Genomic DNA, 243,793 nt, shown 5'->3' on the forward strand with positions numbered 1-243,793 from the left:
TTAGGATGCTTTAGGCTGATCCTGCATTGAGCAGGGGGTTGGACTAGATGGCCTGTATGGCCCCTTCGAACTCTATGATTCTGTGATTCTATTCCCCAGACTCTTTGGAGGAGAATCCTTTGCCCCTTCAAACACATCCTGTGGACAGATCTGTGAACCACTCATTAATTGTACACCATGTTTCATTAAAAAGAGAGATGGTTTTAAAGTATTCCATTTCATTTCAATTTCTTCTTGCAAAGTATAATTGCATGGTTTAAATTAAATATTCCTACTAAATTGCCATTGTGGGCAGAAATTACCTAGTCTTAAAAGTGTTGTTTGTTTGTTTCTTTGTCATTTGACAGTCTTAGTTGGACACTTTGTGCATTATGAAGTGCACAGGTTTGATCAGGGATCTCCTTTTAGTGCCTTGAGAATCGTGTGGGCCATTCCATACACCATAAATTTAACATCATACTCACCCCCCACAGACGTCACCAACCTCCTGCATCCGGCCAGCAAACTACTCCCAAAAAGTGGATTCACCAACTTAAAAAGCACTTTCCTCCAGTGAACAGCCAGCAGACTACACTCAAAAGACATGTATGGAGGTGAAGAAGTGCTATATCCACTTCCAATGTCCCACTCTTGCACCCACCTCCCTCTCCCTTCTTCCAGGAACGAGACTTCTTTTTAAGGCAAATTTCCTGGAGCGACGAATAGGCATATAAGCATGCAGGCAAAGCAAAAAATTATTTTTCCAAAAGTTAAAACACAATACATGGCTCTCTAAAGCCCCCCCCCCAAAAAAAAATCAGGAACGAGATTGATTTTTTAAAGACTCATGATTCCATAAGAGGTGGCATTCAAAAAGCACTATGCATCTATGATTAGATGCATCTATGATTAGATGCATAGGTATTTAAACAGAGAACTATTAATTTAAAAAAATTAGTGCGCATCACGGGACCTTTAAAAAAAGGAGAAAGAGGATTGGCTGCCTGGCTTGATTGACAGGTGGAAGAGAGTCATGTATAAACTGTGGTGCTCTCTTCTGCCATTTCCAGTAGTGCTTGTGGAGGGTGAGAAGCATGAAAAGATGGCAGATTACAATGAGACAGCACGAAGGTGAGGAATGGTCAGGAAGCACAATAATATTTAGCACTACACCATTCATAAAACACTATTTTTAGTGATGTGTGGAAATGCCCTATGGGTTGCCATAAGTCAGCTGTGACTTGATGGCATGTTACACCACCAAGAATCACACATTAGTTGTGGGTTCATCTTAATTCCTGTGCACACCATGCCCAATTTTGATTGTGACAGTAGTACATGTAGAAAAGGGGCTATGGCCTGCATTTTTTCCTGAACTGCAGTGGCATCTTTCTTACTGCAAGGGCTATTACTGTTGTTCTATTGACTGGGATTGCATGAAGACCTTGGCTTCCACTACCTACTGAGAATTTCACCAGTAGTGCCCCATTATGGGACATTTTTCTAGTGACATCTCTCAGCTCCCTTTGCCTATACTGCCAGAGCCATAGACAACTTTACATAAACTGAGGCAACACAACTTTCAGGTGGGGCCAGGCTTCTTCCAGCAATATGGCCACCCCCAACCCCTTCTTTAAAATGCTGCTTAAAATGCTGCTCAATTTAGCATCAGGCATAGCTAAAGAGGGGTTTTCATACTGAAATCTTCCTAACCTATATTGAAGCTTCTGTTTGGTACTGGTGTGCCCCAAATTAGCAGCTTGTTTTTAAAATACCCTTCTAGGACAAAAGAACAGGGTGATGCACCTACTGACCCCAGAGTGTCTGTAGCCCTGCACCCTGAACAGACTACTACTTGCTCCAGCCCCTCTCATTGATCAAAGTAAATTATTGCCTTTTCACTCTTTGTCTAACACCCTTCCCCCATTTATCCTGGAAAGTTGCAGCTGATTTGTGGTGACCTCATAGGGCGTTCAAGAGAAGAGGCAAACAAGAGGTGATTTGCTATTGCACAGCTAACAATACTGGACTTCATTGACGGTTTCCAATCCAAGTACTAACCAAGGCCAACCCTGCTTCACTTCCAAGATCTAATGAGATGGGGCTGGCCTGGGATGTGCAACTAGGAGCCCCTTCAGGGCCCCTTCACGGCTCTCTCAGCCTCACCCACCCCACAGGGTGTCTATTGTGGGAAGAGGAAAGGGAGGGTGACTGTAAGCCGCTTTGAGCCTCCTTCGGGTAGGGAAAAGCAGCATATAAGAACCAACTCTTCTTCTTCTTCTTCTTCTTCTTCTTCTTCTTCTTCTTCATATAGCATGAGTTAGCCACCCAAAGCTTGTCCCTTTATTTCCAGTAGGAACTTTGTCATGACTAACAATAGTAGGACCAAGGAATGAATAATTAACGGTCCAACAGGCACAGCAGGAGTCCAGTGGGGAAGTGAAATCTGCAAAGCATCTGCTGTGTGTGTGGCTCAGACACAGTGTAAATGTGTACACTTTCAAAGTGTAAATGACCCGTCCTTGGATCTCAGCCAGCATACTTATCGAAGCACCATCTCCTGTTTGTGCTGTGGGTTGGTCAGACATTAAACATAAAATGCTAATTAATAACAATCAAAAGGCTGGTGGCACTGAATAAGAAAATGAAAAAGAATAAGTGTAATGTGATGCAGCTGAAGATCGCATCGACACATCGGTTGTGGTAGAGCATTTGAAATAGAGAATCTGAAATAAATAAAATGAATTCCAAGTCATGGTTAGAAGGTTGGGCTGGAATTGAAGAAACCCAGGGTGGAAATCAGCAAGCTCCCTGAGGGGACTTTGGGCCAGTTGCTAAGCTTAACCTACAAGATGGAGTCATTGGGAAGATAAAACTAAAGAGGAGAGAACCCTCTATGGTGTCCTGAGCTCCTTAGGAGGACAGCATAGTAGAAATGGATAGATAAATCTAGGGATGAACAGCTATGTCTCTTATTGTTTCTCGTTGACTTTGTATGGGTGCCATGGACATTGATTCATCACATTTTTATTGCTGTTATTGATCCCCTTTAGTTTATTTATTAATGTCTGGTGTTTGTGTTGCCTTTCCCAACCATAATGCTCCCCAGCTGATATCAGTAGTAAAAATCCATTGATAGGTCGACAGTCTTGCTCTGTTAATCATGGGAACCTCTTTATCTAAACATCAGAGAGACCCTGGCCACTTCCTGGCCTGGAGCCTTTCCGAGGCAAAAGGAAAAAAGAGTCCCTTTCTTTAAGCAGCCTGTTCTAGGGATCCCTTGTGCTGCTGATGGCATCCAGTGAAGCTGGCTCTGCTCCTCCAGAACAATAATAATGTATTTATTATTTACCAAATTTGCATCCTACCTTTCTGTCCTTACAACAATGTAACAGTTTAAAAGATTCAGGTGGGCAGCCATGTTGGTCTGACACAGCAGAACATTCTAAAACCTCTAACTTCACCCCTTAAAAAAAAACACCTGATTACAATACATTTTAGAAGAAAAAAATAGTTAAAATACACACAAAACAGGTAAAATGCATACAAAACATAGAATAATTTATTTCCCACCACTCCTGGCAAGCCATCTTGTGGCGGGTTACAAGATAAAAACCCCACATAAAAAATGCAATATAAAACCTCGTTAGAAATTACCCCTGGCAGCAAAACAGTCACCAACCCCCAGAGTCACTAAAGCTGCCTCCCAGTATACCATAGGGGCCTCCGAATATTGGCAACCCACTGGCAGCGATGGTCAGCCTGGTATAAATCTTTGGTTAGAAGGGAGGAATCATTGAGGGAATGCCAAGCAAAACAAAAAAAGGCTTTCCCCACTGTGGGAAGATGGCTGGCAACAGAACAGTCAGCATGGTGTAGTGGTTAAGAGCGGCAGCCTTTAATCTGGAAGGCCAGGTTTGATTCCCTGCTCCTCCACGTGCAGCTAGCTGGGATACTTTGGGCTAGTCACAGTCCTGTTAGAGTTGTTCTCACAGACCACTTTTGTCAGAGCTCTCTCAGCCCCACCTACCTCACATGTGTTGGTTGCAGGGAGAGGAAGGGAAGGCAATTGTAAGCCACTTTGACAATTTCTGCAACTGGAATTCAGCCTGACTTGTCTGGTTGCAGGGCTTTAGATGTTTAAGCCAACAGCCCCTGAAATTCAGTGTTATCTCTACTTTAATCAAAGTAGAACGAGCTCCCAGGAGAGCTGAGGGCCCTGATGGAGCTATCACAGAGCTCTCCCACAAGATTCTGGGTTGAGGCCAGAGTTAAGATCAATGTGGCCCCTCCTCAGGCTGCAGCATTCACATTGTTGCATCCTACCCCTCAGTGGTCTGCTCAGGAGATAGTGGGGATTTTTTTGACTGCCATACTTGGAGGGTTTGGTGGGGGGTTTTATTGGGTTTTTTTAATGAACTAACTATATTTTATTGTAAGCTGCTATGAGTCCCTGGAGAAGTGGCGGGGTATAAATCTAAAAAGTAAATAAACCATTTCTGTTTTTAAAGGTTTATAAATATAACAATTCTCACCCCCCCCCAAGTTACCGGACTCTGAACATTCAAGAATTGGAACAAAATTTAGATTTGAATGAAAAGTGTGTGTGCTTTTGTTAGTTGGCAAGACTCAAACCTTGATCTACCACAACCCAGGTCAGACAGATTATTTAAAACTAGTTTAGTCTATTAAGATCAGTGAAGCTATATAACTGAAGGTGAAGTTCACTTCGCAAGAGTTCAGCTGTAATTCTAAGAGCATTTGAACTGGAAAGAAGGAAAACTGCTGCTCAGGATGGTAAGTCAAGTTATTTTTCTACCCTTATTTTGAGAAAGTTATTTTTCTACCCTTATTTTGAGAATGATCAAATTCTAGATAAAGAGTGCAGCAGAATTTATCCGAATTTTCATTCCAAACAGTTTTGCTATAAAGATAAGAAGCTCATTCATTACCAGCAATCACGCTGAATGTCACCATAATCTATATCTGAATAATGCACATCATACATAAAATCACTGAAGGCAAGAGCATAAATGAAATGTTTGGAATTTTCACCTACAAGGAGGAATAACAAGACACCAGTGTAAGGTCCCATGTCATTTCTTAACAAAGAAATCAGAACCCATACCACTCAGTGATCTGGAAAAGTAACTGGAGCCCAGACATCTGCTCTTTGTTTCCTGACTTTTGATGGCAAAGCTGTTATTTTTAGAATTTTAAAATCATGTAGACATCCTGCCAACCTTTTTAATTCCAAACATGATTTGCCTGCATTTCTTTGGCCTAATGCAAACCTTCACATATCTCGTTTTCATGCTCAGATATGCCACACTTTTGCAAACTATCTTCCCCAAATAGTTGAATAAATACACTCAGTTTTCTTAAGGAGGAAGGATAATTCCCAAAAGCAGGGTGTCTTTTTTCAGAGGAATGGTAGACCCTGACACTTTCCCCACCTTACAGCTCTTAGTTTCCAGATACAGCTAAAGATGATTTGAGCTAAAGAACATCTGCTTCCAGCATGAATTATTTTGGCAAATTCCTCCTATTTTCTAGTACAAAATGGTGGCAAGTTCTTCACCTCTCACCAATTTTGTTGCCATTTTAATTTACTTGAGAGATGAATTCTTCTGTGTTTGAAGTGTTTTTTTATCAGAACTGAAATCTGTTTTAAAATGACTATCATCTATGTCTACGTGTAATGGTCAGTTGAAAAACAAGTTATTAACATTTATCTTTCTGACTAGAATGCAAAGAGATAGCTGTAACAGGCCGCTTCAATCAATTGACAGGACCCACACAGCATCTTATGATTTGGGGGGGACGGGGGGACCAAGTTTATTTTAAACTTTACCAAGTGCTCTAAAGGTAGCTTTCAGTTCACTGCTGTAAGGTAAATTTTGTGATGTGCAAGTAGAATATGGAGGTCACCGAGGGAGGGATTATATATTAACAAAAAAGAAGATTCATTTATTTACAAGTAGGTTTCAAGGAACAGATCAGCAGCACACGTCTCCGGGTAGACAAAAGAGAAACTTGGCTGAGGCACATGAATTTAGGGAATAGTTTCAATTTTCTTTAATACTTTCTGGCATAAACAGTCTTTTGCCACAACAAAACAAAATCAGGGTCCAGTAGCACCTTTAAGACCAACGAAGATTTATTCAAGGCATGAGCTTTCGAGTGCTTGCTCACACCTTGAATAAATCTTTGCTGGTCTTAAGGGTGCCACTGGACTCTGATTTTGTTTTGTTGTGCTGCTTCAGACCAACATGGCTACCCACTTGAATCAGTCTTTTACCAATTAGCCACTAGGTTGGATCTTAACACACATATACACAAGATTTAGGGGTGCCAGTCCCCAGGTGGTACCTGGGGATCCCCTGGTTTAAAATTCACTTCCAGGTGACAAAGATCAGTTCCCTTGGAAAAAATGGCTGCTTTAGAGGAGGGACTCGACAGCATTATGCTTCACTGAAGTCCCCCACTGTTCAAAATCCTGCCCACTCCCAGTTCCACTCCCGAAGTCTCCAGGTATTTCCCAATCCAGAACTGGGAACCCTCGAACAATTACACCCAAACCAGCCTGCCCTTTCCCATGAGTCAAACAAAATGGAACCAGGTGTGCTGATTGCTAGAGACAGGCCTAACCATTGGGTACTCTATGCCAGAGCAGTGGGCCACCCTACCAAGTAGAGCTACACTTCATTCCATCTGCTGTTTTCATGAATCCGGCCAGAACTCTCACTGCTCTCTCTGAGAGGCAGAGCTGACCTGAATGTTTCCTTCCAACATTCCACTTCCCTTCTTGAAGGTAATTGGATGCTGGAGCAGCACACTCATAGAATCATAGAATCATAGAGTTGGAAGGGGCCGTTCAGGCCATCTAGTCCAACCCCCTGCTCAATGCAGGATCAGCCCAAAGCATCCTAAAGCATCCAAGAAAAGTGTGTATCCAACCTTTGCTTGAAGACTGCCAGTGAGGGGGAGCTCACCACCTCCTTAGGCAGCATATTCCACTGCTGAACTACTCTGACTGTGAAAAATTTTTTCCTGATATCTAGCCTATATCGTTGTACTTGAAGTTTAAACCCATTACTGCGTGTCCTTTCCTTTGCAGCCAACGGGAACAGCATCCTGCCCTCCTCCAGGTGACAACCTTTCAAATACTTAAAGAGGGCTATCATGTCCCCTCTCAACCTCCTTTTCTCCAGGCTGAACATTCCCAAGTCCCTCAACCTATCTTCATAGGGCTTGGTCCCTTGGCCCCAGATCATCTTCATCGCTCTCCTCTGTACCCTTTCAATTTTATCTACGTCCTTCTTGAAGTGAGGCCTCCAGAACTGCACACAGTACTCCAGGTGTGGTCTGACCAGTGCCGTATACAATGGGACTATGACATCTTGTGATTTTGATGTGATGCCCCTGTTAATACAGCCCAAAATGGCATTCGCCTTTTTTTACCGCTGCATCACACTGCCTGCTCATGTTTAGTGCATCACACTGCCTGCTCATGTTAAATCCTTATGAAGGGATAAGTTAATATATGTTCTTGTATGTTTTTATTTTATTAAATAATTCTGAGATTATCAACTATTCTCAACACATTGCTTGAAAGTGGGATACACTGAAATCTATTCTATGGGGCTTAGTTCCTAGCACTTTGGTTTAATAATGCAGTTTTTAGCATTATATGCCCATCTATGGAGTTGGATCCCACAGTCTGTCAGAGGAAGGCACTGAGGGCTGTAAGTCTTGCTCCAGCATTCCTTCCTATAGCTCCCACCTCCAACCCGGGGATGGTTTATTTCTGGGGTTTTGAGGCTCACATGGAGTAATAGCCACATGGATCAGAAGGCTTCATTTGGGAGCAGGAAGGAGTCAAATTTCTTTCTCCTTCCTCCTTCTTGAGTGGGCATCCACTACTAGAAAAGGGGGGGGGGAGTCAATTATGGCCACTTTCCCCTCCCCATTGCAGCATGCCTAAACTTTCTTGTGGATATTGGCTGCTAGATGAGGGGAAATCTAGGGAAATCTGTAGTCCTTCAGAAGTCCTTGCAGAGGATCCAAACCACCATCTTGCCCTGGAACACAGGAATGTGTCTTTTGCTAGCAAATGTGTTTTGCGTGGACAGATTTTTTTTTTTGCTTCATTTATATTCCACCTGTCTTCCCAACAGGGGAGAATAGAGACCCCAAAACAATTCATGCCATTATTCTCTCATTCATTTTATTCTGACAACAAGTTTGTGAGGTCGGCTGAGGCTGAGAGTTGTGACTGGCCCAAGGTCACCAACCAAGCTTCCATGTCAGAGTTGGGATCCAGACCTGGATCTCCCATTTCCTAGTCTGACACTCAAACACTGTGTTAGCTTTCTGAATTATCTGATTACATTTTACTCCATTGTTAATGGGAGTCTGATTCACCTAACTCACTAGTTATTACCCTACTCTTAGTATTTTTCAATAAACGTGGCCCAGTTTCTAGGTTTATTGTTGTTGGGAGTTAGACATGTAGTACACTCTTCTTAGAATCATAAAATCATAGAGTTGAAAGGGACCTCCAAGGTCATCTAGTCAACCCCCTGCACAATGCAGAAACTCACAACTACCTGCCTACCCACAGTGACCCCAATTTCATACCCAAGTGATCCCCCCTATCAAAAACCTCTGGAATCCAGCCTGGCATGGACTTACCTACCATCCCACAATGGTGATCAACAATTCCCTGGCTATGTGCCACAAGACATAAACACCGGCACATCCCTTCCTGCCCACCCACTCCTAATATGCCTAAATTCATAAACTCAACATTTGTCAGATGACTATCTAGCCTCTGCTTATAAACTTCCAAAGAAAGCCTGCTCCACTGAGGAACCGCTCTAACTGTCAGGAATTTCTTCCAGGTGCTTAGCTGAAAATTCTTTGAATTAATTTTAACTCACTATTCTGGTCTGACCCTCTGGGGCAACAGAAAACAATTCTTTTCCGTCCTCTATGTCAGGGGTAGTCAACCTGTGGTCCTCCAGATTCCATGGACAACAATTCCCATGAGCTCCTGCCAGCCCTTCGAGTATCTGAAGATGGTTTACCATATCACTTCTTAGTTGTCTTGAACATCTTTGTGAAACTATTCCTCAATATAACCTTCCTATCAGTTCAGTTGTGTGTGTGTGTGTGTTCAAACCAATAATCCATAAAGCATTTACAGGCCCTATTAATTATCAGAAGCTTCTGTGGAATAGCTACTTAATGGATTCCGTTTATGTGCTGGATTTCAATACAAGCCCTAGGAAAGAAGTAGTATTCAAGGTAAGTGTACTGTGCCCGGCTTACAATACAGCAGGGAAACATAGCTGATGAATTCAACTCTGATCCAAGTGATGATTTTCGGGATCAGAGCATTAGTGATTCCATTAAGCATAGCAATGAATGACTGTGCAGGCAAATAACAAATGTAGGTTTGTAGTTATAAGGGAAAATGCCAGTGTAGTGGGTAGTAGCTTTATTATTGAAAAGAGAAATATGTATTGAATATTAGAACCCATTTGTAGCTAAGTTAATCATCCTTATCCATTGTTGTTCCTCTATATATTTATGAAACAGCCTGGGCAAAGGATCATGGTGGAGGGCCTCCTAACAAGGGCCTCTTGGTCTGCTAGGCTGGGCCTGCTAACAAGGGCCTCCCGGCCTGCTGACTGCCAGATAAGGATCTCTGTCCCGGCCCTGCTAACGAGCTGCCCAGCCCCCACCCGCCAGGGGAGGGGGCCCTTTCAAGGCCCGTTCTTAGGAACAGGCTTTGAAGCTAGTACTAAAATATAGGTACAATAGACCAACCCTGATATACACTAACTCAACAGTGAATCTCCAGATAGCACCATATCCCTTCAGCCTGCGTTAAGGACAAGGTCACAGTAGTTTGGAGGTTCAGTATCAATAGCCTGGGAAGAAAGGTCCCCAGATCTCAGAGAACCTCTGCAAGCCAGCATAGCAGGATACGGTGCTAGAAGATCAGTGGACTGATTCACTATTTTGTAGCATCCTATGTATTTTGTTCTAGATTAATTTATAGGAAACAAGTATAGTATCATCATATATAGCTATGGTTGCCAGGTCTGGGTAGGGAAATACCTGCAGACTTTGGGGATGGAGCCAGAAGCAGGCAGGACTGGGGACAAGGAGGTCCCTCCCGATCTATCCTGTTCCCTGAGGTCCCTCCCTATCTACTCTGTTGTATGAGTGTACCCTCCAAAGCAGCTGTTTTCTCCAGGGGACCTGATCTCTTTTGTCTGGAAATGAGCTATAAAACCAGAGGATCCCCAGGCCCCACCTGGTGACTGGCATCCTGAAAGTTGGCCAAATCTGAGACTACTTAAATTCAGTGATCGGAGCTGTGAATGGACAAGACAAATCTTTCTACAAACCTAAACCAATACTCAATTTTTATAGAAAAATCTGAATCTTAAAGAATTCCAAGAGGAGATGAAAAACCCAACTAATAAAAGGATTCCTCAGTGGCCTTGTTATGCAACTGCAATATTCTAAGCTTGGTTTTTGTCAGGAAAAGGCCAGAGTAGAAGGTGAGGCTGTTTCTAGGGCTGTGTTGGCATTTCAGGCTAACCTATCTTACAGGACTGTTGTAAGGATACAAAGGAGGAGAGGAGAATCATGTAGGCTGCTGTGGTCCCCACTGTGGAGAATGGCAGGATATAAATGAAATAAATAATAAATATAGCCGAAAATGGGAGTCAGATAAAAGGTAGGCTAGTGAATGATTGCCAGGAGGAAGGAAAGGGGAAATATTGTGGGGAGGGGATGTTGGGGAAAGCAATCTGCCCCTCAGTTCTGAAGGGTTCTCTACCATGGACATGGGCCTGGCCCAGCAGCCATCACTAAACAACAACCGGGCCATAGTTTTCCTGAGGAGAAGATGCTGAGGGGAGAAAGGAAGACTGAGGGGGCAGTAAAGGTAGGTTGTTTATTGGACAGGAAAAAAGTAGGATGCAGGAAAAGGGAAGAGGCCATGAGGATTTTCAGGAAATGGAAAGAGGGAATGATGGGAGAGGGGGAAATCAGATGCCTGTGTTCAAGTCCCTGCACAAGTCCCCACTTGTGTATAATATATCTCATATTGAGGTTGCTATTGGAGGTGAGCCGGAACAGATCTACAGCATTTGTAGGATTGCAGCCACCATGAATGATTAAGAACACCCTCCCTTCCAAGTAGCCTGTTATGTGCTTAAAATCGCCTGTGAGGTAGGAAGAGGAACCGCCAAGGATGATACTTATGCCATTGAATTGAACAAGACGCCCAGACCAGATGCAACTGTGGTGCTCTACCGACCAAGCTCACCCATCCCTCCAGGATCCTAATGCCACACTGCAGTGGAAGATGGTGCACAAAGGGACTGGAGGAGGTTTGTAGTTTCACCCTTTGTCAGTATGTCAAAGACACTGGCAAGGATCCGGCAGCCTTATCTTTTTGTTACCTATATTCCTGAAGCATCTAAATAAAGTCTTTCTCTCAAGTTGCCATATTCAAGTTTTTCTAATCTGAAGAGCCTGAGTATTAAGCAGAAAGTTTGCTAATTAGCAAAACAGGCACGTTAACTGCTACATCATCTACCAGCTGCTTTGGGGTCATGCCAGGCTTGGTCATGCTCTTGTCTGAAACAACTGCAAATGTTCAAGTGGGTAGCCATGTTGGTCAGAAGCAACAAAATAAAGTTTGAGTGCAGGGGCACCTTTAAAACCAACAAAGTTTAATTCTGGGTATAGCTTTTGTGCCTTCTAGAGTCATTTAAATAGTTACTTTCATGTTTTTGTCTGATATAATGGGCAGCTATGGCTCCCTACAGATAAAGAGTTAAGGGCCGGGCTAAAAGTCAAATGGCAACCAAGAGGCTTTAAAGGGAAGTGAGAAGCAGCAGTAGTTTGCCATGTCCTCACTTTGCACAGCCTTCCTCTGTGGTCTCCCATCAAAGTCCTGACCCTGCTTAGTTGCCCAGATCTGATCAGTAGGAGCTACTGTCCCAACTTCCCTCCCATTCCAAAACTAAAGCGAAACGGGTTCCCTCCATTTCTGTTGTTTTCTTGTTGTGGTCTTTTTACATCCCCCCCCCAGTGCACCCAAATCCATTTGCAAACCAGAAATTGAAATATTAATGTGAAAGTGTAGAAGACATGCCCATTAAGGCTAGTAAAGTTGTGTTTGATTAACAGGCTTTTCATAAACACACTGACGCACACTTTTTTTTTTTTAATTATCTCAGACTGCAAATGAACATCATCCATTTTGCCATCATCTTTTCTCAGCCTGCAAAGTGCATTCTCACTTCCAGATTTCAGCTCGGAGTGAAAAATGACAGAATTTGTAATGAGGGAGCAAACAACATGCCATCAACACCCTTTCGCCAGTAAAAATGGCATCACATCAGGCTTTAAATCATGTTGCTGCCACACCTTTGGGCATCCACCATTCTGTCAGAGCCCTTCAAATCTGCTACGTCTATCACCAGGTGCAGCCTTTGAACGCTGAAATGCTATCTGCCAGGCTGGTTGGCATGGCAACAGTTGTCAAATCATCCCTTGATAATGTTCTTTAATTGATTGTATAAATTATTTCTGAGCTCTGTGATTGCAAAATGATATTCCGAGTCTCCTAAGTGAGTGGCTCAGACTGGCTGCACTTAAAAAATGCATTGCATTGACTGACCTTCGCTGGAAAACTGACCCTCTTACAAGACTGGGATGCTTTGGATAAAGAATAAATGTTAAGCATTAAAAAGGGGTGGGGGGAATCAGTGCTGCAGCAAAGCTAATTACTACTTGAAGTGTATGTTAACTGCCCTTCAGATGAACAAAGGTGCACAGAGCAAGCAAATGTTCCAGGGAAGGTTGCGTGCCAGATCTACTAGTTTTAAAGGTCATTGTGAATATGCTTTCTTTTTTAAAAAATTAACAACACAGGTTGTGTTGAAAAGCCCATCAAACCATATAGGGAGACCAAGAAGACTAAATAATTGATCACTGTGGATTACCATTGAGACAGGAGCTGACCACCGTTCCTCCCAATTACATACATTTTCACATACTCTTTGGCCTGTCTGATGGCGGAAGTTCTTGTCATCTGTGTGCATGGTGGAAACAATCTGGAAACTGATGGCTTCTAAATTCAACTAGGCACCTGCTCACTTTACTTTACATGGCAATCACGTTTGCTTCATATACACCATGACTGAATCTGCTCACTACTGGCTCTCCCCACAAAGTCTTCAGGTATTTCCCATCCCAGAGCTGGCAACCCGAAATATATCATTCACATTGAATTGCTGAAACAAACAATGAGTCTATGGGATACAGAAAGGGGGAGCTGGGAACTAAATTGGCAGCCATAGGATATCAAGTCTGTGTTTTCCTTTCTGCACTTATAGAGTCTGGGGGTGGCCATGGATGAGTGAACTATCCCAATGAATCCAGAGCCTCCCTGTGATATGGGCTTTGTGCTTTTCTGTTTATCTGAATTGCATTTTATGTATTGATGGACTTTACAACAATGTACCTTGCTGCCTAGAAGGATCCACTGTATCTTGTTAGTCACACTTACTCAGAATGGGATGCTCTGGTGTCCGTCACTATTTGGGCCGGATTAAGTTTTTCAGCCATTTTACAAGTCAGTATGTATTCAATGGCTTACACCATTTTCCATTATCACATGAATCTAATGCAGTGGATCCCATCCTACCTGTTAGATAACTGGAAAAACACCCCTCTCCTCAAGTGAACACATTCATTTATTTAGAACCCATATTAGCCACCTTTCAACCAACAATGTAAGATATAATCATTAAGAACACAGAATTTAAAAAGGATAATAAACATATTGTAAAATATCCTAGGCAAAGCTATGCCAAATTAATCTTCTCCTGCATGTCTTATTGCCATAAAATGCAAAGAGTGAAATGTGAACAAAGTACCATTAATTGTCATATGAGGCTGCCTTTTACCAAGTCATCCATCTCCCTCTGTATTCCTGACAGCCGCTCTCAGGGGTCCCAGGCAGAGACAGATCCTTCCAAACACATCCTTGGACTGCTGTTGCCAAGGACTGAACCTGGGACCCTCTGTATGCAAAGCAGATGCTCTGCAATTGAACTGCAACCTCTCCAACGTGTCTTCCAATTCTCTTACTTATCCCTTATCCCATTTCTTCAGTTATTGTTCCCTGGAGATGCAGTCCGATGGAAGTAGTATGATCTAAGCAGTCTCTACAATCACTGAACATATTTTGACATATAAAGCTTTCTAATACAGTCAGGACCATCTCTCTCACTATTGTCGGTTTAGAGCACAACTCTGTAGGATCCCGGGCAGAGAGGGATCTTATCCCCTGCTAGCTTTTTACTTGAGATGCCAGGGATTTCCCCAAGGCTGTGGTATCCCTGGGACTGCTTGGGCCACTCTATTTGTAGACATTTTGCAATATCTAAGCCAGCACAACTTTGCTACAGGAACATTGTATTTCATTTTTATTGGTTATATACTAGTATCTAACTCTCCACGGAAGCAACATGCCTGAATTCGTCTTCTCATGTTACTCTAATATAGCTTGACTGACGTCAGTGGAGTAGTTTTCCTTCCAATTTTCACTGGTCTGAAAAGATAAGATTCAAACTGCCTGTCTATTAATTCCCGGCTCTTCCAGGTGAAACCAACAGAAACCAGGGGGAACCCAACAGAGACCAACTTAAAGGATTATAGCAGAATTTACTACACTTTCGACTACACTAGATATGCCAGTGGCAGGAACGCACAAAATTGTCTCCCTGCACTGCCTCACTGCTTAATGTTTATGTTGCCTTTGAGGGGAAAAAGGGTTTCACACCTGCTATTGTTTTTCATCATTTTGATAGCACTTTTAACGTGTAAGGTGCTTTATGTTGTTTTATTGTGTGCATTTCGACAACATCCTAGTGGGGAGAAAAGGTCTGACAATCCACTTTTTACAAATGGGACACTGAGGATGGCAGCAGGGGAAATACACGCTGTGCAGAGGTTCCATGATTCACTCACCTGATTTAAAACAAAAACAATCCCCCCTAAAATGCAGTTACAATAGCTTCAAATTTGCTCTGGGGTGGGGCAAAGGCAATGTTTAACATTTCCCCTCCAGACCATGCACCTAATCATAAGTGGTCCAGCCCCAAGTGACCTTAGGAAAAAAATTATTGTGATAGAATCATAGAATCATAGAGTCGGAAGGGATCTCCTGGGTCATCTTGTCCAACCTCCTGCACCATGTCATCTTGCACCACCACCCCGGCTTCATTAAATAGCGGTCGCGATTAATTGCTGGCAGGGGCTCATGGGAATTGTAGTCCATGAACATCTGGAGGACCACAGGTTGACTACCCCTGCCCTACAAGGCCTTCTAGTAGGTGTCAGGTTTCACTTCCACTTAGTCTGTTCTCAGCATTGGAAAGCCTTTTACCTGCAGTGAACCATCTCATAACCCACAGCTTCAATGTTAGGGGTGGTTTTTAATGTTTCATCCCTGCTGTTTCAACCTGAAAATGCCCTTTTAAAATTCTCACTGGCCTGGGGCCAGTACACCCCAAATTCACATTGGGCATTTTACAAACACACATATATATTCTATGTATCAGTGGACTACATATAAATGCCATATAGCTTATGCATAAAAACAAACAATATGCCTACACGATGCAAACAAATCTACCATAGCCAAAGGGGAAAATGGAAAAGTGAAACTGTTGACAAAAACATAAATAGAAGCAGAAGTGAAATAAAGAAGATGTGCTCATTTCTAATCACTACAAGATTCCTCTCTTAACGGGGATCGAGCTGCCCTCTCTCTTGGTTAAAGTGACCAGAGTTGAAGGGAGGTAAGGCGGGATGTGCCACGGTGGCCCCCCTCCCTTCAAGTGGGCTCATCAGCGACGGCCACTCTCCCTCCAACTAGGTTCACCGACGATGGCAGCCCCCTCCTTCCAACTGGGCTCACTGGCGGTGGCGGCAGCAACAGCGGCGGCAGTCCTCTCTCCCTCCGACTGGGCTCACTGTCACCTCTCGAGCACAGTCGGTTTCCCGCCTGCACGGTTGGCACAGGTCAGGTGGGGGCTGAGGGCGGGCCTCTGCCTGGTGCGCCTGCACAGGCCAGCCACAGGACCAGCCAGGGCCGAGCGCCATTGCCGGCCATCCTGCTGGCTGGGGGGCAGGGAGGGAGGCAGGGAGGGATCTTGGGCTGGGCCATAGTGCCGCGGGAACCAGGACTTTAAAGGACCCGAATGGAACACGGGACGATGTCCTGGAAGGCATGAGTGTCCCGCGGGAATCAGGACAGATGGGTAGCTTACCGTTGGTGTATCAGTTAGTATAGTGATCCCCAACCTGTGGGCGTCGGACCACATGTGGTCCGTCGACTAATTGGAGGTGGCCCGTGAAGGACTCCTTCTTCCCCCCCCCGGCCCTTTACTTCATCCCCCCCCCGTCCCTTTACAACACACTTTGGGTGTCATTGTCTCCCATCACTCCCAGATGCGACTATCTCGTTGCAGAGAAACAAGCTCAGGGTTCCCATTGATTTGTCATTGTCATGAGTTAAAATTTCCAAATAAAATGTTCCTTATGTTCATTGTTGTGGCGTGTCTGTATCTTATTTTGAAGGAATGTTTAAACATTACCATAGCGACCAGAGTCAGAGAGCATTAGGGCAGTGGTTGAGAGTAGAGGAGTAAACTACCCCCCCACACACACACCGGGTCTCAGTAAAATTGTCAAGCGTTGAGTGGTCCCCAGTGATAAAAAGGTTGGGGACCACTGAGTTAGTACATGCAGGCACAGGTACTGCCAGCTTTATCTGTGGTAGCACATGGCCACTCCTCTTCCATCCCTCTCATAGTCAACTTTGGTTAGAATGATTAAAAGCTGCAATTTGCTGTCAGAACATGTAGCAATGCCCACTGCTTTAAAAGGGGATTAGATAGATTCACAGAGGATAAGCCTATCAGTGGCTAGTAGCCATGGTGACTGAGGAGGGGCCTCCACATTCAGAAGCACTAAACTGCTGAATCTCAGAGCCAGGAGGCAACAATAGAAGGTCTTGGCTCTGTTGTTGGCCCTCCAGAGGAACTGGCTGGCCGCTATGTGAAACAGTGATGCAGGAGATTGTCTGATCCAGCAGGTCTCTTATATGACTGATTCCTAAGAGGGTGGCTGGGACTGATGCCCATTCCTGGCTCCACTCCCAGTCTCCAGGTATTTCCCAACCCAGAGCTGGCAAACCTATGTCCCCTGCTGACTGAGAAAACTTTTTTTTAAGTGAGGGGGGATTGCAAAACCAAAATCTTGTGATAATATGTATTTCTCCACATGCACATGTAGTGCTTGCATGTCTAAATCTAAATCCCAGATGTATGTGTTCTTCCAGGAGTAGGGCTAAAATTATGTGGGCATAAATCACTTTCTTCCTCCTGTGTGAATCACAGCTAGATAACCACTTGTTAGAGTGCTGAAAAGAGCCTGTCTGATCTGGGTTCAGATACCCACTCGGTCATGAACCTTGTTTGATTACCTTGTGCCAGTCACATCCTGACTCAACCTCACAGGATTGTTGGGGGAATGAAACGAAGGAGAGGAGAACCTTTGTATTTCACCATGTGCTATTTGGATGAAGGGTGGAATAAAAGTACAAAACGGAAGCATCTTATATACCAGGCCTAACATCTGAGGCTATCTAAGTGATAACTGTAAACCTCCTCTGGCTAAATGTAAAGTCTACTCCTAGAGCTTCATTCCCATAAAAACACTCCTGGGAGTAAGCCCCATTGAATATAAGGGGCTTGCTTCTGAGTAGGCCTGCGTAGAATCACTACCTGTTTCCAGTGTATTCCTTTTCATACATTCTTATATCCTTGTGGGAAACTGATTTTCCTTCTCTTTGAAGTGAGATGAAATAAAAATGCAAACTTCAGACTATGTGGATGCAGGCGCATTTTCAAAATGCTTAAATTACTCGGGGTGTCTTTTTTCTGAGCCGTTAAAAGCCCACTGGAATATATTTCCAGCTCATTTTTTCCTGCTTGCAAATTAGGCATTAGGAGTATTGTTTGAGCAGCCACCCGCAATACCAATTATGCCATTTAGCAGCGCACCTCACCATTGTCCCCCCCCCAAAAAAGAGGAAAACCTTATGAAGCTGCGCTATGTCTTAAAATCCCAACCCCAGATATCTTCTGGCGTATTAAATGCCCTTTTCTTATTGGCAAAGTTCTTGGAGTCTGGTTTTCTGAAACAGGGGCTGCTGAAACATGACAAAGAGAAAGTCCGTGCTTCCTCGAAATCTGTCCCTCTTGGTACATTATTTCAGTAGCGTCTACAAGTAAAACAGAATTATGACTTTAGTGGAGATGAAAAGGCCCTAATTCTGGGTTTCATCATTTTCCTTGTTTTCCATTTTGTAGGCTTCATCAAATTAGGTTTGCCTCCATACATTTTACTATGCCTGGGGGAAATTATCGATAGACCTTGATATTTGAGAAGATATTATTAGAGCCTGGGCTTCTTGTTGCTTTATTGGGTCTGCTTCTCTTCAATAATAGGAAGGCACTGAATGCAAATAAATAACCAGTGTTTGTGTAATTCAGCTAACTTATTCACAGGGAATATAAAATAGAACAAAAGGCTGCAGCTGGGGAGGGGCATGACAGCCACCATCAGGACTTCATGTATCATTGTTTTTGAAAAGTGAATTTGAATATGAGGAGTTCTGAATATTTTGTCTTTTCACGCCTTACAAGAAAAGATGTAATGCATCTTTCTTTATCAATTCTGCTTCTGCTGCAATGTGTAGTTTTCTTGGAAGAAGATTTCTTGCCTATATTAACTGTCCATCTTCACTGTAGAGCAGGGCTAGTCAACCTGTGGTCCTCCAGATGTTCATGGACTACAATTCCCATGAGCCCCTGCCAGCATTTGCTGGCAGGGGCTCATGGGAGTTGTAGTCCATGAACATCTGGAGGACCACAGGTTGACTAGCCCTGCTGTTGAGTGTGTCCAAAACCAAAATAAATTTGTATTTATGTGTATATGTATGTGTGTGTGTATGTATCACGCATCATTGTTGCTTGAAGCCATGCCTCAGCACATTATGCTATAATGGTTATCAAATAATCAAGCCCCAAAACAAGGATTCCTGTCAACGCCTGTTCATTTGTGTGTACAGCATGATTACACAAGTTTTAACAAGAGCGCAAGTGAATCCTTTATGGTCTTCCGCCTTTCCATATTTATAATGCCACGTGGCAGCATGTAACCAAATGAGTGTCTGACTGACAGTCACGTGACAGAAGAGGCGGAGCCCGAGTCTCTGTGCATAAAAGGAATTACTTCCACCAGTGAATGACCTCACCTCATCATCCATCTTCTCCTCTCAGCATGAGTGATAATAGAAGAAGGTGGTACAATGTTCTATACGCAGATACCATTCCACAAAACAGCAAAAGAATGCTGACTCTGTAGGAACTCACAACCCAATGGAGGTTTCCAGCTCTTGGGAGGAAGACCAGTGGCTTTAGGCACTCGGATGCCAGCTTCCCATGTGCTCAGTTGACAAAGAAAGGCAACTAAACCATTACAAAGGCATATAAAGTTCTCCATGATAATGAGGAAATAAGGCTCCACACCGGAGACTTCATGCTGGGTTGCAGCCAGGCATTTGAGCAGGGGCAGGTTACCCCTCCTCTTCCTGCTTCCACATGGGGATCATTTGGCTCGGTGCATCTCATCCAATCTGGATTTTGCTCCCACGTGGGAGCTGGGGCAGCAAAGTTCCCACTGAGGAAACAGACAGAAAGTACCATTTCTCCTCCTCCCAAAATAGTACAGCTCAGGTACACAATTGAGTGATAGACAATCGTTTCAGGATTGAAAAGAGAGTACTTTTCTGAATTGTAGAATTCATTGACAATGGGTTTGGGGCTGGCCACTAACACAGATGGCTTTAAAAGGGCATCAGACAGGTTCATGGAGGATGGATTCATCAGAAGTTCTTGCCATGCTGGCCAAATGGAACTTCCATGTTCAGAAGTACGTACTAATTCATGGGGGGACTATAGTCTGTGTGACCTGACCCGTGAGTCCTGCAGTGTATCTGACATTTCTATTAAATTCCAGGAAACAAGATTTTACAAGATAAAATAACCCAAAAGGTGTTAAAAAAAAAAGCACCAGCAGCCTAACTCAACAGCAGCATAACATCAATCAATAATACAATAGCTATATTAAACTTATATGATGGATCACCTGACATCTGTCAGTTATACAGATTGCAAACCAAGAACCAATTCAATAAGGTCTTTTGGTGGGGGAGGTTGATTTTTAAAATTTTAATTTATTTTTGTTAATATCATGTGAATATCTACACATGAGCAAATTTGCGCCATTTCCTACATTTATATCATTTTTTAAAAAGTTCTTTTAAGGAGAAAAGTGGGATAGAAGCGTCTAAAATTTCTACAAACACACCTTGTAGAGGGAGAGTCAGACTGTCCCCCTATCTGGCTTTGTACTACTGATCAGCAAAAAGGTTATCTGGCTTAATAACAGATCCACAAGGCAAGTGTGCTGTGCAGCAGCTTTTTGTCAAAGCTAAATTGTATGTAATAGAAGTCTATTTACTCCCCGTGTAACTTATCCATAAATGCTCTGAATAAACAACTCCCCACCCCCTCCGTCCAAATAAATATAAATAGCAAAAGAGTACCCATTTTAAGAGAAGTCTGTTGTCTACCACATATTCTTTCTTTTAAAGACGCTATTTGAACCAAGAATGAATAGGTAGAATCAGCTGGTGGTGACTCATTATGTGGCACAAAACGTTTAAGAGGCTTTGTATGTTCTAAACATTATTCATGCCAACCAGTTATGATTCTTTTCCTTCTGCAATTACTTTCAATTGATGGAAAACTCAAGATATCATCAACCTTTGCTCCTTTGATACCAAGAGCAGACCTGGAGTGTACATCCGGGGGGGGGGGGGAATACAAGGAGAGCTAGGAAAAAAGGTGACAGGAGAATATGCTCTTGAGTGCATGGGGGGGGGGACCTGACATGGTCGTTATTGGACATTCCCTCGTCTTATCTGCTTGTATTTTTTCACTTTCCAGTTGATAACACCCAGGCCAAGTTAAAATACAATGATATTTCTGCCATTCTCTTTGGAGTTCATTGTGACTTTTTTTCTTTTTCTTTTTAACCATCAGCAGAAAGAGACGGCGACTGGATTAAGCAAGGGTTGCGGAACTTGGAGGTGGCGATAACAATACAAATGGATTTTCTCTAACAGAGGAAAACAGCTGTCTCCATTATTTGAATGCTTCACCTTTCTCCATTCCATTAATTGGGTCTTTGATCACAAGCTGAGGTGGAGAGGCCCTGATAAGAAATAGGTTATTAGTAAAGTAGCCTAAAGGAATGAATTGGGCCAAGTACTTGCTACAGAAGATGAGATAAACCAGTAATGCTTGTGTGTGTGAGTGGAAGGGAGCGATAGGGGCCTCCGACTGCACCGAACCGCTTGCAGAGGGAGAAGACTAATACTCTCGTGCTATGATAGCTAATAGACGATATAAATTTAGCTCCTGGGAATGGAATAGGATGAAAATTCTATAAAGGGTTTTCTGTAAATGGCTTACACTTTTATATCAAACTGTGTCAGCGTATTCACTTAAAAAAAAAACAGTTTCTTGATCTCACTATGTTGAACACAACTGGGGGCTTTCGGCATAAGGGGGAGAAATTACTGTTAATTTTTTTTTTCCACTGAGGCATTAATAAGAGCGTACTTTGAAGTGTGGTAAAGCTATATTGGAGGAATTAAATTTGATTGGATCTAAGCATGTTTATTTATTTATTTATTTAAATTTCTGCCAAAACGGCGTTGAATGATTTGTAATTCTTCATTGGAAAATCTTCAGGAACTTGTGATCATGTAATCCATTAAAAAAAAAAATGCTGAAGAATATTACCGCAGGGGACAAGGCCATATTGGTCTGTTGTTAATGTACTGGAAAGAGGTACTATGGAGAAAACAGTTAATATTAAATTACGAACACAAGGTTATCTTTCTGCTGCACATGCTCCACTGCCCTAGGCAGGGGTAATCTGTTAATAGCATTCAGCCAAAATGACACCATTAAAGAACTGAAGCTACACTTCTTTTGCAACTGAATGCTGCATAAAGCTGCGCTTCTGTCATCCAAGATGCTACATATTAGCTATGGTGCTAAAAACTGACACACAACCAACACTTGATAGAACCGCTAACACTCACCAACAACAATGAAGGGCTGCACGTCCCTGAGAAAGGAAGCCAAGGCGGGAAGGGGAATGGTCTAGCTCTTAGTTTAAGCTTTCTTTTCTGTCCTTCAATTATGGTGTACATTTAATGTACCAACGAGCTGGGGATCCACAAAGACTTGCAGGGTCATCTAATTCCCCCCACTCCTCACTATTTTTTCTTTCCCTTCCCTAAAAGCCCCCTTAGCCACTACACTTTCCCTGCTTCCATCTCTCCATTCCCCATCTTCAACTTTCCCTCCACTGCACAGTTCTCAGGCTGCCATTCCATCAATGCCAAGCCTAGCGTAGCTTCTGAACTGCACCACTGGAGGGAAGTGGGGGGAAGTAAACTGGGAGGAATTTTAAACCCCAGATAATTAATGAACATATTTACATATTGGCAGCTTGGTCCTGTAATCATTTATGACCATGGCGGTCCAACCAAACCACAGGCACATGTACATCTTTGCCAGTCAACAAAAAGGAAAGGACAACATTTACCTCCCATTTCTAGTGCTTCTAATAGACTGGCATGAGTTTTCCTAACTTTCTGGTGGGTCTCCACCAACTTCTTCAGAACATACATTGTCTATTATTGACCTCACTTTCAAAATACATATACAATGTCGAAGTGGTGGGTCCCCATTTTTAAAGTGTGGTGACAATAAAGAATTTTATTCTTGCATCAAGATTGTTCTGGCACCCCCTCCTTCATAGAGGTGAAGGGTGGGGTGTGTGGCATGCCATGGCTGATGAGAAGGGAGAGTTGCCAATCTTTATACTGCCTTTCCTGCCTCAGGGATGAGGGAAGATCATTAAAGGGTTTGCAACCCCCCCCCCCATACTATATTTGTTTTCTTTAATGACATTGAGGGGTGGCCAAACTGTGGCTATCCAGATGTCCATGGACTACAATTCCCATGAGCCCTATCTTTAAAAATTATCTTCTCTTGGTGCTTTCATTCCTACCTTTCTTCCTCAACTGATACATGCACATACAGGTGTACAAAATCACTAAGGGGCATATGTTTGAAGTAGCCTCTTAATGGTACCAGTACTTTTTTCACTCTTCAGCCCGTGAATCTTTATTCTCAATATGACTACTCACATGAGAACCTCACAGATGCTCTGCTACATACACTCTCTGCATTAATGGCTGCCACTTGAGGGAATTGAGGAGAGAAAAGAAATTCACATATTTCAGCATAATGAATTTGGATATTAAGCAAATACCGCGTTGCTACTAGCTTAATTTTAATCTTCAAGTGCAGAATCTGGTAATCAAAGTTAACAAAAAAAAATGGAATGAAAGACGACCACTTACAAATGCTCTTGGTTGCATTGAAGGCAATAAAGATGGATTCTCAAGAATATGTTGTCAGAAAAAGAGCGCATGAAGCAAGACTGGATGATTCATTTGCAGACACTGAATACAAAATGATGCTTCAGTCAAACAGGAGGCCCAGTGATGCTTATTAATTGATTATAAATCACTATAATTATATGTTAGCACAAAGGATGCTGCAGAGTTATTTTTCCCCAAGAAAAGATGGCAGTGCCTTGATGATGTGACATGTTTTAACATAAAACAACCCAGTTCAAATATAAAAATCTGAGTGCACATACCAATTTATTGCACAGCTAATTTATTCACCAGCTATTTATTTACATTTCTATTTATGCTGATTCTAAAGGCTCCAGCCCAGTAACACCATCTGAACATACAAAAGGGCCTTTCAGACATTAACAGTTATCTTGTGTTGGCTGAAATACCAGCAAATATCACTTTTAAAAAAATGCTTGGTTTTGAACTCAGGTGGACTTTCAGTAGAAATCTATAGGCGGGAAACAGAAAGACTCCATATACCCTGATCCAGTGCTTTTCCCTGATAGGGTCAGTGTGGCCACTTGTGAGGGTTTGGCTAAGATACAAACAGCATGGCTACCCTTGTGGTTTATTAAGCAGAATCCCCAACTGTCGCTGTGTGATGGTGGAGGGAGGGCAGTGGAAAGTCCTGCTCTTTCCAAGCACCAGGAGGTGTTTTCCTGTTCATTGATTTACAGAATTTACACCATGCCTTTCTGCCTTCACAAGGGCCACCAAGGTGTCTAACAGATTTAAAAACGATGTAAGAAAGACGATTTTTAAAACTATTAAAACCAAAAAAAGCACAGATCAGGTTAAGCCATTGTGGGTATTTGGTACATCAGCTGTTGATCGTCTACAAACCTCATTGAATCATAGAATCATAGAGTTGGAAGGGGCCACACAGGACATCTTGTCCAACCCCCTGCTCATCACAGGATCAGCCCAAAGCATCCTAGAGTAGCGATCCCCAACCTGTGGGCTGCGGACCACATGTGGTCCTTCGACTAACTGGAGGTGGGTCCCAAAGGATGCCTTCTCCCCCCCCCCGGCCCTTTACTTCACCCCCCCCCCAGCCCTTTACAACACACTTCATTGTTGTGGCATGTCTGTATCTTATTTTGAAGGGATGTTTAAACATTACCATAGCGATCAGAGAGCGTTAGGGCAGTGGTTGAGAGTAGAGGAGTAAACTACCCCCCCACCGGGCCTCAGTAAAAGGCGTTGACTGGTCCCCGGTGATAAAATGGTTGGGGACCACTGTCCTAGAGCATCCAAGATAAGTGTGTATCCAACCTTTGCTTGAAGACTCCAGCAGAACCTTCCTATTTTGCTGCTTCTACAGGGGACCCTCCAATCACCCTTTGCTTGGTTATGGTACCATGTGCGTTGCAAACATTTGGGGATGGAAACATTCTCTGACAATGATCCCTTTGGCTACAAAACCAAAAAAAGGTTGTCTTGAGATGGCCATCATTGGCCAACACAAGGTAAGTAATGTAAAATTCGGTAACAAAGCTGTGCAAAATTCTAGATTACGAAAGACTGTCCGGCATTGTCCGCTATCTTTTCCTTTTGATGTCATTCCTATTATTGGTGTCATGTAGATCAACTTATCTTTACCCTCTTGTAGGCTCCTTTTGGACTCCAGGGAACGGTAGAGGACAGGAAGGCCTGGAGGATCATTGACCATGGGGTCGCGATGAGTCGGACATGACTTCGCACCTAACAACAACAGGCTCCTTTTATTTCATATGTTATAAATATTTGCCATTGAAATAGACTCATCACAGTCTTTGTTGTACTGTATTTATCTGAACAGAACTTATTTCAGTTATCATTACTACGTTAATTATGTCATTCTGCAAAAACATTTATTTCCCACAAATGTTATTGTAGATATACCATTCGTTTTGCTCTTAAAATGATTTTCCTTTTTCTACTCCCACCCCCCACTCGACCACTTGAGAATGACACTTCATCAGTTCATTTAAATATTTTTAGTTATTTTCATATAAGGAATAACCTTCATGGCATAACCCTGCAACAAAGTATCAAACATCCCTTTTTAATTAAAGCTCTAACAGCAAACAAGGTCTTACCCCTGAGAACCCACAAAGAATATTATGGAATTATGGCTTTTATATCCCCATAGGGAGAATGGGTGAATGGGTGGGTGGATTTGGCTCTTTGTCTAGTATCCTTTGCTGCATTTTAAAACCTAATCTGCTTGCTTCCGCAACACATCTACAAGAGTGTTCTGACTAAATAATCTGTATTCTGTTTTAAGGAATAACAGTTGGAAGTCACAGCCTGAATCTTTGTTTTGCCTGGCCCACTATCCTTCTGGTATTTGTTTGTTTTTTTGTACTAAATATGCAGTTCTCTTGTTCTAGAGAATTTAAGTGATTGCACATTGTTTTGTGATATTTTGGTTAGTCCAAATAAAAGGTTTTATACAATGTTTTGCATTTAGGAAGTGAAAAACAAGTCTTTAAAGTGATGGATTTTTTTACAAGTCATCTTGAAAAGTGCAGAGCCTCTCAACATCCAGTGATAATAGCTGGAGCAATTGATTGAATACTCTGTCTGTTTAGACATACGTTAGGTGGAAAATAGTCGCACAAAACTTCTCAGTATTGGACAATCAATCATTAACATTGGCTATCAAAAACATTACAATTTGCAGTCTCCACTGCATTTCTCTTCTACATCTTTAATTTTGTTAATCCTGTAAATTATTAAGTATATATGCCTTTTGTTATATCCCATTTTTGCCAGCTTCATGTTGTTTTTCAACATGAAAACTGTAATGCCATCATATATTATCTGCCTGTTTTGTCCCTGTAGTAGATTGCTCAGGTGTCGGAACCAGCCAACAATTGGTAACCCCTGAAAGAAGATTCAGAGTCGGTGTGCCTTTTCATCTAGGTAGGAGCTGAGGGGAGTCCGAGCAGAGGTTCCCCGTCTGGGAATTGAGCGCGCGCTCTCTTTCTCCCTTTTTCTCCCCCTCTCCTACCCCGTCTTTATTGTTACAGTCTTAATCCCCCTGTACTCTGTGCGTATGCTTATCTCTACTACAAGTTATATATTACCATACATAATCCTATACATACATTCATTCTACCGGCATTTCCCTTTCCTATATGGAGTTATTTTCCAGTCTTCTGGACTTTAGGACACATAGCTCTGTTCCTGTCAACATGGCAGTATTTTTCCATACTCTGCACATCCTCCTTTGGTCACTCAGCTCTCAAAAATGGCTCCACTTTGGTTCAGTACGCTGAATGATTCCCACACTCAGGCTCACAATATATCATTTATAGCCATGTTATGTCATTGATTTTTAAATTTCAATCCAGATTAGGCAAAAATTAATACATTGTTGTAAGTATTTTAATTGGTCTCTTAATGAACTGACTCAGAGGCACAGCCAGAATGGCATCTCCAAACACAAAGTGACTAACAGGCAGTTACCATGAGCAATAGATTTCGTGCTTGTAAAACCCCATGAATTAGAGAAATAAACTCTCTATAGATCTGAGAGCAGCAACTTTTTTTTGCTACAATTCACTCTGTGTTGGACTCCCCCTGGCCACTGTCCAGAAGCTCTAGCTCTTCTGGAACTAATTATGTTACTGTCAAAAAGTGCTCCCGTTGTCATTATTTCTTTGGTTAATTCCTCAAAATTACCATATATCTATTTTTCTTTCCCATAGCTTCCAAAATGTTAATAACAGAAGATAAAATGCTTGGAGAGGGGGGTGAATGGAGTCAGGCAGATCATGTGATTTGTTTCCATATGACATTTCATCTGTATCTGAGTAGTAAACATACTATGGGATGGGAAACAAAGGCCGTTTATGCACTGGGAACTTCACTGCCCCAGCTCCAGTGTAGGAGCACAAATCGGGGATGGATGAGGCACACCGGGCCAAATGCTCCCCCATGTGGGTGCAAGAAGAAGTGGGGAAACTGCCATGACTAAAACTCTAGCCTGCAGCCTGGCATGAAACCTCCAGTGCATAAACCTTCAAAGAGGACATACAAAGTTCTGTTAGGTCAGAGGTCTTTAAGAGCTTGATTAGCAAGGCTGTGTAAAGCCCTTTTTCTTCCAAGGTAAGTAAGCTTTTCTGCATTGTGTCATCTTGGCCAATAGTTCAGGGGCTATTTTATTTTTGAAAAAAAACTCCACTATTGTGCATCGTGTGATGTTACTTCTGGGCTTCCACCAGAAATGATGTCATATTGCTCTAGGAATCAGCAGAAATGCAATGGTTTAACTACAAAGTCCCCACCTGTTTCTACAGCAGCATGATCTCAGTTCCAGGTTTTCTAGGAAGTGATATCATGTTGCTCTAAGAATGGCCAGAAGCTCAATTATTTTAGCACAGAGTTTCCTGTGATTCCTACAGTGATATGGATGGCTTTGCACCCTTCCATATCCACATACCCTAAGCTCCTGTCATACACAGCATGACTATCCTAGTCTGCATAGTTCTGTGGGGTCTTAAATCAATATTGGTTGGTTTTTGCATAGCTGTCTGTATTGTGATTGATTCTCAGGATTTGGAAGGAAGGGAGAGAAGCAATTTTAGCTTCTTTTTAAGGGTGTGGATATATGGCTGAGCAGTAGAATATCTACTTTGCACGTAGAAGGTCCCAGAGTAAATCCCTGGCATCTCCAGTTAAATGGATCAGGCAATAGATTATATGAAAGATCTCCCCTTGAGACCCTAGAGTCCCACTACCAATCAGATCAAACAATACAGACCTTAATAGACTGATGGTCTAACTGACTATAAGGCAGCTTTGTGTATTCATGTGGTTTCTGTGCAGTTTCCCTAACTGTTTGCAGAAATTCAGTCCAACATCCATCATGCATATTTCAACAAGAAAATGGAAAATTGCAAAAGAAAAATTGTCTAGCCTAAAATAGTCTGTAAGGCTATATTTTCATATGCAAACTTTGCTGGCCTGTGAGGATTTTAGAGAGAGGTACTGCTGCAAATTCTCTTTCATAGCACTCAATGGTAGTGCAATTATGGCACACTCTGTCCGTGGAGGTTCATTGTCCCTCTCGTTCACCGATCCGGCAAGGAGGCTTAAAACACACTCCGCCTCCTGCTTGCAAACGCATGATTGGAAGCTGCACACTTGCAAGCTTGCTGATGAAAGACCCCTCCCACATTCTCCCACTACCTCCTTGCAGCTTTTTGCCTCCCAACGAATTGACGAAGCCAGAAGAGAAAACAACCCAAACTTCTCCTACCGCTTGTCAACTAGTCAGTCAAGGCAACCCACCAATCCCTCCACAGCTGTTCTTTTGGGGACTCAAACCTCCTTCCCCCTTGAGCCCTGAAATTAATTTAGTTTAAAAAACTACACTTCCATGTTGCTATGGAGAAATGCCACAACACCTAAACATTTAAAAAAAAAATGTACACTTCCATGTCATCACAGGATCACACCACAATAATGAAACATTCCCTTAGATCTCTTTTGGGGATTCTGATAAGGGTCTCTATTTTGGGGTACATTTGTGATAGGCTGGCCATGGTAACCGGACCCCATGATTGTGTGTCCACAGTAAAGATTTAAAACACAGAGCGTGGAGGCTAAGCTAATAGGAAGAGGGCTGCTTCATCACACATACACCCTTTCCCTGTTACTACCCCACTGCCAGGAAAAACACACATGAATGTGTTTTGGGTGCCTGATCCCAAAATTACCGAGCACAATGAGAAGAACATTTGATTTTAATTGAGGGCACGTAGCTTTGCGGCCCCACAGCAATGTAGATTGTGCCATTGTTTTGTTTTTGTTTTTTAAATTCTTGATCTGGAAATGGAGAGGGGAGGGCAGGTGTGTGGTTGGGCAAAACACTACCGAGATTGTTGCGTATTTCTCCCTTCACACACGCTTGCCCCAGTTTCAACCTTAGATTGCAGCGCAACAAGAATTGGCAAATCATGATTTTGCTATTTCCCTCATCTTGAAGCAAATCTGCCCAAAACTGCACAGCTATGGGTTGCTGCCAATGTCATGTAGAAGCAGCACTAAGACCCAGGGCATTTTTGCACATCGGTAAAAATAGCATTACACCAGCTGAATGGCGTAGTGCTAAATATTATCATGCCTCCCAGCCACTCCTCAGCTTTTTGCTGTCTCGCTCTAGTCTGCTGCCTTTTCACGGTTCTCACCCTCCACAACTGCTGCTGGAAATGGCTGAAGAGAGCAACGTGCTTTATATGTGTCTCTCTTCTGCATGTCAATCAAGCCAGGCAACCAATCACCTTTCTCCATACTTTAAAGGTCCCACAATGCCTGCTAATGTTTTAAAAATTAATAGTTCTCCATTTAAATTCCTTTGTATAGATGAATAGAGCTTTTTTAAGAAGAAGAAGAGTTGGTTCTTATATGCTGCTTATATGCTCCTCGTAATATTCTGTGGCTTAGTGGTAGAGCATCTGCTTTGTACGCAGAAGGTCCCAGGTTCAATCCCTGGCAACTCCTCTTGAAGGACCAGATAGTAGGGGATGGAAGAGACTCCTACCAGAGACTGTGTATACCTGCTGCCAGTCGGATTAGGCAATGCAGACTCTGATGTACCAAAGGTCTGGTTCAGTGTAAGGCAGTTTTGTGTGTTCAGACAGAGAGTGAAGCTATATTATATCCTTTGAACAGTCTCATTTGCTGCCCTTCTTAGTGGGCCACTACTTTTAAAGGAACAATTATTGAATTTATATTGTCATATTAATTTTTCTATTATAATAAATGATCAGGTAAGGGTAGCTAAATAAAATTTGTTAATAAGTATATATTCAGTTTTTCTTATATACTTGTCTAATTGCAGCTTTCATGTGTTTAAAATATATGTGAAAGACTCCTCTCAGACCTTTTAAGCATTGTTTGGAATCTCTCATTAAAATGGTTTTAGCTTTATTTGGATCTCTGGAAAGAAATACAGTCATGTTCAAGAGCTTTCTCTCTGTGTTGTTTTTTTTTTAAGATTCTTACAGGCCTCACCATATTCCCCACCTGCATAATTGTTGATCTATTTGAGCATGATGAAATATCTCAAATGTCTCATTCCCTGTAGGTGTTCTACTCACAGCTTTGATAATTTGCTTGGTAGGGAGGAGCAAAACAAATGCTTGAGGGTGCTGGGCAGGGGCCAACACATATAAGATCAGCATGGAACTAGTGTATTTTTTATCCTTTACTAATTGGACACTTCCCTTTCATCAATCTAGGAAGATTGGTCTCTGTTACTACAGACAGAAGACTTTAGAGCTGACAGAGTCCTCATCAAGTATGCAATAGAATATATGGCGGAATGGGTTGTACCACTCCAGACAGTCAGGGGGAAGAGTTAGATTTTTAACACTCTGCCTCATAAATCTCCTCATTGGGAAAAAAAATTGCCACATCAGGGGAAACTTTTGATCCTAGCTTGTTGTGTGCTATGCTGATTTCCCACTTATTAATACAAGAGATCCTTGGAAAATGAAATTCCTCACCCGCACGTCTGCAGTGATACAGGCCATTTCACCTGCTCAGTACTCTGCGACCGTATTCTGCTTCAAGTGTAGACCAAGCCTGACATACATAAGCTTATTGCTGCAGTAAGAGCAAAAATCACTTAAAAAAAAAACATTGTAGGTTTAGGTTTTAAGTTGGCAGCTGTGCTTGAAGAAGATGTTTTAGAGGGAATCACTACTGAATTAACGTCCAACAAATTCTTCCCAAAAGGAAAAATTGCAACAAACCCCAGTGATATTTGACAGATAGATTCTTCTGTGTACCAAGAAACTTTGACCCCACAAAAATACTTGCAATAATCAGCAGCATTCCCTCAGTGTTTCCTCAATATCCAACAACGTTACACAAAAGTAACAGCTTTATTTCACTGAGCCCTAAAGAAAGTTACACCCATTGAAGTCTGTTGAAGTCATTGAGTTTAGGAAGGTGTAACTTGGTTTTGACCTTATTTTTTTTCCCTACCTTTAGATACAGAATGCATTTCATTGTTGTACAAACAACATAGAAAGGTTTCTAAAAGCACTGCTGCTTTGACAGAACTGTAGGGAGCAAATCACTTGAGGCTTCTCTGTGTGTGTGTGTTTCAACATTTATAGTGCTTTGTGGAACAGAGCATTAGAATCCATGGGCTCAGAGAAAAGATTACAACATTTTGGAGCCAAAACCTAGAGGTGGTCTTTTCTTTAAAAACTGAGCACATAGGAAAAGGCCTAGATTTCTTTCCTTCATCTCCATATGTGGGATAGTTTTTGGATAGTAATTTGGAACAGCAAGAATAAATAAGGCTATGAATTTAAGAAGACACAGGATGGACAAAATTATTTCTAGAGAAGAGGCCAACAGAAAGTTTGGCTAGGACCTAAATTCATCAAGACAGCTTGAGGCTAGGATCAGGGTACTGGGTCAGGAGAAGTATTTGGAGGACTACCAAGAAAAGTAAAGTTTAGAGGGTGAAACTATGGCCATCAATTTACCATCATTTAGTAATTCAGATCTTTCCTGAATAGCATATAGCTCATGGTCTTACACAGTAATAAAATAACAATGAAGAACTAGAGAATGGGAATTGAGAAACCAGAATTATGGACTATATTCATTTATGTGCTCTTGTTCACAGGTCCGTTGGCTTGCCCCACTTCAGTTTTGCTTCCCCATTTATACAACTCAAATCAATATTTATTTTCATACCATTTTCTTCCTCATAACCTAATTTTGTGGAACTAACTTCAAAGCCTGTTCCTAAGAACAAGCCCTAAAAGGGTCCCCTCCCCTGGCCCCTGGCCCCTGGCCAGGCAGCTTAAGGTGGCTTTGGGCCACAGCTCGCAGCCAAATCAAGTGGGGCGGGCGGGCACTGGGCAACTCATTAGCAGGGCTGAGACAGAGCTCCTTAGCAGGCAGTCAGCAGGCCGGGAGGCCCTCATGAGCAGGCCCAGCCTAGCAGGTCAGGAAGCCCTCATTAGCAAGCCCTTCACCATGACCCTTTGCCCAGGGCCCTCTCTCCTGAGTCACCTGAGAGCAAAGAGGCTAGAGTCCAGGGCCGGAGGGTGGAAGCCGCAGGGGCAGGGCCATTCAGGACAAAGCTGGCTGCACCCTGATTGGCCCTATTCCAACTTGGACAGCCGGACGCGTCCCACCACCTAGGCTGTTTCAGAAATATATAGAGGAACAACAATGGATAAGGATTATACAAAAAGAACCAATAAAAAGAACATGGCGCATCCCTAAAATCAATTAATTGGATCAGCTGCTGAATTTCAACAACTTGTGATTTTCCAAATGGGATTGAACTTCAGCTATCTGAAATGTTAGAAATGGCATATCAGTCTCTCTCTCTCCCATATTGGTCATCTCTTACTGTCTATGTTCTCAGCACTGTCTATGTTCTCACAGAGTGATTAAAATATGGAATTTTCTTCCAGATGATGTAGTGATGACTACAGGAATAAACAGCTTTAAAGGGATGCATGGAGTGACAGGGAAACCTCCCTATTTGGAGGCATTAAGCCTCTGATCCTCAGTGCTAGGAGGTTACATCAGGAGAAGGCCTCAGTCTCGATGCCCTGTTGTTGGCCATCCAGAGGAACTGATTGACCACTGTGTGAGACCATATGCTGGCATAGATGGACCATTGGTCTGATCTTGTTAGGTTCTTATGTTCTAATTTCCTTATGTTAACTCTCTAAGTTTAATTCCTAACAAATTTCATCTCCTTTCCAATTGTCCATTCCCAGGATTGGATGACCTAGTTTTTGTTGTTTTACTTGGGTTCTTCAAACAAGGATTTCTAACATTTCCTTTATATGGTGGACACAGAGAACTCTGGTGAGTATCACTGAGGCAGGCCAGATAATTTAAAAAAAGGTCATCTGCTATCGGAAAATATACAGCAGGCCTTTGAGCATTACCAACGCTTCAGACTCTAATGCTGTTCTTTTGACATTCACAGGTTTGTAGAGTGTTGACAGTCTCTGGGTATAAAGACTTGAACATGATGTCTCCATTGCAAATCACTTCTATACATTTTCCCAATGTCAAGAGGACTGTCAGAAGCAGACATCTGAAGGGTGTGATTTCCTGACAGACTGTTTTATGTACTAATGCTTAAGATCTCCCAAAAATCTGCTCAGCCATTTCAGTTGCCCGAAGGGTTGAGAAATATAAGCACACTTTATGTTGGTGTTTGCCTAAGCATCAGCAAAGTGCATGTCTCTCATTTTTCTGGCTGTTGTCATGCTGCAAAGAAGTACTTAGATATTCCAACAACCACCCTGTTGGTTTTTTTTATCTATCTGCCTGTCCATTCATCTGTCCGTCTGTCTGTTGCTGAAAAAGAAAAGTTAAAGGCAGTGGGTTTTGCTCTTTAAAAAGAAGACAAAGTTGATTGTGAAAAAGCATATAATAAATTGTCATTGGCACCAAAAATTCTAAACGTGTTAAAATGCTCTGATCGTGGCAATACCAGAAAGAACGTTTTGGGGAGTGTTTGTTTTGTAGTGGCAGCCATCTTGGCAGCATAAAGCAGCAGAGCCAAGAGGGGGCTGTAACAAACCAGTCCTCCCATTACAAGCTGAAGTGAGATCTCCTGGGTAAATGCTGTTCGTGGCAGCCAGGATGTGAACTGGCAAGCTGCTTTATCTATGAAGCCAAACTTCTTGAGAGCTTCTACTAGCCTTAATAAACCACTCTGTCCTGCTGTTCCAAGTCTCCTTTCAGTGTGGACTTGGCCAAGCTACTAATAATTAATGCTAATGAATAGGAAGTCAAGGCCAGCTATGAGTGCCACAAATGTTGGCTGGAATGGGGTGTAGAGAACAGCCAGTTTGGAATATGGACCAAGAGATACTCGACATTTTATGGCTAGTTAGGAAAGAATTGCTAAAAGGTTTTTAGCAAACAGAACCAGGGCTGAATCTCCACTGGGCTTTTTATCCCTGGTGACCCTGAATTTTAAAAAGTAATGTACACATTAATTGATTTCTATTTTGACATTCAGCACTTTAAATTTTCCCTCTGCAAAGCAAGAACTTGCAAGACAAATTGATTGTTTTAAAAAATTATTTAACTCAAACTGTCCACCGTGCAGAATAATGCCACAAAACTGATCTAGCTAACATATAAATATTGCAGTTAACATGAAACTGCAACAGACAGTCCCTCAGTGTTCAATTAAATAACTGGTTTTTGCTTGCAAAACTTTTGGGGAGTTAAATCCCATTTTTCCAGTCTATGAAAGTGCTAGTCCTTCTAATAGAGTCTTCTGGCAAAAGAGAACACATTTGACACCACATAAACCAGACTCTAATCTGCAGCTTGAAAGACATAGTCCTGCAATAAATATATCTTATACTCAACATGGCCAAATTTGTGGATACTTAATTCCAAATTTTTCTACAAAATTTAAAAATGATCCAACTTTGCAGAGAAATCTGAAATCTTAAAGAAGAGAGATTAACCTTCCAAATACCAGAAGCAAAATCTGTAGCTTTAAGAGACAAAGGTCCTCATTGGCTGTTGCTAAGCAGCCATAACAGTATTGCCTGCCTTCAAGTCTTGATCTCAGAAGCAGGAGGCAGTGCCCTTTCCAGGGCTCTTTTATTATTTGCATATGTATATAAATACTGTCAAGTTGTAACCAAGTTGTGGTGCCCCCAGCAAGGGGCCTTCAAAGCCAGTGAGAAACAGAAATGGGTTGCTATTGCCTTCTACTGCGGAATCTTCCTTGGTGGTCCCCTACCCAAGTACTGATCCTGCTTAACTTTTGAGATCTGACGAGATAAGGTATACCATACTATTCCACATCCCACTTACAAGTGTGGTAAATATATCTAAATACATGAGCAGGTACAGTAGAACAAAGTATCTGTAAGGATATCAAAGTTGTTTATGTACAGAATTCTAATGACTTCTTGCCTATAAAAAGAATTATGCAGCAGGAGATAAATCATAAACTGCTACCACTCCAGCATTTATTCAGCCGATCGATACGTGTCTTTCTTTCCTAGAAGAGATGACAAAACACAAGGAGAGCAAATGTTCACTTGCTCATCTTTAATGTAAATGTACCTTATGGATTGTTGAACTTTCTAGAGACTACTGCCGTGTTGATTAATTGCTAATGAATGCTAATGAAGGAGTGAGGTGAATATACACTATGATATATTTAAGTGATGATTGATTAGATTTAACACAAGCTATCAGGAGAGTGCTTGTCACAAGCATTAGTCAATGAATCTACCCAGAGCTGCTGGCTCTCTCCCTGTGTGTTCCTCCAGTATTGAAGCTGAGCTGAGATAAATATGATAATTCACCTTTAAAGAACTGCTAAAGAACATCCAGCTTTCAGAATGTACAAGAAGCCTCTTCAGAGGCTGATCAGTGGATTGTGTGAATGTTTATAGAAGAGACTGGGATTAAGGCCACTGGCCCAGTGCACATAGAATCACAGAATCACAGAATCATAGAGTTGGAAGGGCCATACAGGCCATCTAGTCCAACCCCCTGGATCAGCCCAAAGCATCCTAAAAGCATGTTCACACTTTCAAACAAACATCTAGAACAAGCTCCTAAACATGTCAAAGTGTACACACGCAAGCTGCTCCATGTTATTGGAGACAAAGGGTCGCAATCACATAAATCCTTTCTGCAGATACTGGGATGGATCCATCAATACAAGGATTCTTGTCCACAGAGTTCCATTCTTCCACCAACCCTCCCTCCCCCATGGCAGCCTGAAATTCCCCCAAAAGATCCTGTTCCTGGGGAAGAATAGATCACCACAAACAGCATTTTGATGGGCATTTCAGGCTGTGAGTGATAAGGTGGAAAAAACATGTTCCATGGAAATAAATCCTTGTACCTGTGGACACATCTAGTATGGAGCCAAACCAAGGCCACCAAACATCATCCTACTCTTCTCTACCCACGTTAAGTGAATGTGTTGAGAACTTTTTGAGAGTTTTAGTGTAAACCTTGAGAGCCATCCAATTGTCAGGAATGTCAACACTGCAGTCCGGATTGTACTGTGAACTATCAGTCTCCCTTGTACTACCATCATCAACCTCCACAAGCCAAGGAATACTTCAGGCAGACGCACCAGGCCTATGAAAACAAAATCACTATTGATCTAACTTTTGGCGACTCAGGTCCTGGCATCCAACAGCAAATATTTCAAGCAACTAACTTTTGCATGATAAAGGACAAGGGATGGGCCTTTCTAAGATATCTAAAATGAAAAGTAACCCCCCCCCCCGCCATAGAATGAAGCAATTGGCCCCAGAAATCTGTGTAATCATTTCTGACCATGAAGAGGGCATGACGAGAGAATTTTAGTGCATTAATATCAGTATGTGGAAAAGAAATGTGTGAATTGGTCTTATAGAAAAGTGAATCAAAACCGATAGGCCACCTAATTGTTTGGGTAATAATCTCTGCATGTCTGAGCTGTCCTAAGGAAAACTAGACCCTTCTAAAACTACACCCTTCTAAATTAATTTCAATGGGTTTAGAAATCTAATAAATCTTACCAAAAAAATAAAATAATGAAATAAAATAGAAGGATGTAGCTTAGTTCAGGATGGCACTGTGAGTCTGCTAAAACATTAATTGCAAAATCTTTATGTGGCCCATTCCTCATGGCAGCATGTGCCACTGGCAGTGTGGTGTTGCGGAGCTTTATGCTCCACAGCTTTCTGTGTCCCCTATGGGGACACATTCCAGCAACGGAGCAGATCCAATGCTGAAATGTGTCTCCAGTTCCCCACTCCTCCACTTGCGGCTAGCTGGGTGACCTTGGGCTAGTCGCAATTTTCTTTGTGCTAATCTCACAAGTAGCCCTCTTAGAGCCCCTCAACCTCACCTACCCCACAGGAACTCTGTTGTACAAGAGGAATGTGTTTATAAGTTGTCTTTGGGACACTTTTGGGTAGTGAAAAATATGAAAAAAAACAGCTCTTCTTTTCTAGAGCCATCATAACATTGTTTGATATTGACGTTTATATGCCATCTGTTTTATAGTTGATCTTTGTTTTTTTCTTTATGTACCCCATAATTCATAGACATTCTATTAGGTAAATTTGGGTAGCAATGTGATTGCATCCTGGAATTATTTCGGTCTTCATAGACTTCAACAATGTAGTATTTTTATGTACCGAAATAGTCTATTTTACCTCTTTGCTTTCATTTCAAAGGTAGAGAGAAACTGATGGGAATTGTTGATTTCAGTCTAACCCAGATCATGAACTAAACCAGTTCAATCTCTCCCTTTTGGCTATTCACCTGCTCAATCAAAACCAGCTGCTGTCTCATTTTCCAAACAGCCTCAGAAAGACATATTATTTGGTTAATCTTTTCCCAAGCCCATGATTCTTGAATGGGCTATACTCACGATGAATGATTTATGCTTCTGTTTATTCCAGAAAGTGTTATAGTTTCCCATCATTTCCCTCCCTGTTTTCCAAAAGATTTTCCAAATAGCAGAATTCCCACCTTTTGGGTAGGTTTATATTCAAACCAGAGATTCTGAAGTCTAAATGCATTATTTCAAGAGCATTTTGTTACAGATGATTTTGAAAATGAAAAATGCTATCATAAATCTTTCTCATAGACTTTCCACTGGTCTTGCCCCTTTTCATACTTCAGAGCATCTTTAACACAAGCATCTTTACCATAAGTAATATTCAGAATATTCTTCCCATTGCAATATAGGTTTCAGGTTTCTGAGTTTCACTGCTGTAATGAAATAAGAACAAACAGCTTCTAAGGGGCATCACCATGTAGTAGTTCCAGTCTTACCTAGAGGATAGGTTTCAGAAGGTGGTACTGGGGGATTTCTGCTTAGCCCCTTAGCCTAAGGGGTACCACAAAGTTCCATTTAGGTCCCTATGCTCTTTAACTTCAACAGGAACTCGTTGTGTTATGTCATCTGGAGATTTCGGTTGAGCTGTCACCAATATATAGAAGACACTCAGATCTATCTCATACTTTTAGCTAATTTCAGGGAGAAATAGAACCCCCAAACCAGATCCTGGAGTTAGTTTTAGGGTGGATGTGGTCCTAATAAACTGAAGTTTAATAACTAAAGTTATATTTATGGGTGGAAGAACTGACCTGGGATTTAAGGTGTCACCTATTCTATGTGAACTCCCCTTGAAGGAATAGGTCTGTATTGTGGGGGTACTCTTGGACCTAAGACTACTGCTCAATAAGCTGGTGGCAGCTGTGATCTTGATCTTTTCTGCACCCAGAATTAGGCCCGGCTGGTGCTCGTATGATTGTGGTGCTAATCCCTGCTTCCACATGATTTTGGTGCTGGCCTGGGCCTGTCCCAGTCATGTCCCAATTCAGGCCCTCCATTGCCTCATGGTAAGGAAGCGTGGATATTTGCAAACTGCCCCCGTTGCAAAAACCTGGAGGCAGCCTGGCACAGTGCCACCAGTGCAGAAAAGGTACAAGAGTAACTTTTCACAGATTTGACTGGTTAGCCAGCTGCAGCCTTTCCTGGGCAGAAAAGATCTGGCCATTTTGTTACATGCCTTACTTATGAGATTAGATTACTGCCACAAGCTGTATGTGGGACTGCCCTTCAAAAGGCTTGGGAAACTTCATTTGGTTCAGAACACATGGACACAGATCTCCCATTGATACTGATAGTTAGTACTTACAAAGGTGAAGAATAGTCCAGTGATTAGCAGTCCAATCATTTGCATGCTTTCTAAAAAGTATTTATTTATTTTTATTTATTTTTATTTACTTATTTATTTTTGCATTTGTATGCCACTCTTTCCCAAGGACTCAGACCTTCTCGCAATAATCATATGAACAATTAAATGAACAATACACTATAAAATTATGAAATTAACATATAAAATCCTAAAATACAATTTAAGTCAAACGTCAAGCAAATTCTAGTGAAAGAGGGGCACAAAGTATGCTCTTGGACATCAGTAGGTGGATATCCCATTAATTTGAGTATAACTTCCTTTCAGAAACATATTGCTGCTCACTGAAATATTTATACGTACTAACAAGCATTTGGGGGGTTAAAAAATGCCCATGTCTGTTCTGTCTTAACATTTGGAGTTTTGACAACCCAACCTAAAAAGTGGACCAAATTACTGGCATGCTTTCCGGTTAAATCAAATACTGGCCAGCTAGAGTCATAAAATGGGTAATAAACTTTTTATAACATGTAATAAATAAGAATGCTCACCGAGGCTGTGTGTGATTGAAACAGGCACTTCTTCATACTTTGCTTTTTTTATTCCGGGATTTGCCAACACCTTCTCTTCCATCTACAGATTCCAGGAGCTTTCCCTTTTGCTTCTGTAGAAAGAAGAAAAGAAATGTTGTGAAATGTGATCATTATGGGAGCTTCTTGATGTATAGAGATTGATATTTGATACTCTTAAATAACTGCAGTCATCATAATATACTGCTTTCTGTTGCTGTTTTTCATGCCATACTTTCTTTAAAAAAAAGTAACAGCAAACACTTAGATGAAGTTTTTAAAATATGGTTTTGACTTCATGGTATTTGTACCTTTTTTCTTGTTCACTATCCCAGATTTTATTTTGACATTCATGTGTCTTTCACATAACAGTAACATTGCACCAAAATGTTTGTCATCCGTAATTAAAAATCTACTTCTAGGTGTATTCTTATTTATATTGGGGGAGATATAGATAATAACTTTTTTATAGCACAAAGAGAGTATTTCCACATTTACCTCACAAATATGAAAACTGAGGCCCAGTAGAAAACCAAGTATCAGAGTAACTTACTACAATATGTAGGTGATCATATGGAAATCAATTGTTGTCCTTTGTTTTGGCAGTTCCACCGTTTGTACGTTAACCTGTATGTAACCACTTACATTGCAGTGGAATTTTAGCTTTCAAAAAAGAACTCCACTCATGCAGCTCCAGCTGTTAGGCTTGGGAGAATTTTGCAGTTCACTTCCTTATCCAATGAGAATATACATATGGAAGCCTGTTTACATGTGCATAAAGTCCTTAGCTGGATCATGACAAGTATGCTTAATCACAAACTTGTTTTCCATTTGTAGCTGCATTGTGTGCACTCAAAATCACTTTATAGAAATATAACTGCCTGTTCCATTGTAAACCAAGAGCTCCTTTGACGCCAACATCTAGCTGTGCCAAAATCCTGAACTAGCTGGAAATAACAATGCAGACAAACTATGCCCCCTTGACTACAAGGATTTGGAAAAGAAAACAATGGCATTATCACAACTGTGTTAACAGTTCCATGTTCTGCTCTATTTACTCCGGCATTTTATAGACTGTGGCTTCCCGCTTGTCATTTTTCGAGGCTCTGTAATGAATCCAATCTGGGTGAATATTGGGAAATGATAGAATGCAAAGTGTGAGAACACACCTGAGGTCCCGTTGCCCTCAGAGTGGTGATTATTAATGTGAAAGAGTCAGGATGTGAAGAAGTGTCCAAAGTTCTTACTGGCAGAATTGATAGCTCACAGCTTCAGCATCCCCTGGCCTTTGCCAGCTGTTCTGCACCTGGAAATGGAACAAAGAAATCTCCTCCTTCCATTTATCTTTCTTGTACTTGTTGCTTTTGGGACCACAATGGCAGGTGATGAAAAAAACCCTAGTAACAGAGGTCTAAGTATCCACCTGCAGAGTACTGTTTCGTAGGCTCATGTTTCTCTCTTAGTCAAAACTCAATGGCTAAAGGATGGGGATTCTTCTTCAGATTTCTTTAAACAACAAATCACTCAACAGCATGATTTAATAATCCTAATTGACCAAGACTAGGGGAAATAAATTCCTGTGGGGAAAAAGCGAGGATTGTCCTGAATAATAAGGGATTTGATAAAGGCAAAGGACAGCATCCTATGCTTTCCCTTACTAGGGAGATCTGGGACATTTATTGTCCTATCCTGTCCTGTCCTGTCCAATCCTATTATACTAAAGTGTAATGCACAAACACATCTCTTGCAAGTGTGATCTTCATTTAAGTGAAAGAAGCTAGGTTCTCTCATTTCAATGAACTGAATTCGAATTAATTAGTTTAATGCATTTATAGACCACCTTTCTGTCAAAACAATAAACAGTAAAAAGGATTTGAACCGAGTTCTCCCCAGTCACATTCTAGTTATATCACACTAGCTTCCCACAATTGTCTACAGCCAAAGCTTAAGTTGCACCTGCTTTGATTCTAGTTTCTTGAAACAGGACTCACACCTAAAGGATTTACCGCATATACTCACATATAAGCCAAGTTTTCCAGCACAGTTTTTAGCACTAAAAAGCCCTTCTCGGCTAATACATGCGTAATTGAAATAACAGTCTGCTCCCAGCCAGCCAATCGTAGCATTGCTTTTTGCAGCTGAGCTTTTTGCAAGTAAGTTAGTTGCTCCCAGCCAACCATTGCCTTCTGCAAAGGTCTTGAAAGCTGACAGCTTGTGGGACATCAACGGTTTGACTGAGGTTTGACTTTTTCCCCCCTTCTGTGGGGTGGGTGGGGGTGGGTTTTGAGGGTGCTTTGGGATTTATTGTTTCTTTCTCCTAGTGTTTCTTTCTTCTTTTATCTGAGGAGCAGCACTGTTTGCCTTTTCATCTTGGGGTTGTGTTTCTTTTAAAAGTTGATTTTTACAATTCTTTCTTTCAGTTTTCAGTTTTACGATTGTTTATTTCAGTGTTTTGTTCTGGGGGGGCACTATTTGGTAGTTGTTTGGTAGCTGTTGTACTTGTTGTAGTAGGTTGCCAACTTTGGGTACTATTGTTCTGGTTTGCTAGCCTGGGGGGCACTGTTTGCTGGCCTGGAGGGCACTGTTTGGTTCTCCTGCCACAGCTGTTCTCACAGAACAGTTCTGTCAGTGCTTTCTCAGGGTGTCTGGCATCAAGAGAGGAAGGGAGGGCAATTGTAAGCCGCTTTAAGACTTCTTTGGTTAATGAAAAGTGGGGTATAAAAACCAGCAGCTACTCATCCTCTTGACTTTTCTGTATTTGTTGGGGGGCAGAGGCTGGATGGAGAGCCTGTGATGATGGAGTATGGATTAAGCGCTTAGGCCACCTTGTAAATTTACTGCTGCATTTCTACCCTTGGCTTATATGCGAGTCAATAAATTTACCCAGATTTTGTGGTAAAATTAGGTGCCTCAGCTTAGAGTAAAGGGAAGGCGAGTATAAGCAGCTTTGAGCCTCCTTCGGGTAGAGAAAAGCGGCGTATAAGAACCAACTCTTCTTCTCTTCTTCTTCTTATAAGCGGGTTGGCTTATATGCGAGTATATACGGTACATCTGGCATTGTTAAAACTACAATACCTACAACCCATTGCTAAATCTACAATACCCACAAGGAAGTGAGGAAACAGACAAAAATGGGCCACACTTAGGTTTAGGCTCATCTGTGCTTTTGCACAAACTTTTAATCAGTTCAATGTTCTTCTATGGACCCAATGAATTGTTTAGAGAGCCAGCTTGGTGTAATGGTTAGGAGTGCAGACTTCTAATCTGACGAGCCGGGTTCGATTCTGCGCTCCCCCACATGCAACCAGCTGGGTGACCTTGGACTCGCCACAGCACTGATAAAGCTGTTCTGAATGAGCAGTAATATCAGGGCTCTCTCAGCCTCCCCTACCTCACAGGGTGTCTGTTGTGGGGAGAGGAAAGGGAAGGCGATTGTAAGCCTCTTTGAGACTCCTTTGGGTAGAGTAAAGTGGCATTTAAGAACCAACTCTTCTTCTTCTTCTTCTTCTTCTTCGTCTTCTTCTTTAGGTACTACATTCCTTTATGCATACAAACACAGACGAGACCCTGTGAATAAATATCTTTATGGAAAATCCTCTCCTGTGTCTGTGATACATTTCAGGTTGGGGAATCTGTGTGAATGGAGCCTTACAACAAACCATCAAAAGCTTACAGATCTGAGCTTACTTAAGGTATAATGAGCATCCCTCCCCTCTGAAGCACATAACATGTGATTTCTAATTTTATCCTTGTGCTCTTTATTTACTCTTACCTTGCCTTGTCCATATTTAGACTGCTTAATGAATCAAGACAAGTGGTGCTGTAAAACTAATGAGAAGGTCTAAAGCAGGAAGGGGGAGGAATTACAGTATGTTACAACCCACACATACCAATTAGAAATGTGGCTTTTATACAATTGTAACACTTCGGGAGGTGTTAAGAATTCCAATTTCATACACACACACACACACAGAGAGAGAGAGAGAGAGAGAGAGAGAGAGAGAGAGAGAGAGAGAGAGAGAGAGAGAGAGAACGAACTCTGTGACTTTAACAAAAAGTACCAAAGAGTAGGTTCTGTGGAAAGAATAGACAGTCAAGTTCCTCAGGCTCAGTCTAAATTATAATATAAATTATAATATAAATCAGCTATATTAATAACAAAGGGACAAGCTGGAAGCCACACTGAAGAACAGTGGCTTCGAATCTAGAGGACAAAGAAGGTCGGTTTCCTCTCTGATCTCTGGAAATTACTCCCTGCAGTTTTTCAGAAATCCTTGGTGGAACACCCATAAGATATATAGAAAGGCATTGAAGATGGCTGAATGCCTTCTGCCCAGTGAATTAGTGACTTAGTCTGCGATTCTAAGCCTTGATTGGTATCTGGTATTTGATTTTACTGACTGTGGTTTGTTGTGAGGTCTGAATGCCAAAATCCCATTTGTTGGATAGGACCACCCATCACAGCCTCCTTCACAAAGACTGGGAAGCACAAACTTACAAAAGACTCAAGTTGCATTCAGCTATTGCTGCTTCTTTCTAAGGACATTCCTCTTCTCCTTCTCCCCTATCCAAGCATAAATCCAGGGGTACAAAATGCCCTGGGGGTGCTGGTGGGAAGGTATGTAAGAAGCCCCTAGACTTCGGCATCAGTTAGAATCTTGTCAGATATGGTCTACTGATTCCATATCTAACATTGGTTGCTAATTGATTTATGAACTGTATAAATGCTTGTATGTCTGTTTCTGAAAGGTATAGAAAACAACTAACTTTGCAAACAGTAACTGCCCTAATTTGTATATTCCTTAATTTGTAGATTCAGCAAATTTAACTGTCTCCTGAGCTATATTTTAAGATAGAGAATACTGACACGTGTGTGTGTATGACAAGTATCACAAAGATGATACTTCCACTCCTGATCCGCCCTAGAGTAGGGGGACTGAAAGGCAGCAAGTCTCATTTTCTACCCAACATCCTCTGTCGGAACCAATAATCACTTATTTTAATCCTTCGATTGACTTGAAATTATAACAAATGCTCTCCCACACCAAGAGAACTCTTGGGACATTTTGAAATCAATCCAAGAGTTAATTAAAGTGAGTGATTATGGATTTCTAAAGATGCTTTCCTTCCACTGTTCCACTTCGAATTGGTGATTCACCTCCCAAGTGCAAAAACAATAGATAACAGGATATGAAATGATTCCTCGTTCCTTAGTTCAGGGGTAGTCAACTTGTGGTCTTCCAGATGTTCATGGACTACAATTGCCATGAGCCCCTGCCAGCAATTAATCGTGGCCGTTATTTAATGCCTATATTAACTGTCCATCTTCACTGTAGAGTAGGGGTAGTCAACCTGTGGTCCTCCAGATGTTCATGGACTACAACTCCCATGAGCCCCTGCCAGCAAATGCCAGCAAATTCTGGCAGAGGCTCATTGGAATTGTAGCCCATGGACATCTGGAGGACCACAGGTTGACTACCCCTGCTCCAGAGTATTTATATAAGCGAATGCTGTTGTGGAGTGCTTAAGGAATGGTCTGATACCTCTCATCTAACTCAATGGGAGTCCCATTTCTCTGCCAGTGTTGTGCGTAAAGGTGAAATCCCTTAGGCACTCCTAGCCGATTTCATGCAGTATGATGTAACTGGGATGGAAATGCTTAGGAATATCCAAATCATCAGTCAAAGTTTGCACACCAACACATGAATCCTTCCTCCCACATGGCTCTATGAAATGAGCCTGCTCAGTCTCTGAAATGAGGCCAGGTGTCACAGGATTATGGACATTTTGTGAAGGGTGCTATGTTTGGTTGTTTAAAAAACACATTTTTTTTAATCCCAAAGGAGTCTTCACAATTGGTAAAAATAGTGTCAGTGAACAACCCACTGGTCTTTCTGAATGCAAAGAAGTTTCATGCTGACCTGTTAGAAATAATCCGGAAGGAGAGCACAGGGACCCAGCAGTCACCTGAGGATACAAGCAAGGTACAGCATGCTTAATAATAGTGTGATCATGTAGGATTTCATAGTACTACATCATGGGACAAAGAGGAAACGGTATTTCCAATCTTATATTAGGATGGATTTTTTTTTAAACACCTTGGTGGAAAGAGACGTAGGGATAGATGACACACGTTTTATAAATGATATCTCAGATCTGATATCTGTTGTCATCTATTCGGAAAACGCTTTTGCAGGACTCTTGAGATGTAGGATGTAGGATTTCCTACAGGAAAGAGATGGACAGGACATTTAGAGCCCTAGAGCAGGGGTAGTCAACCTGTTGCCCTCCAGATGTTCATGAACTATAATTCCCATGAGCCACTGCCAACAAATGCTGGCAGGGTCTCATGGGAATTGTAGTCCATGAACATCTGGAGGACTACAGGTTGACTACCCCTGCCTTAGTTGATGCCTTCTTTGAAGCCTAGCAGAGACAGCTGTGACTCTAGCATCCCATAATGTTCCCAGTGATGTTGCAAGCCAAAAGAATGTTGTAAATAGAAACCAAACTATATAAATAAAGTAGCATTCCAGAAAGCAGCACCAATTTGTAGACAAACACCCTGGACAATTAGGAACTAATGTCTATAAAATATCCTGTTGCCACAAGGCACATACAATGATTAGAGACAGGCACTTCAGAAAATGAAGACATCTCTGGATGGAGGACGGCTTTGTAAAATGATGCTCAATAATAGCAGCCAGATGTCCCAAGAATATTGTCAGGCTTAGCTTTTTGGTGGGCTCACGGAGGACAGTTAAGGAAGCCATTTTTTTTTCAGGAAAGAGATCAGAATCTGAGCTGCTCCCATCTTTGCATTATACTTTTGTAGCACTGAAGATGTTCCTATGCAACTCTTAAAAAGCTGGTGAAAACTTATGCACCCTGCTTGACATAAGGCCAGTGTTATGAAAGTCAGTGCTGCATTGCTACTTTCATGCTTTATGTGGGTGAAAGATGGTAGATCTCTTGAACTCCCCTATAGGTAAAGGTAAAGGTATCCCCTGTGCAAGCACCGAGTCATGTCTGACCCTTGGGGTGACGCCCTCCAGCGTTTTCATAGCAGACTCAATACAGGGTGGTTTGCCAGTGTCTTCCCCAGTCATTACCGTTTACCCCCCAGCAAGCTGGGTACTCATTTACCGACCTCAGAAGGATGGAAGGCTGAGTCAACCTTGAGCCGGCTGCTGGGATCGAACTCCCAACCTCATGGACATCGCTTCAGACAGCATTTCTGCTGCTTACCACTCTGTGCTACAAGAGGCTGCTTGAACTCCCCTATAGGGCAAGATTAAAAAATAAAACCACCTCACAGGTAGTAGAGGTAACAAGGGGAAAATACTTCCTTGCACACTAGTTGCCTCCTGTGACCTACGTCTTTGCTAAGGAGAGCAGTGTACAAAAAAAAAAGCTTTGAAGATTTTAGACTTCTTTGCTCTGGAAGTAAATCCAGAAATATCCCAGAGAGCTTTCAGCTTTGAGGGGGCAGGGGGTGATTTGAGAGTGCGTAGCCTTCATACAAACTCTGAAACACAGACTACCCAAGACTCTAGCTTCCTCAGACCTAATGGGCAAATGTATACCCATCCTTGATGAGAACCCTTCCCTATCACTGATTCTGAACTATGTCCCTCCATATCTTTGTGAGATTCCGCCATGGTTTCATTCACTTCCTCCTCATTGCTATTAATGCCAGACCATTACCTAAGTAATAACAAAACCCCAAATAAATTGAGTTTGTGCAGCATCCATGGCTCAGTAGTACAAAATCTGCTTGCTATCCAGAAAGTCCTGGTTCAATCCCCGTCATATCCAGATTTTTTGAAAGGATCAAGTAGCAGGGGATGTGAAAGACCTCTCCACTCAGACTCCAGAGAGCTGCTGCAAGCCAGAGGAGATGATACTGATCTTCGCAGATCAAGGGTCTGAGTCAATATACGAATAGGTTCATGTATGTTTTCAAGTGCCTACTGTGTTATCCTAAATAAATAAGCGTAGAAATCTGAATGCCCTGGCTAAAGCCTGACACCTCAGGAAACTGAAATTTGCAGTAATTGCATCAATTACAGCAAGGCTTCTCACAGTTACACACATTCACTGCCAAGATGTCTCAATGGGTTTGGATTAGAAGAAAGAGGATTTTTACAAGGCTCAGGAGGGCAAATTGACACTGAATAGGAAAACAGTAATTATTATGTTTGGGCCATTGCAAAGAGAAAAGTTTTGTTAAATGTACAAAAGACTATTTTTTTGAACCCAGATGATCTGACAAGTCAAAACCATAGAAATCATATATTGCCTGGAGTGGCAAAAATATCATGTATAAATAATCTTTTATACCAACGGGCCTACTCAATACAGCAGGAGCTCCTAAATAATAAGTATTGTGAAGACCTTAAAACAATAATAATGATTGGTTTGTTTTTTGACTGAAGACTTCTTTACGTTTTTTTTCCTACCTACAGACGGCAAAGGGTGATCCTCAAAAGAAGACTGCCCTTCTAAGTCCATTGAAATTGATGGTCTTAGAATCATTTGACGCTGTTTAGGATCGCTGTCGGAGGTTTTTTTGTTTTGTTTTTTGCTGCTTTGCATATGGAAGCCGACACAGAGAGCTCAGGGAAAATAAAAGCAACCTCTGAAAATACTTGGGTGATGAATCTCTGTGTTTATGGCGTCTCAAGGGCCCTGCCAATCTGAATTCAGACAGTGCCCCCGATATAGAGAAGATATAATTGCGTACAACAATCCACAGGCAATCCATATATGACAGAGGCAAGCAAGCTGCTTGATGAATAGCTGTTGTTTTGAGTTTTACAGATATCAAAGCATTAAAATATTATACCACTGTGTATCTTGAGACTAATTCTGTACTTAAGTATTTTTTTCAGGGCATTGATATTTCTGGGATGCCTTGATAATGCCTTTAGCTTCTTGGTTTTCTTGGACATTACAAAACATCGAAGCATCTTAGAATATGCCTGGCCCAGCAATTTGTCATGCAATCTACTACAACAAATTATATGAAAAGGTGACTGAGCGGCCAACTGGCATCTGTGGAAAATCCTATTCCTCCTAAAGGAAATAAAGCTATTCTGCATTGACAGGACAGAAGGATTGGGCCACTGTCTTGTCTTACTGTTCGTCTTTCATTCTTAGTGCACTTTTCTCCTTCCTTTCCCAAGATTAGTGTGCATCTATCTTTGGGATGCTTGACTGGTGGGGATGGGTAAGGATTTCTATTGCCCCAGTGCTGTTTTTCGCAAGTCTGGTACTGCTTTTTCTCACTACAGAGCATAGAATCACTTGGGAGAGAACCTCAACCTGGGCAGAAGATTTAGCTTGTTGTGAATAAGCAGATCACAAAGGAAGGCATGTATATCATCTGTATTAGCAACGTTGGTGTCTTCATACTGAGGTCCTGGGTATTGAAATGAGCCATGTAGAGGACAGGAGTAGATTCCTGAATACTGGAGAGAGAAAATTTCAAAGACCAAAGATCAAAGATCACAGTTCCCCAAAACTACCCTGCCCAAATGGTGTGGGCTGATAGCCATGTATGCAGGGTGTCTCTTGAAGGGACAGGGAAGGACAGCACTTGTAAGCCTCTGAGACTCCTGCTGCTGTTGTCTAAACCATAGTAGGGAATAATATGCAGGTTTCTGTTAGCCACAGTAGGGAGAAGAGAAACAGGTGGCAAATCTGAGCCTAAATAGAAGAGCCCAATTGTATCTTATTTCCTCAAGAATCCTTTATACTGCTCTGTTTCTCCCATTCTTCAGTTGGTCCCAATGCCACCCCATCACAGGGATTTTAACTCAAGAGACAAATCTGTTTTGTTGGAATCATCCTGCAAACCTGAGACAAGTTCCTACGATAGTTTCAGGCTAACACACTTCCTGGCCAGAGCAGTGGGGTAGCTAAAGAAGTAGCTGGAGCTGGGCCTATAAAGCAAACCTGAAGTCAGATAAACACTATCACCAGTTTTTTAGGTCATAACACAGATTACTGAATTATGTTAAGCAATTTAAGGCTGATAAGCATTAGCAGTGCAATTCTATGCATAGAGGCATGCCCACAAGCCAGAGCTTTGCTCCCCCAACATGGTGACATCACTTCTACATTGGAAAGCTCCTGGAAAGCCCCCCCTCCTTCGCTGCTGGCAGCACCAGTGCACATGACTACCATAGGCAGAAGAGCTCTCTTCCATTGACAGAAGTACCTTCCATTAACAGAAACAGAATCCAACCTGAACCCAAAACTTGGATCCAACCCTAAAAGTTTGGAATTTCCAAAACCATCAGCCAGCTATGGCTAGACCAGATTGCCACAGAAACACCTTGTTGAGTATTTCTTGGTCATTTTAACCTAATATAGCACCTGTTTGTGCAATATGATGCATTGCCATGTCAGACATTTTGTGTTATTCTGAAATTAAATTGAAATGAATCTTTAAAAGGGGGCTGAACTCCATAGCCTCACAGGAGGTCATAACATTTCAAAACTTTAGAGAACATCGGTGTGATATGACCTGTGCACAAAGCCTTGTCTAACAACGGGGGGAAAAGAGTAAGAATTTAGCAGACAGGCAGAAAAAGGTGTGGTCTTTTAAGATAAGCTTGCCATAAGGAGTGTGTTGTAATTTTGAGAAAAAAGAGGGAAAGGGCTTTCAGTAAGGGGATATGTTCTAGCAAAGGAAATAGAAGCAGGTTTGGAAATGTTCGTAGGAAGGTTTAGGCTGCTTTTTTTAAAGTTTGCTGTCCTGGAATTCTTGCATTTATTTATTTATTTGTGTTTAGATTTATTTCCTGCTGCTCTCGGCCAAGTCGGCTTGCAGTGGCTTACAAGTTAAAACCATCAAAATTATAACAAAACCAAGTAAAAACACAATAAACCCTTACAGTAGTATAAAATACAAAACAGCGGGAAGTATATAATCCCCCCCCCCAATTAATCCTCATGCCACGGGTGGCTGGTTAAGATGTAATGATGTAATGGTATCTAGATAGCAAAAGACATCTAAGGAAGGGGGGGCATAGATCTTCGAGCCCTAGCCTTGACGAAATGCCTGGTTAAAAACTCTATCTTGCAGGCCCTGCAATAGCTCCAACAGGGTCAGTTCACCTGGGAGCTCCTTCCACCAGGGAGGGGCCAGGATCAAGAAGGCCAAGGATCACACATTTATTAGTACCTGCAGAGCACAATTTGAAGGGGAAAAATTTGACACTGTTATATGCTAACAGGAAGGTTTTGGCTGCCTTTTTTGCTTTCCTAGAATTCTTGAATTTCAAAAAAAAAAAAAGGATACCACTATGAGCCATCTTCCCTTTGAAATTATACTGCCTTTTTTCTGACATTAGAAACTTTCTTACTATCAATGGCATCTTGTTTTCCCACATTAGCTCTTTAACAAAATGAGGCATTCTAGAACTTCCTGTCAGCTCTGGTACAGATTTTCCTCTGCGGTGTCGTTTTGCTACTGTGGAGAGGGAAGGACAACCAGCTAAGGAAAAAGGGGTTAACATTAACTTGTGATAACTGTACCATTAACACATGTCATCAGTGGAACCATGTGCTAACATTAATCAACTCCAACACTTTCTTTTTCATGTATAAAACGTCTGCTGGCATTATGCTCCAGCAAGGAAACATTTCCCCTTATTTAAATATTGGGAAGGAAAAAAATTATCTATGAGAATTATAATTGTATTTACTTTCAAGACATTATGTTGCTCAGTGCCAACAATTTTGCTTCATGACAAAGATATCCTTATTTCTATACCGCTAAGAAAACTGGAGTTTATCCGTGTAATATAGAACACTGCCCTGAGCTGGTTTACTAGGAGGGCGGTATAGAAATTAAAGAAAGAAAATATTGTCCCTCTGCTTTATACTTGCCACATACACTGACTTGTAGCCATCTAGCCCTTTATCCGCCCACTATGTGCATGGGATGCAGCTTCATTCCTCTCTGTTCCTTTCAAGTGGATGACATCAATCCATTTGCTAAGCAGAAGTGTTCTTATGGAAAAGAAAGGAAGGACCATTTTGCTCTACTGTATATCTTCAGTTGTTATAAGGTTCACCTATTTTCAAAGAGTCGAAATTCTTCCCACCTGAATTCTTTTTTAAAGCTCCCAGTTTGGCTTTTCGGCTGAATTTAAGTGAACTGTTTTATGCCCTTGTTACAACCATTTTAACTTGTCCAGGGGTCATTGTTAGCATTTAAGCACCTTTTGAATGTATTGAAAGTTCTCCTGTGTAAACTGTATATGCTAAAACGTGTGCGAGAATGAAAGTCAGCAAACAGCCAGCCGACAAACATTAAAACCACCTGCACAGTTCTTTTATTATTAAGTTGAAGCACTTCCCAAGACATGATCAGACAAATTTAGGAATTTAACAGCTTCCTCATTTTTGAGCCCCTAGAGTTTCCCTGAACTTGACCACATTTCCTTGGAGCCTTAAAGACTTTCCTGGGAAGAAGTTCTTTAACTTTCTGTGAACTAAGAATAGTGTCTACAGCTTGGATAAAATATAGATTGACATTTAAAGAACTTTCTACAAAATGCAGAATCTTATTTTGGATATTATGAGCTTATTTAGTTGTGGGCCCAGGACCGTAGAAGGAAGTACAGGTGAGAAATTGATTAAACAGACCCAGGTTACTTTGAAATGGGAAAAGCCACAGCTTTATTGATTACATTGAGAGGCACATTGGAACAGCATGGGATGAATCCTGGATCAGGTGACCCACCTGCCACTCAATAAAACCCACTAGTGGAGGTGAACCCAAGGAGTAGCAAACCCATGGGAACCACATGGGCACAAACCTCTGCATGGGTTGCTTGCCACCTGGAGTGAGAGCTCCCAAATTGACCGTGCCACTGAACTGGATCCATACCAAGACTCCTTAAAGAGGTGGACATGCAAGATGTGGACATGCAGACACCACATCCAGCAGAAAGGAGAGACTGTAATGCCCCTAGAGGCATTTCACTCCCATATTTAACCCTCTGGTTTTTCTCCTCCTAGCTTCAAAGTGACAGGAAATAAAATTTGAGGGTTAAGTGGCTCCTAACCATTTAAACCCTCCTAATCCACTCCCTACTGATTTGGGGACAGAAGAACTGGAGGGTTAAATAGAGTCATTTAACCCTCCAGTTTTGCTCCTTACTGTTTTTTGTTTTTTTGTTTTTGCAGTGAGCAGAAAACAGGTGTTTAAACTTTAAATGGCTCATAAACCTATATGAATAGATTAGCTCACAAACCGGTATATACATTTGTGCAGGTTTGTGATGGTTCATGGTTCATCTGACTCAGCTTTCCTCCATCCCTTGCTAGCTGTTTTCAGTGATAACCTCTTTCAGAGTCCAGATCAGTATATACGTTGGTTATTCCAAGAACCATTGGGTTTTCTGAACTATTAAGATGTCTGTGGAGAGTGCCAGAATTCTAAAAATTTGGTTTTATGCAGTGTCTCACTGCCAATTGATTGGTGTCACCAGGGAAACACTGGATCTGATAAGAACTGGGTAGCATTTCTTCTCTATCGTTCTTCAGGTGAAAACATCATAAAAACTAATGTAGAAATTCCAAGCACAGAGTTATGGATTGGTGAGGCTGAAGAGAGGCTCAATAACTTGTCAGAAAGTCGATACTCTGTGATAAAAGAACTGTAAAGATTCTAACTGTCATGAGAGAGGAGAGTCATGTACTGTAGAAATCATCATTTTAAGGCAATCTTGACAGGGGAGCAAATGAGGACTTATGCAAAGCTTGCAAGCACAGAAGCCTTCAATGCATTTTTCCCTCAGACGTATAGCACTGCTTCCCTCTTGCTTTGAAAGTTTTTTGAATGGGAAGAATCGTATGGTTTGAGCCATGGATCGATCGTAGAACTTCTGAACTGAGCTCTGGAATCTAACTGCAAACCCAGCTGCTACTGTATTTTCCTCACCCCCCCCCCAACACCTCAAGCAGCCCTGTGTCAGAAGCCATGTTTTTGGGTCACCACCATGACTTCTCAGACCATGTGCTGCCTGTGATGGTGGGAAAGATTCCAAGATCAGACTACCGGCAATCAGAACATTAAACTCATGAACAAACAACCTCGTTCTCCTGGGTGCCTGAGCATTCCACTGTCAATGGTTCAACTCTTCCAGGGGGCAGGGTCACCATCTTCAGGACATAATTAAAGATTGAGATTTTGAAGAACAACAGTTCACCTTTGGGGCCCATCCTGGAAACTGCCTTCCAATACATCCTTCCCTGGAGAGTTATTATGATGAAGTCAGGGCTATCAGCCATCTTTGAGCGTTTGTATAAAGGTATGAAATCAGTCCTCACACTTTCCCCATTGCTTTGCCTAGCACTCATCATTCCTCCTCCTTCCTTATGACCATTTTTGCCAAACTCTGCTCCATCCTTACGAAAAACCAAACCCTCTAATAACAGTCAGGATTCTAGATTCAAATCCAGTAGCACCTTAGAGACAGGCCCTGGACTGGTGGAATGCTTTAGGATGCTTTGGGCTGATCCTGCATTGAGCAGGGGGTTGGACTAGATGGCCTGTGTGGCCCCTTCCAACTCTATGATTCTGTGATTCTATGAATGCTCTGCCTAAGGAGATCAGGGCCCTTGGGACCTTGAGTCCAGGAAATACCATCAGTTGTCTGGATTCCCTAAGATGTCCCAAACACCCATCTATTGATCAATAAACATGTACTGTATATGCCCCCTTTCTCTAAAGAGAAGGAGGTGCCCACTTTGAAACTGTTGGATTTTAATCTTTACTTTTAATTAACTAAATCAGGATTTTATATATTATTTTATTATGTAATGTTATATTATAATGTTATATTATGATGTTGTGAGCTGTCCTGACCCCTAAGGGAAAGGTGGCATACAAACAGAAAAATAATAAATATGTTATGGGCATTACCTTTTGAGGGTCGAAGCTGCCTCATTGGAGCTTTGCCTTCTGAAAATTTATACTCTGAAAATCTTGTTGGTCTTTAAAATGCTGCCGAATTCAAGTCTGGCTGTTCTACTACAGGCCAAGATGGCTATCCTGAAATTAGCCAGGATTCTGACTTCCACTAAATAAGAGCAAGAATTTTGCTAAGGTTCCAAAAATGTAATATTTTGTACTGCCCTTCAATCTACATGTATTTTCCTACTTTTCCTTCTTTTACGTGTTCAATAAAGATTAGACTTATACATTGCCTCCCTCCCTATTTGCCATTCCTAGCGCTTCCTTTGCATTCATTTCAAGTACAGAAAAAAGATCTTTTGACATGGAAATCCAGGAGTGTGCGCGGGGACACAGTTTTACATTTGTCATTTGAGAATTTCTAGTAGCTCTTTGTATGTAACTACACCATGTACCATCTGCCTCTTCACTACCATTTTGTATCCTAGACATACCAAGCCCTAAGCCTTAGCATAAAACAACTCAAGTAAGGGGAGCAAGAAAACCAGTTCTGTATTCATATTTGGCCTCCCAAACCCACTCTTGCTTCTCAGATCCAAATATAAACCTTTCATTTAGTATCATGGTTTTGTTTTCCTTTATAACCAGAAAGTAATAATCCTTTGAGTAGAATGTTGTTTAAAACTATTCTGTGTACAGTCCACTTCAAACAGAAAAAATGTTAAAAGACTCACTTGCTTTTTAATATTCAGATTAAAGGCAATTAAAATGATTCCATGCTCCATTTTGGGAAGCACTATGCCCTCCATTTGCTCACAGGTCAGGCAACAGCTACCTGAACTCTGCCCTTGTTGAAATATTTCCCTTAAACATAAGGTAACTCTAGCTATTTCATCCTTGGCTTTCCATTTTCTGCGTCTGCCACTTGAGTCCGATTATGCAGTGTGACTTTGAGCCTGTGACCTACACTCTGTTGGGAAGTGAACCGAGAACCTCTCTTGCAGTCACCCAGAGCATCTTGGGATAATTATTCTGTACGCTCAGTGCATCACGGAGTCGACTGCTACATCTACCGCATTTTGATTTATGACAAATATTAGGCAGAAGCAGAAGGAACAAAGAAACCGTAAGCTCAGACACAAATGATGCACTGCAGATGAAACAATGTGAAGATATGGCTGGCTTTAATTATGACACATAATGAGAAGAATGAATACACACATAATGTTTATTGCCGATTTTGTTTCTGCCCTAAGATAGCCGTATGCTGGGCACATTTCAGATCTAGATTTGGTTCAGAGATCAGAAACAATTTGCTTTGCGCCTTTTGTGTAAGCATTAAGGACTGATTTCTTAAGTGCCAAGGAATGATTTCTCTCTAGAATAGTCATAGTAATACCACAAGCATGCTTTGTGACAGGCTAGGTAAACACAAAAAGAAATAAAACCAGCTGCCTTGGGCTGTGAGCAGAAGAGGTTTCTAATTTTTGTTTTCCCAAAAAATCTGGAATCTCAGCTGCATGACTATGCATGTGTAGAGTCCCCTTTCTGATGAAACCAGAGCTGTCATTCTTGAATGACCTAAGGGCAAAGCATCCAGACCTATAAGCAGAATGCCTTTCGTTTGTGAGGGCTTTCCTTCACCATATCTTTCCAGAGAAGTGTCAGCGCACACCCCTCCCCACACCAATGACAACACAAATGACAACACAAGACAACCATCTTTGGGTTCAAATTGGTTTTAAGTGACTGATCTGCAACAAATTTTCACTCTGACTTTTAGAGTGGGTTACAACAAGGCAGGCCAGTGGCTACCAACATTTTAGGCAACCCCACTTCAGCTCCAAACTTAGCCAGCTTTGTGTATTCTAGTCTACACATTTAACTGTGCCACTGAAAACATTTTAACGCCTCCTTTCCCCCCCTATCAGGGCCCCCAAGGTAGTGCACTTAAAAACATCAGAATATTTAAACAATTAAAAACATTAACAATGACAAAATAAAATAATTCAATAAAACACATAACACCAGAAACCAGGGAGGAGGATCAATAAGCATTATTATGGGTATGTCAACCAACCCCCCCCCCCTTTTTCCATTGATGGAAGACATCAGTGATGGGGGACAGATGACTCTCTCAACAGAGACAGCTCTAAAGTCTTGGTGCCACAACTGAATAAGGCTATTTGGAAGCTCAAGAAGAGTTGAAAATGGAAGAAAATAGTTTGCATTGCAAGGGGATAGTTCCCAGGGTGGAATGAGGACACAACGTGCAGAGGTATAACTTTGGCAAGGATTTGGCCACAGCTTTTATTGTTATGCAAATGAGCATAGGTGGGTACATCCCACCAAATTGCAGCTGGCAGACAGCAAGCGCCATCAGCCAGACACAGAGGTGCACAGCTACATGCATGAGCAGTCCCAGAGGCCTAATACACAGGAGGTAGCAGGACAGAAAGGGTTCTATAGGTATCAGCCTCTAATAGGGTCCCCCTGATACTTGGAAATGCGAGCCAGACAGCCATAATGGGAGGGGGGGCGCTGCATCTCAATATCCACATTAACCTGGGGGAATCCAGCATGCAAGCTCAACCCCCCAACATGGACCCACACCATGCTCAACAGCCACTAGCCATGACAAAGAAGAAAGCAGAAATGCATAAACATGAGGTGATGCTAACTAATATGCATCAAGTATAATAAACTCACAGAAAAGGGTAAGATGGGTGGGTAGCCACAGAGCCATGAAGGAAAAGAGGACAAGGGACATCATATCACACCTTTTAAAGGGGTAAGCAGCTCACTGTCTCCCGCCCACCAACTGCTGTCCAGTCATAGCAGTGAGCTTTGGCGGGAAAGCCAAGCAAATGGGAATGCTGCTGTGGCCACTTCCAGCCACCCTGGCAACCTCATCCAGACTGGCCTCCCCAAAGAGCCACAATCAGTAGCCTTGAGAAGATGGCAGCAATTACCTCAAAAACCGCTCAACCAGGCTTTGCCAACCGGACATCAGCGGCTTTGCATGTAACGGTAAATAAAATTATTTAGCAACAGCCAGTTGATAAAATGGCTATGTCTGACTCAAAAATTAATTATCAACTAGCTACTAAAACAAATTACAAAGGAAGTTTGAAAGGGGCAAAACATTAATACCTGGAACAATGCAATTAGATCAGGATTGTGATATTGAAGAAGAAAAAGAGAAGAGTTGATTTTTTTTTATACCCAACTTTTCACTACCAAAAGTTTAGCTCTTCTCTTTTTCTTCTTCAATTTCACAATCCTGATCTATTGCAGGTTAAAATCACCTTTCCCTTTCTCTCCCCACAACAGACACCCTGTGAGGTAGGTGGGGCTGGGACAGCTCAGATAGAACCACTCTATGAGAACAGTTGTAAGAGAACTGTGATGAGCCCAAGGTTACCCAGCTGGCTTCATGTGGAGGAGTGGGGAATCAAACCCAGTTCTCCGGATTAGAGTCTTTATCCTCTTTATCCTCTACATCCTCTATCCCCAACTGGTACCAGTCCATGGATCAGTCGGTCCTGGGCTACGGCTCCTCCTCGTCCTCCTCCCCGGCTGCTGCCACAGGGGCTGCCCTGCCTGCCGCTGGCTCACCGTTGGTGCTCTCCGGCAGCTGCCATGGCTGGGGCTCCCCCTTGGCGTGGCACTGCGCAGCTGCTGCTGACAGCATTCCCCAGCAGGCGGCGGGAAGTCAGGGGCACTGGCTGGAAAGCAAGTGGAGCAGGGGCTCAGGCGGCAGCGACGGTGACGTCCCTCGGCCAAAGACTATCCCCCCCCCCCGGGCCTCAGTAAAATTCTCAAGTATTGACCAGTCCCCGGTGATAAAAAGGTTGGGGACCACTGCTCTACACCACACTGGCAATAATGAACAATGTAATGCACACAAGGAACACAAAAATGGAATTAAAAATTTGTAAACAATGCCATTAAAATTTACCATAAACAGTGGATTGAAAACTGTCTAAATGTTTCAGGCATTAAAACTCCTGGCCTTTATAAAAATTCTTCTCTGAATGTTTCCATTTTTACAGATACTGTGGAGCTATAAAAACCACAGGGTTCTCCAATGTCGTGACTTGATATGAGGCAGTTTCATGTCTCTTTGGAGCAAGACTTTGCATTTCTCAAAACAGGACTCCTGAACATCCGCCTTCCATTCCCCTGAACACCCTAATTGCTTGAAAGCGTTCAAACACCATGGTTGTCCCTTGCTGGAGTAGCTGTTAGATTTACTATGCTAGATATCCCCCCCCCCATGGTAATTCTCATGCTTTAAGCTTTGCGGTAGAAAGAATATAAGATCCTGACTAGGGTGTATATTATGAAAATAACTCTAACCTAGCAACAAGTGTTGTTGGGCGATATGATCAGCCTGCTCAGAAGTATAAATTCAAAATCAAGCTCTTAAATTTCTGTCTTCTTGTTTCTTTTATATTGCCTTGCACAATATTGAACTACTGAGAGAATTGCTGAATTTGTCATCTGGAGCCCCTTTAAATGATCAAACTATTTTATTTTCTTCTTTTTTATTCAGTATTCTGGTATCTGATGAATATGTTTGTTCTGTCACACATTCACCGTTTCTGCAATGGGAACTCCCGTGTGGGAGCAGGCAAGGTGCACTGGGCCAAATGCCCCCCTCCCCCATGTGGAAGCAGGAAAAAGTGGGACAACCTGCCCTAGCTCAAACTCCAGGATGCAGCCCAGCAAGAAGCCTCCGGTGCAGAAACAGTCAATGTGTGACAAGGTGCACGACTTTGAATTTTAATTTTATTGAAATTGGTGGAGTTGCTCCCAGCCTTACCAGGTCATGTGAAATGCAGTTGTTTTTAAAAAATGACAATAGACTTTTGTAAGCAGAATCAGAATTACTGGGCTTCTTTGTGATGCTGTACAGCATTGAAAAGGCTATATTCTGGATCTGTTTTAAACACTGTCTTTGGACCATACTGTGGGGTTATTTCAGGAAGATTAAGTACATGTGCCACCAGCAATTAATACAGCAGCACCCTTACAATTATTAATGTGAAATAAATATGGATTGCAGATGTGCTCCCTCATTGTTAAATAAAGTGGGTGATTTATAAATTGTCAGTTTTCAGACGGAATTCCCTATCTGCACCAGGCATCTGAGTGGGATTTATTTGGAAGAAATGCTCTATAGCAGAAGGTTTTATGTGTTGCTGTAGTTCTCCTTGTAAGCATTAAGGAGATACAGAGAGTGTTATAAATCACATGCTGCATATAAAATGCCATTCACGTGCATTCAGCAATTTACTGAACCCGTGCAGAGAAACAAAAATAAAATAAAGCCACTACATAAGATCTTTAGGAAATAAAGTGACATTTGCTCTTTGGGGAGTATGTTCATGAATCATTTTGTGATAAAACTTCTTTGGAGGACGTGTTTGCCTAGAAACTATTGCTGTCTTTATTAGTTGATGTCTGGAATACAGCACATTTCTTCTCATAATCTTTGATAGTCACATAAACTGTGCCAACTGCCATAACCATTCAGTTATGGTGCTCTTATTTGGCTTTGTATCTGGACATATATTCTGTGTCCTTGGGGTTCAGCTATCAGAAGCATAGCCAACAATAGATCGTCATGCCTATACCTTAACTACTACTGATACTTCATGTTATTGAATGGTGCTTAATAGGGATGGGCAGGAACTGAATTTTTGCAATTCAGTTCTGTTCGTAGATCATAGCTGGTTTATATTGGTTCCTGGCCCTTTCTCTCTGCTCCCCTCTGCTTTTGGTGGTGGGGGCAGAAAGTAGAGGTTACGAAATGGCTCCAAGCCATTTAAAACACTGCTTTCTGCTCCCCATCACTTTTTGTGGGGAGCAGAAATCAAACAGCTGAGTAGAAGAAGCAGGGGGTTAAATGGTTCGGAGCCATTTTACACCTGCTTTCTGCTATTCATGAACTACCACTAATTGTCTTAAAATTTTTGGAAGTTTGCGGTGGTTCTTTAGCTCATGAGCATGGTTTAACAAATCACAAAATTCCCCATTCACAAATTCATGAATTGAAGCAATAGTGTTTAATCTTCCTGATTTATTTATATACTTCCTTTGATTGTTTTCTAACTAAACAGTCCACCTGCCCTTGTGGTTCAAGGTGGCTTACAGTCATAGTTAAAAGCATTTCCCATTAAGAGAAAAACTGAAAGAGCAAATCCCAACTCTATACCCTCTCCCACCCTTAAAAGATGCCTGCTGTTCAAACCCACTCAAAAGCCCTGGCGAACAAACAGGTCATGAATCACTTCCTGAAGATCTCCCCCTAGCTTCTTCTGGAAGCCCATTCCACAGAGCCATGATGGAAAAGGCCCAGGCTCTAGTTGATGTTAGACAGATCATCCCAAGTGGTGGGATAGCAAATAAACAGCTGCCTGATTATTATAGTTAGTGCACAGGTAGGAAATAGTCCTTCAGATATGTGAAGGGCTTTAAAGTTCCTAACCAGCACCTTGCATTGAACTCAGAAACAGAATAGCAACCATTGTGTCTGTTTAGAAACAGGCAATATACTTTTTGCATTCTGGACCAGTTGCAGTTCGACATTGTCTTCCAGGACAGCCCCACATAAGGACACATTGCAGTAATCCAGTCACCAAACTGGCCAGCCGCTTCAGGTATCTGAGCATTTTTACAAGTTTCTGCAAAAACCCATTTTCAGAATGCTACTTAATTTCCTCAGTGGGTTTTTAAAAACTGCATCAGACAAACGAATTAGAGATTCCAAAATAATAATTCTACTTAGAACAATGATGCTAATTTACCACACACTACTTCTCCCTCCTGAGATCTGTGAGAACTATGAAGTCCTCTTGTGAGCGGCTGAGTTACTCCATTCTCTAACTACATGCCTGGAAAGTGGAATCATAACTAAACATGCATGTGGTATTTGTTTCATTATGTGTTGTGATGTGGATTTAATTATCATCATCAGTACCGTATTAAATCTGTGTTTTGTGGGAAAGTTCCAGTGTTGTACCATACAAACAATTAAGTACAGAAGAATTATTTGAGCTGGTCCTAAATTTTTGAACTATAATGATGGATAGCTGAAATCTGAACAGTCACTTAAACCACCAGCAGTAGCACAGGCCTTATAATTCCACTGACCCTTCTTTTTGAGGGACGCTGAATGGTAACCTAATCCAACACCCTTGATTGGCCTTGGATATATGACAGGTGGCCACTTAGAGATGCCGCTTGAAACTGCATACTGTTTCTACCATTTCCATTTGGTGTTTCAAAGAATCTTAGAGCATGGTTATGGCTGCACACAGGGACATGCAATGAGACTGCAGAATATAGTGTAGACTCTATTTTTTAATGCAAGTTTCTAAAATTTACAGATATTCTTCAAACTGGGCCTGGTTAATCTCAGTAGCCAATTAAAAGGTAAAGGTAAAGGTATCCCCTGTGCAAGCATCAGGTCATGTCTGACCCTTGGGGTGACGCCCTCTAGCGTTTTCATGGCAGACTCAATACGGGGTGGTTTGCCAGTGCCTTCCCCAGTCATTACCGTTTACCCCCCAGCAAGCTGGGTACTCATTTTACCGACCTCGGAAGGATGGAAGGCTGAGTCAACCTTGAGCCGGCTGCTGGGATTGAACTCCCAGCCTCATGGGCAAAGCTTTCAGACGGCTGCCTTACCACTCTGCGCCACAAGAGGCTCTCAGTAGCCAATTAATTTTCTCAAAAAGATTTCCAAGAAACAAGACTTCAATGTTTCCTACAGTTCCTTGACTCTCTTGTCATTATTTTGTGCTTTAAAAAAATATATATTATAGCAAACACAGTCTTGCGTATGCTTATTCTTAAGCAATTGTGGATAAGAAGTTACTCAGGGCATTTCCGCACATTGAAAAAAAAATAGCATTAAGCCAGCAAAATCGGGTAACGCTCAAAAATATTGCACTTCAGGCCATTCCTCACCTTCTGGCTCTCTCGTTTTTGTCTGCCACCTTCTCGTGCTTCTTGTCCTCTGCATGCTTGCTTGAAATGGTGGAAGAGAGCAACACATTTTACATGTGACTCTCTTCCACCTGTCAATCAAGCCAGGCAGGTAATCACCTTTCACAAAGTTTTAAATGGTTCGCCACAATGCCACTTAATTTTTAAGTAAAACTTCTCCATTGAAACATGGTGTTTTTTATAATGCCACTCCTTATGAAATAACGAGCCTTGAATCTTTTAAGAATTAATCTCATTCCCGATTTGAGGGGGACTTTAGAGAGGCATGTTTTGCATTTTAATTGGGAGGGGGGAGGTTTTTGTTTTGTTTTTGTTTTTTTGCTTTGCTTTGCTTGCACAACTGAATGCCTATTCGTTGCTCCATGCAGTTTGCTTTAAAAAAAAATCCATCCCTGGGAGAAGGGAGAGGGAGGTGGGTGTGAGGGAGGAACATTGGAGGCAGAGATAGTGCTACTTTGGCTCAACACATTTCCTTAGCATGTGGCTTGCTGGTTGCTGTCGTGCTTTTTATGCGATTCCCCATCTAGCACTTTAAAATGGAAGATGTAGCTAACAGTTTGCTGCTCGGATCCTGGATGTTGGCAAAGTCGTACAGAACGCCAAAAATATGGTGCCTGCATAAGAAGAGCATTTCACTATAATTACCGGGTGAGGAATGGCACTCAGAGTTTTCTTATGTTGTCCTCTATTCAATTTTGGGGAAGCTAAAAGTGAGTGGCCTGACCTGGACTGCCTAGGCTAGCCTCTATACTATATGTTTCACATCACTGATCTGAAATGTCTTGTATTTTTGTATTGTTCTTCCAATGGTTATACTGGTCTAAATGACTGCAAATAAATGCCTTTGACCATTTTCTCCTCATTTGCTTCATTCAATCAAGAAGTCTATAAAGAAGCAGACACTTCACTGTTGACAGTTGTGAGTCTGAAGCAGGGACTATTTTATTTTTTTCTGCAAGTAGGAGATTAAATCACCTGGACTTCAAGAGGAGGGAAGTAAGAACACCATGAGTCTTGCATCTCAGAGTATGCAAGGTTTAGTGTGTTCAGACAACTGGTTTAAATGCCAAACATAGGAAACTTGAGCAAGTTTGCCATTAGCCATAATCTGAGGCACAATGATGCGTTGATAAATGTTGCCTTTAAGATACAGCAAGCGAATTCCTCTGGTGTTATTAGCAATCCATTGCCTGATCTGAAGGCACACAGGGAAAAAAGGACAATATTGTTACTTATCATTCAAAGCCAGACTGTGTAAAAAAAAAAAAAAGATATGTGGCATCAGGAAAATGTAATTAATTTTGTGGTGTAAGCCTTCATAAATTATCGAGTATTCCCAATAGCAGGCCTGAAAAACTTACAGAGAACATGAGCTGCCTTTCAATTGCTCAGTTTCTCTGCTCCTGGAATTCTTTTAAGGTGGTAAGATGTTAACTTGGTGAGAGATGCCAAAACCATCAGCATTGTTGACATATTGCTCCACCTTTAATTAAGACCGTAACATTCCTCTGGGCCATACGGAAGCCGGTAATCTGCGTCCAGAGGCTGTCACTCTCTTCTCTAATGGACTGCAGCACACAAAAATTAATTATAGGGGAAAGGTTGCTGTTCCAGCTGGGACTGAAGTCTCCAGATTCCAAAGCAAATGTTTTGCTGTTGATCAAAATGAGATGTTCTCTTTGCTAGGTGCAGCCACTGCAGTCCCCAGATTGTACTTGGGTTTCACTCACACTGCTTAAAAAGCCTTCCAAACATCTAATAGCAGGGTGGGGGATTCGTTCCAATAACTCTGGTTTGGCTCTGCCATCCACAGTTGGAGGGATGTTCTTTCTGTGATCGTGTTTAATTGGTAAATCCCTTGAAATCTTATCAAGGCTCAGACATCTAACCCATTTTCAGCACACCCAACTCCCATTGGAGATGGACAAATTACGAATTGTATCCTTAACCCCATATGGGGAAAGGAAATATTGTGTGCATATGGTCAGTGCCTCCCCCCCCCCCCACTGTCATCATGGTCACCCTCTACACACCCAGTATTTAAGGCAGTGTTTCTAGGCAATTTCTTGCAATTCTCAAGGTATCTTATTGAAAACCTGGCTCCACTCTGAATGCAGCTAGTTAGCAAAGGGCATAGTTGTATTAGAATATTCAGGCATCCAATCCTGTACCTTACTTACTTTTTATTTTACTTCTGCTTTTCTCTCCAATCAGGACCCAGAGTGGTTAATCACACCATTCTCCTCTCCTTCATGTTATTCTCCCCCATCAGTAACCATATGAGGCAGGTTAGGTGGAGAGATTGCCAGGGGTTAATGGTCACCTAGAAAGCTTTTGTGGCTGAGTGGGAATTTGAACCTGGTTGCCTCAGATCCTAGTGATCTACTCTAGTCACTATGCCCTGCTGGCTCCCAACTCTGTCTCTGAACCTCCCCTTACTGTCCATCACTGCCCCTTTCCACTGCCCTCACTTGTCCTCAAAGAATAGATACATCTGTGCTTTCATTGGTGTTGTCATCATTTTGTGCTCTGGCCATCTTGGAAATTGAATTATGGGCTTGGATGCATGGGTGGGTATCAAAATGATACCCACATACAAATCTGGCCTGGGCAGGGCAATATTTAGCAGACAGGTGTCAGGCAGCAACTCCAGAAACTACAGCTCCAGGCAATTTCATTGACTTGTAGGATAAGGGATTAGTGGATGGGTGGAATGGCCATTCCAAACTCATTGGGCAGTATGGTTATTTGGGACACTTTAGTTATTCTCAAAAAACAAGATGCAGCACAAGCTTATTGGATGATTTAAAAAAAACTGTTACAGTAATCCACATGGTATTGTGGTCACATAGAACAGAGATCAACATTTCTTCCCAATGAATAATTTCTTAAATGTGTTGACTGAAACACGAGATGCCTATGGATTGTTTACAACCAACCCATTACCTCTGGTTACCCTTTCTCAATGGAGAACACTGATTAAAGTCAGATTTAAAATCTACAAAGATTAATCCATTAACTGATTGGGCATATGGGTTATTTATTTAATGCTTGCAACCTTTTTAAAAACAAATTTCCAGTCTTAAACCTGAGCATCCATTCTACACATCTGGCTTTAGACTAATCAGGAAAAAGAAATGTAATATGTATCTCTGTGTTGTTGATGTCATTAATGTAATTGATTTCATCCCCCTCTAACATGTGTCCCTAGATACCAGTCCTTATAATGAAGACTGGGGGAAGGGAAGAAGTAAGTGATGAATTTACTATTAGTATTGTGAGTCTTTCTATAGTACAGAGACTAGGAACAATCTGTCCTTCTATTGTTATTCTCTCATAGCTATTCGTATATGTTTTATTAAATCTGTTCAATCTGTTGCCAATATTTTTATTGATAAAACATATTAGGTTGGATCCTGTGGATCCATTCTACTAGCATGGGCACTTTCCTGTGGTGTAAAGAACATTCCTTTGATATAAGGTTTTTCATATTAAGAAAAGGCTCTTTACCCTGGAGGAGGAGGAGGAAGTTGTTTTTTATATGCTGCTTTTCTCTACCAGAGAGAGTCTCATTGACTTACATTTGCTTTCCCTTTCCTCTCCTCTCCTCACAACATCCCCTGTGATGTAGGTGAGCCTGAGAGAGCCCTGAGAGAGGCTTGGTATTATTGCTTGGTCAGAACGGCTTTGTCACAACTGTGCGAAGCCCATGGTCAACCAGCTGGCTGCATGTGGAGGAGAAGAGAATCAAAACCAGCTTGCCAGATTAGAAGCTGCCATTTTAAACCACTACACCAAGGTGGCTAGAGCAAATTACCACAGCTAAGGGAACAAATCTCCAGTATCCAAGTCAATTTTAGCAGCACCATTGTTTTGGATTTCTGTCTAAGTCATGGGCTCAGGCTGGCCCAATCTTATCAGATCTCGGCATCTAAGCAGGGTCACCCATCCATGATGGCCCAATTTCCATATCACAAATAGACACAATGTTTCCGACTCAGAGGCACTGTTCATGTGTAGAAGACTGTTTATAGCAGGGATAGTCAACTTGTGGTCCTCCAGATATTCATGGACTACAATTCTCATGAGCCCCTGCCAGCATTTGCTGTCAGGGGCTCATGGGAATTGTAGTCCATGAACATCTGGAGGGTCACAGGTTGACTACCCCTGCCCTACGCAACACACCCCTTGTTTTTTTGAGCCTTTTGTCCATGCAGATTCCACAGCCCCCTGATCAAAGGAGTGATCAAAGAAATGACCTTCTCCTCCACCAACAGAAGAGCTCAGATCTAATCGACTCTTGCTTTCAGCCTAACCTACTTCTCAAGGTAATTGTAAGGAGGATCTGTGAGAACTATATAGGCCAATTTGAGTTCCTTGGAAGAAAGGCAAGATAAAAATATACTGAAAGATTAATAGAGGGAACCCTTTCCATTTGAATGACTTTTCTCTAACTAAATACAGGGGGGCGGGTGCCTTCTTACTTAGAAAGACTAAAGGGATGTGTGTGTAGGGGAGGGTAACATTAATGAGGCAATTTTCAAAGTTCACTCAGTTTTGGTCTTCTCAGAAAGATAGTTCTGGAAACATAATCTGAAAGATGAGTAGTGACATGTTCTTATCAAATGTTTATAGGACAATATGACACAGAATGAGACATTTAACTCAGATAATAATAGAAATGCTCTGACTAGCCCAAGCAAGCTGATCTCAGCAGAGCTCAGAAGTTAAGCAGGGTTGGCCCTGATGGCTATTTGGATGGCAGACCATCAAAGAATATCAGGATCGCTGCACAGAGGCATGAATTAGCAAACCACTTCTGAATGTCCCATGCCTTAAAAACCCTGCAAGGTTGCCATACATTGGGTATGACTTGATGGCAAAATAATATTAATAATAGAAATGCAAGGATTAGATAGGGATGTTTTTGTGATTTTACATTTCTAGAATCACTTACTCCTGCCATTCAAGCACAGCAGCACTATTTATTAAATCATGGCAGCACCTGAGATAATAATTAGACAAAAAAACCCCAGCTGTAAGTCTTCAGCAAGGTTGCAGTTTGCCACGTGAATAGTCGTCAGAAGGAATTAAATAGCAATGGAGTCGGCATTCACAAGGAGAATGCAAATCAGATGCAAATGGTCTCCTATTTATTTGTCTGTTCTTTGTTTCTGTCTAATAGCAGCAGAGGTAATTGATCATGTGTACCACACTACCTTTTAAAGCTCAGTGCTTCCATTATTCAAGGTGATTTCCTGGGGGAGAAAAGAATGGCAAGTTCATGAGAACAAAACAATCCCATTTCTTTCAGTGTGAAACACTGTGAAAATTGCAAAGGAAGAATCAAGAACGGCACCCAGAAATGATTAAGGTGTCCATTGTATGAAGCTTCCAGACGTGACTTGTCTAAAAGCGTCTTCTTCATGGTGGCAAGGTGAAACAGAATGCAATCCTAAAAACATTGTCCTGGGACCACGCCTCATTGAATAGACCTGAGTAGGATTCTGTGTAGACCTGCATAAGGTTGCTTTCTCAGCTGTCCAGGAAACCGCTGGACATGATTTGCATCCTGCACGAGTTATCATGTGGCAGAATTTATCTATATTTATAGATTGCAAACATTTGGGAAGCATTATCAGCAGCAGCACAACTTGTATAGTCTGCACACGCCATACAAGGGAATCCTTCATAGATGTTACAATCTAACTTCGACAGAGAGAAGAGAACAGGAAAAGAAAGGGACGTAAGGACTGCTCACTGATGAGATCCAGCTATAATGACTATAGTTGCACCCTAAACAACATTTTATTTAGCATAAGCATTTCCAGACTAGACCCTACTAGAATGAGCAGATCTGTTGGCTTTGACTCCCGCAAGCTCATACTCCCAAAATCTTGTTGATCTCTAAGGTGCTACTGGACTCAATTCGAACCATTGATTACTTACCATGAATGGTTCTTCTCCTCCGAGGTAAGGGGTACATTGTGGTGAGTGATGCCCATGCTCCATTCAGAGAGGCAGGAACAATTTTTTCCCCACTTCCTGCCTCTACTGTGAGAGTCGCCCATCTCTTCCATTCTGACAACCCCAGAAACATAGGTAAAATGCAGCCCATACTGCAGACCAATATGGTTGAAACTAGATAAGGAGGCCATGACGATGGATTTCCATGCATTATTACCAGTGAATGCATAGAACAGGAATGGAGTGACCACAGAGCTTTCTGGTACATGGTTAAAATTAACAGGGTAGATGGGGAGGGGGTGCTCTGATGAACAGGTGTGGTCATTTTTTGCTGCTTTGCACTTTTCTCTCCTCTCTTGACTGAACAGGGATTTTGGATTTCTTGTTCACTATAGAGATGAATTATTGAGACAGTTCCTGAGGTTCCTCATGCACAATGGGTGTTCATTAGTTTTAGCAAATGCAATGAAAGGCTTCTGTATTTGCCTTGGTTTGATTTCTCCCTCTGCCACTTGCATTTCATGACATTCTTGATCCTGCTGTTTATTGGGGTTCCTCCCCTTAAGTTCTAGTATAAAAAGCCTGCTTGTGAAGATACACTAAACTGGCCTTTGGAGAAGTGGGCTTTAGTCCACGAAAGCTTGTGCTGCCATAAAATGTGTTGGTCATTAAATTGCCGCAAGATGACCATTTATTTTGGCTGCAGCCGTCCAATTCAGCTGCCCCTTTGGAATTCCTAATAATTCAGAACTTTATGTTTGCTGAGTTTGGACAACTGCTCCACCTAAAAAGAAAACAAAGGAAGCATTCACATTGAACTGACCCTCCTTAGTCACTCTCTCCATGGTAGTTTTTTCCCCCAACCTGACCTCTACAGAGTGTGAAATCTTGCATATTCAGTGGTAATTCATTTAGAAAGATGAACTTACTTGTTTGAAAGAGGTAGCTGTGTGTTTCTTTTTTAATCATTTTCAATTTGGGTAATTCATAGAAAATAATATATGAACATTAGACCTCTGATACATATAAAATATTCCTTATGACAAAACATGTTTAATACACATAATGTTATGGAGAAGCAGATAAGAAGAGAGACCTGTAAACATATGTTGAACTAGTTATACATTTCAAAATATACCTTTTAAAATGATTTTTAAATGATGACTGATGTGGAGGAGGCAGAATCTGTGGTTTTCTAAGTTAGGTAAAAGGCTCCATGTTTTATTTTTTTATTTTTTTACTTATATCTATATCCAACTTTTCTCCTGATAAATGGAACTCAGAGTGATTTACACCCAATTTTGAAAGAACAAATCCATCCTCACAAAAATATAAGTAAATGAAAGCACATGACAACCTCTCCTCATCAGATGTCTGCTTTATCGAGCCTATGATGTGGTGTTTCAGCTTTTCTTACCACCTCAGGAAGACCTTTCCACAACACAGATGTGGAATTTTGACTGGCCTAAGTGGATCAACTATTACTAATCTCTGGTCTGGTGACTGGAGCTGATTGGTGGGCACATAAGGTTGGAGGTGGTCCCACAGATATGAGCTTAGAATCATAGAATCATAGAGTTGGAAGGGGCCATACAGGCCATCTAGTCCAACCCCCTGCTCAATGCAGGATCAGCCCAAAGCATCCTAAATCATCCAAGAAAAGTGTGTATCCAACCTTTGCTTGAAGACTGCCAGTGAGGGGGAGCTCACCACCCCCTTAGGCAGCCTATTCCACTGCTGAACTACTCTGACTGTGAAAAAATTTTTTTCCTGATATCTAGCCTGGAAACTGGCAGTTAAGGCAGCAGCCTTTTCCATTCAGGCCAACTGGCAAACCCTGAAATACCAGAAACTTAAGTTGAACATTGGCTGTTTTCTGATGTCAGACTATGATTTGTTCTGTTGATTTGTTAGGGTATGTAGCATCTCACAGTGGTCCCTGTTTCTAGTAGCAAAGTGAACAAAGTAGTAGACTGGTAAGGTCCTAAGTGGGTTGGCAGGTGTGAAGCCAAATTTAGAATAATAGAATCATAGAGTCGGAAGGGACCTCATGGGCCATTTAGTCCAACCCCCTGCAGATGAACAGTTACATATATTGGTGCCTACCTCATCAGAATCCTGAAACATTCTCAGTTCGTAGATCTAGACTGGGGAAGGGGAAAGAGATTTGCAGACAGAGGGATCCAAGGGACATGAAAGAAATAAGAGTAATGGTAGGTCTGGCTCATCCCTGTGCAAAGCCCAGTATGTAGAAATCTCCCACTGCAATGGATGCAGCCTTTGGACAATGTAATCTTTGACACCATCACTTTTCTTTTGCATACCTGGGTCCATTTCTCTCCTATAGTCCTCAGTTCTCCAGTCCTGAGCTATTGCTCCAAAGCTCATACACAAAAAAGGAGATGTAAGGGATTATTCTGTTAATGAAATGTATGTTTAAAACTCCATTGCCTATTATATTATATTATATTAAGAACAAAACAGTACAATCATCATCTTCACTGGAACAGCACGGGATTCTGCTCACAATTCCAGTGGTGAAAACTTGTGAGATGAATTCTCAATAAGCCCAGTATGTAAATCCAAGGAGAGAACTCTCAAAACTGAGGTCAACTTGGCAGCAGAATTGGCCATGTGTTCCATCTCCATTCTTTTTCATCAATGCTATCACTTAATTGTCTTTTCTTGTTCCGTTAAGGAACAAGATAATTAAGAGACATTGTCAATGGAACAAAACTTTGGCACAGACAGGTAGTCTCTGCCGCTAGATAAATGCCTGGGCATTTAGCAAGCAAACAAATACATAGCAGCACAATTGTTACAGTGTTTGTGTCTATACTAAATAAAATATGGGAGAGTGAGTCCATGATAGTGCCTTTCAGGCTACTGTTATCCTTGGTAATGTGCTCAGCACAGAGCGATGTTATTAACAGGGACATCCAAAGCAGAGGGGCATCCTGTGAAGTCCCCTGAGTTTTAGAGATAGTCTTAATAAACTATCTCCCTGAACTGAAAGGAGAATGTCCATCTGTGGAGCTCCATATGTTAACAGAAGCAAGGATGAATTGTGCTAACGTTTGGAAGAATAAGAATACACCCAGTTTGAATTCCTCAGGTAATAGAGTGAAGAAGAAGAAGAAGAATTGGTTCTTATATGCCGCTTTTCTCTACCTGAAGGAGTCTCAAAGCAGCTTACAGTCACCTTCCCTTTCCTCTCCCCACAACAGACACCCTGTGAGGTAGAAAAAGAGGAATAGTTGGTTCTTATATGCTGCTGTTATCTGCCAGAAGGAGTCTCAAACCAGCCTACAGTCACCTTCCCTTTTCTCTCTCCACAACAGACACCCTGTGAGGTGGGTGAGGCTGAGAGAGCCCTGATATGGTCAGAACAGCTTTACCAGTGCTGTGGTGAGCCCAAGGTCACCCAGTTGGCTGCATGTGGGGGAGTGTGGAATCAATCCCAGCTCGCTAGATTAGAAATCCGCACTTCTAATCACTACAACAAGCTGGCTTAATAATATGCAACTGGCAACCAAGTAACCTTTCGGAAGGTGGTAAGGCTCATGTGCGAAGTTGGAAGGAGAACCGGGATGGTGAAATCAGAAATGGCTTTATTGATGAGAACCAATAACACAGTCAAGGAGCCCAGGTAATATCAAGCAAGTCGCATTAGTTAATACAAGAATGTTGATTTTCAGACACAAACATTCTATCTGTCTGCACAATATATTTGTGTGATAAGACATTCTACCTGTGCTATATGTTTCATTCAAGAAATGAAGATAAGAGACTAAAATGGCAGAACCAGAAGATGATGCAAGGACTTAGAACTGCCTGTTGATGTATTTCCTAAGCATCAGCCCATCCTGGACAGGCACCTCAAGTATATGTTTGGGCAGTCAATAATCCAAAAGAACATATCCAAAGGCTGGGGTTAAGTTCCATATGATGTCACAGCAGATTTGGGTTGAGGACACTGCACAAATGTAAGTGGTTTGGAGATGATCAGAAACACATGCTGCCAGAATCCAAGATGGCCACCCAAGCAGTGCTCTAACAAGGGAGCCAGAAGGAAAGAAAATTAAACAGGCAGTCACAAATGCCAAAAACAGGACTCCCTCTTTCACAAGGGAGTATTGGGAAGGAAAAGGCTAGATTTTGGAGACAGATTCTGGTTTTAGTTATAGAGCTAGCAATTTGAATAAAAACAAAATATTTTATCCCCCCGGACATGGAGAAAGGAGAGAGAAATGAAAGTGAGCTGGCATGTATTGGATAAAAGTGAGAAGGAAAGCAGTCCAGGTGTTTAGAAGGATGCAATTTGGTTTAGGATTATTCTGTAGATCACTAAGGACTAGGAACTGGACTTTCTATGGCTTGAGTGGTCAGGCAGCCATATTCTTTGTACCCAAATATTCTTGCTTCGTTAATGTAATGTTCTAATTAATGGGGCAAGACTGCCATTGTTACCAGTATGATAAGATTATGCAGAAATGTACCCAGTCTTATTCTTCCTCAATTGATTGTCAGCCTTTGTATTGCAAATGCCCCCTGACTTATTACCTGGGCTTCTCATGACTAGTAGAGAAAAGTTAATTTCATTCACCAAGATGGAAACATGATTGAGGAGGATCCAAATAATCATCTGTTGGATATTGTAAATAGGCATGAAAGAGGTTCTGGGGGGAAAGAGTCAACAGGATTCTCTCACTTGGTGTTCTTGGCATTTGGTTTCACCCTCTCATGGTTAAATGTTGAGCCTCTTTGGTTGTTGATTGCCTTCTGTTTCATCTTACATAGAACCTGTCTTTTTTGTATTACATGGGCTTAGAGCTGAAGCGAGTTAAACTTGTGAATCTGTTCACCATAAGTTAAATATGCCTGCATGAATATGTTGTGTAAGATGTGCTTCTGTTTATGTAAATAAAATTTCTTTCTCCTGTTACCAGTGCAGTCAGACCATCTTTGTAATTTATTTGAACTGCATTTTCCCCTTAACGAGGAAATGTGGAGGATTGGAGATACTGTGAAAAGCTTCTATGATTCCAAGGCAAAGGATTTTATTCTTACACATAATCCAAAATAGTCAAGGTCAGATGTTGGAAATTACAAGAAAAAAATATGCTTCTTTTAGTGCAACTTTAATATTGATTACAGTTCGAAACGAGAAAGCAGCTACCTTGAAATTCTTGATTCAAGGCATTCTGCTGTGCAATTCATTTTTCTCTGCTGGCAAGTCTATCGAACAGTTGCTAATACTGAGAACGAGATGAAAGATGTTCTAAATTTATCTCCTCAACATTTCCGTTCAGCATGATAATGGACACTTGTCAATAACACGTTGTTGATGCACCAGTCGCAGTCAGGATCCTCTCCAGCACAAAACAAGCACACATCTTGCAAAATGGGCTTCCAGACATTTGGCACCATTCAGAATAAATGTGCATTCACCTGGGAGCCATATTGTGGCAGCCTTATGGCTGGAGTAAAGCAAATGAACAATTTTCGAATGAACATAAAAATCATACTTAAAAGACTTCAAATGGAAAATATATATGTATTTTCCAGCCTCCATCTATAAATTAATATGTACCATCTGGGTTACATCTGGTGAAATAAAAGTGTTGTCTCATGAGTGGTGGAGGTGCGAGAACCATGAAGCTATGCTGAGTTGTGCTGGCACCGCTTGCACTGCAAAGGCAACAGCCCTTGCATGTAGTGCTGAACATTGTTCACAGAACTGAACCATTTGGGGGAACTCGAAGCTGTCCTGAATAAGGATGGGCACAAACTGGAGAAATGCTGTGAACCAAACCATGAACCAAAAACAATTCATGGTTTGTGATCCCTCAAATCCCATTGAAAGAGGTCACAACCCCTTTCAGTGAGGTTTACAGAAAGCCTGAAGACTGGTGGTGAGGTGCAGGCTGCTCTCGACCTCTCAGATGTTTTTGTGGCTTTTGCTACAAATATCTTTAAAAATGTGTGGAAGTTCATGATATTAAACCCGTCATGAACTTCAGTTTGTGAACCATGAACAGGGCAAAATTCACGATCAGTTTTGCTTCAAGGTTCAGTTCATTGCCATCCCTACTCCTGAAGCCATCTTTCATCAATTTAGGCCTTCAGATGAGACTATCACCCTGAAGTATCCCATCCACATCATCAAATTAAATAGACAGTTTAAACAGGTCCTCCAAAAGTGAAAAGCAACATCAATTTCTTAATGTCACGTATTCATCAGTTATTCTCCCAAGCACACAAATATGGTTCTCAAGCAGTCTTCATCCAGACATGTGAGAAGATCCAAAATGATTTCTTTTTCATAGTAAGACGGTTGTGCTTCTGCACACCAATACTCTTGCATCAAGATTGTTGGGAGGAAGGCATAGAACTGTGAACCTGAAGAATTTCCCCAAACACTTTTGTTTACAGAAAGAAGATATAATTTGAAGGAGAGCTGTTTTTTTGTACCCCAGGTTTAAAATTGTCTACCCTTCCTCTCCACACAACAGGTGAGGTAGGTAACGCTGAAAGAGCTCTGAGAACTGATTGGCCCTAGGTCACCCAGCTGGCTGCATGTGGAGGAGGAGTGGGGAATCAAACGCTGCTTCTCCAGATTAGAGGCCACTGCTCTTAACCACTACACCATATTGGGCAAACAAGCTGAGCAAAGCTCCTATCAGACTTCTACAGCGACTCCATAAACTTCCCATTTTGCATTCCCTAAATCTAGGTGCTTGTCTGACAGGCCACAGTATATTTGGAAATGTTTGCATAAGTTATGGTGTCTCCTGACATTTTATTTATTTATTTTATTGGATTTTTATGCTGCCCTTTCCATATGGCCCAGTTTACAGGGAAACATACAAAGTCCTATATTAAATAACAGTCACAACATAACATATCAGTAACAGTTCTAACACTAAATATAAGTTTAACAGCTTATTATAATTAATTCATTGGACAATTTCAATACAACAACCCCTAGGGAGGTCAGAATCCTTCAGACAATGGAGGGTATGGCTTGAGGGGGACCACCAGATTTTTTAGGTCAGATGTTTTGAGCTCGGATTAACCTCAGTCAGATGCCTGGTGGAGACATTTCAATGGGGTTTAAGACACCACAAACCATGAACTGTTGGCCTTGAACTGCATACCAACAATTTTGGAAGGATTGCAGACTGACCTTTTTAAACCAAGCTTCAGGAAGGTAACAATGCTGGTCTGCAATAGAGAATCCAGAATAAAGTACAGAAGCACCTTAGAGGCCAACATATTTCCAAGGTCTAAGATTTTGAGAGCCAAAGCTCCCTGAAGCTTATATCCTGAAAATCCACATTCTGGCAGTCTGATTGGTCTCTATGACCACAAGGAGGCAGTTGCTATTCAATGTTCTGAATATGCATTTATTGGTATATTTATACATCTTTTTCTCCCCCATTTTATCCTCACAAAAACAATCCTTCAGCACAGGGTGAGTGGAAAGAGAGCAGCTGGCTCAAGGCCACGCATTGACCTTCTATGGTAGAGTGGGGGTTCATGCCAGTATTTCCCAGGTCCTAAAAGGTAAAGGTAAAGGTATCCCCTGTGCAAGCACCAAGTCATGTCTGACCCTTGGGGTGACGCCCTCCAGCTTTTTCATGGCAGACTCAATACGGGGTGGTTTGCCAGTGCCTTCCCCAGTCATTACCGTTTACCCCCCAGCAAGCTGGGTACTCATTTTACCGACCTCGGAAGGACGGAAGGCTGAGTCAACCTTGAGCCGGCTGCTGGGATTGAACTCCCAGCCTCATGGGCAAAGCTTTCAGACGGCTGCCTCACTCTGCGCCTAGTTGGACTCTAAAACTGCTACACCACTCTGGCTTTCATAAACCAGCATGGTCTAGTAGTTAAGAGTGGCAACCTCTAACCTGGACAGCCAGGTTTGATTCCCTGATTTTCACATGCATCCAACTAGGTGAGCTTGGGCCAGTCCTGTTAGAGCTGTTCTCACAGAGTAGTCCTGTCAGAGTTCTCTCAATCCCACCTGCCTCAAATGTGTCTGTTGTGGGGAGAGGAAGGGACAGATGTCTGTGAGCCGCTTTGAGACTCCTTCAGATATTGAAAAGTGGGGTATAAAAACCAACTCTTCCTCATATTTCGTTACAGTAGTGCTAAAAAGAAAGCCAGTCCTCTTGATGTGGATAAAATTGCTCTTAATGTCACTCCAGTCCTATCTTGCTTCTCCATTCCTGCTGCAATCTATGAGTCTGCTTGCATCAGCATTTGATGTTTTGTTGCACTGGTACCTTCCCTTGTATGAGAAGCAACATCGGCGATGCTACATTCCTTTTTTCCTCTCTGCCCAGCAAACAGAGCCTGTTCAGCAGCCTTGGAGGGTGTTCAGACCTGCAGATAGGACTTGCCTTCCTCGTTCTTTCCAGTTGATCAAGGAGATGACCTCACCAACACTCATCTTGTTTGAATTTGAGGCTTTTTTGTTAAGAGGAAAATAACACAGAGCAGACGAATATACCAATCAAGGATGAGTCCAGTCATTGTTTCCTTTATCAGATTTGAGAAGAGCCAAGCCAAATTCAAGCGCATGGTCTTCTGAAAAGTTAACAATGTGAGCAGAGCCGTCTATTGTTTTATAGCGTGGAAGCAATTCCCCACAAGGCGGAGTTGGGATTAAAATACTAGAATTAAGTGACAGAACAAAATGTGCAATGTATTTACTTAGGAAAGTTCAAATCAGAAGTAGCATCTGGCTTTCATTGAGACCTCGGGTTTTATTTAAACCAGTTTTCCAGATGGGTTTGTGGAGACTCGGGAAGGGCAGCTGGCTGGCACATTAGAGCAACTGAGAGTGACAGGAATGGGATCAAAAGAGTATCCTGTGAGCATTCCTTTAGTGGCAGATTAATCTCAGTGTTTTCAATGTTTCAGAGTGTTTTTAAAATTTATTTTAACCAGTTGCTAATCATGAGTCTTTGCAGATAGGGTTAGGGCTAAACATAAAACTATACCCCTCTCTTTTAAAATCATTTCAGTATGACCTCTTGTAGCTCATAAATTACTATCTTGTCATTTGGACACTTCAAGCCATTTGCTTCAGAGTAGTCCATGAAAGTTAAAGTAGTACGAACCAAGATGTTGCAGCTATAGCATAAGGATGTCTAAAATATGTTTAACCCTTATCACTTTTTGCAAACATGCTGCATTGTGGTATGTAGTTCTCTCCCCTTCCATCATGAGGATGTGGAACCAGCTTCTGTCTGCTAGAAATCAAGAAATCAAGAAAAGCTTGTGTTTCCTCCTCTTTTTCCAAATTTATTTTATATTTGTTTAATTTAAGCATTTCTACTCTGCTTTTCTCTCTAGCAGGGATTCAAATCAATTGACATCCTAAACACAACAAATTTAAATAAAACTGTAATCTCTGTCATGCAACGCTGCAGGATCCTGGATCCTCTGGCCCAGTTCACTCCAGGTAAGGACCCTTTGATCTTTGCTCTTTGCTCTTTGATCCATCTCACAGGCTTGCACCTCTGGCCATATCCAGATTTAAATACTGTAACAAAGGAAGGGGAAAAAATTCACCCCAGATCTCATAATTTTCTGGCTTGGACAGGAGACAAAACATCAGAAACCCTGGATTTCCCCTTCCAAGTAAGCCAAGCCAGTAGAACTTTTTAAATACTGAGTGCAACTATATTAAACATGTCTGTGGTGTGGTCACAACAGCAATCCCCACCTACTAATCAGTCTGCTTAGCTGGCTAACTGTTCACTCTAGTCATTCTAATCTTCACTCCCCTCTGAGTCTTCTCAGTCCAGGTTCCCTTGGATCCATGATCCAGGAACTTCAGTCACAGACTATGAATGAACAAATTGTACATGCATATTCAGTGTGCACCATCACTGAGGGTCATACTCAATGTATTATTTGTAAATGAAAAGGTGAAAATACTCGTATATAAGGCTGTACTAATTTCTACCAATTCCCTACTCAGAAATTGGGAGAGCCCTAAAAGAAGGTGTTACTCCATTGCTAAAAGCTGTAGTTCTGCAACATGAAGATTTGGCCTTCAGGCTTAGTAAATGTATATATCATTATTATTGAGTATCAGTGAGCAGCTTCACTGATACTGAATAATAATGATATATACATTTATCTATCTGGCTAAAAATAGGGATACTTGGCTTCAGAGCTCTAGTCAACCTTGAAGCTCTCTGCATGACCTTAGACTAGAAACACTCTTTTGACCTGACCTACCCTACCCCACAGGGTTTTTGAGAAGCTAAAATACAGGAGGGGAAAAACATGGGCTAGATCCAACTAGCTTTTCTGCCGGTCAAAAGGGAAGGAGGGTTCTCTTTTGAAAACTCAAAATCCCTCACACTGGGGTCATGGTATCTCCATGGACAAAATCCATGTCAGATCAGAAAGGGAGTGAAGAAGATAATAGGGAGAGATATGGATGAGAAAGCTGGCTGGATCCCCTTTCATATACACTGCTCTAAGAGTCTTAGAGGGGGAGCAAGATCAAATGTGTGAGTGTTTGCATGAGAGAGATCTCTCAGTCATACAGATAAACCCACCCCTAGGCTGCTAGATTAGGACCTGCTGATGCCGTCACTCTTCTCTTGACTTCCTGTGTATTGAAACAAAATACCTGAAAACGGCTAGTCAATTACCCAAGGGGATGTAAATGAGTTTATTCATTTGTTTAAATTATTTGTTAAATTTCTGTATGACCCCCTTCCCTTACGGCTCAGGATGGTTTACAATAGTTTGTAGCTTGCAAAGTTATAGCGTCCAGCTCAAAGTACATAAAACACAGAACACAAGAGCACAAAAACAGTTTGAACATAACAGTACAGAAAATATCAACAATTTCAGCTTATAACAATTCTGAACTTAACTGCAATTTAACAGTTCATAATGTGCAATGGCTGGTCAGGTGTTGCCCAGTGTTGTCTCTGTTGGGCATAGCTGGTGAATGGGAGGGGTGTCTGGGTTGGTGTTGTTTTGCTGGCCTCAAACAAAGGCTTGGTGGAAGAGCTCTGTTTTTCAGCCCCTGCAGAACTATTTTAGATCCTGCAGTTTGGGGGGGGAGGGATTTGAAGTTCCCATCTAACAGTAAGTTCCATAGAAACATAGAGTTGGAAGGGGCCATATGGACCATCTAGTCCAACCCCCCTGCTCAATGCAGGATCAGCCCAAAGCATCCTAAAGCATCCAAGAAAAGTGTGCATCCAACCTTTGCTTGAAGACTGCCAGTGAGGGGGAGCTCACCACCTCCTGAGGCAGCCTATTCCATTCCTGCATGATAGGTAAGTGAGGCCCCTTATATAGTTGATCTTATTTTATCCTGTATATATGGTAAATTAGAATATTTTGAAAACAATAATTATATCATATATTTTAAAAACAAAATCCATTTTTGTTTTAAAAACAGAAGAAGAAGAAGAAGAAGTAGAGTTGGTTCTTATATGCCACTTTTCTCTACCAGAAGGGGTCTCAAAGCTTTTCCTCTCTCCAAAACAGACACAAGAGCTCCACGCCTGCGTGTGTGTGCCAACTGACACACCGGCGCCTGCACCTTCCTTCCCCGTGGGGTGGCGCTGGCTGCATCGGCCTGGAACGGCTGATTCGGAAACCACTGCACACAACCCTAGCAGACACCCTGTGAGATAGGTGAGACTAAGAGTGCCCTGATATTACTGCTTGGTCAGAACAGTTTTATCAGTGCCGTGGCGAGCCCAAGGTCACCCATCTGGCTGCATGTGGGGGAGCAGGGAATAAAACCCAGCTTGCCAGATTAGAGGTCCGCACTCCTAACCACTACACCAACCACTATACTATCAGAAGGATACAATGCCATAGAGTCCACCCTCCAAAGCAGCCATTTCTCCTACAGAACTGATTTCTGCTGTCCAGAGGTCAATTGTAATATCAAGAGACCTCCAGGACTCGCTTTAACTGTTGGTAACCTTACCTGTAGGGATTCAGAATACATTTCTGGTTTTTGCCATTTCAGAAGGAAAAAAGAAGAAAACAGAAATCATAGACTTTACTATAAACACTTTATTTTGTTTACTATAAAGTGTTATTTGTATAGAAAATGTTTCATAGAGTCTCAACAGGACTAACAGCATATTTGAAAATTGAATTAAATTTAATAACATTGAAAATGTTGTTATAAACACTGTAGCATATTAATTATGGATACAATTAAATTCCAAATACAATATTCAAAGCATTGTGTACAATATAGTTAGAAAGTATCATTATCTAATGTTGACAAATGGAAAATCTTCATACTACTCATACTGAATAAAATCTTGAATTAAAAAGTATTTCACTCGTTCCGGGGGGGGGCATTTCATAGGAAGTTTCCTTTTATCGCTGCTTCCCACATTTCCAGCTTGCTGTAAGAAAAATGGTGGAGAAATAAGTCAGAAAAAAATCAAGAGGGGAAACCTTTTCCACAACTTTTCTCGGCTTTACCATATCTCAACCAGCCAGAAGAGCACATCACCCCGTTAATAAAAACCTAATAGACTTCCAAGTTAGCATCTGTTCATTTGAAGTGCTGTTTTAACCTTTAAAGGCATGAATCAGGATACCTGAAAAGCACCTCATTTCATTTGTTCTTTCATGTGTTATAGGGTCATCTGGGTTGACTCTGACCTAAGAGCTCACTTGCAGCTTTTCAGTGACTAGGGAATGATAGAAAAATAAACAATATTTTAAAAACCTTCACTTTATTATTTGTCACTTATGTTCCTGAAGGGGTTCAGGAGAATGTACCTCATAAGAACAAAAAGATCAACCTGAGGTTAAAGGTAATTACGAGCTCATGGTGACCCATCAGGCTTTGTGGCTCAGCAGGAATTTGAACCCAGATCTTTCTAAACCAAGACTAACCTCCTTGCCACCAACTGGTGCTTTTTTGTTTATACAGGGCTCCATAATAAAGAAAGGGTTGGTAAGAATGCTACCTTTTGTTATGATATAAATGCTTTCATTGGTTTTTATTGGAAAAGTCACCTTAAAAACTTATTTACAGATTTTAAATGAGGGCTATATACTTGAAATAGATGCACAAAAGGGCAGCCAATTACAAATATCTTTAGATGTTTGAAAATTAATTGGACCTGTGTCCTAATCCTTTTTAAATGTAACATCCCATTTTTATAAGAACAGAAGTATGGCCTTTAAGACCTCTAGTCTACAGTCAGTGCTTACAAACAGCATGTATTTCAGCACAAAACTATAACAACATGAATATGCTATTCTAATCACTAGCAGTATGGCTACTTTTGAATCCTAGCAAACAATAAACTACAGTGCTTTTAGTAATGCACATTGTGAAGATCCTTCAGCTTCTATTAATATATCCCTATTCTAATAAATGATACTTTGTTAAAATATTTTTAAGGACACAAGGACACTGACAATTCTGTTGCACAAATCCAAAACATTTTGACACATGGATAATGACCAAATAACCAAACATGTTTCTACCCCCCTTGGGGTCTTCTTCAGTGGTCTAAAATTAAAATGCATTCATATGATGTAAGGGGAACTGTAAGGTGGTAAACAATATGAATGGAGAGGCTCCCACACTAATGAAAAGTATCCAAATATCTCTTGGGGCCTTCCAGTTAAAATATTTATTCTTCAAAATGCCACCCTCCCTTCTCTATGCCTGAGTGTGTTTTGACTTTTGCCCAAAATCCAGAGTGCCTGCCACCCCTGCATCACACTTCTGGGTGATGTAGAAATGTTGCAGATTTTTTCTTGCCTATTTCAGGGATCGGGTTTTTCATCTGGTTTGTTAAACCCTGAATGCGGGGGGACATCAAACAAGGGATCCCCAAGCCCTAATTGGAGACTGGCAATCCTCCCAGTACCATCCACTCTGCCTTGACCTAGGTAACCCAGGCTAGCCCAATCTTGTCAGATCTCAGAAGGCAAACAGGGTCAGCTATGGTTGGAGACTGGATGGGAAACAACCCAGGAATATCAGGGTAGCTCCAGAGAGGTAGGAAATGGCAAGCCAGCTCTGGTTGTCTCTTGCCTTGAAAACCACATGGGGTTGCCACAAGTTGGCTGTGACTTAGGAGGGGGACCCAGCCAAATAAGTCTACTGCCTCTACTGTCTCTGCCTTAAACAGCCATTCATGCCCTACAACAGGGGTAGTCAAACTGCGGCCCTCCAGATGTCCAAGGACTACAATTCCCAGAATGCTGGCAGGGGCTTCTGGGAATTGTAGTCCATGGACATCTGGAGGGCCGCAGTTTGACTACCCCTGCCCTACAACATCCTTCCTCCGGACTTTCTGTTTTTATTTTGTTTACCATCCAAACAGATAAAGAGTCCTGAGAACTTTAACAGCATACTGGCCATTTTGTTAGCAGTGTGAACTTATCATCCTGCTATACATTCTGGATTCATTTCCATGGAATGCCTAGCAAAACAGCTAAAATATAGCCATACACTTGAATTAATGTCCATGGAAATTAAAATTTACATTACGGTCAAAAATCTATATTACTAGTATCCTGAAGAAGATGGCCCCTTTGTGTAACTTTGGACATTCACCTGAAAACTGCCAAAGTTAAAGGGAAAGTCAACTGCTCTAGTAATGATACCAGAAATCTAATTAACCTTTCTCTTTGTAGATGAGGCAAGGTTATCTAACTGAAAGTGTTACTGTGCTTTAATTTATTAAGCTGATCATTACTACCAAGTTTTATTGTATTTCAAGAAGTGTGCCTGCACATGAAAGCTTATACCCTGAATAAAACTTTGCTGCTCTTAAAGGTGCCACGGGCCTCAAACTTTGCTTATGGCCTTCGATCAGATTCTTCCATGGTCAAGATAAAATGAGTCATATCAGAAAATAAATCCAGTGGTCATTTCCACCCGTTTTAATGAAACATTTGTTTCCAGGCATAACTTTATCCAGCCAAATGACATGACATTCCAAGGGACTGCCCTGCTGTCTCAGTAGTCTCCATCCCAAATTTCAGGCAGAAACAGAGGGAATTCCCATTTGAAAGCCACTTGGGGTTAAAAAACATTTAATTCTGTTGCTTTTCTTTTCCCCAGGAGTTAGGAGCTGCTGTTTCTGCCCACAGAAAAGTTTTGCGGGTATCTAAGCACCCCCCCCCAAAAAAAAATGGTGTCTGAGAGGCTGTCCCTCTCAGATAATAAAATCAGAGTCCAGTAGCACCTTTAAGACCAACAAAGATTTATTCAAGGTGTGAGCTTTCAAGTGCAAGAACTCTTAGTCTGACAAAGAGTGCTTGCACTCGGAAGCTCACGCCTTGAATAAATCTTTGTTGGTCTTAAAGGTGCTACTGGACTCTAATTTTATTGTGCTATTTCAGACCAACACGGCTACTCATTTGAATCTGTCCTCTCAGGTAACTCATTTTGTCCTATAATGGCTGGCACTTGTACAAGCACAGACTTTGCTTCAACCATTTTGCTGTTTCTTTGTTTGTTTTTTAATAACCTTCCCCCATGCCTCAATACGCAGATTTTTGAGGATCTTCACATTGTGGCCAGGTTCAAAATTAGACATACAGAAAGACATAGATAGACTTTCATCATTATATAATTGATGGTAAGACTTGATTGGAGGATGTTAGTTATTCACTCTCCCCAAATGGACTGGGTATAGATTCTGTATGATTTTGCATCAAGAGCTAAGATGCTTAAACAAGAAGAGCTGTCCCTCCCCATGATATAAGCTTCAGGCTAAGTGTTCCCTTTCACCAGCAGGCCAGTGGCAATATATCAGATTCAGACATTTACTAGTCTCTAAATTCAGCTCAGAGGCCTAGGGTGTGCCCACTTGACCCCAGTGATAGAAACAATACATGTGGTAAGGCATTATTTCCTGGACTGTATCAGTTTGGTTAAATGGCCTTGGTAAAGTTTGGACAACATAATCTTAAGGGGCAGAGGTTTCACATCACTTAAATGTGAAAATATTTGGGTAATGATTCCCAGTTCCACGTTAGACGTTCCTCGTCCAAGAAAAATAGATATTTCGAGTTCTACTCACCTGTTGGTTCTGTAGCTCCGTATTACTTGATTCAGTTCATATGTTTTGTACTTGCAAGACTGTATATCTTTGGGAATGGTCATGGCAGTGCAATCGTTTTTACTGGGAATGATATTTATTCTTTTATTCACCCTTTTGGGCCTTGTCCAAACATCTGGTGACCTCGATCAGAAAGGCTCCACTAACTGCCAGAGGGCTCATTTTGGAGTTTGGGGAATCCAAAACCTCTCCAAGTATAAAGGCTTGGCTTGAAGGTACGGTTGACCTTGCCTCAAGAAAAAGGTGATTGGACATAAATGAGAAATTGTGGAGTATGATTTGTGAGCACTGCTGTCCACAAACCGACTGAAAAATATCCATGTTTTACCAAGCATCAAAACTGGCCTAAATTAGCGGCTCCTGATACTTCATCAGCGACCACCCACCAAGTATGCATTATAATGATCAACTACACCCCTCCCCATGACAAGTAAAAATTAGAGCCGAACACTGCAAAGAAGGCAGTTATATAAAAGGCAATTTGGGAGGGAAGGTGGCATGGTACAGCCTGATTTGGTCAGAACTCAGAAGCTGAACAGGATTGGCATGTGGAAAGGAAACCACCAAGGAAGACTCTGCAGAGCAAGGCAATGGCAAACCATCTCTGCTTCTCACTTGCCTTGAAAACCCCTTGCTGGTATCACCATAAGACAATTATGATTTGACAGCACTTGCCACACAAACACACACACACATGGTTAAGAGCGGCAGCCTTTGAGAGGCAGCTTGGTATACTGATTAAGAGCAGTGGCCTCTAATCTGGAGAACTGGATTTGATTCCTCACTTTTCCAAATGCAGCCAGCTGGGTGACTGTGGGCCAGTCACAGTTCTCTCAGAAATCTCAACCCCAACTGTTTGTTGTGGGAAGAGGAAGGGTAGGCAATTATAAGCCACTTTGAGACTCCTTTGGGTAGTAAAAAGCAGGGTACAAAAAATCTCTTCTTCCTCACAAGGTGCCCGTTGTAGGGAAAAGAAGGGAAAGTGATTATTTATGAGCCACTTTGAGACTCCTGAAAGTAGAGAAAAACAGGGTATAAAATCTTCTGTTATGATATGCATACAAGATATTATATCTTTCAGGAAGGATGAGCAACAGAAAATGTTTACCATAGGTATGCAAAAACAACTCTACCAGGACTGTGACTAGCCCAAAGACAATTGACAGGCTGCATGTGGAGGAGTCAGGAATCAAACCCGGTTCTCCAGATAAGTTCCTTTAACTACTGGACATTTAAAATTCTGCAGAGGCCTCATGTAGCTGAGATGCTCATGTCCCCCCACACACACACTTTTGTTTTTTAAGTGGCAAAATCCCCTCACAGCTATTTTGGCATTTGAAAAGGCAGGGCGGGGAACAAAACACCTTCCACATGGTAGGGCCCAGCAGCAAGTTTAAATCGTTTAAAATGACAGTGGCACCCCCTTGGCAGACTTAAGTATGCCATCACAGGTACTTTGGTCCTCAGAGTGAGGACAGGAAACATGGTTCTCACTCTGATTTGGCTTCCTGGTGTTGCTGTGAGTGAGGTGGCATCTCATGGCCCATTCAGGGAGGGAAGGAAGTTCTTGCTATGAATGGTGGTGAGAGGGAAGATAGCCCTGTTGCCCAGGCAACAAGGCTAATGCTTACTCCTGCTTTACAATGCTATGATGGCAACCTCATTGTTCTCCTGTACTTTACTGTACTGCACTGAAAGACTTTTGCTCCAGTCCATCTCTCCAGTTGTGTGCAGTTATGCTTATAAGTACTTGGGGCAGAATGGGCATGAGGGTGTCCATTCCGAGATCATTACTCTGCGTAGGGTTACATTCAATGGGAAGAATTGGAAAAGAAAAAATCATAATGTATATTCCCACCCACATTGTCCCATATAGTCCACTCAGAATTAACATCATCAGGATGAGGGCGAGATGGCTCCATTACTTCAGCAATGGGTCTGGCTGTGTGGTTCCTTCCCTTTCCCTCATAAAACCTGCCCTTTGGTAAACAGTTTGGCATCTCTATGCAAAGGGGTATGAAAAAAATCATCAAGAAGAGCATGTTTCACAGGTGAAAAAAAATGTTTAAGAAATGCACCTCCCTCCTCCTCCTCCTCCTCTTGGTCCATCACTAGATTTAATGGAGGGACGGGACGGAGGGGGGGAGAAATTACATGTTAATTTATGGGCAACTAACTTACATCCAATAAAACTCTACTGCAGACTGCATATAAGTTATCGTTGCTGTGGTATGGAGAATGGTCTGAAAAATACCTGCATTCTAGTGCATCTGGCACTGCACTGAATGGCAAATTATGGTCTGCCATAGATAGTACATGGCATGCATTGACTCACATATACAAAAGGAAGTGTTTATGTCTGTGCTTTTAGATCATCTTAAATGGAATCGGCTCTGTTTTCAAGGCATGTGTCTTTCCTTGTGGAAGAGAAATAGTGACATCTTGTGGACAATGTCACCTTCCTCCATATTTTCTAGTTTATTGTATGTTTATATTACATTTGATTATAGATGATGATGGTTTCTGGAAATCGTTGAGTTTGGACCAGTAGGTCTAAGAGCATAACCACCAAGGCTAATTCCTTGTTTTTGGAAGTTATTGTTGTCTCATGTTTAAATGGCAATGCTGTGAAAAGATGAAGAAATAAGAAATAAGCCTCTTGTGGCACAGAGTGGTAAGGCAGCAGACATGCAGTCTTAAGCTCTGCCCATGAGGCTGGGAGTTCAATCCCAGCAGCCAGGTTGACTTAGCTTTCCATCCTTCCGAGGTCAGTAAAATGAGTACCCAGCTTGCTGGGAACAGTAATTACTGGGGAAGGCACTGGCAAACCACTCCGTTTTGAGTCTGCCATGAAAATGCTAGAGGGCATCACCCCAAGGGTCAGACACGACCCGGTGCTTGCACAGGGGATACCTTTACCTTTATTGTATGTTTAACTGAACCTATATGTTTTTAATTTCTTGTTTTTAAAAAAACTTTGTTTAGATATTTCTCAAACTCGGTCTCTGCTTTGTATTAATAGAGCACAGGGCTGCACGCAAAGGTAACAAGTTGTGGAAATAGGTATATTATTTTAGGTCTACCAAGGGCTAGCCTGTACCTCCTAGATATTATGGGTTAGATTTGGTGGAATATTTCCTAGTACACCAGAACTTTGGGGCAAATGGACACGAGATCCACTGCTTATGCTAAATTAAACCAACGGTTTCCTAATTTGCATTTCTGCTTCTACAAGATATGATACCTGTTATTGGACTATAGCAGTCAAGTGCTATAGCTTGCACAAGCAGAGCTGTGTGCGAGTGCACAAGTGTACAGATCTATCCCTGCAATGCTGCAATCCAACCCTAGGTTGGATCCCTGCAATGCTGCAATCCAACAGCAGTATTCAACGTGACACCACAAACCTTTTAGAAAGTAATTTGCCCAGTATTGTGAACTGGATTAAAATATGCTGTTTTGAAACTAATAATCAAAAGCAGTGGTTGAATCCCGTCCTGAGGAAGGAGCCTAGATGTCCGGAGTACAGCATATGCTCAGTATGGAATAGATACATTACTACAAAGATATCCACCCTACAAACCATCCACTTAATCCAAAGGAAGTTATTGCTGTAGACTGGAGATAAACTGCATATTCTGTGACTGAAATTATTCTATTTAAGTGTTTAACAGGCAGCGATCACATAATGCAAAGTTTCTCTAAACTCTGTTCAAGTTTTGATTAGTGAGATAATGTTTCCATATTTAAAATATCATTAAAAACCCTTATTGATTTAGGGTTTTCTTGGGAGAAACATCAGCCTAGATTTTCTTCCTCTAAATTCTATTTCTTTTCCCATTAAAGTCAGAGCAACATTTAATACGGTGCTATCTAACTGTGTCTGTGAATTGGAAACACTAGCCAGATGAATCCACTTGCAAAAGTTTCCCTTTACAAAACTACAATATTTATTCGAATACAAGTCTAGATTGGTTCATAGATATGTCATAAAAAAGGAGTGGGTCATCTTACATCTTACACCAGCTTGCTGTGGACAGCCAGCTTGGTGGGGAGAGCTAGCCTGGTGTAGTGGTTAGGAGTGCAGGCTTGATTTCCTGCTCCTCCCCCACATGCAACCAGCTGGGTGCCCTTGGGCTCGCCACAGCACTGATAAAGCTGTTCTGACAAGGCAGTGATATCAGGGCTCTCTCAGCCTCACCTACCTCACAGGGTGTCTGTTGTGGGGAGAGGAATGGGAAGGTGATTGTAAGCCGTCTTGCGACTCCTGTGGGTTGAGAAAAGCGGCATATAAGAATCAACTCTTCTTCTTCAGGTACAAATCACAATTTGTGTATACCATTAAAGGAACCCTCCAACATCCTGAGTCATCTTCCTTTCCAGTAAATACAGTATTCTATTGTTCTTCACTTGTGAATCCTGTGAAATGTATTAAACCCCAAAGGTCCTTTCTGCTAATAGTGACACTTTTGTCAAGGGCTGATGGAAGACTCTTCTACCTCAAAGGAAACTGCCCCGATTAGCAGAACAGATCTTTGCAATACAACCAACATTATAGAGAATAAACAATTTTTGTTTGCTTTTAAATATAATGGCTTGAAACTTACTTTTATGTATGCTGCAATAGAGACGGCTCTACCATAAAATTCCTAAGTTATGAACTACCTACCAACTTTGCTGGTGTGCTAAGCAACAAACCAGTTTTGTGTTCAGAAATATATGCTTCATATTGCAGGAGCCACAAATGCAGGAAGAATATGATTTTTATGTCCTGGCAAAGATATTAATTGTAAGAGCTAGGGCAGATAGTGACTGGGTGATCTAGATATCTTGTATATCTTGCTAGAAACTCATTAGGTGGCTATTAGGGAAATTTCTCCTCTCTCTCTCCCCCGTGAGTTGATATGGGGTTAATAAAGTGCAGTTATAAAGATTACTTCTGTGAGATTTCGGCTGGTTGCCTTCAATAAGAAAATTCCATTTGCAGGAAAATCTCTTTATTGAAAGGGATGAGGTAGAACGACTAGCTGGAGCCTTTGCTAAGACTACCTTCCACTGTTGCTCTGCTTTAACTTCCAAGTCCCCCCCCCCCTCTGCCAGTCTGTTTGGCCCTGAAGATTCCAGGATGCCATCCTTCAGTTAGCTAGAGAGACACAACTCCCCTTCAAGGCTGCAGTAGAGACAACAACAACAGGCAACAGGACGGGACAGGAAATTGCCCACTAGCCAACTAACCCCTTACTGCAATAATTCACACCTAGACATCTAAAGGTAATCAATTATATGGACAGAGAACAGAACAAAGCAATACAAAAACACATGGCAAAATCACGCATAGTTCTGACAACTACAAGATTATCCCTTCTTTGCTGGGAAGCTTAGCGTGACCTTTTGAGTCTTCATGTTCTCACTCAAACTTAAGTAAAAGGGGTTCTTGAGGATAAAACAAGGGAAGGATAAGCATGTATAACAATATGAGCTCCCTGGAGGAAAAGCTGATAGATAATATTACATAGCTAGGCTGGAGGTAATGACTGTGGTCACTGAAAGCATTTTAATAACAAAAATGTTGTTTTGTAAGGATGCCTCCAACGTAAGTGTAAATGTTCAATAAGTGAAGTATAGCAGTTAGCAATCATGATAATACTTAAGCTGAAACTCCAGCCTGTTCACCTGTCTGCACAGGACATGTGGGGCAGAAGGGTTTCATTTTGTACCCACTCAGTAGCTGAGCTGATTCTACTCAGTATCATGGATGGTCAAGTCAGATAATTAAGATGGGTGTGTGTGTGTGCAGAATACGCCTCCTATAAAGTTGTGTCAAAATGCACATGTGTGAAACAATATCAATAACATGAGATTAAATGAACAAAACGTAAGACCTTTTTAAACAAATGCACTGCTTGTTTATAGTCACTGGCTGGTTCAGTCACTTGTTTGCTTACTTTACATTATTGGCAGCTGAACAGCATGTAGCAACAGCACAGGGAAATTATGGCTCCCTTTGGATTGTGTGAATATCTGCATGTGCAACGGACGAAGGATTGCACTGTATTGCAGTGTACAGTTTGCACACACAGTCACTCCATAAACAGGTTCTGAGTGTTCATGACCAGGCAAACTGATCAAAGAAAAACTGGCTCCAGTTGCCATATAAAGACTGTGAACCGAACTAGTGGGCATTTCAGTACCCCTACCAATTTGCAGCTTCAATCCATTTAAATGGTTATGCCTGCAGGGATAACCTGTCACTGAAAAGGCAGCCCATGATGCTTCCTGATGTTTCCTGTGATTTGTCACTCATTGTCCCTGATAAGCACTCTCCTTCATGCTTGCCTCCATAAGAAAACATAGGGGCTCATTAAAGATGTGCTGAACAGAAGCAGTTTGTTCTAGTAGCACATGTAGCATGTGCTACGGGCCCCACAGTTCCAGGGAGCCTATGCCACTGTATGGTTAGAAGGCCTTCAGACTGTGATTGTTAGAGGTTCTTCATACTTATGTGGTTTGTGATCTACAATAACAAAGAAGTGCAATATGCATGCTCTGTTTAAATTGAGCATGCACAATGCTCGTTGAGTTCAGGACAATTCTAGGAAATGTTTTCAGCAAAGTAAAGCTGTCAGTTGCTTCCAAAGTTCCAACAGTCCCTGGGAAGGGTGTCCTGCTATTATTTGTGCAACACAAGTGACAGTGCCAGTTGTGTTCTGCTAAGGCCCCACAAATCCTTAAACTGGCTCTGGTGCCACAGGCCCTGCAAATCCTTCACCTGGGTCTGCTTCTGGGGGCTAATTCAGGCAAGAACCTTCCTCATCTCTGCTTCCTATTCTGCTGCAATCAGATACAAACTGGGCTTGAGCTGCTGCATGCTGGGAGTACTGGATGGCAACTGATTGGTGATGCCAATGGAACTTCTCTCAAGAGGGAAATTTCTCCTCCAAACCTACCGCAGAACTTTGTGTCTAGCTCTCCCTTGCAGATCCTCAACTCTTTTGCTCACAGTCATAGAATCATAGAATCATAGAGTTGGAAGGGGTCACACAGGCCATCTAGTCCAACCCCCTGCTCTACGCAAGATCAACCCAAAGCATCCTAAAGCAGTCATTGTGTCCCAATAGATGATCCTAGTCAATATTAGCCTGGGGGGGGGATACAGATTTTAAAAACAGAAGGGAGGGACCCGATCTTACTATCTTACTAAAACTTGATAAAAAGTATAACAGGTAAATAATACTTCTCCAACCCTACAATCAAAGTCTAGGGACCCTATTTAAAGATGCCATGAATTTCTCAGCAAATCTGTTCAAGCAGTCAAACTTACCTTGTTCAAACTGTGATCCAGTCAGGAATATGTTTGGATTGCATCAAGCAATATGAACAGTGGCCAGATGCTAAATTGGCAACTGACTGTTGGTCAGAAGCAGGGAGCTGGGTCCTTATTATTTATTTATTTGTATTTATATGTCACTTTTCTCCCTGGTCTGGCCCCGAAGCACCATGCAGAATTTGGAACCACCTTGCTCCCTCATTAAGACAGCTACACACTGAAGTTGCAAAAGGCAGAACAAAAAGGCCTCGTTTCTCTTCCCTCTTGCCCAAGCTGGCCAGCAACAGAAGTTATGTTTTTAATCTCTGCATTTGTTTCTCATGCCCCTCTCATCAGCTGGGAGTCAGCTTTCTGATTGCTGCAAGGCTACTCTTTCTAACTGACTGAACATCACTGGTGAATGTGAATTGAGCCAAGCATCACTCCCGTATATAGGCATACATAAATGTTCCTTTTCACATTGCCAGCAGTTAGAGTGACTGGCTGAAAATGTGATACGAGTTCTATGAACCATCTCAACTAGAGCTGTGGTTTCACATCAAGTCTTTTCTGAAAGATCTATTGGAAGAGACCATTTCTATCAGGCATCATGGTTTCCTATCCATACTTGATTGCAAATTCTGCATTCTGGCCAGATTGTTTTAGACTCTGATTATATCCGAGTTGGGCTATTCTAGCCTGGGAATTGTTGTTTTAGCTGTGGTGTGTTTTCATGATCTATATTTTTGACCAGGACTGGATTTTAAACATCTTTTAATGTTTTGCTTTAATTCTTTTTTATTTTATGGGCCACCTCAAGCAAGTTCCTGGATTGGCATCCTAAAATGTTCTAAATAAATAAATATTTGCAAGATTATTGACATACATTTGAGACATTAAAATTTATTCCTCCTGTCGCCTTCAATGGGATGAAAACGGCGTGCCCCATTGCGTTCTGGCTTTCATAGGTCTGAAAGAAAAGGAATAGCATTAGAGATCTGTGTAAGAGGTTTACTCGAGAGTCCCTTGATTCTGAACTGCTCACAGTCTTTTGAAGTGCAAGAGTACATTCCCCTCAGTAAAGATGAAAAATGTTCTTTGAAGTCCTGTGAGGGTTCCTTCCCGTTTTCCTTTGTTATTTTTACCCTGAGGTAGAGAGTGGTCTGCGGTGCATTTGAATGGCCAGATGAAATGCAAACTCTGGGAATGAAGCGATGGCTGCAACTGGTTGAATTTTCCCTTCTGTGCAAGCCTTAAAAGATACAGATCTCAGCCTATGAACTTTGCAACCCTTTTAAGAGAAACATATCTGGAGGAGCACATTTTAAAAGCGAAATGAAAGGGTTTTCTTTTCTACTTCTAACTGACTGAATGTTCCTAAAAGTTGGTATTTGGGCAGGGGGAGGTCAGTGGATTTATTTTGTTGTATTTTATTACATGTGGCTGGTATGTGGAGATCCAAAAGGCAATAGATGCATCCATGCTTGTGAATTTCATTTGATAGAAAATCTTCCGGTGCCCATAGTTAGCTCCAATCTATGACATTAAGCTGTGGAAAGGCACATATATGAAAAGTCTTGCATCTCACACATAATTATTGCAGTGGAATTAGAGGGGGGGAACCCCCCACAAGCCACCATTTCAGCGTTTTAATGGAGCCTTGAAAAAGTGCTACAGCAGGACAAATGTCAAGAAAATAAAAGGTCTACACCCAGAGATTCCCCACAGAAAACTGGAAGTGAGATATGGTCATTGCAAACCGTAGCCCAAGTTGTTGCCAATTAGCGGTGACTCAGAGGGAACCTGAACATTAAGATTTTCATTTCTGTTTACCCCGGCCACTAAATCTGTCAGGCCGCGAGCTGAGAAACCAAGAGAGGGAAATCGAGACTCTGTTAAACAAGGGCTTTAAAAATCCCTCAAGGTTGCTGCGCACAGTATAAAAGCGAATGAAGTACTGGTTCCTGGGCAGCAGAGCAAACATCTGCAGCCCACATCAGGCCAGGTGTTCTAAATCAGGACAAGCCAAACCAAAGCCAGGCCAAGCATGAATAAAAGAAAGAAAGCAGCAGAAGCCAAGCGTATCTTTTCTGCTTCCTGCTTGCCCGCATTCCCTGCTGGGCCTACATCTGTAGCTGCAGTCACTTCTCAGCTGACTAAACCACACCTGGAGTTGCTGATGGGCAGCAGCAGCTGCCTGACACCCACAGACAAATTCCCAGAGGGCATCAGGTGTTTGCATTACTCTCCCCGGGGGAACGGGATGCCTCTTCAATGCACAGGCATATGTCAAGGTGAATTTGTGTGTCCATTCACGGCATTCAGGCATTGCGGTTCACGGAGAAGATGCATCAGACAGAAAAGTCATGTGACCCAAAGAATGGCTTCCCTTTCCTACCCAACCCATATTGAATTTGCCTGCAATTTTCTACATATTTGGTCTCACACACACACACACACAAAAAAAAACAATCCTTTTATTTCTTAGGCACCATAATTTAAAATGCCCAGGATTAATTGTTCAATTAAAGAAAGCCTGTATTCTTGTCAGTGAGATGAAACGAGCTTTACTTTATTCACTGGCTAATTACCCAAATTAATTGAACTATCATTTCATAACTTAACTGTGACTATGGATCATTGGTTGGTTGCAATTTCATAATCAGAGCTCGTTTCATTGTCTTTTATTGATATAATGCTTGTTGCAATCCTGCATAACCAGAAGTCATTGGGCAGGTAGCTCTAAGCAAAATCCAAGTCATTTACATAGATCCATGTCCAAGACGAACAATAAAGGCAGCTGTAAAGTCAGCTTGGGACTTATAGTTTTCAAAGTGGAATTAGACCGCTTCACGGAAACGTTGTCGATGTGCCTGTAAATAAGAACAGTGGAGGAAAGTACCATCAAGTGGCAGTCAGCTTATGGGGCTGCCTCTGACTAGCAATACTGCCTTCCTTGGTGGTCTCCTATTTAAATGTGAACCCTGCTTAGCTTCTGAGATCTGACCTTATCACCTTCTGCACTGTTGGGAACTGCGTTGGCCCTGGGGCCACCTCTGGTCATCCAGACTGCATGCCATACCAGGACACTTGGTCAGTCAGCAGTCACACCCCTTCTCCTGCTGAGGGGCGGCTTAAGGCAAAAGCACCCCTCTGTACATCACCTTAATGGTGGAGGGTCCTACTTGGGCCAAAGTGAGCCAAAATGGATACCAGTCAGGTAGCAGCCTGGGAAAGCCATTTCAAGGTTTGCGTAAGAGAGGCTGGCTAGCTACTTTCCCCTCTTTGTCCTGGAGACAGGCAAGGCTCCAAACAATAGGCCACCCAGGATCAATTGATACATTCAAATATAATTCCTTCAGCATCCTAGTTCAACTTCTCCTTCACCCATTAGCCTTGGTTAAATACTGCTCAAGCAATGCTTAAGTCTATTCACCTTCCCCATCACACTTCCTGCCCAACGTTCGTAGGACCATCAAGCCTCTCTTAGCCCTTTGTCTACCCCTGGTAGAATGATCAGTTCACTGTTCTCTTTCTGTGAATCAACCTGCCACAGAATACATTTTGCCATACAAATATGTGCCCCTGCTGACCCAGCAGAGTGTGTGTGTGTCTGTGTGTGTGCATGCATGCACGTGTGTGTGCGTGTTCTGGGACCAACATCCCCCCCCCCCTTGATTGTGGATTCTCAACTTTTTCTCACTTTCCGAAATACTGGCTGTTTCCACCTTTATTTGCTGTTTCCATGGACCTCTTAATGAATCCTTACAATGCTGTCCCCTTTCCTCCCTGATTTTCCTAGTTAGCTCTTGTATATGCTTTCTGTGCAGTTTTGTTTACCCTGTTTTTCTTTTCATCCCAAAAACCCATTTCCAGTTAAATAATAGCCTGGTTATATCTGAAAGACCATCTCCAAACACATATATGTCTTGATCCCAGTTTCCCCACCTCTTGCATGGTCTTCTAATTCCCCACAAAGTAATTGTAGTAAAGTAACTGGCTTGGCTCCTTACTCCTCAGCTGAACTAGGTGAGTTCTCTATGTCATTTAAGCGCAATTTCAAATGGCAGCCAAGGTTTTAGGGCATCATTTAGGAAAGTGTAATTAAAACTAACCTAGCAACATCTCACAAATACCATGCAGCAAATTCAAGAACTGCCCCCCGAAATGTGTGTTATTAAATTCCATGTGAATTCAGAGGTTGAAATGTCTGTAGAAATATTGAGGGGTATGATGTTGATGCTCAAGAGTTTCTTACAGGCAAGAGGGTGCCTCATGCTTCATAGGTGCTCCGTGAATGACACAAAATTTATTATATTTGCGAAAATGTGAATCTCCAGGATTCACAGTCCAGCCTGAACTGTCTTTAACATACCAGGATGCCTTTTCTCAGCTGTTCACAATACAATTGTTTTCCACTAGTAAACAATATTTCATGTTCAGAATTCCTTCCAAAAGCTTATCAAAGAGGCAGCAATGAGAATATCATGTTGCCTTATGAAAGTGGGTCATGCAGACAGTTGTGTTGTATGTTGAATCTTTATGCTGCTGGAAGCTATGATACATTGCCTCATATGGCTGTATACCTCTGCCTTCAAAGGATTTGCTTCTCAGTTCACACAGGACCTTCTCACTCAGATCTTTGTTATTACATCAAGAGAATGACACGTTTTCCTCCTCTCTTCCCCCCCCCCCCACCTTATCTCTGAGGTACAAAAGGATATTTCATCCTCCAAGGAAATACTCTTCTAGGTTAAAAAAAAATAATATTGCCATATGAGATGAAGTGAATTGCAACTTAAATTATACTCACCTACAGGAGCCCTAGTACAATAATGGAATACTTGTTTTGCATATATTAATTTCTAACTCAGGGTTGGCGTCTCTATTGGAGCTGACTGTTTTTAGAGATGGGGTTGGACTTTGCCTGGGATCCTGAAACTGAGCTGAGGATCAGTTGCTATCTTGTATGGCCAGTTGACCCCAACAGGTCCTGAATGCGTTCTTTGGATTATTGGCTGGAAGCAGGTAAAGGGCTAATCAGAGTCAGTAGATGGTGTTAGAATACAAAGAAGCTGGTGGCATGGGCAGATAGCCATGTGTGAGGGAGCAGACTAAAAGGAAGGAACAAATAGGAAAGACAATAGGAAGGAAGATTCACCAAACGGACAGTTCCAGATTAGCAGACAGGTTGCTCACAAAAGTTGCAAAACTCACTTACCTTGGTTCAAACCCAGCTAATTGATCCAAGTCCCAACTGTCTGTAAAATGCATACAGAAATGAAAGGAGATGTATTTTGGGCAGTTTTGATTGTAGGTATGGTTTCAGGGGGTCTTCAAACATGGATTCAGTGTCGAGAATGGCACTTGGAGTGAAGAAAGAATTTAGAGACAATATGATATATGACAGACAGACAGACAGACAGACAGACAGACAGACAGACAGACAGACAGACAGACAGACAGACAGATAGATAGATAGATAGATAGATAGATAGATAGATAGATAGATAATGTCTACAGGCATGTATTTTTTTTTAAATCTGAGTTAAATATGTTGAAATAATAGTCTTGGCAGTTTTTTAAGAGTTTTTTTGGTAATTAAGCTCCTTGTTGCCAACAGTGGCAGGTAGGAAAAGAAAAGGCCACAACAAAAAAAATGTATATTTCTGTTTTTCCACCCAGGGAGAGAATAGATAAGATTACGAAACAGGCCTGTGGTAACTTTAGGGAATCTTCAGCAAGTAGTAATAATAGTGTTGTAACTACCAGCAGCTTAGGGAGGTATCTGACAGAAACAGTGCTTGAGAAAGAAAAGCATGAGCAGCACCATCTCCTCACAAAATTTCATTGCCACCAACTCTTGCCCCTCACAACCTTGCCCCTCACTGTTGCTCTGGACCCTGTGGAGTTTAGCTTGAGTAGGAGCGTTTGGGAGGAGATGGGTGACTGGAAAAATGAATACTGCTGATGAGAGGGTTGATGAAGCCCTTTATACAGTAGGCTGGACTGTACCAGTTTGCTTGACTAGGCAGAAAGGTGCGGTTTCTTAGGAGTTCAGGGTTCTGCTTTCATCTACAAAGGGTCTCACCAGGATTCTGGTAGTGTAAGGATGTTCGCAGGTCCCATTCACAAGCTGATCAGCAGAGCCTGTCAGCCTCTTTTCCTGGGCTAGGATCTGGAGCGTCTCTTCCTGCTTCAGACTTAGTTTTCCCTCACATTTAATATGCTCTTCAGCTCTGCTTTGCAGCTTGGTTTGTGTCCTTCTCAGATCTTCTATTCACCTCTATGGTGGGACAGAGGGCTTGTTTTTGGACTGTGGATCTTTGTTGTCAGGCAAATTCAAGCAGGACAATTTCCCCCTCAATATAACAGAGCAGTTTTCATTGTGAAAATACTGTGCCAACACCAATTCTCAGCGGTTATCTTTTGCTGATGATACAGACCAGAAGTCTGCTACGGCTGTCTCTGATCAACACAGACCTATTGCTAGCAAATAGCGTCCATGAGGCTTAAGAGAATAATCTTATGACTTGGGTTTATTGCCAGCTTAAGTGATTTCTTCTGACCACATTAGATGACTGAGGGGTCTGAACTGGTGTTTCAAAGAGGCGACAAGGTCAGAAAGGCAAAGAGATTGCAGAGCCTTGCAAATTTTATAGGTCAGTAAAAGGGATTTTCAAGCCATATGCCGCTTGAACAGGAAAGCCGCATCGAGGGAACACGAGACTGAAGAAATATGATCTTGCAGATCAAATTGTGGTAACAATTCTGGCAGCAGCAACGCTCAGAACCATCTGCAGCCAGTTTAGCAAACAATCTGGAATGCCACCAGGAACAAATTAAAATAGTCAATCCTGGAAGCAATGAAAGCCTCCACATGGGAAAGCACGTGGCTGGATAAAACGGTGTTTGGGGGATTTCTGGTCTTCTGCAGCCTCGCAACCTTATTCGGAAAGCGCCGCTGGAATTTTTCACCAGAGCTTGCTCGCGAAGACGGAAAGCAAAACAAAGGGCCAGCCGGGGAAAGCCTGGGAAGGTGAGGTGCTGCAACCTGCTTGCTTGCGAGCCTGGAAAGTCAATCAGCCTCTCGTGGCGCTCGCTGACAGCCCTGCCGTTCACGCACAAGAGCATATGGCACTTCCAGCTGACTCTGACCCGTCTCTCCTGCTGCATTCTGTTCCACATATGGAGCAGGAGCACTTGGAAGGAAGTGTGTAGATAAGTCCCACTGCTAAGAAAGTGTGTTTAAAAATACTCAGGGCTGTCCAGGCCATGCATAACACTCACAATCCTGATGTCAAGGACTCTCATGAGCAGGGAAACGACCAATGGCCTCGACACAGGAGAAGGAGGGCCAACTGCGGACTGTCAAAATGGGGTGAAAGGAGAAGAGACACTGGTTTATTGCTGCGTGGGCGAATGAAGGTTGGTGTGAGCAATTCCCCCTGCCCGTGTGAGCCTACTCAAGGGAGGCCCACAGCCCAGCTTATTGAAACCACCCATAATGTCAGCAGCAATGGGCTGTGGGGGCGTGGACCAAGACCTGAACATGGCATCCAACTTGGCTTCTCAACTGTATTTGTTTCCTCCTCCTCACACAAAGTATCATTGGCCGGTCATTGTTCTCCCATGTTTTTTTCCCTCCTAGATTTTCCCATGTATTTTCAGATCAGTGCAAATATGATTTGGAAAAACAAAAAGACAGGGAAAGCTCAAAGGGGGAAAAAAACACAGGAGAGCAATGATTAGCAAATAGTACTGTGTGTAAGGGAGGGTGAAAAGCCAAGCTGAAACAGAAATCCATCATAGAAAAGCCCACTCTGTCTACTAAACAGGTATACAGTATTTCATATACATAGCATATGGCACTTCCAGCTGACTCTGACCCGTCTCTCCTGCTGCATTCTGTTCCACATATGGAGCAGGAGCACTTGGAAGGAAATGTGTAGATAAGTTTGCAGATAACCTAACTATTAAATTGGGTGCGGACCTGGCTTGGTGAAGGTGGTAAAATGCCATCCATGCTACCAACGTGATCTGAGCCCCCATTGAAAGGGAGACCCCCAGGTTCCTAGCAGAGTGGGCCACTGATAGCTGCACTCCATCCAGGTTGGGTAGGCATGCTTCTTTGCTTAGACATTTCCTGCCCAGCTACAGGACGTCCATCTTTGTAGTATCATAGAATCTGTTATCAAAAATGCACACATGTCCAAGACGTGTATATTTATAGAGTGGGGAATGGCTTATGAGAGGTTGGTAACATAGCAAAAGGATTGTTTGTCAAGGTTTACAAGGTAATTGAACCCTTTAGAACTCAAGTCAGACAACAGGTAGTTATAGCAAAATAACAAGCAATCTTTATAAGGTAGTAATAAAAATAAACAAACAAACATATGTCAGACACACTAACAGTCAATCAGATAGGATATTTAAGGGGGGAAAGTATTGCAATAAGTATATTTACCAGTCCTGAAGAGCAGGGATGCAGAGACCAGCCAGCAGTGTGAAGGGTGATCTGACTGGATCATGATCAGATGCATGTTTTGGCTTAGTAAAGCCAGAGTTTTTATATCTTTTTGAGAGGAGGGGGTCATGCTTGGCACATGATGGGGGTGTGATCGCGGCATGGTAGAGGCATGATGGAATGTTCCATGGGTGAGAAGCTGGGAAATGGCTTGGCTAAGTCCAGAGATGGGAGCTAATGAGTGTAAAGAAAGAGAACCTTCATGTCTCAATAGGTCAAGCTTTTGGGGTGAGGGAGCAATTTCCCCTGGCATATTAGCTTAGGTTGAGTCAGAGGTGAGAGACAAATGAACTTGCCTAGAAGACTCAAGGCAAACTTGACTCTGCTGGCCACTTGATCAGCAATACAATGGAATGGGGGGGGGGAGTAGAAGGCAGGACATGTCTCAGGTTTCAGCTGTCATGTCGAACCTGTAGATTAGAGCAAGATGGAGAGAAGATGGAATCTGGCCCAGCTGGGTTTTGGCAGACTATGAACACTGTTTCTGACTTTGCGTAAGCCTAGATGGTTAAGGGGCACCACTGGTTATTGGGGACAGTATGCCAGTATATTGAGCGGGGTCCAGCTATATTTAACAAATCATAGAGTTGGTAAGAGCCACACAGGCCATCTAGTCCAACCCCCTGCTCAATGGATCAGCCTAAAGCATCCAGCATAAGTATCTGTGAATTTTCACCACCAGTGAGGGGAAGTTCACCGACTCCTTAGGCAGCCAATTCTACAGCTGAACTACTCTGATTGTGAGAATTTTTTCCCTGATATCTAGCTGGTACCAGTCTACTTGGAGTTTAAATCCATTACTGCAGGTCCTAGTAGGATTGGCAGGCAAGCACCAATGGAATAGCTCAAATCCTCATACTTTCCCCCTTTCATGATATACTTGACATATAGCACACTAATAACTGTGCTGCACTCCTTCGCATCTATCACAGTGCAGAGATCCAAGATTTGTCAAGTCTTCTAGATACAAAGTGATCCTAGTAATATTACGACTGGAAAATCTAAGCCAAAGTTCTCACAATGTCAATGAAATCCCAGTGAGATTGATGAGACTGGTGGCAGACAACCTTTTCCATCCCAAGTGCTCAAAAAATTAAATGTCTGTTTGTGATGATAGGTTGGTGGGTAACCATGGTGGTATCAAGCAGCAGAACAAATTCTGGGTATAAGCTTTCATACCCATGCCACTGGACCCAAACTTTGTTCTAATTGTGATGATGTTGGTGTGGCAGCAAACAAAATATGGAGGGGGGGGTCTATTTGGCCAGACACACATAAACCAAGTCAAGCCCAGTTGTGGTGTTTGCACTTCAAGGATGGGCTTTGAATTCAGCAGCTGGATGTGCAGATATGGAGTGATGCCAGTCCTCTTGTCTTCGCCTTGGTTCCAGTAAGGATGCCAGAACCAGTGCCTTGGTTGCTTGAGAGGAGATGTAACCCTAGCTCTCAAGCAGGATGGTCTTGTGTATCAGGGGTTGACAACTGTTGTATTAAACCTATCACATAGAAGGTGACAAAAGGAACCATGAGCTGAGCTCCCAAAAAGCATGTGCAAAGTTCTACACATGCATTGTGTCTTTCCCTTCTATTTCTTCTCTGTCCACTCAAAAGACAGTTTCAGAAGATGCTCCAGGATGGTACCAGATGGGGGTTTGCGGGGGGGGGGGGGATGAATGGGATGAATTGGAAAACAAAACAAAATTGCCTTCTGCTTTGGCAAGTGAATCTCTGTCTAGCCAGCCTCATAAACAAGAGCTGCTGCCAAATTTGTCCTAAAGTGTAATTTGAAGTAAACTGAGGAACTGGCCAAAATATCTGAGAAATTTCAAGATTTTCCAGCAAAATGGAAAATCTGTTTGTATTACATACGCGTATGAATAAATGGACACTTGGAGATGGTCACATCTGTTTCCATGGATGAATGCGAAGATCCGAATTTTCATTTCTGCATGTGGGGCGGAAATCTTCTTCTGCTCCATCGGTTAATATCCCTGCCATGTTGCATTAATGTTATTATTGATTCAGTTATTACAGCACTGATAAAGCTGTTCTGACCAAGCAGCAATATCAGGGATCTCTCAGCCTCACCCACCCCACAGGGTGTCTGTTGTGGGGAGAGGAAAGGGAAGGCGACTGTTAGCTCCTTCGGGTAGAGAAAAGCGGCATATAAGAACCAACTCTTCTTCTTCTACACACTTTTTGAAAGCTAAAAAAAATAAATCAAAGATGAAATTGGAGGTTATAATTCAAACAACACTTTGCAGGGATGTTGAGGGGAATAAAAAGTTTCAGCAACGCAAGGTCTTTCATGGATGTCTACCATTGGCAATGCATCCTACTTAAAAGGTGCATGAATGTTTAAATATATACACCACGATTGATTAAATACACAAATTCAAATGCATACACATTGCTATGCTACAAATATCCTTAAAGATTAAGGGCCATTCCGCACTCGTAAATGTAGTGAAATGCTTACCTTATGCAGACGCCATATTTTTGGCATTTTTCATGATGTTGCCAACATCCAGCGTCCAAGCAGCAAATCGGTAGCCATATCCTCCATTTGAAAGCACTAGCTGGAGAATCGCATAAAGTGGATTCCCCCAACTAAAAAGCGCAAGCCAGAGGAAAGCAACCAGCAAGCTACATGCTAAGGAAATGTGTGGAGCCGAAGTAGCGCTATCTCTGCCTCTAATGTCCCTCCTTCACACCTGCCTCCCTCTCCCTTCTCCCAGGGATATTTTTTAAGCAAACTGCATGGAGCAATTAATAGGCAAAGCAAAAAAAAATCTCCCCACAGTTTCAACTTTAAAGTTTACTCCACCCCAATCAGGAACAATTCTTCCCCCACCGCCACCCCCAAATCAAAGGACTCACTAAGGGACTGATATAGTCACCTGTGCTTCAGTGCCCATGAAAGTCTATGGCATCATAGACTATAATGAGAATTTTGGCATTCCTGCCTTTCCTGGGGCCTGGGGGTGTTAGGTTTGAGGTAGAGCCCCCAAATTTTAAGGGTTGCACCAGGAGGCTCTTCCCTGACTTTCCTCCAAATTTAAGAAGGATTGGTCCAAGGGGTCCATGTCTATGGGCTCCCAAATAGGGTGCCCCCATTCCTCCATTATATCTTATGGGATGAACCTCCATAGGATATAATGGGAGGGATGGGGGCACCTTCCCTGGGAGCCCATAGAAGTGGACCAATCATTATGACATTTGGAGGAGAGTAAGGAAAGAGCCTCCTGGAGCTATCCTGAAATATTGGAGGCTCTACCTCAAACCCAACCCCCCCAGACCCCAAGAAAGGCAGGAATGCTGAAATTCCCATTATCAAATATGGAGAAAGGGGATTGGCTGCCTGGCTTGATTGACAGGTGGAAGAGAGTTGCCTGGAAAGTGCATTGGTCTCTTCTGCCATTTCAACCAGGCATACAGAGTGCAAAGAGCGTGAGAAGGAGGCAGACAAAAGCGAGAAAGCCAGAAGGTGAGGAATGGCCAAGGCAGGATATTTTTAGTGCTACGCCATTTCGCTGGCGTAACACTATTTTTTGAAAATATGCAGAATTCCCCTAAATATTCAGGCACCAGTGAATAATTCCTAAAACTGCATGAGTTTGCTGTCATAATTACGGCTTGTTTGAGGACTGCCATTTTGATGGAACTCGTCATCCTAAAGAGCTATGAGCTAATGATGCAGCAGAAATTCCAGATTTTAGATTGAGATTTGGAAAATGCATATGTGGGATATAGAAACAAAATCTCTAATACATTCAACAGAAGAGACATCATGTCTCTGATCCCAAAAGCAGTCCCTGCCACGCATTGCAATGAAGAACAATCTCTACCTAAGAAATACTTTGTCTGGATTTCAGAAGGGTATGAGTATATCAAAGCTCCATTTTGTCTGCTGTGTCTGTTTACTGTCAATGCTAATAGCAGTCAATAACTATGAACTGATGGCATTCACAATTACAAAGGAGAGAGAGAGAGAAAGAGAGAGAGAGAATGAAAGAGAGAGAACATTAGCTTTTTTAAAGATTGCTCTTTGCAAGTTGCCCATGGATACAGCTCACAATTAACTATGTTAATGGCCGACTCAAATGAATGCTTTTAATGACTCTCTTATTCAAATGAAGGGCAGAATTTATCAAGGGATGTTTGGAGGATGTACTGGGAGTTCTAGTAACATTCAAGAAAGGGAGCTACAACCCTAAATTAAAGTACGTTTGATAAAACAATACCCGAACCTTCACTGTGCTATTTGCATGCCCCATGCAAAGCCTTGCCATGCTCCTTCCCTGGAGTACTATGAAATGAAGTGGCCATTCTCCCACTGAGTGTGACAAAGCTGCCGGGCTCGCAAGCAAGTGCCATGTACAGCCTCATTATGATCTTTCCCAGCAGGGCAGGCAGCAGGCAGTACTGTACTAATCAAGGGGCATATATAAAGAGACACAGGGTGCTGTTCAGAAGGAGAACTGCACAGAATCTCCTAGAGATGGGCTTTCCTTTTCTTCCTAAAGTCAAGGGGAACCATTTTCTTTTTCCATGATCCATTACACTGCTTCATGTTGGATTACTGTATGGCCAAGGACAAGAGGCAGAGGAAGAAAATGCTTTATGGCAAATTCACCACATCCTGCCAGCATTGTACGTTAAAGATAGCATCTATCCTTTGTAAGACTGAAAATGGGGGTCAGATGCCGAGCAAATGGACTTCTGAGGTAGTAGCATTGAGAAGAGCCCATCCTGAGTATGATCTCTTAAGCTAAGCAGGTTGTGCCCTAGCTATTATTTGGATGGAAGGCATCTAAGGAATGCCAGGGTCATGACGCAGAGGCAAGATGTGGCAAACCGCCTCTAAATGTCTCTTGCCTTGAAGTCCTACAGGGGTTGTCATGAAGACCCTACAGGGCTCTTTCTGCCACCCTCCAAAGTATAAATGAAAAGTCCATGTGGCCATACCCAGTGGATGCTGAATCCACGGCAAAAATGTCTCCCTGCTCCACTATACACCACAGCTTAGCTCACAAAACCACAGCCCAACTTGCAATCAGATGCTTTACAGTTGCATAGCATGAACTGGACACATGGCAGGGGACAAGGGGACAAGGGCGGGGGGGAGGAGCCTGCTACCTGGCTTGAACAGTTATAGAATATTTAATTGATTTCTTCTCCTGCCCCACATGTTTCAAAGCCTGGATGTACCCAGGGACGTGAGCCAAAGGGATTTAGTTTGAGGATTGCAGGAGCTGGCAGGAAGATCAGTAATATCGGAAAACCTATCAGTAATATCTTGCATACTCCAATGCATCCCTTTCCCCTCCTTCTCTTGTTTATTTTATTGTCTTGCAAGCTGCTTTGGGACCCCTGGGAGTAGAAAAAGCAGGATACAATTATTTAAAACAAGAAATAAATCTAGTCATGTATTTGACCTTCCCAGGCAGATCAGCGGGCTCCCATTTTTCTCTTCCACCCTTTTTGACTTCCTATAGGTACACTCCCCATTCTTACCCCTCTTGACTAGCCATATCTATAGCATGCCACCAGACACTCAGGGAATGATAGTGCTGCCATCTGGTCAGCTACATCAGCCTCTTCCATGATAGGCAATCACTTCTGAGCAGCTTGTGCCCTTTGCACAGATTTGGGTAAATTTGGCCTCGCTCACCTCATCTCTGGATGCTTCTCCAGCAGCCCATGTAGTCCACGTAACACAAGCAGAAACTCTCATGATAAACTGCAATTTCCTTATAGAAAAAGTGGCCACGACTAACCGATGGCCACAGCATGTGGGAGGGCTGAAAGACATGGCTGCGTCAGGCCCGGCAGTGCATGGTCATGCCTGCAGGCATGCTCACATGCAGTGGCGTGAGGGGTGGGCTCCAGGGCACCTACTTAAGGCTCCAAGTGGGGCGGGCTCGCCCTCTTCTGTCGCTGCAAGCCTTCAGGATAGCTTCCCACCCACCGTGTCATTGTTTTATGTTACAGTTTCATTCATCACAGGTGCAGAATAGGGGGCATGAGGTGGAGTACTTTGGTCAGGGACCAGTTTGCGCATCAGGACTCTGGGTTAGGGGGTCTCTGTAAGAGACTGTCTGACACCGTGGCCTTACCTGGCAGGGTAGGTCAGTGCCAGGAGGAAGGGATGGTTGAATGAGGTGGACGCCTGGCAACCATTAACCAACCTCCTCCCTTGGGAGGGTTATGACGGGCAAGGCACCCACCGTCCCAGCTGGGAGGGAGGGGGATCAGGAGCCCCTCGAGGAGCCCACAGCTGGATGGCTGTGTGTGTGTGTGGGGGGGGGGATTTTCCCTTACACCTCGTGCCAGGCCAACCCCTGATACTGGATGGGATTTAGCTGATATTTTTCACCGCTATGTATTTTGGGCATTCTCTGTACGGATTGTTGTGTATTTTATGTTCCCCCCCCCCGCCAATTTTTATTGGGGATTTTATGCACACTTGTAATCTGCCACAAGCCTCCGTGGGAGTGGCAGGCAAGAAATGTAATGAATGAATGAATGAATGAATGAATGAATGAATGAATGAATGAATGAATGAATGAATGAATGAATGAATGAATGAATGAATGAATGAATGAATGAATGAATGAATGAATGATAAATAATGCTAATACAAAAATTATGCTGTAGTCTAGGGTCATGGACTTGTAGATTTCTATTTTATTTTTCATTGCGCATCAGCATACAGAATAAGGTTCAGCTTTGTGTTTTTCTTATGTCGGTCTGACTAATACTTTGAAAGGAATCATTTTAGACAAAAACAATTAACATGAAACAGACAAAGGACTTCAGAAGAAAATAACAAAGGGCAACTCCCACAATCCCCTGCTTTCTGGCCGGCAGTTCATTTTAGATCTGGAAAGAGCAAAGACTGAGCATAAGTAGGGCTGGATGGGATTGTGATGAAGCATTTGTGTCTTTGGGGAGCTTAGGGTAACTGAGCAGCTTTGAATTAAAACCCCCAGACCTGCCCTTGGACATGGAGTTCTACCTGACATCTGAACAGCGCTAATTGATTTCAGTGGGACTTGCATTCATATAGATCCAATGGCAGACTTTAGCATTCAGTGTTTAAAATGCAGTAGCTCAATGCATTCAACAGTTAAGAACCACCGTAGGTATTATTGCCAGAGGAGATGCTTGTCAAGATACAGCTTGATGGAAGGGGTGGGTTGCATAACATTTGGGATTTATGAACTGCTGCATTGGTAGGGATATTTTAAATACAGAGAGATGATAGAGATAGAACTATAGATCTATTGGATACTTCAAGGCAGAGGAAAAGGAAAGCCAGATGGGAGTTTAGGGGGCTGGGAGGGGTGGTTTACACTCCATATGCCTTCAAAGAAGCAAGGAAAGGGATGACGATGAACTTTAGTTGGACAATAAAGGCAAAATCAGTGCTCAGTCCTCCTGTGCAGATCTGGCCCTGGAGCTGAGGACAGGGGGATTGAACAGGGAAAGTCTGCCAGCTGCCAGAGTTGATCTTTTGGGTTCCTCAGAACCTTCCTTTATCCTCCTTCACAAGCACTCTGCATAGGACACGTTTGGATTAGCCAGGCATTTCCTTGGCTGCAAGCAACATGGTCCGGAGGGATATGAATAGTGATTGGATCCGGATGGTGGGAATTGTTTTGCTTTCAATGGTTAGACAATCTGCATTTATGTGGTTGTGATTATTCTCTTTTATTGGTCGCAGATGCTGAGTCAATAGGTACCAAATACAACAAGAAGTCATATTTACTTCCTGTTTACATGCTTCTTTTTAGTATAACTCACAGACAGTGGATTTAGAACTTGTGAATGCCAGCTGTACGTTTGGCCCTGGCAACTGTCTTTTGCTTCCCCGTGTGGTTTTGGCATGTCTGTTGTATATTAACTGAACCCGATGACTCACTGCTCCATTTCTTTCCAAATCTGTCACAGAGAGACCTCCTCTTATTTCAACTGTAATTTTGCGAAAGTCACTGAAAATGGAGAAGAGGTACATTGAGAATGGAATTTGGGCCATTCCATAAGTGTTCTTATTGTATTGAGATGGATTGTGCCTCTCATATATTTTTCACAAAAAAAAAAACCCCAATCCTTTGGGCAGCAGAAGCAACTAGACAAGATCTCAAAAATGCTGCTCTAACTAGATGGCACTAATGACCCTTGCTTTGATTCAGGTCCTTTGTAAAATCTTCCAGATAACGTCCAGATTTGCAAATAAACAGAAGGGAGAGGGAGATGAAGCATATTGGCTGAACATTATTAGCCTCCAGCAACTGTTCAAATCAAAGGGTTACTCTTGGATTCGCTTAGCATTTGGAATGAATACGTGCCTACCTGTTTAATGAACTCTGGTTAATTTGGAGTAAATGATTGACTGGTTCCATGAGTTGGTGCTAAGAAAATATTGTTCAGCTTCAGTAGAACAAAAGCAATCTGATAACACTTCAAAAAGTTGTGAACAATGAGAGATCACTTATATGATCTGACTGTTTCCCAGGTTATGGGAACTGACTGATAGACCAGTAGACAGAAAGACAGACAGAAATATATAAATTTTGTGGGCATTTCCGCACCCATTAAATGTACCATCATGCCAGTCGATTGCAAGCTGAATATTCCGGCCCCTGCACATGATGTCGCCCACATCCAGCTGACAGCTCACTACATCCTCCATTTTAAAGTGCTTCTTTGGGGGCCATTGCGCACAGCTTCAAAATAGCACAATGGTTGCTAATTGAAAATGCTACTAATTTGGAATAACCCACGACGTCGTAGACAATCTGCAACACTCCTGAAACCGACCCGCAAAAAGCGCTTCGTTGTAGCGCTTTCAGGGGAATCCCAAAAAGTGGATTCACCCTCCGGAAAGCGATACACTCCTGCAACCAATCTGCAACAATAGCGATAAAGACCTGTGCGTTAACATTGTTGCGGTTTCTTCAGAGTCCCTCCTCCTGAGCCTGTCCTCCAAACTTCCGGCGAAGCGATCGCCATTTTTTTTCCCCCGAGCGAGTGGAGATCAACGCACCGGCGAGCCTCCGTTTAGCCAGTGAGGCTTCCCAGGCTGCAGTCCCTCCTCAGAGCTGTTTACAGTCACTAAGCACAAGAAGCCCGCAGAAGCCCGTTTGCTGATGTATTTTCCCTTTATTTTTCACACTGTTTCGGCTGAAAATCGCGCCCGTGAGGGGGGGGGGATTTTTTTTTTCCACTCGGAGGCAGCGTGGCCACGATCAAATGACAGCTCAAACAGAGGCTTCCCGGCTTCAGTCCCTCCCCTTCAGTCACTAAGCACACACATTTCACACATTCCATTCAGCCGAAAATCGGGCCCGTGAGAGGGGGGGGGATTTTTTTTTTTCACTCGGAGGCAGCGTGTTAACGATCAAACGATCAAACGACAGCTCAAACACCCCAGGCAGCTGGATGGGTCTCTCCGTTGCAACGAATCTACCCAGATTCGTTACAATGGGTCTGTTTTTTTTTTTTTAAACCTTCCTTAAAGGGAAAGGGGCTGTTTGGGAGCATGCTAACGGCTGCCCATTGGCTGCTTGACGGCCAGGGGCGGGACGAGCTTGGCAATAGCGCTTCCTTTCTAGCGATTTCTGCCGAGACCGGAAGCCTGTGGGAAACGCTAAAAAACGCAACTGATTCCACTACAAAGGCAGGTATGCATAACGACGAATTCCACTATTTTAAATGGCGATTTTTCATTCAGTGACCAATTTGCAACAAAGATCCCCGTGCAAAAAGGCCCTGGGAATCACAAAAAGTGGATTTAGCATCCCAAAAATAGCTAGCTGCAAGAGAGCAACCAGCAGGCAACCAGCAGAGGAAGGTATGGAGGCTCAAACGCGCTAAAGTTGCCTGCTTTGTCCCACCCTCACAACCGCCTCGCTCTCCCTTGTTCCTGGGGATGGGAATGTCTTTTAAAAAATGGTGATTTGCCTGGAGCAACAAATAGGAGGGCATGTGTGTAGGCAATGCCAGAAATAAAAGAATATTTTATTCAACAAAGTGTGCCTCTTAAAAGCTCCCCCCCCCAAAAAAAATCAGGAACAATAGTAATGTTTTAATTTATCAAAGGACTCACGATCCCATAAGGGCTGGCATCCAAAAAGCACTATGCATCTATGATTCTATGTATAGGCATTGCAATGGAGAAGTATGAATTTAAAAAAATGGAGGAAGGGGATTGGTTGCCTGAATTGATTGACAGGCAGAAGTGCGACACATATGAGGTGCATTGCTCTCTTCCTCCTCTTCTAGCAGCAGATGAGGAGGGCAAGACATGCGAAAAGAACGAGACAAAGGCGAGACAGCAAAAAGGTGAGGAGGCCTTGGGAGGCACGATACAATTTAGCACTTTGCCATTCCACAGGCATGACGATATTTTTACTAACGTGTGAAAATTACCTGTTTTATGCAAAGAGTTACCTAAGAGGGGGGGGACCACCTCATTAACATGGGTTTACTGAGATGTTATTTACCTCTGTGACATGAAAAGCTTCATGGCCCCATTTTCATACATTAAGCCTTTTGTTAAAGGAACAAGACATTTCCCCCCCCCCCCCTCCAGGTTGTTGGCAATCTTAGTTCTGCATTGGCAAAAATGGTTCCTGTCTCTCAATGCTATGAGAAGACAGTTTGGAACTGATGAGCACAGCGCATAGTTTTACACTCTGTGTAGGAGCTGGATAACAATGACGGTCTTTTACGAAAGGAACCGTCAGCCAAATTCACAATGCTTCTTTGATTAGCCAAAATGGTTTTGTATGTTATGCCTTGGGATGTTTCTTCAAATTTTTCTCTTCCCCTTCATTCCAGCCCTCAAATTTTCTATTATTTGGCTGAAATAACACTCTGTGTGCTGGTTTTTATTTCAAATAACAAATGTCGAATGGTATGGTTTGATTAACTAAACAATCTGAACATTATACTAATGTTTATGGTACCAGAGATGGCCTGAGACTCTGAAGACCAGGCATTTGTTCACTTTTCCCCCAATATTCATTCTGCTTTTATACAGGGAATCGTCATTACAGGGTGACAAATCCCTGTTATTATCCTGCAGTTACCCCTCCATTTTTTGAAATAGAGAACTAATTACTTGAAAATCTCCTTCACTGAATGTTTAGTTGTCCCTCTGTGCTACTATGAGATGTTGTGTTTATAAGGACCTAGAAACTGATCAGCCTCACTAGCCTTTGGGGGCACCCCGTGAAGATGAGCAATAGCTTCGGGGCAGACCAAAGGAAATCTTTCTTTCTGCAACAAGTAATTAAATTGCAGAATGCACAGCCAGTAGATGTAGTAATCAACATGAGCATGGATTCATAGGGAGATAGACAGGTCATGGAGGCCAGGCCCATCAACCGCTGCCGATCATGGTGACTTAAGGAAAGTACTGTATTCAGAGGCAGCAGATTCTGCATATCAGGACTAGGAGGTAACATCTGGGGACGATCTTGACTTCTGACCTTCCAAAGCAGCTGGTTTGCTGCTGTGTGAAAGTCGCTGGACTAGATGGATCACTGGTTCTTATGTCCCTATTGTTGGCAGAGTTTGAATAAGCAGAGAGAGAAGAACACCAGGCTGCTTAAAGAAAAATAATAGTTTTTATTCAGAAGGGAAACAACTAGGTAGAGAAAGGGGAGAGAGGAGACCCAACTAGCTAGCTAGCTGGTGTCTGCAGTCATTCTTCTGATCAACAACTGCTCTGGAGGTAAGCAGGAAGAAAATGTACTATTGGGCCTATTGAGCCAATCAGGGCACGGGAATAAAGTATTTGATAATCATGAAGAAGCTGCTATTCTAACTATGCTAAATACACATCTCCTCCAATGCCCCCTGCAGGACACCCTTTATATTTGTTGTAGAGCCAATTTGGTGTAGTGGTTAAGAGAGCAGACTTCTAATTTGGTGAGCCGGGTTTGATTCTGCACTCCCCCACATGCAGCCAGCTGGGTGACCGTGGGCTCGCCATGGCATTGATAAAGCTGTTCTAACCAAGCAGTAATTTCAAGGCTCACCGACCTCACAGGGTGTCTGTTGTGGGGAGAGGAAAGGGAAGGCGACTGTAAGCCGCTTTGAGCCTCCTTCGGGTAGAGAAAAGCGGCATATAAGAACCCACTCTTTTCTTCTTCTTCTTCTTCTTCTTCTTCTTCTTCTTCTTCTTCTTCTTCTTCTTCTTCTTCTTCTTCTTCTTCTTCTCCTGCTGAAAGAGAAGGTCTTGATTTTCAAAGTCTCTGCCTATAGTCAAGAGGATTTCTTCCAGGTTTGTTGAAGCTACATCGGCTTCTGAGTCATTTCCATGGTTCAGAAGGCCCTTTTCAAGAAATGCTCCTGAGATGGAGTGAAAATGACCCAAACTAATGAGCATGGCCTCTACCTGTTCTGCGTGGGTGAAGGGCATGGTGTCTCCACATGTAAATGCCAATGCTTCACCCCTAAACCTTGTGGGGGATACAGCATCAAAACCTAAGGCAGCTTCTGCAATTCCCTGTGAGATGTGTGGGTAGTGGAGGCAGGTGAAGCCATTTATCCTGAATTGCATGGCTTCTGTAGGTTTAAGGCAGTCCCTTAACATTACTTTAACATAGATTTTTATGTGCAAATTAGCAGCTAAATTCATTATGAAAACCCATTTACCAAAGGGCTGACACCAGACAAAGCCTGAGGCAGCTATGGAACTCTGGGACACAACATCTGTTCCATAAAATTTAACTCAGCCATTTGAAGCATTTGTCTGTTCATTGCTGTGTTATAGTTTCTCAAAACAACTACTTTTCTCCTCAGGACATACAAGTTCTGAGACAGACCTACCAAGGCCAAGTGTCTCTTTCGGCTCTCTGAGGCATTACCAGGTGGACCAAGACCGTAAACTGACACACTCTTTTGACATTTAAAGGAAGGGCCACTAGCCTGTGTGGTTTTAAGCATAATATTTTGTTTCTCTTCTCTTCTTTCTCCCCAGCTCCCCAGTGCTGAAGTGGTGCTGATTTCCTTGTAGGTCTTATGCTGCATTATGAGCCACGACGATGTTTTATGTATGCCAGTTAACGGTTTAGCTGATGTGTGAATGGCCTCGGTTACTAATTGGGGATGCTTCCCATGGCATTTCAGCAACCGAGTCAGAAAGAAGCATCTGCCGCTATTGCCCATGATCGATCAGCCACATCGCGAGGATCCATAGGCTGAAATTACCATTCGTCTAAAGCTTCAAATTATACCGTCTGCCCCAATAAAAATAGGAGGAACTTGTATCTATTCTGCATATCTTGAGGCCCCCTTTCTGCCATTCCTTCCAGGGCTCTTCCAGTTGGTGTTCTCAAGATAATCATTCTTTATGGAACTTTAATGTTTATCGCTTTGCTGCAAAGAGCAGCGAGCTGAAAGCTGGGAAAATATAAAGCTGCTATTACTTCGGTGAAGGGCCAAGAATGTTGGTTTTGCATGGAGGAACCCAGCTCCAAATCCCTGCTCAGCACGAAATTCTGTTTTGGGGCATCAGCTAAACTATTTACTGGCATGGAGGGATGGTGTCAGCATACTCGGAGGTGGGCCAGCTGCTAGGACGCGGAGCTTCTGGCAAGGCCTGCTGTTACAGACCTCCGAGACATTCACTTCTCCTAGCAAGCACTCCACCACCTCTGCCTCTGGCTTCCCCACACTGATGGGGAAGTGTGTGCAGGTGGTGTACGGGGGAAGCACCCCTGACAGCCACAGCAGTGGCACTCCCAGGTACATTCAACAGCCCGTGCTGTCGAGGAAAGGACATGAATGTGGTGCAAGTGGCTGTCACTGCATATGGGGGGAGGACTTGTGAGCATGAGAAAGACTCTCAGTCTGGTGGAGACACACACATAAGTGAGTGGGGAGTAGGGTTCACAGTCCCTGGTCCAGGCAGGGGATACCCTGCCCCGAGATTCTGTTTCTCACCACCTGTCCAAGGAACAACCGGCAGGATGGGAAAACCCACACCTGCACTGACTTCGGCTGTGTTGCTACGTCACTTCTGGGGAAATCCTGGAAGTGAGAGACGGTAGCTCTAGGAACTGTTGGTTTTAGCACAGAGAGATGCAGCTGTTGTCCCGCCTCCCTCTGTACCCACATTCAATCCTCCCGCCAGTTTCCAGGATCAGCCTGCCAAACCTAATGGGAAAGGAGGCACAAGGGGAGCCTCGAGGTGGCTAGAAGGGCCCCCCCCCCGCGCATGCTCTGCCTGGGGCTTCACAAAACTTGGAACCAGCACTATTGCCACATATAAAATGCCCAGACTCATGAAAATCATCACAAATTCAGCATGGGGAGGAGGGGAAGAGAAATAAAATAAGAACGTCAAAATGTTTTTTTCTCGATGAGCCAATGAATGTGCAAAACTTAGACCCAGCTTTAGCACTGCTGCCCTTTAAAACAGCAGCCACATATTCATATCCCCCCATCTCCTTTCCTAATGTCTCTTAGAACTTACCCACATGGTGATGTTATTTCCGTGTGCCCCTCGCTAGCAACCAACCATGAAGAGAAGGGATGGAGAAGCAAAAGCTGTTGCAACGTCACAATACAATGAAAGTTCCACTTGGTGTTCCAGAGGGGGAGGGGGAGCTAAATGCATGGCTGGATCTGGAGGGCTTGTCTCTCATCATGATTCCTATGAGTCCAGCAGAAGGCAGCTGCTGAAGTTCCAGGAACAATTGCTACTGAATTGAACCAACTTTTGAATCCTATGGCACCTTTAAGACTGACAAAGCTTTATTCTAGTAGAAACTTTCATGTGCATGCACATTAAGACATATCTGAAGAAGTGTGCATGCACACAAAAGCTTGGACTTGAATAAAACTTTGATTGTCTTAAGGATGCCCCTGGACACAAACTTTGTTCTGTTTCTTCAAACCAACATGGCTACCTACCTGAATCTACATTTGAAGCAATTTATTTTAAATGTTTCCATCTTGTATTCATCTAAAGCAGCGGTTCTCAACCTGGGAGTCACGATTCCCTTGGGGGTTGATCAACCCTTTCCCCAGGGGCCATCGAGGCTGCTGCCACCACGGTACTGCTGCCACCACAGTGCTGCCACCACACTGCGGCAGTGGCAGCAGCCTCAGCAACCCAAAGGGGGTCATGGCTTTGGAAGGTTGAAAACCACTGATCTAAAGTGAATAGAAGGGTCATTATAAAGCACCAAGTACAATAACCCATCACACAACAAACTCACAAAATGGTTTCATGATTTATTTCATTCACTTATTGAAAACATCTTCTCTGCCCCCTTCCCACCCAGCTTAGGGTTCCCAAGGCAACAACCCATCTCAGCATTAAAACATAGATGCGGGAAGGAGTGTCCGTGGGGGAATGCCAAACAAAATAGAAAGGTCTTCTCCCACTGATGGAAACCAATGATAGAAGGGGACAGACAAATCTCTCTGTGAAGGGAATGCCATAATTTTGGTGTGAAGAAGGTTCTTTTTTGGGGTGGCTATCAATTTAGCAACCCAACTGAAGCGGTGCTTCTGAAGATGACCACAATGGTTGCACTGGTCATTAGACCAACAGTGAAATGTTGACACAAAAGTGACAGATTTACAGCACCGCAGCTTTATTTTAGCAAAACTAGTTCTGAGAAGCCAAAAATCAGCAGGGACAAAATTCAGATTTAGTAACACAGCATCAGCAAAAAGCCCTGAGGAGAAAGTACTGCCTAGCTGCCTTTGCTAAACAGTGGCATATGTGCCCTAGGCTCTTCTTCAGGCAGACATGTTTCGATGTTTCATCACGTGACCGTTCTAGAAAAGCCTCATGACCAGTCTAAGATGTTGAAAGTGTCTATGTATATGTCTCTGTGTATATTCTGGAGGAAATGTACTCTTAGGGGCTATTAAGGGCGGATTAAAGGGAGAGATCAGCCCCTCTGTCCACCCTGAGGTTTCTAAATAATGATTAGCATGGGTTTTTGGCCGCCGAATGAATGGATGATTTTTAGTTGATTGGCTAGTTTGATTGAAATATTTATTTGGGGGGGGGGCTTTTATGTATTGGGGTTTTATCTTGTTAGCCGCCATGAACCTTTGTGGGAGTGGCAGGATATAAATGTAATAAATAAATACATTAGTATATGCAGGATTAGGATATCAGCTCTGTATGTGGTTGGCAGAAGTGAGAGCTCGGATACAAACTATGGCCTTTGCTGGGTATGCTGTGGATAGTAATATGCTTTCAAATGTTATATTTTCCTTGAACAGAGGCATCCTGATTAGTAACCTGTTTGATTGAGTGTCCACTGAAATTTACAGTAGAGATCAGAAAGGAAGAAAGATTATGATAGAGTCTGAACAAGCAAGATACGGCCAAGGGGAGCTAGTTGTGACTTTGTTAAATATAGAATGTGGAGTGATTTGCATTTCTCAATGAAACCAAGCTCATTGGTTTGATCAGGATTTCTCAACCATGGTTTCATGAAACCCTGGGGTTTCTTGACAGCCCTGGAAGGGTTTCCTGAAAGGATGGGAGTTAATTTTTAATATATATTTTTAAATTGGGTAAATATTTATTGGGTGATATGACCATATATGTTATGTTAACTCCCCCCCCCCCAGATTGGCCAATGATGGGCCTGCAGGGAGTTGGAAGGGGTGGGGCCTTGGGTGGGCAGTTGCTCAGCTGTGCTTACCAACCATATTCTGCATGGTTGTGCAACTTCTGGGTTTTCTTGAAGCCTGAAAAATGTTTCAGGAGTTTCTCAATGGTAAAAAAGTTGAGAAAGGCTGGGTTAGATGTTACAGAACTAATATTACTGCCATCACACTACCTGCTCAACTAGAGACCTCCTTTCCATCCCTTATTTAGGATGGTGCTTTTCTCTACCCGAAGGAGGCTCAAAGTGGCTTACAGTCGCCTTCCCCTTCCTGTCCCCACAACAGACACCCTGTGAGGTGGGTGAAGCTGAGAGAGCCCTGATATTACTGCTCGGTCAGAACAGCTTTATCAGTGCTGTGGCGAGCCCAAGATCACCCAGCTGGTTGCATGTGGGGGAGTGCAGAATCAAACCTGGCATGCCAGATTACAAATCCGCACTCCTAACCACTACACCAAACTGTGGGTGACAGGTAGCGATGCTCAGAAGCATGTGATGGGAACCTGGGTGGGAACATACTTCTGGGTCTGGCATGTAGCATACCCTGGAGGCTTTGAGCTGTAAAGACCTAACTGATGGTAGGCCTGCTCATGTGCAGTCCTCATATGGGGACTGCACAGAAGATCAATGATGAAAGAAACCTTACTAAATATCTGTGAAGCCACATTACTATCTTGCCATGGGTGCAGGCCTCACAACTGTCACTCATGGAAATGATAGTTTGTGTGAATACTCATTTATATGTGGAACACAGACTGCTGGTTCATCTTGACCTGGGGTGTCTATTCAGACTAGCAGAATCTCCCAAAGCCCTTAGTCAGGGGTCATTCCAGCCTCTGTGACCAAGAGGTACTTGTAACTAGAGATGAAGCTTGGACATTCATGCTAGACACTGTATTTTGCCCCTGTTGGCACAGTTTAAACATGCAAGAGAGGACTGATGCACCAGGCTGCTTAAATTTAAAAAAAAAATTATTAAGACAAAAAACAAGTTTGTTTAGAAAGAAGAGAGAACCCTGTTTGTCTGTTCTGTTCATTCTTCTATTAGTTCTGGAGGCAAGCAGGGAGGAAGTATAATCCAAGGAGCAGGAAGTCTCCAAATGAGCCAGTCAGGACACTGGAGAAGATTATTTGAAAAACATCAGGAAGTTCGTATTCCAAGTATGCTAAATACAGACCTCCTCTGATGCCCCCTGCAGGACACTTTTCATATCCCTTTGAAATCATGCACACTGCAGATCTTGCATATTCCCACAGTTATGGCCAAGGACTCTTTAGGTTTACTAAGGTTTTACAATGATTGTTTACCTAATTATGGAGTTATATTTATCAAGTTTTGGAAGAAGAGTTGTTTTTTATATGCTGCTTTTCTCTACCCGAAAGAGTCTTGAAGTGGCTTACAATCACCTTCCCTCTCCTCTCCCCACAACAGACACTCTGTGAGGAAGGTGAGGCCGGGAGAGGTCTGATATTACTGCTTGGTCAGAATAGCTTTATCAGTGCTGTGGCGAGCCCAAGATCACCCAGCTGGTTGCATGTGGGGGAGCACGGAATCAAACCTGGTTCCCCAGGTTAGAAGTTCACGCTCCTACCCGCTACACCAAGCTGACTCTCCAAGAGATTAATTTGGAAAGTGGTTCTTAATGCTATGTATTTTGTGTATTTTCACATTTGGGGAGAAAGATATGTTATAACCATTCAGGTATGTGAGATCTAAATATTCAAAGCTGCTTTCTAAAATGGTAAACAAAGGAAACGAAGTTAACATTTCAAAGTGTTTTGAGCAGACTGCACCACCCAGGCCATATGGATGTGCTTTCCACATATGACTTATGCGCAACCATGATATGTTCATTCAATTGTTCATGTAATGTAAAGCAATTGTGCTCCTTTCCCCCCCCCCCCAGGGAACATATAATTTAGATCCTGCATGCTGCATCCACCTTTTGGCTTTTATCAGACCTTACAGAACAAGAAAAACCAATGATTTAAAACAATGCTGGGATTTTGTGTTCTTTTTTAAAAGGATAAATGTTTATGCAAAGTATAGTCTAAAGGCAATGTTTTTGTATCTTATCATCACTGAAATTTTATATACTCAAGTTGACAAAGTCTGGATCATTTAGCACAGAATGTAAAAGAAAAAAGAAACATAATACCATCAAGCGGAAAACAACCCATCCTTCCTTCACTGTGAAAATTACCTCACATTTCAATTTATTTCTGTATAAATTTATTATTACTGCATATACTAATAACAAATAGGAAGAGAACAAATGAAATGCATTGTTAAACATATAGAAATGAGCTGATTGTCTAATCCTTGCTAAAATCCATTTGAAAGCACCATTTAACCACCACTGTCAAACAGATCCTCTTTATAAGGACATTTTTTGGTCGATGGAGGGATGTATCCTCTCCTTGGACTGAATTCTTTTCAAAACAACTAATTAGTATATTTTGCAAGCCAGTAAATGTCAAACAATGTGCACAAATGCTTTTTTTTGGCACATTAAGGTTTTCTTGAAACAAAGGTGTCCTAACTCTCGATTTATAGTCCATCCCAAAGTCCAATAAATTATAATAAGGTAGCTTTTGGATACTTAATGTACAGATTCCAGAGGAAATAACCTTTAATTGATGAACATTAGGGACATTTAATTTGCATAGCAATGATCTTAGCAGATCACCCTTATTACCTATTTTAATGCATATTTTATTATCACAAAATTTTTCTTCTTTAACACTGTACTTGAGTTCTATTTTTTAAAAATATTTTAAAATATATATCTTGCTCTGTAGCTGATTTGTAACATTTCAAAGATTGGGAAGGGTGGATCCAACCAACTTTTCTGCTGATGAAACGGGGAGAACTGGATTCCACTTGACCACCAAAAATGCTATGCTGCGGGTCATGGAACCGTTATGGACAAAAGCCATGTGGAATGGCTGCTACAGTAAAGCATGAGATGGAGTGAAAACGTTGGCTGGAGCCAACTCTTGGCAACCAAGGAGGTCACCCTTGATTTTGGCACATTAACACAGAAATGCAAGATGCTCCTGCTTATACAAGTCCCTGTCAATCAATCCAGATTACACAAACCAGGACTTCATGTCTGTAAGGTAGAGTTAGCCAACTAGCTTGCAGGAATGCTGCCAGACTGTAAGAACCCCAGTGGAAACATGAACAAGACTCATTCTGATGGTATTTTCTCCCACAAAATTAGGATATTTTCTGACTAAATGAACTGTGTGGTCTGAGCCATTCTTACAGTGCCCCCTTGTTGTCCCTACAGTTCAATAACTGGCTCTTATGGAAAACAAGCATCCAGTTCCCCTCCAGGACAATTACTAACACTCTCAACTGAGTACTACAGCAGCTAAGGAGCCGGGAAAACTGTTGTGTTAATGAACCATCAATTGATGAGTACTAGAAATGGTAGTGAAAGACATTAGCACCATTTTGAGCCTTCTGCTACTGATACACATTGATAAAACAACACAAAAAGAAAATCTTGTTCTGATTGTATATAGTAGCGATCCCCATCCTGTGGGCTGCGGACCACACATGGTCCGTCGACTAATTTGAGGTGGGCCGCGAAGGACGCCTTCTCCCTCCCCCCCCCCCGGCCCTTTACTTCATCCCCCCCGGCCCTTTACTTCACCCCCCCCCAGCCCTTTACAACACACTTTGGGTGTCATTGTCTCCCATCACTCCCAGGTGGGACTATCTCGTTGCAGAGAAACAAGCTCAGGGTTCCCATTGATTTGTCACTGTCATGAATTAAAATTTCCATGAAAATAAAATGTTCCTTATGTTCATTGTTGTGGCGTGTCTGTATCTTATTTTGAAGGGATGTTTAAACATTACCATAGCAATCAGAGAGCATTAGGGCAGTGGTTGAGAGTAGAGGAGTAAACTACCCCCCCACCGGGCCTCAGTAAAATTGTCAAGCGTTGAGTGGTCCCCGGCGATAAAAAGGTTGGGGACCACTGGTATATAGGGTTGTATAAAACTTTCTTCTCTATCTATTTTTCCATATGCACAGGTATGCATCACCAAAGAATGACCACGCAATGGTATGTACAATGGCATCAAGAGAGCAATATCTTGCAGAATGTTGAGAACATGCACATGTACATGGATAACAAGTGCCTCCACAAGGCACAGAGGAACTAAAAAAATCCAAACGGTGACTGCACAAACTCCAGTTGTGCAATTTTTAAAAAATTCTCCTAATGAAACTGGATTTAAGGAGCAGAACAAAATGCAGAGAGTAATTCCAGAGGGGATAGCTATGCTGCAACAAAACACGAAGTGGCATCTGAAAAAAAAATTGCAAGACTTTATTCTAGCATCAGCTTCCACAGGCTCCAGTCCACAAATGCTCGCACTGAAAGAAAATTGTGTTCAAGATCCACATGTCACTGGACTCCTGTCTATTTTTATAGTGCCAAGAGAAATTTGGGAACAAGACAAGAACAGAACCAAGGAAATCTGTTCCTATGCAGTAAAAAGGGGTTTACATGAAGTTGAGATTACTACTATCAATGGTTTCAGTTGCATCGCATTCTAGGGATTCAAAGACAGCTCTCCATAAACATTGTTGGTCTTCAAGAGAGTTCATAGGACTATTTTTTTTAAATCTATGATGTCAATTGTCACTGTGACGTGAAGCATTCAACTTATATTAGCTTCTTTCTTTGACAGCTACTGCATCTATCCCATGCAGTTACTGGGTTTTGCACATGTATATTAGCACACGCAGAAGGCTTGCCTGCCAGAATCAGTTACACTGAAATCCTAAACAGTTGCACACTTTTAAGATTAGGATGGCACAATGAGTCAGTAAAGAACTGCACGCAGTTGCCTGCTTGTTCCAGGGAAGATACTTTGGTCCTTACTTTTCTCTTAGGCTATTTGGCTGCGGACTCTTTTCTTCCCTCTTTCTTTACTCAGCTCCTGGGAGTCAAAAAGGAAGGTTGTAACACACAGCTTTCCTCTCTCTTCCAACAAAACTTATACTGAACTATAGTTTAACTGGCCTGTTAAAACCTCCTGTTTCTAAGCCCAGACAGTTTTTAGAAGATGAACCCAACGTTCTGCAGACACCCTTGTAAACAGCCAGCAGAAGCCAACATAACATGGGGCAATTATAGACGTGTGATTCTTTGGAGCTCTCCAGGAAGAGCAGAGAATCCACCGCATTCATTGTAAATCAGGGGTAGTCAAACCACGTCCCTCCAGATGTCCACGGACTACAATTCCCATGAGCCCCTGCCAGCATTTGTTGGCAGGGGCTCATGGGAATTGTAGTCCATGGACATCTGGAGGGCTGCAGTTTGACTGCCCCTGTTGTAAATAAACAAATCATAACCACAATCAGTGCTAGCAGTAGAAATGGCAGGACTATGCCATTCTGAACTCAGTAGGCCTTCATACAGTACAACAGTTTCTGAGATGCCTGCCTTCAACACAGGGGTCGTTTTTAGTGGATTGGTCATATTTTGTGGGTTCTGACCAGAATAAGCGTCTTATGGACGCACTTCTAGATCACAGTAACATTTGCATCAAGAGCAAATCAAATAAAACATATAGATTGTTTTGTATTGGTAAAGAGGCCATGAATACACATGGCCATGTTTCCTGTTGCACGCAAGCCTCCGTTTGCACATGCTGTTTTGCATCAATTGGTGTATGAAATGTGCACTTTTATTCAGACTTGCATTCATTCGCAAAACCTTTGAATGCTGAACATAACACTCAGTTATGTCAATTGTACGCATGATGGGCAACAGTTATTCAGATGTGACGTGCTTTGGGTTTTTGAATGATGACATGATGTGAAGGTGTAGATAACGCCATGGATGTGATGATGTTGCTCGAGGGTTTAAACCAATTAAATTTTTTAAATGAACCCTTGTTCTGGATAAATTGAAGATAGATATAACCATTAAAATAGAGCAACAGGTTTTGAATATCTCTACACCTCAATAGACTGAGTTCTTCAGGGACAATACAGTGCAGTTGATATCTATGTTTCAATCCATTTCAGTACGCTGGACATGTAAATTTCTTCCCATATTCAATAACTAGAGTTATCAAAGCAAGGTAGGACCCTTGACATACCATCATTAATGTCCTTGAGTTCACCAGACCACCTATCTCTTTTTTGGACTACCCATAATAGTTGAAATACGACAGTATCTGGGGTAAAAGTATCTGTGTATAATTCTCATTCTTTACTTGTTTCTTCATGCTTAACTGTGGCTTAATAAGTGATGGTCTGGATGAGAACAATCCAGTATCTCTGTACAACTCTGTATCATTTGGCCATGATATAGGTAAAGGTAAAGGTAAAGGTATCCCCTGTGCAAGCACCGGGTCATGTCTGACCCTTGGGGTGACGCCCTCCAGCGTTTTCATGGCAGACTCAATACAGGGTGGTTTGCCAGTGCCTTCCCCAGTCATTACCGTTTACCCCCCAGCAAGCTGGGTACTCATTTTACCGACCTCGGAAGGATGGAAGGCTGAGTCAACCTTGAGCCGGCTGCTGGGATCGAACTCCCAGCCTCATGGGCAAAGCTTTCAGACGGCTGCCTTACCACTCTGTGCCACAAGAGGCTCTTTTTGGCCATGATATAAGGAGACCTAAAACATTCTTGGTAAACTAGTTCCTACTTTCTAAATCTGTAACAAACTCCTATGTGCACATCTATGTAAACCTTCTTCTTTGTATGCAACATATTTCATATGTGCAGGTGTACACATACACATATACACACCTCAGCTGCATCCTCCCTCGTGCCTATAGATCGGTTCATAACAGAGTTTACTATGAATCCATGGTTTCCATTTTAAGTTCAGCTACAAATAAGATATTTCAGATCACTGTAAGTAAAAAAATTATCCCACTTAAGTCATTGGAGGTATCTCAGTTTGCAAAGAGCCAATTAGAGCAGGGGTAGTCAACCTGTGGTCCTCCAGATTTCCAAGGACTACAATTCCCATGAGCCCCTGACAGCATTTGCTGGCAGGGGCTCATGGGAATTGTAGTCCATGAACATCTGGAGGACCACAGGTTGACTACCCCTGAATTAGAGTATCTTAGCATCAAAGGCAAAAACGACTTCTACAACTGGGATTGTAGCATGGTGGGTTTGTTGGGAACAACCCCCAAAATAAAGCATCAGTATGAAATCATTAGAAAATATGCATAGGTGATCCTTTAAGCTCTCAGTGGATGCAATGACATTGGCAGAAAGTAACCTTATCGACACTAAGGTTGTAGGGCACAGCATGATTTCTCCATTTGAGAAGAACTGATCACTGCTTGTATGTTCAGTTTACCACCAGTTGAGATCAGATACCATCAGCTGTAGAACAGAATTCAAGACCCCTGCATTCTCTCTCACACAGAAATGCTAACATTAAGTAACAACAGGACAAAGTTAAACAATATACATCACGGTAATGAAGTAACATCCTAAACTGTTTCTATTTTCAAAAATATAAATGCATACAAAATGTGTAACCACTGAAGGTTATGAAAAAAAGTCACTTGTGGTAGTTCAGAGGGAAACCTTCCGGAACTACACACCAATAAACACTGTCTGATGGAGCCTTGGCATACAATTCATCGCCAACAAATCTTGTGCTTGAAGATTGAGGGAACACTGTGTTGTTGTTCCTTCCGCAGGCGAGCAGTTTGAGATACACGTCTGGTTAGTATCAGACCTCGCTGTATTCATTAAGCTTGCGGACATTCTAAAATGGAAAAGACAAAGACGCTGTAACTGCATGGATCTATCTCAAGAACTATCTACATTATAAGAAACGGACAAGCAATAATCCAGGCACTCACCTGGAAATCATATAGAATCATAGAGATGGAAAGTACCTCCAGGGTCTTCTGGTCCAAACCTCTGCAGAATGCAGGAAATTCTTGTCTGGTCATTGAGGATTATGACCATACGGAACAAGAGGTCTGGTCATTGAGGGTTATGAACATATGAAGCTACTATGTAGTTCACAATGTCAGAATCTAGCCCAAGGTGATCCACTCTGAATAGAAATAGCTTTCCGATGTTATTAGGAGGGCGTTTGTCCAAGACTTTCTGCCTGAAGTCTTTTATCTGGAAGTGCCATGGTTTGAACTCGGGATCATGTTGTAATATTCATCGATGGCTCCTTTTATGACTGAGATCCTACTAATAGTACATTGCCATCTGGACTGCATGGATTAAGTTAGAGGAAGCAGAGGTATAGACTTGATGGGTTAGTGTTCAGGGTTGTACTGTGTATCTAGGATGGAGAGAGACTGCTACAGCACGGACGTGATTAGTCAATGACTAATTAAATTGTGGGATTCACTGCTAATGGACATCATGATGGCCACCGGGATACACGGCTTAGAAAGGGAATTAGGTTTGTGGAGGAGAGGTCCATAAAGGCAAGCAGCCACAAGGGGACCATTATATTCAAAGGCAGTAAACCTTATAAACGGTATGCCCTGTTGGTTGGCCCTCTATTGAAACTGTTGGCGGCTGAGTTGAAGCAGGTTTGTTGTAACACTGGCCGATCTAGCAGGTCTCCTGATATTCTTATGTGATTCCCTCCCCCCACCATGCTGCTAAAACAGAAAAAGATGCATGAAACTCATTTGTCTCCAACAATTCATTATTTCTGCCAAATCCACATGAAAAGGAGTCCATGGAAAGAGGCTGTTTGAGATGGTCCAAAGATTCCATGGCCACCTCACTTTGGACTCAGCTGTGAGCCTTTCTCTGCCTGAAGCAAGAAGGCAGGGAGATTCATAGCATGTGGGACCCTTCAAACCCTGCGGTGACTATAAACATTAAGGCCAAAAACAACAACAACAACACTCTGGTTGTTCAAAAAGACCCAAGTCTGTAAAGAACTAATCAAACAGTGCATATGTTTCAAACAGCTAAATGATTGTGTCTCCTCCTCTTTGCAACTGAGCTAAGCTCATACCCCCAGCTTTCCTTAGTTCAGTCAATCAGCCTAGAGCAATTTGGGTGGGAAAGAAGGAGGAAGCCTTTCGTAATTGAATTACCGAATGTGGCTGTTCATGGAAATAGCAGGGAGAAAGGAACAGAAAACAACAGCCCATTGACTATTTTGACTTTAATCTGTCTTGGAGGGGATTCTGTCTTGGGCTCTGGCCAACTTTGTAGTCATGCATAAAACAATGGAAAGCCAAACTCCATACGCTGCCTCTGAGCATCTGATTTAAGAACTGTTGCAGCTGTACGGAGCCTCCACTGAGGGCAGCAGGAAGCAGAGGAGCTGGCAGAGAGAGCCACGGCTGCACCAGGTGATCATCACTGGCTGCCATTGACCCCAGCGTCCCACAAGTCCAGATGGACAGGTTGCCTTTGTTTGCAGACACCCCATGTATATTCACATGGATTCTGCATGTGCTAACAATTATGCCGGAGTGCTGTGGAGCTGTTTGAAGAGAAGAACCATTGAGGGTAGGAGGAAGCCTGATAGAAGTTTAGAGTCTTCTGGCCAGTCACTCACTCCTTTCAATATGGAAGTTCTCAGGTCACCCAAGGAATTAGCAGGTAGGAGAAACAAAGGGGAAATACCTTATCACATAGCCTATAACAGGGGTAGTCAACCTGTGGTCCTCCAGATGTTCATGGACCACAATTCCTATGAGCCCCTGCCAGCATTTTCTGGCAGGGGCTCATGGGAATTGTAGTCCATGAACATCTGGAGGACCACAGGTTGACTACCCCTGGCCTATAATACAGTCATGTACCTCCTTGCTGCAGTTCTGCCAGTCACCTCTATCACAGGGTTGTGTTTTTGTGAAGAATACAATAAACCACAAGGGGCAGAAATGACACACCGCAGCGCTCACAACTTCTGGATGCAGAGAATGAGCAAAGGTTGACCACGGTACATCTTCCCTCTTGACACAGTCTACTGATGTAACAGAATTGATTTTTGCCATATATTCCCTGTCATGTAAGGAGATCATAGTCTGACGAAGAGTCCTTGCCCTCGAAAGCTCACGCCCTGCATAAATCTTTGTGGGTCTTAAAGGAGTTACCAGGCTCTGATTTTATTGTGCTACTTCAGACCAACACGGCTACCCATTTGAATCTATCCTCTTGAGAGAGTGAGGTCCATTCTGCATACATAGGATAATGCACTTTCAATGTGCTTTGGCAGCTGGATTTTCCTGTGCAGAACAGGAAAATCTGCTTCTAAAGGGCATTGAAAGTGCATTATCTATTGTGTGCAGAATAGGCCTGAGACTCACCCTGTGTAGTTGAACAGCACCAACCGCTGAAGAAAGGGACTCAAAGAAGACGGGGCTTTCGGATTCCATCTTGCCACTGAGCTTCATCGCCTTCATCAACGAAGCTGTAACAAGGCATTGCAGGTGAACGTTTTGACTTTTCCAGCACATCGAAAAGTGTCAGTAGTTAAATGTATACGCGCCGCAAACCGATACTTGCCTTTGCAGTTTGCTAGCAAAACATCAATATTTCTCTTTTTAGAATCCGTGCAGATCTAAAAGAGTGCAAATATTAAAACATCTTACCAAAACGGGCACAGTATCAAATGGAAATGAAAACACTGCCCCTCCCACCCACTACTCCCCATAACTGTGTTTTGATATCTAGCCACTTTTTAATTGATCCACTCGGATGTACTTCCCATGACTATACCTATGGAAATCAGCAAGGCCCATCACCCCTTCTGCCACTGCATTAAGAAAGCCACGATTCCTACTTGCAATTAAAATACATTCAAAGGCTGAAACCCATAAGGACTTTTAAAGCAAAAATATCCATGCTATATTGAGCATGGCCACCAGAGAGCGCTGTTCCATAATATAAACATCCTACTTCCCAGACGTATTACATTTTGTAGCATCTTGTAGTCTCTGAGGTCTAATAATATCACATTGAAAGTGTTTGAGTGTGCTAAACTGTTACGTGCTCACGTCAACCTGATAATAGGATGTAACTTTGATTTTTCTTCTGCAGTCTATCCGATCAATATTTTAAAAATCAGGGCACAATTACCATATGAAACGCTGACACATCTATTGATAAAATGGGCTAATGCTCGCATGGTTGTTTGCATGCAAGGTTTAAAACCAGGTTTTGTTTAAAGTGCTATATGGAACAAATATCAACTATACATTGGCCACAATACAGTCGGTGGTATTGGCTTGAATATATATTCATTGTTTATTCCTAAAGCACAGTATGGATTTTCTAAATTGTGGGAAACAACCTCAGGTCAAGGCTGCTGAAATTCTTGCATGGAGCATGCTTCTAACCGTTGGAAGGAGACAGCTTTTTCAGCACATAAAGTCTCTCCATCATGACTTTTCTCTGATATATACCAACTAAGGGAGAACCTTTTTTTTTTTTTTAATGGCAAAATACCCTCTTGAATTTTCTGTGCATGGCATTCATGAGCTTCTGGTTAAGCTTTTTTCATGGCTACAGCATGACACATAAGTAACTCATTTCTCTACAGCTGGGATTCCCAACAAGAGGTCCGCAGACCCTGGGGGTCTGTGGGGGCTCCAGAGGGGGGTCTGCAGCTTTCCCCTTCTGACTTAATGGACTCAGCCACAAGCCAGGGAACTGGCTGCTGCAATTTCTCTCCCCAGTTGGGTGTGGACACCGCTATGCTTCCCAGCCATATTCTGCAAGATTGTACCACTTCTGGGGTTTCTCGAAGCCTGAAGAATCTTTCAGGGGTTTCTCAATGGTAAAAAGGTGGCGAAAGGCTGCTCTGACTGCTAAACTACACCTGGGGAAGAAATAGAAGAGGGTACTAGAAACTGGATGTATGTTGTGGGCGAACTGAGATCCGGTTAGCACAGGGGTAGTCAAACTGCGGCCCTCCAGATGTCCATGGACTACAATTCCCAGGAGCCCCTGCCAGCGAATGCTTTATTCCTAAAGCGAATGCTGGCAGGGGCTCCTGGGAATTGTAGTCCATGGACATCTGGAGGGCCGCAGTTTGACTACCCCTCAGGTGAAAGCAGGTGATAACCCTCTGATAACTTGAACCGTTCCCTTGACAAATAACAAATCCGAAGCAATGTGAAATGGTAGGAAAGTTCTATTGACGGTGCTTGACCTCCGATAACTGTTTCACACATACTGATTATCACTTGATGGTGCAGTCGTCGTATGACAAACACACCCATGCGAACTTTCTCTTTTAAAATGAATCTGTAAAGATTATATGCACGTTCTGTGTATTTTGAAGTGGGGGTGTTGTCATAGAATAACATACTAGGAGGAGAGTAACTAAGCAGTCACCTATCCCTAATAATGGCTTGATAAAAATGATTAAATAAATAACGGGTCTGTGCCAGGAGACTCTCTTTGGATCGCACTGTGCAAGGAGAATTGCCCAGGTACCACAGCTAAGTGGGGCGGGGGGACCACATAAAGGGATCATAAATACCTGAGTGAGCACAGAGAGGCCAGTGTAGTCAAAGAAAGTCAGGCCACTACAGTCTAATATTAGGGTACGCATTTCTCTGGAAAGCTGCTGTGCTGAAGTCTCCCCTGTATGATTGGTAAAGAGGTTGTAAAGTGAAGTAAGACACAGAATCAGAATCATAGAATCATGGAAGTTTTATCCCAGGTTATCTAGTCCAACCCCCTGCACATGTTTCGAGATCTTCAGATAGTTTTCATATTTTAATCTGATCAAACTTACTTTGGGTAAGGAGGCCCCCATAAAGGTTTTTCAAGCTCTGCTATATTACCAGGGTTGTTTGTTTTCTTCCAGAGACAGGAAATCCCCCATCCCTAGCTCTTATTTCTCGCCATTGTTCTAGCAACTGGCAGGAGAAAGCTAAGCTAAACAAATCACTGTCAGGCAAAAACATGACATCACTTGCAGGGGAAATCCAGAAGTGGCATCCACTCTAGGAAATCTACTTTGAGAACTCTATGGTTTTACCATTCCTAGAAGTCTTAGACAGGTGGGTTTTTACTTCTGGGTTTTTACTGGAAGTGACATCACACAGCCATACAACAGCATCACCCCATGTCCTCCCCCACCCCCATCCCCTTTCTTTTCAAACTTTGTTCAGCAATATCTTGGGGTTCCCTGGGAACCTATTTGGGCTTCTCATTGAGAGGATTAGAAAGATTATTTGTCTACTCCAGAACACATGATTAGTACATTGAATTTAAAGTTAGACATGGCAAACATCTACAGAAGTGGGGGAGCCTGGAAAATAGGTACAGGTAAAGATATTTTGGCCCAGAGCCATTTTTTCTAACTAAAGGTCAAACTGAAGGACATACATTTTTGCTATTAGAAACTACAAAGTACTGAATAAAAGTATGGAAGTGCAAAACAGAATGGTTCAAATTAAATACTTTTGACAAAGACTATAAAGAGATTTGAATTCTCCAAAAGACTTAGGTGCCATCTTTTTATGGCTTTATATCAGTGTTAATCCTTCTTAAGAAATAGTTAAAACTCCAGCACCTTTTGAAATTGTGGCTCCAGGGATTTATTGGTTTACTTAACACATAACCATAAGGGGACAAAAAAAATCACAGAAAGTCACTTCCCATCCGGTGATGACTTAAGAATAGACTTAAAAGGGAGTCTAGGTTTTAGCACAATCCTCTTGACAGCAAATTAAAAAAATCCAAGAGAAAAGGAAAATCTTTCCCACACAGAGATAATAAAATACCAACAATTATAGAAGAGGACATCAAATGTTTTGAAGAGTCCCCCTCCGATATTTATTCTTCCATCTAGTTATTGGTTTAATGAAATAAAAAACACATATAAAAATAATTGTTGACATTTCTAGGCCCCCTACGATTTCTTGCACAGCCTTTCAATATGTTATGGGCTTTTCAGTTATTTAGACTAAACAACTATCCACAAACACCATCTTTGGGTATGGGAGTCAATGTCTTTTTTTTTTTTTTGCCTGCCATTTACTCAGAATATACTATAGTATTTGCCCTGTGTCTGTCTTTCCCTTTTTTTCACACTTTTCTAATTCATTTCCATCTCCCACCACCAAATTTTCATGTCTGACCCCTTATTTTCCCTCCTTTCACCACACTGTCTCATCCCTACCCTGTATGGTAACAGAATGTTCTTAAGAATAGTATAGTAGTAAAGCTTTGTCATTCTCCATGTTATTTGAAAAAAATGCTGACAGGATGTTTCCTATCAAAACGGGAGGCACGGGTACCTACCCCTCCTCAATTTTATCCTCACAATAAGGTATTTGCAAAGTAGCCTTTATAAAGGGCTATTAGATCTCCCATCAGCAGAATAATGATTAACAATCCAGTGCCTGACCTGGCAGTTGTAGCTTCTGTCCCTCAATAATGACCACTAAAACAGAGTGATGTTCTATTACTGTGTATGTAAAGGGTGGAGGACAGGAGAAACATCATTTAAGTACTTTGTTAGATCAGGGGGGGATATTATCTCCCCCCTTCTCTGCTCATAATATTAACAAAGGTGTAGTATTAAATGAATGAATGAATGAATGAATGAATGAATGAATGAATGAATGAATGAATGAATGAATGAATGAATGAATGAATATGTGAACAGACAGGTCAATTCTGTTATTCTATAGTTGGCTTGGATCAGGCTCATAATGGGGGGAGGAGACCTAGATGGAATACTGTGTACAGTTCTAATTGCCATATCTGCAAAAGGATACTGCAGAGCTGAGCGTGGGAGGAATGCAACCCCTAAGGCAGCCAAGAGGATGAAGGAGAGAAGCCGAACGACTTGTCGAGAGGGGGGGGGTATAAGTTTAATAATAAACAATAAATAAATAAAAGCACCTTTCCCATAAAGAAAGGCTGGAGTGTCTGAGACTTTTTAGTTTAAAAAGAGACAACTGAGAGGGGACATGATGCCTTTTTAGAAGTTTAGAAAAATTCGGCATGTGGTAGAGAAAGTGGACAGAAGTCCCACATTCCTAGAACTAAGAGGCACCCAATGAAGTCAATGGCCAACAGATGCAGGATAGACTAAATGAAATATTTCTTTGCTCAGAAAATAACTGCATTGTGAAATTGACTACCAGTGAATGTTGTCATGGCCATGAGCACGGATGCATTTAAGGGGGGAGTAGACAGATTCTTGGAGGATAAGCCCATGTAGTAGCCATGGTGAGTGGTCACTACAATCAGAGACAGCTGAGCTTAGGAAAAGTGGCGGTATATAAATCAAAACAATAAATAAATAATAATTCAGAGGCAACATCAGGGGAGGAGCTTGGCCTTTGGGCTCTGTTTGCCCTCAAACTGGTTGGCTGCTCCATGAAACAGAATGTTGGGTCAGATAGAGCAGGGGTAGTCAACCTGTGGTCCTCCAGATGTCCATGGACTACAATTCCCATGAGCCCCTGCCAGCATTGGCTGGTAGGGGCTCATGGGAATTGTAGTCCATGGACATCTGGAGGACCACAGGTTGACTACCACTGAGATAGAGCACTGGTCTGGTCCAGCAGGGCTTTTCTTTGGTTCCTACCCAGTTGGGTGGGAGGTGGACATATGCCTAAAGGACCAGATAGCCATGAGATGGTCCTTTCCCCAAATCCTTTTCTGATTAAAAACAAACCCTAACATAAAGGAGAAGAAACATAAATCATGGGTCTTATTGCCATGCCTGTTTGATCTATGAGTCAACTCCCATCAGCCCCTCCATCCCATACTACACAGGGTGATTATGCAGGGAGAAGAGTATTAGTTTTGATATTTTTGAACAAGATTTCATGATATTTTATTGTTAACAAGTGTGTGTTTTAATGGACACATGAATAGTAAAACTAAATGAAAAGTCCATTGGTAAGTAGTATACTCACCGTGACAATTTCCATTGGGTAATGGATTGAGCAATGTGTTCTGTTCACACTAAAAAGCAAAAGAAGAGGCTTATCAAATTACAGCAAACCAACTAATTCAAAAGAAATTCTATCTAAACATCCGGAAGAAGTTCCTGACAGTTAGAGCGGTTTCTCTGTGGAATAGACTTCCTCGGGAGGTGGTGGGTTCTCCATCTTTGGAAATTTTTAAACAGAGGCTAGATAGCCATCTGATGGAGAGGCTGATTCTGTGAAGGCAAAGGGGTGGCAGGTTACAGTAGATGAGCAATTGGGATGTGAGTGTCCTGCATAGTTCAGGGGGTTGGACTAGATGACCCATGAGATTCCTTCCAACTCTATGATTCTATGATTCAATGCACTTCCTATCCATCCATCCCTCCATCTTGCCCTTTCTCCATGCACTTCAGGGTGATTTATCTACACCCCCTCCCCATTTTATCTTTACATCCATCCTGTTATGCATGGTGAGTGTGTTTCAATTCACCCAGCTCAGTGCAACTGTTTCTTCTAAAATAAGGTGACCAGATTTTAACATTGGTAAAGCGGGACACCATTGACTGGGGGGGTTCTTGATTAAAAATGTGGTCTATATGGAGCAACAAAAAGTTTCATAGAACGCGTAGAATGCAAAAGTAGTATTGTAATATATATTTTTTAATTTCAGCATATGTACAATTTGCCAGGTACCCCCGATGTCCCTCCAAAAGTGGGACAATCTGGTCACCTTATTCTAAAACAGTGTTTCATTTTTATCAGGAGGGAAACCCAAGTGTATATTTCAGTCTAGAGTAATGCCTCAGTCATCCTCTGGATAGGAAATGTAGGCTGATGATAAGATCCTCCTTAGAAGCGATATCTAATTCACTCTGGGATTATTTCTTTTCCTTTTTTAACATCAAGAACTATCTATTTGGAAAGGATCAATTTTCAACTGCAGCACTCAGATTAGTACCTTGTTTTTGACTATTCACTGTTAAAACATTGAAAAAGAACTTTTAACAATCTGATTTTTTTAACAACTATTTATGACAGAAACAAAAATGGGATGGTTATTTATTTTTAATCCTTATCAAAGAATTGTTAAATTCCCAGCACCAAACATTATAGTCTAGTCAAAAAAGCAGAATCCAGTGAGAATAAATCATGTTATTGGTGGAGAGATGGGCTCATTTTTGCCCCAGTTTCTTGTTTAGAAGAATACACAATGGACCAGGATGATGTAAAAGTGAAATAACCTATCAGACAGTCAAATTATCTGGTCATTAAAGGTTAAAGGTCAGCTGGCCTCATGATCACCTTCATCTCTGCACTAATTATCAAACTGACACATAATGCTACTCATCAAAACATGTAGAATCTTGAATTGTTAGGCACAATTCTTTTTCTACTTCTGTCAGTCCTTGGCAGAAAGCGGTGTGTGTGTGTTCAGTATCAAAGCTACCTGGTTTTATTTGCTGGCTCATTTTGTGTCCTAGTTCTGATCACTGGCATCTGGATTCTTGGCTCAAAACAGGTTTCGGTTTTCTTAAACCAGCGTGCCAAGGTTGTTAATCTGGACCAATTCTGTAGCCTCAAAGGCTGATCTCCAAATGGACTGAGCAATCATGTAATCACAGACTTTGTGTGGGATGATGGATGATCAGCTGCCACAACAAATCAAACTCTTGCTTCCTTAACCAACTCTACCCAAAATTGACAGAAGGATGTTGCCACTGCAGCAGTGGACTTTGTGTTCTTGGATTTTTTTTTTTGTCAGATCACACAATCTTTCTAAGCAGATATTGTTTAAGGTTCCCCATTCTTCATGGGAAATTTAATAGCAATTTAGAGGATCAATTTCCTTGGAAGAGAAGGGAAAAGAGAAAATGTATGAAGTTTCTATAGAATCAGTTTCTTTAAACGTACAGGTTGAGCTGATAAAAAGCAAGTAGGCACTTGCAGAAAGGTCATAATAAGCCCAAAGCAGCATTCACCCACAAAGGCAGAATCTCTGGAATCATAAATGTCTTAAGGTTTAGATTTCCTGCACTGAGCAAGAGCAGTTGGACTAGATGGCCTCAGAAGACCTCTAGGGCAGGGGTAGCCAACCTGTGGTCCTCCAGATGTTCATGGATTACAATTCCCATGAGCCCCTGCCAGCATTTGCTGGCAGGGGCTCATGGGAATTATAGTTCATGAACATCTGGAGGACAACAGGTTGACTACCCCTGCTCTAGGGCTCTAAATGTCCTGTCCATCTCTTTCCTGTAGGAAATCTTACATCCTACATCTCAAGAGTCTTGCAAAAGCGTTTTCCGAATAGATGACAACAGATATCAGATCTGAGATATCATTTATAAAACGTGTGTCATCTATCCCTACGTCTCTTTCCACCAAGGTGTTTTAAAAAAAAATCCATCCTAATATAAGATTGGAAATACCGTTTCCTCTTTGTCCCATGATGCAGTACTATGAAATCCTACATGATCACACTATTATTAAGCATGCTGTACCTTGCTTGTATCCTCAGGTGACTGCTGGGTCCCTGTGCTCTCCTTCCGGATTATTTCTAACAGGTCAGCATGAAACTTCTTTGCATTCAGAAAGACCAGTGGGTTGTTCACTGACACTATTTTTACCAATTGTGAAGACTCCTTTGGGATTAAAAAAAATGTGTTTTTTAAACAACCAAACATAGCACCCTTCACAAAATGTCCATAATCCTGTGACACCTGGCCTAATTTCAGAGACTGAGCAGGCTCATTTCATAGAGCCATGTGGGAGGAAGGATTCATGTGTTGGTGTGCAGGCCACGGCAAACTTTGACTGATGATTTGGATATTTCTAAGCATTTCCATCCCAGTTACATCATACTGCATGAAATCGGCTAGGAGTGCCTAAGGGATTTCACCTTTACGCACAACACTGGCAGAGAAATGGGACTCCCATTGAGTTAGATGAGAGGTATCAGACCATTCCTTAAGCACTCCACAACAGCATTCGCTTATATAAATACTCTGGAGCAGGGGTAGTCAACCTGTGGTGCTCCAGATGTCCATGGACTACAATTCCAATGAGCCTCTGCCAGAATATGCTGGCAGGGGCTCATGGGAATTGTAGTCCATGGACATCTGGAGGACCACAGGTTGACTACCCCTGCTCTGGAGGACACAACTGGACACAGCATTGTCAAGGTCATCACTGTGTACTTCAGTGGGCAATGGCTCTCCAGCGCTCATGCAAAAGTCTTTCACCTGCTACCTGATACTTTTGACGGGAGAAGCCAGGAAATTGCACCTAGGACCTTCTGCATGCAAACCAGATGCTCGAGCACTGAGCCATGGCCTCTTCCCCATAATGTTCATGTACACACCCAGGACAAATGCAAATGGAGAGAAGCTGAAATTAAGCTGACGTTATGGGGGATTTAAACTGAAATTAAGCTTTCCTTTGAGATCACAGAACATAAATATATGAAGCTTACAAAATCTGCTTCCGGCTTGAACCTGCATTCCACTTCTTTGATCTGTTTCAAACTTAGTGTTGTTGCCCTAGAAAAGATAAATGAAAGCAGCTAATACAACAACAGATACAAAAAATCTAATAAATACATAAAATTAATAAACAGCAAATAATATATCCATGCACTCACACTACCCTAGGTTCCATCATGCTTCTCTAATTTTCCTTGCTGATTTCTCGTTGCCAGAGCCCTCTTCACTCTGAAGGGCAGTTTATAATCACCAAAAATATAAACACCTTTCCATGAAACTTCCAAATGTTAATTTGCAATGTGATTTCTGGCTGGAATTGACACTGGAATAGATGGGAAATGCACCAATACCCAAAGGTACGTTATCTATTCCCAAGCAGTCATCATGGGCACCAGCCAGATGCCAGGTTTCTAAGGCCCGTCCTAGGCCCATTCTGCACACATAGGATAATGCACTTTCAATGTGCTTTGGCAGCTGTGCAGAACAGGAAAATCTACTTCTGAAGTGCATTGAAACTGCATTATATATTGTTTGCAGACTCTTTACATCAAAATTAGGGAGATTGGCTTGCTTTCTCTCCCCACCCAAAAAAAAAAGGGATGCATGTCCTTGGACCACAGAGCCTCCAGTAAGGTATTACTAATGTCATCAATTCCCAATCTCTCCTTCCCTGTCATATCTGTAAAACTTAGTGATCACTAAAATCATGCTTCACCCAGCTATTTCCCATCCTGTAGTCCAGGGGCTGTCTTTGGTTCTACCCCAGTAGAACCATCACAGTTATTGTTTTGGTTCCTGGGAAACTTCCAAGATTTCACTCTGCGGTAGAACCAAAAATTTAAATGTGTCTTGACAGCCCCTGGACTACAGGATGGGGAAATATCTGGCAATTTGGAGGCGGAGCCTGAGGAGGGTAGGAACATCTGTGGCATATAATCAGGAGTTGTTTACAAATTTGGGGTCTCGTAACACCAGATCCATTTTAAGGATCCATGGAGCCCTATCAGAGTACACTTGTGGCGGAAGCAGCAAGACTGAGGGAAGAGGGGACCCCCACAGGGGAAAGAAGTGTCCCTCCAAGTGTCCTTAAAGAGGGAAAAGCAGGGAGGAGAGAGGCTACTGCCCTAATCCATGGGGGGGAGGCCCTGTGTGGGGCCCCTGGAAGAGTGGGGCCCATAACACGTGTTACATGGATAAACCAGCCCTGGGTTTAATTCACACATTAAACCACTGTGTCCACTGTTCAACACAGCCATTTTCTCCAGGGGAACTGGTCTCTGTAATTTGGAGATTAGTTGTAATTCTGAGAGAGCCCCAGGCTCCACCTGGAGGTTGGCAATCATAAAATGTCAAACTGAATAGGTGGAGCTGATGGAAGATATTTGGCTCAGCCCCAGGGCTGCTGCTCCTTCAGCCCAGGAACTTGAGGAGCTCATCCTGTTTGCCTTCTCTCCTGCATAGCTCTCTTTACACTAAAAACAACGCAGCAAACCACCTAAGTATAAACGCATTCGCTGCCAAAGCTCATTTCAAACGCCTCACCTTGGAAACCGGAAAACCACAATCAGGATAGTGCAGACGACACCATATAACAATCCCACGTTGGCAGCAAAGCAGATTGTGAAAACGTAAGTGCTAACCCAGATGCTCTGTAGGAAATAAAGGAAACCCCCCCCCCCAGACTATTAATCACAAGTAACTCTGCTTGTGATCCTGTTATCCATATCCTTGACATTATTTGCGACATATGTAGGTAAACCCAGATTCAGATTCAATAATCAGGTGTAAAGCACACACACAATCTCTCACCTCACCGGTAAAGATATAACAGGGCACTAAGTAATCAAGGTAAAACAGTACTAGGCAAATGATGGTGCTTGATCTGTATTGATTCACCATAGGGAAGGCGTAGGCAACCTGTGGTCCTCCAGATGTCCATGGACTACAATTCCCATGAGCCCCTGTCAGCATTTATTGGCAGGGGCTCATGGGAATTGTAGTCCATGAACATCTGGAGGACACACAGGTTGACTACCCCTGCCATAGGGTGCTGAAAGACTCAGAGAAGGTCACAAGCAGGCAGTGAGAACCTTTGGACTTACTGGAATGTATACAAATGATCTAAAATTTGAGCATCCTCCTTATATTACGTTTTTTAAAAAATTCCTAAAGCGAAGCAAGACTGACAATGCAATGATGGGAAGTTTTATTTATTTATTTTTCCATTTTTAGACGGCCACAGCCATCTCGTGGCGGTTTACAAATATAAAAACAATAACTACCCCCACAATCTCTATATAAAACAATATAAAATACGCAAAGCCTTAGCACAATAAATAGAGAGATAGAAAGAAAGATGGCGGCCTAACCAGCTTCTTGACCCTCCCAATCCCAACCCTGCTGTAACTGGCCCTGGGTTCAATACGATGACCCTGGGCCAATGTAGCCCAGGGGGGGGGGGCTGATCGTTAGAGAAGTCAATTATATCCAGACAAGGAAAAATATATATTTCAGAAACTGCAGGACTCAGACCTGATGGGTTGCTTTATCAGAAGTGGGAGGGCCCATCACTAGCATACATTGTATGCTACAGAAACGAGAATCGTGGAAATGATCTTGAAATGACTAATTGGTACCAGGCTGAAGTGATTTGATTATTTCAGAGCAGAGGAGCTCCTACATAAATCATAGTCAATTTTTTCTGCTCCAGAATGAATGAGTCAAACTGAAACCTACAATCTTATCTCTTTGCGAGAGAGCACTGAAGCCTGTGACTGGGCAAATGGCTCGCTCAGCATATCCTTTTGAAAAGGATGGATTCAAATTCCAAGGAGAAAGCAAGAAGAGAAGCAAGGAGAAGGCCAAGCCCTTTTTAAAATCTTGGTCAGAAAAAAAAAACAAAGCCAGTATTAGAGATGACAACTATGGATTTTTAGGACTCATACAAGGCCGGCCTTCTCTGAGAAATAGATGCCATACTTCTGAGGGTATTTTCAGCTACTGAGAGGACACAATGGCTTGGATCAATCGGACAAACTATATGGGGAAAGGGGGGCATAGGTTTTGCTGCATTCCCCCTCCTGCCACAGAGCTCTAATTCTAGCTAAAGCTCTTTCGGGGGGAGGGGGTATATGGTATTTGGGTACCTGGTTGTAACATGGTTCTCCAACTGGGTTTCATAGTTGTCAGAGCTGATTTCTACTGCAGGGAACTGAAGAAGAAGAGTTGTTTTTTATACCCTGTTTCTCACTACCTTCACCCACAACAGACACCCTGTGAGATAGGTGGGGCTGAGAGAGCTCTGACATGACTGCTCTGTGAGAACAGCACTACCAGGACTGTGACTAACCCAAGGTCATCCAGCTGACTGCATGTGGAGGAGTGGGAATCAAACCCGGCTCACCAGATTAGAAGCTGTTACCCTTACCCACCACACCAAGCCGGCAGCTTTCACACATATGGGGATGGCCCACACACTCCTGTGTGAACAGCAAGTTTTTAGAATGAAATAATATGGCATTTTTGCTTCCATATGATATTTGGCCCATGTGATATTTGGCCCAGAAACATTTCTATTTACCCATTGCTCAAGTTTCTGGTATATGCCTGTTTGATGGCTCTTCCACTGAGATTATTAGAAAAGCCAATATAGAATGCAGCGAAAGGACAGAATGTAGTGAAAGAACAGAACCAATATTGACCTCAAGCAAGGTGCCAAGTGTTTGAAGGCACCTCCTTTGGCATCAGATCATCTCCATTTCAATTATAATCGAGGCAAAAATATCTGGTTAGGTCTGGCCAAAGCAATCATCTCTTAGCCCTCTAGTCACCCTTCCAGAAGTTTACTATGGCCCTCATTCAGATCTTTTGTTAATCAGGGTGTCAAGAGACTGCTCTGATGCACAGAGAAGCAGTTGGGGCATTTTAAGCTCATGGATAACAAGCTTCAGCAAAGGGACTGAAGAAACAGTAACCCCTTTGGTAACTTCTTTTTAGATGGAAAAGGTGCAGATAAAGACCTCTCATCGGCCCTAGCACCATCATCATCATCCCCGTCATATCACTAAGGAAACAAGTTATCAGCCATACAGGTCCCTGTACTTTATTCTTGCCAAAATAAGGCTTAGTTGCGTCAGGAGGAATATTAGCAGTCAGCTGACGATCATGTATTTGGCTTGGATCTTGCTGATCCGCTATGTTATTGGAACTACCCAGGGACTCTGTAGTTTAGAGAGAGACGCTAAGGAAGTCTACACAGGATCCTACTCAGTTCTACTCTGCTGGGATTACTCCCAGGATTTCACTATGAGCCAAGGTGGGGCAGAGTCACACAACTGAAAGTTAGCCGAGAGGACAAATCTGGTTGGTTAGGAAGATGGATAAGAGTTTTTGGACTCTTATCACTGTCAGGAGATGAGCATCAAGGGCCTACCATTGCCATTTCTTCAGGATGTCCATAGGGACAGGAAAATGATAATTCTGACAGTGCAGAGTGGGCTTAAACACTCTCATGAACCAATTCTGAAATGGCCACGTTTTTAGGCGAGCAAAGGGAACCATAAAGACAGCCAAAGCCATTAGATTTAATTACCTTTGGAAGGGGATGGCTTTCTGTCAATGATCAAGCATGAAGTATTTGACCAGGCATCTAATAGATAAAGCCTTGTCCTGTCGCAAGGATACTCGAGCTGAAACAGAATCTAGCCTAGCCGATGCCAAGTGCCTCTGGAGTTCTAGAACAGAAGGGACTGTTGGGTCTTATTCATAGACTGATGGGGAACATATGTTAGTTAGAGGCAAATTGGGGATGGTGTAGTGCAGGGGTAGTCAACCTGTGGTCCTCCAGATGTCCATGGACTACAATTCCCATGAGCCCCTGCCAGCATTTTCTGGCAGGGGCTCATGGGAATTGTAATCCATGGACATCTGGAGGACCACAGGTTGACTACCCCTGTGTGTCCAGCAGTTTCTACACCTGTCTTCAGAGCCAGTTCTTTCGGATCTGATTTCTTCAATTCTGAATATTTTATCAGATCTGCAGTCACCAATGAGACATAAGTAACCCATGAGACTTATGCTTGGACTCGGACACGTGCTTCTTCAGTGGACGTTCTGATGACAATCTATTCAGAGTATTATCAGGTGTCACGAAATGCCTATGGTTTGGGTCCAACCTTGGAACTGAGTAGGTTACATGCTGCTATATAATGACTTCCACACAAACACAGCAGACAAACAGAGTGCTCATCTGTCCCAGTCATTTTCGTTGAACAAGAAGAACATTTCTTGAATGTTCTCCTTAGAGAGAAGAAACATGGAGCTAGCTGAGGCATGTTCTACTCCAGCGACAGCAAAGATAGAACTGAGGAATACTCCTTGGAGCACATGATGGTTGGCCAGGAAAATGGCTCCAATATCTCCCGTTTTGAGGGGGTCCTCTGTCGCTGAGCTAGCTTTAAAAATATTCTGGCAGTTGGCCTGCGCACCTAGGCAGACCCCATCCCCAATGTGGGACCACACAGAACAATAAAAAAGGATAAAAATTATTTCAGAAAAATCTTCTTAGGCTGTGTTTCACTTACCCAATCTATCTTATCCACATTCCAGTATTTCTTTAAGTCACGGAACTGTACTAGCATCCCCTTCAGCCCCACCACAATGATGCTTGCTAGAACACACTGCAATGAAAAGAAACATTTGCTGGAAGATGAACTGAGCCATTTTCTCCAGAAACATCAGAGGAATCATTTCAAAGAAAAGAGTTAGCAAGTTCTCAATTATCCTGCATGCACTTCGCCGTGACTGCTATCAATGCCTGAAAAAAATAAATAATGCTAAGTACAGAAGACTGGCACAGGTCTTTCACAGCCTCTGGCAGAACTCCAGACACAATACACAGTATAACTTCATGGTAGCAACAAGGAGAAATTTTAACAGGCTTTGAGATCCCAAATACAGTCACAAGGGAAATCAGTGAAGAACACTATAATGCAGGGGTAGTCAACCTGTGGCCCTCCAGATGTTCATGGACTACAATTCCCATGAGCCCCTGCCAGCAAACGCTGGCATGAACATCTGGAGGGCCACAGGTTGACTACCACTGCTATAATGGATTGGATCAGGCCAGCTTTTTGTCTGGTGAAAAATGAGCAGCACCTCTCCCCTTTCAGCACCCAAAAAAGCTGGGGACTTGGCAAAACTGAGTGAAAAAGCTCCCTGGATCCAACCCAATGCTCCTAGTAATCTTCCTCCCACATGTCTAATCTTTCAAATCTCATTCCTTGACCAGAAATGTACAGTATGGATGCTATCTACCAAAACCAAATCTTTCTGTCTACACTTATGCTTTTGCTTAATTCTGTGAAACAGTACCCTGAGGTTTCCAAGGCTGGCATCAATGGAAGTTGACCAGCACTTTACATGACCTAGTCTGTATTGATCATTCCCTAGGATCAGTCCCTTAAGTTTACATTGTCTGAAGGTAAATATTAATAGCATCTTCCCATGTTATCAGTTCAGACCTTCAGCACTAAGATACAAATGAAAGAAGGGTTGCCTTTTCATGGGCAACCAACATCTGGAAACCAACACTTTGCATTGTATTGAATGCTCTAAGAATATACGAAGCTCGCTTATAAGCAGGTCATTGCTCCATCTAGCCTAGTAGTGTGCTGGTCTAAGGCACTAAGATACAAATGAAAGAAGGGTTGCCTTTTCATGGGCAACCAACATCTGGAAACCAACACTTTGCATTGTATTGAATGCTCTAAGAATATACGAAGCTCGCTTATAAGCAGGTCATTGCTCCATCTAGCCTAGTAGTGTGCTGGTCTAAGGCCGTAATAATAAAGATTGATCTAGCCTAGTAGTGTTGTCTCTGATTGGCAGCTGTTCTCCTGGGACTCCAGTACGGATCTGCTATCAGGCATATTTCAAGCAGAGACACTGGGATTCTTCCCAAGAATTTATGCTTGCAAATATGTGCACTGCCATTGAACTATGGTCTTTCCCCATCCAACCCGTATGTAACCAATATTCCCCCATAAAATCAGAATCCAGGAGCACCTTTAAGACCAACAAAGATTTATTCAAGGTGTGAGCTTTCGAGTGCAAGCATTCTTCTTCAGACTGTGATCTTCTTACATGACAGGGAATATCACAGTCTGACGAAGACTGCTTGCACTTGAAAGCTCAAACCTTGAATAAAACTTTGTTGGTCTTAAAGGTGTTTCTGGACTCTGATTTTATTGTGCTACTTCAGACCAGCACGGCTACTCATTGAAAATATTCCCCCAAACATACATTTGAAAGCATGGGGAAATCGTTGTGAGCCTTGTTCAGTCCAGACCTGTCTAGTGCTCAGCTGTAGCTGCTTTAGGATAAGCAGACAACAGGGAAATTCCAGCATGCACAATGTAAGAAAACAGCAATTATGCTAAAGGCAGGACCATTCTTGTGAACGTTAGGGCTCAACAGTGCAGGTCATAGATATCAGGTACAAATTTTATTCCATGTCTCACATGGATGCCCTTGATTCTACCTGCTCCCCTTTTCCCGCCCCCTAAATTCCCTTATGACATCCTTGCTCCATACAAGGGCTCTTTCCAATGGAAGTATGAAGAAAGAATGAGTTGTACCCTTTTGCTTATGCTAGAAGCCCAGACTGCAATCCTATGCCTGTTTGCAAAATTATATACTAGGTACAAAGATTCTAAACTTCTGCAATACGTTCCATATAAAACAGGCAACCCAGTTCAGATCCAAGCAAAACAGAAAGAAACATTTCTTTTGTATTTGTTCCTGGCATGTGAAAACAGTGTGCTCTCTCCCTTTCATAAGAGCATTGCTCCCATGAATAATCGTGGATTTCTAATGAAAGGTATATCTTTTTTTTCAAAAAACAGTTCATTTAAAGAAAAGAGCAATGCAAATAATCAAAATTTTGGAAAAGAACTGTACCATAGGGAGCCAGTATAGCATGGGTCCTATTGCATAGATGACCACAACCACCAATATGCAAGATATTAGGCAAGCCACCTAGAAAACAATCAGAAAGGAACAGCATAAATAAGCATGTTATTGAAATTCTAAAGCCCGCCTTTAATGAGATGAAAGCCCTTGGTTTGTCAAAGTTGCTGAGCATAACAAAACACGGCAGACACATAAAAATTCAAGGAGCCAGGCAAAGGGATTTTGGCTCTCACATCATCTGTGGATTGGAAGCATCTGAGGATAATTTAATATTTGGCCTGTGGTGGGTTCCGCCAGCCCACCAAAAGAGCAAATCCATGGATCAAATGCCAATATAAAAAGGTTTAATTTTTGATCTCCGATAGGGAGGCAGAAAACCACTGAAGAGCAGCGAATGAATGGGGTAATATTTGCTAAAATGACTAATCTCGCTAGCCTTGTGCTTGCATTTACACAAGGGGCACAATCCCAAGGAAGATCACCAGGTCTCACTGAATTGACAACGGTCCCATCCAATGCATGAAACAAGGAGGAGGAGGAGTCAGTTCTTATATGCTGCTTTTCTCTTCCCCAAAGGAGGCTCAAAATGGCTTACAGTCGCCTTCCCATTCCTCTCCCCACAACAGACACCCTGTGGGGTGGGTGAGGCTGAGAGAGCCCTGATATCACTGCTCGGTCAGAACAGCTCTATCAGTGCTGTGGCAGCCCAAGGTCACCCAGCTGACTGCATGTGGGGGAGTGCAGAATCGAACCTGGCTCACCAGATTAGAAGTCTGCACTCCTAACCACGACACCAAGCTGTCTCAGTAGCTGTTTTCCTTATCAGTCTGGGAAAAAAGGATGACACGGGCAAGCGTCAGGTGGGAAACATACCCCAACTCCCATTAGTCTGCCCTTCTCCCCTTCCAAAATTGCTCCCCCCCCCCCAAAAAAAAGTATTGGTTAGCCTTCTGTTTCATGCATTTTCATGCACCATGGTATTAGAATCTTCTAAACCCAATGCTTAACAATACTTACTCAGGAAGTAAAACTGGAAGAGCATATTTCAAGTAACTATGTTTAGGACTGCAGACCTGTGAGGAGTTCACACTGCATTTAAGAAACCTCAGAGTCTGTTTTTTCTGCCCTGCCTAGAAACAATGGGGGCCTTTTGCTGAGCCTGACTCTGGTGCTAGCAAATTAACGTTGCAATGCCAAATCCAACTACTGTGAGTCATAGTACCATGGGAATGTAGACATCTGCCACCATGACATTATCGGCCATCGTAAGGCACCAAAAGTGTAGAAGACAGGGTGGGACAGCGACTGGACACAGTTTATGAACCATATTAAGTGAACATGCAGAGAGTAGCTTTCTGCACCTCTAGTAGTTTGTTTTTAGTCGTTTGTTCTTATCTGCTCTCTTTTATCAACTTTGTGTCCTCCACAGTTCCTCTGTGTGGTCAATGGTTCTGCTGGAACCTAAAAGTAATAGTTTTAGGAGTAACACTCATGCTGACCAACTTCCATTGCCAAAAGGGAATTCGACTAAATGTGGATCGAGGGTGATCCTGATGGCAGCATACTTTGTGGAAATTAAGGGAGGCAGGGAAGCAGACATCGCCTCTGTAAGCAGAATGTCATAGGGAGTGTCACAGTCCCTTCCCATTTTCTCCCATCAGCATCACCGACATACCTGAACCGATGACATTCCCCGGACTAGCCATGAAATCCAGAGTTCACTCTTTCCACTACCAGTCAGCCCTGTGACGAGTATGCCTAGCTTACCTGTGTTTTTGCTCCAGTGCTGTACAAAAGAGCGGTCCGCCCCATGGCTGCCGCACTCGGTATGCAAAAGAAAAATGAGGGAATCACATTGCTGAGACCGTGAGCCAGGAATTCCTGAAAAGTGTTTTAAAAAGAAGACACTCATGTTTCTTCTGGCACTTTGCTACATGAATTCTGACAATAAAAACAAGGTGGCAACTCTAAAAATAACAACAACAACAACCTTCCCTCAGGGCATGGCCACTCCTATTGCTAACTTGGAAACATGAGTAGATAAAGCAGATTTGTCTATGGCAACAAAATGGGGAACAAACTGCACCTCTGTTTTGAACCGTAACCAACATTTAGCATCTTTCCAGATTATTGTTCTTTCACACAATGTGCGGTTGTTACACATTTGTTTCAGAAGATCTGGACAATATCCCCCAGGGAAGTGCTTCCGTTGTGGGAATATCACTTTTCCAGCACTCAACTTGAAGCATTTGTCAATGGGAAAATTTTATACTTCTCCCAAATATTATGTTTCTTACAAATATCATGGGTTATGTATGCGGATATCCCTGGAGCACTCAAATCTGCTGGACAACAATGGAGACATCATTAATGAGGTAGAACACAAATCCTTCCCTCAGTGCCTGCATCCCTTTGTGGGTTTTAAATATAAATTACAAGTTTACAGGCTTCTCTACAGCAGTGGTCCCCAACCTTTTAATCACTGGGGACAGGTCTATGCTTGACAATTTTACTGAGGCCCGGGGGGGGGTAGTCTTTTGCCGTGGGACATCACCACCGCTGCCTGAGCCCCTGCTCCGCTTGCTTTCCCACCGGCGCCCGTGACTTCCCACCACCCACTGGGGGGCGCTGCCAGCAGCAGCTGCGCAGTGCCACTCCAAGGGGGAGCCCCAGCCATGGCGGCTGCTGGAGAGCACCAACGGTGAGCTGGCGGCAGAGTGGCAGGGCAGCCCGGGAGGCAGCAGCCAGGGAGGAGGACGAGGAGGAGCCAGTACCAACTGATCTCCGGACCGGGGGGTTGGGGACCACTGCTCTACAGAATCCAGCTAGGGTCAGAGCCATCACATGGTTCTTTTACTTTTTCAGTGATTGATCAAAACTGCCTCATATCGAGTGATATTTGTACCGCAACAACATTCAAACTTAGGCATTACCACAAACAACTGCTAAATGCTTGGAATATTTTAAAAAATCTTCACTAGTAAGGGAAACTCTTATAAGTAGGAATGGTAGATGAGGTACCACCACCAAAGAGGCCCTGTGCTTTGTAGTTACCTTTCTAATATCTGAGAACAAAGTCACATATGGCCTCTCCTGGAGATTTCAATATTTGGGGCTGGCTCACTGGGGCAGAAATGGTCCATTTCGGGCTTCATAACAAGGGTTATAACAAGGGTTAACCTCTTGTGGCGCAGAGTGGTAAGGCAGCAGTCATGCAGCCTGAAAGTTCTGCCCATGAGGTTAGGAGTTTGATCCCAGCAGCCAGCTTAAGGTTGACTCAGCCTTCCATCTTCCAAGGTCAGTAAAATGAGTACCCAGATTGCTGGGGGTAAACGGTAATGACTGGGGAAGGCACTGGCAAACCACCCCGTATTGAGTCTGCCATGAAAACGCTGGAGGGCGTCACCCCAAGGGTCAGACATGACCCGGTGCTTGCACAGGGGATACCTTTACCTTTACCTTTTTAACAAGGGTTATCCTTCTGTCCCTTCCACTACTTGGGGATGTGAATTTTTTTACCTGGTTGTCATCCACAGAGTAGTTGAACTTCTTCGCAGAGCCCTGTGCCAAGGCTAGTGATGCTACATAGCCAACTAAAGCCACTCCAAAAGCTTCTGTGACTACTTCAGGGAGGATATTCATAGGTGGTATACTTGGTGGCGGTATGCTGTAAAAGTAAGTACAGCACAAGCTGACATGAAGGTCAAGAGTTTGCATTAGCATTAGAAGGCAAGTGGGCCAGCAGAGACAAAGTTGCATTCCCAAAACAAGGAACCTGCAGTCACCACTCAGTTCCAAACATGAAAGCCTGAGCAAAAGACCCACTGATTTTGAAACAAGAGTGCTGCTTATTCCACATGTAGAATTTTATAAGGTCTCTTGGTGCAGGTCATTTTTAGGGGTACATCTAAAGCTTATGTAACCCCTAGCTAGGAATGGAATGAGCGAGGGGAGGGTGTAGACTGGAAAGCAGAGGAGGGAAGCAAGACTGCCCTGCGAGGGATCTTGGCCTCTTAATACCTTGTTTAAGGTAAGGATGGTTTATGGAAGATAGTATAAGATAGTATAAGAGAGGCATCGTTATCATCGGCCTGCATCCCACTCTTGCATCTCTTCACAAGTTCTTCAGGTTGTTGCAGCTCTACGTAAGTGCACAAGACCTTTAAAAACCATTGTCAATCCTGTTGAATTCAGATCGCTTTGAACTCGGGTCTTCCTCTCCCCCCCCCCCTCTTCCCCATTGAAACAGGAAAGTCTTCTGCACGTGGTTAGGGTAGTTCAGAAGGGGGGGGGAGCCAAGCCTCTTTCTTTCTTTTCTTGAAGGGGGGGAGAAGAGCCAGGCAGGGAGCCTCTTTCTTTTCTTGGAGGGGAGGGGGAGAGGATCGAAAAAGGCAGAGGAGGGAGGAAAAATTCAGGACTGACAGAAATTGAGAGATTAGGGGCTTCTCCTTTAAGGCAAGCATCACATGACCAGGTGTAGCCTATCAGAGGTTCTCTACCACGGAGCTTTCTTTCCCAAGCTGGATATTCAGGATTAAAAGCAGTCTGAGATATCGCAAATAAAGGTAGGGTCACTCCGGATCAATCCTTGCTGCAGAAGGAAAATTAAAATCTCCCAAAATCCAAACTGAAATCGCATTCTGTGTAGAGGGCAGGGACTGAATCGATCTGGGGTTGGAATAAAAGCTCCGTGCAGTTTACACATTGGTCCAGGTTCAAATCCACCTTGCTGTAAAACGCACTAAGTAAACTTTGGTCAGCCATACTCCCTTTGATTAACCACAGGGGTGAGAATCCTGTATTCCACACTGAAGATTGGTAGTATGGAATAAAAATATAATAACCACTACTATTTATAGTGGTCAGAGTAAAATCATATTCAGTCTCTCAGGTATCCTCTACTTGGGAAAACACATTTAATCACTGTACCACAACATCATAAAGGACCTTTTAAGGATGACCTTGAAAAAGCATAGAATACATTCACCTGCTACAGCTATTTAGAAAGATATTAGTTTAGGCCTTTTTCTAATCCCGGATGCTGTGTGATGCTTGATTCTTATTCTACAAAAAATATGTAAAATTATAGGTCAAGGTAATGTCTTTTTTAATCATTTCAGCTGCGTTTTGGTTTCTTTTCTTCCTGAATGGTTCTCATTGCCTGTACTAATTCTGTGTGAATCATTCTATTTCATTCTAGAAAACATTTTTGAGCAATGTAATGCCCAGACTGAGGGCAGTGTGCAAATACAAAAAAAAAAGTGAACTATACTAAAGATGCATATGCTGTTCTGAAGTGAAATTGTTCAGAAAGATGCTTCGATAATGGGACACGCAGTACAGACTTTATATCTGTGTACCGTCTCTTGCTATAAGTGGACTCATATTAAGTTATGTCTGCATCATATAACAATTGATGGTTTAAAGGCTTATGCTTTGTTTCAGGTTTGTTTCAGCTTTTCGTTTGCCTTAAGATTTCTACTATTCGAAACCTGTTCCACTGTTTATGGCAGGGGTAGTCAACCTGTGGTCCTCCAGATGTTCATGGACTACAATTCTCATGAGCCCCTGCCAGCATTTGCTGGCAGGGGCTCATGGGAATTGTAGTCCATGCACATCTGGAGGACCACAGGTTGACTACCCCTGGTTTATGGGATGTCCTATCCTGTTCATCGCATTTGGCATAAACTATAACTTAAATTTTTTAAAATATACATACAAGCATATATAGAACACATTACCCTTCTGGAATATGTCCTACAACTTCCAGGCCATAATTGAACTCCATATCAGCATAGTAGCAAGCAACAGAGGTAGCAATTATCTGTGAATCAGATAACAACGACAAGTTAACATCTTGGATGGCAGAGCTCATCAGTAATAATGTCAAGAGTATTCCTGCTCTGGCAATATCTCCTCCACATCCACTGTGGGAGAGAAATAGGTCCATGCAATGAAATCAGGCACCCCCTACCCCAGCAGATTAACCAATGCAAAGCAATACTTAATTTTATACTTACCAAGACTAAATCAATGGGAAGAACCACTTTAATTTTCCCTTTAAATTTTTCATTCAGCTCCTTTACAAGAACAAGCAGCACAATGCTCAGCACAGAGAGCAGAAGAGCTTCCAACTGAATGGATTTGATGTTTTCAAAGATGTAGGCATAAATCTATAATGGTTAATTTTAAAAAGGCAGAACGTCAGCCATAAACAAGAAATGCACGATATTTTATCCCTAGTCTTCTAAGTAGCTATAACTTGGGAACCGATTCTTGAATATGAAATGCATATCTATGGACATTCGTCACAATTAACTCCCAAAGATATAGTATTATAGTAGTACAGCAGCATAGGTTATAAGTCACTTGTGTGGTCAGTCAGATGTTATTTATTCATGAAGCTAAGGTTACAGAAATAATTTTTTCAGTTTATTTTGGTGCCTAGTTCTGACCCCTTCAGATGGTTATGACAAAGTAACTGAGTAAGAAGAACCCTGTTGGATCTGACCAGTTGCCGATTTGGTCTAGCATTGTGTTTCACTCAGAAGCCAACCATTTACCCTAAAAGGCCAAGAAGCAGGGTACAGAGGCTTCCCCGGATGCTGCCTACCAGCTTTGCTGTTCAGATGTTTCTTGCCCCCAGATGTGAATAAGAGCACACGAGATGCAGATTCACAATATTACAAACTGCTATGAAACTGCCATAAAACAACTGCTGAAAATGAAGTTAGACCAGTACTTTCAAAACATCCTAAATAGTGCTCTTCCATTTCCCCCACAATGCATTTTACAACTGAACTTTATTGTGTGAAATGGCAAAATCCACTGACAACCCATCTCTAAAATGCATTCCAGGTGGATTGAAAATGCATTATTCAGAGTGTGTGAAAGGAAGGGTGTGCAAACTACAGAGTTGCCATCTAACCAGAAAAAGTGGCCTGGGTTGTTCTCTTGCCTTTAAAAGCAGCTTGGCCTGCAGAAATAAACGTGATCATTTCATCATGCATAACAAGCCGTAGTTTAACTGCAATCCTAAACAGAAGTTAGCCCGTGGTCTAAGAACAGCCGAATTCTTCTTCCAGGGCTTGCACCATAAGACTTTGGGAATTGGCCCACACAAGGGATTATTTGTAGTTCTATATGAGATAACCATCAAGGCACACCAGCAAGATCGGATAACTGAAGAGAGAGGTATTAAAAGAATGATCTTTATTCTATACCTAGGAAGAATGAAAATGCTAGGAAGGATATGAGAAGAGATGCTATTCTATTAGAACTAACATGCTGAACTTGCCAGCTCCCACACAGGATATTACATTTGGATCTTTTTGGCTGCCGTTTTCTACTATGGAATGGTAAAAGATGACATTGAAATTTTAAAACCTATTTAAATCAAAACTTATAGGATGACCATCTGGCCCTAGGATGCCTGGCAAAGAGATTCACAAATCCTATGCTAAATTAGCAGCAATAGAAACAAGCATTACTATGGCACAACTGATTGATGCTGCCATAGAATTCCTGAGTCATCCATAATTGTCCCCGACCCTCAAGTATGAATTGCATGCCAACAATGTCCCCAATGCCACCATCAGTGACATCAGTCAATTTACGGCAGTGTCCAAATAACCCTATGCCATCACTCAGTTTGCAACCAGGTAGAGCCAGTTTCATGTAGCGGTTAGGAGTGCGGACTTCTAATCTGGCATGCCGGGTTCAATTCTGCACTCTGCCACATGCAGCCAGCTGGGTGACCTTGGGCTCGCCACGGCACTGATAGAGCTGTTCTGACCGAGCAGTGATATCAGGGCTCTCTCAGCCTCACCCACCCCACAGGGTGTCTGTTGTGGGGAGAGGAAAGGGAAGGCGACTGTAAGCCACTTTGAGCCTCCTTCAGGTAGAGAAAAGTGGCTTATAAGAACCAACACTTCTTCTTCTAGACAGACTAGAGGTCTTCCATGCACAGGGTCTGAAAGGAAAGCAACTGACAAACTATAAGGAGACTGGGTTCTAATTTTGCTGGCCATTCTGATTACTTAAGATTCACTGGATTTTTTTTTTTTTTGCAAAGAATACAGCTTAAAAGAAGCAAGACAAAGGCACAAAAAGAAAAATGAACAGATATAACAACTTTACAATAAGTTTTTGAATCTCCAGCTGACCAGACCATAACTAGAATCTATGCTTCAGATTTATCAGTTTAGGTAAAGGTAAAGGTATCCCCTGTGCAAGCTTTGGGTCATGTCTGACCCTTGGGGTGACGCCCTCTAGTGTTTTCATGGCAGACTCAATACGGGATGGTTTGCCAGTGCCTTCCCCAGTCATTACCGTTTACCCCCCAGCAAGCTGGGTACTCATTTGACTGACCTCGGAAGGATGGAAGGCTGAGTCAACCTTGAGCCGGCTGCTGGGATTGAACTCCCAGACTCATGGGCAAAGCTTTCAGACGGCTGCCTTACCACTCTGCGCCACAAGAGGCTCTTTTTATCAGTTTATACCAAGGTTATTCCTTTAAACTGAAATTAAAATTGCTTCTACATTTTTTAGTCTCTAAAGTCATTAAATCATTGTTTTCCTCTTTATTGCAAGAAGTTAATAAGAGGCTTCCAATTAATAAAAAAAAAAGGAACTTCTTGCCTTCTCTCTAATCGGTGACATGAGTTTAGACCTTTCAGCAAATTGTGACATCTTCAATATTCACTGAACATTTTTAAAGAGTTATCTGAGGGTTACTTGTACGAAATAACCCCTTTCTTTCAGATGATACAAATTACTCAATCAAATATAGGATTCCAGAACTCTTGTTGTTTTAAACCACTACGGACAAGAGTAGAGATAACATCCTTCTCACAGTTCTAGCTCACAAACAGGATTATTTTACTTGATATCCGCACGTTACCCAGAAATAATCCATGTTGTTTAGATTATCCGGGGATTGGTGCTTCTCCAACAAACCCACATTAAGGTTTAGCACACAGTGATGCAAGTCAACCCATGCCAATACATCAGAGTTCAGTCCCATGAAGTGAGCTTTCTAGACTTCAATATTACTATTATTTATTCGATTTGTATGACTGCCGCTCTCGGAAACCAGCTTGCGGCGGTTCACAATAATTTACTACTAATCAATACATTAAAACCATTAAAATTCCCCATTAAAACCCCATAAACAATGACTCAGTCATAATGATGGCGATGAATAACTATTCCCACACAGGGTGAGCAGAAGGGAGTGGATGGATAATTGGGCATGGGTGGAACAATCTAGGGAACCAGTCCAGTCTAATACTGGCCTCTCCCCCCAGGGAGAGGGGCCCAATCTCAGCCCCCGGGCCACCACCCGGCCTCAGACAAATGCCTGGCAGAAGAACTCCGTTTTCATGTGTTTCTTCTAGAGCCTGAATAACACTCCACACATGTGGAAACCTCCGTATGTGTAGGAGTGGGAGTGGGCAAGACTCAGGAATCCAGAGAATTCTGGATTTGGGCAACAGACAAAGTCATTGCACACGTCTGTCAAAAAAAGCAGGACTACAGCTCAGGGTTTTAAGTTATCTTTTTCATGCTTGGTTTGGGGGGGAATGGTAGATTACTCATACACTTGGAAGGGTGGGCAATGAAACCGCAGCCTCTACCCACATGCTGTCCTTATATAATCAAACAATGAAGATGTTATACTAGATGGTTTGGGATTTGGCAGCGAGAACATCATGGTTGCCCAGAACTGTGTGTCGAAGCGAGCATGTGGCTTTGGCTCAGGGCCCCACCAGGAGCTGTGATTGACTAGGATAAAAGACAGAAACTTGGCCTGCCTCGCCAGTATGTCAGCAAAGTCATCCATGGCTCAGAAGCTACCAAATGGCCGATCCAGAGAGCGACTGGTAAGCAAAAAAAGAAGAGCTGGACTAAATCCCGCCATCAACTGTTTAAAGATGACATACTCAGTGAATTGCAAGTTTATTTCAAACATCTGGCTTCTGTTGAAGATAGACCACATTTGCCAGTCTAGTTTTTAAGGCTTTACTAAGAGTCGTTGAGTAATGAAGCATAATTAGGGCACTTACAGGCAATAATTTCTATGAGTTATCATCACCCATTTTGCTGTTGTTTGCTAGCATTTCTCACATAGCAAAACAGATGGCATTTGGTCATTGGTCTGCTTCATTTTGTACTCCAACTTTCTCCTCAAAGGGGACCCAAAGTAACTTCAATTCTGCTCCTCTCCTCCATTTTTTATCACCACTCTGTGAGGTATATTAGGTCTGATGTGGAGCCAACTTGGTGTTGTGGTTAAAATGGGCAGTCTGGAAAGCTGAGTTTGATTTCTCACCCGCATGCAGCCAGCTTGGTGACCTTGGGCTAGTCACAGTCCTATTAGAATTGTTCTCACAGAGCAGAATTGTCAGAGCTCTCTCAGACCCACCTACCTGACAGGGGAGAGGATGAGAAAGGTTTTTGTAAGCCGCTTTGGGACTCCTTTAGGTAGTGAAAAGTAGGGGATAAAACCCAGCTCTTCTCTCTATTTGCACTCATGAATTGACTGACTCCTATTTTAGTGTCATCTTTGGCCAGAGCCAGGGGTAGTCAAATTGCGGCCCTCCAGATGTCCATGAACTACAATTCCCAGAAGCCCCTGCCAGCAACTGCTGGCAGGGGCTTCTGGGAATTGTAGTCCATGGACATCTGGAGGGCCGCAGTTTGACTACCCCTCGGCCAGACGGTATGTTGCATTTAATATCTGAAATGACGTTGAAGGAAGGAGAGGAAGGGAAAGGAATTGTGAGCTGCTTCGAGACCCTTTTGGGTAGTGAAAAGCCAGGTATAAAAGCCAAATCATCATCATGATCATCTTCTTCTTCTAGGCAGAGAGCATGTGAGTGGTCCAAGGGTACCTAGCAAGCTTCCATGGCAGAATGGAGATTCAAACGTCTGTCACTCTGAGCACTGCAATATATAGCTAGCAGGCCCCTCTTGTGCTAAGTGCTATTTTCCCTGTGGAAGACTTTTTCCTGGTTAATGCTACTGTAACTTGACATGCTCTGTGTGTGCATGCATGTGTATAGGAGCCCCAGGCCACAGTTTGAGAATAAATAAATGTTTTGTTCTAGGTGCTCACTGTTCACTAGTCCTAACACAATGAAAGAGTGCTCTAGCTAGTCATCTTTACCACAAAAGGAGCCCTAGGAATTGTGTCTACCATCACAATCCTGTGCAGAGTTACTCCAGTTTTGCCCCATCAAGCATTTGATTTAATGGATCACCCCCTCAATCATCTAATTTATTGTCTTATGTATCCAAAAGGCATATTTGTCATGTTGTTGTTGTTGTTATGTGCGAAGTCGTGTCCGACCCATCGCGACCCCATGGACAATGATCCTCCAGGCCTTCCTGTCCTCTACCATTCCCCGGAGTCCATTTAAGTTTGCACCTACTGCTTCAGTGACTCCATCCAGCCACCTCATTCTCTGTCGTCCCCTTCTTCTTTTGCCCTCGATCGCTCCCAGCATTAGGCTCTTCTCCAGGGAGTCCTTCCTTCTCATGAGGTGGCCAAAGTATTTGAGTTTCATCTTCAGGATCTGGCCTTCTAAGGAGCAGTCAGGGCTGACCTCCTCTAGGACTGACCGGTTTGTTCGTCTTGCAGTCCAAGGGACTCGCAAGAGTCTTCTCCAGCACCAGAGTTCAAAAGCCTCAATTCTTTGATGCTCGGCCTTCCTTATGGTCCAACTTTCGCAGCCATACATTGCAACTGGGAAGACCATAGCCTTGACTAAACGCACTTTTGTTGGCAGGGTGATGTCTCTGCTTTTTAGGATGCTGTCTAGATTTGTCATGTACATATGTCTAAAGAGGAAAATTCAGTTTTGAAAGCAGCATTTGCTGCATTCTGAAATTCATCCTAATTATTCCATGAGGACAGAACACTGCAAAGAACTTTTGAGCGACAGCAAACCTACCATTCATTTGTAGATTACAGGTGCAACCCTGACCCAGCCCAAGTATTATTGAACTCTGAGATTACATGTCCACTAAATGTCCCCTGGAAATTTGGGCAGGGGGAGAGCCATTATGTGCTCACCAAGGTTTACTACTTTGTGGCCACATTGTGCCATTTCATAGTAATGCGTACAAGCAGAGGGGAACAGTATAGGCACAAACCAGTTCCCCAACTAAAAGAGGTCATGAATTTTACCCAGTTTATGCTTTGCAAAGTTATGTTTCTAGCAGGGCACTGCAGCTCAAACTTTCAACAAACTCTGACACTGCTCATGGCAGTTTGTGAGTGGGTCCATTTCTATCTACAAAACAGGCTTACATCTAGATACTATGGGAGCTATTCGACAATATCACAAGCATGAGGCTTTTCTAAATGTTTTGTGAAATAGGATCACTGACTTGGAGTACTGTGTTCAGTTTTGGGCACCCCAGTTGAAGAGGGATGTAGACAAACTGGAGCATGTCCAGAGGAGGGCAACAAAGATGGTGAGGGGTTTGGAGACCGTATGAAGAAAGGTTGGGGGAGCTTGGTCTGTCTTTGCCCTGCCTTCCTTCCTTTTTCTTCTCGGTATACAATGCCAAAATTCAGAATTTTCAGAATGAGGCATTTCCACTTCTCCATTGTCATTCTTCCAGTTGCTCGCTGAATTATCTACTACTTAACTGAAGCATTATTTCTGACACTGAAGGGATGAGGATGTGTTCATGAAATGCAAAACTTGTAGTTTTAGATACAGCCTCTCCACTTGGAATAGAATATTTTATGAAGCCTACAGACTAGGATCTCGATGAGAGCTTGGTCACCTGGCACTTACAATCCTTTTCAATTAAAATTAGTAAATAGAGTGAATGTATGAATACTGGACCTCTAGCATTCTGCTATTTCAAGTTCACTTACCATGCCTTCCCTCAGTGTACTTCTATGCACTCTCCCCACAAAATGCCTAGCTACAGACCTGCATAGAATATTTTGCAATATACTGATCTCAAGGTTACCGGGATATTATCACAGTAGCCATGGTCATTATCATGGGTTCTGCTGATACTCTAAGCCAATTTCCATGTGCAAGATAAGGAAAACACGGGGAAATCATGCAAACATGCTGCCTGTGTATTCATGCACTTCTGAGACACAACTCCCATTCCAGGAACCCTGTGCTAAAGATCTTCTGCATAACATAAACTTGGACCCTGAGTCTGTAACTCCACAGTACATATGGAGTTTCAATAAACATAGATGTGTGCCTAAACACACAGCAAGACTCCATCAACGGGGATGCAGTTTTTGCCACCCAATTTGCTGCTTTGTAGATGGCTTTAAAGGGGGATTCAAAAGATTCATTGAGGCTAGGAACATCAGTAGATACCAGCCATAGTAACTCCAGGGACTCTCTAGATCCAGAAACAGTAAACTTCTGAATGTCAGTACCAGGAGGTAACATCACGGGAAGGTCTGGGCCTTTATGCCTGTTTGCTGGCCATCCAGGGCAGCTGGTTGGCCACTCTGTAAGGCAGGATGCTGGACTAGATGAGTCATTCGTCTGCTCTTCTGTTCTTATTGTAATGGCCCAAGAGCAGCGAAGGATTGCTCAGCTGGAATCTCAAACATAAGGGAGAATGTTTTTCAGACCAAGAACTTTAATTTAGGGCCCAGAAGCACATTTGAATCCCATGAATATTGGGAATGCAACTGTATATACATACAGTGTAGTATACTAATCAAAGGGCAGACTTATTGATGCATCAGCAAGTTGATGTATAATTTGCAAGTGCAAGCATAAAGTCAGACCATTAAGGTTAGGGTCCCCAAACGGGTGCAGCTGTTAAAACAAACAAACCAGTCACAAAACTGGAGCTGTCTCTAACATTGATCCCCATTTACAGGCAAAAGGTCCCTATTAACATTTCTTAAAAGAGCTTTTCTCCAACATTCGGTCGCCAAATGCAACACAATTTAGGAATAAAGTTGCCTTACAAAAACAATTTAAATCAGAGACCTGAACATTTCGTTAAGGGACTTGGTTCATAAGAATTCAGACTTCTGTGTCCAAATTAGGACATTGACTTCCACCCACCCACCCACCCCAACTTTCTTCTCCTTAATTTCAGAAATCTTGCAACACAGCATTCCAGCTCTCAGGTGGCACCCTGCCACCCCTTGTCCTGAAAACCAGGATTGGGAGTTATAAGATTTATTTTTAATACTTCACTTGCTGCATTTTTCAGGAGTGCAAAACGAGCCAAGTACAGCTACAGCTAGCCAATTTGAACAATACATATGGTTTGATCCTTTCACGTGTGGGCATATGGAGGAATCCCCATGGGAGAATAGCAGAGTCTTGTTTTTGGCCTGCCCACACTTGGCACATGAACCTGGGCACTCTCAGCAGAGCAGGTCATTACAGGTGATGGGAGGAGTGTGAAAGCCTGCCAGATTTCTCTCCTACCCCACCCCTCCCACTTAGCTCAGTCAAGGAATGTATTTTCCAAGAAGGTCTGGACAAGGGGAAAAGAAGGTGCAGATGGGTGTCCCTTTCCCTGTAATGATATAGAGCAGAGCAACCATATGATATCAGAAAACAGGGTCCTCACACACTTGGAGGATTGCTCCATACATAGCTGCTATTGCTTTGAAGGGGAGGATTTGGTATTCTCTCATGATAGAGATCTCCAGTAATATCAAAGCCAAAACAAAACTTCTTACAGTGGATGTACCTGCCTGAGAGGCAATGGAGATGATAAAAGCATTAGAGCAGGCCTTTTCAACCAGGGTTTCGTGAAACCCTGGGGTTTCTTGATGACCCTAGTAGAGTTTACTGAATGGGTGGGAGTTAACTAATTTATATATATATATTTAATGTTAAACATTTATCAGGTGATATGACCATGTCAACCCACCCATACCTCCCAAAATGGCCAATGATGAGCCAGAAGGGGGTGGGGAAGGGGGGGCATGTGCACAGCTATGCTTCCCAACCATATTCTACATAATCACGCCACTTCTGGGGTTTCTTGAAGCCTGAAGACTGTTTCAAGGGTTTCTCAACAATTAAAATGTTGAGAAAAGCTGCATTAGAAGGGCATTCTGCCTGTTTTTTTCTTCTGTGGGACCAGAGTTCAAGAATGTGGATGGGCCAGGCAATGATTTTATAAAGGTGTAAGATAGAAAACCTGGATTCATTTCACATGATGCTGTGAATTTTCAAATCAGGGAAACAGAAGCAGCAACCTTTTGAAAGAAGGTTTTGCAAACCAATGGGTGGTAGAACCTAGTATTGAATATTAACCATTATGTACTTATTCCTGATTAATTTTGATGCTACACAGTTCCTTTCCTTCTTCAAAGCTTTCTGTGTCTTCACTGTCGCCCTTGAGCAGTGGTGGCCATACTGTGGCTCACCAGACGGACATCTGGAAAGGCACAGTTTGGCCACCTCTGTTCTAGAAGGCACACAACAGCATTTATTTGGAGTGATAATCTCTGAAAGTAACCAGTTATAAAGGAGGATGAGCATCTGTGCTTTTGTAGTAAAATGAGGGGAGTTTTGTAGGAGTAGTTCTGTGGGTAACAGGGTAGGAGCACCTGCTGAAATTCCTATTCGACAAAATTATCAAAGACAAAGGAGCACATTGATCACCAGATACAGCGTATCCTTTTTTATGTTGCCTTTCTAGAAATTATATATATTTTTCTACTGAAAGCCACACCCTTACGTTATGGCTGCATCCACGGGCAATGATTTTCTAAGCTGCTTTCATGCTACCAAGTAATCAAAATGTTGTATGACTTCTCTTTACCAAAGGAAGCAAATTAAAGTGGGAAAAGGGAAGAGATTAAAGAATAAAAGGTAGAGACAAATAGAAGAGCATGACATGATGTATCTACTATTATGGAAACAGCATGACTTGATGTTAGAAGAACTACATGGCTGGAAGCTTTTGCACAAACCCCAACTTCTGTGACATTAACTGCGGAAGAGGTGGTGATCGCATTAGATCTTTCTTAGATGTAAGAAAATGTGTGTTTGAACAGAATTATGGGTAGGTGTAAACTGTGGATACCCAAGTTCCATTGAAATAGGGCTGTTCTTGCCACCTAAGTATCATTTGCTCATACTGAATTATGATCTCATTTGATTAAAAAACTATTTCATTGGCTTGTTTTCCTTATGACTTTCCTATTCCACTCTATTAACATCCACTTCCAAACTATGTGGCCGTTTTTGTGCCAAAGAGCGAAAGGCTTAAATAAGTGTCAGCTGTGAAAAAGAACACAAAGAAAGGAAGAATTAAGCAATATGCTAAAAGGTAGAGTTGTTTTTTTAAAAAAAACTAAGTACACAAAACCAAACAATGAAAATGTTTTCAAATTTGCCTTTTACTAAGCAGTTCTTTATGCTGAGTGGCATAATTACTTGATTCTATTTTTTTTTCATATAAAAGCTAAAGGTCATGGCAATTCAGACCACCAAATTTATTGTACAGTCCAAAAGAGCCCATGTATGCTGACATGCACATGTGATTTTGTCAGATTTTCCCCAGCCCCTTTAAGAGAGAGCTGTCTCTTCTAATAAAAATAAAATGACCCTTTAAACAAAAATGCCAACTCTAATCCTATTTAATAAATCCAAGTGTGTGCGCTTTTTAAAACGATACTAAAAGGAAACAAAAAAAAACCTAGGATGCAATTGACTAATGCAGCCACTTGCAGGTTGTATTCTGGGGGTTTCTGGAGATCCTTCAAAGCTTAGGAACCCAAACAGGTTAACAGCAAGTCTAAGGCCTAATGGAGTTGCATCATAACATTTCTAAAACATGATGTAATTGTGAAATGGTGCTGAGAAACTAGTATCTGCATAGCATTGGATTTTATCAGAGGCCATGTATAAAAGTGTTTGGGTGTTTTGGAACTGTATTATTAATAAATACTGGTATTTTCATAATTACATTACATTTTAGAAACTTTATGATGCAGCCCCATTAGGCTATAGATATTTCCCTTGCTATTAGCCTTTTTGGGTCCCTGGACTTTTGTTTGTGTTAAGTTTTTTTTTCACCTTTTTGTTCTGGATCCTCCAAAGCTTATCAGGAATCCCTCCAGGAGAAGATTAGTAAATGAGGGTTTCCCTCCAAACTTCCCTGAAAGAAAGCTTTCCCTAGCACTATTCATTGATATATTTAATTCACTGCTGTCCAGCCTTTCTCTCCCATGGGGACTCAAAGCAGCTTACAGCATTTTCTTCTCCTCCATTTTATCCTCACAATAATAACCCTGTGAAGTAAGTGAGGCTGAGGAAGTATAACAGGCCCAGGGTCACCCAGGAAGTTCCTGTTGCACAAGCAGGGATTCAAACCTGGGCCCCCAGGAGACTCATCTGACACTAAGAACCACTTCACCACACTGGCTCTTACTACTGACCTCACTTCATGATCCTATCTCATCACTTGAAGGTAAGTCTTGGAAGAATAGTGACTGAGTAAAAGGCCTAAGAGCACAGAGACTAGAAATACGCAAAAGGAGAGCTGTTTGGGGAATCCCATGTAAGAGCAATTATTGATTTTTATTTATCGTGAGCATTCATATTCTTGCTATCAACTTCACTAACGTGATTCTGGCAGGATTGGGCCCTCATTGCCTGACTTGCCATGTACCTCAACATCTGACACCAGCATATTTCACGTGATATTTCTGAGGAACAAATGGGATAAACCAGTTGTGTTGCACATCTGCAAAGGGAGGAGAAATTAGATGCAGGCCCCATGGTGGTCCAAGTCTGACCCCTCAAGATTAGCTGGAATGCAAGTGCGAGCAAAGCTATGTGGTCAAATTCCACTGATAAACTCACATAAAAGAATCCCAGGGGTCCTGAAATGTACGGCATTTTCATTCCCAGAAGGTACTTTACTTGTGAAGTCACGACATGCGTGGCCGCTCCTGTGGTCATCGCACTTATCACTGGCTCTGTGAGCAAGAAGGTGGCACGGCCCAGGTGCAGCACGAACATTGCTACCTGAGAAACCAGAGATACAGAGCAGAGATTACATTAGAATGCAGTGACTTATGCTAGAATTGTAACAACATGAGACAGGATTGCTGTGTGTGCTAATCACCCATTGAGGTTTCTGAATTACACGCAGTATGCCATGAATAAACTTGCCAACTACGATCACCTTCATATGGTTTTTGTTGTCCATTATCTTCCCTATATTTTACATGGCTCATTGAAATGAGATTAGTTACAAGAATTTATTTTGCCAGTGAGTATTTAATGAGTTGACTTCTCAGAATTCACCTTATCTTGTGTTATATTCTCAGTTGCTCTAACAGGTAAACACAATAAACTGTAAATTAGAGTTAAGCTGTTAAAAAAAAATCAGGCAAGTTCATATTTTCACTGTATGGAAACCAGTTTACAGTGCAATCCTAAACAGAATTATACATCAGTGTGTAGCAGATGAAAAAGTTGACTTAAATGTTCAATTTTTTGCTGTTTCTAATAACCGTGCAAAAAGGCAGGTGAGTATCTCTGTCCCTCCATTGGTTGAGGCAGTGGATACATTTTTTCTCGTCTTGTGATAGGAAAAAAGATAAGATATGAAACTTTCAAGGGTGTTTTGTTTTTGTTTTGCAAAAATGGAACAGGGTTGGTTGTGCTATAATCACCGATCCCACTGCTGACTCAGCACACAGGTTTAAACTGCAGGGATTTGTAGTGCTTCAAAGAAGTGTGGAAAATCTCATGGGGTTCCATTGACACTGATCCTCAGCCTAATTCAAATCCTTTCATGCCTTAAAACAGGACATCACAATACAATGCAATTGGCAATATTTCACAGATGCACATTATCACATAGCCCAGTGAAAGCCCTCGCTCCCAGAGGAGATCAGGGCCCTGACAGAACCTAAACAGTTCCACAGGGCCTGCAAAAGGGAGCTCCTCCACCAGGCATTTGGTTGAGGTCAACCCAAACCACCGCTTCCAGTTGGCCCCCAAGCTCCCCCCCCCTGCGACCAACACTAATCGGTTTAACCCACTGGTTAAGAGTTGAGCTGAGGCTCTCACAATCTCTATTTTATAATGTTATTATTTATGAAGTTATTGTTATATTGTGATTACTGTTACTGTTACCTGTTACCATATGTTAATTGTATCTTTTCCTGTTCTCTGTAAACCGTCCTGAGCCCTCGGGGAGGGCGGTATATAAATATGATAGATAGATAGATAGATAGATAGATAGATAGATAGATAGATAGATAGATAGATAGATAGATAGATAGATAGATAGATAGATAGATAGATAGATAGATAGATAGATAGATAGATAGATAGATAGATAGATAGATAGATAGATAGATAGATAGATAGATAGATAGATAGATAGATAGATAGATAGATAGATAGATAGATAGATAGATAGATAGATAGATAGATAGATAGATAGATAGATAGATAGATAGATGCACCACAAAACTGTTGCTACAGCTTGGTGACCAATTATGTTAAAAAGTCAGGAAATTTACCATGCAGTGATTTTAACTAAGCACTGTGTTGACTTATAAATCAATAACGTCTGATGTTCATTTAAGCTCATGTTATTGTTAAGATTATTTTGCACATGCATTTTTGTACAGTCTTTTGGGAGTCTCAGTACCCCCTCCGGCATCATTTAATTAACTGACTCAACCATGACCTTGACCTAACCGTAACTCACAACTCTTGAAGAGTATTGATTTCACCTAGGCCTATTCTGCACACAATGCACTTTCAACGCACTTTAGAAGTAGATTTTCCTGTGCAGAACAGGAATATCTAGCCGCTAAAGTACACTGAAAGTGCATTATCCTATGTGTGCAGAATGAGCCCTAGTGTGCAGAGGTGGAAGTGGCTTGCAAGGCAGAAGAAAACCCAATCGAAACTGTAAAGTTGCTGGACAGCCACAAAGCTGTTTAACAGCAGACAGTGGCAAAGCAAACAGATCCAAGACTCAATCCATGGATCATTAGAGCTGCCAAGCACAGGCTGTCTGCCTGCCGAACCTGTTCACTGGGAGGCTTGCAGGATCTCTACTTGGAACAGCTCAATAGCTAAATGCTGTGCTTAAGGCAGTCATTTTGTTTCCATACTCTCTGCATCGTTCCTCTTCATTCCAATGTATATCCAACTTTTGTGATCATGTCCCAACTCTGCTGGCACCTTGCCCAATCTGGAGCTTTCTTGAGTGGTCCCAGCAAGATATTGTTGCTTACCACATAATTCGTTTGTTTCACACTGAATTTTGGGAGCTGAAAGCTGAAATCCCTCTTACTATCAATATTTCATATTTAACTGAAAAGGCTATAACTAGATGCAGATGTGTTAACTGATTTCAGAATAGCATTAAAACAGTATTCAGAATGGATCAACCTGGCCAATAGTGTCTGGCCATGTGTCTACACCAGGGGTAGTCAAACTGCGGCCCTCCAGATGTCCATGGACTACAATTCCCAGGAGCCCTTGCCAGCATTCGCCAGCGAATGCTGGCAAGGGCTCCTGGGAATTGTAGTCCATGGACATCTGGAGGGCCGCAGTTTGACTACCCCTGGTCTACACAGTAGCCACCATGATCATGCTGGACTGACCAGAACTACACATAGACATCAATCATATAAACTGGGATGTTTGCTGTGGGAAAATTTGCACTACCTTTAAGAATTCCACTGCTGATGCTATATTACAGTATACAAAAAGACATTCTACCAAACACTATACATGTAATAAAAAAGCCCATAGGATCCAAGGGTGTTGCATTGTGCTCAGATAGGAAACAATGTTTTTCCTGTTTCATAGACAATACATTTATGACAAAGAGGGACAAAGTGGAATGAATTAGTTCCGTCTAATAAAGAATACTAGAAATGAATTCAGTTTTTGTCTAAGTTACTAGTAAATGCCTATATTTTCAGGTGGAAAATTAGAAAACATACTGATGGAATTTGAATACTATGGGCAATACATATCCCAACTTGAGAAGTGTGTGTGGGGTGTGTGTGATTAATTTCATTATCAACCTCAATGGAGCTGTCAGCCATACATGCTGAAGTCTTCTGACCTTAATGTGTTTGAAGATGTTAGATTGTGTCCACCATGTTTTTCTCTCCTCAACACTGAGCAGAGTTACGCTATTTTACCCATCATACACAACCTGATTCTGCCCCTAGAATGAAATGATTGTGAAATAAAAAGGAATGTGGCCAAGGACAAATGGACATGGGAAATCCATGATGTCCTTCCAACATCAGCAGTGTTGCACCATAGAAGTGGCTACTTTGGCCAAGTGTCATCTTGAGAAAGACAGGGTAGGGCTAATGATCTGAAAATATGCCATGGAGTAGGGCGTCATTCTCTTTTTACAAGCCTGATCAACAATACAAATATTTAAATAGCACCAGACAGGCGGTCAAATTGACACTTTGTTGTGAAGGCCCGGAGACAGGGACCACTTCTTGGACACTGCTGTTGTCTGGATGGAGACAAGTTGGGCCTGGTCTATGTTGACAGTAAAGAACTGCAACAGTTTATATTATGAAACTGTCTTGCTAATAGCAATAAACAGAGGCTTTAAAAGATACATTTGGCTCAGAAAACCAATTATGAAAATCAGTTTGAAAAAGGAATAGGTGTTATACTTTCCCACAAATTCTTGGGGTGATTATTTTTCAGTTCAATACATTAATTGTTTTTTCCAACGGCTCAATACTCGAGGAGGAGTGGGTGAACAATTCTTAATTTCTTAGAGTCCTATCAGTGAAAGGCATTTTCCCAGCTTGTATTTTTTCCATTCCATAATATTAAAAGACACATACTGATGCTCCTTTTCAAATTGTGCCAGAAGGGTAGCCATGTTGGTCTGAAGCAGGAGAACAGAGTTTGAGTCCAGTGATACCTTAAAGGTTTATTCAAGGTATAAGTTTTTCATATGTAAACACACTTCGTTAGATACTGTGAAACGGAATCTCCTCGACTATTACAAATATAGAACAAACAGGAGTGAAACTTTGTTGGTCTTGGGGTTGTCATTAGACTCAAACTTCGTTCTTGTGTCTGTTCATTAACTGTTGTATTTGTATGTTGATTTACTGCTATTCACATTTTTTGACAACTGCCTTAATCCAATCTAAACTATAATCGCCCAGTTATGGTACTCATGCATCTTGACTCTTGCTAGCCCTTCCTGGCAATAACACCCCCTACCTATATGTAATGTTTGAGGAAATTCTGTTTCACGGTATCTGAAGAAGTGGGTGTGTGCTCAAAAGCTTATAACTTGAAGAAAATGTTGTTGGTCTTCATTCTTTTCACGTTGTGTTATTGCCATCTGTCCCTTAAAAATCTCATCTATATTTAGTCCAACCCTGAAATGTTGACTACAGCTAAGACCAAGCTCAGCAAAAGTCTGCAAGGGCTAATTTTTAAAGCTTTAGGAAACTGGACAATCACTGAACTTAGCCTAACTTACATGGCTCAGGGAAAGCCCCCAAGACTTGGGATCAAAGAAGCAGTGTAGTCTCTGAGCTAGGGAAGCTCTTCAAATGTTGTCATCAAGTCTCCATTCTGGAGCATCTATCTCCATCTCTTCCATCTTGGCACTGTGACCAGCTCATAACTGCTTGCCACGCAGGGCTTAGAAACAAGTCACAGGCATTCTCCAAGACAAAAAAAATGAGAACCATCAGAAAGAAGGCAAAATTGAGCATGATCCCAGTCACTCGTACAATGTCAGCCTCAGAGAGAAGCCAAGCTTTTATCTTGACCTAATCTTTATCAATCAGGGCCTCTCAGTAATTAATCAGAATACTTATAGTACCCCTACCCAAAAAGAAATCCCTGTATAATCTCTTTGCTGTGTGTGAGGGGGGGGACTACTAAGAGATATTTAGTCCTGAGTGATCCAATTTGGACCATCTGAATCTCCCATTAATAACACTGCTTAATCATGTAACTAAAACTGCTTCCAAAATACCTCCTCTCTTTCCTTATTTGGAAATATTCCCAGGACTCCTGACATCTGTCTCACCTTGGTCAATCATAAACCACATCTGTAAGCTCACCTGGGTCAATTCTTAGCTCCCAAACCTAGAGAGAATATTTTGCTCTGTGTTTGGTGCCAGAATTTGCCCCCAATTTTCACTTCTAACTGACTTCAAACCACTCTAATTTCTGTGGGTGTGCAGTCCGGCATTGTCACATGCCTCTTGTGCTTTCCCCCTTTTTTGTTTTTGTTTTGTTGCCTAGGTCTTTGGATCCACTCCTGGAGGGAGTTGAGACAGGTTCAAAGCCAGGGGACTGGCTTGTTGCTTGAAAAGCAGGTCAGATCCTTCTGTCAGCTGCATCTCGTCTGCCAGCTCTCATCTTTCTTGGCCACCCTGACTCACAGTTCTGTAACCTCAGAACCGGATTAGTTTTATTGTGCTGTGTATTAGGCTGCCCTTCAAGACAACCCCAGAATGAAAACTGAATGCCGTGGGCTGGACAATGGGAGTAGGTGCTGGCCAGAATTACAAACCTGTTTTTAAAAGAAGGAAGAACAAGTTTGGTCATAGTGGGGAAAGAGTGCCACAACAGTGGCCATGGATAAAGGCATGGCATCATATTTGTGAAAAAGTAACATAAAAAAATATATCAGGAGGTTAGTACCTAAAGCAAGGCACTCTCTTTCATGCTGAAAGTCTGAAAGGAAATATTCACTGGGACAAAGATGGGATGAAGCATGGACTGCACCAGCTATTTATGTCAATTTGAGGCACAAATCATGTACCCATTAGGGCCTGGATAGCTAGGTGGGGAAGGTCAGAGACCTTCACTTGATTTGCTATGGTTTAATGTAACATCTTGTTTTTAATAAGATGAGATGGAAGCAAAACAGCAGGGAGAGAAAGACAAAAGCACAGAGGTTGAAATCCTGGCTTTGCAAAAATATATCACTCAATAAAACCCAGAATAGAGCAGAAAGACAATTTCCCGCAATTCAGGCTGCAGCTATTATGTATCAGTTCAAAAGTGCTCCTTGCCTCTTCAATTAGATAAGTCGTGATTAGGCAGAATAGACTGATTAGGTTTTGTTTCCACGCTGAACGAGGACAAAAGTTGTTTTCTTTCTGATAGTGTCTATTGGTAACTACTAACAAGGTCTTTCAGATATGACTGTTTACAAGACTCAGTGCTGAAAATTAAACTTCCCCCAAAGGAAGTTTTTTTAGTTGTCGTCTTGTAACCTATCAAAAGAAAGGTATACTTTTGCCCCAGATCCTGAAAGCTATGCAACACGTTACAAAATTTCTTTATGGCGGTCATTTCCATATCGGAAACCACACATTTACAATGTATTTGCACACAAGCTCAGAGGCAGATAGAACAAGGGACACTCGAACTCAAGTTTTGACCTTTCCTCCAGAATTTCCTCAGTATGCCCATTTGTACAGCTAGGATTGTTTAAAGGGTCAAGGTTGGGCTCTACCCAACAGAAGTATCCTGAGAGACTGGCTTACTATAAAGTATGCCAGGCTGGGATGTGATATGTTAGGAACTGATCCATATATACATGCAGAAATGACACTGCCGAAGCCCTGAGACCAGTTTAATGAGCAATTTTGTGTCTTTTTTTTTTTCCAAGAAGAAAATTATGACATTCAAAACTTTTGATGTCTTGCATAAATCTATTTCATAAATCTATTCTACTCGGAATTCAGTTTACTGATGGGCCATAGGCCATTTCGATCAGATGCAAAATACACACAATCAGGATTTGCAGATAAGACACGCGGAATCATAAGGCGAGTAGAAGCATGAACATTATAAAATACATTCCTATATAAATTACTCACATAAAACATACTATATAGCGAGTCATAATAGTTGAATCTTCAACCTAATTATGCAGTTTGGATCTTATCTTTTGGCCCTGTTAGTGACATAGGTATCAGTGTCTAAATCATAGAATCATAGAGCTGGAAGGTCATCCTGGTCATCTAGTCCAACCCCCTGCACTATGCAGGACATTCACAGCCCTATCACTTATCCACTCTAACCTGCCATCCCCTTGACACTTCACAGAATCAGAATTTCAGTTGTGGAAGGCCCCAAGGAAGTAGGAAGTGTTATTTTAATAAACTGACCTCTCAGTTCATCATAAAGGGGGCCATCCATTACATAGTGCATAAGGTCCTCAACCAAGATAATACAAATACTTTTGAATACAACGCCTTAAGTTAGAGTAATCTTTACATTTTTTGTACAAGGAAGAGGGATTTGGGGGTTTAGCTTTAGCTGGGGATGCTTTAATATCTTGTCCCTGCAAGCGTTTGCGCTGGGGCTGCCACGCGTGCGCGGGCCCCCGGGCCACCCTCTCCCCCCATCACGCCGCAGCGGGAGAAAGCTTGCGGACCGCTGACTTAAACAATAGCATGTTGATATAACACACAAAAAAGTGTTTATATAAAAAAATTAAAGGCAGCCTTGATGGGAAAAAATGTGGTGCCATCAGAAATTCATAAACCTTTTTACATGTGTTTTGCATACAGCTTTCTTTGCTGTCTGAAAAAGAAACATTTCCACTTACACTCGCAAATGAATTGGGGTAGAAAAGGATTTAACTTGGGATAATTTCACAGTGTGAAAGCACTCTTAGGCCACTTGGCAGCAATTGTGACTGTTTCCAGTGAAAAACAAAGCCGATTTAGTCCAAAAAAGAGGGGCTGGAACATCAACTGCTTTCCCCTTATCATTAAAAGCAAATAACACAGAGACACTGGAGTCCAGGCGTACCTGAAAGACCACAAAGTATCCCCTCATACATGTTTGTGAATCAGAGCTCGCTTCATCAGATGATTTTGATGGGAGATCTATAACTGGTTAAGGCCACAACTTCACATTGCATGCCACTGTCAACACTTGCAGGGTGGCACTAAAATCTTACAATGTGGCAATTTCAACCACAAAGCTTGACGTTTACAAACTTCACATGTATCCTTATTTCCGTGGCTTGAATTCATGAAGGACGTCTTGGAAAGACAATACAACGAATACAGCATGCTTTGCAAATCAAACTGCAGGGTCTGCCCTTAACTGGGCTGATCCCTACCAAGTGGTGTGGATCCGCCAGGACCATCACAAACTGAAACACCATATTCAAAACCCAGTAAACAAATGACAGAGAGACTGACTTAGCTGAGAGCTACAGTGTGAGGAGAGAGGAAGAGGGGGAAGAAGTCTCCATCTCAGTGCCTTTTCCTGACCAGGCAGAGCCAAAAGGAATCATCCCCCCTCATTTTGGTCATTCCATGTGCATGAATTATGGCATGTGGAGCAGCCAAAAAGAGGAAATACCACCCCCCAAGCAGTTTCAGGTCAGGAAAAGGCACTTCAAAAACTGTAACATCTAATTTGGCCCTCGAGTTCTGAAATTAGCACATCTTGTCTTGCCTTAGTTGTGGTCTTATGACAGAAGTATCCTGTGTGGACAGACACACAATAAGGACTAGAACTTGAATTAAGGAATCTTGAACATAAAAGAGATCCTACTGTATTTCTTCTTTGGCCTACCATTGTTATGTTGTATTCATTTATTTATTAATTTATATCCCACTGTATAAAATACAAATCTAAGAAGCTAAAATGCATTTAAAGCAATATCATCTATTAAATTATACAAATTCAATCAGCACAGAGATTAAAGCAGAATAAAACACAGAGATGAAAACAAAATCTTTTAGGCTTCAGGAACAGAACGTTTTAACAGGCTGCTAGAAAGCATGGGTGGGCATGGGGGAGCTCCTGGAGAAGGGTTCCACAAAGGAGTAAAACACTGCCTGTTGGAAGAATAAATTGCTTTATTGAGAATGGAAACAACTTTGTAAACAGACAGAGGAAAGAGAGAGTCCTAGCGGTCTAACTAACTAACTGTTCTTCTGGAGGCAATCAGGGAGGAAGTATGCTCAAAGGAGCAGGAAGTCTCCAACTCAGCCAATCAGGACCCAGGAGGTTATCTGACAAATACCAGGAAGTTTCTAATCTAAAGAGGCTAACTATACATCTCCTCCAGTAACCCCCTGTAGGATATTGTCATATGCTATTGAATCATTCCCAGTTCAGATCTTGCATATTCCAGACCACTGAAGATTTCCATAGCAGAGCTCCTTCACTTGACAAAAGAGCACATGCATAAAAATCTAGGCGGAAGCAGTCCTGAAAAAGAACTGAGGGACTCTGAGGTAAAAGGGGAGATGAGGAGTACTGTGGTAACACGTGTACCTGGCTTTTAAATTCCTGAGTGGCGGCATACACGATTTGGATACAGCCAGTGTAAACTACACCAATCTTTAGCATCTTTATAACTTGATTTTCCAGCACATCTCTGAATGTTGGGAAAGCAAAGCTAGTTGTGCCCCTGAGAGAAATTCAGTATTCCCCATTGGTGTGGTCAAAACACTGAGAAAGAGATGAAGGTTATATTCTGCCTACAGGAATATGTAGCAAAGAGTATTGGCTTTGTTTTAGTCAACATCTCATGTTCCTCTCCACTCAGTAGTCACCTTGGATGCCAGGAATATAATTATTGCTGTTAAAAGCACCCACATCATGTACTAGTTTAGCTACCTGGCATGTATAACGGGATTGTGGGGGTAGCCTCTATCTAGTTAGGGCACTACTTGAATCAACACCCAATGGAAGACAGAAACTGTGAAATCAAGTAATACAAAACTGGATTTTCCAGAGGCTGAACCAATCTTGGTAGAAACAAGGTCACTTTTGTGCTGTATTTAGTAGGGTTCAGATATTGACCAGTTGAGATTGAGGAGGTCTTGCAAAACTAGAACGCATCATGAAATTCACCTGAATACCTTGATGGCATTAAAGATGCTGTCACACTGCCCTTTCCTATGCTACTTGAGCCATATCAGGAGCAGCAGGTCATGTGGACGAATACATCCCACAGCTCCCTCACAAGCCCATACTGCTTTTCCTGGAAACTGGGACCATAGAGGAGGCCCAAGGTGTATTCTGAAGTTCAAACCACTGTGCATCTATCTTTACATATTGGCTGTTCCGGAATACCTACCTGAATGAGGCCACCCAATAACGAAACTGCTGCTGCGACTCCAATCCTCTGCATTTCGAAGTCTGATAGACCCAAGACTATGGAGTGATTGCTTGTTGTAAGACTGCTATTCATTGGAGGCACAAGACGCTCAACAGCGTTTGCAGATATCAAGGAGGTTAAAGCAAAGGTCCCTGTAAAAGAAGAGAGCTATTTTAATTTCCAATGATTACGGTGCCTGTTTGTTTTATGCTTTTGCCCATTTACTTGTGAGTAAAGGATAGTGATGGAAATTGATGACTATACCCACATGTCAGCTCTGAGTTCTTTCTCGTCTCTCTCTGAGACGACTTTCCATTGGATATAATGGAGGGATGGGGGCACACTCTTTGGGAGCCTCTAGGTGTGGACCCCGTGGACCAAACATTTTGGGAAGTCAAGTAAGAGCCTTCTGGAGCTACCCTGAAAGTTTGGAGGCTGTACCTCAACCCCCACTCCTCCAGGCCCCAGGAAAGGCAGGAACGCGACATTCCCATTATAGTCTATGGCACCATTGAATTCCATAGGCACCAAAGTTAAAGCAGCCGAGTCCTTTGATAAATGAGTAAATTAATATAATTCCTGATTTTTTTTGGGGGGGGGGGAGGAGAAAACTTTCAAGAGGCGCACTTTGTTGAGTGAAATATTTTTTTTCTTCCATTGCCTACACCTGTGGCTACCTGTGCCCCCATTCCTGTGTGCCCCCATCCCTCCATTATACCTATTCATTGCTCCAGAAAGTTCACAATTTTTTAAAAAATAATTCTCCTCCCTGAGAACAAGGGAGAGGGAGGCAGATGCGAGGGCAGGATGCTGGAGACGACTTTAGCACATTTGAGCCTCCATACCTTCCTTCTGCTGGTTGCCTGCTGGTTGCACTATGGTAGCTGGAACTGTTTGAGGTGGTGAGTCCACTTCTCAGAGAATCACTTTAAAATGGAGGATGTAGCGAGCAGTCAGCAGGCCAGACAGTGGATGTGGGCAACGTCATGTGAAGGGGTGAGAATATTCAGCTTGCATTTGACTGTCATGACGCTACTTTTAAAGGGTGCGGAGACCCCCCAAATGATTTTTTTTTTTAAATCAGTAGCTTAAACTATTAGTATCAGGGCCATGCTACATATGACGTTTGGGATCTGTGATCCAGTACCCCTGCTTTTTCTACTACCTGGGTTAAAAGTGACCCCTGAAAGGGGAAAGAAAATTACTTAACGGGACTGTAGTGAGGACAAAATAGGGACAAAGGACCACGGACACCACTCTGAGCTCCTTGGAAGAAAAGCAGAAGGAAGAGACCCGCTCCCTTGTTCTTACTCCTGGTGGGGAAAAGAGAGAAGCAAAGAGGGTACCTGTCCTTTCCCCCCACTGAGACTTAAAGGCCGACTGTGTGGTAGCTACAGTTGGAGTGGCGGGGCAGACAGCATCCCCCTCCCTCAGCCCTACTGCCCTTAATCACATAAACTGCTATTTAACGCTCATGCACTACTTACACATCAGGAGCACAGAGCCCAAACATTATGCATAGCTGGTGTTTCCCTGGTAAACAGCTACTCTGGGGTGGCAAGATTAGCAGTGAGTAAACAGCAGAGAGAAGCACTTTAAAAGAGCGTCCCTCTCCCTCTACCGCATCCCAAATTAAGCCGCTTTCCTCCAGGTAGCTTTACAAATGCACCCCAAATGCATCATCTAGTCAAAGATTTCTTCTTTGAAGTCTACTCTTTCATTTAGTAAACAGTCGAGTTGTACTGCTACAATACTCTAGCCCCAAAATTAAATGGCATCTACTATTTCTCCAAAGTACCAGATGGTCTGAATGCCTTTCTTGCGGAAACCAATTGTCCAGCATGTCCCAGTTGGGCAATTATTACCCCTTTCAATGAAATAACGACATAGCGTCTACTTTGCTGACTCAGAGCCATCCTAGCTTCCAAGGACCTTGCCACAGAATTCAAATCCCGTTTGCCAATGACTCGCAAGGGCCTTGGACAATATGCTTTGCATACATTCTGATGCAAATTCTATGTACTTTGGACTGAACATTGTTTTCCCAGCAGACCACATGGCTCCTACAGAGCTGTTAAACAGAGCACTGCATGCACATTTTGGCACACTGGCCAATTTTCAAAAAACCACGCAATTACTCAAAAGACAATGATTGCTCCTAAGAAAGCATAACAACAACCAAAGGGAATGTGCAGAGACTTGAGCTTTTCAAACCCTGTGGGGTTAGCTTTGTGTGTGGCACCACACAATTCTGGATTTCCAAGGAGAAACTCCTCTCCCTCTGTTTGAAAGGCTCCCACTACTCGTTCCCTGCCTCCATCCCTTCCAATGCGCATTAACACAAGGGAGGCCATGACCCCATAACCAGCTCTATTGTTTTCTGCAACTGGGACCAGATGGTCTTCTCTGCAAAAAACCTGCTTCTCAGTCTTGGGTGGCCAGTGTCTCAAATTATTATCTTGAAAGGACCTTTCTTTGGTTCATAATAAACGTTATTGGAATGTTCATGGGAGCTTGCAAATTATTTAGGCTAATTCTGCCACAGCTCAGTTCAGGGGGTCTGTTGTTTTCTGGTAACTGTAACAGTAATGGCCAATAATACCATGAACAAAGTTCTACAGTTACTAGTTCTGTCTTGGTAAATTCCTGGAGATTTGGGGCAGTGTCCCAGGAGGGCAGAGTTTTGTTGTTTGTTTGTTTTGGGGCGTGGGAACAGTTCAACAGGGATGTTAGGTCTAAAGCTGCCATTTCCTTGAGAGGAACTGGTTCCTGTAGTCTGGCAATCAGTTGCAATTCTGAGAGAATGCTAGATCCTACCTGGAAGTTGGGCATCCTAACGAGATCATTCATTCATTCATTCATTCATTCATTCATTCATTCATTCATTCATTCATTCATTCATTCATTTGGTTTCCTCACCTCTCCCCGGAGGCGAGTTACAAACATATAAAAACCCCAGTAAAACCATACAATAAAACATATGAAACATATCATACATAAATCCCCAGACAATAGAACAAGATGTGGTAAAAAACTCAGTTCATATCTACTCTACCCCTTGGTAACCCTCTATCGAGGGATAGGGAGGACAGAAGGTGCCAGATGGACTTCACTACTGCCACTGTAAGGGAGGGCCAGATCTTCCATGCAGCCCAGCCTCATATAGAACCATAGAGTTGGAAGGGTCCTCCAGGGTCATCAAATCCAACCCCCTGCACAATGCAGGAACTCACAACTACCTGCCCACTCACAGTGACCCCAATTTCATGCCCAAGTGATCCCCCCACACACACACACCAAAAATCTCCAGAATCCAGCCTGGCCTGGAGGAAATTTAACTACTATCCCACAGGGGTGATCAGCAATTCCCTGGGTATGCAAAGAAGGGTCACAAGACACAAACACTGGCACATCCCTTTCTGTCCACTCATTCACAATCTGCGTAAGTTCATAAGGTCAGCATTTCATGTAAAATACCTTAAAATACCTTACATTAATGAATGCATAAATAATGACAAAAAAGAGAAAGGGAGGGAATGAGAGAGGGAGAAAGGGAAAGAAAGAAAGAAAGAAAGAAAGAAAGAAAGAAAGAAAGAAAGAAAGAAAGAAAGAAAGAAAGAAAGAAAGAAAGAAAGAAAGAAAGAAAGACCCTGAATTGGAGTCTGCCAAATGGGGAGCAACAATCTCCTTACAGTTCTGAAGCAGTCCAACATTGTGGTGTTCATGTTTTACTTGTTTATTTTTCCACAAAGAGAAATTATCTTTGGCTGAGCCCTTCCTGGTAACATTTTACCCTAGAGCAAATTTATACAGAGTTAAAGCATATTAGTCCCTGGTAAAATGCATTAATAGAGGAAGTGTTGGGGCAATATTAAATTATAGATGCAGGACCAGCTCCACTTTAATCTTAATAATGCTTCTCCCCCACCCCAACCCCCAAAATAGTTTCCTTAAACAGAGAAACTGTCAAAGGCTGTGAAGGAAAGAAACAACAAACATGGTCCTTTAAATGCTTCTGAGATGTGATTCTCTCTCCTCACAAGGGTGACCCTGGACTTCATTTCCAGTCTTCATGTCATGGCTGGATGGATACTTATCTTGATGCTTAGGGCTGATCCTGCGTTGAGCAGGAGGTTGGACTAGATGGCCTGTATGGCCCCTTCCAACTCTAGGATTCTATGATTCTATAAACACTTTTCTGAGCATAAGCCCCATGGAATAAAACAGCAATTGCATCTGACCTGCCTCTTTTCCCAGCTGTCAAGTCACAGCCAACTTTTAGTGACCCTGTGGGGTTTGTAAGGCAAGAGTCACTCAGAGGTGCTTTGCCATTGCCTGCCCCTGCATCATGACCTGAGATTTCCTTGGTGTTTCCCATCCAATTCCTAAGCAGGGTTGACCCTGCTTAGCGTCCGAGATCTGCTGCAATCAGGCCAGGCACAGGTCAGGTCAGACCCTCCTACATTGCTTCTATTGCCACTGAGAGCACAGCCTGCCAAGGGCTGCCGCTACAGCCTCCGTTGACTTCCAACAGAATCTACATGGAGCTTTTGCAAAGGAACAGAGATGGGAAAGCCACAAGGCCTAGGGCTCTTTCATGTGGTGCCAAATGGCATTTAGCTATGCTCCACCCTTTTACAGGACAATCGGCCTGCTTTTTATTGCTGTTTTATTCCAGTTATACAATAGGATAGCAATAAATATGAGGGAAAAAAGATAGGCATTGAGAAGACCTGCTTTCAGAACTAGGCTGCATTGCTTTGGAAGCACTTACCTGTGGCAACATGACGTCCCATTCCAAATACAGCATAAATAATAGCAGGGAAAAGAGATCCATACAGGCCAAACACAGGATGCACTGAAGACAGTATAGCAAAGGCAAGCCCTGTGGAACAGATAAGTAGGAATTATGAAACAATGTACAGAAGCATCCTGAACTGCATAATACTGACTTATACGCCATCAGATCATTTGTCCTTCTGGTTCAATATTTCTCTAACCATTTTTATCTCTCCCTCCTTCCCAGGAGCTTCACCTCCCCATTTTGTCCTCACAACTGAATTGCCAGCCCTGCTGCTGCCAATCCTAGGAGCTGGAGGGGTGGGGGGAATTGTGGTATCATCCAAAAGTCACACTGTGGTGTTCTAGGAATTTCCCCCAATCTCTATGGTAAACACCACTGAGATTAGGAGAAATTCTTAGAGCATCACAGGCGCTGTGATGTCATTTGCCCAATTTTTTTCTCCCACTGCTCTAATGATCAAGCATGGGCAGGAGTTCACCTGCCATGAGTAGGCAAATGAGAGGTAGAAAGAAAGTAACAGGAACATAGCAGATTAAGATTTGAATATAGGTCTCCCAAGTCTTGACAGCTACCACACATTGAAATAATATTGTCCGTTCTGACCATCTCTGGTTCCCCAGTACTCAGGGAGAAAAGGATGTTTCTCGACACCATCTAGCTGTAATCTTCTAACTAGAGAAGCCTGATAAACCACCACATAATTAAAAATATCGTACTCAGTTGCAATCAGAGCCCACTTTTCCAGCTCCCTTAGGAATGCAAGGTGAATTAAGAGTTCTGGAAGTCTGTTTTAGGTATGGGCCTCCTTCCCACTGGAAAGGGTTGTAAGTCATTGTTGGAAACTGGGGCTCTCAACAGAAGTCATTGTTGTGACTTAAGCTAGGACGGGCCTCTCTCATCTTCCCAAGACAGCAAGGAAAAAAGAAGTGTGGGCCTGCACTTGAAATCCTTTCACACCTCCCCAGCCTTTCCTGGTGAGAGAGTGTTCTTCAGGGTTCTGTACAGGCAGAACTGGCTGCTTCCTACTTGAGACTCTGTGAGATGTAGCCAGGCTCCGAGTGGTATTTTCAGAGTGCTCAAGGACATCTGCATCCTAGCCGAGCAGGATCAAGCAGCCTGAGCATGTTGCCAAGTCATCAAAGCCATCTGAAACCAAATTCTGCCTTGAAATGAACCACAGTCTGACATTTGTTTGTGATCCAGTTCCTAGTGGGGATAACTGAAAGCACTACGGGTTGGGAAAAGAGGGGCTGCACGGTTGGCACAGAATCAAGTGGGTAGCCATGTTGGTCAGAAGCAGCGCAACAAAAGTTGAGTCCGATGGCACCTTGAAGACCAACAAAGATTTATTCAAGGTGCAAGCCTTCATGTGCAGGCACATTTCCTCAGACCGAAAACACTTATAAAGGGCAGAGTCTGCACTTACTTTCTTTATTCCATTGTCAATCCTGTTGAATTCAGATCACTTTGAACTCGGGTCTTCCTCTCCCCCCTCCTCCCCATTGAAACAGGAAAGTCTTCTGCACATGGTTAGGGAGGCTCAGAAGGTGTGTGGGGGGTCTTTCTTTCTTTTCTTGAAGCCTCTTTCTTTCTTTTCTTGAAGGGGGGGGGGGGAGAAGCCAAGCAGGGAGCCTCTTTCTTTTCTTGGAGGGGAGGGGGAGAGGATCAAAAAAGGCAGAGGAGGGAGGAAAAATCCAGGATTGACAGAAGTTGAGAGAAGTTAAGGGCTCCTCCTTTAAGGCAAGCATGTCACATGACCAGGTATAGCCTATCAGAGGTTCTCTACCACGGAGCTTTCTTTATTCAGGATTAACAGCAGTCTCAGATATGGCACAATAAAGGTAGGGTCACTCCGGATCAATCCTTCTTGCTGCAGAACGAAAATTAAAATCGCCCAAAATCCAAACGGAAATCGCATTCTGTGTAGAGGGCAGGGACTGAATCGATCTGGGGTTGGAATAAAAGCTCCGTGCAGTTTACACCAAGAAGTATATGTCCTGCACACTCCAGGGTTAGCATGCACAAACCAAAGAGATTCCAGAAGAAATTTTAACAATGAAATATTCAGTCTGTATAAATAATTTGAGTGCTTGACATTGCCAGGGCTGCCGGCTCTCCCCCACCCCTGGAGGCGATCCTCAACCCCAAAATGGTTGGGGACCGCTGGTGTAAACCATTAAGTCAAATTGAGTGCTTCATGATGGCTTATTTTACACCACGATCACTGGAATGGCAGGTGCTCTGGTTCCTTTAAAAACACAGCTGCCACCTATTGCTGTGTACACCACATCACGTGTTAGAACAAACCTGCTAAGGAGGTGGCCTCCGGCGCCAGCATTGAAGGTGAACAGTACATGCAAAAGGCCAGGGAGAACTGGACTTGGAATACCAAAAAGAAAAAGAAACCCTCTGTTCTAGTTCAGGACATTAGAGCCAACTCTCAACCCCTCTCTATTTGCTGAGAAGCAAAGCTGAGTCAATTCAAAATTATAACCATTGAGGTTATAAATTTTAATTGGCAATAATAGCACTTCTAAGAGGGCAAGGATCCATCATCCAGGGATTACCATTCAGATCAGTTATTTTACAGTTTAATGCACAGTTACACCCATCTAACTTAATGGACTTCAATAGTCCTAAAAAGGTGTAACTCTGTTTATTCCTGGCCACAAATCTGGAATTGTCTTAACCTCATCATGCAGTATTCTAGGAAACCTTCCAATCTCAATGGTAAGAGAGATCTCCTGATGACAACACTTTCTCACCTGCTTGCTCTCCCTCTTTCTTCTGCGGCTTTTTGGTGCTTCCTGGCACTCTGCATGACTGCCTGAAATGGTGGAGGGGAAGAATGCACTATACACGTGACTCTCCCCCTACCTGTCACTCATGGCAGGCAGCCAATCACCTTTTTCCCTGTTTTAAAGGGATAGTGATGCAAGCATTTTTTTAAGTAAAACTTCTCCGCTGGGATGCCTGTGCAACTAATCATAGATGCACAAACCAAAGAGGGCAGGCAGTGGAATTAGAGATTGTGCTACTCTGACCACTTTGTTTACACACACTTCCTTGGCATGTGGCTTGCTGGTTGCTCTCCTCCCGGTCACATTACATATTTGGGGGAATCCAGTTTTGTGGATTACCCAACTATTGCTTTAAAATGGAAGATGTAGCTGCTGGTTTGCTGCCGGGATACTAGTTGCTGGCAACGTTGTGCAAAACGCCAAAAATATGGTGTTTGCATAAGGTGAGTATTTCACTTTTTTAATCGGGTGCGGAATGGTCCTGTGTTTCTTTGACTTGTATTGTAAGCCACCACGAGACAACTTTCATCGAGAGTGGCAGAGTAAAAATCTAAAAATAAATAAATAAACATTTTTGAAATTATATAAGCTGAGATGTAGGTAAGTGTAGAATTGGAACCCGCGGAAATCCCAGGCCTGAGATTTGGGTTCAACTACTAAATGCCTGAGATCCTTTGAAGAAGGGTGATAGACAAATTTAAAACACAAACCCCACTGAATCCATAATATTTAAACTTACATGTGAACCCAACTGATTGCAGAGCAATGTAAACAAATACAATTTCCTCAGTCATGGGATCAGACAGACAACATATCCTTTGAGAATGTTTGCATCTCCAAGCAAGATTCCTCTTGATACGCTTAGCCTTCTGGAGTATCAGAACCTGCTGGATGCAGCTCTCAAGGAGACACAATTAATTTCTCTAGTTTCTGCGCATGATTTTGAAGTATGTGCACCAGCAGCCTCAGAAAGACTGCCAAATTCTAGGCTTTTATGCCAACTCATGAAGTCTTAAGTTCCTTCACTTTTGGCAAAACCCACGAGCCAAGTATAAGATTTAGAGCTACCTTAGGTAATAGATGGGCTTTGTCCCACAGCCCAAACCTGGAATCTTTTCCTAAATTTGTTTTAAAAGCACTGATGCCTTTTGTTCTTTCTTTTCCCAGTTATTCCGGGCAATTGGAGTTCAAGGGGCATTTTTATGGCTTTGGAAAAATAAGGAGTTAGCGAAAGTTATATGACTGAAAATCATAGGCCTCATGGGAAGCTGACGATTAAGAACCAACTTCTCTACCTGGCATGAGTGGTTATGCTCTTGGAGAAAATGATTGTGATATAAGGCAAGGAAAACTTGGAAAGCCCTGATCATAATAAAATCTCTGTGTCCTCAGGCCAGAACATCTGGCCCAATAACACTTTGGGGAATCACAAATGTATTAGTAGTAGAGCTATGAACTTTAATCCATTGATTTGTAGGCCTGCCAACCTCAAGGGGGAGCACAGAGGTCTCTCAAAATTACAGCTGATCTCTAGAGCAGGGGTCGTCAACCTGTGGTCCTCCAGATGTTCATGGACTACAATTCCCATGAGCCCCTGCCAGCGTTTGCTGGCAGGGGCTATGGGAATTGTAGTCCATGGACATCTGGAGGACCACTGGTTGACTACCCCTGCTCTAGACTAGAGAGAGATCCTTTCCCCCTGAAGAAAATGGGCTCTGGAGGGTGAGTTCTATGACCTCGCATTTCATTGAGGCCCCTCCCCTCCTCAAATCCTGCCCTCCCAAGGTTCCCTCCCAAATCTCTGAGAGTTAACACTTTAATAGCAAATTAACCAGCGGAGCCAGGAACGAGAAATGTCTCAAGGCACGGATCTCTTGAAGGGTCTGCCAGTATGTATAGGCAATAGAGATTTGTCATCTCCCTTTGCCCTGAGCCAAACACAATATACACAATTTTTTAAAAATTAGTCTTGTGGTTAGTATTCCAATCAGGCCGACATTTGCTCTATAAGGTGAAGCTATGACGGCATTTCTCTCTGTTTGGAATATTATTGCACATTATAACATGCAACCAAAGAAGATTGCCTAGAATGATATGAATTCCAGCGCATTTTTGTAAAAACCTGTGTCTTTCGTATTACTGAGGATCCTTGAGCTTGTTTACTTTGCCTCTAATTGCTTACTGGATATGAGGACTACGTTCAACGTAATGCTGGCAAGACAACAGAACTCACCTGTGGGACTTTGCACACCATCTCATTGAAACTGGGCCGTGCCCCATGCTAAGCAACTATGTTTGCGTAGGATGCCAGAAGTCTTTAGCCCATGGGATACTAATTAAGCGCATGTTACTTTCTGGCACAGGTAGCAGCCCAGTTCAAACGACATGCTGCATGAATGCAAAGTCCGTGACAGCCAAACCTGCCTTGGAAACCCCTGGGGAGTTAGGGCAGAGTTTGGGGAGAGGGGAGATCTCATCAGGGATGTGACACCATCTATCCAAAGCAGCTGCTGTCTCCAGGGAACTGATTTATGCAATGTGGCAATCTGTTGTGACAGCAAGAGAACTTCAGGCCCCAAGTGGAGTCTCAGGGGTGAGTGCTTCTGCCTCACCGGCATCACATTTTAATCTGGTGCAGATATTACGTAGAGGCTGTTTCAGCCAGTGGCCACATGGCATTTCTAACTTGTATAACAGGTCTAAAGAGTACCTTACATTCCAGTCATTGTTGGTTTGGGGATTCTACTTCATTTGCAAATTACTTAGTTTTATTGTTTCAAGGACACCTTAATGGCAAGGTTAGCTTAGACTGGAGGAAGGACAGGAACACTCTAAATAAATAAAAGTAAGCCATGGGCATTTTCAACCTTTTCCTCCTTTGTCCCTGTGAAGAAATGCACTTATTTCTATGGAGATGTGAAATGAGGAAAACCTTTTTTCCTCTCTGGGCAGAGAACGGGCAGGGAGGAGGAAGTCAGCCAGTGGCTTTCCAGACTCCTTTCAGCTACCTCTTAAGAAATGCTAATAGATCTAACTCCAGTGTTCCTCCCCCTTCTCTAAGAAAGGAACAGAGATTGGGAGGTGTTAAATATTAGAGAGACTTCAGGAAAGAATTCCTGAAAAATATCCAGGAAAAGCTTATCTGACAGTCTGACAGGTCTAGCGTTTTCATGGCAGACTCAGTACGGGGTGGTTTGCCAGTGCCTTCCCCAGTCATTATTGCTTTACCCCCAAGCATGCTGGGTACTCATTTTACCGATCACGGATGGAAGGCTGAGTCAACCTCGAGCCGGCTGCTGGGATTGAACTCCCAGCTTCATGGGCAGAGCTTCAGACTGCATTTCTGCTGCTTTACCACTCTGCACCACAAGAGGCTCTACATGGGTACATCTCCCAAAACCAAAGACTAAACACAGCAGTACAAACCAATGGGCTAATTAGCTGGCAAGATTGTTTTTAAGGATTTAATATGTAAAGTTAAATTACTGATAAATTGTATTTTTACTGTTATGTTTTTGTGGATTTTTAAATGTTGGAAACAGCCCCAAGCCAGCTTGCTGGGAGGGGCAATGTATAAATCTCAAAATGAATAAATAAATAAAACTGAGGTCTGGAAAAGGCAGCCATTAGCCATGTGGTAGCCGGGACAGCTGAAGAAAACTTTGGGGTAATGGAAACTCTGTAGAGATCTGTAATTTCCTAAGAAGCCTGCCCTATATGCTAAGATATGATAGGGCATGTATATAGAGAGGGATAAATTGCATCTTACCCATTTCTTTTGGACCCCTTCCTCAATCTGGTGCTGTGCTAAAAGTATGCTTGTGAACCTTTTCTTCTTATTAAAAGGAAGATGTTCACAAGCATGCTTTTAGCACAGGCAGGGCAGAATAGGACCTGCAGCCAAAATGTGGCTCATTTTGCCACACTCCCCTTTTGAATCAAGCCCACATTCCTACCCCCTCCTCCACCCCAAAACATGACATGCTCAAGGGCAGGTCCTTCAGCGTAAAATGGAAACTGTGGCCAGACAGTCAGTTCTACAAGCTACCTGTGAGATTTCTAGAGCTTGGAAATCAGTTTTAAGAAGGAAGATCAATATTTGGAAGGGAACATGACTTAGTAGTAGAGTATTATTATTATTTATTATTATTTATTTGATTTGTATGACCGCCGCTCTCGGAAACCGGCTCGCGGCGGTTCACAACATTTTAATACAATACAATATATTAATCATTAAAATTCCCCATTAAAACCCCATTAAAACAATGACTAAGTCACAATGATGGCGATTAAAACTATTCCCGTACAGGCCCACTGGATGAGCAGAAGGGAACGGAGGATAATTGGGCATAGGATGGAACACTCTGGGGAACCAGGTCAGTTTAGTACTGGTCTCCCCCCTCCGGGGAGAGGGGTCCGATCTTAGCCCCGGGCCATCACCCGGCCTTAGACAAACGCCTGGCGGAAGAGCTCCGTTTTGCAGGCTCTGCGGAACTCAGAGAGCTCCGACAGGGCCCGCAGCTCTTCAGGGAGCTCATTCCACCAGGTAGGGGCCAGGACCGAAAAGGCCCTGGCCCTTGTCGAGGCCAGGCGTGCCTCCCGGGGTCCTGGGATCATCAGCAGATTCTTACCCGCAGAGCGAAGTGCCCTGCGGGGGGCATAAGGAGATAGGCGGTCCCTCAAGTATGCAGGACCCAAGCCGCGTATAGTCTTAAAGGTTAGTACCAAAACCTTGAACCTGATCCGGAAACAAACTGGCAACCAGTGCAGCTGCTTCAGCAGAGGCTGAACATGGGACCTCCAAGATGATTTAGTGAGGACCCGTGCAGCTGCATTCTGTACCAGCTGTAACTTCCGGGTTAGAGACAAGGGTAGGCCCGCGTAGAGCGAGTTACAGAAGTCTAATCTAGAAGTAACCGTTGCATGGATCACAGTGGCCAGGTGTTCCGGGGGCAGGTAGGGCGCTAGTAGCCGAGCTTGGCGTAGATGGAGAAACGCCGTCCGGGCTACCTTAGTGACCTGGGCCTCCATGGAAAGTGAGGCATCCAGAATCACTCCCAAATTCCTGGCTTGGGGCACAGATGACAATTGTACCCCGTCCAGGCAGGGAAGACGCGCTTCCTGTTCCTGCTCCCTTCGGCCTAGCCAAAGGACCTCCGTCTTGGAGGGGTTGAGTCTCAGGCGGCTCTTCCTGATCCATCCAGCCACTGCTTCCAAACAACTGGCGAATTTTTCTGGGGGGAGATCTGGCCGGCCATCCATCAAGAGATAGAGCTGGGTATCATCAGCGTACTGGTGACACCCAAGCCCATAACTCCGTACCAGCTGAGCCAGGGGACGCATATAGATATTAAATAACGTGGGGGAGAGCACCGCTCCCTGTGGCACCCCACATGGGAGTGCAAAGGAGTCGGATAACTCCTCCCCCACAGCGACCCTCTGTGATCTGTTCTCTAGAAAGGAGGATAGCCATTTAAGAGCCACCCTTCCAATCCCAGTATCAGCGAGGCGGTGAACCAAGAGCTCGTGGTCAACCACATCAAATGCGGCTGACAGGTCTAATAGCACGAGAATGGCCGACCCGCCCCGGTCCAGCTGGCGCCGGAGATCATCTGTCAGGGCGACCAGCACAGTCTCCACCCCATGGCCAGGACGGAAGCCAGACTGGTATGGATCAAGGGCCGAAGTTTCCTCCAAAAATGCTAGGAGCTGGTCCGCGGCGGCCCTCTCAACCACCTTGCCCAGGAATGCAAGATGCGATACCGGGCGGTAGCTGGCGGGGTCCCGCGGATTCAGCGATGGTTTTTTCAGAAGAGGGCGAACCACTGCCTCCTTGAGCCGCTGAGGGAATTCTCCCGATGTAAGGGAGAGGTTTATAATCTCCCTCAGGGGAACACCTATCCGTGGGTCGCTGATCTTAAGCAACCACGACGGACAGGGATCAAGGGGGCAAGTGGTCGCCCTCACCGACCCTAGCAATTTGTCCACTTCGGATAAAGAGAGCCGCCTGAAGCCATCAAACCTGATCCCCCGTAACGGCCACGGAGCTTCTAGTTCACGAACTGTATCAACTGTGGCAGTAAGGTCACGACGGAGCGACAAGATCTTATCCGCAAAATAGCTCGCAAAAGCCTCGCAGCCTAGTTCCAATTGACTACTATTTTGATGCCCTCTTTCGAGGGCAGTAAGGGTCCGAACTATCCTAAATAATTGGGCTGGGCGAGAGCTAGCGGACGCGATTTCCGCAGCAAAGTAGTCACACTTTGCCGCTTTCACCGCCATCTCATACGCCCTCATAAGCGTGCGATGAGATGTTCTTGTAGCTTCGTCGCGGGTCTTCCGCCACACTCGCTCTAGCCGTCTCACCTCCCTCTTCCTCTCCCGAAGCTCCGCGGTAAACCACGGGGCCTGCTTGAGGCGAGGGCGGAGAGGGCGCTCAGGAGCTATCTCGTCAATGGCGGCCAACAGGCGGGACTGCCAGTCCTCCACCAAGGCCTCCAACGAGACACCGGAGGGCATCGGGTCCCGCAGAGCATTCAGGAATCCTTCGGATTCCATAAGTCTCCGTGGGCGGACTAAAATGCGTCCGTCACCCAAACAGGGGAGGGGTGGCATCCGTAGGCGAGCCTTCAGGGTATGGTGGTCAGACCACGGAACGATGTTGTTAGCCACCAGATCGATCTCAACACCAGCACCAAAGATCAGATCCAGGGTGTGGCCAGCCTGATGAGTGGGACCAGCAACAAATTGCGAGAACCCCAGTGTCGCCATGGCCGACACCAGGTCCAGGCCAAGTCCTGGAGCCGACGAATCCGCATGGACATTAAAGTCCCCCAAAATTAATAATTTGGGGAACTGCAATGTCCAGGCGGCCGCCGCCTCCAGCAGGCCCAGCAGGGCATCGGGCGGCGCAGTGGGTGAACGGTACACCGCCCAGATGGCCACGTTCTCGACCGATTCCCACGTCAGGCCTTGTATGTGCCTTGTATGCAGATGGTTCCAGGTGCAGTTCAGTTAAAGGGATAAGGAAATAGATATGGGATAGTATTTCATATTGCCAATGGCTGGTGGGGAATTCTCTGCCCCCAGCCACAATCTCCCACCCTCAATACAGGAGCAGGAAAAAATTGTCCTCCACAGTTGGACTGGAAGAAATTAGGATTGTCAACCCCATCACCGACAGCATCAGGAACATTTGAGAAATAGAGATTAGTAAATGGCATAGCACAATGCCATGATATCACTTCCAGCTATAAATCTTGAAGTGATCTCATCACATCACACAATGCTGTAGAATCCTTCCCCCCCCCACACACACACACTACCACCCCAATCTATAGATGTTACCATAGATGTTTGGAATATTCCAGGAGTATTGTACAACGTGAAATTCCACTTCCATTCATTCATTCATTCATTAATTGAGTCTGTAAATGAAACCAGTATCATGCCTTTCTTGGAGCCCATTGATATGTGATGCATTGTTCTATGTTCTAACTCCAGTATCTTTTTTGCTTTAGTTTGCAGCTATAAAGTAATACCGCAGCTAATAATTAATACAGCAGCTCTATATAATACAACTAATACAACTCTTTAACATAATAAAGCTAATATAGCAACTGCAAACTAATGCAGAGACCGTGCTGGGCCATTTCCTCCCCAGAATAGCCACATGCACCCTATTTTTGTCACAAAAGGCAAACGCTGAGCACCAGACCGGAGCAGGGTGATTTTGAGCAAGAAAACAGCAAGAGGAAAAAGGGTTACAAGCCCCTTCTTCTTGGCGGGCCGTGAGGAGCCCACGTGCTCGCCGTGGAGACCACCAAGGTGCTTCACCTCCCCCCCCATTCCCCCTTTCTGTCACGGCCCCCGCTAGCACCCATTGCATTTCTTATGCAATGGGATTTTGGGCTAGTTTATTTGATAATTTAACTTTTATGCAGTCCCTCCCCACAAGCAGACTTGGGGCATAAGCAATAAAATATCATAATGTTAAAAATCAATAAGTACATTAAAAACAAATCTCCCCTTTCCCATTCCTGCCCAGTGATATATGCCCCATAAGAAAAAAGAAAAGAGAGGGAGGGATACATAGAGAGGAGCGGGGAGGCTTATTAGTATTTAGGCCGCCATGGCCTCAACCATAGGCCTGGTGGAGAAGCACCACTTTACAGTCCCTGCGAAATTTTGACTGTTCCGTCAGGACCCAGATCTGTTGGCAGCTCACTCCACCAGGCCAGAGCCAAAGCCAGGCAGAAATCTTTGGGGCCAGGGATCACCATCAAGTTGGTATTCACTGAGCATAATGCTCTCCAGCAGACATATTGGAAGAAGCGGTCTGATGCCACTGGCACTATCTTTCCATCTGATTACTACTAGATGCTCAAGAAGGCTAAGTACAAGGCAGTTACAGCCATCCAGTACAAATCATAGCACTTCCAATACTGACAAAAGTTGACTCTCGATGGACACTTGGAGAGCTGGATTTGGCCTCTCCATTGCCATCAAAGTCTCAGTTCAAAGTCTTGCAGAAACTGAGTTCTGATATAACATTAAATTATGGTTTAATACAACTAACTCGGGTTGTTTGAATTCAGGCTACTTCACAAGCTATGATGAATTAAGTACCCATCAGAGAGAGCTGAAGCCAGGATCAGAAACTAGTTTATCAACTACAGTTTGTTTTCATTACATTTTCATGTGATGTCTGATTGTTTAATCCTGATTTAACCCTGGCTTGCTCTTTAGTGACACACACAACTCACACACGGACGGGCTACAGAGAGAAGGAAATCTAACCATCCATTCCTGTGGCAAACCAGGATTTGTCTGATTGTGAGTTGAATACTGGCTTCACACACTAACCAAACTCCAAATAAACTATAGTTTTACATCTGAAATAAGACAATGTCAATAGCTGAGATGCCAAGTTCCCTCTGCTGATGGTTCCATGGCATCATGACCTCTTCCCTTGCAGCCAGGAGGTAGGCTCAATTTAAGCATGATGCTGATAGGTAAAAACCATTTTAACCATAGAGGTTTTTACCCAGATACCAGAGGATTGCTGTGACGTCACAGTTTGATGACTTCTGATGTTTATCAGAAGTGTTGTTGCCACATTGCTGGTGAGGTAACCTGGGCCCCCTCCTGCTCCTAATAAATGCCCCCATCTCCCACAGGTTGCCAGCAAGGAGGTAGAAACCTTACAGCATGATACCTTGGTGGAGGGCATCAAATGTTACTAAGAGACCAAGAATATCAGGTTAATACTCATTCTGCCCAGGAAGCAGCCATTCACCCTCACTTCCAAAGCACTTTCTAATCCGTCCCACAATTATGCCTGAAATCCATATGAATCTGTATGGAACCCATTTCACTTAAACAGAGGTTCCATTTAAGCATGGCCATAGAGAGCCTCTTGTGGCACAGAGTGCTAAGGCAGCAGACATGCAGTCTGAAACTCTGCCCATGAGGCTGGGAGTTCAATCGCAGCAGCCGGCTCAAGGTTGACTCAGCCTTCCATCCTTCTCAGGTCGGTAAAACGAGTACCCAGCTTGCTGGGGGGTAAACATTAATGACTGAGGAAGGGAATGGCAAACCACCCCGTATTGAGTCTGCCATGAAAACGCTAGAGGGCGTCACCCCAAGGGTCAGACATGACCCGGTGCTTGCGCAGGGGATACCTTTATTGGCCATAGATAGATCTATCTTCCATACATTTATCTAGTCCTTTGAAAAAGCAATCTAAGCTCCTTTATGTCTCTGATTGCATGCAATGACATGTAGCAAGCCTGTTTACGGGATAAGGATGGGAGGAGAAATGCATCACCATGGCATCATCCCTTTGCTAAGACAGAAGCGATGTAATGACTCTTGCAATTATTCTTCCTGCGGCGCTTTTGAAACCAGTTAGGCCCAGGTGCTTGATGCATGCATTGCTGCACACCTTAACAGCAAGCCTAACTAGATGAAAGGTTAGGCGATTCGTGATCAGATATTATCAATGTTTTTCAGAGCTAAACTGCAGTTGTGCCCAGCCCTGATTTCGGCTCAGTCCACTTAGAGGAGAGAAAGATTTTAATCATTCCATCTCAGCACTGTCTTTCCTGTCACAACTGCATGCTTTTGCTGTCCTGAGGTTTGGAAGGAAACAAAAAGATGGATGGCTCTGCACTTCAGAGGGTCAAAAATGCTTCAGGACCACCACTCCCCTCCCCCCTCCGGGCTTCCCCAATCAACTGGGAAGGAGAGAGCAGCCACACAATTCAGTATAGAATGCAGTCCGTTTCAATTCGGGAAAAAGGAAGGAGGAAAGCCTGGGTTCAAATCGATCTGAATTCAGCAGGATTGGCAACAGGGGGGGAAAGTAAGTACAGAACCAGCTCTAAACTCAGTCTAGCTAGGACAAAGCTGTTAATGGTGGGAAGTCCAGCTGATCTATTAAGTCACGCCTGTTCTTTATGAGATCAGCTTAAGTTTGCCAGCTCTGGGTGGAAAATTCCTGGAGATTGGGGGGGGGGTGGAGCCTGAGGAGGGTGGGGCTTGTGGAAGGGAAGGATTTCAGCCGGGTACAATGCCATAGAGTCCACCTTCCATAGCAGCTATTTTCTCCAGGGAAACTGGACCTCATGGTCTGGAAAGCAACTGTAATACCAGGAGACCTTCAGGTCACGTCTAGAGGTTAAGGATTAGGGATGTCCCTTGCATACGTGCCTCAGCAAAGCAGTACTCAAGAGATCAGTGGGAGAAAATGGGGGGGGGCAGCATTTGATGAGGGCACAATGTCCTTTCTGGCTGCATAACCAGAAGTGATGTCATCCCTTCGCCAGACATGCCGGCATTTCTCAGAAACTCTATGCTTTTACCATCCAGCTTCAAGGAAATGCTAGAGTGTCGCAGGGTGATTTCACTTCTGGTTACCCGGCTGGAAAGGATGTTCCTACACTGCAGACCATTGTTCATATGCTGCCCACTGCCCAGGCTCGCAGGGATTGCCACCCAATGATTGACAACCCTACTGAGGATCCTAGTCTCCTCCAATTCTGCTTCCTCTTCAGGCGAGGCGTTTGGAACCAGAGTCCTTCTTCCTCCTGTGCTCCTTAGCAAGCAGAGATCCTGGGTCTGGCTGAACTCCCTGGTGGGTAAGATGGGGAACAGGGAAGGCTGGCCCAGAGCAGCCTCTGTCTTTCGCAATGGACCTAATTAGCAAAGAGCACAGTCAGGGAAAACATCATCCTAATCGGCTGGAAAACAAAGAAATTACAGTGTTGTACCTACATGTGCTGCTTATTGATACGTGATGCTCACTGAAACCAGTGCAAAGGACGCAAAACGAATGAGCAGGGTAACAAACAAAATGAAAAGAAAATTACATGATTGTCAAAAGTAGGGCTGCTTAAGCTAGGAAGAAGAAGAAGAAGAAGAAGAGGAAGAGGAAGAGGAAGAGGAAGAGGAAGAGGAAGAGGAAGAGGAAGAAGAAGAAGAAGAAGAAGAAGAAGAAGAAGAAGAAGAAGAAGAAGAAGAAGAAGAAGAAGAAGAAGAAGAAGAAGAGTTGGTTCTCTCATGCTTTTCCCCACCCGAAGGAGTCTCAAAGCGGCTTACAGTCGCCTTCCCATTCCTCTCCCCACAACAGACACCCTGTGAGGTGGGTGAGGCTGAGAGAGCCCTGATATCACTGCTCAGTCAGAACAGTTTTATCAGCGCCGTGGCGATCCCAAGGTCACCCAGCTGGCTGCATGTGGGGGAGTGCAGAATCGAACCCGGCATGCCAGATTAGAAGTCTGCACTCCTAACCACGACACCAAACTGGGGTTAGCTACTTTAGACTGAGAGAGGAGCTTGAAGAACAAGCACTGGCATGTGGGGACCTGAACTGGGATGATGGAAAGTTGGGATCTGATGGGTATTCAGTCCTGAAGAGGGAATTAGAGACAGCAATTATATTGGTGATGGGATTCTTGGCAGGAAAGATGTGGCAGGGTGAGGGTTGAACTGCAAAGTGAGCCACCATCAGAATGCATAATCACTTAAAATCACCTCATACTGAATCTGGCCATTGGTCTAGCAATGGCACTGCACTGCCCAGCAGAGCTCCTCCAGGGTCCCAGGTAAAGGTTTCCTGCATGATCTACTTCCTGATCCTTGTAACTGTAATTCCTCCGGATTAAATCAGAGACCTTCTTCCTGTCAAGCAGACGATCTATCACTGAGCCTCGGTCTCCCAGAACTTGTAAAGTTTTCTTCCCTGCTATATGTGTAGATCATTGGAAGTAAGACTTTAAAAAGATAAAGGTAAAGGTATCCCCTGTGAAAGCACCATGTCATGTCTGACCCTTGGGGTGACGCCCTCTAGCGTTTTCTTGGCAGACTCATTATGGGGTGGCCTTGCCAGTGCCTTCCCCAGTCATTACCGTTTACCCCCCCAGCAAGCTCAGTACTCATCTTACCGACCTCGGAAGGATGGAAGGCTGAGTCAACCTTGAGCCGGCTGCTGGGATCGAACTCCCAGCCTCATGGGCAAAGCTTCAGATAGCATGTCGCTGCCTTACCACTCTGCGCCACAAGAGACTCTGTTATCTCAATTCCTTCCCCGTCTCTCAAGTTTTCAGTAATCCCTTATTTGCATTGGGACATGGCACACCAGTAGGAGAAAGAAGCCAAATGTGTGAGAAAGAGTTGCCTCTCTCACTCCCTCCAATGGCTGTGAACGGCAGTCCTTCCTTACCAGCGTGACATCTGAACACGTTCCACAAAGATAACGGAGGGGAAAGGGAAGACGGCAGAAACATTCAACATACTTTTGAATCACAAGTTAATCCAAGGAAAGAAAGACACGATGGCACTACGGGCTGAAGCAACAATAAAGCAGATGGATTTTCCAGATACCATAAAAATGCTTTCTTCTCTGAGAGACGTAGTCTAATAAAACATGTTGCCTGAGGAATGGTGGGTTTTCCCTAAACAGAGGTTTTGAAACCTCTTACCTTATTTTCATGATTTGGTAAATGCTACAAAATGGCTCCTTGCTGGACCCAAGGGTGCCCTGAAGCATCTGGAAGGAGCTCACTGCAGCAACCTGGAACCTGAGAGAGTCATGGAAAAGGGGAACCAAAGTGTGGCCACTCCTCTTCCACGAAAGTATCCCCCCAAAATGGCCTGAGAGGATCAACTGAAAACTTGTTTTAACCCAGAGAATGCTACTATTGTCACAAATTCAAGACAGCTGAGAAGAAGCATTCTTTTATACAGTTAGAAGGAGGAGGAGGAGAGGAAACGTTGGTTCTTATATACTGCTTTTCTCTACCTGAAGGAGTCTCAAAGCAGCATACAATCACATTCCCTTTCCTCTCCCCACAACAGACACCCTGTGAGGTGGGTGAGGCTGAATGAGTCCTAATATTACTGGTTGGTCAGAACAGCTTTCTCAGTGCTGTGGCCAGCCTAAGGTCACCCAGCTGGCTGCATGTGGAGGAGGAGCGGGGAATCAAACCTGGCTCACCAGATTAGAAGTCGGCGCTCCTAACCACTACACCAAGTTGGCTCCTAGATCCAGGGCCTATTCTGCACACAATAGATAATGCACTTTCAATGCACTTTAGAAGTAGATTTTCTGTTCCGCACAGGAAAATCCAGCTGCCAAAGCACATTGAAAGTGCATTATCCTATGCGTGCGGAATGGCCCAGGTGGATAGCCATGTCGGTCTGAAGCAGCAGAACAAAGTTGGAGTCCAGTGGCACCTTTAGGAGCAACAAAGTTTAATTCTGGGGTATAAGCTGTAATGCACAGGGACATATGTGAGGAAATGTATACGCACACAAAAGGTTATCCCCCAGAATGAAGCTTTGCTGCTCTTTAAGGTGCCTCCGGACTCCAACTTTGTTCCTTTATACTGGGAAGAACTGACTCGTGGATTGATTGCCAAGAGATGCAATGAGATGGCCATTAGCTGCCTTAGATGGCTTGTGGAAGTCTGGCAACAGAAATAGCTGGGATGGCTGGCCAGAATGGCCCTGGCCAGATGTCACAGAGCACTTTCATGGTCTGTTTGCAGATTTGTACACTTCCTAGAAGCATCTGGTCGGCCATTGCTGGATGCTAAGGTCTGATCCAGCCGAGTGTCTTGTTTCCAACACAGCCCAACCATCCAGTGGTCCCCAACCCCCGGTCTGGAGACCAGGACCGGTCCGTGGATCAGTCGGTACAGGGCCACAGCTCCTCCTTGTCTTCCTCCCCGACTGCTGCCTCGGGGGCTGCCCTGCCACTCTGCCGCCAGCTCACCTTTGGTGCTCTCCGGCGGCCACCGTGGCTGGGGCTCCCCCACGACGTGGCACTGCGCAGCTGCTGCTGGCAGTGCCCCCAGTGGGCGGTGGGAAGTCAGGGGCACCGGCGGGAAAGCAAGTGGAGCAGGGGCTCATGTGGCAGCGACGTCCCTCGGCAAAAGACTACCCCCCCCCCTGGGCCTCAGTAAAATTGTCAAGCATTGACCTGTCCCCAGTGATAAAAAGGTTGGGGACCACTGCCCAAGACAGCTTCCCAGAATCCTTTAAGAAAGTTTCTGTGGGGGCAGGGGGTGAAGCAGAGGGCGGTTCGCCTCTCTTCAAAATCTGCCACCTGTGGCCACTCACTACCTCTTCCCAACTCATTGTACAGCCAGCCATGCGTTCATTTGTCAAAGATGACGACGAAACGGAATATATGAGTGAGAGAAAGAGAGAGAGAAATAATCACCTGAATGTTTAAAATTTTAACTAGGAAAAAATTATTTTTGTGGAGATTCACAGAAAGGGCTGGCCAGAAGTGTGGGCAAGCCTTAACTGTGTCTTAAGTCAATGTTTCCCCTGGATTCTAAAGTGCCAGTATTAGCAGGCTTTTAATTGCAATTATTGTATGCAAGTATCCCAGCGAAACACAATCCTTTACAAGGCTACAGTATTAAGGACTTTAAAGGCAAATCGTGCCAATGCAGATGTTCCTAATTACTCGAAAAGCACAAACCGGTTGGTTCCAGCTGCAGAATAATTCAATTAAAGGAGTGCTTATAATGTTCGAGGCATGAATGAGAGCTGGGGCTAGCTGCTAAGAGAATCTGGACAAGAGGGCTTCTGAATGATCTCGAATCTGTTTTTGACAAGGCATCTTATGTGGGATTGCCCAGCATAAACCACAATAACGTGGCAGAAATCGCCATTTCTCAAAACCCCAAAAACTATGTCATGATTTTGTATTTTTCACCTGCATCCAGATGTACATGCGGGAGATGGCTTCTTCCTCACTACAGCAGCCAAACCACACTGGAGTACCTCTTGCTTTGTACTACAGTTTTTCAACAGTTTTTTCAGACTATGTCACAGGTAAAGCAAGGCAGAGCATCTCAGGGGACGAGCATGACCACGGGAAGATACAGCTTTGGTGTCTGGCAGCAGCATTCGGCAATGTCCCACTGAGGCACCCAAAACTTTGTGCAGCGGTTAACCAAAGGGGCTTTTGTTCTTCCTTGCACCAAAATGACATTGTGCATTCTTCCTTCAGACATATCTACCTGGCTTTTCTCTCCAATAGGGACCCAAAACAGCCCACATCATCCTTGTCTCCTGCATTTTATCCTAACCACAGCCTTGTGAGGTAGGATTGTGACCAGCTGTATGGCCCAACATCGCTCAGCTAGCTTCCATGCCTGAAACAGGACTCGAACCCAGGTCTCCCAGCTGCTTCTCCAACACTCTAACAACCACTTCACAACACTGGCTTTCCATTTTAAAAGGAAAGGATCTCTGGAAAGGCAAAGTCAGGCACGGAGCTCTTTAGGGGGTTTGTAGCATGGGTCACTTGAAGAGTCCTTTTCCCAGCCCTGCAATGGAAGTGGGCACATTTCTCTCATTTGCAGGTATACGGTACAGCCAGTGCTGGTGCATCAGTCAAAGCAGCTGAGTTCACAAAAAGTTACCTTTCATTCCATTAACAAGAAAAGCCTCTGGACTGAGCTATACAGAGCTAGGAATATATGAAATAGTCAGTCTCATACACAGAGTGATAGAGAGTGCCCAATTTATAAACCAGGTCTGCACACAGACATGTACAAGTGCAGCTCTGACAGACAGGTAGTCGTTGCTGCCTGCTTGAATGGCAAAGGTGACTAGTCTTGTCCCACCCACCTGCTGACATGGGTTACAGAGGAGACACCCCAAGGTCTTGCAGCAAGCTTTACAGCCAGGCCCTATGAACGCTCCCTAGGGAGGAAGCCTCACTACCATCAGTGGGGCTTAATCTCAGGTAAATGTACACAGGGGGGCAGCCTGAGTTGCAGGGAGTGCGGCCGAGCTCAGCACAACTGCCCCCTTCGGAAACTCCGAGGGAGGATCCAAGCATGAAGGGGAGTAGCCAGACTCAAGCAAAGCAAGCAAGGCAAAGCATCAACAAGACAGTACCTTGTGTCACCTGTTGGACAGCCAGCATCATCCCAGAAATCGTATCGGGGGCCAGGTCTGTTTTCCAGTTGTACTTGGGAGCCCACTCCAACACAGGCAGCCTCCGCAGACCCCACGCTTTGAAATCTTCACAGCGAAGGGCATGGATCTTCCGCCAGATGGCATTTTTCTTTTTCCTCTTTGATCCTGTCATGCTTATTCCAGGGTGCTCCCCCCCCCTTTCCCTTGATAAAAGTTCCTCTGTAGAAATACACCAGACTGGTATCAGTTCCCACTTATTCTTCTGTTTGGTTACAGTTTTAGATCTATTAAAAAGAAAGAAAGGAAGCAATAGGAGCACTTGCTCTCTCTCTCTCTCTCTCTCTCTCTCTCTCTCTCTCTCTCTCTCTCTCTCTCTCTCTCTCTCTCTCTCTCTCTCTCTCTCTCTCTGGTTTCAATGTCAAAGGCTTGCTAAGTATGTTTGCTTTCACCCATGCAACTGGCTAAAGGTTCCTCGTGTTCAGCATAATATTTTTCTGCCCCCGGCAGCAATGTGGTCTCAACCTTAGGACAGTTTATGATTCCCTTTGCAGTCATTCTCCTCCTTATATTCACCGGAGTGCTCGTTCTTTTGGCCTGGGTCCAGCATCAAAATGAGGTATTGCTGGGCGTCTGTTCCATGTGGGATGGACTATGCTAATACAATCAGGAAGTGCCCAGCTAGACAAGAGTCCTCCGTGCCAACCATTCTTTCCAGAAAATGTTTTCTGTGTGTGCAAAAACACGACACAGAGACCCCGTTTTGTCCCTCCACCCGGGAGGAAGGGTGATCAATGCATGAGAAAGCGCTCCAGTTCCCTGAGGCTGGCAGACACGTTCCGTGAATGGCTTTGCTTTGTTGGCAGCGTAACGCTTTAATGAGAGCATTCCCTTTGGAGCGGAGAGTTCAAGGACTAGGCTGCCACTCTTGGCACACTGGATAGCGGTGGAAAAGAAAGAGGCAGGTCTTTTCAGGTAGGCTGCCCCAGCAAGCCAAGCAAAAAAAGAGGGGAAAAATCCTGTGTTACTTTTTTACAAAGCAAATGCCCAAGATTTTTAAAAGATACACTTGGAAATGTGGTCGATGGATGTGGGAAACAGACATTTGATATTAAGCAGGTAGACTTGCTGGAGAGCCAGAAATAGGTATTACCCCTGTTGATTATACACAACCAAAGCTGCTTTCCACCAAGTCAAACCACTGGCTCATCTAATTCGTTGTCTGCCCTGACAGCAGCACTCTAGGGTCTCATGGCAGAAAAAAAAATCTTTCCAGTCAATTAAAAAAAAAAAAGGAAGATGATGGGGTTACACTGGAGGACTTCTGCATGCAAAGAATATCTCCTCTTTCTGAAGCACAGCCCTTTCTCACAAAAATAGTTGTTGTCATGTCACAATGAAATGGTCCTCAATGTGAGGCATGCAACAAAAAGTCATAAGGATCAGGGTCAAAATGAAGCACATGTGGATCGTATTGCAATTCCCCACAGCTCTGTCCATTATGTTGGCCTTAAAAACTCCATGCATATCCAAGATGTGTGTTCACGAAGGTGATTTCTATGGGTCAAGTGTGTGGGTATCCCACAAATATGATAGCACCTATACACAGCTCACAGGGCTCCCTCCCCACCTCAACACTTGCCAGATTCCAGGAGTCCTGGGTGTATGCACAGATGCTCAAATACTTGTCAAGTCAGCTTGCATCATGTTCATCACCTGTGAACAGAGTTGTTTTTTCTTATATCGATTTGATTTGGAGGTCCTTGGCCCTAAGGAAACATCCCTGGCCTCAACTAGGGCCAGGGCCTTTTCGATCCTGGCCCCAACCTGGTGAATGAGCTCCCAGGAGAGCTCAGGGCCCTCATGGAGCTGTCACAGTTCTTCAGGGCCTGCAAAACAGAGCTCTTCCACCAGGTCTTTGGTTGAGGACAGCATGTGCTAGGCACACCATGGCCCCTCCTCCGGGCTTAGCTGTATTATATCTGCACCCCCACCTCTAGGGAGGTATGCTTGGGGGTAGGGATCTTTTTGGCTGCCAATCTTTGTGGCTGTAGAGGCGTCTTGGGTACAATGGTTTTATATGGGGGTTTTATCTTGTAAGATGTCGGGAGTCTTTGGGAAATGACAGGCTATAAGCTTAATAAATAATAAAGAAATAAAGAAATGGTTTGATTTTATTTGTGGACATTTGTTTAACAGCAGTTCTTGCTAACCATGCCATACAGTGCAATTGGCTCTCTTGCGCATGCACACTCTCACGCTACCCGGTGGAGTTCTACTACCACCTCTTCCTTGCTGTGTAACTGCTCTGCTCAGTGGACAATTGTTTCTATAGATCAGCCTCTCTCAACCTTTTTACCATTGAGAAACCCCTGAAACATTCTTCAGGCTTGGGGAAACCCCAGAAGTGGCACAGCCATGCAGAATATGGTTGGGAAGCAGAGCTTGTACACACCCACCTGGGTCCCCTCCCCTCCCCACCCCCTCCAGCCCCATCATTGGCCATTTTGGGAGGGGGAGGGAGGGGTGACGTGACCATATATGATCATTTAGATCAGGGATAGTCAACCTGTGGTCCTCCAGATGTTCATGGACTACAATTCCCATGAGTTCCTGCCAGCATTTGTAGACTATAGGATGACTATAGATGATTAGATCATGCACAAGACATATAACTCTGTAACCAATAAATAAAGGCTTTAGTCAGCCACTAAATCCTACTCTTTGGTGTTAGCACTCAAGTAGTCTTTAATGACTACTTTAATGCTCACCAGTCAGTTGGAACCAGCAGTGACTTTGTACATGCTTAACTTTGAGGAAACCTAATTTTGACAGCATGAACCAAACAGATTGACTGGCTCACATCAAGTTCAACCGTGGAACGTGTTTGCCGTGAGATCTGCAGCATCCCTAGAGCAGATGACCCAAAACACATGACTGAATGGAGCATTCTTTGGCTGTCCCCCAAACCATGGATTGAAATAGCAGGAGCCCCTGGACAGCATGCAGATACAATCGCGGATTTTAATAATGGTTGCCTTTTATCTGGTTGCATCAAGACATATAACTGTCCCAACATGACAGCTGCTGGATAAACTGCACCCAGGGATGGAAAAGAGATATTTGAAATTCCTGTGAGACAGCAGAGCACTTTTAAGTGGGAGCAGCCAATTATTTAAATCTCATGTCTTGAACAAAGCTGGAGGTTGCTTCAGATGCATGACTACCAGCATCAGATTTATAAACTCCCTGGAGATTTTTCAGATTCTCCAGTTATGCAACTATGGAGTGGTCCTAGGTTTGCCAGCTCCAGATTGGAAAGTAGCTGGTGATTTAGGGGGTGGAGCCTGAGGTGGGTGGGGCTTGTGGAGGGGAGGGACTTCAGGGATGAATATTGTCATAGAGACCGCCTTCCAAAGTGGCCATTTTCTCCAGGTGAACTGAGCACTGTTGCCTGGAGATTAGCTGGTGGGAGATCTTCAGCCACTGACCCTAAATTCCCTAATAAGGAATTCTGTTGCAGAGAATGAAACCAATATCAGTAATGCCCTAGAGCAGGCGTAGTCAAGCTGCGGCCCTCCAGATGCCCATGGACTACAATTCCCCTGAGCCCCTGCCAGCATTTGCTGGCAGGGGCTGATGGGAATTGTAGTCCATGGACATCTGGAGGGCCGCAGTTTGACTACACCTGCCCTAGAGAAAGCTATGCCATTCATTTGCAGCAGACTTTATTCTCTCCGTTGGTGAATCCACATAACTTAGAACATTCTCCCCTTTTTATTGGATCCTCACAACAACAACCCTGTGGGGTAGACAGAAAGAGTGACTGACCCAGTGAGCTTCCATGGCAGAACAGGGATTCAAACCTGGATCAGTCAGAGGCCCTAGTCCATCACTTAACTAAACCACAAATTGAGTTGACCAATCACATTAGAAACACAGAGAGAAAACTGTACCTACATAGGAGATCCCAGCAGAATGCAGCAGTCAGCCTGCACTGCTTAGATGCACAGAGGAGGGAGAGTCCAGAGGCAGTATGCAGCAGAGATCTGATGTAGAAGAAAAAAATTTTTTTTTAAACCCTGCTTTTCATTACCCAAAGGAGTCCCAAAACGACTTACAAACACCTGACTCTTTCTCTCCCCACAAAAGACACCCTGTAAGGTAAGTGGGGCTGAGAGAGCCCTGACAGAACTGCTCTGCAAGAACAGCCCTAAGAGAACTATGACTGGCCCAAGGTCACCCGGCTGGCTGCATGTGGAGGACCGTGGAATCAAGCCTGGCTCCACAGATTAGAAACTGCTGCTCGTAACCCCATGTCATGCATCTGCAGAACATCTGGTTCCCACAAAACCCCCAGGCAGATGCATGCTGCAGATCTATGACAGCAGATCTCTGTCAATCAGTGACAGTATTATCTACTTTGCCTGGCCGCAGTTCTTCAAGGTCTCAGGTGGAGGTCTTTCAGATCACCTGCTACCTGACCATTTTAACTGGAGATGAGAACCTGGGACCTCCTCTGTGCCAAGCAGGTGCTCTGCCTCGAGCCAAAAGAAGGCCCTAGGGGTAGTCAACCTGTGGTCCTCCAGATGTCCATGGACTACAATTCCCATGAGCCCCTGCCAGCAAATGCTGGCAGGGGCTCATGGGAATTGTAGTCCATGGACATCTGGAGGACCACAGGTTGACTACCCCTGCCTAGCCCATGCCTCTCATTAGCTGTTCACAGCAGGTGTCTAGGAAACACAGCTGGTGAGCAGGGTTCCAAATCGTCCTTCCACTGGAAAGACGGATATCACTCCCCTGTACTTTATAGAAAGGACAGTTGGAGCCATGTCCTAAAACACAGTGCATTTTAAAAGTGATCCAACTCAGGGAGCAAGCTAGCTGGTCACAATGGAGAACCAGAGCACATAGCATGGTAGTTAGCCTCAGTTTGAAGTTTATTGCATGTGGCCAGAGGCTATTACAATTTTCCATTCCAAATATACATATAAGTTAGCCTAGTCTAATTTTAAAAAAATTAACTGCTCCATCTCTGCAATTTGTAATCCACAGTTTGTACCCATCTCTCCTTCCTTTTGCTGTCTTTTAGTGCTTTTATTGGTAATTTACATTGCTCTGTCTTTGGAGACTCTTTTAAAATAGCTGTAATGCCCAGTGACTCTTTAATGTGCCTGTGCTCGTATTTCTTCTCCCAGATGCTCAAAAGCTATCTCGCTCCTGTCATTCCAGTGTAAATGCCTAGACATTTAAATATCATACAATTTTATAATGGCATCAAAACAGCACGGAAATAATGGCATTTCTGTTTTGTTGTTTTTTTAAATATACACTATGCATTTACGAGTCCTGGAAACCATTAGGCAACAAGGTGCTAGCCATGTAAAACATGGCATATAAAAACTCATTAAGGGTATTTTTTTTCCATCCCAGTGGGTAATGAATAACATTCAAACTAATCTCAGCAGCATAAGAGAGCCATTCATCTCTTTCTAAAAGAGGGTCTCTAATTTTAACAATAAACCTCGATGTGTTAAGGAAGGGGAAGAATGGCACCCTGAACCCCACATCTTGTTTTGTACTGGTTTATTAAATTATGCATGGCGCAGAGAAAGTGGCAGAAAGAAGGCATTTTCTCTTTGATTCATAATCCTCAAACGTAAGAGCAGCAGACTCAGGAGAGAGAAAAGAAGCTCTTTGGATGAGCATCATCAGTGGGTGGCTTTCCCTGCCACCAGATGTAGTGAGCATAAGGTGACCAGATTGTCCCACTTTTGGAGGGACATCTGGGGGCACCTGGCAAATTGTAATGTTGAAATTAAATATATATATATTACAATACTCTTTTTGCATTCTATGCGTTCTATGAAACTTTTTGTTGCTCCATATAGACCAAATTTTTAATCAAGAACCTCCCCCCCCCCCGGTCAATGGTGTCCCGCTTTGCCAATGTTAAAATCTGGTTACCTTAAGTGAGCAAGGATTAGAAGCCCCACGGGCATACTGGCGGAGGGTGTGAGAAACCCTGGGATTATCATTGTGCATGGGCTGTGCCCCCCAACCTGTTTTAATCTCAGCCCTGAAACATGTTACATTCGAATAAAAAATGCCTCGGAGCAAGGGCAGAGGGAATGTCTTCTCCACTAAGTTTCACATAACTAACTTCATGCTTCAAGCACTTGTTGACAATCACCTGGGTAGACAGGGAGATTTTAAGTCACTTTCCTTTTCTGTTATTAAACACTGTAGATGCTCTTGCTCAGGGGTAAGCAATCTGCAGCCCTCCAGATGTCCATGGACTACAATTCCCATGAGCCCCTGCCAGCTGTTGCTGGGAATTGTAGTCCATGGACATCTGGAGAGCCGCAGTTTGACTACCCCTGCTCTTGCTTTTAGTACATCCAGTCTGTGAATCACAAAAAAAGGACATGAGTGACAATTAATCCTGATGAAGTCATTATCGCTACCAACTGTGTAGCTTTGTTACAGTTTCAGATCTCCAAAGCTTCCACTGAGATTTTAAAGGTTTTCCTGGTCACCTGACCTTGCAGAGAAATTACCTATAGGGGGCTCCGAAGCACTATTACTTCTGCAAGATTTAGCATGTTATTGACCCATTATGCACGGGGGTTTTAACGCACATTCGGGGTGGAATGGCGGCGACTAAAATCACCGATAACGCACGGAGCCGGCTGCAACCGGCTGCAGCTTCAGTGCATGCCGCCGAAAAAGCCGCGTCAGTGAAACACGGAAGAAAGCGCAGCTTCCGGGTGACCGGGGCGCAACCAGAAGCGGCGCCCGGATCGCCGCGTGCATAATCGGTTACTCTGGGTTTTGCCGCCGTCGCGCCCCGTCCCGTGTATAACCGGTGTGCATCGCGTCTTCCCCCTCCGCGTTTTCCATGTGACCCGAAATCGCCGTTTCGGCGGCCGTGCATAATGGGCCATTGGGAATCTAAAGTCCTTAAATAACATTATAACCTTAGGGGTTGTACCTCCTGGGAGCAAAAGTATTACTAACAATGCTGTGCCAGCCTAGAAAATGTATCTGGTAGCCAGTTGGTGTTTTTGTTTAACAAAAAAGCACATGTTCCTTATCACATTTTTTAAATCAAGATATTTATTTATTTATTTATTTATTTATTTATTTATTTATTTATTTATTTATTTATTTATTTATTTATTTATTTATTTATTTGGACTTTTATACCGCCTTTCCATAGGGCTCAAAGTATAATTGATAAACATGATCACAGAAAACCAGAAGCCTCACTCATAAGCAAGTACTCAAAACCCAATAACTAGAATGACACCATAGAAATGTATTTTTCTGAAATAAAATGGTAAGGTTGGCAGTTCCCCATTGAGGGGGAAGTGATATTGGTCCTTTATAGGAATCACCCAAAACTATGATTTCACCATAGCATTTCCATCAATTCCTAGAGAGGGCAGACATCACTTCTGCTCCCCGCCCCCCCGGGAGTGATGTCACTCTGTCACCAATGCGCCCTGTGCCCCTCCCTCAGTCTCTGCTGTTTGTTATGAAACAGTGACATTGAGAAATATTCTTTCTAAACTGGGAATAGAAGGCAACCATTCTAACAGCCAGACTTTCAAGAAAAGGACCAAGCATATTCTGTTCCTCAGCATATATTGTGCATTGAGATACCTTGATAGTTACTCATATCTACAAGGACAAACACAAAACTAAGTTTCTCACTCATGTAGAATCAGAAACATTGAAAATACAGATTCCTACTATTCAAGACAGGGGCTCATGGTAATTATAGTTCATGGACATCTGGAGAGCCACAGTTTGGCTACCCCTGTGATAGACCAATAGTCTGATTCAGTACAAAGCAGGAATATGTGTTATGTTCTGGCTACTGCTGTTTGTTTAAGGATCAAGACTATCACAGAAGCATCAAGGCCTGAACTGCTTTGGTTTCACAGCTGAGAGCTTTGTTGCATAAGGAGACACTGTGCCCTGTGGCTTCCCTGCCAACCTTGAACAGCCAGCTGTGTACAAGACACAGCTCCAATCAGGGTTCTCCTAAGGTCAAAGTGGCCAGCCTTATCTTTTGGTGACCTTGCTTTGTGGATTTGGGAGGCAACAGGCTCCTGTAACTTAAGGCAGTTTGTAAAAAGTTTTTTTTAGAACCTCTTTGACACTCCCTTTAAAAACAAAATGCTTGAGCAACGATCTAGTGTTTTATTGCTATATTAACTAACCCAAAAAACCTTCTCACTAATGGCTCATTGTTCTTCATATGTAACATAGGACATTTTGTTCACTGTGTGAGCAATTCCACCGAGCTTCAAAGTCATTTAGTGCATACACAACAGACGCCATACAGTGCAAGGCGGAGATAAAGAGGCTAGTGGGATCATAGTGACGTCTTCTGAATCTGAAGAGGCCACAGGGAAGCCAGGCAGAACCCGGGCACCCCCAGGAGCTTCAGGGACAGGGAAAGGCCCCAGAGAAGCACGCCTAGCCTCAACCAGGGCCAGGGCTTCCTCTGTCCTGGCCCCTACCTGGTGGAATGAGCTCCAGGGTGAGCTACGGGCCCTGTGGGAGCTGTCAGCATTCCGCAGGGCCTGTAAAACAGAGCTCTTCTGCCAGGTCTATGGTTGAGGCTGGGACTGGCAAGGAAGAACATGCCCCCCCCCCGGGGTCTGAAGTATACACCATTAACCTCCATCCCCTAATGTAGGGGTAGTCTACCTGCGGTCCTCCAGATGTTCATGGACTACAATTCCCATGAGCCCCTGCCAGCGTTTGCTGGCAGGGGCTCATGGGAATTGTAGTCCATGAACATCTGGTGGACCACAGGTTGACTACCCCTGCCATAATGCCCTTGTATGGGTAGGGGAGAGTGGCATTTTCCACCGTGTTGGGTATTTTTATAGTCTTTTAGTGGGAGTTTTAATGGGGGATTTTAAGACTACTGTTACCCGCCACAAGCCAGTTGGGAGTAGAGGGAAATAAATCAAATAATAATAATAATAATAATAATAATAATAATAATAGAAATGATACTAGGCACATGCTGACATCATATCCAGGCAAAGACCAAGACATGGGGTGACGCCCTCTAGAGTTTTCATGGCAGACTCAATACGGGGCGGTTTGCCAGTGCCTTCCCCAGTCATTACCGTTTACCCCCCAGCAAGCTGGGGGCTCATTTTACCGACCTCAGAAGGATGGAAGGCTGAGTCAACCTTGAGCCGGCTGCTGGGATTGAACTCTCAGCCTCATGGGCAGAGCTTCAGACAGCATGTTGGGTGCCTTACCACCCTGCGCCACAAGAGTTAAATTAGGACAACCTGTCTATTCTCAGGCAAGAATGCAGAAATCGTCTGTTAATTGGATTCTCAGTGTTTGGGATTTCCCCCCTTTGTTTAGCAACATGTGCTCAAGTTTGGATCCAGAGTAGCATGACTTCCAGTAAGATGGAGAATGACCTATGCATTTCTGAGAGAACAAGGTGAAGAAAGCCAAGGAAGCTTCAGTTTCATGTCCAAGGGTTGAAAAAAAATCTTTTAATTTTCCCACCCTCTGTGAGTCGTCATGTCTTTTCCTATTCTCAAAACAAAGATCTGTCCTTTCCTTTTGGACACCCAAATTTTGTGGCTTGGGTATGACTCTAGCCTAGGTGGCAGGTGGGAGAACAGTCTTACAAGCTCTGTTACTACCTACCTGAGAGTAAGGAAGAGGAGGTCCTCACTAGGTAGAGACCCAGGCTGGCTGAAGAATTTCCAAATGTGAAACTGTTTCCTTGTAGTAGACTAATGATTTCAATCAGAGTCAGGTGTCATATATGTCTGAGTAGATCTATTAGGGTGGAAAAATTAATACCAGGCTTTCAGATTAAATTATCCCTCAGGAAAACCTGTATTTCGGGTTAGTTTACAGGTTCTGCATATTGAATTACTAGAGAAATGAATGTATACAAATTCTCACCATGGGCCCAAACTCCCTTTGTTACAAAGAGAAAAAGAAAGAGATTTGATCTCTGTTGATAACGCAGCTATAGTTACTGTAATATATGGAAATAATGAATAGCCACAACAAATTCAATCTTTGTTTCGCAATTCAGTCTTGAGTACAACAAAGAGCTTATCCTTAAATCTTGCTGGGAATTTTACTGTCATTTTATCCTGAAATCTGAACTCACCACCTTGTTAATCAGTTCTAATACTGGGAAGTAGGTGTTCTGACAAAGTAAACCTCACATAGTAAGATGACCGGATTTTAATATTGGTAAAGTGGGACACCATTGACCGGGGGTGGGGGGGTCTTGATTAAAAATTTGATCTATATGGAGCAACAAAAAGTTTCATAGAACGCATAGAACGCAAAAATAGTATTGTAATATATATATTTTTAATTTCAACATAAGTACAATTTGCCAGGTACCCCCAGATGTCCCTCCAAAAGTGGGACAATCTGGTCACCTTATTACATAGCCATCTAGGGTTGCAAATCTCCAGGCTGGTCCTGGAATTCTCCTTGAGTTACTATTGATCTCCACTTCAGAAATCAGTTCCCCTGCAGAAAATGGAAAATTGCAGCTTTAGGGGACAGAGTCTATGGCAGGGGTGTCCATACAGGGCTCTTATTCAGCCTGCAAGTAACTTGTTTGAGAGAGGGAAGGCAGCAGGCTACTGTTAGGGGGGGGGGGGTAGCTGTAACCTATGCAATTTAAGCAGCAATATAAAATAAATATTTTCCTTTTATTAAAGAACAGAGAGTTCACGTCTATGACAGTGTGATTCTCACCTTGTGACCCCTGCATTTATGAAAACAACTATAAACCTACCTCAAAAGGCATCCTGTTTGAAACAATCAACAAGTAACAATTCAGGCCTGTTGTCTTTGGGCCTCAGTCTTTCTGACATCTGTCTTCTAGGCAGTCCCTCGAAGCTGCACCACCTTGCAACTGTGCTGTGTGTTGGGAGGCTGCCTATCGTTCACGGAAGTCCCTGGTACTTTGCATGCTCAAGATGAAAGGCATCAGGATTCAGATAACAATACAATTCTTCAACTAAAATGCTAATATATAGTTTTCATAGAAAGGAGTGCATCTTCCTGCAGCCTCGGGCTCTCTAATCCCGCAGGGGATATTGCGCCTTTTCTTCCTAATAAGGAATACCCCAACTCTTTAATTTCCTCTAGTGGCAAGTGGGCATGTGCAGTGAAGTGTGTGTCAAGACACTGAAAACTATCAAGAAACAAAAAGGAAATTGCTAGGGGGAAGGACTTATGAGGCTGACGTAGGGCCCATTCCGCACACACTGGATAATGCAATTTCAATGTCCTTTTGTAGCTGGATTTTCCTGTGCAGAACAGGAAAATCTACTTCTAAAGTGCATTGAAAGTGCATTATCTAGTGTGTGCAGAATGGGCCCTAGTGTGTATATGGGGGGGGGGAATGGCAGAGAAAGAAGAGGCATGGTGTTTTCCCCTTTCTGCCTCCTCCCACTACAGCTCAGCAGGGATCGATGAAGCCACTACAGGGAGCCACTCAGCCCCACTGCTTCTGTGGGAAATGTAGGAGGGATGGGAATGGGTGGGTGGGATCTGGGAGACCCAGAGTCAGTAGTAGTGGTGGAGGAGGAAATCAGGTGTGCTTCATTGAGATCCTCATAGTTAGGATGTGGGAAGAGGGGAAACAAAGAGGAAGAGTTGGATCATAGCCATGTTAGGCTGCTGAGGCTGAGAGTATGGGGTGGGTGCTGAAAAACGGCCATGTTTACTTGCAAGGAAGATGACTCGTCTCCTAAAGTTTCTATGTGTACAAAAAGTAGTTAATCGGTATGAAATCCGTTAGATAAAAGCATCCCTTAGATGTTATCCCTTTGATTAAAAAAAAAAAGTAGTCTTGCATATGATTAAATACATTTATGGGGGCTTTTGTGGTTTCTCCAGTAAATCAGATGCTTCTAGGACTCTTACTAGACACCTTCAAGGTGTAATAGTGGCTTCCTCGGAGGCACCAGGCTGGCTTTCTATTCGATCATCCTTAGCCTGATCAAGCAAAACCATTCTGTTGTGCTTCTGTTTTCTTGCAGCCTACCCTGCTCTCTTTGCATTCTGCCAGCATCCGCTCAAGTTATGACCCTTCTTGTGCTGAATCAAAACTGGATCAGCATCCCCATATGGTCTGAAAGCACTTTTCCAAGATGTAGGTCCTAGACGCATTATACAGCACAAGAAGATTGAAATGGGATCACAAATAATCCTGTCTGCATAAATATCAACAGGTTCAGAAACCTGGTACGAGCAGAAGGATGAGCAGCAGGATGAAGGATCTGCCTGGTTTCTTTACCCCATCCTTCTTCCAAGGAGTAAAAGGTTTTATGCAGCACTTGTGAAATCAGTTCTGATTCTTTTGGAGGTGGTAAACCAGAAACCTGCCATCTGGGGCGCACCATTTCAGATTGCATGGGGAATTCACATGATTGAAGTTGCCTGTAAATTCCTCCAGAGTCAGAAGAGTTTTAGCGTACACTGCTCCGTGGTATGCCAGCCTTTTAAGTACAGGGATCTTTTTGTACAATGAAGCACGTCAGCCCCCACTTACAGTCTGAAGTAGTATAAGCCAGTCGTCTCCATTTGCCACACAGTAAACACAACACCTAGTTTGTTAGAATTTTAAAACCGAAGTGTTCCCACCTCCTAGCATGACCAGGAAACAACTTCTGTTGTTACAAATACTTTTCCCTTCCTCTCCCCACAACAGACAACTGGTGAGGGAGGTGAGACCAAGGGAACCACTCTGTGAAAACAGCTCTAAGGGAACTGCGACTCGTCCACGGTCACCCAGCTGGCTGCACATGGAGGAGCGAGGAATCAAACCCATTTCTCCAGAGTAGAGGCTGCTCTTTAACCTGTACCCCAAGCTGGCTCTCACTGTAGAAGAGCATATACTTCCCATGGAAGATCCCAGGCTCCCAGGGGTAGTCAAACTGCGGCCCTCCAGATGTCCATGGACTACAATTCCCATGAGCCCCTGCCAGCAAAAGCTGGCAGGGGCTCATGGAAATTGTAGTCCATGAGCATCTGGAGGACCGCAGGTTGACTACCCCTGCTCTAAGGGGAAAGAGGAGATGCAGACCAAATTGCTGAAGTCAAATTTGACTACCCCTGTTCTACCCCCTTAATCCTTGTTAAAGGAGATTAGATTAAGGGAGAAAAAAGACAGAGCTGGTAACCCTACGTGCAACACTCCCAAACTACCAGCATGCTGGCAAACAAAGCTACAGACTGAAACCAAAGAGCTGCAGACGTCTCCCTTGTCATGCAGATCTCAAATGCTTAACCAAACAGTCCACACTGTTACCCTGTGCTCTGTGCATAGGCCACTGAGCCACAAAACAATGGCGTGTTGGCTATTTACGCAAGTGGAGTTATGGTATCAAAATGTACACAGCATTCCATTAACAAATTAAACAAGGAGACACAATATGTGAATGCCAGTCTCCACAAATTATTTGTTCAAGTCTAACAGAAGAAGGGAGGGGAGGAGGCATGGTATAGCCCGATCCTGCCAGATCACAGAAGCTCAGCAGGGTCACTATTTGGAAAGGAGGCCACCAAGGAAGAGTTTGCGGAGGAGGGCAATGGCAGACCACCTGTGCTACTTCCGTGCCTTGAAAACCCTTTGCTGGGATTGGCATAAAGCGGCTGCAATTTAATGGCACTTCATGCACACAAGAGAAGAAACTGATCTTCTGGTCACACAGCATTAGATAAGGGATTACATTGAGCCTTGATGGGCTTTCATTTCGTTTCTGGAAAAGTTGGCTATTGGATTTAAAACCGTGCAAGTCCAATCATAAACAATGAAATCAGGGGCACATGCTGCCATAGAGTACGTGAGTACTAGAATATGATCTGTGATTGGAGTTACTTCAGTAAGCTATTCTCTATCCCTGAAATGTTTGTTAGTTTTTGCAAGAGGTATGCAAAGCAACAGTGACATCCAGTGGTGTCTATAAGTAAATGGCTTCTTTGTTCCTTGGATCACAACAGACAGCATCCTGCTTCCTCAATAAGCAAGGTTCTCCAGCTTTGACATCCCTTGCTAGCTACAAAATGGACAGCCGCAGACTGATAACTAGGAACTGGTCTCTGAAAGGAGATTACTCATACCTTTGGTACAGAACCAGTCAAGGGAAACTTCATATAACCCAGGACAATGAGAGGGAAATGGTGCAAGATATCGCTGGAAGAAACATGCAGGAATTTTATGACATTTGAAAATCTTGGAGAGCAGGGTCAATCTGGCCATTATGGCCACTGGGACTTTTCCTAGTGGGCCAGTGGCCTACTCCCCTTGGCTGGGCTTGGCCAGCAAAGTGGTGGCAAGGCTGCTGCTTTGCCCGGCCAAACTACACATTGCTCAGAGAAGGTAACACCTGACCTGCCCAAGCCATGCATAGCCCAGGGAAAGTGAAGGCTGGAATCCTGGTCCACGCCTATTGAAGAGTTCATTTGTAGTTACATTTAACTGTTGTATGACACTTATAGTCACAGGCAGGTTTGATGGATAACTTATTGTACAAGAATGGGATGTAGTTGTGCATTTGTATACAGATATGAATGTCCATCACATTAAAAAAAAAGATTCAGCTGAGTAGCTGTGTTGATCTGAAGCAGCAGAACAAAGTTTGAGTCCAGTGGTATCTTTAAGACCAACAAAGTTTTATTTCGTTTTTGTGTGCAAGCAGATATGGATATATCTCTGTATCAGGTGAGGTATGAATGCACAGAAAAGCTTATACCTTGAATAAAACTGTGTTGGTCTCAAAGGTGCCCTGGACTCAACACTTGTTCATCCCAGTTAAAACAATGGAATGCAGATGGAGTGGAACCATACTGAGATGTATTCTGAGATACGTTACCCAAAGTTGCGATCTCCCAATTAGTTTTAAAGCTAATTAGCTTTAAAGGAGACAAAGTGGGAGGGGATAACTGGGATTCTCCACCAATGTTTACTGGGATTTTTCCCTTAAGAGACATTTTGGAATAAACCAAGCAGATTTTCTAAGAGAAATGCTTTTCTACTTAAAAGAGAAATAAAGGAAAAAGCATGCACACGAAGTCACTGAAAATACATACAATACTAGCTAAGAGGAAATGGGGGGGAGAGGGGGAAAAGCAATTTCAGGGAAGTCTATAATGACTTGTCTCTAAGAATGAAGTCCACCAAGGCAGCAGCAAAATGACCAGCATTTCAGAGAGAGAAGACTGAAACAGATTGGAGAGTATGATGTATGGGTCCAAGAACCCACACACATCGCTATGGAGCATGATGCCAAACTTTATGGAACAAAATGGTCCCTAAGGCAAGCTGACATGTTTGACCCATAAATGATAACGGAATGGGTTGTTTGGAGGCAGACAATGAATTCAGATGGGTATGCCTGAGGTGGACTATAGATGTAAATGGTCCTTGATGACCCAGTAAGTACTGGATGGAAAAAAAAACTACCAGGTTTAGTGAACAGTGTTACATGTTGCTTTATTAGGGTTAAAGGATGAGGGGTGTTGGCTGGGCAGCATTTTACCATCTGCACCAAATTAGGCTTCTAGTGTCCTACCTGTCCCCAGAACACTTGGCCATGGTGATCTATGCAATGGTCACTTCCGGTTTAGACTTCTGTAACTTGTTCGACGTGGGCCTTCTCTTGTATCTGACCTGGAAATTGCAGTTGGTGCAAAATGCAGCTGCTAGGGTCCTCACAAGGTCATCTTGGAAGGCCCATGTCCAGCCTATGCTGAGGCAGCTGCATTGGTTGCCAAATGGCTTCTGCATCAGGTTCAAGGTTTTGGTTCTTACCATCAAGGCCATCTGCGGTCTGGGTTCCACATATCTGAGGGACTGCTTGTCTTCTAATGCCCCTCGCAGGGTTCTTTGCTCTGTAGGTATGAATCTGCTGGTTGTCCCCACCCTCCGGGAGGCATGCCTAACCACGGTCAGGGCTGTGGTGTAAATACAGCAGGCATTAGCAGCGGGAGCGTGGGGTTCCGGGCGGCTGGGCATGGGCGCTGGCGCTGCGGGCTGCCCGTCTGTTCCCCCCCTTGTCCGGGGCAAGACTCACCGTTGGCAGGCTCGCTGGGCGCGGCGTCAGGTCTCGTCGGGGGTCGCGAGTGGCGTGGGCAGGCCAGGGGGTCCACGGCACGGCGTGGCGACAGCGTCCGGAAGGAGGCCAGGATGGAAGCAGGTAGACACATGGTAGGGCGCGGCCGGTGAGGGCTAGTTACGGCGCTGGCTGCGGAGTGGGTCAGCAGCGGTGTAGGCCGCGGGCTCCAGTGGTCGTCAGCAGGCCAGCGATGAGTGGTGGGCGACACGGGCTGCAGCAGGACGTAACGCCAGAGGCCGCACATACGTAGTTGTTGCTGTCATGGTAGCGGCAGGCAGGCGGGACGCGCGGCGTGTGGGACTCGCGGCGTGTGGGTGGCGCTGGCGGCGACAGGCAGGGAGAGCCGGCCAAGCGGGCAGAGAAGGCTTGGACGGTCGGGGTGGGAAGGGTGTGTGCAGCGGCAGCCGGGGACGGACGTTCGGGCTCGGGGTCGAAAGGGAGTGGGCGGCGGTGGCCAGGGAGGTGGTAGCAGCAAGGTCCGTGGGCAGGGAAGGGCTGTCGCTGGGTGTAGGAAAAGTACCTTTCCCTGAGTCCAGTGGGGTGGGGTGAGCCTCCTCCCCGGCGGTGATCCTGCGAGCTTGGCAGCTCAGGAGGACTGGAGAATCGGCGGCTTACTGTTCAGGAGACGGGCCAAGTAGCCAATGGGGAGGCGCACTTCGTGTGCCTCCCAATTGGCCACTTGGCCCTGGAGTGCCACTCTGAGGAGCGAATCAGGAGCCGCTTTGCTCCTCCGAGTTTTTATCCCGGACAGAGCCCGCCCACTCTCCTCCCACTTAGCCCTTACCCTTTTATTTAATACCGTGGAGCGGTTTAAAGATAATAACTTAAATGATTTATGCTTTATGGGGAAAAGAACAATTTTGCTACAAACTAAAATTTGTTGAAATTCTGCCTTTTCAAAATTTTAAGATATTGTGTTTTTAATGCTAAAAATGTTTTGGGGGGGAGGAGAGATCAGTACAGATTTTCCATTCCTTGGCTCAATCAATCAACCAAAAAGGAAATAGCAATCAATACAACAGAAGACAGTCAAGACTTGGGAAACCATATAAACCTTTTGACCTTTAAGGGGATCCAGGACTCTGCTTAAGTTTGGTACAACAGCCTAACACAGCTGCCCTTCTGGAATTATTCCTAACACAACTCTTCTTGGAAATGTCTATGATACGCAGTTGAAAGCAGGTATAAACTTTATTTCTAAAAACTGCGAACTTTGCATTAATGTTCCTGTTCCCTTTCACTGAGAGATAGTAGACGCCCTTATGCAAAGTGTATAGTTTTGTCAAATGACATTTGAGATAATTGCATTAAGTCATACCAGCCCCAGTTGCTTGTGGAGTCTTTCTTCCAATTCTTCCAGTCTTCTCAGGGGGAGATGAAAGAGCTCTTGCTTCATGCTTTGCAAATGGCACTGCCAACGCCCGCTGCATTTGTTATTTCTCTCATGGCTTTAGGAATGGGAAAAACAATCCTGTGCACATCCAGTCAGCCTGTCAGAAGCTTCATCTTTCACTAAACTAAAGTTGGTTCACAAAAGAACTAGGACTAACTGAGAACTTCTCATTGAACCACAAATTAAGTTCTATTCTTTTCATTTTAAAAAAGAAGCTCCTGCAGTTTAGTTAGTAAATCTGATACATTTTTGAACTACGTGAAACTATTACCCATAAAGCTGATTGCAAAAGAACACCACTGCAAAACTCAAGTGACCATAAATCAGCGCAAAAGCCCATTCTGAGTTGTTTCTGATCTGTTGCAAAAGTACACAGTAAGAGTGCTTCAGTGTGTATAACTGAGTTGTCTGTCATGAGATCTCCTCAACATAGCAACACTAAGCTCCAGGTGGGGCCTCCTGGATTCCAGACTATAGAGATCAGTTTGTGGTGGGGGGTGAAGGGTGGAATGGATCCTTTATAGCAGCCTTTCTCAACTGTTTTACCGCATTCTTCAGGCTTTGAGAAACCACAGAATTGGTGTGACAATCCAGAATACAGTTGGGAGGCAAAGCTATGTGCATGCCCACTGAGGCCCCTCTCCTTCCCACCCCCTCCAGAACCATTGTTGGCCATTGGGCGGGGCGGTTCAACATGACCATATAACATATCACCTGGTAAATGTTTAACAAATTTAAAAAATATATTTAAGATTAATTAACTGCTTTAGGGCAGGGGTAGTCAACCTGTGGTCCTCCAGATGTTCATGGACTACAATTCCCATGAGCCCCTGCCAGAAAATGCTGGCAGGGGCTCATGGGAATTGTAGTCCATGGACATCTGGAGAACCACAGGTTGATTACCCTTGCTTTAGGGCATTGTCCTCCCACAGGCTCCACACCCAAATCTCTAGGAAGTTCCCAACCTGGTTCTGGCAACTCTGGCCACTTACCCCCAACTGGAGCCCATGGGGGACTTGGCAACTTTACCCCAGTACGTGTCCAGTCATTTGCTGACTTCACAGAGTAGGGTATTTCTTAATCTATATAAAAGTGCGGAAGTACAGATCTATTGGCATAAGCATAGAGGCTGGGCTCCATGTATCTGCACTCCTTGAAAAACAGGGTGACAATTCAGGCATGTTTGTGGATGTGGCAGTACATCTAGTACTTCAAGGGTCTTCAGGTCATTCTGGGAGCACCAGCACAGCGCTGGAACAAAGAGCAGTGGCTATTTTTGAGGCTGATTCTAGTTGCACAGCATTCAGTAAATCTCTGTCAAGAAGTTTGCTGCGCACTTCGGTCTCCTGTGTCAACATTTTACAAAATTTGCAGCAGCAGATATTATTTCCGTGGCCCAGATTTTGTTATCTTTGCCCAAACTGACAAAATCTGAAAGTTTTCAGAATTAGATTTCAAAAAGTAAAATAAAAAATCAAGGACAGAATCTGTTCCTACACAGGTGCAGCCAACTGCATGGGTAGGAATCACCACGGGGATCAGTGGAGTCTTGTCCATATCACAATACTCAGAATGCATGCCTCCTGTATCCCCCTCTGATACTCCTAAGACGTGGGTTTATTTATAGAACATTCAGCATGTATATTTTGGTTAAACTCAGGACTTGTCACTTTTACCTGGCCAAAGGAAAGTTTGCTACACTGTGCACATCCTAAAGGGGTTAAGGATAAGAACAAACAGTCTTGAAAGGTTCTTTGTTTATTCACACCCCCAACGTGGAGGGATGCACTTCTGTGAGGATGGACTATATCCCTGATTTGCACATTAAGATTCATTTGTAATTTTGGTTAAAAAAATGTATTATAGCCGTCTCTAACTGCACACTCGCTACAATCTAAAATTATGTCAAATGTGAACTGAGACATATAATGCTAATATGCATATTTATTTATAGAATATTTGGTTTGCATGTTGAATCCCTCTTACATAGAGGATTTTGTAAACAGAGGCATATAAAGTATCTGTTGTTTAGGCAAGCGGATGATCTCACTTATTACTCTGAACTGAAATAACTCTCACTCAGTTTAGATTAGAACCTGCATAATCTTGTTATATAAAAGCTGGAGTCAAGCCACATGCTTATATTTAGGGACAAGTTTAAGTAATAGACTTTTTCCCTTGTAGCACGATATACGTGGGAATGGGAGCACAAGCGGTAAACTGCAGCAGAGAAACATTTAACACAAAACACTGACAAAAATTTAAAAAAATAAAAATAAAAGAGCAAACAAACAAATCAAAATTCCACCTAACTAATAACCTGTCTCCTTTTGGAATCACCCCCCCCCCCAAAGTTTCCCATGTCACAAAGCCTGTTTATAATCAAAACTCTTGGAGCAAAGAACCTCTTCTTAAAATATGTCACCTTTTTTATTTTATAAAACACTCCAACACATTTTCTCCCGAGTTAAAAAACCTGCATGCCAGTTGCTAAAGCCAAGTTATAAACTTCTAGAACGCTGGATTTATAATGGAAATCAAGGACGACGTAATCAGTAGACATGTGTTAAAGTGTTCTTTTGCCATTTGAGGGCCTGACCTTATATTGGGGGGGGGCATGCACTTCATCAGAATTTTAAACTAGGCAAGATAGATCTTAACAGAGGAGCCAAAGCAACCACAGTAACACAGGTTAGCTAGAGTTTACATTATAAAACTTTACCTCATTGCTAAGCAATGTCATTAGCTTGAGTCATCCATTTTCAGAAGTACAATTGAGTCTGCCAAAATACACTGCCAGCCTTGCACAGCTGTACAGAACAATTTCTGCCCACAACTGGATCCCTTCTCTGCAACTATTATTTCAATATAACTATGTATTTTAAACTAATATTGATACAGGCTTAAATTCAGCTCCTAAGAATGCCACGGTGGTTATGATGATTGAGGCCTTGCATGCATCCGCTGCTTGCTCTAAGGCACCGCGATTCCGAAAAGTCCTTCGTCGTGGAGGTTAAAGCATTTGTAAGAGCACAGCAGTATCCTGACGGGTAAGAGGTGCAAGTTTCTGCTGGTCTTCATTCGCTTGAAAGAAAGAAACATGGAAATATTTTAGTGCACGCAAATTTCAGTATGTTACAGCTAGAACTCCGCACTATGAACTCCTGGAATTGATATAGTGAACAATTCCTGACCCCCGTCTAGGCTTGCACAGTCAAAATGAACAGAAGAGTGCTAACAGAAATTGTGCTAACAGAAATTTATGTCAAGATCACAGCTGTCCCCTCAGAGCTCTGAACTTTTGTACTTGAGAAAAGAGATCCAACACAACGTAATCTTGTTAGGAAAATATGTCAACAGGAGTCCAGGGAAAGTTAATTTATTGAACTGTATTCAAAAATTAATAATTGGAGAAGCTGGAAAGTAAAACTGAGACTCAAGATGTCATGCCCTGATAATGGGGTGCTAGAAAACAATGTCAGATTTAGCACTTCAACACAGGCCTTAGAAAAAGCAGCAAACAGTTGCCCTTTTAGAGACCTTCCCCACAGCAAACACCAGCTCCTATTCTGAAGTACAGTCTTAGTTTTGTCTAGAAATTCCATTTGAAGTTCTACTATCTGTGCATGGGCTAAACTCTAGTCATTCCTCATAAAAATAATAGAGGTATGTAATCTCTATGCCTTCTTTCTGGGTCTGCTTGAAATGTGACATTGGAATGCATTATTACTAGATCTTCTTACTTGTGTTTGTATCCAAATTCCCACATGGGCAAGGAGTGGTAGTGAGTTAATTTTATATGGAAAACCTATGTGCGCTTCTCTGAACATGTGCTTGAGGTGGTTTACACCATACTCATGTGAAGTGCTGGGTTTGTGAGGTCTAGCAGAATCATCCCAGAATAAAGGAATTCTAGGGATCTTCTAGACCAGGGGTAGTCAAATTGCGGCCCTCCAGATGTCCATGGACTACAATTCCCAGGAGCTCCTGGGAATTGTAGTCCATGGACATCTGGAGGGCCGCAGTTTGACTACCCCTGTTCTAGACTGCCACTAGACCAAAGTCTAAACTATTTGTCATGACAAAGTGGAGGTAAAACAAGCTATTCAAAACCACAACCTTGTCACATATTAATGCAGGATAACATACTCAAATGGATTTTTAAAAGAAGACAACTTTTATATGAACCTTTCAATTTTTGGTTGGTTTTGCCAGTTATGCCACTGTGTTTTTTTCTTATACTGACGCTGTTAAATATGAATGAGGCATACCTGCCAGGCATGATATGAGACCTGGGCTAGCCTAGTCTCATCAGATCTCAAAGCTAAGTAGGGTCAGCCATGGTTAGTATGTGGATAGGGGACCACCAAGAAAGTCCAAAGTAACCAGTGGTGTACCTATCCTATTTGGCACCCGGTACAGATAACTTTTTAATACCTCTCTTTTTTTTGCCATCAAGTCACATATGGCAATCCCATAGGGTTTTCCCAGCAAGAAAAGTTCAGAGTTGACTTGCCGTTGCTTGCCTCCATGTCAGCTCTTCTCAGCTTCTGAGATTTGATGAGATCAGGCTAGGTTATGTAAAGTGCCCAGCAAATCCAGTGCCACTTAGGCAATGTCAGCTGGTGTCAAGCACCAAATCACAGTTCAAGCAAGGGGGAAGGAGTCCTATACACTCTGCCAAGAACAGGGGCGAGTAGATCTTGAGACCCAACAGTGAAAATAAGGGGGGGGGGGGGGGAGACACAGAATACTTAGGTGAAAGGAGACACAAGTGAATGAGAAAGGTGTGAAAAACAGGGAGAGAAATTGAGAGAGGGAAATGTTGTTTTATCTTGTTGCAGCACCCTAGCTATTGCTTTGCAAGATCTGGCTCAGCTATGTGCAAGGAGAAAGGCTAGACTATTGGGGAAAAATGATGTGACAATTACTGAGTAGCTCTCAGCCTCGTGTTAGCGCTGCACGATCTGTTAAGCAAGTTTTGTTAAGCAAGTAATGAAGGTCCTAGGTCTCTTAGCTAATCCTAAATCAAGATGAGTAGCCAATCCTAGAGGTTTGTTTGCTATGCTGAGGTTCCCTTTGCCGCTCATGTCTGTAGCCAGAACTGCAGGTTTAAAATAAAAGGACAAAATTGGGCTGGACTCAGCATGAGGCTGACTTGAAACACCGTCCAGCTGATTTCATAAGGATGCACCAGGGACGGGCCATACTGCCTGCACTCCCCTGGTACAGCTCTTGAATTCTCATCATTGCTATCATTGCTTGTCTGACTTTAACAGAAACAGCTCAGTAGCACCCCACCACGTGGCACCCAGGATAAGTGCCTTATTTGCCCTCTCTTAGCTATGCCACTGAGGGTTACTACATAGAAGCAGGCAATGTCTAAAAGCCTCTGAACTCCTCTTGACTAGAAAATTCTGTAGCCACCTTAGTCAACCATTTGATCATGTAGGAGACCCTAAAATAATTTTTCAGACTTTGAGGAGCCATGGAAATGTCAGCTGGCCACACCTACCTGTCATGCCTCCCGCCCCCTGCCCCCCGCCCCCCGCCCCAGGAAGTGCCATGTCACCAGAAGCAACATCACCACCTGCATTAACAGACAGGCTCAAGGAGGACTGAGGGAGGATAGACAGCAGGTGGTTTAAGGGGGAGTATACATGCAGGCTCTCCCCGCCCCCCAGGCATAGAAATCACAAAAGAACTCATACTTGAGAGGGAGAACTATGGAAGCAGCCAGTTCCCTAGCTTGTGGTTGAGTCCATTAAGGTAGGAATGGAAAGGCCATAGACCCCCTCTGGAGCTCCTATGAACCTAGACCTCTGGTTGGGAATTCCTGCTCTACAGGGTCACTACAAGTTTGCTGTGAGATGGTGGCATTTGCTGCGAGATGGTGGCTTTCCACCATCACATATCTATGGTGGTAGTATCTGTATCTATAACTAAGAGAGAGTTATAAATCCATTAAAGATAAAACTGTAATGATAAGTTATGCATATTAATTAGTTTTTGAAACCCATTTTCTTTTAACCTATTTTTGTGACATCTACACTCTTAATATAGTGTAAGGATAATTAAAAATCTACAAACAATATGGTTTTCAATTGTTATAGTTTATCATTGTAAATCCTATTGTCAGCTAGAAAGGTAATTGTTATAAATCATGAAAAAAGTAAATCACAATAAAAATGAAATTGATGCCTGTTTTATTTGGGGCACAGCTGAATGCGTGATTGAAACGTGTGTTGCAGTAAAATTACAGTGATTTTCCAAAATGCAGATTCTCCAAGTCAAACTCACTTTAATCTCTTTCAAAGTTAGTTTTTCATTACATTACATCATTTCGTGCAAGGCTGAAAGTTCATTATGCAACACATGAGGAGTTTACTCCCTGAACTTTAAGAGGAACTAGGGAAAAGTTAAAAATTGCACAGCTAAGAGAAATGAAAAAAATGAACAATCTGAGCCAGGCAGTGGAATTCAAGGCCTTTTACTTCTCAGCCATATTATAATCAAATGACGAATCTCAAACCAGGTTACTAGTAGTCAAAGTCAGGTCTGGGAGAACTCAACATTAGATGACAATCAGAACAGCTAGGAAATCACGATGAACAGGTTTGTAGATTCATAGACACTAACTTTCTATGGCTACTGCTGACACCCAAAATGCCATGCTCACATTGACACTGGGTCAAGTGCTAATCTCTACTGACAGAAGGGATTTGCATCAGCAGAACAGGACTTCCCTGTTTTTCCCCTCCTGCTGCAGTCCATAATCCACACACATAGAGAAAGATACACACACAAAAAAATGTTGTTCCTAAGGGACAAGGAACCCCCAGGACCAGCATGAATAGTGTGTCCAGTTCTGCAGAAGGAGGGAAGAGCTTGTGAAGTCTTGCTCCACTGATGGAAATTCCTGGTGCAACTCACGTATGTATGTATGTATGTATGTATGTATGTATATGTATTTTTATATACCGCCCTATACACACCTGGACCCGGCTTATAGGGGAATTTGTTGTTTGCCACATTCTTTTCTGTCCCAATCCAAAGTCCTCCTCTCTCTTCCCGAGTCAAACCCTCCTTCAGCTACCTCCAACCAGCTCTATTCCTTCCTCACCACAGAAATCCTCTCCCCTCAGGGCTTTTCCACATGTATTCCCATCCACTCACCCCATCAGTTCTGGCCTCATACTGCTTCAGTTTATTCCCTGATTCCTGCTTTCATTTTTGTGCCATTCATTTTCAATTCCTTTTTGTAAAACTAATTAAATTGTTTTTTTGATCATTATTATTCCCTGCATTTTTTCTGGTTCTTTTGAAACCATTTTTCTTTTCCTGGAAGCCAGATTTGAGTTTCTGTTGGTTTTCTTTGTCTCACTGATCCCCACCCACCTTCAGCCCACTTTCAATAACTAGGCTGTTGTCCTCAAGCCCCTCACTATTCCTTCCTGGAAATGAGTGTTTTCAGTTTCTTTAAACAGCCTTAAACTATCAATTTACTGATAAAGCATTATAATGAATTCCCAGTTTTCATTTCACAAAATTAAGTTTCCAGTGCCTTTTCTCATGAATATATGCCCTTTACACATGTAACCGCTTGTTTCCTGGTTAAAACTCTAATGCTAAGAAAATACTATAGTAAGCTTTAGGTTTAAAAAGATACATTATTAGCACAGAGAAATAGAGAGTCAGTGTGATGTAATGGCTAGCGCAGGGGTAGTCAACCTGTGGTCCTCCAGATGTTCATGGACTACAATTCCCATGATCCCCTGCCAGCAAACGCTGGCAGGAGCTCATGGGAACTGTAGTCCATGGACATCTGGAGGACCACAGGTTGACTACCCTGGGCTAGAGTGCTAGCCTTGCGTATGGAAAGGACAGCTGTGGTTAGAATGTAGGTCTAAGATGTGGGAGTCCTGAGTTCCAATCCACACTCCACCATGAAGCTCGCTGGGTGACATTAGGTCAGTTAGCATAGTTAACTAAGATAGTTCTTTTGAGGATACCAAGAAGAAGAGAGAACCACGAACCCCTTTAAAGAAAGGATGAGAAAGAAACATAGTTCAGATAGTAGGTTGAAAATTGCATTTAGCTATGACAATTACTGCATTATCTTGGGACTATAAACATATGACATGGATTTGTTGTAAAGATAGAATGCTCCATTGTAGAATGGGTGGCAGATTTTAAAGAATGATTAAATAAACAGGCAGAAATACTGAAACATAAAGGGATACATGAATAGCAAGGATGGCCAATAAATATGAGTAAGGCAGCTCAGACAGCAGATGGCTAACCATGGTGTTAGAAACAGAATGTTGGACCTTGGTCACCTCTAGTTAGTTTTTCTTATGACTAGGAATTAATTATGAAACGGAAACAAGGATTTGATTTTGGAGATGGGCAAAAGTACCAGGACTCAACAGAACTTGATGAAATACTTTCAAAATTCATTATATGTACTTCTGAACTGGGACCCAGAGTGTAGATTGAAGGCAGATTTTTCTACAGACTTGAGGATAGACTGAAAAAGATTGAAAGAAGGGGAGGAAGCAAGGAAATGGGAGATAAGTAGGAAAAGTGGAGTAGCAGGATAACATAAAAAAGTAGTAGATGAGACAGGAGAAAAAGATCTGGCAGGAAGGAGGGAAAGCTGAAGATTTGGGAAGGCAGATAAAGATAGGTAGGTTTATTAGTGGCTGGGCGGGGAGAGAAGAGAAAGAGAAGAGGGGAAGGAAAGAAGTATCAATTTACAGAGAGAGATTCAAGGTCAAATTGAGATGCCTCCTGTGAGTCCCTTGCTTGTTTTACCTGTTTTACGTCTACAAACTGAACGCATTCTAGCCACATATTCAGGAACCCATATCCACACTGAGCACAGTGTCGTTTCTGAGAAAGCATTTTCTCTGCTTCTGTGTTCTCCTTGATTGCTCTATTTAAAGAACGGTTGTTGCTTTTCAGCTGAGCGAGAATAAATCTTGCTGTTATTTCCTGTTTTATTGGGGAAACCAGAATATCATGTACTACTGAAAATATAATAAACTCAACATTAATACTTCTTACTCCTATATTGAACATTCTTATACAGCAACACTAGTTAAGCAATTACAATCAAATTAAGCATGAGTTATGAAATCTAAAGGAAATTTGGATGCAGCTAGATAATACAAAAGTTGCTAAAAAGAATTCATAGTAAACCGAAAAGAGACAGGGAGGTTTCCTGAGACTTAAATTCTTTGTGTGGGCAGTGATTACGATCTCAATCACCTACCTAGTGTGAGCACCTGCAGAAAAATTGACCTGTGCATGATCATCACATGTAGGTAGTCTTCAGGAAAGCACAGGAATGGTATAGAAGAAGAAGAGATATGCCACTTTTCTCTACCCGAAGGAGTCTCAAAGCGGCTTACCTTTCCTCTCCCCACAACAGACACCCTGTGAGGTAGGTGAGGCTGAGAGAGCCCTGATGTTACTGCTTGGTCAGAACAGCTCTATCAGTGCTGTGGTGAGCCCAAGATCACCCAGCTGGTTGCATGTGGGGGAGCAGGGAATCAAACCTGACTTCTCCAGATCAGAAGTCCGCACTCCTAACCACTACACCAAGCTAGCTCTCAGAACTGGAATGGAGTTGCAGTTTCATACTAGAATGAATTCCCCCAAAATTCCTGTTTCTGATAAAGGCATATATCTATTTGTTAACTAATGAGAACAAAAGACATCCACTTTTAAAAACTCCTCGTTGTTATAGACATTGGAGTTCTCAAACTCCAGGGGGTAGCTGGAGAGCCCTCAGAATTGCAACTGAACTCCAGATAACAGTGATGGAGAAAATAGCTGCTTTGGAGGGTGGAATCAATGGCATTCTATCTGGCTTTATCTATATAATCTGAAAAAAAGTTATGCCCTTCCAAACCCATTGGCTACAATGTATCTCAATTTAGGATTAGATTCTAAGATTCCTACTTCAAGCCACAAAATCCCATCCGTTGTTAAATACAAGGGAATCACAAGCCAGATATACTTGTGTGTTTTCCATGGCTTTCAGAGCACTTCTCTGTCAGCTTTTTTCCTTAATTTCCACATACATTTTCCTCCCTTTAGTGCTTGTCCCATTTTCTGTTCAGGTTTTCTCCATGTTTTCTGAGAGCGCTGCTGTGGCGAGTTATTATTTTCATTTGCTTGAAATTGAAACAAATCCAAGAGCATAATGCTTCAGTTGGATTTCCCCCGGCCCTTTGTCGCCTCTTGACACCTGCTCCCCCACCTACAAAGTTGTTCTACCCATTCAACCACCTTCCATCATCCCCCATCCTTCAGTGGCATACAAGACTAGTGATTTTTAAATCCTCAGTGCCCTTTTTTGGGGTTGGGGAAGGTTTCTGGTGAAAATGTAGCAACAGGACACTAATGTAATGGCTATCTCCCCTCTGTTCTGTTTTTGTAATTTAGGTTTGCTCTATTATATCCTTGTAATGATTTTACTAAATGCATCTGATAGGACTTAGCCAATCAAACATATTTAACATTGTGAACTGTGCAGTGTGCAATCTGCCAAATTCATTTATTTATTTATATGTCACCCCTCTTCAGATGATTTTGGGTTGACTCACGCCAGTGAATTAAAAACCCATACATGTTTAAAAATTAAAATAGATTAAAACCAATTAATGCCCTAACAAAGAATCTCACTGCCACCCTGGTGACAAAATGTTTTTAAAAAACAACCAACCAATAAGAAACGGGTGCTTTGAAAAGACATCGCAGGAAGAAAACTGAGGTAATCAATACAGAGAAGTTACTTCCTGTTATGCACCAGCAATTCATTGGTAGCGCACAGATGCAAAGACAGCCAATAATGGGTTCTATTTCTTTTACTGCAGTATCACTACAGCAAATGCACAAACAAAAGAAGTGCAGGGGAATGATGTCTCTTTGGTGACACAAGCAGTTTCGTCAGAAAATCTACTGCTCCATGTGCAAAAACCTCCTTCAATGTGCAATGGAAATTACTCTAAAGCAGGGGTAGTCAACCTGTGGTCCTCCAGATGTTCATGGACTACAATTACCATGAGCCCCTGCCAGCAAACACTTGCAGCGTTTCTATGAACGCTTGCAGTATTCTATGAACACCTGGAGGACCACAGGTTGACTACCCCTACTCTAAAGGGAAAGAGGAGATGCAGGCCAAATTGCTGAAGTCAAATCAGAAAGTTATGGAGTGAAAGCACAGAAAATCAAAAGTAAGCAGAGTATGTATAAAAAGCCACAGTGTATTAGCTTCTTTCTTTCTACTTATATAGTATATATGAATTCCATCAACTATGTTATTCCTCTCTACTCAGAGGCAACTAAAATATAATTTATATGAACGTTATGAAACAACATGATTAAATCAATTTTAAAAATAAATATTTTAAATGGCCTAGTTAAATCTTTGCTTTTATAATCTGAGCACCAACATGCTCTTGTCTCAGATTAATGTTTAAATTGGTTGCCCTTTTTGGTGGGAAACTTCCTTTAATAAAAACCTCACATTGTTATCCTTTGGCTTTTTCCAGAATAAATACTTATTTTGTAATTATGGATTCTACTCTGAGCTCTTTTCTGAAAGATATATGCAGGCCCAGCTCCAAGGAGGTTATTTGGTAGAATTTGGAAATATTATGCTCTGTTTTGGTTTTCAAAATTAGATACTGGTGTGAGGATTTAGAAAAGTAAATCAGCTTTTAATTTATTATTTGCTTCAAGAGCATTACCACAAACAAGATTTAAAAGACTAGATACAAGAGGATTCAGGACTGCTTCTAACAAAAGCAGGAACTTCTTTAAAGTAACAGATTATGTTTGCAGAAGCCACACAATATGGTGTAAACCTGGCACTGGAAACAGGTAGCATTTGGTTCCCATCAAATATGCTATCTAGTACATGTAGAACAACGGTAGGGGGGGGGGAATTTCACAGTCAGAGTAATTCAGCAGTAGAATAGGCTGCCTAGAGCAGGGGTAGTCAAACTGCGGCCCTCCAGATGTCCATGGACTACAATTCCCACAAGCCCCTGCCAGCATTCGAATGGACATCTGGAGGGCTGCAGTTTGACTACCCCTGGCCTAGAGAGATAGTGAGCTGCTCCTTGTCAGCAAGCAGTCTTTAAGCAGCAGCTGCTGGGCAGATAATGATGATGGATGCTTAGGGCTGATCCTGCACTGAGCAGAGGGTTAGACTAGGTGGCCTGTATGGCTCCTTCCAACTCTATGATTCTACCAGTTCTCTCTGAACACGGTGATGCAAACGTATTTCAAACGTATTTAATTTTTAAAGACATTTTTAAGGCTATCTTTGAGGGAATGAAAATGTCCTCAATATTAAATGAATATTTTACCAGTATCTGTTTATAGAGAGGACCCCCAATCTCATCAGATCTAAGCAGGGGTGGGAGACCACTAAGGAAGACTCCACAGAGGAAGGCAATGGCAAACCACCTCTGCTTCTCACTTGCCTTGAAAGCTCCTTGCTGGGATCACCGTAAGTGGGCTGTGACTTAATGGTGTTTTATATACACACATCTGTTTTCATTTCCACAAAACAAGCCCAGAAAGGATTTGGAAATCGTTTAAGGCAGTGGTCCCCAACCTTTTTATCACTGGGGACCGGTCAACACTTGACAATTTTACTGAGGCCTGGGGGGGGGGGAGTAGTCTTTTGCCGAGGGATGTTGCCGCCGCAGCCTGAGCCCCTGCTCCACTTGATTTCCCACCAGTGCCCCTGACTTCCCGCTGCCCAATAGGGGCGCTGTCAGCAGCAGCTGCACAGTGCCGTGCCGTGCCAAGGGGGAACCCCAGCCATGGCGGCCAATGGAGAGCGGCAAAGTGGCAGGGCAGCTCCCGAGGCAGCAGCCGGGGAGGAGGACGAGGAGGAGCCACGGCCCGGTACTGACTGATCCATGGACTGGTCCTGGTCCCAGGACCAGGGGTTGGGGACAGCTGGTTTAAGGGATAGGAAAAGAGGTTGCCTGACAGATACAGTGTGAAACAGAACCCCACCCCAAAGCTTTTAAAATCCTGCATCATAGGAGTCACAGGCAGAGAAACAGTAAATGGTGCATTTTTAAAAATAAATGATACAAGTAATTAAAAAAAATTATACCCACCCATCAATAGTAGTAGTAATTTTCATTAGCTCTTTAACATAATTGGATTGGCAGTGCTTTAAATTATTCAGGCATTTGAAAACATAGTTATTTGAAAACTACAAGCAACCCCCCCCCAACCACACCAGTATAATTGATCTAATTAGTAACCTTAAGAGTTAAAATGTCCTCTTCTTGTATGGCACTAACTGGAATCTTCTGAAGCAATGGATTACCTTCACAGTAAAGTTCCACCAGGTCAAGATCCTGCATCTGTACAAACAACACAAGCAAGATTTTAATGTACAGGCACAAAATCAACATTTCCTATAAACTTTTTGCATAATACCATTCTAAATATTTACCATTTTATTCAGTTAATATTAGAAGTGAAGGAAGGGAAACAAAGGAAGATTAAAAAACAGGTATCCTGCCATATATGACTTCATGGATGTGTCACACAAAATTGATATTCAATGGTAATGAAAGCAGGATAAAGTTCCAATAATGTGCATAGAATACTTGAGAGGACTGTATATTTTAAGAGGCATCATACTTGTCCCACAAAGTCCCTCACATTTGTTAATGTCCAAACAATAACCCTTGCTATCAGATGAAAGTGGAAATCTTTTACATACTTTCATTAGAAAGAACCCCCGATCCCCTGAAACTAGTGACTCAATAACTAGGATTAGGGCTGTACAGCTCATACTGTAAAGTAGAAGAATTTTTGCAAATGCACTTGAGCTTTCAGTATTGCACAATATATTATATTCTCAACATGTACTTTAGTAATGCACCTAAATTTCCCATGTGCATTGAGTTCTGGGTCTAATAACTGCATGTTTCAAACAAGTGGAGGCTGGGTGGAGAGGCTCCCCGGGGTATGAGATCTGCCCCCCCCTTGAGTTTGGACACAACATTAGAGTTGTTGACACCCGCCCCTGGTTGCCACCCTGGGTCTTGACCATCAACCACTGGTTAACTTCTGGACCAACTGCTGGAGGGCCGAAGCATAGGATGCATGGGAGTTTTATCTTGTATTGTTCACCGCCATTTTTATGCTGGAGTTTCTTTTTATGGGTGTTAATATTGGGGTGTTTTTATGGGAGATCTGTTTTATTATTTTTGTGAACTGCCAGAAGCCAGCTTGCTGGGAGCAGCAGTCTATAAATCGAACGAACGAACGAACGAATGAATGAATGAAGTCAAAAGCTGAAATGGGTAATTATAATTTCTGATCTAAGATGGCCATTAAACACCTGTAACTATTCAACTTTTCCTACGGGGCAGCAACTGAAAGCCCCAGGACCAAATCTGGCTCTCTGGTTGTTGCCACTGTTGCTGCCACCAACCAATGCAAGCAAGGCCTTTGGTAACAGGGCTTGCGATCAGTTCCTTTTGCCAATGAGAATGGGGCCTCGATTCCATTTGTATATTTAAAGACTTCAGAGCTCATCTCTCAGCCAATGGCTTCCATGAAAAATACAAACATGAAGGTAATAACCAGTCAAAACACTAAAAAATATTATAATAATAAAGTAGAATCAACCAACACCAACGCCAATTGACAGCTCATTAAAATATTATCATCAGCAAACCAGTAGAAAAGCCATAACGAACCTAGTCAGGAGCAAGACAGAAAGATTTCAGTGCTGGGAATAGTATCAATAACTAAACAAAGCTAGGCAAAACCAGCAGATAACCATGCTACTATGATAAAAGTTACTCATTGTGAAAAATGCCAGAAGATGGTGACTTCATGAGAACACCTGTAGGGAATTAAAGATAAAATGATGAAGAAAAGAAGATTCTGTGCAGCTGGCATATCTGCAAAATCTTTTACAATATTTCCCTCCAAATTTATACAATGTTGAAACTTTTGTGACATAAAAGGGTTTGTGCCTCCAGGGCAAAATGAGTGAATAGGCAATTATATATTGGGTCACATGGACTGTAAAAGTAGCAGTCATCATAAAAAAATATATCAGTTTCTTAGGATATGTTTTAAACCATAAGCATGACAGAATCCCTGAAGTGTAATCCAAAATCCCCTTTACAAGAAACATCAAGAGATGACTTCATTCTCATAAAATATAGCGACGAACGGATCAGTCAGCTTGGAACTCTCCGGTTCTACAACTAGCCCAAATTCTGAATTTAAAAGTGATACTCATGAAGATGGATTTAACCGATACTTATAGGTATAGGGCAGGGTCCCCTTTACATCCTACAGATTTCAGGGATTTAAGCATGTGTTTTCTTCCCCTGAAAACAATGGAATTTAGCAGTTCTTTGAATTTAACTGAAAGATGCTAACAGTATACATCTTAAGACTGAAGTTACCAATATGTTTAACACATAAGTATTGATTTACAAAAGCTGTGTATATTGTGACAAGGTCAGTTCTTTCGTTATTATAATGTATAAATTTGCACAGTACAATTAAACAGTATAATTGCAAGCCGTATAATTAAACAGCACTGACAGTAAGCATAGTTCTAAGAATGTCACAGCTCATGTTCATTTTAGTCATATTAGGACATCAGTATAATTAAACGGAAGTGAGAGTGACGTAAGAAACATCACAAGAATCGTAACTGTTTATTCAAATGAGGCAAAAAGGAATCACAACAAATAGTAGGCACAATCCATGCAAGCCAAGTTTAAATTGCAGAGTTTTCATGAAGAGAGAATTTTAAGAAGTGCCCTAAAAAGTAGAATTAGCAGGCCTTGGGAATTCACACTACATGCAAATACACATATTAGAAAGCTAGCATGACATTTAAAAACCCAAAGTTAAACCTCACTGCTGGCAGCAGAGAGCCAGGCTTCTTCCATGGGAGAAACAGTCACCTGCCCCTCCATATCTAGCTTACAAAAGCCACCAAAGGGCCTTTATTTCTCGCTCACATACCCTTTTGGCCTACAGACAGATTTAATTTTTTTTTCCCAACCGGTACTTGTGGTTTATAGATCTAGTGAGCCATATTTTAATGCCAACATACACACTGCTTATATTATAGAGCACTTGCATTTTTTCATTCCTTTTTAACTTACATAATTCTAACACTTGTAAAATGATAGGGCCAAGAAGGATTTTTTTGGGTTTAGAATCTATTTGGTTTTATAATGTGCTTCTTTGCATCATTGCTTGAACTTTTCCCTCTCAAATGTGCATTTTTCAGGTGGAGGTTTAAAGCTGGAAGGAATAATCCATAAATGAACTGCAACTCAAGTCACATTTTTATAGGCCTGTGTAAAGTGCAAAGTGCACACAACAAGAACCCTAGTTCTTTTCAGGGCCCAACTATTTGTTTTTATGTCCTTCATTTATACCTAATAGTGAATCTAAGTAGCTTACATTGTTCTCCTTACATTGTTCTCCTTGCTTCCATGTTAGCCTCACCAACCTGTCTGATTAATCCAAGGTCAGGCTAACTTAAGGTGACTAGATTGTCCCACTTTTGGAGGGACATCTGGGGGTACCTTGCAAATTGTACTCATGTTGAAATTAATATATATATATATGTTACAATATTATTTTTGCGTTCTATGCGTTCTATGAAACTTTTTGTTGCTCCATATAGACCAGATTTTTAATCAAGAACCCCCCCAGTCAATGGTGTCCCACTTTACCAATGTTAAAATCTGGTTACCTTAGGCTGACTGCAAAGTGGGGATTCCTCTGTGTTGGGGCCTTCCTATACACACATACACATACACATATACAAAGGCCCCATTACAGAGGAATCCCCAGCATATTGCTGATCTTCCAGGGCCTCAACTGTAGGCCTGGAGGAACAACTGTAAGAAAAACTTGAACTATGTATATTCTTGTAAATCCAGTTTTCCTTGCAACAATACAAATGTACAGATCTCTTTAAAAACTCATATACATGCATATATGTTGTCCATGCTGCTATTGAAAACATATTAATGTGCACAACAATCATATCTGCTATGTAATGCATATATTTGTTCAATGTACGTAATAGTTTTACAGCCAGATTTAAGAATTTGCTGTACTAGACTCAAAGATAATCAATAAAAAATCTTGACAATAATTGTTCCTTAGGAGGATTTCTTTTAAATATTTTCTGTACTATGCTAGAAGAAACATGAACATTGGAGCCTGTAACATAATTTAGTACTGCCCTCAGGTGATTGCTGGTATTATTGCAATCATATATTCAAACATCTAACAACATATCTCAATTCCCAACATGGTCCCATCTGTAGATACTTAAAGAAACTTGTGCCCGGAACAAAAAGGGCAGATCTTTCTACATATCAGAAGAAGAGCTGGTCTATATACCCCAATTTTCAATACCCAAAGGAGTCCCATAGTGGCTTACAAACACCTTTCCCATCCTCTCCCCACAACAGATACCCTGTGAGGTAGATGGAGCTAAGAGAGCTCTAAGAGAACTGCTCTGTGAGAATAGTTGAGAGAACTGTGAATAGCCCAAGGTTGTATGTATGTGGAGGAGTGGTTCTCCAGATTAGAGTCCGCCGCTCTTTAACCATTATACCATGCTGTTTCCTGTAGTTTGCAAAAAAAAAAATCTGAACTCTTAAAGAAGGGGGTTAACACACACCCCTAATTAATAGAAGCTTTAGCTTTAAGAGTTTAAGGCTGTTGCTGGCCACCATAACAGTATTTTTAGCCTTCAAGCATTGGCTTCAGTCAGTAGAAGTGGGGAAGGGGAAGGGCTATTTCCAGGATTGTTTTGGCCTTTGAAGGTCAGGATCAAAGCAATATTGGGGTCAGGACCAACAGCAACCATGATGCTACCTTGGGGTTTGCTACTTGGGATATGCTCCTACCTTGAGAGCCAGTTTGGTGTAGAAGAGGAAGAGTTGGTTCTTATATGCTGCTTTTGTCTACCCGAAAGAAGCTCAAGGCAGCTTACAGTCACCTTCCCTTTCCTCTCCCCACAACAGACACCCTGTGAGGTGGGTGAGGCTGAGAGATATCACTGCTCGGGAAGATCAGCTTTATCAGTGCCATGGCCAGCCCAAGGTCACACAGCTGGCTGCAAGTGGAGGAGTTTAGAATCGAACCCAGCTCGCTAGATTAGAAGTCTGCACTCCTAACCACTACACCAAACTGGCTGTGGTTAATTCAAATAAAGCAGATTTTAACAATGAATACCAACCTTTTCCCTAGATATGTAACTTTGCTTCATTGTTTCTGAAACTCCTTCTAGTAATTTCAATAATCTACAGATTATTTAGTTTAAGGTATTTATTCATTTTCATACTTACCGCTGTTGGGAAAATGTGAATATTGTTTCCCGCTAGATCTAGAACTTGAAGGCTCACCATCTTGCAAAGTCCCTAGTTAAAGATGATTAAGAAATACAATAAATGCCAAACTGCAATATTAAATGTGAACAATTTAAATTTGATTGGTCAATTGATATACCGCCCTTCTTGGAATCTACTGTCTCGGGGTATGCTTCTATATTGCTATAAAAACTGTCTTAAATATATACAAAATGACAGGATAGAAGGAAACAGTTGTTAGTGGAAGAAAAATAAGCATTTTAAAAGAGAAACTGGAAAAGGATTATAAGGCAAGCCTTGACCAGAATAAAAGGGTTTAGGAGGAGCCAGCCCAAATTAAGAAACCAACACTCACCTATACCAAATACAATTTTTCTCTGTCATATTAAGCAGATTTAATGCTGCTCCTAAGTAATAAATAAGATTGCCAACTAATTTGGAAACAAATGTCCTGTCCCTTTAGGAGAGGACTGATGGGATATTATTACCTCCACGCCAAATCTTCAACAGTCTGTTCCTTCACAGAAAGCCTGCATTAAAGAAATAGGACATTTTTCTGCACACCAGTTGGCAATCCGAAATTCAGCAAGTGAGACTTTAAGAGGTAAGAATATCAGGAAGGTGTAAAGAGCAGTATTTTCTTGAGTAAAGTAATTTTGCTTCCTTCACTGAGATTCAAAATGTTTTGTTCTTGTGAGGATGTCTTTCTTTTCTGAAGAGGTATAGCTCCCCCAAAAAACTTGAAAACTCTCACAATCCCCTTCAGGAACTAAATCTGTATCCCCGTCTCTGGAATAAACACACATTCTTCCCTAGTTCTGGCCCAACTCCGTGTTTTCTCCCCTTTCTTTGTCATCATCTATTAAATCATCTATTAAGATTGCAAGCTCCATGGGGCGGGGACTTGCCTTCTTGTGCTCTGTACAGCATCATACACATTAATAATTCTGTCTAATAAAAACTATATCACTTGTTAAAGCTAAATGTGAACAAACAGGGCCGAAATTAATGCTTTCCAGTAGGACAAACATGCTGGCACTGGCAAACCACCCCGTATTGAGTCTGCCATGAAAACGCTAGAGGGCGTCACCCCAAGGGTAAGACATTACTCGGTTCTTGCACAGGGGATACCTTTACCTTTTTAGGACAGCATGCTAAGTGTGTGTCAACAAAAACTCTAGCACCTAAGATTGCAGCATCTTTTGCAGCATAACCTTTACATTTAAGCGAATGCTGTAAGGCGCTAGACCGCTGTGTAACGAGAACTGCAACCCAGGCAGGGTGTTCTTTTTAAGGGCTGACTTCCCCTTTTGTTCTTCTTCCTTTAAAACTATTTAGCAGAGTGTGCACCAGAGCTTTAGGAACCATGAGTAAACTTCAGGCTACAATGTCCACCGAGTGCCCGGAATTTGTTTAGGTCTGCTAAAAAGTGCAGTCACATTTTCAATGTCTTTCTATAGTCACAAATTCTAAAGAGTGGAAAACGTACATGTGTCTAAGGCACCCCCAGGGACAGGGGTACCAGGGTGGCACAGGCCAGCAGCCAAGCAAGGTTCCCGATGATGACAGTGAGTGGTGGGTGAGTAGCCTGGGCAGAGTGTGCAGGCAAGCAGCTGTGGGGTGGTGGAGCTGGCACTCTTCCCTGTTCTTGTCCACTGGTCTCAGTGGTGCCCCCCATCAAGTGGCACCCAGAGCAGGTGCCTCCCTTGCCATATCCTAGAAACACCACTGACTAATGCATAGGCCACAACATACACTGTAGTTTTTTCATGGGCAGAAGGATTTCCTCCCATAGAGTGTGAGTTTCCCGAGCACAGGGACATTATTGGTTGAAGTGGAAAGTGAGAAATTCCTGCTCAGCAGGTAGAAATCTCTCTATCAAAAAGCTCCACTGGTGTTTGTATGAATATGTGTGGAGGACACTCAGGATACAGTTTGTGAGCCAAGGGGGCAGTGGCCCAAAGAAATTTAGATCTGGTTTAGAGCTACCATAATAGTTTCCATCCATGGAGAAAACGGCATAAATATTTCCTTTTTACTTGCCCACTGTAATGCTTCATTTTGTAGTATCCAGGTATGTTTTAGCTTATTCCCTTCGTTATATGGGGAAGACCAAAAATGTGTTTATATAAATTCCCATGCTCTTAGCCCAAGAAGCAAAATCATGTACCAAACACATTTCCTATTTTTAAATATTGCTGTAGTTCCTAGTCTTCAATATCTATTTTTTCTTCCTAAAATTGCTTGCATCATTTTGAAAATGTAGTGGGAATAAATGCAGGATTCTTAGCTTATCTTATTACTTCAAATTGCATTAAAATGTCAGACTTCAGAAGCAGTCCGCTAGCTGCCAAGTTTTAACAACTGTGTGTTTTTCATCACTTTCTCTTATCTTGACTCCTTTCTGTATAATTCTGTTTATTTGGTTTTACAAGAGACAAAGATAATATACAAATCCCAGGCATGTTTAATATCCTAGAACTGTCTTCATCAGTGGTGTGCAGGATCCAAACCAGTTTGTTCTGATTGTCTGTAAGCATCAAGCAGGCAGTGTGAGAAATGGGGGAGCAACTATATGAACTAAAAAGCAGGTAGGGCCGCACAGAGGAGAGCCTTGTGCCTCTTGAGTCAATGGAATCTGTACTATCAACACAAGGTTGCCTGTGCTGACCAAAAGGAAGCAAAGGATCAAACCCTACATATTATGCCGTTTACATATCTGTTCATACAAAAGCATAACATGCATTTAATAAGCAGGTTTAATGTTAGTGTCAGCGAGCTGAGAGTTCCTCCCTAGCTTCTGGGCAGGGCTGTGCCTTGCCTGCTTGTTTTGCAGGGCACATTGCCTGAGCAGAAAATAAGGGTGGCCTATCTGGTGCTGACGCTGAAACGTTACAGCCTGAAATAATGACATGGGGTGGATCCAGCCTGCCTTTAAGTAACCTTTCTCCAGCCAGAGAACAGCATCCAATTAAGACTGCCAACTTCCAGGTAGTGACTGGAGATCTCCCACTATTATAACTGATATCCAGACAAAAGAGAGACCTGGAGAAAATGTCCACTTTGGAAGGAGGACTCTAGAGCATTACACCCCACTGAGGTCTGCCCCCTTCCCAACCCCCTCCCCTCTTCAGGCTCCACCCCAAAAATCTCCATGAATTTTCCAACCCAGAGTTGGCAAGTCTACCTCCAATGGAAGAGCCAATTAATTTGGGGAAAGTTTTCAAACTTCAAACAAAAGGAAAGTTGGGGTATACACTGTTTAATAGATCTACATAAACGTTGCTCAATTGTGTGGTTTGATAGGATACGATCCATCTCATGGTCATGGAAAAATAGCAACAGCCAACAGATGCTATTGTCCTTTTTTATATATAGTTATTTAGACCTGAAATAATAGCATATAAAATAACAATTTAAAAATTGTTCTTTTTTTAATGTCAGAGTTCACTGTTCAATGATACAGAATACTGAGTTAAACAGTCCTTCTTTTAGGACAAGCAGTCTAATTCCAATATCCAAAATGCTGCAAACCAAACAGAAATTAGACAGAAAGAAACCTAGATATTGCTGGTCCACTGTCAAAGATACTACTCTCAAGGCAGGAAACCATCTTGTGCTCACACAGCTTGACAATTCATATGAACTGCAGTTGTGCATCAGCCCCAATCTATGCTAACAACAGATGTATTTTGATTAATCATACCTATTCCATGAAAGTAAATATACTGGCAGACCCTACAGTCTGAAATGACTTAACTACTTAAAATTATTTGTCTCCAGTCAAAGAAAGATTTCTGAATGGTATCTAGAAACAGAAGTTTCCCAAGGCACACAGCCACTCACATCAGGGAGCTCTTCTATTCGATTTCTTGACAAGCTCAAAATCTTGAGTTTTGTCAGGTGTCCAATCTCTTCAGGGAGTGCCGTAAGAGAATTATGGTTCAAATGGAGCTCACACAGTTTTTGGAGACAGCACAGCTCTCTGGGGATACTTTGCAGTTGATTATTGTTTAAACTCAAGAACTCAAGATTTTCAAGCCTGTGAAAAAAAAACACAGTGGTATAATAACCCCAAATCTCTATTGCTTTCATATGTTGTGCAGTGCTTGTATACAAACAGATTTTAATTACACAGATGCACAGTTGGAAGCTGTTAATTAGTATGGATATACATCTGTTGCCTTGCTGCACAATAAGCTATTAATTTTATTTATATCACACTTTTCCACCTGATTGGAACCCAAACCAGCTCATCGTATCGTTCTCACATCTTCTTGTTTGTCCGCCCAACACCCCTGTTAGGCAGGCTAGGCTGAGATTATGTGACTTATGGTGACCCTATAAGGTTTTCAAGGCAAGAGATGTTCAGATTTGGTTTGCCATTGCCTGCCTCAACATCAACAGAGAGCCATCTTGGCGTAGTGGTTAGGAGCAGGGACTTCTAATCTGGCGAGCTCAGTTTGATTCCCCTCTCCTCCACGTGCAGCCAGCTGGGTGACACTGGGCTTGCCATAACACTGATAAAGCTGTTCTGACCGAGCAGTGATATCAGGGCTCTCTCAGCCTCACCTCCCTCACAGGGTGTCTGTTGCGGGGAGAGGGAAGAGAAGGGGATTGTAAGCCGCTTTGAGACTCCTACTGGTAGAGAAAAGCGACATATAACAACCAACTAAAAAATATCATGAACTGCATATTTTCCTAGTAGCCAGGGCTGATCCTACTTAGCTTCCATGATCTGATATCAGGCAAACCAAGGCTATCCAGGTCAGGTCAGGTCAGGTCAGGTCAGGGGTTATTACACTGTTACAATAGTAATGAAGAAAGGGACAACAAAGAGGATGCTTTCTGATGTTTACCAGTTTAGCCAGCTTCTTGAGAACACGACCCCTAACTGCAGTGTACAATAAAGATGATTAATTGGATATGTATGTGGAGGTTTTCCCCAGACTATCTAGCTATTTTTTTTTAATTCAGCAAGACTGAAGATATTTTTTACAATTACAAATATTAGCTTGACAATTAGAAGTGGAGGGAAAGTTTTATTTTCCTTTGAGCCATCATAAGCTGTTAATGGCCAAGACATTTTTTTCTGTTGGTATCCGTAGCATATACCCAGTTCAGGTGAAGGTTCAGCCATGTAGAAATCAAAGTTACCTGTGTATCTCTGGAGGAAGATACCGAAGTTGGTTGTTGTTCAGATTTAGAAGCACTAAATTCTGCAATCCACCTATAAAGAAACATTACGTTAAGTGTTTATTCTTCATAGATTATTGTTTTAATAGTTTTGCATTCATGATTTTTGTACTTTTATATTTAAGGAAACAGTTTTATTTTGAAACTCTGATTTCATTTGTAGCTTTTATTTGTGAGTCATAGTTAATTTAATCAATGCTTACAGGTGTGGTCAATTTTAACAAAGATGCATACTACACCATTAACAAAATAACATTTTAAGAAATTACTGCCGGATGGATGTAATATTTAGTTCTGCAATGTCATTAGCTAATCAAGCAGAGGTTTGGGTTTTTTTATTTGTACATTTAAGTGCTATAAACACCGCAGGTAGATGATATTATCTCAGGACAGGCTTCTTCCTTCTCTTTCAGAGTAGGTAACGCTTCTTCTAAGGTAACAACTGCTCCAACACTGTTAATTCATCTTTGAATGACAGATGAATCAACTGTCTGGAAGAAGAAACACAATTTTGTTTTGTTTTGGAGGCTAACCTATGCACAGTTAGTTGAGAGAAACCACACTGAACACAATGGAGTTATGAATAAACAACAATAGTCTATGAATTCACAAAATTGATCACTTTCTTAAATTGGGAAAGTATTCTATACTCTGCTATTTATTATGCACAATATTTGATTTTTGGTATGATTTGTTATGATCTTACCACATACTAAGGGTGACATTCTAGTTATCTTGTTTCCAAACAAATGAAGTTTCTGTAGAGATTTGAGGCATATCAGCTGCTCTGGAACGTCCTCAAAAAGGTTGTTTCCCAAATTTAGTACCTTCAACTATAATCAGATGCTCAATTAAATGGTCTCATTTTTAGGACAATAATGGTACTTAAATACATGTGTTACCACTATTTTAAACTATTGATACATCAAGCAATTCAGGAATGCAACAATCTTTTATTTTGAAAACAAAAGATTGGAGTGCACTTTTGCACCTCACCACAATGGTAAACTTTATTTTTGAGTACAAATAACAAAAGCAGTACCCTGGGGCCACCCATAGACAAGACAGGGGAGTCAATATATCCTAAGGTGACCAGATTTCAACACCGGTAAAGCAGGACACCATTGACCGGGAGGGGGTTCTTGATTAAAAATTTGGTCTATATGGAACAACAAAAAGTTTCATAGAACGCATAGAATGCAAAAATAGTATTGTTATATATATTTTTTAATTTCAACATAAGTACAATTTGCCAGGTACCCCCAGCTGTCCCTCCAAAAGTCGGACAATCTGGTCACCTTAATATATCATGAGAATTTCCAGGGATGCAGAAAAATTAAAAAGTACAGGTAAAGGTATCCCCTGTGCAAGCACCGGGTCATGTCTGACTCTTAAGGTAATGCCTTCTAATGTTTTCATGGCAGACTCAATACGGGGTGGTTTGCCAGTGCCTTCCCCAGTCATTACCGTTTACCCCCAGCAGCAAGCTGGGTACTCATTTTACTGATCTCAGAAGGATGGAAGGCTGAGTCAACCTTGAGCCGGCTGCTGGGATTGAACTCCCAGCCTCATGGGCAGAGCTTCAGACTGCATGTCTGCTTCCTTACCTCTCTGCACCACAAGAGGCTCACAAGAGGCAGAAAAATACACTTTTCTAAATTAATCAAAAGGAAAAGCAACTCTCCCATCCAGCCTGATAGTCTGCAGGAAGCATATATAATATAATAATATAATAAGTATATAAATTGAAGAATATCAGCTGGGAGAGGGGGGATTCTCCTACTCAAGCCCCTTGGAGTGGAGAATCCTAGCGAGAGAGAGATTTGAGTGATGTGGGATTTTCAAATGATTCCCTCATCCCATCCAATCTCCCATAGGCCTCCAACTTGTATACTATTACTGCTAACATTATCTACTGAGCTTTCTAATTAAGAAACAGGCTATAATAATTGGATCACATTATTATCTCAGGCAAAACCAATGCCAAGATTTGGCTATTGACAACAAAATAACAGCTACTGTTTAGTATTTGCTAATGATGAAAAAATCCAGAAGTACCATAAACTAGAAACAGAATGTTAAAGCAGCACGAATTCCCTCCAGGAAGGTTTCTTGCCTGTAGTTTTGCAGAAAATGTGACTGACCAAAGTGAGGGCTAGTCCAAATCTTGAAGTTTTGCCTTCAGTTGCAGAATGTGGTTTTGTTCATTTGCTTGAGAAATCTGCAATTTTATTATTTTGGTTGCAGGCATGTTTTTGTAATATACTTAATGACTGCCCATAGCTTGCTATGGTCTCACCTATATTTGTAAATGTTGGTTGGACTAGTTAGCTTTTGGGTCTCTCCAGTGCTATGGCTGTCATTTGAGGAGTTAAAAGTGTAGCCAAGTATTTGCTCATTTTCAATAGGATTTTTAAATTACTTTTTAATTTTATTTTTCTTTGAACAGTAGGTACCCAAATTCTGTTACAAAACAGCTTTTCAAATGCTCTGCCTGTTAGAATGGCCAGGAAAGCTTCTATTTCCCACCCACTACATGAGTTAAGAAGGAAAAACTGTAAGGAACCAGATGCAGCTGCACCTGAACCCATTATACTGCAAACATCATCCCGATCACAATCCAAGAAAAGAAGCTGGCAGAGGACTTCTCAAAATAATGTAACTTGGTACAGCCAACACTTTCAATAGCACTGCTTTCTGCATAAAGCATAAATATTTTACAATTGTGGAAAAACATACACTTTCTTGCCACAGTCATGGGGCTTTGTGAAATAATTTTGAAGTAATTTGAGTGTTACCAGAACATTTTTTAAATGTTGGATTTCAAAAAGTGCATATTAGTCCCAAATTGAATTACAATACTGCCAGGGTTCGGTATGTCATAACAATAAAAATCCATAACCACTTTTATAACCCATTAAAAGAACAGAGAATTAAAGATGTAGATACCCTCCCCATCCAACTGTTCACAGTCAGTACCTTCTACATCATTCAGTGTGCAGCTGTAAACTATCCTGGTTTAAACTGATAGAAGTCTCAGAAACTAATGGGCACAGTCCTGAGATAGTCAGGTACTTCTGAATCTCACAATTCCAGTACATGTCTGTTTACACCTCTTCTACTGAAATCAACAAACCTTTAACACACTTCTCATTGTTTACAACCATTAAAGATGTAACATCTTTATCAGATTATCAATTACAATCTTGAATTTTATGTTGAGGTAAAGCCTTATCATAAACAAAAGTTGTTATGCTGGACTATTTTAAACAGCTGCACTGTGGTTCCCAAGTCTTTTAGTATCCCCCCCCCAAGAAGCCAATAAGGTCCATATTGTTGACTCTTATTTAAGACCCTAAATCCAAATCATATTATACAGGCCTTATAATAAATACTACAAGAAGGGTGACTAAATGTGGACCTAGCTACAAATGCTGTGATTTTCATCTCTGTGAAGGATTTGGGGAACCTGTATAACTGAGCAGTGGGATCGCTTTGGGGGTTGAATGACCCTTTCACAGGGGTTGCGGCAGGGCAAGCAGCTTGGCGGGGGGGGGGTGCCATCTACACAACAGCCTTGCAGAGTAGATCAAGATAGAGCGTTTGTCTGCCTGGAGCAGCGGAAAAGAGTGAGATCAGCATGGTGGGACAAGAAGCAGAACTGAACTGAGAAACCTTGGGGGGGGGGAGAACCAATTTATATACAATCATGAACAATGGATCTTCATGCCATTGGTCAGTTTTTGGTTTAATTTCTGTGAAAGAACCCTTGCATAATTGTATGGCTAGGGGTCACCACAACACGAGGAACTGTATTAAAGGGTCGCGGGCCACAGCATTAGGAAGGTTGAGAACCACTGGGCTAGGGGTAGTCAAACTGCGGCCCTCCAGATGTCTATGGACTACAATTCCCAGAAGCCCCTGCCAGCATTCGCTGGCAGGGGCTTCTGGGAATTGTAGTCCATGGACATCTGGAGGGCCGCAGTTTGACTACCCCTGGAGAGCATTCGTTTGTGGCTGGCTTTCCGTGTGTAGCCCAGCCCATCCGGTTACCAACGACTGCTACTAGCGCCATCACGGCGCATGATGACCCTGCAATGTGGGGATCATGCCGCTGTTAAGCATAAGCCCCCCTTCTTGTACCCAGCAGCAGTCGAGATAACACGGAGGGTCTTCCTCGTCGCCACCGGGAAAAACCGCAGCTGCCTGGCCGTGTTTTGCGAGGCAGAAAAGCAGGCCTAGTAAGAAAGCGGCAACCCTGCAGGCTGGAGAGAGAGAGAGAGCGAGGCTGCCTCGGACGGCCAGGGCGCCGCGGGGCAACCTCACCCGGCTCAGAGCCTCCACATCCGGGCGCAGCCGGCGCAACCTGTTGTCGCGCAGGTTGAGGCATTCCAGCGCCTTCATTTTGGCGAAGCCCGAGGGCAGCTGGTCCAGCTGACGGGCGGTGAGCGAAAGCGAGCGGGTCCCCCGGCCGCCTCGCAGCGCTCGGAGCAGCGGCCACTGCGGCATGATTCAGCCGGAAAGCCGCCCCAGCGACGGCGCCTTAGAAACCGCAGGGAGGGAAGGCGGCTGCCTTCCTCGTCGCCATGGAAACAGCGGACGCGTCTATGCGCAGAATGTGGGAGAACGTCGTCGCCATGGAAACAGCGGACGCGTCTATGCGCGGAATGTGGGAGAACGTCGTCGCCATGGAAACAGCGGACGCGTCTATGCGCGGAATGCGGAAGAACGTCGTGGCCATGGCAACACCGGCAAAGTACGGAGGCCGAGATGCCGGAAAGTGTGGGGCAGAGCCCGGGTTGCCGGTCCGGGGATGAGGAAAGGCGGTCGGACTCGGAAGGAGCAGAAAAACGGCGTCTCGAAATGTGGGCTAAACGGTGCAACAGCGACCATGGGAAAGAAAGGAGTGCGGCGGCGGATGCTGCGTGGCAGTCCTGCTGAATGTGTTTGCAGCCTCCTCCCTCAACGCAGCATCCAAGGACCGCGAACCCTGAGCATCCTTTTTAGATGCATGGCCTCTCAGCTATAACAGCTCTCCGTTGAAATAAACAACCATGCAGGCATAGTTCATGTTCCTCCACTTCATATTTCCACAGAAAGCCCATAAAGGGACTCATGTCTAAGACTCCTCTACTTTGAAAGGCCTGTTCCAAAATTTACTGTGGTTCTCAAGCCCACTTGCAAAGTGTCCGTACTCCTTTGGTCCTGACATAACATAAGAATTTCACCTCCATCACCTCATAGAATCATAGAGTTGGAAGGGGCCATACAGGCCATCTAGTCCAACCCCCTGCTCAACCCAGGATCAGCCCAAAGCATCCTAAAGCAGACTAAACCTCCATCAAGACTAAACTTTTTCGTTTCTAGCATTTATACATCTGTCACTGAGCAACTGATACAATTTGTGGCCATTTACCATGGAGTTTCCCAGAGCTGCCTCCGTTTTCCTGCTAACTCTATTCCTTATCCTACCTGCCTCCTGCACAACCAATCTGTCAGAAGATTGTTCACTTTCAGATCCTGACTAACTGTTCAGGAATTCACCGCTGTAAAAGTAGGCTAGGATAAGAGAGAGTGACTGGCCCAAGATGAAAGTAGCAGTTAAGCAGCTGAA

General features: G+C 42.9%; 2 protein-coding genes and 1 long non-coding RNA gene across 4 annotated transcripts; 1 reads left to right on the forward strand and 2 right to left on the reverse strand.

Moving 5' to 3' along the window:
- Window positions 1-124,581: 124,581 nt before the first annotated feature.
- Window positions 124,582-197,681, reverse strand: SLC26A7 (solute carrier family 26 member 7). Its single transcript, XM_077351938.1, has 18 exons — window positions 196,994-197,681; window positions 177,738-177,848; window positions 172,939-173,115; window positions 162,694-162,854; window positions 150,871-151,023; window positions 150,592-150,674; window positions 148,370-148,517; window positions 146,618-146,731; window positions 144,839-144,916; window positions 142,462-142,557; window positions 138,422-138,528; window positions 136,870-136,936; window positions 135,899-136,039; window positions 133,386-133,434; window positions 129,983-130,086; window positions 128,002-128,056; window positions 127,803-127,906; window positions 124,582-125,269 (listed from the first exon to the last, which is right to left on the reverse strand). The coding sequence occupies exons 1-18, from the start codon at window positions 197,184-197,186 to the stop codon at window positions 125,234-125,236; spliced, it is 1,977 nt and encodes a 658-aa protein (XP_077208053.1). The 5' UTR covers window positions 197,187-197,681; the 3' UTR covers window positions 124,582-125,233.
- Window positions 197,682-216,540: 18,859 nt separating this feature from the next.
- On the reverse strand, window positions 216,541-242,805 carry LRRC69 (leucine rich repeat containing 69). Of its 2 annotated transcripts, XM_077351939.1 has the most exons (8): window positions 242,506-242,805; window positions 238,886-239,012; window positions 238,141-238,213; window positions 236,830-237,025; window positions 232,963-233,034; window positions 227,863-227,964; window positions 223,376-223,555; window positions 216,545-217,642 (listed from the first exon to the last, which is right to left on the reverse strand). In XM_077351939.1, exons 1-8 carry the CDS (start codon window positions 242,686-242,688, stop codon window positions 217,532-217,534), a joined length of 1,044 nt encoding a protein of 347 aa, XP_077208054.1. In that variant the 5' UTR covers window positions 242,689-242,805; the 3' UTR covers window positions 216,545-217,531. The 2 variants fall into 2 exon arrangements, with proteins under 2 accessions (XP_077208055.1, XP_077208054.1); XM_077351940.1 differs by lacking the exon at window positions 223,376-223,555 and having other exon boundaries at window positions 216,541-217,642.
- LOC143844599 (uncharacterized) lies at window positions 226,754-231,188 on the forward strand. The gene is made up of 3 exons (XR_013234052.1): window positions 226,754-227,087; window positions 228,834-228,915; window positions 230,880-231,188. It is a non-coding gene; the product is annotated as an uncharacterized LOC143844599 (long non-coding RNA).
- Window positions 242,806-243,793: the final 988 nt, after the last annotated feature.

The sequence above is a fragment of the Paroedura picta genome, chromosome 9 (genome assembly GCF_049243985.1).
Source record: "Paroedura picta isolate Pp20150507F chromosome 9, Ppicta_v3.0, whole genome shotgun sequence".
Lineage (NCBI taxonomy): Eukaryota > Metazoa > Chordata > Lepidosauria > Squamata > Gekkonidae > Paroedura > Paroedura picta.

Bases quoted from the DNA above. Each gene is read 5' to 3' on its own strand.
- SLC26A7 (XM_077351938.1), bottom strand. From the start codon at position 197,186: ATGACAGGATCAAAGAGGAAAAAGAAAAATGCCATCTGGCGGAAGATC. The intron at 177,849-196,993 runs GTACTGTCTTGT...TCTGTTCCACAG, and splicing joins TGTCCAACAGGTGACACAAG to GGCTTGCCTTTGCTATACTG. The intron at 162,855-172,938 runs GTATTCCGGAAC...TTTCTCAGGTAG, and splicing joins GGGTGGCCTCATTCAGGTAG to CAATGTTCGTGCTGCACCTG.
- LRRC69 (XM_077351939.1), bottom strand. From the start codon at position 242,688: ATGCCGCAGTGGCCGCTGCTCCGAGCGCTGCGAGGCGGCCGGGGGACC. The intron at 239,013-242,505 runs GTGAGGTTGCCC...ATCTGATTATAG, and splicing joins ATGTGGAGGCTCTGAGCCGG to TTGAAGGTACTAAATTTGGG. The intron at 238,214-238,885 runs GTAAGATCATAA...GTTTCTTTATAG, and splicing joins AATGTCACCCTTAGTATGTG to GTGGATTGCAGAATTTAGTG.